The sequence below is a fragment of the Fringilla coelebs genome (assembly GCF_963513975.1).
Source record: "Fringilla coelebs genome assembly, chromosome: 1".
NCBI lineage: Eukaryota > Metazoa > Chordata > Aves > Passeriformes > Fringillidae > Fringilla > Fringilla coelebs.
Window position 1 is genome coordinate 43,839,347 of NC_140028.1, and position 261,576 is coordinate 44,100,922.

A 261,576-nucleotide genomic window follows, 5' to 3' on the forward strand; every position below is an offset into this window, starting at 1 on the left:
TGTTATGAATTTTCTGACCTCTTTCATGACATTCATAAAAATCTAAATTAATCACATTTTAAACCTCCAAGGCTCACATTTGCAATGTTTTGATCCATCTTCATTTCTCTAGCCATAGGGAGTTCTTGGTCCAAGGGTCCCAAGAGGACCCCAGACCTGTAAAAATTTTCAAAACAGATATGAAAGTTGCTGAAAGCTGAGAGGCAAGTTGAGAACTGGAATGCTCTGGATGCTTGTTCTAGCTCTGGTGGATTAGCAGAAGGACTGGAGAGGTTACTTGTATTAATGCTTCAACAGCACTCCTTTCTGTGCCTGTAAAATGACTCCTCAGGCTGCTATTCAAATCAAGGTCCAGAATTTTGGAAGCTAACGGGAATGTTTGCAAAATGGGTTGCAGTTTACAGGCAGCATCCTCCCCCTCCCCCTCCATTTCACAAAACAGGAACCACTTCAGTACTGCTAATACCCAGTAGGAACCCAGGGAGCTCAGCTCCAGAAAGGTTTGAATAATTCAGTGCCATTTGCTATGTGAACACAGACTGTGACTGTGGAAGGTCTGATCCTTAAGCAGCCTTGACTGTTCCTCCTCTTCCCCTTGCAAAATTGCCACATTTGGATAAACTTGCTGCATTTCATGATGAGAGTGAAAGCAGCCAGGCAGCATGAGGTGAACCTCTGTGGCCAGTGGTACTTTATTAGTTTCTGCTCACCAATAAAGTTTCCTGCAAACTATTGCCCTCTTCCACTGGTTTCCTGGAGATACTGTAGGTATATGCAACATGTGAGTGTTTTAGAAGTTGAAACCATATTATTAGGCTTTTTATTAAATTAATTTGTGGTTTTCCCATGACAAATGCATGCTTTCCTCACTTCAGAGGAGACTGCTTGTAGTGTGTGCAGCCAGGGACATTGCAACAGGCCACCAAACCAGGCCACCACCCACCAAGGAGCAGTGACAAACTCGCTGGGACATGGTCTCAGTGATTGGCAGAACAATGAATTTATTTCTTACTTGTTCACTGGAATTATGTAGGTTTTGTTGCACCATCAGCACTGACAGGGATGTTGCTGAGGTTTGAAGCTTTCTCTTTCAAACAGAGGCTGTTCTTTACTTTAGGAAGAAAACACCTGGCACAGGAGCCAGCTTGGAGTGCATTGCCAGCTGTGCAGAGAGGGCTTGGGGAGGAGCAGTCCCTCAGGCCACCTCACTGCTGGGCTTGGGGGTGGCTCCCACATGGCAGCATCTGCTTCTCAAGCTGATCTAGTGTGGCCCAGCCTGGCTCTTCTAGATGGCCTTTTTTTATCCTGTGCAAGCTGCTGGGACACTAAAAATACCAAATAAGGGGTCCCGAAAGGAAGAAAATATTAAGGAGAAAGCTATTTCCCCAGCTAACAAACAAGAGACTCTCATTATGTGTTCTGCCTCCCTCTCTACTCCACATCCACATGGATGTGGAAACAAAGTGAGAAAACTGGGGGGGTGGGGAAGCACCATAAAGACCACAGGAACCATCTGCACTCAGACATGGCATGCATGTGCATGCCAACTTTTTGTAGATCCATTTGGAGGAAGAATTTTGGGGAATGTGCAGCTGTGGGCAGTGAGGGCCTGAGAAGCATTTATGATACCTAGGTTTCATTTAGTTCATGCCTTTGGCTTTGTGAATGCACCCAGCCAAAACCACTGCCCTCTTACCCCGCTCTCTTATCAGCCAACACTGAAACGAGACTCAGATGGTGACTGAAGGTTTCACTTTATTTCAAAATAAGATACAAGTCCCTTTGCACATTGAAAGTTATTTCATATGGGGGACAGCTGTGAAATCCTGCTTTAACTTTGCTTTCCTTTATAATTTTCAGAAAATATGTATGTAGAGTCTGCAGACAAGGCCAGTGCTGTCTCCCTGCATCCTCACCTATAAAGGTAGCTAGCTTTGTACCTTATGGCTTTATCATCAAAGCAAACCTCTTTTGTTCACTGACCTTGGGGGTAAAATCAAAACCCTACTGATTTCACATAGGTGTTTACTGACAGTCCTGTGACCAAAAAAGTATGAAAAAATCCAAGCAAATCACAGAACCCACGAAAAGCTAAAAGCATTAAAGGAAGGAAATAGTAGGAAATAGTCCACAAAATTTTGCATGGTATGAGCAGCTTTTTCAAAATTATCCTTTTAAGGAGATAGAAAACCTTTAAAGCATTTTTTTTTCTGTATGACCTTGTTGTCTTTGCTGTCTATGTGAAACATGCAGGATTTAGAAGTCCTCATTACTGAGAGAGGATCATTTACTAGCTGCAGAGTGAAATAATTAGTTAACTTTGGGCATTGTTCTAAGTATGACACCTGTACCTTTGCGCAGAAAAAAGCACAATATTTTCATCATTAAAGCTGATTTCAGGAAAAGCGTTCCACATAATTTATGCCAATTCAGAGGAGAGCCCAGATTTTTGAATCACAAATTTTCAACATCCAGTTTGAGTTACATCCATACATGTGGTATGATTGCTGTGCATGTCTGCAACAGTTGGGTTCCATGACCTTAAAGATCTTTTCCAACCTGCATAATTTTTTGATTCTGTAGCAGAACCAATTTGAGGTGCAAGGAAGAATAACATTGCCTAATTGCAGCACCTCAGCATTTAGGGCTTTAATTCTGATTGTGCTTTTTGAGGCACAACAGCTTCCATGCAACCAGGAAGGAGAGTTTTGCTGCATAAGCAGGAGGTGAGTCCTTGAACTGGTGCCTTTCTTAGAAGCATATTAATACCAAGAAAAAAAAGCCAGCAAAATCTTTCAAAGTTTGTTTCACAGAGTTTCAATCAAAACAGCACTCCTTCTTCATCACAGTTACCTTGGTGAGTTGAGATGGCAGTAACTCTGCAAAAATAGATGTCTTGTAACAGCAAATACATAGGTGAGCATTATCTTTCTGTACATATGCTAAAGCTATGAGTGGGATTTTAAAATGCATTGATCACAGAGAGAAAAAAAAAATTGCTATTGATTTCCAATGGGATTTACACCTGTAAGTCATTTAGAGAGAGATTCTGAAGATGTATTTAAGTAGGTAAACATCTAACAGGATTGAGAGGAGCAGGGAGGTTATAGGCTCAAGGGCTCTTTGGCTGCCCTGTTATCCAGCCCAACCCTTCCCTGATGTAATGAACAGCAGGTTGGGGCACTCATGTAAAAGGGACCAAAAGACCAAAGAGCAAGGGACAAGGGAAGCAGAGGAAAGAAAGCACCCAGCTGAAACACCCAAGAAGTACCCACTCCATCCTCCTTGCTACGCATACTGCAATCATCTTTTTGTACAGAAATGAAGGACAATGACAAAAGGGGAAAATATTTTCCTATTTTCATTACCTTTTTTTGGGAAACATGATTTCCTTTGAGAGGTTTCATCTCATGTGTACATTCCTACCGTCTTCAAATAGAACTCAGTTATAAGTCTCAACTTATTGTGTAAACTGGTACTTAATTGTGGTTGAGGCATACATTTTTAAATCTACCTATAAAACTTCTTGTGCATAGAGTTAAAATTTATTTGTACCTGAGCTTCAAGTTGAGGTTTAGCAGGCCTCTGTCGTGTGCCCTACAGAAAAACAAGAAAAATACTCTTTCCAATGCTGTATTTGACACTGTGCATAAATTCCATATCACTTATACTGTGACTGAAGTAACATTTGCAGTCAGAACGTGAGTCCTAGTGCAAGACTCCTAATGTATTCACTGACACCTCTTACTATAGCTCTAGTTTGCAAACCCCTCAGACACATGGATATATTAATGTCCAGTTTTTCTTTAGTTTAATTGTATCACTGAGACCAAATGTTTCCAAAAAATGAACATCTTAATCAGAGAAGGAGACTGTATTACAAGAAAATCCTTTTGTTTGCTGAAAATAAAAGGACAAAAACATTTCCTGACTTAACCCAAGATATCTCCTTGTTTTATCTCCTTTGCCATGTCATGACTAAGAAACATGACATTTTTGGTCTGCTTTTCATTCTTCTTGAGATGAAGCCTCATGGCTTCCAACATGCCTTTCCCTCCTCAGCAATTTTTCCTGTACCTAAGATGATTGCCCAAGAGGGGACTCCAATTTTTAAGCCTGGATGGAGAATTCCAGAAAGCTTAACTTAGGTTTTGATCATAAACCTGGTGTGGGCCTCAGTTTGTAGCCATGCTAAAAGGCTTAGTCTACACCTACTACTTACTGAATCACTGGGAAAAAATCCAAGGTGTAAATCACCTTATTTGAAGTATTGTTTTCTCACTTTCATCTTATTTTGTAATCTGGGTTATGACTGTAAAAAAAGGAGTGTGTATAACATTTCAATGAGGAAGCCTTGAAAGCACAGTCACATCCATGTTTTTTTATTTCAAATGAGCAATTCAGCATGGCTTTAGAGAGGAAAATAAAAGAGAACACTCTTTGGACACCAATAAAATTCAAGGTTAGGCTCTAAAAATACAGCATCAGCCTTGTCAGTTTACCAAATCCAGGATCTGGAGTGGCACAGCTGTATCCTTTAAACAAAATTGTTAGCATTAATTACTATGAATTATTGTACCAGAAAAGCAGGGCAGAAAGGGACTACTTTAGTCTCTCTCACTGTTTCAAGGCAGGAATAATTATACCTGAGAGATTTTTCTCCTGTCAAACCCCAATATTTCTTGCACCAATTTAAGCCATTGCTCTTATCCACCATATTTGGAGAGAGCCTCTTCTTCTCTGAAACAGTCTCTATATTCTTGAAAACTGTGATAAATCTGGGAAAGGGAGAAAAGGAATTTTCATTCCTGATCTGGGCAAGTTTTTTAGAAATCTTTTATTTGTAGGTTATGTTCTTTACTAAAGAGAACATGTTATTCTCCTCTGGATGTTCTCCACATTGCTCTTAAAGTAAATTATCCAAAATCAGTCACAGTGCTCCAGCTGAGGCTTCATCAATGACGAGTGAAAAAAGGATCTTTCCATGTGTTCTGCAATCTAAATTTCTGCCTGTATCTCCCACTCTTATGAGATTCAGGGGGACTGCTGGAAACAGCACAGCTATGATTTATAACTAGTTTACTCCCAAGACCCTTCACTGAGAAAATGCTACCTAACCAATTATTTTTCATCCTCTATTGAGGAGAAAGAATCAGCTAACAAATCCATTGCATCTTATTTATCTTTCTCGAATCTTGCCCAGTATTTTTAATCCATTTTTCCCAGTTATTTAAATTCTAAATAATCCTCATGAGCACTTACAGGCTTTCCCACCTGCAGTCACCTTCAAGTTTAATTTCTACTTCTACTGTCTAAGTCAAAAACTAAATGAAACACCATTAAAACAGCAGGATGTTTCTAATGTTTCACCCCAGCTAGAAGGGCCATTTCAGTGTCAGAGAAAGGAAAGTGGCCTGGCACAACCACAGGCTGTTATTTATTTCTTTGCGATTCCCACAACCTCTTAGCCAGCCTTTTTATGCATGTTCCTACTAGGAACTGGCATCAGGGTGGCCAATCTACAGTGACCACAATCCTCTTCTTTTCCCATCCAATCCCATTTGCCTTTTTATAGAACTTTACCCAACTTCAAAACTTACTTGTATTCTAACACAACTTTCATAATTTTTTAATATTCTAGGCCCAGCTGATTTCAAAATATCTAACAGAGGTTTAAGGCACTTAGCTCTCTGCTTATTGTTGGGGGAGATCAGTCCTTCAACTAGTCATTGCTGTTACAACATATTTTGAAATTATGCAGAAGTCATACACCATACATGACATTTGATGTTTGACTTTTGTAAGCAAACACCTGTTTGACTTTTTCAAAAAGTACACAAAATACTGGTGGGACTTCTTGCTTTCACATTTTAGATGTATTCAGCAATTTATTAGTGAGTGAAGGGTAGAACATTGGGTTGTTCAACAGCACTCCTAAATTTTGATCAAATTTAGATCTCCTTGTAAGAATCAAGCTTCTGAATTAGCTGAACAATACTGAAAGCAGAAACAGAGCTGTTGAATTCCAAATCTATGGACTATTGATGAGAGCAGAGATTTGTTTCTCTATAGCTTGTCTTCTTCCCATATTTAGTGATCAGCATATAACAGTTGCATTGCCACTCAGGCTTTGTAAGATGTCTGCAGGAATTCTTACACTGCTTTTTATTCCAGTCATGAGAGAAAAGGACATGAGGGATGTTAGCGAGAGTCAAAGTAACACCAGAACTTAGTCTTAATTTGTGTGTAATCTCTAAAAAGCTCTGCTTTACCCATTTATTAGGCTAAAGAGAGGAACTTGGAATGTGTTTCTGATGACCATTACTACTGCCTTGTTCCATGTCAGCTCACAATGCCTCTGTGCATCTGATCCCATTGCTGGCCACCACAGAGCACGGATTAAAGCTGCAGCTACAGGATGCTCCAGATCCAGGGAGCCAGCATAGCAGAGACAAGAGAAAAACGTGAGTATTAAGCAGTGCCATCTAGTGTAGTGCAGGCACTCATTGACAGGGAACAGAGCTGGCCTCCAGGCATTTTTTAGCCTTTAAATGAAAGGGAAACACAGTACCAAACCCTTACACACCGCAGAAGAGTTTTGATGGCAAATAGAAGCAAAAGATGCCAAAACGGTTTTGTGCCTTTGAAGTTGTGCCTGATTTACACCCTGGAACCCAGATCTCTATTTTTTTGGATCTTTGCCTGGACTACAAAGAGGGGAGTGTGTCTGCATAAGCTTCTCTATAGATTTGAGCATTCATAGTGCCAGATTAAGAGACCCATTTGAGCAGTGCAATGACAGATGGCAAGAACTTGGTTGGAGGGAGCTACCAAACCAATTTGTGTGCAGCACCTGGTACTGCAAGGCTTTCAGGGAAGCTCTAGCAAGATTGGAAGTCCCTGATGGTACAGATGCTTTCACAAGTGAATTAGAACTCCCACAGAAGAGGTTAACACACTGCCTAGTTTTTGCATTGCCCATCCTATACAGAGCTCTGCACTGCATGATGGCAAACTCTTCACATTCCCCATTAGCATTTACAGTTGCAACATAGTTCAAGGACAGAAATATAGGTGAAATACCCTATGAAATCACATAATTGCTGTTAAAAGTCAATGGGCATATACAACAATCAAATCTTTTACGTAGGTCAACAAAGATTATTGTAGTAACCTTTGTGTCAGTTGAACATTTTCCATTCAGCAAGTATCTCCTCAGCCCTCTGTTTTCTGTGGGCAGGCTGGCAGACCAGTTAGCTGCACTGAGCACAGGCAACGCTGAGGCCCTTCCCAATCACAAGCATAATGTAAAGCCAGGTAAAATAGGTAAGCCAGATCTTACCAGCTGACTCCTTCCAGCTCTCTACCATCACCTAGATAACAAGCAAATCACCCAGTTTTGCATAACAGACCCTTATCCTCAACATGACCCAGTCTCTTCAGCCAGAGCAGGCTCCCTCCATTAAGTAAGCTGCTTGTTAGCCTTATCTCATCAGCTGGGAGACAGCTGATTAGTTACAGGTAGAGGCTAAACCTGTCATCTGAAAGGCCCATCTCCCATGTGACCTGTAACTTGTTTTTTTAATATGTGTCTTCCTAAGCAGATACTTTGAGTGTTTTGGGATACTAAGAAACCAGATGAAATTACGCAACTGGTGTTATGCAGATTAATGGATTAGAGGAGAAAGTGGCTTCCTCCTTTTTAAAAACTATGATTGTGTTTTGCTTTGAACAATACAAGAAATATTCCTAGTAGTGTCTGAGTTGTAAACGTGCCCTCCTGTATGACAGCATCATTGTCACAAAGAAACCGTCTCTTTCAAGGAGATAATTTCTTTGAAAAATGTTATCTATATAAATGGCTAAATTAAGTCTTTTTAAGTTTTCCATGCTCCGTTTGGGTTTTTAAAGTAATCACCTCTGCAGATAAATATAACTGTGCATCTGCTGATCTGCTGTTATTCACAAGACAAATATTTGGAAGCATACTGAAAAGTAGAATAAAGCAGGAGCGTGGGACAAGGGGACAAGAAGGGCGAAGCATGCAGCGGCCAAGCACTTCCCACCCACTGCTTTGCCCTGCCTCTGCTCCTGCAAAGCAGGGAACTGCATGAGAGGTTTCCTCTTGCCCCCTGCATCTTCTGTGCTGCTGTCCAGTACCTTGGCACATTTGCCTGGTCTCCCAGGAGCCTGATCTTCGGATTGGAAAATGCTGTGCTAACAGGTCACCAGCCTTGGCATGGGGAATGACAGCATCCTGGGCTTGGCAGCAGGAGTGGCTGCAGCTTGGGTACTCTGCAGTGGGTGGCAGAGTGTGACCTTCCTCCCTGTCCCCTCCAAGGAGGTGCCTGAGTGCCTCTCTGCCCTGCTCAGCTGGGAAGCTGCAGGAGAGGAGCGTGCAGCTCTTCATCTCCAGGTTCATTGCACACTTCTCTGGCTGAGGCTGGCAGCAGTTACACAAAACCCCAGAAGAAAGTGGCCTGACTTGATGCTGCCTGCTCATTAAAATCTCCCTCCTTCACAGGAAGACCTCTGAGGAGTGCATGTCGATATTTAAGGCAAGATGTCATTGATTGAGAAATCTGGAAAAGATGTCCTTATCATTCCACCATGAGGAGAAGACAGAGTCAATTATCCCACTGAAGCCTCTTGGAAGGTGCTGCTAAGGGCAGGTAGCTTTGGCCATCCCAATGCCTCTGGGACCTCCTGGTGGACATGCCCTTAGCTCTGGCCCTGCGTGTGGAAACAGGGTACAAGATAAATGTGGTGATTTTTATATCTTATTGCTGTGTAATTTCAAAATGATTTTCAGAACTGCTGTGTAAGGCAGCCAGGCATATCATTCCCTTGAGAAATCTCACTGTACAATAAATGATTTTTACCCATATTTGCTAGCAGCAGTCCAGTTCCCAAAACAGGTATGGGAGTGGGGACAAAGGTCTCAGAATAGGCAAATCCCTTTTGACCAGTACACTTCTCACACAGACCTGAAGTGTAATAAACCTGAAGTGTAGGTTTGTCTAGCAACAGTGAAACTACACATTAGAAAATTGTCATAAATGAGTGCTTTAAAGTCACTTAAAAATTGCAAAATTCCCATATGAAGAGCTGTATAAAAAAGTTAAGTGTGAAACATTTAATTCTTGCCAGTTTCAGAGCCCACCCTAGATCTGTCAATATTGGCCTGCAATGATGATTTTTTTTTCCACTAACTGCAGGGTTCTGAGTGAGTTTATCTTGAATGTCCAGACTATGCTCATTGCACTGAGCACTCTTCTCAAAGGGATGGCTATTCTCTGCTATTAACAAAATTTCTGACTAAATGTTTAATGACTGCCATAAAAAAAAAAAAAAAATCAGCAATTAAAAAGAAGTCAGGTCATTGTGGATGTCCTGACCAAAATTAAGCAGGGTGTCAGGTCAAACAAGGAATTGCCCCGTTACTACCCTGTTTTGGGCTCACTTTCTAATCACATAATGTACACAATATTGCAAATAGGTAATGTCCTGAGTGGTTTTTTAATTCTCCCAAGTTGCTATTACCTGTTAAATTGCGTTGCAGATAGCAGGAATTTTTCCTCCTTCCCCCTCGTGCTCCAAAACTCTCTAATGCCTTTCGGTGCATCGCCACTTATCGCTCATTTTGCCACCTGAGCACTCGCAGGGAGCTGACTGACTAATCCCTGCTGTTAATGCACATCAGCAGCAGTCAGATCACTCACACCTGAATCACTCCCACCCTGTGCAAGGGAGCCTCGTTCAGGTGTTTAACATGCTAGTCCAAGTGTAGCTCTACATTACAGTCATTTATTAAATGAGTGATTGTTTTGGGCTTCTGAAGGAAAGTGGGAGAGAGGAATCATTTTGCTTTTCCTTACAGTGTTGTTGTCATCTAACTTTTGCAGAAAACTAATGTGATATTCATTGTAGAGTACCTTCTTCCCTTACTTTTTGTTTGGTTAAAATGAAAGGTTGTTGTTTTTTGTTTCTTTGTTTTTAAAAATTATCTTCATTATACCTTGATATGAAGTTAAAAAGAGTGGTTATGAGTTGATCCTTCTTCACAAAGAGGTGTTGCATGATTATTGAGAATAGATTCAACCTGATCATGGATAAAATTAATCAAAGGATATATGTGAGGTAAGTAACTTTATTCTGTGAAGTAAGTAGCTGACATGAATAGTTCAGCCTGTGGATCCTTTAAATGCTACTTCTGCCCAGACCTGCTACAGAGGGAGGGAGCTTTATTTTTATAAACAAAGTTTTCATCAACCCTTTTCTAAAATTGTGAGAACATCAAATAATTGTTTTTTTCACCTATGCCTTAAATTGCACATATGTACGTCATTGCTTTTGTTTTATTTCACAAGAAGTTAGTTCTGTATGTAAAATCAGTTCTACTAACAATACTGTCTGCGGAGAAAGAGGCAGAATTGTATCTGTGGCAGTTCAAAGACACAAAGTTTGCGGGAAAAAGTAATTAACCTCTTTGATTAGAAAAACTGTTATATTAATTTTTTCCAGCTGTAATAAATGACATTCCCTCGTCTATCTTGGCTCTTTTATATAGCTACAAATGTTGTAATGGCTTCAGATGAACTGTACAGAACTGCCCAGAGCTACACTTTGAAGTAATGTTTATTTACAGTTCTCTGTATAGTTGGTCTCCATGACTTACCATCAAAATGTTGAAAGGGTTCTCCTTTCCTCGTGAGCAGTAATTTTCTAGGTCAAGTAACATTTGCATTGAGCACTGCTCGGAGACACTCAGCTGTATTTAGACAGTATGGTCTGATGCAGTGGCTAGGAAGATCTTGGACATGTATTGAAATAAAAAATTCCCTGCTTGTTTTAAAGTAGATTTTTTCCTTTTGATTTCGTACCCCTCAGTGAAATGTGATTGGGAATAGAGAGGTCCTGTCCACAGAGGTCCAATGTTGTCTTGCTTTATATTTAGTTCTGCATTAAAAAATCCACAAAGAGCTATTATAATTTTGTCAGTGTGGCAAATGCAGCATCATTTTGGCTTGTCCAGTGGAGTTCACTTAAATCCAAGACAAGGTTTCTTCTAGCTGCAGCAGCAGCTGAATCTCATTCTTCAAATTTGATCTGGGGTGAATTTACAAAAGAGCTTGGAGAAATCAAGAGCTCGTACTCCACCGAGATGGACGAGGAGTGGGGCATCCACTTCTCCCTGTACTGTCATGGCGAACTGTAACCCACGTGCATTTGGAAATATCTGCTGTCAGTTACAGAATCTCAGAATCACAGGACAGTTAGGGTTGGAAGGGACCTTTGGAGATGATCTAGTCCATGCCCCCTGCCAAGGCAGGGTCACCTGGGGCAGGTGGCACAGGAACATGTCCAGATGGGTGAATGTCTCCAGAGAGGGAAATTCCATGTCCTCCCTGGGCAGCCTGTTCCAGTGCTCTGCCACCCTCGGGGGAAAGCAGTTCCTCCTCATATTGAGATGAAACAAACTTCTTGTGGTTTTGTTTATGGCCATTGCTCCTCATCCTGTCACTGGGCAACACTGAAAAGAATCTGGCACCATCTTCTTGACAGCCACCTTTGAGATATTGATATATATTAATGAGATCCACTCTCAGTCTTCTTTAGACTAAACAGGTAGAGCTCCCGCATCTCTCCTTGTAAGAGAGATGCTCCAGACCCCAAATCATCTTTGTGACCCTCCCTGGACCCTGTCCAGTAGCTCCTTGTCTCTCTTGTACGGAGGAGCTCAGAACTGAGCACAACACTCCAGATGTGGCCTCGCTAGGGCCGACTAGAGGGGGAAGGTCACCTGCCTCAGCCTGCTGGCCACGCTCTTCCTGCTGCACCCCAGGATTCCATCGGCCCTTCTGGCTGCAAGGCACTGCTGGCTCATGGTCAACCCCAAGACCCCCAGATATTTCTCCACAGAGCTGCCCTCTAGGAGGTCAGCCCCCAGCCTGTGCTGGTACTTGGAGTTATTCCTCCCCACGGGCAGGACCCTGCACTTGTCCTTGTTGAAATTCATAAGGTTTCTCTCTGCCAAAAATTGCAGCCAATCAAGGTTCTGCTGAACATCAGCACAGCCTTCAGGTGTATTGGCCACTCACCCTAGTTCCATGTCATCAATGAGACATCAGCTCCCCAAGAACTGGAGGAACGGTGGGGTGAAATATGATGCTCTGTGCTGGAGGTACTCAAGCTAAATGATTAGTGGCTCCCCAGCCTTAGAACCTTTGACTCCATGTGGCAGACAAAATGTCCCCCCCAAAGAGCATCAGTTTATGTTATAGTCCTTCACAATTTCCCAAGCAAATGTAAACAAAGGGAAATTGTTTGAATCATACTTACAAGTTATGGTAGGAGAACACAGGACATAGGCATCTGTGTATTAGCTATTTGGTGCAAGCTTATAGATCCCAAAGCTTCAAAGATTATTCGGGATCATATGTTTCCCCTGTATTATACAGGGTACAGGGTTTTTTGAGTTAACTCCTATAGGAACAAGACGAACAATTTCTCTGAGAAAATCAATCATTTCCAACTTCAAAATGCCTAGTGATGGAGAATCCATTACAATCCTTGGTAAATTGTTCTAATAATTAATTTCCTTCCATGCTAAAATGTGTCTAGTTTCAAATTTCATTGGTTCCTGTCAGGCATTTTTCCACTTGACCAAAATGCCATATATTATCAAATTTCTACTCTTCTAATTCTACAGGAAGACAGGAAATTTATGAATTATATCCAACTCTCCCCTTAACCTTGTCTCTGTTAAGCTAATAGATTGATGTACTTAAGCATCTCATTGAAAGACAAGGCTTCCCCTCTTGTCACCCTTCTCTGAACTTCTCTGTTGGCCACCAATCTCTTATGGTGAACTGCAGAACCAAACACCACTTCAGTGACCACTGCACCTCTGCCCATACAGAGGCAACACAGCTTCCCTGAGAAATCCTGCAGCAGATACAGAGCACTGACCCTTGGACTCACAGCCTTGGAATGAAAACTCACACTTGCCAAATTTTCCTTCCTTCCTTCCTTCCTTCCTTCCTTCCTTCCTTCCTTCCTTCCTTCCTTCCTTCCTTCCTTCCTTCCTTCCTTCCTTCCTTCCTTCCTTCCTTCCTTCCTTCCTTCCTTCCTTCCTTCCTTCCTTCCTTCCTTCCTTCCTTCCTTCCTTCCTTCCTTCCTTCCTTCCTTCCTTCCTTCCTTCCTTCCTTCCTTCCTTCCTTCCTTCCTTCCTTCCTTCCTTCCTTCCTTCCTTCCTTCCTTCCTTCCTTCCTTCCTTCCTTCCTTCCTTCCTTCCTTCCTTCCTTCCTTCCTTCCTTCCTTCCTTCCTTCCTTCCTTCCTTCCTTCCTTCCTTCCTTCCTTCCTTCCTTCCTTCCTTCCTTCCTTCCTTCCTTCCTTCCTTCCTTCCTTCCTTCCTTCCCTCCTTCCCTCCTTCCTTCCCTCCCTTCCTTCCTTCCTTCCTTTTCTTTCTTTCTTTTCTTTCTTTCTTTCTTTTTCTTTCTTTCCTCCCTCCCTTCCCTTTTCTTTCTTCCCTTCCCACTCTCTCTTTTCTCAGGATACTGCATCTACAGACAGACTGACTTTACTCAGTTAATTCTCTGAGGCCTGTAGGAAGGGATGGGTTAAGAACCACCTCTTTCACAAATCCAGATATGCAAATACAAATGATAGAGAAAATCAAGGTGAAAAACTGGGCCAGCCAGCATTAGCTTATGTATGATGAACAAGTCTCAGGCTCTGTCCTTTTTATGTTTCCTCTGGCTAATTACCAAAATGAATGCATGAAATAGAAAGTCAGTAATACACCAACAGGTAACTTTCTGCCCGTGCTAAACACAACACAATAGGTGATTATAAAGCAGTCATGCCAATTTGGAGGCCAAGGCCAAAACGGCCTCTTCCTTTCCATCAGAGCCTGAGAAGCACCATGGCTATACTTGATTTCACAGAGAGAATATATATCTCTTTATATATCCCTTTTAAAACCAAACCAAACAAGATTCACAGTGGAAACAGCAGGAAATCTTTCTAAGGTACCCTGCCAATGTCCATGCACATCTCTACCTCCGCAGTCCCCGGCAGCAGTGGGAGAAGTGAGGGCAAGGTGTTGCTTACAAAGTCGAGCATGTTATGGGATGAGCAAAATTCCCCTACTGAGTCATCATTTCTCGAGCATGCAGTATCTGTATAACGAGTTGGCCGGAATCTCAACACTGCATATGGCTTTTTCACACATGAACACATTTTTTATCACATATTTGTTTGAATGAGGATATCAATTTCAGCAAACAAAGCACAACTCTGGCTTGAAAAATAGCTGTGGGAAGTACAAAGACCTCCAGTTTTACATTCTTTTAAAAGAACCATTACCCAAAGTTCAATCAGAAATGTATGAAAATATATATAGCTTAACACTGCCAAGTTCAGTATATGTTAAACAGAGTGAGGACTTTGCTAAGGCAGCATTGTTCTCTATGGGCTAGTGGTCATAAATAGAAATATTCATGCCAGCCTTCACATTAAGTGTTTTTTTTTCTGTTCCAGAGCCTTGAAACATTATACAATGGACTGTTTTTTTTTGTTTGGTTGGTTTTTTGTTGTTGCTGTTGTTGTTGTTGTTTGCTTTTTTTAATGGTCTTTCCCTCTTGGAAAGAGAGAAATCATAATTGCATGATGATGCTGGTTCAGGTGAATCCCTCAGGTTTTAGAAGCTATGGATGAGTCTCAGAAGTACCTTGGAGACTTTTAAGCATTCAAAAGACAAAGCACTAGGATAATATTTGTTAAAACCACTTCTGCATTGCTTTATATACTAGAGAATGGTCATTAAATGGCTGGGGACAACAGGTGGAGAAATACCACTACTTAAAAGGAGTGAAATAAAATAAGCATTTGTGCTGACTTGTGCTCCATCTCTACCTTTCTTTCCATATCCCACCTCAGAGTGAGGGGCTGTATCAAAGGGGTGCCTGGCAGAATGGTCATGGTGACACCTAGCTCCTCCTGATCTAACACCTCACTGTCCTAAGAATGATGGTGGCTTTTGTCCTGGAATTAAGGAAACTCACTGGCACTCTGAGGTCTAACTCAACCTGCTTCTTTCAGCAAATGACTCACAAGGTCGGGGTATGGATAAATGCTGGGATTCTGGCAGATCTCCAGAGGGACACAGAGGGGTAATCCTTGGCTCATACTTTGCATCATTCCTGAGTGCTGTCATCTTAGTGTCTCCTGGTTGCACTGCTTGTGGAAGGGCACAGCCAATTAGAAATTAGAGCTCCAGCTAAATCCCTGTTCTTGAAAACAATGCAGCCTTCTCTTTCTTTCTGCATGTTTCCACATTGACAGAAAGGGTTGGGAGAGCCCTAGAGTGGGTGGGAAAAATGGAACAGCTGTAGACCATCCTTTACTAAAATGTACAAGGTGGGCGGTGGGACCTGTGAAGAGGTCCTCTCCAGGCCTGCGCTCCCAAGCTGGGAGGTTTGCAGGACACAATGATGACAATATTTGGCTCCCTGTGCTGGGCATTTCTACATATAACATCCCAAAATTCTCTACCTAACTTGTGGCAGTGTCTCACTGCTCTACTGTGGGCAGGGACCATCCCTGTTCAGGGATCCTCTCCTCATTCCTGAGGGATAACCTGCCCCCAGCCAGGCAGAGCACATGGAGAGTAGCAGACCAAGCCATCCAGAAGAACCCTACAAGTCAACCCAAAAGTTCTTCTTAGGTCTGAACCAATTTCACTTCATGTAAATTACTGATGTCATCTACCTGGACTTGTGCAAAGCATTCGACACTGTCCCACACGAAGATGATCAGAGGGTGGAGCAGCTCTCCTATGAGGACAGTCTGAGACAGTTAGGGTTGTTCAGCCTGGAGTAAGGGAGGTTCTGGGGTGACCTTAGAGCAGCCTTTCTGTACCTAAAGAGGGGCTACAAGAGCGCAGAAGAGAGACATTTTACCAGGGCGTGTAGCAACAGACAAAGGGGAATGGCATTAAACTGAAAGAGGGCAAGTTTAGAGGAGATTTTAGGAAGAAATTCTTCAGTGTAAGGGTGGTGAGACACTGGAAAAGGTTGCCCAGAGAACTTGTGGATATCCCATTAATGGAAATGTTCAAGGCCAGGTTGCATGGGGCTTTGAGCAACATGGTCTAGTGGAAGGTGTCCTTGACCACGGCAGAGGGGCTGGAACTAGGTGTTCTTTAAAGTCATAGAGATCTGCAGGCCACTTCTATATAAAGTTCCTAGTTGTCATGGGAATTATTTGAACAATTTGGTTGTTTGTGTTCACTTTTTAACATTAATGATCTTTTCTTTTTATTGTTCAGGATGGGGTTATACTGAGTAAAAATTATTCAGCAGTTTAGCAGGAGCAGAGAGACTAGTGTAAGGAGTGCGTGCTCCAGTAATAAGCTGCATTTGGGCAGCAGGGAACAGTCATGTGAGGGCAGATACCATTTATACTGTTCTGCTGCTTAAAGTTGATACTAACAACACTAATTTGGTGTTTTGAGGATAAATTTATGGAGGACATTGAATCAGTGCCTAAATGTTACCAAATCAAAAGCTACCATAACACAATTTATGAAAGGAGACTTTTCTAATGACCATTCTGGGACCCTGCCATATAACCTCAAAATGTGCACGGTGTTCTCACTTGAAGAGCATGGCTACCTTATAGTAAAACTACAGTGGCAAAAAATGCTAAGTGCTTTGAGCAAATGTCACCTGTGAAACAAGATCAGATGGGTTAAGGACCTGGTGGCACTGTGTGTAATAGAAGGGGGGTTAGAATGTGTGGAGCTTGCAGTTGGCAACGGTGTAGTTGAGAGCCTCTGGATAAGGATCAAGGGACAAAATAACGAATGAGGATGTCATTGTAGGAGTCTATTATAGACTTCCTAGCCAGGACAATGATGCCAACAAATTATTCTATGAGGAACTAAGGGACACTTCCAAGGCAACTGTCCTTGTCCTTATGGGGGGCTTGGCAGAAATCAAGTGGGAGCATAGCACAGCAGGTACAACACAGGCCAGAAGATTCCTAAATAACCTGGATGACAACTTTGTGAAACAGGTCCTAAGGGAGCCAACTCAGAAAGGTGCCCTCCTTGATCTGCTTCTTGTCAACAGTGTGGATCTCGTGAGTGAAGAGGAGATTGGCAGCTGTCTTGGCCACAGCCACCACAAAGCAATCAAGTTTAAAATCTCTGTCGACAGGAGGAGGAGTGCCAGCAAAACCTCAGCTCTGGGCATGAGGAGAGAACACTTCAGCCTGCTCAGAAAATTAGCAAGTATAGCTCCCTGGGGAAAACATTTTTGCAGGTGCTGGTGTCCATCAGTGCTGGTCACTTTTTCAACATCACCTCCTAAGGGCACAGGAGAAGGCAATTCCCAAATGACAGAAGTCAAGCAGGTGAGGCAAAAGGCCAGCTTGGCTGAACAGGATTCTTCCCTTGGAAATAAGGTTAAAAAGGAAGGTGTAAGCCCAGTGGAAGAAAGGTAATTGACATGGAAAGAATATAAAGATTCTGTTTGCCCCTGTAGGGAGAAAATTTGTGTGATCCAAGTTCAGCTGGAGTTGAAGCTTCCAGAAATGTGGGAAAAAATAAAAAGACTTTTTTTCAAATATAAATGGCAGAAGGCAGCAGAAATAACATTGTCCCATTAGAGGATGAAAATGGTCATCTCACGAACAGGGACATGGACAAGGCAGAGGTGTTTAACAAATCCTTTGCCTCTGCCTTCAAAACCAAACCTTAGAGCTCAGACCAAGGGGCTGTCAGTGCTCTGAGCTGCAGGACCATGACTGTGTGAATGATCAACACCCAGCTGATGCTGAAATTGTGTGGGACTGCTTCTCCAGCTGGATCCCTACAAATATATGGGGCTTGATGGTGCTCATCCAAGAATTCTCAAAGAGCTGGCTGATTGCCATCTCAAAACCTCTCTCAAAGATTTCTAAGCAGTCTCGGGAATCTGGAAAGGTCCCCAGCTGACTGGAAGGTGGCAAATGTTGTCCCAGTTTTCAAGAAGGGTAAGAAGGAGGATGCTGGAAATACAAGCCTGTCAGTCTCACTTCAGTGCCTGGCAAAGCTATGGAGAAGATTATTCTGGGAGGTATTGAAAAACACCTGAAAGACAACGCAGTCATTGGTCACAGTCACGAGAAAGTCCTGCTTATTAAACTTGATCTCCCTTTTTTGTCAAGGTAACACACATGGTTGATAAAGGGAAGCCAGTTGGTGTAATCTTTTTGGATTTTAGGAGAACTTTCCATACAGTCTCTCCCTGTATCCTTCAAGACAAAACATGTAACACACAGCTGGATAAACAAACACATGATGTGAGGGGTGAACAACTGGCTCATGGCTCAGGCACAAAGGGTTATAGTGAGGGGTGACATCACACTGGTGACCTGTCACTAGTGGGGTTCTGCAAGGTTCCATTCTTGGCCCTGTGCTCTTCTACACGTTCATCAATCACTTGGATACAGGACTGGAAGGGATACTGAACAAGTTCACAGACAATACAAAACTGGGAGGAGCTGCTGCCTCAAAGGTAGGGAGGCCCTGCAGAGAGACCTCAACAAATCAGAGGACTGAGCAAACACCAATCATATGAAGTTCAAAAAGGGTGAGTGTTGTTTTCAGCACCTGGGAGGGGACAACCCTGGATTTATGCACAGATGGGGAATGAGATGCTGGAAATCCGTGCCATGGCCAGGGACCTGGGGGTCCTGGGGTCCTGAACACGAGTCAGCAGTGTCCTGGCAGCCAGGAGGGACAACCATGTCCTGGGAGGCATCAGGAACAGCATCGCCAGCCAGGCAAGAGAGAGGATTGTCCTGCTCTGCTCTGCACTGGGGCAGCCTCACCTTGAATATTGGGTATAGTTTTGGGCACTGAAATATAAGAAAGATATTAAACTATTAGCATCCAAAGGAGGCAACAAAGATGATGAAGGGCCCAGAGGGGAAGCTGTATGAGGAGTGGCTGAGGTCACTTGGTCTGTTCAGCCTGGAGGAGGCTGAGGGGAGACCTCATCACTGTCGACAGCTTCCTTGTGAGAGGAAGATGAAAGGCTGACACTGATCTCTTCCCTGTGGTGACCAGTGACAGGAATCAAGGGAATGGCCTGAAGTTGTGTCAGGGGAGGTTTAGGTTGGATATTAGAAAAAGGTTCTTCACCCAGAGGGTGGTTGGGCACTGGAACAGGCTCCCCAGGGAAGTGGTCAAAGCATCAAGGCTGGCTGAGTTCAAAAAGTGTTTGGACAATGCTCTCAGGCACGTGGTGTGACTCTTGGGCATGGTGCTGTCCAGAGTTGACTCAATGATCCTTGTGGGTCCCTTCTAACTCAGCTTATTTTGTGGTTCTGTGATTCTGTGAAAACAGTGATGGAAGCAATATCTACAATGAGATGCAACAGTAATTCCTTCTGGCTTGGTCTTTAGTTATCATTGTCTATAATGTCGTGAAGTCAGGAGGAACCCATGCTGCTGACGCAAATATATGGATCAAATGCAAAAGTAAAATTTGGATATAAATATATATATAAATCTATAAATCTATAAATCTATATAAATCTCTAGTATAAAATACCAGAGAGAGATGGATGTTGTATTTTGCCAAATATTTCATATTGACAAATTGTCTTCATTTTTGCTTCCTCCCTAGTTTCCATCCTGCTGTAAGCAGGACAATGGCAGCTGGTTAAGCACACTCTGTTCCAGTGCTGACTTTGTCTAGTAGTGCCTAACACAATGGCTGTAGAGCAATATCTGAAACTTTCTGGAACATTTTCCAATTATCACATCTCCCTCCATGGCAATGAAGTCGAGAACACTAACAGAGACAGACTACTAGCATTTACAGCACTACCTTATTAGTCCTGGCTTGGTTTAGACAACACACTGGGTGGTATTCCAGTAGCTGGTTTGTATTAGTTTTGCCTTAGCTGAGAAAGATAAATTACCTGTAGAAAGAATAAAAAATACTATACACACACACACACACACACACACACACACACACACGCAATCCTTGCTGCACACCTTCTTTAGGATGAAAACAAGCAAGGTTGAATGTGTCACTGTAACAACAAAAAAATTTCAGTGCCCATATAAAAACCTTAAAACATTTGAAACATTCTCTTTTCTTTTTTTTTCATTGTGTGCCACATATTTACTCCCTTTTCCCTTTTTATTACTAAGGAAATGAGGAAATTTTCATGAAAACAAGAGCTTATATTCTTACAAGTTTGTCAATTCCTGCTTATATTTTTCTGTTCTGAAGGGATCGGAGCCTTCTGTACAGGGTACCGTAATTGCTTCCAACTCAACGAGCTGTGATGAATAAGAAGCAGGAACTTTTAAACAAAGACCCTGTTTTCATGCAAATATTCTCAGTAATAAAGCATAGAGTAAAAGAAATATGTGAAGTTATGTTTTGCAGAACTGCGACTTAAAGCAAAGCAGCTTTGTAGAATGAAGCCAAGTCTGGAGTTTTCTAACTGCATGAAGGGGAAGTGAGTTTGAGCATTTTCTCAAGGGATTCCGAACGTCGCCAAAGAAGATTGTTAAAAAATAAAGACAGAATATATCCCAGTATAATTCTCATTGGCATCATCAACATCACTCCATGTGAAAAGATCCTAACCAGAACTCTGGTTGACACTATTCCCACATTTCATGAATTCATTCTCACATTCCTTTATAAACCTAGAAACATACAGCCTCTTTCCCCCAAATATTTAGCAAGTAGGTTCTTATAAGCCATCTCTGAGTCATTGCTTCGGCCTACCTCATCTTAATTTTCCAAAATCAACAGTAACTTAAGAAAAATAGAGAAGAATATTGGAACTGGAAACAATTTGTATGAAAAATTATATTGAAGGGTAATTAATAGTTTAGGCTTTGCTCCATGATAGCTCATTCAGTAAATAAATCAAAACCTAGACAACCTTCCTCCATTTGAAGTTTTCATACATTAGTACTACCAAGTAGTACTACCTGTAGTTTCTGACCTCCTCCTAAGCAGCAAATACCTTGGAATTACCAAGGATACCTTTCTAGAGTGGTCCTTTGCCAGTAATATCAGTAGGTGGAATGGGGACTACTTTCTCCTCAGGGAAGCTGTGTCACTGCGGAGTCCTACCTCCTCAAATGCAATCAGGTGACTTACTATCAAACCACTCAGGAGAGACTCTCAGGTACGTGAGACCAAAGGAAGAGAGCACAGTCAAGCCCATGCAGTGTGGGAACACTGACTTCTACCTGCACAAGCATTAGGGCTTGCAGTGCTCATTGTTGCTGCCATCACTGGGCTGTCAAGGACGCAACAGGACACTTCCACTGAAATTCTCTCCAGAAGAGAGGAAAAGCACTACCAGGTACGTAGTTTAAAGCAAACCATTTGGAGCGGCAGTTTCTTTATTCCTCAGCACATCTTCTGTCAGTTCAGCATGGATGATTTTCAGTCTGCACAGAAATGGGCTTTCCAACGTAACTCATGGACATGGCAAGTCGGAAGTGTCAAAATAATTTTTGCTCGCTATGTCAATGAACAAAAAAGAGACAGGAAATTCACATCCTCAAAGGCTACCCTTAGCCATCCAGTAATGCCATATCAAGCACTGTGCTGAAATATGGTGCATGTTTTGCAAACAATTCTCTTTGGAAGAAGTCAGATGACAGATTTAAGCCAAAAACCTACCCGCTATTTTGCAGCAAGTTTAAAAAACTTGAAAATGTCTCTCAGTTTTTTCTGTGAATTCAGTTCCATGTCACTGCAAGACTGTAATTTCATCTAGAAACCCTGGTAACTCCAGTGAGAGACATCAGGCCCCATTCTGCCTGTCTTCACTTTCTATTGCCAGTGGACTTGTTAGAGCTGATAATTCAAAAAATGCAGTATTTATGATATTCATGATTTACTTTAAACCTCTTTCACAGCTTGATGCACATGAGGCAATTCAAATAGCCAAAACTCTGTTTTGCAGCTAACACTTCATTCCACTGAATGGAAATGTTCACACATCTGTTGGTGGTGTATTGTTTCAGGCTGGCTGCAGAGCAATCAAGCCAGCAAGGCATGGACATGATGTCTCCACACCAGAGGAGAGAAACTTTCATTTTCTGGCAGAGGCGAGTGAGTTCTGCAAATGCAGAGCACAGAACAGCTTCAGTCCATGGCATCGAAGGACCAACACAGTCCCTCTCCTCAAGGATGCCACAGGAGTTTCAATTTCAGCTGAGTAACAGGTTGTCATTATAACTCTTGACAGGAGGAGGGTCTGTGCAAGCACTTTTCATTGTGAGGAGATTCCAGACCGTGTTATTAAACTCTGTTAATTCTGAAACAAAAACCCACCCCAAACCAGACAGTGAACTTAACCCCATGTAGTTTTTCTTATTTAAATATAATCTGATAGTACTACTTTCAGAGGAATACTCTGAAAGATCAGAAGATCTCAAAACAGGAGATTAAAAATCTGCACTCTAAATTCACTGTATAAATTCTGCTGAAGTCACTATACACACAGGCATTATCTATACGTAATGAGTATAGGTTATGAAAATACACTCTGCAATGTACATTTATATGAAAGTGAAGCCATGTACCATGCAGTTGACCTTCTTTAGATCACTAATTCTTTATGGTAAGCATAATTTTTGTGTCCTGTGCTGATCCATTGTCTGGCAGGGTGGGTGGGGTTCCAGGATGCTCCCAGGACTTCTGGCCAAGTGATTACCGGAAGCAGTCATGAAACATCCATATCTTCCATCAACACGAATCAAAAGCTTAACTGTAAAACAGAGAAAGAAATCCAGCCACGTTTAATATTATTTGAGTTTCTACTCTCCATCCCCATACGTGGTTTTCACCCATGTTTGTTTCACGAGGGCATGTGGTGGTAGCACAAGGGACTATGGCCTTAAGATAAAGATTTAGATTAGATATTATAAGGAAGTTCTGTACTGTAAAGGGGGTGATGCACCGGAGCAGGTTGCCCAGCGTTACCTGGAGGTGTTCAAGGCCAGGTTGGATGGGGTTCTGAGTAACCTGGTCTAGTGGAAGGTGTCCCTGCCCATGGCAGATGATCATTAAGAACATCTAGTTAAGATCGTTAAGATTCCTTCCAAACCATTCTGGAATTATATGATTCTCTCTCCTGCCTCAAAACAGTTTGAAAAAATAAGTAATATTTCTGGGGTTTTTAAGAAATGGTCCAAACTTGATTGAATTTAGGAATGTGTCTCTTCTGAGAAGGCACAGGGCTCTTTACAGGATCCAAAGTAATACTCCTGGATATGGAATTATTTTCTGATCTACTAAACCATGCCTGCTTATTTCAGGCATTTTACTCATCCATGCTATAACTGTCTGGATCGTCACTCCTGGCTCTGTCACATCTTCCTTTATCCCCTTTGCTTTGTGTTTGTACTTTGGATTCAGTCACAGCACAGTATCAGTGTGATACGGAAGTTACTGAGACCCTCAGCAGGAGGCTGGGTTGAGAACAATTATCTGACAGAATTGTTTAGCAGTGCAGCCCAATCCATGTTACGACCCTTTTTCTAAATGTAGATCTAATGGCACATTAAAGCAATATTACATCTCATAAAGCCTGCTGGGTAAGAGTTCAGCGAGGTTCCCCTTGCTCCCCTTCTGCACAGCAGTTCCTTTGTTACGGCCTTGCCTCTACATCCTGTGATGGACGGGAGTCCCGTGCTCCTCTAACACTAAAATGGGGCTGCCAAGATAATTTACAAGCCCTGTGGCCAACAAAAAGTCTCAAACCTCCTTGGGTTATCTCTAAGTACTTTTCTCTGCCCATTGTGCCAGCTTGTCCTCTCAGATTTTACAGATGGCAGGTAAGGTTTTGGCAACAGAAACATCCTTCAGAGCGCTGCTTTTAAACAATAGTGTTGTCCCAGCTTTGCCTGTGTCTGAGGTGGTGTTTCCAGACAGAAAGCAGAAAAGCAAACATAGGACTGGGGGAAGAGGAGAAAGAGGGGAAGAGGAAGAGGGGGAGAGAGGAGAGAACATGTGAGCAGGGTGAGCTGGGGAGATGGAGGCCAGGGTAAGGTGCCCATGCACAGGGCCAGCCCAAAGGGCCAGCATGTCCTGGCTGGGTGTGTGAGGAAGGGCTTCTCATGGCTCCCTTAGCACCTTCGGCTTTTGCACAAGAAATCCAAGCTCGGTGTAAACAGCATGACAGCCCACGGAAGCCTTTTTCTGCAGGACACAAGAGAGTGAACTAAGGTGCTCGTTACTGCCTAGATCTGGGCAGGAAAAACAGACAACTGCCTTTCCACTGGGCCTTTCCAGGCCCCGAGTGACTGGATACCCAGACACAGGTGGGATTTCTGCAGAAGAAACCCGAGGCACAGCACAGGAACCCCGTAGCCCTCTTCCTTTCAGCGACCGGAGCCCAAAACGGCACGTGTTTGGGTTGCGGTGGATTTTGGGCTCCCCTCCAGCCCAACGAGGGCCGAACCCCGGGCGGCTGCCGCCCCGCTGCCCGCCGCAGCGCGGGGTGCGATGCCACGGGCACGGCCGGCCGAGCCCCCGCCCGCCCGCGGGGCCCAACGCGCGGCTGCGCTCCCCGGAGCCGCTTGCGCGGCCGGTCCCGGAGGCACCGGGAGATGAGGGGAGCGCTGGAGGGGGCTTCGTTCCCCGTTTCGCGGGGTAAGCCCAGCCCAGCGGCGGCCACGTGTCCCGCAGGGATCCCACCGGGCCCGCCGCGGCCCCTCCGGCCGGTGCGGCGCAAAGTGCGCGCTACCGCCGGCTCTTCCTCCGCTCCGCCGGCAGCGCGGGCGAGGCGGCGGAGGGGATGTCCGCCGGGGGCGCGGAGGCCGACGGCCCTTCGCCACGGCCCTGCGCGCGTTTCTTGCTCCAATAAGCAATAATTAGGTCCTCAGCTAATGAAGTGTCAGCTGATCCCCTCGCTCCGTCTGCGCGCGAGGAGGCGGGGGGGCTGCGCCCGGAGACATCGCCATGGAAACGCTGCCCTCGCCTCTCTTCCCCCCGCCGCATCCCCCACACCCCCCGTCGGCCCGGGCCGGGTGCGCGCCGTCCCCCGCGCCCCGCCGCGCCCGCGGAGGCGGGAGCATCCCGACATGGGACAGCGCTGCCCGTCACCGCGCCGCGCCGCCGTCGCCACAGAAACTTTTGTCCCGGCGGCCAATCAGGGCGCGGGGGGGGCGCGGAGCGGCGCTGGGCCCGGCCCGGTGCGCCGCCGCCGCCGCCGCCAGCCCGGCGCGGAGCGCAGCGCGGAGCGGCGCAGCGCAGCGGAGCGGAGCGCAGCGGCGGCCCCGGAGCGCATCCCGCGGTCGGGCGCGGGCCGGAGTCGTGCCCCAGCCGCGGAGGCGCCGCACGGCTGCGGAGCGGGGGCGCAGAGCCGGGCGCTGGATGGAGGAGGCGCGGGCGGGCGCGGCCGCGGAGAGGCGACGAGAGGAAGAGCCGCGGCGGAGCCTTCCCCCCCCGCGGAGGGGGTATCCTGCCTGACGCGGCGGGGGAGACCGGGGGAAGCGCGGAGATCTCCGGCGTGAACTGAAGCTGTGGCAAAGGGAGGGGAAAAAAAATATCAGGATTTTTTTCTTCTTCTTCCCCCTTTACAAAACGGGGGTTTATGGTTAGCATCCGCACGCAAACTTACTTGAATGCCTTGTAGCCAGTTTAGCCCAGAGACCAAAGGATACCCCGCACCCGAGGAGTCCTACATGTGTGAGCACCATCATTACACTGGCAGAGCAACGAGAGCCGCCTCCTTTCCTGTACCAACATCCTCCTGGGACTGATCTCTCCTCTGGTCCAATATCCAAGCCTATCTCATGGGTTTTCTTTCTTTCTTTCTTTCTTTCTTTCTTCTTTTTTTTTTTTTTCCTTCCATCGGCTGGGATCGCTATGTAAATAAACAGAGGAAAATTCCTGAAAGGGCATATGAAAATTCAATGGGACTCAATATGAGGAAGTGAAATTCTCACAGACCATTTTTTAAAAATTAAAAATTATGTACTTTAAACGCGGATCGGATGCATTAGGCTTAGAAAATAGCAGGTAAGAACTTTCTTTCTTTCCAGTACCTTCATGCCCGGAGCGGGTATATCTGAAGCAAAGCCGCCCAGCCTTGGAATAAAGGGGGAGCAAAGAGACCAGTGTGCCCTTCAGTGCTTCTTCCATCCTGCGCGGCGAGGCGGCTTTGGGGAGAGGCACAGCCCGCCAGGACAGAGACAGAAAGCTCAGAAAGCCTTCGGAGAAGACAGCCGAGGGCTGCCGTGGCGGACTAGGGTGGGCTTTTTCTCTTCTTTCCTTTTTTTTTTTTTTTCTCCTCCTCTTCTTCACCTGCACTATCCAGGCTGAATCCGGGTGTAGTTGATGTATGGAAAAGAAGAAGGATCCGAGTCAATTTTTTCTTTTTCCTTCGCTAAGCCGAGGGATAGGATTTTAATTATTTATCCACCCGAACCCTCTCTGGGTAAGACGCTGCTGGAGCCAGTGGGATAGTCCTGCTTTGCACAATTATTAAAGAGACTGATCACGTACAGTGGAAGGAAAAGAGGAACCTCCACCAGATCCGTTTTGCCTCCTGTGAAAAAAAAAATAATGAAGGAGAACATTGCCACACTATTGAATTGATTGCTGCCCCCCCCACCCATCCCCCTCCCGACCCCCCCACCCCCCCGAGCCACCACCACCACAACAACAAAAAAAAAAAAAAAAAAAAAAAAAAAAAAAAAAAATCCGCTGGGATCTGCCTGCACCGGGACCTCCTTCGCTCCGGCTCGGAGGTGGATGCATTTTTCATGAGCGCCGGGTGAACAGGTGCAAAGTGCGGCGGGGCGGCCCGGCCCCGTACCCCGGCCCGCTTCGGGGCGGCGTGTGCGTGTCCGTGTGTCTGCCCGTGTCTGTGTGCGTGTCCGTGTGTGTGTGTGTGTGCGCCCCGGCGTGTGCATGTGTGCGTGTGTGTATTAGAAGATTATGGAGAGCAGCGACCGGGACATGTACCGCCAGTTTCAGGACTGGTGTCTCAGGACTTACGGGGACTCAGGAAAAACCAAGACGGTGACCCGTAAAAAATACGACCGGATCGTCCAGCTCCTGAACGGCTCCGAGTCGAGCTCCACGGATAATGCCAAATTCAAATTCTGGGTCAAATCTAAAGGCTTCCAGCTCGGCAACTCGGACGAGGTCAGTGGTGGTGCTGGAGGAGGGAAGCAAGTGCTGTACGTGCCAGTCAAAACCACGGTTAGTAGAGAATTGTCTTCCTTGTTCTATGTCGGCCGCTGCAGCCCGCTCCGGGAGCGAGAGGCGCAGGGGGAGCCGCAGCCACAGTTGGCTCCTTCCTCCCTCTTCCCCCAAGTCATCATCACCATGTTGCGTTTGCCTGTCACATTATACACCGCCGAGGTCTTTGTGGGTCCTTTTATTTAAAGCGATCGTGCGCACAACGCGCCCCGCCGGGTCGGTGTCGTTCTCCTCCTCGTCCTCCTCGTCCTCCTCGTCCCTCCCGTCCCCCCCGGGCCGCTGCGGCGGGCTCGGGGTGTGCTATTGTCCCGCCGCCGCCGCCGCTCCGGCCATTGTGCCGGGCCCCGCCGCCCCGGGCAGCGGCCCCGCCGCCGGCAGGGCTGATGGATGGCGCACGGGGGTACCCTGCCTGGCACAAAGCCAGGCGCGGCGCCGGGCGGTGGTTCCCCGGGATCTCTGTTGGGGTTTATTTATTTATTTATTTATTTATTTATTTATTTATTTATTTATTTATTGCTAGTACTATTTTTATCCTTTTTTCCCCCTTATTGTTATCCCGCAGCCCTGGCGCCGCCGCCGAGCGGCCACGAATGTGCCCGGCTCGGCTGTGAAGCGCCGGCTGCGCTAGTAAGGGGCGGCGGGAGAGAGAGGATGCTCAACAAAGGGAGGACGGGGTTCCGCATGACCGGGGGAAGGGTGTATTTTGTGACACTTTCTGGGGTCGCTGGAGCCCCTCAGCACTCCGTTCGATGCGCTAGGGTAGCGTGGCATCCCCGGCAGGCGCTGGCGTTACGGGCTCGGCGCAGGTCTGACAGCCGGAGAGCTATTATGCTTGGTGGTGGCAGGAGCGACAGATTTTCCTATTTAAGAAGATGGGGACTGTTGGTTGCAAGTAGGTTTTGCCTATTGAACTCTCTTAATGTATCATTATTCTTACTTCTTATGCGCTGGGTCACGCAAGCTAAGCTTCTTTTGTCTGTGCGTGGGGCGGGTGTGGAGGGGGAGCCGAGAAAGGAAACCCGGCAATTAAAAATATTCCTGCCTGGGCATTTGGCTTGGATGAGCAATATTCTCTTTTTTTTTTTTTTTTTCCTGGAGTGGCAGCTTATCCAGACCTAACGGGAAGGTTGCTGGGTGGCGCAGCAAAGGGGGCTTCTTGGAAAGTATTCTGGGTTGGGTTGTGACGTAGGCTGCCGGGGAAATCTGCCTCTCTTTGCCTTGCTGAAGTCATAAACCTGGGCATTCCCAGGGGCTGGCTTGTATTTGCCCCCTTGTCATCAGTGCCGTCACGGCTGTGAGGAGGCAGAAGTGGGAAATTAATTTTAAGGAGATCTTCAATATGAAGATTTAAAGTAAAAGAGAAGCTCTGGACAGTTTTTTCTTTCTCTGTGGTTTTTTATTCACTGAAGTGTTTCAGGTCTGTCTGTAGATTCAGATGATTTGGCAGATCTCTGTTTTAGTGTTACAGGATTGATTGCTCATCTCTGAGCCCAGACAGTACCATAGATACAATTTATAACAAAAAGGTTGCCTAAAGCAGAAGTCTCCAATTAACTAAGTATTTTTAAATATCTCTTCTGGTCACTGAAATAATTATTTTGAAGGGCCAGTGGGCAAGATTGTTTATTCCCAAGACTATTTTTTTTCACTACCAGTTCAAAACTGTAAGCAAATTCAGTCTTTTTAAAAATGTCATTGACTACCCTACTAAATAAAGAGGATACCCTTAATTTTACACAATGGAAATTAAAAATTAAGTGCTTTTCTGGTCCTCTGAAGCATGAGACTCAGTGATGATAAGCTTGTTTATTTTCTCTCACCTTTGCTAGGCCATGAAAGCCTGGAGTCCCACCTTCCATCCTGTTTTCTATTTTAAGGGCACAGAATCAATTTTTATTTTTGTTTTTTCCCACAAGGGATTTCAGTGAGAGGTCGAGCATCTTGCAGGTCTTACCTTGTGTACATTTGTGGGAATCACACTCTTAGCTGTGAATGTCTCTGTATGTCCCTATACATGTATTTATATTTATATAGGAGTAACTCTCTTCATATAGTTTAGCAACCAAGCAGGAATTCTAATAAAATTAGGACTAGTGATGAAATGAAGAAAGGAAAAGTTAGCATGACCTATGTGTAAGCAATTCCTGAATATCTGTATATAACCTGAGCAATGACATATAAACCTTTTCAGAATACATACGTACAATTTCCTCCTGCTGGCCATCAGAAATTTGTTGTCCAACGTAAATGGGAAAAGGGGATGCTCTGCAACATTCAGCTCGGAAAAACAAATGCCAGCCCCTCCTAAACCCATGAATCTGGTGTCACTATCCCACCACAAAAGGCAGAGGAGTATTTGAACAGACCCACAGGGTGGCAGTGGTTTGTATGAGCTGCTGCCAGGGCCGGGGCAGTGCCTGCCAGGCACTGAAGGCTCAGAAAGAACGTGTTTGACAGAACAGGGATGCAGCCCCTGGCACAGAGAAAGTCAGTGGCAAAGCTCCTATTGACTTCAAGAGGTCTAGAATTTCACCCAGATGGGAATGATAAGTTACAGGGGGAAAAAATTGGATTTTCATCAGACAGTAATTGTTGGTAAGCCTTAAAAGCCCATTCTCTCCTTTCTTTAGCTTTTAATTATTATTTAAGAGTTTTTAAAGTTGTGATCATTTTTGTTTTTTCCTCCCATCTCTCCTGGTTATCCCATACACTTGGGCCTGTCCAGTCCTCAGAGACAGCCCCAAAAGATACATACCAAACTGTGAATCTCTCGTTCATCCTCTCCCTCTTTTTATCCATCATTTGATCTCACCATAGGTAAAATTGATTTCAATTTAAAATTAATCACTGCATGAGTGCTCCCTGTTCAATAACAGGACGGATGAAATTACAAGTTGGTCTCTACAGTTATAAGCTGGTCAAAAATAAGCAAATATTCAAATACTTTGTTAGGAATTACTCTCTCCTTGAAGCTTTAAGATTTGCTGCTCAGCTTTGCTGTCAGCCAGAGAGATTTGCTCCTGATGGTGCTGTAATCCACTGCTGCTGGTAATTAGACATCATTACTGCTGCGTTAAAGGGAAAGAGAGAAGGAGAGAGGACAGGCTGGGGCTAATTAACTACTTGATTCTAATGAAAGAAAGAGAGCCTGATAGCAACTGGGAGGTTGCACCGGAACAGGCTAGATGTACAACACAGACTTAATTGAAGCAGGGTGTCTTGCAGCCTCGCAGTAGCTCAGGCTTGGTCTACTTTCATATTCTGTGGGCAGTAGTGCACGAGGTATTATTCTGCTTTTCCCTTGCCTGGTTGATAAGTAGCTCAAAATCACAGGCCTGCCTTCAGTATCAAGTTTAAGCATGCCAGCAAGGAGAATGCATAGATTATTATGTGCTGGCTTAATCTATTTTACGGGCATGGTCTCCTCAAGAGCAACAGGAACAAATCAATTTCTGAATGTTCACATCCCTCTGTGGCCTAGGAGATGCACTTTTGGTCACCAGGCAACAACATTCCCTGCAAAACAGCCATTTTAGGTCCAGAGTGGGACAGCACACAATAAGGTATTTCTGTATGTTTTAGGTATTCCAGTATGCAACCTAGTGAGTATTTCACTTCTGCAACTTTCCAGATTGTTTCTGTCACCATTGTAGGTTTTCTTTCATCAAGCCCAAGCTGCACTTTGTGAAAGCAGTGAAATGATGTCCAGCCTAGACACACTGTATAAATAAAACAGGTTAGGCCAACAAATATGCCAAATGGTTGCCATTGTCGACTTTCAATAAGTGTTTTTCACCAACCATGAGGAGGTATGGAACTAGTATCTCTAGTAAGATATCCTTTCTAACTGTACACACAATTTTTATGGTGCATTTTTAAAATTTGCTTTTTGTGTAGTTTCTTTAGCTGGAGCTACTTATTGGTTGGCAACTTGAAAACAAATTTCTCCTCGCCACTTTCCTTTCTCTGGCTTGATGTTGTGTGTGGGCACAAATATGGACCCTAAAAATTAGTCTTGATTTAAAAAGAAGTTATAACATAATGGCCCAAGCTGTATCAGCAGACTTTAAGCAGAATTTTCCATTAAAAAAGAAGGGCCAAGATGACTGCAGGATAGCTTTTAAGTATAGAATTTACACAGTATTAGCAAACTAATAGAATATAACCTCAGAGACCAAGTTCAGATTACTTTTATGTCATTACTAATTTGAAATTACTCCATTGACTTTAATGATATCGCAGACCTAATGTATGAATTTTCCTGTGTTTTCTTCTATATTTTCCAAATATAAGCAGAGAATGAATTTTCATTCAAAACCAAATTTTGTTTAGCTTAAATCTTTAGATCCTCCAGGAGGATCTGGTACCTCATGGGTTGCTGCTAGCAGACCAGCAAGGCTTTCTGCAGGTGCAGGGCTGTACTACTGAACCTGATTACAGGATTTAAGGCTTAAAATTATAGACCAGTCAGCTCTAAGGAACAGGCTATGTCCCAACCCACCTCTTGTTCTGTTGGACATGAATAATAGTAGATAGATACAGTTTATATTCCTTTTCTTTTTAGATAAATTACTTTGTTTATGAACAATAGAAAAAACCAGATCACAACATAAATAGCTTATAGGTCAAAATTGATTGCTTTAAACTATCTTACATTTAAAATTGTTCATTATTTTAGGGCATTTTGTAGCAATTTGAAAATAAGCATCTCTTTTTTTTTTCATTTCTCCCCATTTTTGTATCCATCCATAGAAAAAAAAAAAATTATCCAAATGTTTGTCAAATGTATATTGGTAGCTCTGTAGCCCACTGAAGTGCCAGCACATAATGGCAGTAAGAACTGCAGAAAGGTGACGCTGAGGGTGAGCTGTAATTTATCCCAAGGTACGATGCTGCGGGAGTTTTACAGTCCCATTAAATGCACCCTCTAGGCTCAGGAGTGGTATTCAAACCCTGCCATATCCACCCTGCTCTAACTGCCAGCCACATTTTCCTTAACCCCTGTTGAGGTCTGCAGTGCTCTGTCTCCTCCCTTTACCCGCAGCCTCTGCCCTGCTGTTTTCAGACCTCCCGATGGAGCTGCTGAGGAGGGATGCTGGTGAATCAGAGAGAGAGTGCTGGAAAATGGTCACAGCAGATGGAACAAAACTGGTTTAGTTGGCAACTCTTAATGCAGGCATTCAGGGTAGTGTTCATGAATAAAGAGAATAACTCTGTCCTGGAATTAAAAAATGTTAAAGCGCCCATATGTAAGATGCCATCTCCACATGCGTGTGTGAGAGAGGCAAAGGGACAGGAGGAGCTGAGATTTCTTAGTAATAATGTTGAGTTGGAATTTTCAAAGAAAAATGAGCCAAGGAGAGCAGATTTTTAAAAACAAAGTGTTTTAATGTTAGAAAATGTTGACTTGACTTTAGAAACATGAAATAGAGTGTAGCAGTGTGCAAACAAAACCTAGCACTGATGTATCCATCCCATAAATACACATGTAATGAGAGACAGGATGAAAAATTCAGTGCTATCACCTGGGCAAAGGCCAGACTTGCAGCTCAAAAGCCCAAATCTTTCCAGTAATCAGAAATAAAACCTCACAGTTTGATTTTCATGCTTGTGTGAACCTTTGCTGAGAAGCCAGAGGTGATAGTGAACTTGTTTCTTCATTCTTACCCTGAGTGTCTTGTCAGTGAAGCTGCACTGGATTTGGTCATGATGCAGGGACTGCTGCTCAGGTGCTCCAGCCCTGATTTTCTTTGGCCGTACCGCGTGCTGTTTCTGTGGCTACGCAGCTATGTGATCAGTGGGAAACAAGCTAGAAGGTTAGGGCTAAAATGAGCTGCTAGGCATCAGTACAGCCTGATGGGACTTTTTCTGATCTTTTCATGGAGAAACTTTCCTTATCCTCTGGGGTGATCACCATTGCTGTTGTTCAATTCTAGTCTGAAAGGAGACAGGATCTGGGGAGACTACACAGAGACACTGCAGGCAGAAAGGGCTTCCCATGAACATGGGCCCTTAGGGGAAGAAGGCTAATGCCAGTGCTGGATGAATGTGGGAGTTAATGATTCAAATTTCATTTTACACTACAAAAATAAATTAAAATTGGCTGACACTGAACTGTGAGTTTGTCTGCTGTTGAAAGGAGGCAACTAGCAGTTGTTAGGTTTGGTCTGAAGGAAGCTATTTGGGTCCCAATCTTCCCCAGTTATGCAGGATACACCTGTTGAGAGTTTGCTGGTAAAAGAGGAACAAAATAAGCAGAGCGTATAAATGAGGTAGATGTGGAGAAAGATCATGAGACAGCGTGGCAGGAAGCACACTCTCCAGGAGGGAGGATCATACCAAATTCTGCAGCCTCCCATGCATCGCAGAGCATCACAGGCATCTTGTGTTCCTTGTTGAGTAGGTTGACTGGTCAACACAATTGCCCAAATTAGTAGAGCTTTACAGGATGTAAAAGATGTTTTTGTCTTGTCTATGTCATTTTCAACCTGCCAGAAGCCTCTCTGACTTTAGAAAACTCAGGCAGTGGTAGCTGGTGCAATGAGAGTTGTTTCCATTGTCCCGCAGGAGTGCTGAAAGTGATCCCACAGCTTGCTTAAATTACCCTTTTGTTCTCTTTAAATAGAAGAGTCTCAAAATTATACAATTCCACTAGCAAGGTATTTTTTAATGGTTTAGGAACATACAATATCCAGGCATTGTCAATATAGAGGAAAGAAATGCCACAGGTTGAGCATTGATCATTTTTTCAGATGCGCATGGATTTTCTTAGCGATGATCAACTTTGTCACAGACATTTGTACAGGCTTCTAACTGCTTATTCAATAACTCTGCCAGCTGCAAAATTTGACAGTTACTGTGTGCATCTGCTGGGATTACAGCCTAGTTGTTGAAATTCAAATGGGGTGTTTGAAACATTTCCTTGTATGTGTAGATACTTTTCAACTTAAGGGGCTATCTGTAGTGAAGAGTTTACTTAATAAAACTGATCTATGTTAGACTTAACCTCAAGTAGAGACTTTTTTCAGAAACAAATATTCTGTAGAGACTTGGAAGGACATCGTTTATCAAATGACCTACTTTTTCCTAGGATGAAACCCATTCAAACTTTTTTACTTAAGAGCCTGTAATTAAACTCCTTAGGGAAAAGAGAGGTTTATGTATTATATTGATAGTAAGGTCTGTGTGTCTGAAGCTTTTGTACTTTTTGTTACCCCAGAGATTTCAATACAAGACATGGATGCTACAACATTTTGACTGTATTTATGTGGTGAGATTACTCGCACTTAAATGACTAATGAATCTAACTCACTGTAAAACTTTTAAATTAATATGACTTGTGATTGCTCTTTTTGTTGCCTCTGGACTTACACGTACCACTACTAATAATGCCAGGTGCGGTTTGTAGAAGACTTTTGTTCAAGGCAGATCCAGAGCTGAAGTAGCTGCCACTAAATCATGACCTATCTGTAGGGTAAAGCAGCATCGTGCTGCTAATCATATTTAGGAATGAACTTTCACTACCCTGAGCTGATAGAAGATGAGTAACAGGCAAATCATTATTCAGGTAATTAGATTCAATAAGAGAAGAACAGCTAAGGTATGGCCAGAGGTTTAGTGGACAGGAAAGATGAGGACTAAAAACACATTTCACAAAACTATTTTTCACTGTATATCTTTCCTGATGTGGGTGATAAAGAAGTATCTATCCTGGGTTTACATTTTTCAGGTGATAAAATTGAAGAATGGTGGGAAATAGAGAAATAAAAAATAGGGGATATTACATTGCAGTGCATCACTGGGACATACACAAATTCAAAACCGCTGAAGAACTTAAGAATGAAGTAACTAAAATACTACTAAAATATACTATTTGCCACTATATATGCCAGTGATACAGCAGTATGGACGAGAATTTACTAGAAAGGGAAAAAACAGGGTAGTAAAGATAGCTCATAGAAATAACAGACTAGTGGACCATATGTCAACATTAAGAAAAAAAATCAGTAAGAGTCATTAAAAATTATCTTAAGTGTAAATATGAACTGGAGCTGGTTGGTGGAACTAGTTTGGATTTTGTGGCAGTTAATGATGTTCTTCTAACTTGTGTTCAAGAATCTTTCAGAAATTTTCAGGTGAAAACTTTGTTTCTTGTTTCCTTCTGAAATGAAACCCATCTGATACAGACTTTATTAAAGCAGGGTTGCAACTTTGGCTATGATGACAAATTAAAACTGATGAAGAACTGGGAAACCATAGCAAGTATTTGAGAGCTATGCAATGCACTCCAGTGTGTGTATGTAAACACACACCCCCCTGCATATATATATGGAAATGCAAATTAATTAAGTCAAAGAAGGATTGGGAGGTAAAATAGGAATATTGTAACAAAGGGGGAAAAAAGGGAGAAATCATGGCAGGCAGAATTCCCTACAGACCATTGCCAGATAATTTACATTTTATGCCATCATGATATTAGCTTTTGGAGAGGAAAAGAAAGAATTCAAGCCTTTCAATCACATCTAGAATATATGGAATTACTGTAATATATAAAGGGAAATATTTAGGAATGGTTTCAAACAAATCAATAAGTGTATCCAAAATGAGCATGGCACATATAACAAAAATCTGTGAAAAGTATAGAGAATAACTTTGAAAACTTATTATTCTCATACATTGGATGGTATGTCCTTGCCTTTAATAGCATTTAGCATTAGTGTATTTATCTCATCTCTAGAAGGTTGCAAGATATGAAAGGTCCATGGAAGGTAACCAAGCTTATCAAAGAAAAAGGGTACTTACATGAGAAGTAGTTAAAATGGTTATATCACCCAAAAAGATAAGCATTAAGAGAAAAAATGCTCAGCAGAAAACAGACATGTAAGAGGTAGAAAGAAAGTGAGAGGAATAGTGTGGTGTAAATACTGGTGAACAGCAGAGAAAATTCAGTCGCTACCCTTTTAAATTCTATTTCATGTCCCAAGGCTCTTTTGACAACCATCTCAGAAGATAAATTCAAAGCTAGGCCATTTTTATAAACCAAAGTGTTGGGAATGGAAAGTGCACTACTGTCCCTAGAGAAACCCTGACTGATTAATCCAAAATTTCTTCCAAGGATTTTACAGGAGCTGTGTGGCTCTCATAAGGATGCAGCATGTTCTTTATGTCGGTTCAGCTTTGCAGGCTGAAGCAGAAGTGAGAACAAGGTCATGTTCCTGCCCTTCCTGCTCTGTGCCACCAGGAGCGAGGGCATTGGTGTGATGGCATGAACTCACTGCCTGGCTCTCACCTGGTGTCTTGCAGCATCTCCCCAGGTACTGTCCCACAGAGCATCTGTCAGGGTGAGCCATGTTCCAGCCCATCCATTCAACACAAGGACAGATTGGTGGGGCATCTTGAAATCCCGGCATCCTCCCATCCTCTTCGACTTTTTACTGAATTATAACACTGCTGGTGGTCTTCATGCTCTTGTTTCATGAATAGCTTAATAAGTTTTAGGTATGTCTTAGGTTGGCTGATGCTGTAGCAGTGGAAAATAAATCGGTCATTATTGCACAAGGCACAGTATTTTGGTTAGGAATTTGTTTATTTACTAATTACTGAGCTCTGAAACATCTTTTGCAGACTCCCTTGCCGTCTGGTACTAGATGGTTCGTTGGTCAATTGGACTGTAGCAGTTTCTGTGGCTTGTTGCTGTGGTGATATCACTAGTCTGGAGGAAGGAGGGAGGCAATCAAGTTTCTGAGGTCCAGCTCCATGTGAACCAGTGCATGAGATTGTTGTGGTTTACACAGAAAGTTTGCAAAGAGCTACCCCTGGTTTACAATTTACTGCATTTGTGGTGAGAAGGAATGTGCTGCTTTCACCTTTGTATTTTTGTCTACCTGTGTCAGCTTTTCGAGTGTGTGTATTTGTGGAGACAATTACCAAACCCTTACTGTTTTGGGAAGAAAAGAAAAAAGAGCAGAATTGTTAGAGAGTTAATGACGAATATGAGAGGAATTAGCTCATTCAAATGATGACAATTTCTGAAAGACTTTGCTTTTTGACCCATTGGACTAGGAAGTATGGCATATATTTAATTAGATTACTTGTCCCATTGCATTTCTCAAGAAATGGCAGTGGAAAAGGAAAAAGAATGTAGCTCCTTCCTTCCTCCTTTAATCTAGACATAGTCATAGTTTTTTTTATGACATCTTTTGATAACCTTTACCTTTTTATATTCTGAGAGTTCAGTAAAGCCCCCTGGTTATGGTTGCTGTAATACTGAAGTATTTAATTTTTACTCAGCAAACAGTCAGCATTCTTTTAATGAGTGCTATATTTGAATGCCAGTCATTCATCTAAAAGCTGTAGTTCAGGAAGATCTCATCTATTTATCCATTTTTGTCTCAATTTGGGCTTATCCAACAAGGAAATGGGATAGTAAATTCTGTATGAATGCAGCAGCAAAAACCAGAATTCTCAAAAGGACATTTATTGTAAACTTCTTGCACAATGACCCTGTGTATTTTGGAAAACTTACACAAATCCTCTGCCACATCTTACTAATGTAGAAGGCCCCATTATCATTGTTTTGGTGTAACTGAGAGTTGAACTCGGCATACAGGGAGGTTTCAAATAGTTAAATTTGCATCCAAGCAAATTATAAAGCAATATAAATAAAGCTAGCTTTGGAAGTGAATAAAGCTAGTTAAAACAAGACTATTTTCTTCTTTTTAAATTGCCCCTCTCTATAGGAAATTTCAGTATTATTCTCTTCATCCCAATTTTGGCAAGATGCATTAAACTTCTAGGAAACTATGGAACTGAAAATACTTTTACCTGGACTCCTAATTGAATCTTACATTTTGAACTGGAAGCAAAAGGACTGCTTTCAAAAGCTGAGTAGGAAAAAGCATTCCTAAATAGGAGAAAGCAGGTCAAATTTTATTAATAAGTAGAACATTTCAATTAATAGAATTGTAATGAACTATGTATTTTTTCTGCTTCTTATCATTGAACTTTAATGAATTTATAGGTAATTACAAGATTTCTTTTTTAATAAATTTAATTTTAATGGATGCAAAGTCAGGAAAATTTTCACATATACAGACTTCAAAACATTCAAGAAATTTGCATTATCATTCTTGCTGTAATTTAAAAGCAGGCAAATAAGTAAAGTACAATATAGATGATTAAGTGATAATATTTTAAAATAAATTAGTATTTTGCCTAATAGAGCCAAAGAGTGAACCAACAGACCTACAATAAAGCTGAAAAACTGTAGCTGAAGGAAGTTGGAAGGAGTTAAGCCAGTGACATTTGTGAGGTTCGAAGGACCCATCCTGTCATCCTAAATCATGCTGGGTGAAATCCCCTCCTGGGACAGGACCAGCAGAAGGTCTGTGAGTAATTCTTAAAAATTTTCTGGAACCAAGGTTATGCCTTTGTTTTGAAGACATAATGCAGCCCCTGGCTGGTGCTTGGGCTTTGCAGTGGTCAGTGCCTGAGGGAGGAGTCCACCTACAAACCACCGCCCCCATCAGCTGGTGCTGGCTGACTGGGTAGCAATGACTGAACTCTCAAGAGATCACATCTAGATAATATTTTTTTCTATTTGTGAAGAATAATTTATATGTCAGAACTACCTGGTTTTGCCAAGGTAAATTCCGATGTGCTAGAGACCGATGCTTAACAAGCATATAGAGAAGTTTATAAAATGTATAAGAATATCGAGAAAGGTTTAGTAACAGCAAGGCCAAATCCATCTCTAAAATAACAACAAGGGCACCCTGCTCCCACCTCCCACCTCTTTGGTTATAATCTGCAACATTGGAGTGCACTCAATGCAGTGCACTGTGCAGACACCTCTCTGTTGTAGAAATCCCCAAGTCCTGATTGTTAAAGGAGGAATAAACCAAACCAGAGAAGGAGCTTGACTTCAATCCTTTAAGCCATACATATATTTAAGTCAAATAAACGAGCCTCTCCCACCAAGTAAACACACACAACACATATATTCACCCTCAATTACAATGTTGAGGTTGTTTGGTTTCTTGTTTTAAAATAATCTCCCTTTTCCATGGATATTGGATTAGGACATCAGCTAGGAGGTGAATTCTGATCTCTTTCTCTTTTCCCTGTCTCTTTGAACTATATTTGCATTAGAGCAGTCCTGCTCCTAATAAGAATGGAAGGAAAGTGAGATGAGAGAGCAAATGGAGTGAAGTGTTAAAGCCAATCAAGTAAAAACAAACTTTGGCTTAATAGCTTCCTATGAGCTGATCCTTAAAGCAAGAAAGTCAGCCTTGGAAGAGATGGAGTCTGACGAAAGTAAAATAAGCCTAGAGAACACATATTACACATTTCACAGTAATAATAATAATAATAATAATAATAATAATAATAATAATAATAATAATAATAAAGCTAATGAAATAAAGCAGGCAAAAGAAGACTGATGCTTTCTGTTAACTGGGTAGCAAAACTACTCCTGATCTTCAAAAGTAGTATTTAAGCAACTAGGCATACCTGTCAGCTACCTAAAAGCACAGAACAACCTCAAGATATTAACTGCATAACAAAGCTACCAGGAAAATGTGTGGAAGATGAAACAATTTTTTTGGAGGGGCAGGGGGGGAGGCACAGGGGGAAGCATTTTCTCAAGGAAATTTGATATCAGCAAAATTTTGGATAAATGTCTATTCCCAACCATTTATCCATTTATTACAACTTGGAGTCTCTTAGTCAACAGTTAGTTCAATGAGTATCACAGCATGATGTAGCAAAAAGTAGCTAAGCAGAATGTTGCTAGACACGAAAAAGCTTTTAGTTACACAAATAGGCAAACAGTTAATATAGGTACCAGATACACCTGGCACTTTGAATTTGGACGTATTTACCATTGTGTTATAGCCCCAATATCTATCTGATGCCCACAGTGTGTTTTCCTCAATCCTTGTCATTTGTCTTTACTGCTGCAGTTTATTATTTACTAATAGGCAGAGAACATTTCCCCCCCCACACCCCCCCCCCCCCCCCACCATGCTGCCTTTATTTCCAGACCTCGAGGCCTGCTGTTTCTCATTTTGAATTCCAATCCAATGGCAGGTGCCAAGATTCAGATGTATGTTATCTAGGGGCAGGAGGATCAGCCGGTTTTTGTGGCATCAGTCGAACTGAACCACTCCCTGTGCTGGCTGCATTTTAATATTTTCAATCTTGCTTTGGAAGGCTTGCTATTTTGGTGAGAAACCAAATGCATTCAAAGCTGCACACAACAGGAGATCTACAAATGGGTTTCTAAATCTAGGCTTCTGTAAAATTAAAAAGCCAAACCAAAACAGAAGAACACTTAAACACACATAACTGAAGAATCTATTAGGTCCAGTCCACCCACAACCATCTGGAACACGAAGTTATCTGTGGGATTTGTCCAAACAAAACTTTGGACAAAACATGAGCAGAAATGAGGTGAAGAAGTTGAGCAGAAGTAATTTTTACATAAATCTTTTAAAATGTCCAAGACCAAGAAGGCAAATTTTAAGAATTGCTGAATGATATTACCATAATAATGTGAAATAGACCATTTTAAAGGCAAAAAGCTGTTCCCACTGAAGTCAATAGCAAAATCTCACTGACTACAATAGTAGTGGGATTGGTCTGCTAAGTAGCAAACCATGCTTTAAAAAAATCAATACTTCAATTTTACAAGGTAATATGGATAACAGTATAGTTGCCTATTATCAGACCCCATAGTCTGTGGATTTTATCTCTCTAATAATGGCAAGGTTTAGCACCTATCTCATGAATCATTGAGAGGAAAGACATAAGCCATTTCAAAGCATTTCCCCTGCCCCAGCCGAGAAAGCTCTCCAGAGGCAGGACGCGCTGCGCCGAGCGTGCCTCCATCAGCGCCGTGCAGCAAGGATTAGACTGAAATGAATGGCTGCCTCGTTCGGAAAGAAAAAATAGCATTAATCGCTGTGGAGCTCGGGGTAGCGTTTGATGCCCAGGGCTTCCATCCCAGCCCTTCCTACTGCCAACCATAGACAGAAATGCCCCGAAATGGGTCAGGTTTTCGTCTCAAAAGCCACTGATTAAAAAAAAAACAACAACAACAAACCAAAAAAAACAAAACCAAGAAAACAACAGAAGACCTTTTTATTTTATATTTTCCTTTTCACGTTTCAAGCATTGCCGCGTTCTGATCCAAAACAGATCTCTATCCCATACCTTCATCTTTACGCCGAGGCTATACATAGATTTTAACAGATCTAGAGATAGACTTTGGGGAAGGGAGTTGATTTTTCCCTCTCCGGCCGCACCAGGGCAGCCAGACCGCTGTGTGTTTGTTCCCTGGAGTCCCCAGGGGGGTTGCCGGGGTCCCTCGGCTGCGGGGCTCTCCGCACGCCCCCGGCAGCGGGGTGTCCCCCCGCGCCCCGGGAGCGGCGGAGGCGCGGTGACCGTGACTCCATCGGACATAATGAGCGCGGCGGCTCGGCAGACATGTCCCTCACCCCTCCCCCTGCAGCCATATGGTGCCGTAAACAGCCGTGCGGGGACGGGGTTTTGTTGTTGTTGTTGTGTGCGTGTCCCCCGCCCCTTCTCCCCGCGGGTGTCCCCGCGGTGCGGCCGGGGCTCCCCTACGCCTCTCCCCGGGCGCACCTCGCCGAGGATGGGACGGGGAACGGGGGCGGCTGCGGAGGGACCATCTGCCGGGCCACCCCTCGGGGACCTGCGTCCCGGGGTCCCCCCTGGGGAAGCGGCGCGGCCGCGACGCCAGCTGGGTGCGGGGGCTGCCCCGAGAAGGGGCACAGCCCTCGCCCCTCTCCCAGCCCGGTGCCGGCTCCATTAATTGATTCAGGGCTCGGGCTGGCATTGAGGGCACGGGGGAGGGGGAGCGGGGAGAGGGTGCGGCTGTGCCGCCATCGCCTCCCCCCGCCTGTTCCTATGGAAACAGTGCAATACCTCCGGGACACACACACGTATACACACACTCACACACACACACGCACACACACCCTCACACCCCCACACCCGCTCCTCGCTCCCACTGGCGGGCGGGGGGGCCCGGCCTGGCCCGGCCACCGCGCCCTCGGCAGCGCCGTTCCCATGGCGACGGGCTGCGGCAGCACCTGTGCGGCCATGGCCGCCCCCTCGGCCCGCTCCCCCCGCGCCTGCCGCATCCCGGGCCGAGAGGCTGTGCCAGCCCTCCAGGGAAAGAGCTGCGGGTGGCTGCGGCGGGGGGCGGATTTCGTGCCGCCGCGGTGGGCACAGACAGCCCCTGTGCAGCCATCAGCCTGCACCCAGTGCGGGCAGGGAATGCTGTGAGGTACAAGGCAACATCGTCTCCAGTTTATTTTCAGTGCAATGAATGCCCTGTGCCTGCCTGGCGTAGTGCTTGCTGCAGGTACACTGGGGATGGATGGGTGATAGACTCATGGAATGTTAAGGGTTGGATGGAACCTAAAGATCATCTACTCCAAACACCCCCTGCTATGGCCAGGGACACTTCCCACTAGACCTGGTTGCTCAAGGCCTTATCCAGGCTGGCCTTGAAAACTGCCAGGGTTGGGGCATCCACAGACTCCCTGGGCAACCTGTTCCCTCGTCTCACCACCCTCACAGTGAAGAATTTCTTGCTAATACCTAACCTAAATTTCCCCTCTTTCAATCTGTACCCATTGCTCTTTGTCCTGTCACTACGGTTCCTGATTGAGAGCCCCTCTCCAGCTTCCATGTAGGCCCCCTTCAGATACTGCGAGGTTTCCACGCAGCTCTCTCTTCTCCAGGCTGAGCAGCCCCATCTTTCTCAGCCTATCTTTGTAGGGGAGGGGCTCCAGTCCTCTTATCAGTTTCATGGCCCTCCTTTGGACTTGCTGGCGATGCCCTCCTCTGTCAGAGGAGCTGTGTGGGCAGCCATGGATGGGTTTCAGTGCCAGCCAGCCCTGTTCCCTTGGTGCTGTGCATGAGTGCTGGTGTGTGTATGCAGTGATACAGCTGGTACCTATTGCATTGAGCTGTCCTGCACACCTGCAGTGCACTTGCGCCATGGCCGTGTAGCCTGCGGATAGCACAGGCCTTGGGAACTATGAGCTTGGCTTAAGGAAGCCCTTGACTTTAAAAACAAGCCCCAAATGTAAGAAAATTCACCATGATGCCACACAAGACCCTGCTGTGCAGCGTCACGGCAGCTACAAATACTTGTTGTAAATAGCAATGTGTCGTGGTTGGTGAGACTTCAGGTGCAGGGAATGGAAATAAAACCTTGTGCCACTGTCACTGCCAGTGTTCATTGTTGCTTTCTGCTTTTGCCAGAACCCGCCACTTGAGACATGACTTGCTACCAGCCTTGGTGCTTTTTTACCATGTGCAGGTGGCTGTATGATGTGTAGCATAGTATATAGTTACAGCTGTTGCTGAAAATAGTGTTGGTCCATTTTCGGCCCTCAAGATATTGCACTGGCTATTACAGGCAATAAAAACATTTGCATATGGTTGTGATAGGAAAACATGGACTTGGGCCCCTGATATGCAAATATTATGATATATTTTGAAGCTAGGTCTGTTCCTCTGAGGAAGACTCGTGGGTCTCTTCTGCCATGTAGCTGGTGGGGCAGCCCAGAAACTGGGGAGAGTGGGTACATAGGAGGAATGTCTTTAGCCTCAAGTACTAGAAGAGGTTTCTCTTTTAGCCATAACAAGAGAAAACTGTTTTTTATCAGCTTCACTAAAGACTAGACTGTGTAGCATAGAATACAGCTGGAGGACTCCTTTTTTCTTTAAGAGAACGCTTCTGGGACCTAAAAGTTAGTAAAATATCTGACCAATAGTAATATCATGCATGAAAATAAAAATTTAATTGCTTTATGAAAAACTAACCAAAAAACTGTATCTGTATCCTTAAGATGTCAATGTCAAAAAAGATCAGGACACTTTCTTTTTCTCTATAGGTGCTAAAGTAGCTCAAAAATGGAGTCTTATCAACTGTTACTATTTCATTGTGAGTCCCATGGTATTTGTAATTTTTTTCTTTTAAAATCCCATCTCCAGTCAAATGCTTGTGAAAATTCTACTTTTGTGTGAAAAAACTCCTCATACAAAAATCCTTTAGCAATCCCCACAGCTGTATAGAAAAGATTGTCTTAGAAACAACTCCCTGTCAATTCTCAAAATCTCTCAAGGACCATGGATATTTCATTATCAGCCTTTTGATTGATGAGTATATAAAGTGTGGGTAGTTAGTGTGGTTCTAGAGACTGTTGATTTATTAATGAATAAATGGTCTTGCAGGCTCATGTTTGAGAACTTCCACTTTAAACTCTGCAAATTTCTCAAGTGGACCCTGTAGACTTAGAAACCAGGAAATAAAAAAGCAGGATTTTTTTCCTAAATTATAAGATTTTCAGGGCAATTTAGTGATTTTCCATACCCTATTTCATTAATCCAAATATCAGTTAAGTAATTATCCTTAAAACAAAGTGAGAGAATGAAGGATATAATTTGAGCAGAATCCTTTCAACATAAGGTCTAGTAAGCTCTTTGAAAAAAAATCAAAAGGTGATCAAAATAACAAAACCAGACAAATTTAATTATAGAGATAAGAACACTGAATACATCTTAAATTTTATAAAACTTGGCCTCTTAACAGAGGAGTCTAGAAGGTTCGGTTTCAGAAGGTTGCAAACCAGATTGTAAAAGCTAACCTGAAAAACACTATGCGAGTATGCTGCACCATAAAGCAAGGTCTGGAGAAGGAGAGCATTCTAGTACACTTGCTGAAGACCCTATTTCCCAGGTCCCATCTCACTGGGAGACATTCCTTCTGCTGCAACACAGCAGCACAAGAGGACCAAATATGAAAGCAACATCAATGCCGTTGTTCTTTTGGCCTCTTAATAGTAATAGGTTGACTTCTGTGGGACCAAAAAAGGAAAATAAATTGCTACAGTAGCTACAGCACCAATAACTCACAAGGATTAATTCAGAGAATTGATACAGAATCAGTTGAGTTGGTCACAGTCATCATCCCCAGTCTGACCAGCAGGTTGAGAGAGGTGACTCCACCCTTCTGCTCCGCTCTCATGAGACCCCACCTGAAGGGCTGTGTCCAGGACTGCAGTGCACAGCACAGAAAAGACATGGATCTGTTGGAATGGGTCCAGAGGAGGGACATGAAGATGACTGGGGGGCTGGAGCACCTCTCCTACAAAGACAGGCTGAGAGAATTTGCACTGTTCAGTCTGGAGAAGAGAAAGCTCCAGGGAGAGCTTATTGTAGCCTTTCAGTACTTGAAGGGCACTTACAGGAAAGATGGACAGTGAGTTTTCACCATGTCTGTTGTGACAGAACAAGGGACAATATTTTTAAACTGAAAAAGGGCAGATTTAGATTGGACAGGAGGAAGAGATTTTTTACAGTGATGGTGATGAGTCACTGGAACAGGTTGCCCAGGGCAGTGTGAGTGTCCATTCCCAGAAGCGGTCAGGGCCAGGTTGTATGAGGCTTTGAGCACCTTGATATGGTAGAAGGTATCCCCATCCATGGAAGGGGGATTGGAACTAGAGTATCTGAAGGTCCTTTCCAACACAAACCGTTCTGTGGTTCTATGATTCTGCCTCTGTGACTCATGATGCTCTGTATAACTGAGTTCTGGGAAGGATGAAAACAAACAATAGGGTGCTCAACTGGACACTGTTGTCTTAATTGATTTTTAAAAAATTTCAGTAAATATACAGGCTGAAACATACACTGGATGGAGAAGGAACGTATATAAGCTATGAGCAGAAACAAGGTGGCAAAAAAAAAAAAAGGGGGGGGGGAAAAGGAGCATCTGAGCAGAAAATCTAATAGGAAAAATTGAAATGGAGCAATGCTTTTTACATCAACATCCAAAATCTGAGTGAAATACAGAAAGATTTTTTTGTGGTATCATCAGAAATCCTAAAATGTATTTGTCCAAAAAAAAAAATTGAGTAAAAAATATTCCTGATCCCTGGGGGAGAGTGTAATGATGGCATTGTGTTGCGAAGTACTCTCAATTGGCAGGTTACTGTTAGAAATGACTAAACAAGATGGAAAAAGGGCAGTAGTCAGGAATAGATGGATGGCATAAAACCCCAGATACAGAAGGAAACCCCAACCTAAACTCATTGTATCAGCTGCTGACAGCTACCTCAAGGGTCTGTTCATTTTTCCTAGGCTACATTTAGCAGCTTGCCATGGCAGTAAAATACTGTTGAATCAAATTGAATTTAATTTCATGTATATGCCTACATGAAAACCAAGCACACATATTTACCAGATGTGCAGCTGTGCCTGTTGTCTCCCCAGAAAGCAAATTTCAGGATACATGTAGAATACCCCCAATGAAAAGTTATGCTAGAAATTATTTGATTTGACAGGAAATTACTGTGTCATTTCCTTTTAAAGGCTGTAGCACACAAAATCCAGTACTGTAATAGGCTATTTGCACAGAACAGAACAGAGCTTGCCTGTATGGTCTTTTAAAAATCTTCTTGGTGATCCATGCTGGTTTGGCAGCTGTAGACATACAATTTTGAATTTAGAGTTTACTTACAACTGGCTTGTATGTGGTTTGGGTAGCCAATGTGGTTTGTCAATAAAGTAATAACATATTTTTCTTAGAGCAGGCAAGGCTTAAATCATGTAGATGAAGTACACACTCAGTCCTCATAGCTGACTCTGTTAGTGCAAGTGTATCGAAGCCTTTTCAGTCATTTTGCAGTGAGTGACTCCTATAAAGTGCAAGCAAATGAGTGGGTGTAATATATTTACAAAGAGAGACACGTGACACAATAATTTCTACTACACTAGCAGCCTTGGTTTTACTAAATGTTTCGCAAAATATGTGTTCTCCTGCAGTGTGTCTTGGGAATTGTAGTCCAGGAAGACTCAAACCTGACATAAAGAAATGGTCAAAGTTTGAGATAACCAAATTGCTGCTTCTTGTAGATATAGCAATTTATCAGAAGATGCAGTTAAATGTTGAATCAATGCATAAAGGAACAAGATATGCATTTGAAAATTCAGTCCTTGCTAATGTTTTGTTCAGCAGAATAAAAACATTGCTGTTCATATTGTCAGCAAGATGAAAACAGATGTTGACTTTCCTTGTGAGATAAATTTGAAGCTAACTGAAGTCTAACTGTAGCCATCTCTGATGTGTATGTGAAACTATGATCTCTGCATTTGCTGAGGAATGAAAAGTGATGATGGTGTGCCCCTAGTCCTTTGCAGGCTAAGCATCATTTTGGAGAGAATAGGACGATTTGGAAGATTGAGCCACAGTTTATCAAAATCAACATTACCCTGAGATTAGCTATGATGGTTAAAGCATGCTGTTAATATTTTCAGGGTTGTGATCCCTGTAGAGGCCATTCACTTTAGAGTTGAACTTGACGATCCTTGTGGGTGTTTTCTAACTCAAAATATTCTGTGATTCTTCAATGGGATTTTAAATTATGCTATTATTTGTGAAGAAAGAATGTGCTGAACCCCTTGCAAGGGGAGCTATTTTTGGCAGGAGATGAAATTGGGCTCCTGGAATTGGGAGATAAGCTGGAAACAAGGCAGTGACATGACAAAGCCTTAGGGAGGTGATCACCTATTTCTCACTGCCACCAAGAGGCCCTTGCTAACTCCTTCTTAGCAGATATGATCTAGTATGACAGAGGAACTTTATTCTCCTGTGAGTCCTAGAGAGGGTTAGTGTCGTGCCTGTGCTCCAAGTGAACATAACTAAGAAACAGCAGCACAGCAGTGTGTAAAACTTTTGTGGTGGGCTTTTGGCATAGGCTCAGCCAAAGTTTCTGTATTTACCCCTACTAGTCTGTAAAATAGTGTCTCAGATGAAATCTAGATCAGATGAGTGATTTATGACAAGACTAGAAATAATCTTGTGAGAAACGGGAGACAGTCCCTTTTCTGTCAGGGGTAGACTAAATGACCATTTGATTTTTCTTTCATCTGTCCCTAATTTTCTATAGTACTTTTCAGCTTAAGAGATCCCAAATGACAAATTCAAGCTAAACTGTCAATTACAACCAGCTCTGGGTTGGTTGGCACATGCATCAGTCAAGTTGTACATGTGAATGTCATGAGAGGAAGAGAACTTTATTGCCAGTACTGAAGGCATCCAAGTGCTGTGTCCCATTGACTTAATACAGCCAGTATATGCAGGCGAGTGAGAAAATGCACAGGTCACTTAATACTGGTGAGTTAAGTTTTGATAGAGTTTGAACACAGTAGTTTAAGATATTGGGAGACAGATCATCAAATTCTTCTGAATTTCATGAATATTGTAATCATTATACTGTGTTTAGAATATAATTGAATTTTAAACCTGTGTTTCAACTCTTCTTCCTGTTCTTATAAACAGCTGAGGAACGTAAACTTTCTTCTTTTTATATAAAGAGAGAAAGTTTAAGTAAGGATGTATGCTCACAGAGAATTGTTAATACAGTGTTTGGTTGATGTTTTGAGCACAGAATTGTACTATTAATTACAAAGCTTTGTACAGTTTGCATATTACCCATTGTAGGTATGACAAAATAAGCATGAATTTTATTAGAGCAGACTGTTTCATCTGCATATTCTCTTTTCTTTCATCAATGGTACTATATGTATACCGGTATTATATATCATATATATAATATCATATCATATATCATATCACATAATATCTTATAAATATTTGCATGCAAAGCTTAGTGTATGGTAGTAAATTCATGGGCATGCTTGGATTAAGGCAGAGACTTGCAAGCATCTCACTAATAAGGAGTCTTCAACTTACAAATACTCTGATTCCCTGTCTTTCATCATGCATCAGATGTTGGGCAAATCTGCTTACCCACTTATTCAAAACACCAGTTCTTGCAGTATTGTTTGGCTAATAATGGTCCCCTTCATTATTTGGCTCTTCCCTTAATTCTGTTAGAAAAATAATTGGGGTGGCGGGCAGCATCATTAATGATCAGAAGTGGGATGAGAGAGGTATCTCTTACCTACACTAAAAAGAAATTAGATAGCTAATATCTATAAAAATTAGGAAGCTGAATTTACTCAATATAACAGAATTTGCAAAGTCAGTGTTGTAGTTACCATTGTTTTGAACTGTTTGCTGCTCAGGCATTTTCCAAATTTGATGCAGAAAAAGTTCTGAGTAAGATTCATATGACTGAACAGCTAACCTCTTTCTAGTATGAATTTACAATCCAGACATTGTCCATTTCAGTTTCAGAGCAACATAATAAAGGAAAATTATTCCATTTACTCTCCCATTTAATAATCGATGGTAGATGTGCATGTAAGATAAAACTGCAGAACATTTTTAAGAAAATTCACACAGAGGCTTTAGATGCAGCCTTTTGAAGAAGGGCACTGCTATACAGTAAAGGCCTGAACGAGGGATACAACAAACAGGAACTCATGGAATTTCACTGCCAGTGGCATAACTGACACAGATTTTGATTTCCAGCCCTCTGGTGAGTGTTGGTGCCTAGGCATGCCTGAGAGAGCATTCGCACAGTCCCTGTGGAAATTGCTAGCCATAAATCTGTTTAAGCCTTGGAAAAAGTGTTTGGACTGCATGAGGAGCTACAGATGGAATAAGAGAGGAGCAAGGGGGAGAAAAAGTAAAAGTAGCAGGGAAAATGCATTTTATCTTTGTGCTTCTGTAGAAGAAGAACCAATGTCACTCCCATGAACATTTAAGCAGAGTATTCTTGCTGCTTTAAGAAGGGCATCAGAAAAGGCAAGAAAGACTTTGATTCATACAGTGCTTATTGCAAGGTTGATATATCTTCTTCAGAGAAAAACGGAGTTAACTGTTTCTTCAAAAAAGTTCAGGGGACTATTTAAGGTCATTGTATCCTTGTAGTGCATGACCTACAGGCCTAATAGAGTTTAGTGGGCTTGCTTGAAGGTCCATCATATCTAACATTAGCAAGTGTTTTCTATTACACCAGTATCTGATACAGAAGAGTTTTCTATCTAAAGGAAATTACCAAAAGGATTCACAGGGACTCCCTTTTTCAATCAGCACCACCATTTTTCTCTGAGGTTCTTTTTATATCTATTTCATTTACATCAGTGTAACAAAAATTAGTTGGCAAGGTGAAACTGTAGATCAGTGTTGAAAATTTCTCCTAAGCAAAGTCTGGCTAGTATTGACTTCAGTGTACAGTAGCAGCATGTTTGTGCTGAATGGTGGTATGAACTCCCCATCTGCAGATGTCAGCTTCCGAACTATCACGCTGGTCAGGACTGAACATATGGTGGAGCAGTGTTTTTCAAAACTTGGTTCTGCTGGCAAGGATTGGCCTCTTCATGCTGTAGACTTTGTTTATGGTTGAGGAAGGGAGGAAGAAGAAAAGGAAAAAAGAGTGGTGTAAATAATCTGACTATCAGCAGCAGTGCTTCCTCACAGAAACACAAGATTTTTGCATCTGGCGCTTGTTCTTGCTTAGGTTACCCAGGAGAGAAAAGTGTTGCAGGAGTTAAAAAAGTGATAGAATTGGGGAAATGTAGCTTAATTAAAGAAAAACTCAATAATTAAGTTATTGAAGAGCCCACATAAGCCTGCTGAGATAATTTCATAAAACCTGATCTGTGTGCACACACATACAAATATTTAAAAAACTGAAAAAAAAAGAATATTCATTATTTTCTAATTAATTTAAGTTGATGATACTTTTGAGGGTACAAGCCTTCCCTTGGGTCTGAGGGAGGATGAGAAATCTTCTGTTTTTTTCCTATCTTTTTGGAAGGAAAACTTTTATACCTCTCCATGAAGAATCTTCCTGAAGAACGTGGTTAGATATTTGGCTCATGGCATTGCTGGCTGCACCAAAAACTTATTGCCAATATCTGACATGATATTTACTACTTTTGTTTCAAACCTGGTAGAGAGATTGTGTATCCAATGTTTTGCCTGGTTTTTCTGGTACTGTGCTGCTACATCTGAGAACAGACCCTAACCCCTACAGTTCCTACTTTGCTGGTGTTTGTATGTCATCAGGGCCGGCACAGTGCTGCAGCTGAGACCACATGCAGGTGGAAGTCAGTGACCTTGCATTCTGCTTATGCTGATATGACCCTGAGTCCCCAGTGGCCTCTGTCCCTGGCCAGGTAACATTACCTGTGTAATTACAGAGAGCCTCTTCATAATCTGCTCATTTGTCCTTGCAGAAATCTAGAGGGATCTCCATTAGAGGCTGTTAATTTTTGCTCTAAGAGTGTTTAGTCTGGGAAGTACTCTTTGATCCCTGCAACAAGCAGCTTTTTTCCAGTGTGGGAAGTACCTTGATAATGTGGTCAGACATCCAGGCCACAAGTGGAACATGGGTGTCCTGGGGACTTCTGCCCCTTTGCAGAGGGGACAGTTGTCATTATTCTGCACTTGGCCTTGCAAGTGAGGCTGCTGAGCCAGTGCTTAGGCTGTATCAGCACCAAAGCTGTGCACGGGTGGTGCAAAACCACTGATGTTTTCTGTACCTTAAGCTGCCTGTACAGAACCAGTGCAGCTTAAAATCTGATCCCTAGTGTCTTTACTGATGACGTTAATGAGGTTACCAATTAATGGCACCTGATGGGCTGTTGTAGCAGTGGTTTTGGTGATGGAGACAGCTGTCCTCTGGGAGCTGTGCTGAGACCATGAACTCATTTTGTATAAGCAAGGGAACAGCTGTTGCAGAAACATGGATGGGAAAGATAAGGTCACACGTTTCATCTCCCTGCCACCCCAATGCTGTTCCTTGCCATTGGCAGCAGGTAAAAGGAGGAAGCAACTTTAGGAACAAAAGCCCTTGCTAGAGTTGCAGCCAGAGACTTAGACACAAAACCACTATATCCTGTCAGCAGTCCTCTGATTCATCCTCTTCCCCTGACTTTTGAAATGTTGTACCAATTAACTAGGATTTTGAACCTTTTTTTTTATTTAGACCTTTTGTCACTGTGCAGGGTTGATCTGTGGTGTGGTATGCTTTTGGCACTTCCCTGCAGTATGTAACACTTGGCACTTGCATTTCACATTATGTATTAAAAAAGCTCCCTCTGCCAACACCCTTACATCAGAAGATTATGAGTATTTGGAATAGAATTTAAAAATATATATATTTAATATACATATTTTCACAGGCAGCACTTTGGGGTAATGACTTATTATTTAAGCTTCACTTTAGTGTTAGGTTACTTTGGGTGTACAGTAGTTGCATTTCATCAGTCTGAAAAAAGGTGGCATTATAGATCTACATTGCATTCCCCTAGTGCTTGAATACCTGTAAAGTATAGCACACTTTAAATTATAAGTGGGAGATGGTTCATTTTTGGAGCATGACAGGAATGTTAAGAGTTAAGGTTTGTTTAGTAGCTTGTCCATTTCTTTTTTCTGAGCTGGTGACAATACCTGATCTTATAATTTAGGAAAAAACCCTGAACATACTTAGCAGGCCCACACTAGCATTCACACCCATTTATTTTAAAATCCCCTGCAGTAAAAAAAAAATTTGAGAAGAATTATTTGGTTTATCCTTGTATTATTATTCAGGAAAAGCAAATCTTTTCATGCTCGTCAGATACAAAGGACTGTCTATCTTGAGACTAAAGTAAAACTAAGTTTTGTATATATTATAATTGCTACTAACTTTTGGAAAGAAAGTTTCACGGAAATCACTGTACAGTGTGCTGAGCTGTTGTAGTGGGGAGCTGAAGTCCCTTCCCCTTAAAATACTCACCAGGAGTAGCTGACCCTTCCAGATTAGCTGTGAGATTGAAAAGGCAGTTCCCCGCCAAGCATTTAGCTTGGCATTGCAGTCTTTGCTGGAAAAGTCCTGGAGCAACTGTTTACAACTTGGCAGATATAATTATCAGATAAAATGTATGAAGAGTAGAAGGACATGAAAAAGACAATGTCATTTCAGTATTCATACACTTAGTGGACACTTGTGCTTCAGTGAGTTGCTATCCTTCATTTTTTTACTTAGTCTGATGGTGTGCTTACAGTTTCTTCAGCAGCTGAAGAAATCTCTACACAGAAAGATTACCACCAGCCTCAGAATATCTTTGAAACTTTTTTAGTGTCTTAAGAGGAATCTTATAGTTATCTTAATACTTGCCTCTATGGTCAGTTTTACTTTCAGTAAAAGAATAAAATGTTACTTTAATGGGATGAATTTTCACACACTTTCATCTTATTTCATGGTAGAACTGAAATGTTGACAGCTTTTTTGGCTTAAAATCTACAATTTATTAGAAATCATAGTATTACAGAAAATTGCTGTAGAAGGTCCTTATACCTAGATGAATCCTTTAATGAATCATGAAGAAGGAATACATGCATTAAAACTTTGGTCATGAATGTGAACTTAAACAAAAAGGCTTCAGTTAGATTTAGCTCTCTGTTCAGTTACCCTTGATGTCCAGGCTAGGTTTATCAGCTCTCAGTTGCTTAAAATAGTGACTTTGAAGAGGGCAAGTGAAGTGTGCTGGATGTTTCCAGACCTGTCATGAATATTTTCAAAAAAAATCAACTTCAATGTCAAAACTTAATTCTTTCTAATAGAATGCTAACCCATTAGAAAAGAGACAATATCCTTCAGGGAACAGGAAATAATACAATCTGGTTATCAAAAAAAGAAATAGTTATTGCTTCTCTTTCAAAAGATAAGCTTCAGAAAAAAAACTTCTTTGAAACTTCCTAAGATCAGAAATTACTTTAAGACAATTTTTCAAAATTAGTAATTCACAAGTAAATAGTAGTTAAGTTCATGTTAATAAAAATATGTAATTCAAGAAATTGCTTTCTTTTAAAATCTGCAGATTTTGTTTTGTTTTGTTATTGTTATTATTACTACAAATTTACCATAATTTTTCATCTTTGAAATGCAATCTGCCATTCCTTTGCAGGTGTTGTATGCTCTCTTCCTCTCTCTCTCTGTCCAGTTCTAGCTTTGGTTCGATTGGAATTGTCACATACATTTCACTCAATATGATGAATGTAGTGCCTGGGTTACTTTTTCATGTACTAAATACACCAACTCAACAAACTCTTGTAGACAGAATAGAGCATTTATTTGCTTTCTCTTTCAAAAAATAAAAGAAAAAGGCTAGCTGATATCAGACTGCATATAACAATAGAAGCATCATCTGTTGTTTTAACAGGCCAAATAGGCAGGAATTTGCTAGAGAGGGAGGCCTGTAGAAGGGCTAATGTGGCAAATAAGATCTGTTTCAGAATAAGTATTTGTTCAGCTTCTTTCTGATTTCCTGAGTCACACCAGGGCCATGTGTGTCCCTGAGCTAGATAATTACATATCTTTCTCATCAGTTTAGGTAATGTTCATCACAATATGTGTGCATGAAAAATCCTATCTTGTTTCCTTATTAAGGAAGGTATGTAGGCATTTATGTTGGCATTTTAGTTTGGAAAACGAGTATGTCTTTGGAACAAAGCTCCTGACCACGCTTGCTGGGCTTTGTTGCACAGTGTAATATTTTTTCAGTATATGAACAGATTCATTTCAGTGAAAGAAAACTGGCATTTGATAGACATGCACCTACTGGGTTGTGACTAGAATTGTGCCTATTGCAGAGGTTCAAGTTAGAGATATCTTGAAATGCTTACGGTGTGGGATGGGCTCCTTGGCATCATGTGCTTTGCTCCGCAGATGTGCTGCTCCTGCGGTGACCTGCTTGCTGATGGAGATCCAGCTCATGGTGTTTGGTTAGCCTGCAGCTAACCAAACTTCACGAACAGTGAAGTGTGACCCAGCTTCTGACCTGCTTTTGTTCAGAAGGGTTGTGTAAATGTTTAAACATCACAGGAAAAAATAATCAGGTGCTGAGGGAAAAGGGTATTCAGACCACAGTTAAGAAGCAGCTCTTAACTGTGAAGAGTGAACTGCAACCAGGGCTCTCTGCCTGTCCTGTGTTTCTCACAGGGTTTCCTGCTGTTCCTTCAAGACTCTGAATGCAGGCATCTTTTTGAAATGATCTCTTGTATCATATGTCCATGCTTGTTTTTGGTAGGAGACTCGAGTCAGTACTTGCACTCCATGTTTTAGTTCAAATATTCTCTGCATTCCCACTGATGATAGATCTACCTTTCACAGAATGGGTCAGGTTGGGAGGGATCACTGTGGCCATCTGATCCAACCTCTGTGCTCAGGCAGGGTCATCCTAAAGCACATGGCACTGGGTTGCATCCAGGCAGTTCTTGACAATCTCCAGTGAGGGAGACTCCACACCCTCTCTGGGCAATCTGTCCCATTGCATGGTCACTGCACAGGAGTTCTTCCTCATATTTGGGTGGAGCTTCCTGTGCATCAGTTTCTGCCTCTTGCCATCCATATACATTTCTAAAGAAAGATGAGAAAAAAAATTTTTGCCCTTTAATATGGAAAGAAATTAAATACTTATTGAAGAGAGCACTGGCCATGTTAGTATCCTATTCATGCCAAAGAAACCTCTGAAAATACCCTTGACAATATTTTGTGTATCATGAAATTATCTCTGGGCCTATTTTACCTTGCTGCAAGGAAAGACAGGTGACAGACCTAGACCTTCCTTATACAATTTGGCAAGTTGAGTTTCACAACCCATTCCCTCTCCTTGATAGAGCTTAATTTAATGGAGCTAATGATCTACATCAGATGATGGCCTCACCTAAAAAAATTCAGTAGGATAGCCCTTTTGGGTGGGATATTTTAGACTTATATGGTACCCAGCATTCACCCCTCACAGTTTATGGACAGATTTGTCTTTGGTGCTTTCCCATCATCTGAAACAGTTCAAGAGATAAAGGAGAAAGGGACTTCTGCTCAGTATTGATTTTGCGTATTGGCTGTTTTGAACTCACCTATCAAGCCAGTCCAGTAAGAGGACTTCTTGTCACCTTCAGCTTTCATGCACCAAAACTCTGTGTCTATTGCTTAATTTTAGTCTCTCATCTCAAAGGGTAAATTAATTTCCCATTTAACTTCACTTTATTCTCTTTGTTTTCATGATCTGTGTCTACAATTAGTTTGACTCATTCCTGCCATGTCCTAGCTTATTTGTTTAGTTCTTGTAGTGTATGTTTTTTCTAAAGGGAGAACTTGTCAGCTGGAAATGGTTCTGGTGTATCTGTTTTAATATAACTCTGATTTTTCCTGTCTCCATCTGCTGGTAAAAAATGAGATTTGCTATTCAAACATGATATAATGAGGAACAGAAACTGTAAATTTCAAATAACAAATGACGCTTTTGCTATTATAGACATTTTTCATTTGGAACTGGATAGAAATGATCAGTTTATTTATTTTAGGCTACTTAATAATAGCTACCAAATACTAATAACTTTTACTCTTTTGTGGATTTTCACTGTGCTGACAGGAATGAGTCAGATATTCAAATGGATGTACTCATAACCTGGGAGTTCAAATACATGGTCTGATTAAAGTAATTTGTTCATTTCTATGGGAGTAAGAGGCATTATAAAATGCTCATCCCTGTTTTCAAATATCAGTATATCTGCTTTACAGTTGTTTTACTGGACAAGCAGATAAAGGAAATAATGTAAAATGGAATTTTCAATTTGTTAATTTGTTTTGAATTATTTCTGCAGACAGATATATAGGGTTCATGTTACACATCAACTACCATTGTTTCCTCCTAAGACTTTCCATACAAAATTTTCATATCTTGAACCCTGAGGGAGTAAAACATCTGCATACAGTCATGTCAGGAGCTCATCATGCATGAACTAACAATGTGTAGGGCTATGAGCAAAACTTTTTGCTCATTCAGGGTACAATGTTTCAGTCAGCAAAAGACTTTTTTTCTCATCCAGGGAAAATTCAAAATGTGGCACGAGTCAGCAGAGGTGTGGAGACATAAATGAGCTTTAACTCTCTTGCTGTCTGAGCTGATTATATGAGAAAAATGTTACACATCATATTTCTGCATTCAAAGCAGTCTTAGATTTATGTGTGATTTATATTATGTAATGAAATATTTAGGTGCATTGTTATTTGCATCTACTCCTAATGTTTTGTAGGTGCTTCTGGCTTTGATGCTTCCACAACAGAGATTTTTATAGACCTGAACATTTTCTATAAAACTACCAACCAAGACTTTCCTTTTATTTTCTATTCCCGTCTATCATGTGTTTATAGGAATATTTTTCAAACACTGTCAAGATGCTGATAGTTATATTCATTCACAAAGCAAGAGGGTGTTTTATAAGACCTATTTCCTCTTAGGAATTTCAACAGGAGATGGGGCAGCAAGGAATTACAAGCACTTTTGTTTCAGTGGCATTAATTTTAAAGGCTTGTACTAAATTATTTTCTCCTGTGCAAAGTAACAATAAAAATGACAACCTTTCATTTAATAGATATTTTTGCTTCCTTAAGAGTTTTATCTATTTGCTTTACAGGCAAACTTTCTTCCTTTCTTTATTCTGCCAAGCCCTGTAGATTCAACCTCAATAAAAGAGACTGCCTGTCTCCCCAACCATCCTGGTTCACTGGGATCCTTAGCACTTTCTGGGAGGTGCACAACTCTCTGCAAAATTCACTTCTGTTCAGAAATTTATTCTTTGTATACATATCTAAAAGTCCCAAGGAAACAAATTTAATCTCAGAGTACAAATGGATTTTGTAGTGCTAAAAATGAAAGGAAACATTTCTTTATTTGTATCCTAAGAATACAGGAAAATCTCTGGATATACATAAAATCAAGAGTAAACAGGAAAAACTGTAATGCAAAGAGTAAAATGAAGTAAAATCTCACTGATAGAGAATGAAACCTTTCCAGCAGCTGTAAGGATGAATGTAGTTTGTCAGTGTCTGTCACACTGCTGACCAGAGAGGCATCTGAGAAAACTGGTTTAGGACAGGGCGTGGCATACCTCAGTGATGGCTGAAAGGAGAGGGATGATATGGCCTGAAAGACTGGAGAGTCTAAGTTCAATACTTGAAGTAAAGCATTCAGTGAGGCTTCCATTCCTAAATCATTTTTGAAAGTGAGGCTTGGACCCTTTCCATGCTGAATAAAAGTCCTAAAAATACCTCAGTGATTTATAAATATCCTCCTTGCTAGTCCAGAGTTGTTACTGCCCAACTCACTTTGAAAGTGGTATTTAAGCTTCCTAGAATTATCAAGAAGAAACTCAATTAATATCTAGTCTACCCAAGATAGGATTTACTCATAGTATCCCTGACAGATTTTTTGCCTAACCTGGTCTCAAAATCCTCCTATGATATACATTCCACAGCCTCCCCAGGCAAACTGTTACTGAGCTTGACTATCCCCATCAATAGTAAGTTTTTCCAAATGTCTGATGTAAATCACCCGTTGTGTGGTTTAAGCCTATTACTTGTCCTGTCCCTTGTGGACATTTCATAGCTTTTCAGTCATGGGAATAGCATTATGATGCATTCTCTCATTCAGTTTTTTTTTTAGCCTTAGCTGAAGCTAAAAACCTGTCCCCTTAGGCAATGTGAAAATTTTTACCCAAAGTCATCTTATAAAGCACAGCTGCTTTGTTAATGCCTTTATAAAATAGCAATTTCATGATAAAAGTGTAGTAAAATGGCATATGGCAGGAAAGCCTGACACAACTGCATCCACTTCAGAGACTTTATGGTTTAAATGGAGATTTGAAGTTTTATAAATTTCTCAGCATTTTACCTATTGGGATGTCAGTATGGAATATCAAAAGTATCAGTAAGTAGCTACCTTATTCAAATTACTCATGTGGGGTATTGCTTCTGCAGCTGAGGCTCATGGCTCTGCCCAGCATTGCATGTTGCTGGATGAACTGAGCAGGTTGCTCACAGCACCTTGGCACCTTCTACAGCACTGCAGGTGTTCTGAATCAAGGTCTACCTCATTGTCTTAGACAGCACCAAGCAGGATGAAGCCAACTCAGTCATGTCCAGGCTCCGCTAGATAAAGTTACAAATATAGATATTTAATTACACCCCCTGAAGCAGTTTCTACTCTAAGCCATTTCTTTCCTACCCTTTTTGATTGAAAAAGTTTGGAAAGTTTGTATTCATTTTCTAGAACTTCAATTAGGAGTCATGATAATTTATGCAGACTTTACTTCTGTGTATTTTTAGAAGTAATACCAGTGCTTATTGATTTAGTCAGCTACATAGAGAAATACCCCTCCAAGAACACCCCCAGCTCATACCTGCCAATCTTCGGGTGTCCATGTCTGGGGAGAGAGGTAGGAGGACCATTAGAGAGAGCACTGCACACTAGGGCCACCAAAAGCAGCAAAATGAGTTTAATTTCCGAGTTTCTTCTTTAAATGTATTCATAATGTTTGCATGTGTCAGCTCTGCTGAGGTGGCATCTCAGGTTTTAAATTAATATTGTTGTAATGCATTTATTTTTAATTAAAAAAGAGAGCTCCCTCATAGGAAATTCATAAAATAAAACTAATTAGTAATAAACAGATTAAATCTTTGTCAGTTAATCAACACTATAAACTTCTGAGTATTTGGAGAGCAGTGTGAGATAACACTGTCGTCATAATAAGAGTGTTTGAAATCATCAGGGATCCCACTGTGCTGTTTGGGTGGTGAGAAAATAATGATTGAAGATGGGCCCCCCTACAGTGCTCACATGTGAATTCCCCTAAAGATTAAAGCTGCAAAGATCTGAATTTGATGTTGGCCCTATTCTAAAGCAATTTTTTTAGAAGAGTAGGCAATGGTGGTGGATAGTACCAAGCAAATTCTTAATGATGCTTAAACCAAACCTGTCACAACACCACATAGTTTTTGAGCTAGTGGCCAGCAACTTATCGTGGGCTGGGAGCTTTGCAGCTTTCTCAGAGCAACTGTTTCCAGCAGATCTGAGGCTTTGACCTGTGGTGGAGATTGCCCTGCAGATTTCTCACATTCTTCCACCCTCAATCCTCAACACAGTAATTTCCATCAGAACTGTGGCAGTCCTCTCATGGCACTTGTGCCAGGGTTCTGGCCAGGTCCATCTGTCTCCTGGGAATAAAGAGCACAATGGAAGAGACCATGTAGCTTTGGGCAGGGACCTTTCTGAAGAAAGTTGTGAAGAAAGAAGAGTAGGACAGGGCATAGCCTGTCTGCCTGGTAGTGTATCAACACCTCCTAACCCACTGTCACTTGGGATAATGTACATTTAGAAGGTTACGCTCTAAAGGCATTGACATTTTCTCCATTGCTACTAGGAACGTGTCAGAGCTCCTCTATATCACCCTGGGGGGTTCTTTGGAGCCATTGGGATTATTTGGGTTCTTCCTTTGAAATATATAAAGAATTTAGGTGGGCTGGAATAAAAATAAGGGGAGTGAGAAAAATGAATCACTTTTGTCCACATACAGCAGACTTAGTGGAGTGAGTTAGCAAGAAGTTATGATCCAGGAAACAGCAAGTGGGAGTCATACAGAATTCTTATCTTTTAATTTCTCATCTTTGTCTTTATTTGGTTACTGCAGCCATAATTGCATGTGTTTTGTCATAGAAGTGCCCATGTAAATCAGTTTTGTTGTGGCATGAATTAAACGAGCAGTAATGGTTTTATAAAATACATTCGGTTTGGAACACTGTTATTGCTTAAAATACACAGTGAATGTTAGATTATACTGCTGCCTCCAAAGATCTAAATTCGAATACAGTGTTGGAGTACAAGTGAATTGGCCATTCTCATTTTATTTTTCATATACCGGTGTTGTATTACAAACTGCAGCCTGCTTGATAGATGTCTATTCTGGAAAAATGAGAGTCCCAGTTCCTGCTCCTTCATTAGAACTGAGTCCATAGGCAGCTGTAAAACAAACAAAACCTCATGTAGATGGTTCTGTTAAAAAGGCAGGAGCTGAACTGCACTGGTTAATTTCAGAGACATTGGGGACTGTTTCTTTTCAGAAGTCTTTAGCTACCCTGACACCATCACTTTTGAAAATCAGATGCTAGGTGTTCTCACTTTTCCACTTCCAACTGGACATCCGTGTGCGAAAGTAGAAAATATTTAAAACACTCCTTTCTTTTCCTCATATTGTAGTATGTCTTCATGTAGTATGTCCTCATATAGTATGTCCTTGTAATTTTTGCAAGGGCAAATTGTTTATAACAACTTCCTTCATATTCATAATTACAATCAGCTCTTTGAATTAAAACCTTTTATTAAACATCTTTATGAAATACTCAGCACAGATTTACTGGGGAGTGAGAGAATAACAGAGCTGTTGCATCCTTGCTAACAACCACATAATGCATTTTTGTGCCATGTGTTTGGGACAGCTTCTGCCTTTGAATAATGTTTCTGCATTTGGAGAAAGAAGCACAGATAGTTTTTGTTTTGTTTTTTTAAATACTGGAGTGGAAGATCCCTTCCTATCAAGACGCCAAATGTCCTGGTTTGGCAAAATGGGCTTCTTGCAAGGGTCTGTGTGATCCTTCTGATCACACAGCTTTCTTACAATACTGTGTCTGTTATTTGCATGGTGGGTGATCTACAGATATTAATGAGTCTTTAACTCCCTTCTAAAAAAGGGCAATGTGTCCCATGATTATCATAATTTGTCTATTCATCTTGTCTCCCTTACTTTTTCTGTTCTTTTTTTTTTTTCCCTTTTCAGGATGGAGTAGGTGTAGATGAGAAGCTGTCTTTACGGCGGGTGGCCGTCGTAGAAGATTTCTTTGACATTATCTATTCCATGCATGTTGAAACTGGGCCCAATGGAGAACAAATCAGAAAACATGCTGGACAAAAGAGAACCTATAAAGCAGTAAGTACAAAAACCAGCTTAAAGTGAACACCATTCTCTAAAAATGTGAGTTATTTGGGTTTAGTCACATGGCATGAGATTTGTGGGGTTTTTTTCCAACTAGATTAGTACTGACACCCTCACTCTCAAATTGATTTCAGAGATCTTTCATTAGTGCATGAAAACATATTGTTTAGAAATCACATTTGCTGTGTAATAAGGGCCACATCCACTGACTTCACTAGACATTCTCTCATTGGTGCAAGAAGAGAATTTGCTATTCCTAGAATGGTTTCTAATAGCTCTATATTAATTAATCACTATTAAATGGATGAAGTGTTAAAGCAGACTTAGAAGGTATTGTCACAACTTGGCTACATGGATTGCTGTGTTTCAGCATATAAATGAAGGTGCCTTATAGTGTATTGCTGCAGACTAAGTGTTACCTAATGGTTTAATGGTATGAAAACTTGTAAATGTCCTAAATTCAAAGGGCTGGAAAACTACTAAGTATAATAATGAAAGTGCTGAGGGGGCACCTCCCATTCCTGCATAAACTTGCTGAGTAGAGAGAAAATACTATTTTAAAATTTTAATTGCATCATAGTCCTAAAATAGCTATAAATGGCTTTTGTGATTAGTGACACAAATATAATACTTTGCTGTCCTATGGAGAACTAATGAAACATTTGCTACACTTTCCCAAGGTGCTTAAAATTAATGGTCTTGCCTGGATTTGGGTGACTAACTTTCCATGTGCAGGCTGTGATAGTGCCCGGCACACTCAGGTTGATCCTGGCCCACCTGACCAGCTGTTTCCAGTTGCTGAAGCACCAGGGGCTCTCCCAGGATGGCAGGGCAGGGGTGCCCAGCCAAGGCCCATCACATACCCCTGACCACACTGCAGGGCATCCAAGGCATGTCTCCCCCTGGTCCCAGCGGGATGTGGCTGGCAGGGAGCTGTGGACAGGGCCCTGAGGTGACCTATCACACTGGACACAGTTCTTCATCTTAAGAACAGCCTGCAGTTATGTGAGCCGGTTTTCATTGGAGGTCACTGGAATATGGGAAAACTCCAGGTTTCTGATTCAATTTTGGCTGTGAGAAACAGCTGTTTTCCATTACTGTTTCTTTCACCCTTACAGCAATCTTTTCTCTATATCTGTGAATCCCTTCACAGATATTTTATTTATAGGCTATTTCAGATGGTTTGTTGAGGGATAAGCTCTTGGCAAAATTTCTTATAATTTGTTCCCAGAGGTATTGACCTTAAGATAGACATATGAAGACATCTTTCATGTGGGTGTGCTTTTGTAGGGCTTGGAGTGTTATTTCAGGGTGATCTAATGCAAACTCTCTAAATTAATTTTCACCAGGCATCCCAGCCGTTTTGATACTTCATCTTCTCTTTCAGAAAGCATTAGAAAAGTGATATTTTCCATTGACCTTTCTCTTTCTATTTTGTTTTACCTTAGTAGGCGCTTCAAAGGTATAGGTCACAAATGTCTTAGAATAATATACAACTATAAGGAATGCTGCCAACTATAAATACAATACTTTAACTCATCATCCCACAAATCTGTGCCAAGTATAATATTTACTACTGTAAGAATCCCATGATTGCAGGTCAGATAAGAAATTGGTTTATTGTGAATAGCATGAAAGACTACTGTATCTTTGTTGAGAAGGACTATTTGTGCAGATTCAGTGGCCTACACAGTAGTTTCATCTATTGTCAACTTTTATTGCAATTAAGACATGAGCCTGTTGCATCGTTAAGGGTGCCAAAATGTAAGTTTTTGTCAGTCTGCAATATTTGTGCATTCATTTACTTGCATATGAATTTATCAAGGGCATTGAGTTGTCTTTCTCAGTGACAAGACTCACACATATAATTTCAAAAGTCTTCCACAGATTAAAAGATGGAAAAAAGACCCCGGAAGAAACAAATTTCAATTCTTGCTCTCTATTCTGACATAAGAATTAGGTTAAGTAAACAGGCAGCAAACTCTACCAGACCATCAGGGGAAATGCGTTCTCCTTTACTGGACCTATCCATGAAAATGCCTTTAGTAAAATTAAGAGCTGTAGTGTCAGTCTGTTCCAGGAAGCCACGCAGTATCTACCTCCTCTGTGGCACTGTAAGGAGGAAAAAGGTAATATCTCAGGTAACTGTCTCCCAAACCATTTTACTTTAAAAGCTTTATAAATCAAACTGAAGTACTTTGCCGGGGTTTAATTTCATTAAGTGAATCTGGAACAAGATTAATTTAGTCTTATTTCTTTATTCACGTGTCAGAAGTGAATCATCCCTGAGATCTCTGCATGTATTTATCATGCATAAGTATTCACCAAATGGTTTGAGTGAAGAACTTTTATAGGAGATGTGGTTCACAAACTTTGTGCTACAATTGCTATTTGTAATTCACCCCGGCATGATATAGTGACATTGCTTCTGTTCTCCCACTGGATAACCAAAACCTTTTAACAGAGAAATTATGGGAAGAAAACACCACAAGTTTGGTACAAAATTCCTGAACTTCTGAAGTCCATAAATACTGTAGTGGATTTTCAGTACCTAAGTATTTCTGAAAAATTAATGGCATAGACCTTGAGAATTGCAACATATTTGATTTTAAGTAATTAATTTGCTTATATGTGTGTGAGTCTCATTTTCAATACTAAACCTGCTCCACTCAAAGTTTTGAATACACTCAAGAATGATTGGAAGGGTAATGAAATTGTCAAAGGTGACTTAATTAACTACTGTCTGCATTTACATGGAGTAACACATTTGGTATAGCTAGAGTCTTTTTAATTTTTGATAGAGTCACCCTGGGTGCTGGTGTGCTAAAATACATCAGAATGTCTCTCTAAAAATGTGTTCAGAACACTTGACAAACTCATTTAGGGAATCTGCACTGCCTTGTTTATGTTAACTGCATGGAAATGCATGATATTTTTACAACTGATTGATTTGTGTGGAACTTCCTACACTAGCACTGTGCAGGAAGATAAATAGGATGTGGTACTTGAGACCTCTTAAAGAGCAGAGTACTGGAAAGAGCCTTTCCATTTTAATTGGGGCAGCAATGTACCAAGCTCAAACTTCAGGATTTTTGGCACAAACCCTCTAGATAAATTAGGAAAGCATCTGTCCTTCCATATTTAAGTTTAGAATAAGGTCCCATTCTCTTCTCCTCTGCACACTAAAAGACCAGGAGGGAATTGTATAAACTCTGTGATTATGATGTGGGAGAGTAACCTTGAAAATATGCAAAACAGGAGGAGTGTCCTATTTAGCTGACAGGTTTTGTGTTCATTTTGGGTACCTGACTTCTATACAAGGTGAGACTGATGTGCTGTGTTCCTTGCCAGGAACTTTCGGTAGATCTACACCAGCAAATAACCCAGATGTGGCTTATATATGTAAAATGAAACCAAGAACTTTAAATCATATCCAAAGTATGCCAGGCTGAAGGAATAATTAATGGGGTGCTTTTAATCTCAGCTACTTTCCCAGTTCCCAGGGAAGTTTACAAACAGAGAAAACATTGAGAGTCTTGATCTGGGAGATAATTCCCTCACAAAGGCAGGATATGTGACACAAGGCCTGGCCAAGTCGCTTGCTCAGCAGGGGCACAGGTGACTAGGAAGATGCGTAAGGTGAAAAGAGCATGTTCCTCAGGGTAAGGGAAAGCAGCTGTGCCCAAAGAGGTCCATGCTTGTCCTGCATTCCTGGGTCCTCTGCTGGGCCTCAAGTGGAGTGAAGTGCTGACGCCAGCAATGTTGTCAGGAGAAAGCACTGGGCTCTCGCAGGGGTATCTCCGCTAGCAGGTGCTGCCACAGCTCAGTGTCTAAGAGGAACTGCTGAGCTTTGGGGTAGTGCTTTTCACTCTGTGTTCTCAGGGAGTTATTTTTGTATAGACATCCCACTCTGAAAGGAGAACTGTGGCATCAAACTGGGGATGGGGACGCATGGGAGAGAAGTGTTCAGGAAAAGAATCCATCTGGTGTATTTGGGAAAGGCATGCAACAAGTGCATAGCAGGCTTTCTGTGCCTTTGTGGAACTATATTTTTTGATTTAAACTATTCATCTGTGTCTACAACTTAAATACAAGTGCTGAGGGATATATCAGAGGTGGGAGTAACTGGGAAAAGTTGTGGCTACAGTAGCAGCATAATGCAACAGGCTCAAGCTGTCAGGACTACTCTGTGATTCAGTGCAAACCAGGAAAAAAAATAGCCTTCTTACAGTCTTCTAGAAGTGCAAATTGTCTGTGATGAGGCTGGCAAGCTAAAACATCTGTGTTACTTCTCATGCCCAGCTATTGGTACTGTCAGGCCAGATGAAGTGGTTAAGCCCTATATTTCAGAATAGATTTGATTTTTCCTTACTTTGTTTTGATATCTTAAAAAAGGTATTAGACTTTCATTAATTTAAACAATTGAGAAGGTGCCTCACCTTTCTATGTTATCTGGACACATTTTCCCACAAGTAAGCACACATCTAGCTGAGAGCAGTGTATAAGTCTCATAGCTACCTTAAGCACCTTTAATTCTATGTAGATATTCTGCTTGAATTTTTTAACTATGAAGGATGATCTAATATCTGTCTGTTGAGTCTGTGAGTCTCTGTGCAAAATCTTGAAACATTAAATTAGTGAACTTGAATTGAGAGTGAGGGTTGTCATGTCTGTGCAGGTGAAATGGGTTGGTCAATAAGACTCCCAACCCATATATGAAAAAAGAGCCGCTGGGCTGATGAGCTGGAAGAAGCAGGCTTGTAAAACATGGGGAGATACTAATGTGTCAAGGGGAAGCAACCTGAGACAAGGCTCTTATCAGATAGGTAGTGCATAAATGTATAACATCTGAGGCATTAACAGGAATCTTTAATATGTGGGGTAATATCTGGGGTCTTGGGCCTCATCCAGCTGTTTCAGTGATAAATGTTTCTTGATTTTGGATCAAGATTTTGAGTAGCTTCCCATCTCTCCTGTCAGCCTAAGAAAAGCCTTGCTAAGACTGAGAAACAGGGGGTTACTCTTTTTCCTTCCCAAAACAAGAATGTGCTCATGAGTCCCCTGCAAGCATCACACTGAGTGTGTTTTCCTCAGGGAATAATTTTTTGACAGGTTGCAGTGTGAGATAACATTATCTCCTTCCTGATCAAACAGGGCTAAAGTAGGTTTGGGGCTTGGGTGGTTTCTGTGCAGAACAGACCTTGTCCTTCCTTGGGGAAGTGGAAGAACTTGAGCTTTGTGCAGGGCCCTAGCATGCTTAAATTCTTGCTTCCACACCGTTCTTGTGTGCATGGCAAAACAGCCAAGCCCCGTGCACTTTTACTCCATGAGCTTGTTCCCGCTTCTTTGCAAAGGGTGAGTGTTCAGTGTACTGGCAATTGTCCCACTAGCAGGTGTTTCCCATCGCTTCCCTCACAGAAAGAGTTTTTGCTACAAGAGGAGAGAAGAGAAGGGAGCTGTGAACTGCAAGTTTAGCACATGAGGGAACAGCATTTCCCACAGTGTAGCGGGGTAGCAAGCTCTTGCAAAAACTCCCAGCAGTGCTAGATCTGATTTCCTATGTCAGGCCTCTATTCTGACCTCTTGCTGAGGAAAGGAGAGGGCTTCCCTTGGCTGGCTTGCCCTCCTGTCATCAAGAAACCAATTTCTGCCACCTGGTTTGATGGCTGTGGGCCCAGGACAGATTACCATCTTCACTCTATCCCTATCTCTCTCTTTCCCTCCTCCTGGAGTCTTCTTTTGATCATCTTTCTACCCTTTACCCTCTTTAATTAAAAAAAAAAAAATACAAACACACATGTAAAATCTCTATTCTGACACATTGTATCTTACAGACTACACATACACCCTCCATGTTAATTCTTTAGAGGTTAATGGGTTCACTTGCAAAATTTCACTCCCTCTCCTCACACTTGTCTTTCCTACTCTGCCATATGTGTCCTAAAATCTGCCTTTCAGTTTAGGACTTGTTAATTTTCCAAGCAAAAATTTAGCTCTGAAAGCTACATCATCACAACATCCTGCACTTAAATCATCTGAGTATGAAAGAGCAAAAAGGAAACTTTGCTTGTTTTCTCTGCCTGTAGTGATGCAGTAGGAATGGAATTGTCTCACAGACAACTAGGACATTCATTGCTTAGCTCCAGTGTAAATCAGATTACGTGCTCAGGTAGAGGATTGCTTGCCTGTGCTAGTTGTGCTCTTCATGGGATCCAGTAAACAAGCCTAGAAAGGCCAGCAGTGCTGCATGATGCTTTGGATGCAGTCATATATGTCAAAATATACCAAAACCTTTTTGTTAATGGTGAAGTAAGACCATAAAAGCTTTGACTCTGAAACCACTGAAGTCCTCTTTTTCCTCTCAATTCAGAGTTAAAACCAAATATATGTAGATGTGCATGGACTGTATTGTTAGGAAATGCTTGCTTCTTATCTTATAATTTCTGAGACTAAAACAAACCCTGTGGTTTTTGTGGTTTTTGCTTGATGCTCTGGAAGTTCTGTTTCTTTTTCCTATATCTTTACAATGTAAGGAGGCATATAGGTAAAATATCTATACCTAGTATGCAATACCTAAACACAAACCTGCTAGAATCTGCTGTTTTTCCAATTTCTCTATGATACAGAATACATCCAGTTATGAGATAACACATCTCTACAAGCAGCAGAAAATATACTTATGTGCAATAAAAACACAAGTAAGAGTAAGGAATCCCATAAGGATATTTCTAGAGCTTATATATTTGAGAAAAGTTTACTTATAATATTTTTTAAAATCAATCCAAGTAATTTTATCAATATGGTAAATCAGCACTCATTGGTCTTTGATGAGAATGGGCATGTGCATTAGAAGTTTCTTGTAAGTCATGCCAAAAATATGCCAGTCTGATTTGTCAGTGTATGACTGTAAATAAGGCAATATTTCCCACTTTTTTTTTTCCTGGCTTTATTTTTTCTTAAAATGTAGAAGCATTTGCATCTCTTTTTTTTTTTTTTTTTTAATGGATTTACAATAACTCAATATTCTTTTTTTGTAACACATCACTGAAAAAAGATGGCCTGGCTATATATTTTATTAGCTGATAGCTTTGAGAAGAGGACTAGGAGCTGGGCCACTGAAGGCAGTGAGAGGATACAGCATCAGCAAGAACTGAGTAATTACTTCCTTCTTTTGGATAGAGTATAGGACAGAAACCATTTTTCCTGATGAAATCAGACCGCTCAGGTAATTCTGTGTAATTACTTAGAAGGTGTCATAGGCCTCCAGGTTGTTCTCTGAAACACTCACATGCAAGCCAGCTCCCTGAATTACATCAGTCCAGTCTTGTGCACAGCCTGGTAAACTCTACTGAGAGCTGAAATATGGGGTTTTATGTTCAGCCTTGTGCTAATTTGGTTGAGCATTTCTCAGCTACAGCTGGTTCAGAGCTTGGCCAGGGCAAGCAAGTGGCTATCTGCATCTTATAAAGTAGAGATGAAAGGCAAACAAGGGTCTGCACTGCTGGGGGTGTGAAATTGTGCAGTTGGGAGGAGGCAATTCATCAGCTTCCTGGCAGTGAAAGTTGGAGACACCTTTCTTTTCTTTATATTCAGGCAACAAGAATAAGGAATGTTGTGGGTTATGCTCCTTATATATCTCTTTTAGTGTGATTCCTGTTGTGTTATACCAATTTATGCAGACTGAAGTCTAGGAATGTTAGTGATTGATTCAAATTATAAAATAAACAGGGGAGGAAGCTGGTGAAATCTGGAGTTATTTAGGGAAGGGCATCCTTAAAACTGTGTTGCAGTGGGAGGTTGGAGACATGAGCATCTGCTCTATGGACAAATTTAGTTATAAAACCCAGTTCCCTTATAGTCATTGGAGCAGACCTATCAAATCTGGGCCTTAGCTCACTTTCTCTCCATGGAGGAATTTCATCTTGTTTGAGCAGAACTGGAATTTTGACAGAGATGCTTGATTAGAATAAATGGAGCGTTCTTATCAAATGCAGGGGACTAATGAATCCATTGGTAAGCTCCATTAATTTCAATACAGTGCTAAACATGTTAAATGTTGTAAGAGAGAGGTTGCTGTGTATGTGCACTTTCCAATTTTTTCAATACTGAATTCTAGCTGGTTTTATGTTCTTTTTTCAGTTTCCATAAAGCATGAGTATAACCAGTGTTTTCATGTTTAGAAAGGTAAATAAGCATCTGTTCTGTGGGTATAAAAAACAGGAAAAAATAATCTAAAAATATATTTTTATTAGAACCTCCCATTCAAAAGTGGCTTCATTTAGTGCCTTAATTTTCAGAAAAGGTGTTTCAGGACCAGAAAAAAAATCTTTGCCAATTTTCATCACAGAACAATATTTGCTTTTACACTAATTCTCCTCTCTCTCCCCAATAAGATTTTCATTATATAAGAAAAAAACCAACAATAAATAGCCTAAAACCCAATGTTATAGACATGATGGTATATTTTGCATTCCTGTTTTATAGTGCATCATTTCTATATATTGACGTGACACACATCACATCAACAAACACTAATTTAAACTCCACCTATTTTCAAAAATAATGCCACTGATAAATTTGGTCCATGAAGTTTTAGGAAATGTAAAATTCATCATAGGTTAAGTAGGTGAAAAGCCAAGTGGAAAAGTGTAAGAAAGTTAAAACTGACTATTCTTCCTCCTTTTAGCTCCCTTTTAAGGGGTAGAAGTGATTTGGACAATATGTAATCCCATTTAATTCTAGTTTAATAGGGATCTTGTCCTTTCCGTAGTCACACTTTCATACACACCATCTCCATTCTTCACTTCCTACTGAGACTTGCATCTCAGCATAGTGCTTGATAGGAAATCAAATCCTGCTGTAAGTTTTACAGCAGGGCAGTACAAACAGATTAACAACTCACTCTCTTAATCTCTCTTCCTGGGTCCTGGTCTTTCATTAAGAATCATCTTCATTGTAAGATAGTCACCATAGTTGGGAAAAAAGAGGCTGGAGATTCATTACAACACTTGCATTGTTCAATGTATATGCATCAACTTCTATAGGGAATCACAGAAAAGCTATGCATTTGCCTTTTTATTGGCTTGAAAACATCCAGGTTTAGATGTGTTCATCAAACACCACCCATCTGATAAAGCTGCTCCAGTGCACTGGAGTGTAACAGTTTCTGCTGATGTCTGGTTTCAATGTCCCAAGACTCCTCTGTTGTTGTCCCTGGTTACACACTCTAAAGAGTTTTTCTCTACAAATTTTTAACTCACTTTCAGGCAGCAGCGGGCTAAAATGAGATCTTTCTTGGCCTCATAACCTACATGAAAGGAATCTATCTCCCTCAACCTTTCCTGCAAGGTTTCCTTTAGGTTCCAGCTGCTATGATGGGCTGGCTCAGAGCCATCTCTTGCTTCTTAGCAGCCTTCTTGAAGTGTGGAGAAGAATGTGAACTTCGAGGGGAAACCTGGGCACATTATTCCAGCTGCTTTCTTACCAGCACTGAGTAGAGAGGAATAATAATTTTTTCTTGGTCTGTTGGCTCTACACTTAAAGTAGCCAGTATGAGATGTAGTTTGTCTGTGATCAGAGAGTATGCTGTTAGCTCACTTTCAGCTTGGCACCAGCCTCCGGGTCCTTTTCAGCAAAGCAAAATGTCTATAAAGACAGATGCACCCTTTGGGGTGAGCGGAATGCAGTATTTAAAACCAGAATGACTGCTTCCTCCTCTCCTTCTCAAAAGAGAAAAAAAATCCCTCTGGTGCCTACTTGTGAGTATATGGTTAGAAACAATGACTTTGTTGAAGTCAGGAAACAACTAAAATCTGTTGTTTCAAAATATTGCCAGGTAAAGCAGAGTCTCTAAAATCAACTGGTTCACAAATTCTTTAACTATTAGTAAAAATAATGTAGGTATTCCAAAGTACAAAACCACAAGCTTTAGAAAAATAATTTCACAAAACATTCAAGTACAACGTTAAAATAGTAAGCCAACCTTCTTTGCTGCTAATACATCAAGTCCTATGTCTGTCTATGTATTGTTACAGCAAAAAAAAACCAAACTAGAACACATAAGATAAGTGCTTTCTTTTTTTGGCATTGGTTATTAAAAAAAGGTCTCTCTTCAACTTTTTTTGATACCATTCCACAGTGGGATAGCTGTTATGTATGAATCATTTTTGTTGAAAGGAATTTGAAATTAACTGTAAACAGAAAACAACCCCCCCTTTTGATATAAGTGGGATTTTGTTCAGTACCAACGGTTAGTAGCCATTAGATGCTAAGTAGGCAGATTGGAGAGATGCTTCTTGAAATCCTACATAGTATGCAGAACATGCTTTCATTGTGCTTCCTGGCATTAAAAGATAATGTGCCTTATTTCAAAATATGATGATCAGGTCTGTTAAATCATGCTCAATCAGCTTACATAATAACACCTATATTTTGTTATTAATTTCAGATTTCAGAGACCTATGCCTTCCTACCGAGAGAAGCGGTGACACGATTTCTAATGAGCTGCTCAGAGTGCCAGAAAAGAATGCATTTAAACCCAGATGGAGCGGATCATAAAGGTAGTTTTAGTGTCAAATAGTGGGATGTAAAGTCATTTTATTTCTAATACCCATTTATAGGTTCCTAGCTTAAGTGAGGGTTCATATAAATTTGGTAGACTTGTAACAGTTCACTAAGTCAGATCATCTCATTTTCTTAAGCTGGAAGGTAGTGAATCTTCTGCTTTCACTTAGGGATGGAGTGTAATGCCATCTGCACCCTCAATGAAAGATGATTTTATCTGGAGGAAATAATTTATTTTGCTATGGAAATGTTTGTATGGGAGCTTAAGCGTAAGGAATAGATAGAGTATATGGGCTATAGTCATTTAGGGTAGAAGAGCTCATCAGTTTTCAGGGTTTGATCTTGGTTTTCCTTTTTCTTTGGGAGACTTCCATTTGTACAGCCTACAGGCGATTGCAAATGCAAAAGTTAGAGCTAAATAACATAACAGGGTGACTTTAACTGCAGAATAGGCTGACATAGCCTCCACAATTAACATATGTTGCATAATAACTATTTTTTTGCAGATAATGGAAAACCTCCAACTTTGGTGACCAGTATGATTGATTACAACATGCCCATTACTATGGCTTATATGAAACACATGAAGCTGCAGCTACTAAATTCACAGCAAGATGAGGTAAAACCTGAAATCTTTTAAGTTTGGTTTTCTGTTCTCCTGCATTGTTTTGTACTTTTCTTTCAGGTGGCTAGGAAACTAGAAAACTGAAGTGAAGATGATTGTTAATCCCATCTTTATAATTTTGTTGCTAAAAGAGTCAGCCTGAAGCCAAGGCAGGGTTGTTTAAAAGCAATCAGATTGAGAGAAAATATGACTTATGGCCCTTCTGTGATTGGGGGTAGTATACTTTGAATTGCCTGAAGGTGCTCTTTCACAGGACCAGTGGAAAAGGTGATGTGGGCAGCATGTTCACTCAAGACTTAGTTCTGTGCCCAGCAGTGACTTCCATTGTCTGCTTTTTAGCGGAAATGACTGCCATGATGTTCTCAAAGCTAGCAAACATGATGCAACACATGGTACTGACAGTGATGAAAGTCCTGGCAACATCAGTTGAAAACCTTAAGGCAAAAAGCCTAATGATAAGAGTAGGAGTTGCTTTTGAAATTTTGAATAAAAAGACAGAAAAAAAGAAGGAGGAGAATTAGACTGAGAATCAAGCTTCTTCATAAAGAATTGGGGTTGGATTGTATTTATTTCTTCTCAAAGCTTGTTTGCTTTCTCTGATTTATTCAGAGTTTTCCCAGATCTTAAGAAGTGCCCCATCAATTCACAGGCCCATAACAAATTATTTTTAGTAACCTCATTTTGCTAGAAGTTTGTTCATTTACCAGTTAAGCTGCCAAATAGAAGCTCAGTTATGCACCAGCCAAAAACCAGTTCTGCATTCTAAGTCTTCCTGTCCAACTACAAGATATTTTTTAATAAAGAAAGCCTTCACAAACAACCTTAACTGCTGGATTAATTATGTCAAGACCCTGACTGACTTCTGACTTGTGCAGAGTCAGCCAGATTTGTATTCCCAATAAGTAGGTATGGGCTATTGCTGGATATTTCATGAATTATTCAACACTGCCTGGAATGGGGATTTCACCACTCTTCTAGGAATATCAGGATCCTTGTTTCAGTTTGGCCCTTGTTTTTAATTGCAGAGGGTGTAGGGAGAGATCCCAAATGCAGATGTTTTAATGCATAAATACAGCCTGGTCATCTTTTTCCTTCTATTGAGTCTCCTGATTATTTGGAGGATCTGGAAGTAGAGTTTCAACTAGCAGGAGAGAAGAGGTTTTAATCGGCAGTAGCCTTAGGAATTAATGGACTCCTTGATTTCTACACCTTTTCCCTTTGAGAATTATTACTTCCACAACAGGGTTAAGTGCTCATGCTGGATCAGGACCCCATGCCGCAGATCATCTGTAGCCTGAATGTTTTGGTGTAGTCTTTCTGGTCTGACGACTGAAATTTTTGTTTAATCAGTTTTTCATCTAGACAAGCCAGTGGCAATGATATGGAGGCAGCAGGACTTAACTTTCCTTGGTATTTCCCTGCCCAGCTTGGTTTTGTAGCTCTGTTGTTACTGTATATGAAATGCCTGCAGCAGTGGATTTATGAAAGTAATTTATTATATGTTTTAGTAATAATAATTTTTTTAGGGTAGAGTGAGCACAAGGAAAGTTTTGGATTTATGAAAGCAATTTTTGTTTGTTTTAGTAATAATAACTTTTCAGGACAGAGTGGGCACAAGGAAAGTTCTCAAGATAATCCTTACGTCTTTTCTCAAATCACAGTTTTGCCAAGGTTTTCCTTTTCCCCTGGGCTGTACATTTGTTTGCCCTGAGAACAAAATGTCAGGGAAAATGCTGTAGTACATAGGAGCAAGGTATCTGGTTCAAACTATTTCATGCACTTAAAAAACAGGCTTGGGTTTTTAGGAAAGATTTAATCAATCATATCCGTATTCTTGTGTGGAATTGAGACAGGAGTAAACCTGGATCCCACTGCTAGCTAGCACAATGACTGAAAATCAAATTCTCATCTTCAATTCCACATTTTTAAGCTGAGACCATTGATGAGAGGGAAACAGGCTTCATCTAAAAGGAGAACTCAGCACTGTGTGGGAATTTAGAGCTGGGCTGCAGCTGTTATAAAGATGCCAGTGGTTCTCCATTTTTGTTCCCATGCCCATGTGTCCATGCAGATTCGGACAGAGGTTTACACAGGTAGAGGTGTACACAGTTTGGGAAGGGAAGTGGAGTTATTCTGCAGTGCTGTAGGCAAACAGGCTGCCTATATGTGTTGCTTTATAACTGTGCAAGTGTCAGCCAGAGCCCCCTTTCTGTGGGCCCATCAAATTGCCTAACCTCAGAACTGAAATATGTGAGCTGCTGCTTGCTGGTTCCTGCAGGATTCACTGAGAATTACCCCTGCATTTTAACAGACACACAGCAATCCAGAAGGTCTGGGGGAGCTTGTTTTCTTATTTTGCTCTTTGAACAAGCAGAGTGTATTTTCCCTAAACCTCAGGCCCATCTCGTCTCTGTGTGCCCTGGCCTGTCTGAGGCTGGGGGACACCAGAGTTCATCTGTGAGGGCAGTGTTTGGGTGTTTGCTGCTGCTGTAACTGGGGTGTTCCTACCTTGTGTAAGGCAAGACAGACAGGTGCCTGTTAGAGAAGTCCTCACTCTTCCATTTGTTTTTTTACAAATCTCTGAGAACAAGGTATGTTTATTTCCTTATTTGTCATTGTCCTGCTGTGGCAGTGCAGAACAGCTTCACCTTGTGTGTTGTCCCACTCTTGCTCCTGACTGGTATTTGCAGTACTTCATCTTAATTTTACATGAGTCATTAGTGCAGGGAACTTGCTTTCTGGAAACAGGAGAAATGTCCATACAAACTGGAAACATTGCTGAGACCCAGGGGAGGAACTGATTAAAGAGTTAACACTCAGAAAGAAGCAAGCAGCTATATTAATACCTGTAATAGCCACTTCACAACAAGTACACAGTAAATAATGTTCTAGAGATTGCTATTTTTCTAGGTCAGAAAAATAGTCAGAATCCTGTCTTGTCCTGTTTTGATAAAAAAATGCAAATAAAAATGAATTAGAAAACTATTTCCAACATTTCAGGATGTACAAATCTATTTGCCACAGTTTCCTCTCAGCTCTTTCAAGTACTTTTCTTCTTAACAGGAGTAACCATCAGAAAAGTTGTTACTGAAAATATATTGCCTTAGGTTTGTACATTGCCTCAGCCATTTCTAGAGCAAGATTTGTGGATACTTAATTTCTAATCCATGAGTGGATGTGTGAACTTTAGTGGGACTGAAGCAACTGAAGTCAAATATGTATTTGAATATTTTCTGGGCTATGCCTAAAACTGTTGTCTTTTATAAATGGGGATAATGATCAGGAGTTTTACTTTTTGCCCTTCTTATCATCCCTGTTAAATGCTCTGTAACTGGACTTGATGGATAAATCATATTAAAGATGTACAATGTAGGATAAATTTGCAATGATTCTCCTGTGATTATATTACTTTTATTTGCTACTGACTGTCATGACCATGCTCAGAACTTTTATGGGCTTTCTCATTCTCATAGATGCTTCTTTAACCAGAATGTAAGTGTGACATCATGTCAAGGGAATTTGACCATGGATTCTTACCAGGTCAGGTTGCCATATGAAAATATCTTCCCATGAGTCTTTGTGGCTTAATCCCAGCCAGCAACTAAGAATCATCTAGTGGCTTGCTCACTCCTCTACGCACTCTGGTGGAATGGGGGAAAAAATCAGAAAAAAAAAGTAAAAACCTAGGGGTTGAGATGAGAAGAGTTTAATAATTTAAACAAAGTAAAATCTACTACTACTTCTGCCACTACTGCTACTACTAATTGTAATGAAAGGAGAGAGAGAGAAGGAGGGATAAAACCCAAGAAAGACATGTGATGCCAAATAAAATTCCTCACCACTCACTGAATGATGCCCAGCCAGTCTCCTTCTGGTCAATGCCTCCCAATTTATATACTGGGAATAATGCTCTGTGGTATGGAATATCCCTTTGGCCAGTTCAGGCCAGCTGTCCTGGCTGTGCTTCCTCCTGGCTTCATGTGCACCTGCTCACTGGCAGAGCATGAGATCTGAAAAGTCCTTGATTTAGAGTAAGCACTACTTAGCAACAACCAAAACATCAGTGTGTTATCAACATTATTCCCACACTAAATCCAAGCACAACACTGTTCCAGCAATTGGGAAGAAAAGTAACTATCCCAGCCCAAACCAGGACAGGGGTCATTCACAGGGTTGCTGCCTTCAATGTGGGAAAGGTAAAGAATTCAGGCAGGGAATATAGGGAGGTCTCCTCAGCCAAATTTGAATAACAAAGGCTTGGTATGGTGTCTCTAGTTACCAATTCTTTTCTGGAATATACTATGGAACTACTATGTAGTATCCTCATTGCTGAACAAATTGCATTTATCAGATTATCATACCAAATAAATGTTGTAGTTTCCTCCCTCTTCTTGATCTCCTCTGCTTGTTTTCTTATGTACAAAAGTGTTCAGCATGATTACACTCCACACTGTGTGTGAGTGAAACAAATGGGAAGAGAATGAACAGCACATATAATGTGAACAGCGCACCATGTTTTCTGACATGTCTCTTTCTATTTTCAGGATGAAAGTTCTATAGAAAGTGATGAGTTTGACATGAGTGACTCAACTAGAATGTCAGCTGTAAACTCTGACCTCAGCTCAAATCTGGAGGAGAGAATGCAAAGTCCTCAGAACCTCCAGGGCCAGCAGGATGGTAAGGCTCTCATTCTGTACAGAAAATGTGGCATTGCCTTGTCTTTTTTCCCATTCTGTGCTTTCATTTAGAATTTGCTTTTCTTCATAGTGTGTTTCATTAGGTAATTTGAAATACATGTTCTCTATATCTCAACATGAAGAAGAAGAAATTAGTTGTATTTTTTTTTCAGGTTAATTTATGTGTTGCTTAAGCAACAGGCAAATGCTTAGACAACCATATGTTAAGTGGCATTATCTTACTGTTCATCTATATCTATATCTTTATCTATATCTATCTCTGTAGTGTGAGCATGCACAGGAATAAAAGGAAATGAAACTCAAACCTTTCTGAGGCAACCCAGAAAGCTGAGAAAGTTGTTTTTACGAGGAGGAAGAGTTGTGTCACAGAAACTGGTTATTTGGGAGATAGGAACTGGAATGTAATATTCAGAAGAAAGGAAGAAAACAACAGATTCCTGGAGAATTTCTCCTCTATTTTGCCTCTATTTCTCCTTTCCTATAGAGAAATAGAGGCAAAAGATGAGAAAACAGCAAGCAGCATTGCACATTTGAATGTTCATTGTTTCTTTTTCACAACACAAAGCTACTTTTTGGTCAGAGATAAAACTGACTTGGCATTGAAGGTACATGGGTATGTAGTCTTTGGATTCAGCTCTTGTTATATAGCAAGATAAATGAGTCTGGTTTGGAATGAACTTTCCTGAATTATGGAGCTCACAAATAGCCTGTCTACTACAGACTGTGACAGGGGTTCAGGAGTGGCACATGAATGCTCAGCACCCAAAGTGCAGTTTTATTCTATTGCCATTAGAAACAATACATTGGAATTCTGTAGTTGCTACTTGGGAATTTCCTGATCATATGTGCCAAATAAGAAATGCTTTTCATATTTCTCTTGAACACTAAATATATGGGATTTGGCTAACCTGGATGCTTTGCACACCATACATCATGGCCATTTGCCAGCTGGTAAGATATTTAGGTGAGAATGGGTGTGGTGCATGGTGGCTGATAGGACCTGGTGATGAGTTGGATCTTCAGCTGGGTTGCTCTCCAAACAAAGGAAGAAGTAGTGATCATTTGATAGGCCAGGAAGAAAGGAAGAAGTCTGTGATAATTTGATAGGCCAGATTCTAACCACAGCTGCCTTTTATCTGAGTGTCCTCAAGCTATAACAATTTTTTTCAACTTCTAACTAATTTCTGTCTGCATATGTTTACTAAAGGAGCAGTTCTGATGCACATGATGTATGGAAAGATAGTTCACTTTCCTGTTGAAGTTTGATTTTTCACAGGAATAATATAGTAATACTGCTGACTTAGAGGTTTCAGGGTTACTTAGGAGGGTGATTTTTTTAATGTATCTGGCTTTCACTGCAATACCATGCTGTAGAAGTTTCACATATATAGTTTCTTAATAATAATTGCATACATATGTCTGAAATAAAAATTATAGCTCAGTACAGTAACCTATGAAGAAATGCCTGTCGTACATATCTTAACACCTGCTGCAACCATACTCATGTGCCACATGTAATCATATTAGACCCTAAGTATGAATGACAAAATGCTGCAAATCTGTCACTTCCTATTTGAAATGTATGGGAAGTAAATCCACTGTGGTCTTTGAACTTCAGACAGTGTGATCTTACAGTATGGCTTTAAATCTCCCAGCTTTCCTTCCCTTCCTCCCAGATGGCACTTGCTCACTTTCCTAAGGCAATCCTATTTTTTGCTGTGTCTTCTGGCTAAAACATCTGCTGATAGAGAGATTTGAAATAGCCACTCTTCCTGCTTCATTGTTTTCCTTTGCTAGCTGTTGTCAGGTAGCAAACCTAAGCGTGGCTAGTTATAGGAACACTGCTGTTTCAGACGTGGGAGAAGGGGCTGAAGGAGGAGCAGAAAGACAGGAGAGAAGTGGGGCAGGAAAAAAGAAGATTGGAAGAAAATAAACAAAATGAGAGGTAGAGGAAGGGAAGTTAGAACAGGAAAGAGGGAAAATAAAAGGGAACTTAAATGAATTTAGCAGTACAATCCCTTCTGCTGTTACAGGCTGCATTGTAAAATTTTACAAGTTTAATCTTTAATTATAGCGCATACACACCAAAATCATCACCAAAGCATGAATCTGTGTCAAAAGTGATTCTTGCTCCCTTCCCTCAAACATTCTGCACGTCTATGAAAGTTTATGTCAGCCACCACATTCAGCCCATACACAAAGACACTTGGCATTTGCCTCATCTGAAATGTGTTTGCTGCATCCTGGCAGGTGAAAATTTGCTGTTGCATAAGGTTGCCTGTGCACATGCCGTTGGAAATGGTGTGTGGGGTGGAATGGGACAGCACAGGTCTTCTGCTGCCCCAAGCATGCTCTCTTTGGGAGGATAATTTGCTAATGGGAATCATTAGGAAAACTGCTGCCTGGGGTGGATTAAGGACAGCTCCAGTGTACCTAAAGGTGATGTGTTTAATCAGTTTACTTACCTAGTTTTCCATGTGAAATAGCATGAGAATATTTTGGGACATCCCCTGGTTGTTTTTTTTTCTATGAATTAAAATTGATTTGGTACTAGAATACAAACAGTCTGTGTACCCTAGAGGAATATAATAGTGAGCTGTGCCATGCTACTGAGGGATAGATGGAGGCTCCTCCTCCAGTTCAGTTTATCAGAGCATCAGAATGTTGACACTGTCTATGTAAAAGAAATGTGATGTTTTCATAGCCTCATCCCTTGGGGCTTTACTTGCATCCTACTTGGACAGGCATTTTTCATTGGGAGTCCATTACAGAGCTCAAACTAGAAAATGTGACCCGAGGTTTCTCAATGTGTTCCAGCCCAATGCTGTGTCCTGTTTCTCATCGTTAGGTTGCTTGAATGTGAATAGAATAAAGTCAAGTATGAGAGCAACTCACAGTATCAGCTGAAAGCAATAGACTTCTACACCCAGAAATGCCATGGGAGGTGAGAAAAATGCTGAGGAGAGAGGGCGCAGAGACAGAAGGTGCATATTTGCTCAGAGTAGATGAGTGCTGGCACTGCACAAGTCCTGGGCTCAGCAAGGGCACTGAGGCTTCATAATACTTGTACTAAGCTTATTGGGTGGAAAAGGTACAGGGAATTAAGGAAGTAATGAAAAGAGTAGAGAGTTGGTGAACTGTATCCGTGGTACTGAAGTTGCTGCAATACTACTAAGGACAGCTCCCACTTTAAATTAGCCTTTGTACACTTTTAAATAACAGGGTCTTGAGTCACACCTGCTGGTGAGTGGCTGAAAATCCTGAGCACCTGCAGGGCTGCTGCAACGGTTGGGTAGGAGTTGGAAAAGGACTGCTGCTCTTCCCTGGGGAGATAGAAAAGGAAAGGAGCTCTAATTTACAATTTGTTCACTCCCCAGCTGGGAATGGGGTATGGCTCTCTACTTACCAGTGCCTCAGAGGTGTTTTCTCTAGCAGCCAGCTGGATAATAGAGCTGCAAATTGCTCATGTGTTCCTTTCTCTTTTGCTTGCCTCTTACTTCCTTAGACATGACACAGTTCAGTGTCCTAAGCTGGTTCTTTGGAGTGAGCCCTGTGTGTAACTCATCTGCAAGCAAAGCTCCAACTTGAGAGCTGTCTTTTATTCTCTTTTAATAATGCACTTGGGGCTCTGATGTTGCTGGATCAAACCCTTTTGCCCATCTCAGACCACAGGTTTGTGAACTGAGTTGGAAATAAAGGAGCTTCTTGTTTTTTAAGTTAGTGGTTCAATCTGTTTAAAAAACCTGATTTTTGTAGTGAAAAGTGACCTCTAGATAGGCCTTCAAAGGAGCAGCAACAGCTTCTACCCTGAATGAAAATAGGACTTTTTCTGCCCTTGCCTGTTAGCTGGAGCCCTGAGCAGAGCAGCTGGGTGTGTTTCCTTCCTCACTGTGGTAGTTCATTAGTTACCAAGACATGAGATATGTAGGGGGATGCTCTGATTAGAGGAAGTAAAGAACATGTACAACCCTAGAAGTGAGGAGAATTAAGTATGAATTTGACATTGGATTTTTTCTTGTTTGTTTGGCTTTTACTATGTGAGCTGTCAAGTCAAAGTCAGGGATGAGTGTATTTGACTGTAACTCAAACTGAAAGATGCAGGACTGATTTATTTTCAGTATTTCTCACTGTCCTGAGGTATACTAAAACATTTCAGTGATTAGTGGATTTGGGTGGAGGGACTGTGTTCTCTTCAGTCTAGTTTTTAGGAAATTATAGTCACATGTTGATACATATATATACAACTTCCTGTCACAGGCACTGCGTGGTGACATATAGGAGCTAACCATGAAAAAACATGTCAGAAGTCAACCTTTAACAGGGGTTGTGTTGCCAATTTAGATGTAGGGATTAATAGGCTTTTCCTAGTTGTATTTTTTTCTAATTTATAGAAAATTGAGCAGTAATATTGTAATGCAATGGAGGATTATGTCTTTGAGTAGTTTGTGATCACTTGGATGGCGTCAGTTCTCTTTCCTTGGCATGTTCAAATTGCCATGTTTTACACAATATAGATGTAGGAAACCTGGCTGTTAACATTAACTATTCCTTTCACTCATTTGTGTTTGTGACAGATGCAAGTATTGGAGTCAGCCATCTAAATACCTGTTTTCTGCATCAAAGCTATAATCTCTACACAATGGCTTCACCTGAAATAACTAACATTCGCTGATTGAGTTGTCAAAACTGACTGTCTATGCAAGAGTGCTGACTTGCTGTTGATTTTTCTCTCTGAGCAAAGTCCAAGCCAAGAGTTAAACCCATCTTCTCATTCAAAACTTGTTGTACTGTTTTACTTCTTTCTGCTTTTGTCTTTGTTCTACTGAAACCTGGACTCCCTGTCTTGAACCATTGACTTTGATTTCTTCTCAAAGCAATTTAAGTTCAAGATATATGAGTCCAAGCACCAACTGCAGGCCAGAGTGAAGACAGGTTGGTGAAAGAGCTTAATGGAGTAAATTGTCTATGCTGTTGACAATGTATTGGCCCTGCTCTTGATCTTGGGTAAAGTGAGAGGTAGCAAAGCCAACATGAGAGCAGATGATTCACAGCATTAAATCCATGGCAACCTATTTGCTTGTAATTAGGAGTTTTCAGTGGAAATGTTATTTTACATTAATTTATAAAATCAATTTGCATCAAGGGGTATCATGCTTTTAATTTTTGTTCAAGCACTGAAGGGTTTTAAAAATGTCCTTGTTTTGAATGAGGTCTAAATCCACTTGACTTCAGTAAAGGCCCACTAAAGGTTAGCCAAACTGTTTGCAGAGTTTAGATATCTTTTACTAAACAACCTTTACTTCTTTAGACTTCAAAACAATGCATCTGATATTTCTGTGGTATATGGGATAGACTGACATTACTACATGAAGTCATAAAGCCTTAATAAAAATACTAAAAATAAAATAAAAAGCACTCTATCAGTTTTCCTAGATGCCACCTCATATACTTTTAGAAAGTCTTTTCATTTTAGGGACTTTTTGTGAATTGACTGGTTTTATTTGCAATCTGTAGATCCATATCAACAAAGCTAAAAGGCTATTAAAATTGTTTATAATGCTTATACCTTTTACAAGACATTGGACATGCAAATCAATAAGCATTTTACTGTGAAGAAAAAGGTAATTTTTGGGAAAGAAAAGGTAATTTAACTGTGTTAAAGGTAATTTTACAGTGAAGAAAAGGTAATTTAATGTAACCCTCCCTTAACAGGGAGGGTTTGGGCTGATTAAGAATGTTAACTTATGAAGAGGATAGAAAAAACATTACTGTTTTTTTCCTTTGGTGAAATGGCAGACCATTTAAAATTACATTTGGGCTAGGACCAGGCGATCTGACAATTTTGTGATATATTCAGACCTTCCAGTCTTGTTCAAGCCACTGAAACTTGCAAACTTTTGGGAAGTAATCTCACCTCTTATCACTCAGAGTGAAATGATAAATACTAGCTTTCTGAAAGTGAAAATCTAAGATACCTGCCTGTCTGATGGCAGTGAAAAAGGAGCACAGATGTGATGTAGAGAGGCAAAGGTCTCCTGTCTCTGCAGCTGTTGCTCTGCCACCTTCTGCAATCACCAGCTTTCTTACTGAATAAAGCAAAAGACAGTGCAGTCACACATATATGTTTCTGAGTGAGTCTATGGGCTGCACTGAAGTGTGTCACAGATGTCAAAATCACAGAGGTTTCTTTAGACAGGGAGTTAGTTATAATATGTTGCTCTGTCTGAGAAAATCAGTATCACCTTCACCTAAGCAGAGTCAAAGTGTACCTGAGAAGCTGGCATGTGATGCTATTTTGCTTCAGTGGAGCTGCACCTGGAGCGATTTAGTTCATCAGATTTGGTTTGATGGATTATTATTTGCATAAACCAATGCATTGTAGTGGAAGGTGTCCCTGCTTATGGCAGGTGGAGTGTAGCTAGATGATCTTTAAGGTCCCTTCCACCCAAAACATTCTCTGATTCTGTGATTTAAGAAAGAGGAGGAAAATGGTGAAACATGATCAGAAAGAGAGTTTTGGAAATCTAGTTTCAGTGGTGTTTTAATGTTTTCTTTAGAAATGATACCTTATCAGTGCAAAAGGCACTACGAGTGACACTATAATGACACTATAATGACACTTGAACAGTGCTACAATGTCACTGACAATGAATATTACTGAGCCTGGGCAAGAGCTTGAAATGTTGCTGCAGTTGTGTTAGAAACTTTCAGCCCTTAACATCCTTGAGGAGAGCCGGGTGGAATTTTCAGCAAATCAAGTAATTTAACGGACTGGCTGCTGACGAGGCAGCTGCTGTGTGCATTGTCATCAGAATACTGAGCTGATACATGAGGCACTTCTATTGTAAGAGAGGATGAAAATCTTCCTTTGACTCTACACACAATTCAAATTTGTTCAGAATTAATCATCAACATTTCTCAATGGAGAGCCCTCCTTCCTTCCTCCTGGACCTACCTAATAATACAACAGTCTCCAACTGGGATTTGGACACGAGCCCCCATCTAATTGAAGCATAGCAAATGGATTGCTTTTATAACGGACTTTTAAAATATGTAGGGTTACTGTATTTACATGTGCTAGTTGCAAGCATCTTGTGAGTTGGCTTTAGTGAATACCTCCTCTCTGCTCCACGCTTATTCTGTGCGTCTTATTGCATCTTATAATAACTTGTGGGATTTTTTTGACATGTCTCTGTTTGTTTCTTATCTTTTACTGTAATTTGCTTTAGAGACTAAAATATTATTAAACATGAATTATGCATTGAGCAGACTCTCTTCTAGAGTCTGAGTGGTCTGTTGCAACCAGAGAACAATCTTGTTTCCCGCACCACCCTCCCAGCTGCACAACTGTCACTTTCTATTACGCTTGCCTTGAACAATTGAGTGTGGCTTGTAATGACAATAATTGCCTCAAAATTGTTTGTCATGTTTGCCTTGTTAGCAACAAACTACTAACTGTTGGTTACAATCAGGTTCTCAGCTATTACTCCATAATTACATCAGGGAATACTTGCAGCCAATAATAGCTGAGAAATTAGAATTATCTTTTCACAAGTAATGCTAAAATGCTTGCAGACCATTCATTCTATTCACAGCCACTCATTTTTACATCAGCAATCTAGTGGTAAGTGAAGCTTGCCCCCATGTAAAAGGCTAGCTGCAGACCTGTGTCCTTTTACATCTTCAGAACAGCTGTATTAGTGTTGTACATGTCCTGTAACAATAGGTATTTCACTCTGGCAATATTACTACCCATCGAGCTATCTCTTCCTTATGCCTGTACTGAAGGCAGTCTGCTTTTGATTGCAGTGTGCAAATCCTTGTAACTAAACTTAGCTGAATTTCTGAAACCAGAGTTTGGTTTGGGTTTGGTTTTTCTCTCTCTCTTAGCAAATCTCAGGCTGTTCCCTCCTATTTCTCTTTAACATCAAATAAAAGGAGGGGCATTCTGCTACAGAGATTTAGTTTTGCTTTCCAGTAAAGGCACTTAATACATTTTATCCTTTCATATGTACCAATTGACTTTAGCAGAGACTATGTGCACAGATTGCTTGATTTAATTTGTCTACTTCCTTATAATAGAAGCGGAGGGTTTTTTTCATAGTTACTGTTAAAATGCATGCTAGGCATTGACTCCCCCTTTTTTTTTTCTATTACATATATCATAGAATAATATAATAGAGCACTTACTTTTCAGGAGAAGGAATGTAAAAGAATGTGCTTTAAAGAAATTTAATTTAGCCATTGATTCTTCACTGTGTTGTTATATTTTAATTAAGGAAGCTGTTAATTTATTTTTTTTCTGAATAGGAAATTCCCAGGAGACATTGGGTTGTCTTATGAAAGATATTTTTAAAAGAAATTTCTTTGAAGCATTTATTGTTTGATAAAATATTTGTAATGCTGAATGTTTGAAATTAGTAGTATTTTTTTAACCAAATGAAAATAGTTTGATTGCAAGAAAAAAATGAGTATTTTTTCAGCAGTATAGCATTTTGGAATATTAAAACACATAGGAAGTGGTTATATATATTTTCCTGAGATTTGCGAAGAGGTGTTTTCAAATAATTGGTTTAATGTTGCTAGATAGTCACCGTATTTGTTGTCCTGAGGTAGAGGGACATGCAGTCTCTGGCACTTCTTAATAACAGGATGGAAGAAAAGGCGCCATCATCCTGAAAGTTTCAGGATAGGCTGAACTCCAGTGTGTTCTCCAAGTATTCCTGAACACTGATAGCCTGGTTGAAAGACAGTAGAGGTGTTTTGCAGGCTGACTGAAGACAGAAAGATAAAAGAATGATTAAATTTAGCATCAACACAGATTAGGATAGAGCTTGACTTGTTTTACTAGTTTTTCAGCACTTGGTGGATGGTTAACAGCCTGCTGAGAAGTGTGTGAGGCTCAGGCAGTGTCTCCACTGCTGCATGCCAGGTGGACATTGACCAATTCCGACCATTGCAGGAGCAGCCTTCCAGACTGACAGACAGACTGACAGACTTCAGCAGCTACTCGGAGCCACTCTGGGAAAAGATGTGGAGAAGCACACTATTTAATTACCTTTGTTGGCTCCACTACATGTGATGCTGAGAAACCAGCTCAGAACCTCAGTTGTAAGCGTTGGCATTACTAATAGAATAAATTTAGATAAAAACTAAATTTATGTGATATACAACTTTCAGATTTAAGCGCACAGAACTGAAGAGAAATTGATGCCTTAAGTCAGCTCCAAGAAGCTTTTCTCCACTTTCATCAGGACACTGGCCTTGCAGCCAGAATGTGGCTTTCCATCCAAAAGATTGCCTCGAGATCAGTCTCTGCTGCAGAGGTTCCTGTTCAGGGGGATAGTTCCATCTTTGTGTTTAAAGTTTTTCCTCAGTTTAACTTCAGTGTTTTACAAGCTTCCTTTCTAGTGACATAAATCAAGGAGTCAGTTTAATGCATCTCTGGAGGACTAGTGACTGCTTCTACTGAACTTCTAACTGATCTGATATCCCGTGTGCCTTACTGGGTAGAGCTCCCTAAGTAGAAGGCAGAGTGATCCTTGTTAGCAACCGTCCAAGATCCCTGCTAAACTTTTGTAAAATTAGTCATTCCTTCTGACTGGAAAGTGGAATTCAAACCTCTATGCTTAGCTTTTTGTACTTTGAAATCTGAATTTTGCTTAAGTGTAGACATTGGCAAGGAGAAGCAAAAAAGATCATAAAGCAGAAAAACAAAAGCATGAGATTCGCTAGCAGCTTTTAAATAAGGCAATATTAATAGATACCTTGGGGCAATAATTGATTAGAAAATTTGATTTTTTTGCTTTGAGAAGCTATAATAAAACCATGGTATCAACAGACTAATCTTAAGAGTGATAATTGCTATTACTAGTTTGATAGGAAAATAAATTAGGAGATGCAAACTGGGAATTTTTTTTGCTCTGCAAAAACAATATAAAGAGATGGCATTTCAGTTACACAGTTACTGTTCCAAGAAGAACCAAAAAATGAAGTATAATAAAATTTTAATGACATAACTGGCAAAGACATACAGTAAGTTTGTTATGTCACACTATTTAAGTGTCTCATGGATGGGTATTCTGAAGGGAGCTGATGCTGCAAGCTGTCAAAGAGAGAAGGAAAGACAGAACTACATGATGTGGGAACTCTTAATGTGAATTACTTGGAGTGGAAGAAATAAGCCCTCTTCCAAAGGAGGTGGTACAAATAGTGAGAGCAGCAGTGTGGTCCAGAGAGCTATAAAGTAAATGGAAGCAACTAGTGCTTTCAAATCAGTTTTAAAAAAGTCTCCTTGTGTGTGTATAAAGAAGCTATAATTCTTAGTAACAGTCTTTGAATAGTTTGCAGGTCTGCATACATCTTCTAGGATTTCTGTGTGTTTAAAAACAATTGGTAAAAGATTTAAAAAATATATCACTCCATCTTTTAAAAGATATCCCTCCAAGGTAACTGTCCAAGGATTGTATTTGTATAAGAAGTTTAAAAGAACTTTGACTTTTAGTGACTTAGTTTTTAGGTATTTTATCCAGCTTGATCATCTCCAAAATACATGGATGCAAGTAGGAAAATCCTACTGAAATAAATAATGAGAATTTCTATGAACTCCAGTAGAGATGAAGTTTCTGCATGTTTTCATAATAATGTTTTCAAACCCTGCATGTTTTCATAACAGGTACTCTGTAGCTGAATGAATTCAGAAGTAGTTAATATGGGCACTGAAATTGCTGCTGTCTCTTTAATTAAACCATCAATGCAATTTATGAAGTGATGATAAGTTTTAATTCAGCAAGTTAGCCAAGCTCTGTCTGTTCCTGTATCTTCATTTCTTCTTTCTGCTACATTTCTGCAGTTCTGTACTACTTATACATGCTCTCTAGGAACTGTTCATCTTAGATTCCTGGAGCAGGCTATAATCCCTGATTATTCCTGTAAGACTGCAGTCATAGACTTGCAGTTGTACATATTACTGTATCTTCTGCAAATATGTCTTACTTTAATTAAAGGCATGGACATTGTAAAGCCTCTTAGCACAAACAAATATTTTTCTCTTCTCTGAACCATCCATTCAGCAGTGTGCTTACATTCACCCCCTGGAAAAAGTGGGGCCTAAAGTGATTACTTGCTGTAGAAGTTGAAGAAATGCTGGTGACAGCATTTAAAGGCAAATGGCACAAGTAGATTTCGAAGAGTGGAACAGCATCCTGGCCAAGTTTCTCATAATAATTTAAGAAAGAGTGTTCCATGGTGATCCTTGAACTTAATTATCTCTGTTGGCGTTTTAAAGTTTCAATAGAAGCTTTCTTAAGTGCAGCTTTTCAAAGGAAATTGTAAAACTATTATTATTCTGAGAAACAATTTTTCACCACCTGGAAACTGGGTACACTTCTACACTTCTAGCCTTTTATAGGCAGCTCTGATGCTATGATGGGCGCACGAAAGAACACGGTTTTTGAGAAGAAATTCTACTACATGGATAATTTTCTTGGGTGCATAGTGGTAGCCTATTTGCCCTTTCTGTTTCTTAGAACCCATTCCAGTGTAATGCCAGTTCCTAGAATCATAGAATTATAGAATCATGGACTCATAGAATCCAGACTTGTAGAATTGTAGAATTATAGAATAAACTGAGCTGGAAGGTACCCATCATGATCATAGAGTCCAGCTCCTGGCCCTGCACAGGATACCTCAAGGGCCACATCATATGCCTGAAAACATTGTCCAAATGCTTTGTGAACTCTCTCAGGCTTGGTGCTGTGACCACTTCCCTGGGCAGCCTGTTCCAGTGCCCAAACACCCTCTTGGCAAAGAACCTTTTCCTGATATGCAAACTAAACCAATCTGACTCAGCTTCACTTCTTGAGTCCTGTCACTGGACACAAGAGAGAAGAGATTGGTACCTGCCTCTCTGCTTTCCCTCACAAGGAAGTTGCAGACTGCAATGAGGTCTCCTCTCAGTCTCCCCTTCTCCAGGCTGAACAAACCAAGTGACCTCAGCCACTCCTTAAAAGGCTTCCCCTCAAGGCCCTTCACCATCCTCGTGGCTCTGCTTTGAATGTGCTTTAATAGTTTAAAGTCTTTTTTATATTGTGGTGCCCAAAACTACACACAATACTCAAGGTGAGGCCACCCCAGTGCAGAGCAGAGTGGGACAATCCCCTCCCTTGCCCAGTGCTGTGCCTGATGCACTGCAGTACATGCTTGGCCCTCCAGGCTGCCAGGGCACTGCTGGCTCATGTTCAAATTGCCAGTGACCAGGACCCCCAAGTCCCTTTCTGTGCTGCTTTCCAGCCTCTCATTCCCCAGTTTGTACGCATAACCAGGATTGCCCAATCCTAGATGGAAGTCAATAGTTTGTGTGGCAGTTCTGCTCAGTTTAAGGCTTTTTGTTTTTTCTTTAGGCTAGCTTTGTTGCCTTCTAGTGCATCTGCTGTTTATTGTAGATGCTTGATGTGAGCCTCTGTGAGTAGAAAAGAATTCCACAATACGGTTTTTGGGGAGGACAACAGGCATGTCCCAAGTCTGCCATGTCCTAGTTAAGCATGCTGTAATGGAACAGCAGTCCTTTGCTTTTTATCTGAAATGTGTTGTAGGACCATGTGCTACTTGTGGTTAGGCTAATGCCTGGGCATGAGCAGACTGGCCAGAATGATCCCAGGCCTAACTGATCATGCACTATGCACATATGAAGGCAGAACAGATGCCAGCAAACCAGTGTCTGTTGTTGTTTTAATGTGTAGGCAGATAGAAGAGAAATAAATATTTGACTTCTTTCTGCCTTGCTGAATGAATTTCTCTTAATAATATGAAGTTTCTTTAAAGATATTTCTGTCTTGTGGGTCAGGAAGAAATCTAGTCTCCCATACTGTCTGACTGCCTCTTGGGAATACTGCAATTAGCTACACTTTGAACCTCAATGAAAAAATGAGGAGAAACCACTCTCTGGACTTCTCCATTACTACTGCTCAGAGTGAAAACTGTCTCCCTTCAGCAGCCTTCAAGGCAGGAAAATGTAACTTATTCTACTTTCCTATGTGAGTATGCGGTGGATGAATTTCCATTTGTTTCTTCCTGCCTGTACACACAGATGTGAACAGAAACCAGTTCTGAGGAAAAATCCAGTGAGCAGAGGATTTGAAAGGCTGTGTAGGGAGTTGCTGAGATTGAACTGCAGTCTGGCTCTCCCTTCTGAAATGTCCACTTTCCTACTCAGTTAGGTATTGGCAAACTTTGTCAGTGTAGACTTGATCCTGTCTTCTGAATAATTTGTGACGACACTAAACAGCTTTGGGCCCCACACAGATCCCTGTGGGACCCCACTTGTGGTCGGTTCCAGTTTCAAAAGGAGCTGTTCACCATCACCCTCTGGGTGTACCCTGCCAGCCAGATCCGCACCCACCACACAGACCTCATGTCTGTGAGTCGTACCACATCACTCTTTCCAGAAGGAAGCTGTGGGTAAACATGTCAAAAGCCTTGGAGAAATCCAGGCAGACAGTGCCCACCTTGCCCCACATCAAGTGAACAGGTTGCTTTGTTGTAGAAGGTGATCAAGTTTGTTGCGTACAATGTGTCCTTTGTGAATCTGTACTGGTATTTCCCAATCATGGGCTTCATCTGACTTAAGATAGCCCCTAGGAGGATTTGTTCCATAACATTCCCAAGGACTGAGTAAGACTGATGAGCCTATACCTTCCTGAATTGTCCTGTAAGACCTTCTTGTAGGTGGGAGTGGAATTAGTCTTCTGACAGTCTCCTGGGACATCCCTGGATCTCCAAGGCTTCTCAAAGATTATGAAGAGAGGCCTCAAATAATGTCAGCCAGGTCTCCTACCAACACCTTTGGGTGGGTACTTAATAGTATTTCCTGTAATAGTTCCCACACCAAATCTTCCTCTACACAGTAAGCGGGACTGCGTTTGTATCAACCTGGATTTTTGCTCCCAAGGCCAGGTCCAACAGTGCAAGTAAAGAGAGAGGTGAGGAAAGTCTTGAGAACCTTGATTGTTGCAGCATCATTGGTGACTAATTCACATTTCCTGTTTAACAGAGGCCCAGTACTTTCCTTCTATTTCTGCTTGTTGTTCATGTACTCGAAGAACATTTTCCTGTGGTTGCATGTTTTGCTTTCTTGTTTTGGTGTGCATGGAAAAGGTTTTGTTTAAATGTGTTTCAAACGTATCACAAAGTGTGTGCCATCTATACCAGCTTGTTTTTATCTCTTCAGCAGAGGTAGCAGTGAGAAACAGCAGATGTCAGTATCTGTAGCTCCTATTAGAATATTACAGGTTTTATCTGATGGACAGCAGTAGCTAAATCAGTTCAACAGCACATTCTTCCTCCAGGGATGCAACAACAAAAATAAATTTGGATGGCTGTCTCTTGTACAAGTAGCTTCCATATTTATATATATATATATATATACACATGTATATACAGGTATATGTGTGTGTGTGTATAGATATGTTCATGCAAAAATAAGTATGAATCCATAGTGAAGCTCTGTCCATCCTTCAAGGTGTTCTTCTCTTACACAATAGGGGAATCTTAGGGGCTTCCTCTCAGAGCTATTTGCAGTGGTGCTTTGTAGGGCAGGCCAGAGACTGAGTGGAGAAGACTTGTGTGACAAGTGTGCTGGAGTGCTGTGTGCAGCTCCAGGATCATCAGAACAAGAAAGATGAGTACTTGTTAGATTTCCTCCAAAGGAAGGCCACAAGAATTGTTAGAGGGATGGAACAACTCTTCTGTGAGGACAAGCTGAGAGAGCTGGGGTTGTTTCATCCTGGAGATCTTAATGGAGCCTTTCAATATTTAAAGATGGCATATAGGAAGAGAGAGAGATATTTTTTTCCAAGTCTACAGTGACAGGACAAGGGATAATAGTTTTAAAGTGGAGGAGGATAGGTTTTAGATTGGACATAAAGAAGATTTTTTTTTTCCTTTATGATGAAGGCAGTGAAGCACTGGAATAGGTTGTCCAGAGAGCTTGTGAGTGCCCCATCCCTGGAAATGTTCAGGGCCACATTGGATGGAGCTTTGAGCAACCTGTTCTGGTTGAAGGTGTTCATGCTCATGCAGGGGGTTGAAAAACAAGGCTGGTCTTAATGTCTGTTCCAACTCAAACCACCCTTTATTTCTCTGATTGCACTAATCAAGGAGAGAACACATGCACTCCAGCTTATAAGACCTCTGTCAGAAAAGAAAGGAAACTTCTGGATCATTTCAGGTGGAAAATTTTTTTCCTGCCATACCTGTCTGGGCAGCCAATAAGGTAGCAGCATCATGAAAGGTCCCAAAATTGAAGAGTGGGTTGAATAATTTAAAGCTGGATATTCTTGTTACTGGAATATGATCAGGGGGTGTTTCCTTCCTCCTACCACCTTTCATTTGTCTGCCTTTGTTGTTAAAAGGCTTTTTTTCCCTGCTATCATTTAAACATCAAGACAGTTTGAAAAGGAAACGAATTCTGGAGTAAAAAGCTTTGTGCACTGGTGTCAGGTGATAAGGAACATTTTTTTTCACAAGTTCATGTAGTTATTGGGGAAGAATGCTGAGGCTTTTTTTGTCTGTAAGGTGTGAATTTTAGCAGGAGAGAAGTAGTTTTTGTAATAATCTTTAGTTCTCAGTCTAAGGAAATCTGAAATACTCAATACTTCTGAGTATTGAGTATTCTGAAATACTTCTCTATACTTCATGTTTTCTTATTTGCCAGCTGAAAATATGTCATGGCAAAGAAGAATGGTAGTAAAGGAAAGGGTGCTGTGTTTTAAAGGCTTGTCCTTTGAGCAGAGTAAACCAGAGTAGACCAAACAGGAAGGTAACCTATCTTGATGCTTGTTTCTGGCTTGGATTCTGAGTATGAGATGGGAAAGTCAGTTTTAGCAGCAAGGAAAAGCAGTTTGTCTTTTGGGCAGGAAGGGAGTCAGCAGTGATGGCCTTGGCAGAGGCTTAAGTGGTAGTCAGACCTCTGAATCCTGCAGAGAGGTGGCAGGAGAGGGAGAGCTCTTCTGCCATTGGTGCCTTTTAAACCACTGCTCTTGGGGAAGTTTTGCTAGTTTTCTTGTAGTTACTCCCTGAAGAAGCTGTTTAAAAGAGTATTATTTGCCAGTCTGTAAAAGGAAAACACCAGTGCAGGCAAATTTGGATGTCTTGCATCATACTCTCAGTGTTTATAGCAAATGAGGTCCTAAACTTTTTTAAAAAGAGGAATTATTTTCTGCTTACAGTACTGATTTCTGTCATGGTTGATAGCTGTCAGTGCATCCCTGTAAGCACAAAAAAGCACAAAAAAATCTTAACTTTATTTTTAATTGTTAGCACAATATATCAGTCCAAAGTGCAGTGGAAATAAAGGAAACCTATTGACATCCACTCACTATCCATTTTCATCTTCAAATGGTGAAGAAACCACATAGATGTTTATGATAAACACCTGTGTCATTTCAGTATAAAAAAATCTGTTTTGGAATACCAGCAAGTCGGTAACATGGCGTAAGTGGCATGCCTTATTATATTGTCTGTGTTCCAAAAGAGATGCTGTCACCTCTTCCACCCACCCTCTTCATGTGGAGTATCTTTTCAAAGCAATCTGAGAGTTTTTTGCCTATGCATTTAAGCTGAAGGTCTGATTCAGTAGTTTTATTGTTCAAGGTAGTAGTGCTAAAGGAAGCCTTTTTAATTGGGAGCATTTGGAGGAGTATTACTGTCTTTGTTAAATGTACTCATCCATACAACAAGAGTGACAGCTTTTTCCAGTGACTCAGAGCGTCATTAATCCAGGAGGTTTAGAGCTATTAGCAGAGATAGGACAGCTCAGGAAGGTTACTCTCCCATCTCCCTAGATACATCAGGAGGCTAGTGGAGCTGTGGAAATGAGGCAAGACAAGATGGGTCTTCTGTCAGAGGAAGGGACTTGGATAGATGAAGCACGTCTGTTGCTTTGCATCACAGCAATATATGTATTATTTAGAAGCTGGAGGTATCAGAAGTTGCATCATGACTGAAGAAGCAGTATGACTGAATGCCAGAACATACCTTGCACTCTTCAAAATAAAACAGAAAAGTCCAAACCATGTGGTTTAATAAATTCAGTTTCCAGTTTGGTCACGCTGGAATTTATTGATGGCTGCAGCCTGGAACTCTGGTGAATGGGTAAAGAGGAGGAAGGACATTACTGTCATATTCCTTTCATGAGAGTGAAGAGAGATGATGGAGGGTTTTTGGCAGCTACAAGCTCTGTTGGGAATAAGTTGTAGAATTAGTGGAAAAAAGTCCACCTTAAATCTGAACTACACCTTAATGAAATGTGACCAGTTTTTGGAAGGAAAGTATGGAACACTGGAAATTGTTTGTATTTTTTTCATCTTTCCCCCTGGATGTTCATGCTGATTCAGCGCTGAATATATTTATAGTATTTTTTTCTTTCAAAAAATCCACTCCTTTGATATTAAGGAGGAACAGCTTTTACACTAAGACAGAAATCTGGAAGATATTTTAAGATCCACCTACATCTTGTGAGATAGTCTTTACTACTCTAAATTAGATTCCCTAAACACGCCAAATATAAGGATGAGTAGAACATATGGATTGGCCAAAGGTATCTGAAGTAGGAGCCTTGTTTTCTGCCTGCTACAGCTCAGCCTGAAGTGTGACAGGCACTGTTGGTGGCACATTTGTGCAGGAAGGATAGGCTAGAAGCTTCCTCTCTGGTAAGAGCTTGCTGACTGCATGACATGATTACATAAAAAGCCATAGGAAAGCTGTGAGTTGCTGATGTTTCCAAGGTTGGGCTGAGGCCTTTTTTTTGGGTTTCTCCTTATGGCTGCATGGATCTGGTGCAGGCAAGCTTTGGCAGACCTACAAAAAGCCAGTGAATTTCTTTGTTCTTTGCTATAAAAATGGCCATCAAAGAACCCTTTTAAAGCCTTTGTTTAAAAAAAGTAGTTTAAGCTTGAGCCCTGGTTCTAGGTCTTTATTAGCCTGTGTTGGGGCCTTATGGGTTGCACATCCACCTCTTTAGCCAAAATGAGTTTTAAATAAGTTGAAAAGTTCTGATGAACCCTGCAACAAGGAGAGGACTTAGCAGCAGAGATAATATTGGTTTCACCAGTTACTCTGATTCCAAATTCTCAGTTCGCTGCAGGGTCTGCCTTGGGCTGGAGTCCCCTCAGGATCAGCTGAGTGCAGAAAAATGCCTCAAACACACAGCCTTTCCTTATTATCTCTCAAATGGGAGCTGCTGACACTCTGACCCTTGTTCCATTTCAGGACTAATTCAAACACATGTGGAAGTGGGCTCAAACTTTCTCCCTTTCCATTGAGTTTGCCGCTTCCTATTGACTTCCCACTGAGGTGGAGGCACCTGTGTGCTTAGCTGCACAGTTGAATGAAGCTGTTCCCCATTGTGTGGGCTCTCACTGCTCTGGTTCCAAAGAGACTGCAACCAGGAACACACAGGAAGAGCTGAAGGTTGTACAGGAAGGCTGGCTCTCCTCAGCTTCTGGCTCTGAGAAAGCTTGGGAGGAACAGAGTAAGAATAGGAATTTTAGCTGATTAAATGATTGATTCTGTGTTTCTCTTGGCAGGACATGTCAAGAATCCTCTGAGCTGTAGGCACCTCTCAGTTATGCACAATATACTCCCTGGGTTTGGAGGAGATTATTCTTTAATTTCTATTACTGTTTTAATAGAGATTAAAGAATAATAAACAGTGCACAGGTTGCTCAGCTAAACTTATCATTAACAAGTTCGGCTACATCCTTAGGAAAAGAGTTGATTTGATAAGGAAAAGCAATCATCCTATCTGATTGGACAACTATTGGACATAGACTGCCAAGAGATTGTCTGCTGACCTCTTTGAAAATATGAATGCTTAGCTGCAAATGTTTTAAACTAATTCTTTTTGAACTGGCCAGCCTATGATGATCAGTCAAGAATAGGTTCAATAAGTATATGCTAGAAGATATTCCTTGAGGGGAGAGATTTTTGCACTGGCACATATATGTTACATCACTGCATTTCCTTGTGTGTGTTCATCTCTCTTTGGACTCATTCCCACAGTGTTTGTTTCTTTCATTCAAATAATCTGCCTTTGGTTAAGTAGGCTTTCCATCCTTTTAAAAAACCCTATTGCATGTTAAAGGTTCACCTTTTTGACAGTGTTGCATTTTCTGTCCTAGTGTACACAAATATGTGCAGAGTTATGAATAGAAGATATTTTCTAGATACTGTTTATGTTCTAAATCTACACAGTTGGTGCGAAATCATGTTTTTGTGATGATTTTAAGTTGTGAAAGCCACCTTGACACAAAGGCCCATCAGAAGGTAGTAGATTTCATGCACAGGTGGATGCAATTGTCTTTTAAATAAGAATCAACTTTTCAGATTATTGACATGATTTATCATTTTTTCCCCAGCATATGAAGGAAGTCACACAAAAGTCTATTGAACAATTCTGACTTAGAGATTTTTGGATTTAGTGTGAAGGTGTATTGCGATGTGAGGGAGACAGCTACTCTGAATCTGAAGTATATGTGAAAGAAATAGTATGAGAAAACTAACTAAAGTGGAGTCTCTTAATGGGCAAGTGGGAGGCCCTCAGGCAATGAGAATTTGATTTTAATACTGCTTTCTTACTAATACTGTATGAATCTAAGTGTTTCTTCTTAGCCAATAAACCCCCTTGATTGCCTAAGAGAAAAATACAGTTAATACCATCTGTAAAAGCCATTAAATGTTTGTTAGGCCTAAATATCCCAAAAGCCTTTTAACTAGTCACATGGGCAGGAAGGATAAGATGGCTAATATTCAGACACATTCATATAGATTGTCCTCTTTGCCTTTCTGGATTTGGTGGAAAACTGACTCTTTCATATTGAGGAGTGTGGGAAAGATAAAAACTGTAAATCTATACCCCAGCCCCTGAACTGCATTTTAGATAATGTAGGGGAATGTAATGTCATGACAAAAACTTTAAATACGCGAATTAAATGAGCAAAAGCTTCAACTTTACAGCTGAGTGTCCCTTATTCAGCCTTGAAATCCATGTCTTTGAGATTGCATTAAGCTAATGTAGACTGATTTTTCAAAGGTCACTGAGACCTGCCCTTTACTGGTTCCTTTACTAAATCACTGCAGGGGATCCTATCTATTTTACACTTGCTGATAGGCACTGCAATATGACAGTTTAGCCAAAATGAATGAAAAATCATTAAAAAGGATATTTTACTAAATACTGACAATGTCTGGCTCTCTTGCTTGGTGTCATGGCTAGCTACACCATGTGACAATGTCCTCCTGTCCCACAGCTCCCAGTCCAGACTGGGGATGGTCTCAAGCCCTGTGCAGACCAGTTCTGACTTGCAGGTCTGAGGTCTCTCCAAGCAGGGTGGGTGGGCAGAGGGAGGACTCATGCCCTGGTTGGGGAGCCATGAAGTGTTTCCCTGTTCCTTTAAAGACCTGATTTCTAAATAGGTCCCTCAGAATGTTTGGCAAATATTTATGTATTAATCTCAGAAAATTTCAAAACATGCTCTGCTGATTCAGAATTGGGTTTTGATGACAGAATTTGCAAAGGTGTTTAACTATGTAGTTTTCTTAAAAATCAATGAGAACCAGGTCTCTATCTACTCCCTGTGTAAGAGTTGTGAAATAATGCAGGCATTTACGATGGGTTAATAACTCTAATAACATTTTCCTGCAGTTTTTCTTTTGTGGATTTTCTCCTCTTTTGTTTTCTGAAGAGTATATTTGTATTTAAAAACATAATGTAACCATCAATTACTGTAATAGCCACTAGAGGTCTACTGATATCAAAATTCCACCAACATCAATTATTTCTGCAAGTATTAAAAGTGTTTCATCCAAAAGAAAATACTTCTTATTAAATATAGTTTGCTTTGTGAGGTGTATAATTTAAATTATCTGAATTTTAACCCCTTAGAGTTGTTTTTAAGTCTCATTTAACTGAAGTAGGGAAGAGTTGAAATGTAAAACTCACAACTGAAAAGTGACTTAGAAAATTGCCAACTATATTCACACATGTAAGTATATCAAAATGTAATTCACTGGATAGAATATATTTCTTAGTGGTTAACCTTGAAGCAAACAATGTTTTAAAAAAATTGTTCTACAATTAGTGGCTTCTTATGCCATTATTGAATTCTATATGCCTTTGAGGATTTTTTTTATTTCTCAGAAAATAAATCAATCTTCAAACCTTCTTTTATGTGACTGTAGTATGATACCTTGTAAATTTCTAACAGCAAGTGGGAAGAAGATTTTACTGCCTTTCCTTTAGGTCTAGTTATTCATCACAGGAATGTACTCAGTGGGACAAAAGGGATAAAAAGTAATATTAAGGACTTTTTTCCAGTGGCTTCCCCATCAGGTGACAAATACTTCTTCTCGGTCAAAACAAACACAAAAACCAAAACCAAACAAAATGGGTAAATTGCAGTTCCCTGTGATTCATGAGCTCCTTACCTAGAGTTTGTAGGGATTCAAGCTGGGTCATGAGAAGATCCCTTTGAGGTCTAGCTAATGGTTCATGACTGTCTGTTCCTACTCAGCAAAATGTTTTCCATCCTTTTTGTTGTGGCCTAACAAGTCATGGAACAGTAGCCTGTGAGTTTCAGAAGAAGGGTAAGACTCCTCAGATCTCAACTAATGGTGCTTCCTGTTTGGTGTGGGACAAGTGGAGATTTTTTTGTTTTTTGGAAAGAAGGTGGTATCACAGGCAGTGTCACAAAAGCAGCTGCAAAGGATACAAACAAGGCCTGATTCAGAACATTTGTAAAACTTTCCTGTGTGTACTTAACTGTATTGGGTGCTTTGTTCAACGGGCACACGTCTTAGTGGAAATATTTATTGTATATTGTGTAAGTATTTGGTCTTGTAGTGACATATTGTTTATTTTCTGACTGTATTGTGACTGCTGTACTCCCCCAGTTCTTAGCCTACTTTCTCTTACCTTGTGCATAGTTTTCCTCACTCGCTGAAAGATGAGGGCTGTGACAGTGTAGTGCTTCAGTTCTGTGTGTGCAGTCAGTAGCTTATGGCTGATAGCTAAGGGAGAGGAAAACCTACAAAGCGTGTCTCTTTTTTCAGACTATTTATTATACTGGGAAAAAAGCTGATGGATGCATCTGTCAACCTTCATATTTATTAAGGTATTCAGACCTGCCTCTTACTAGTCAGAGTGCTTAGTATGAGTACAGCTCTTTAATAGGAGAGGAAATGGTTAGTGTGATAGCAGAATAACTTGGTGTAAATGATTAACTAAGGTTTTCCATAAACCTGTGGGTAAATGTCCACTGTGTACGTAAGTCATGCCCAAGACAGTTCTCACTTATTGCACTTTGTGGAAATATTTAATTTCTCTCCATCTTCAGTTTAAAGAGGAAATGCCACATGAAGAGGGCAAAGCTTTCCTTAAGAAAGACCAGTGAAATTAGTTCTTTTAGGAATAACCTTGCTTTCTTCATTGGACTGTTGGAGAATAAGTCCTTTGCGTGAAAGGCAAAAAAGCAGATTCATTCAAGGCAGTTCTAGGAGGTGTCTCTCTGCAGGAGTGTGGAGCCAGCATCCCAACAGGGATTCCCCTGAGACAGCAGGTGGTGGAGCTGCTTTGCCCTTCCTAGGGGTTCAGGGGAAGGGTAGTGTGAAGTTGCTGTCAGGACTCCAAAGTAGTCTTTTGAGTGAAACTGGTTAGAGCAAAATAGATTTAGCCAGAGTAGTTGGGAAAAGTGAGGAAAAGGGTGCATTCTCCAGCCATTTGTCTATCTTGTTCATTTGCATCCACCTCATATCTCCTAGATGAAAAATTATTTTATCTGTTTTCATCTAGTTGAAAACTACAGGTAATTATAGTTGTTATTACTGTTGCTACTTCTATTAATGTTATCATCATCATCACCTCTCTCTTAATAGTCCCCAGAAACTCTTCTAGTGCTAGGTCCTCATGTAGACTTTGTGATGACTGTAGCTTCTGCACGGCCCCAAGTTGTTCCTAAAGTGCTGGGCAACAGGCAAAATACTGTGACTGTCTGGCTTTCCTCCTGAACATCCTTACTCGAGAGGAATGAATGCTGAAAAATGATTACTGTGAGGGACAGAAAAGATACAAGATATACCATGGGCATGGGCTATTATGTTTTTCATGTTTAAGTAAAAGCAGATGTAAGCTATGTGAGGCTAATGGGGCATTACTTACAGGGTTTCAATGTAGCAAAACTAATGGGAACATTTTTCTTCTTAGCTCTAAAATATAGTGTTTAAATGGAATTTATATGGCAGAATGGGTGGAGCCAGCATGGCATTTTCTCCAGATGTTTGAACTCCTAGTTATTCTTTTGCCAGAGCTGGTGATTCATCTCTTCAAAGCTTTATTCCCTGTGCCTATGTCAGTAGTATTGTGAACACTTTCACTGTCTCATTTTTCTTCAAGTAAAAGGTTTGGGGGAAAAAAGTATATTTGGACTAGGAAAATGCACCTTACTATCCTTTTTCCCCTGGGAAGAATGGGGCAAATTTCCATCCTCTGGCTTCCTTTCTCTGCAAGAAGAGGATGAGGAGTCAAATGGCTCTTCATTAGCACTTGCTATGCTCACTACTATCTCAGGCTGGGACCTCTGCCAGAAACAAAGGCATTAGAAGTAGATGAGAGGCATACTGTTCACTGCAAGAAACCCAACCCTTTCTCAAGCTGGCAGATTTAGAATCAGAGAGTTTGTTGGAAAAGATCATTGAGTCCAACACTAACCTAGCACTGCCAAGTCCACCACTAAAGCATGTCCCTAAGTGTCACATCTATATTTCTTTTAAATACTTAACCATTTCTGTGAGCAGCCTGTTCCAATGCTTGAAAACTCTTTCTGTGAAGAAATTGCTCCTCTGTAACTCCCCTTGCACAACCTGAAGCTGTTTCCTCTTTTCCTGTTATTTGTTACCTGGAAGAAGAAAAGACTGACCCCCACATGGCTATAACTTCCTTTCGTGTTGTTGTAGAGAGTGATAAGCCTCCTTTTCTCCAGGCTGAACCACCCCATCTCCCTCAGCTGCTCCTCAAAGGATTTGTGCTCTAGACCCTTCAGCAGTTCTGTTGCCTTTCTCTGGCTTCTCTCCAGCACCTTAATGTCTTTCTGAAAGTGAGATGCCCAAAATGGTACTTAGCTCTTGAGGTGTGGCCCCTCCAGTGCTGAGTAGAGAGGCACAGTCGCTCTCCTGGTCCTGCTGGCCACACTCTTGCTGATCCAGGCCAGGATGCCACTGGCCTTCTTGGCCACCTGGGCACACACTGGCTCATGTCCACTTGGCTGTTGGCCGCCACCCCCAGGTCCTTTTCCTCTGAGCCACTTTCCAGCCACTCTTGCCCCAGCCTGTGGCACTGCCTGGCATTGCTGTGACCCAGGTCAGGTGCAGGACTTGGCACCTGGCCTTGTTGAACCTCACAGCACTGGCCTCAGCCCATCGATCCAGCCTGTCCAGATCCCTCTGCAGAGCCTCCCTCCCCTCCAGCAGATCAACACTCCCAGCTTGGTGTCATCTGTGAGTACAGATGAGTACTGACAGGGCACTTGATCCCCTTGTCCAAATCATCAATAAAGATATTAAATAGGACTGGCCTCAGCACTGAGCTCTTGGGAACATCACTGGTGACTGGTTGCCCCACAGATATATCTCCCTTACCACCACTCTCTAGGCTTTCTGGCCATGAAGCCTGTTTTTTACACTGTAAATTATGTACCACTCCAAGCCATGAGCAGACAGATTTTCTGCAAGAATGCTGTGGTGTGGCAGCAGCTCTCTGGCCACAGAGAGAAACAGACAGTTTCCCAGAATGATGCCTGGGAAAGTCTGTGAGAAGATCAGAGAAAAGAATGAGAAACAATCTTTATTTTAACTTGCTGCACCTGGTATTGTGAACATCTGGAATATGTTGTGGAGATTTGTTTACCAAAGGGTGGTTTCTTAATTAGCCAACAGCGATGGTGTTTTAAGTGAAGGACCAATTAGGTCCATGTGTAGTGAACTAGGATATAAAAGAGCCATGGGTTTCTTTATAAAGAAGATTGATCAGCCTTCTGTAAATGCATGGAGTCTATGTAACTTATTACCTGGCTGGGGGGCCTGTTGCACTGACACTGTGGTAGCCTGTATTGAAAGCTTTCTGAAGTCCAGGTAAACAACATCCACAGCCTCTTCCTCATCCAGTAAGCACGTCACATTATCATAGAAAGATATTTTGTCATTGAAACATCACTTGCCTTTCTTTAATCCATGCTGACTGAGCCTGATCCTTTGGTTGTTCTGTATGTTCTGTGTCATTATCTGCTCCATGATGTTCCCTGGCTCTGAGGTCAGACTGACAGGTTAGTCGCTCCCCAGATCCTCTTTCTGGCCCTTCTTGTAGATGGGTGTCACATTGGCCAACCTCCAGACACCTGGAACATCTGTGATTAGCCAGGACTGCTGGTAAATGACGGAAAGCACCTTGCTTAGCACTTCTGCTAGCTCCCTCAGTACCTTTGGGTGGATTTTATCTGACTCCATGTGTGTATCTAAGTGGTTTGGCTTTGGCCCTTCTAATTTTCTCCTTCTATAGCCTCATGACATACTTGTAGCCCTCTGAGTTGCCTACATCTTCTTGCAAAGGTCATAAACTCCCCTTTTTCCCCCAAGTTCCAGCTAAATAGCTCTGTACAGTCAGGCAGGTCTTCTTCCCCATGAGCTCATTTTTTTTGCACATGAGGACAGCCTGCTCCTGTGCCTTTAGGATTTCCCTCTTGAAGAATGTCCAGCCTTTCTGGATTCCTTTACCCTTCAGGACTGCCTCCCAAGGGATGCTACCCACCAGTCTCCTGAGCAGGCCAAAGCCTGCCCTCTAGAGTTCAAGGTGTTAGTCCTGCCAGCACCTCTCCTTCCTTCTCCAAGAACTGAAACTATAATTTTGCGATTGTTATGCCCAAGATGGCCTCCAGCCACCACAGCACACACCAGTCCTTCTCTGCTCACAAACAACAGGTCCAGCTGGGCATTTTCCCCAACTGGCTCGATCACCATCTCTGTCAGGGAGTTTTCTTCTACATTTTCCAGGAACCTCCTAGACTGTCTCCTCCCTGCTGTGTTGTATTTCCAGCAGACATCTGGTACATCTAAGACCCCCAGGGGAACAACACATAGTGATAGTGAGACTCCTCCCATATGACCCTAGAATATTTCATCTGCCTCTTCATCCTGTTTGGGTGGTCTATAACAGCCTCCCACCATCACACCTGCCTCGCTGGCCTTCCCCCTCATTCTTACCCAAAACCACTCAGCTGTATTATCCCCATCATCAAGCTCCAGTTGTTCCTGCTGCACAATGGCTTCCAGCTCCTCTTGTTTGTTGCCAATAAGTTTGACTAAATTAACAAGAAGAGGTTTTTTGTTTGTTTTGTTTATCCATTTATTTATTTATTTATTTTTCATTTTTTCAATTTCAGTTCTCCAGAAAATGTGTTTGATTTTTAGGAGAGCTGTAAGCAGAAATGCTCATTCAGGCAAGACCCAATGAAACACTTAAATGAAATGCAAAAATCCATTTTGCTAAACAATGTAGATTTGGGGATTTGCTTATTTATTCATACATTATTACTCTAGTAATTTTGAGAATCTTTGGCTTCTAATTTGGGGCACTTGATATCATGAAAGTGAAACTTATAGATAAGTAATTCAGGTTTCTGAAGTTCTTTTCACTTAATCTGTAAAATCAGAAACTTTGGCGACTTAAATTGGATGCTGTGTTCATATAAAATGCATTTCTTAAATACCAGAAACACAGGGAACAGGATATGGATACTATGCTGGAAAAAGCCATAATTGGTGCTGGTTTTATTGACTGAATCAACATACTGTGTATTTCACTTAAGGCTAGAGTGTCTATAAATTAAATAGCCTCAGGCCTGTGGCTTAGAGACAGGACTTGGGTTTGTGTGCTGCAAGTTGGGTGAAAGAAAGCCTTGGAAAGGGTTTCCCTCTGGTGTAGAGTAATATACATATAAATATGTGAAGGGAAAAGACAACTTTTCTATACACTGTAGATTCAGTGACTGGAATACTAATATCCCTGTGTGAAGCCTTTACTTGCTGTGACAGCCTAATGAGCCACTGACAGTGGCTGTCTGCTTGTCCTGAGTGAATGTCCTGCATTATGTTGTTTGTGTTGTACTGCGGGACGCTGAAGTGTGGTTGTCTGACTGCTGTCCCCTCGGGAGGCTCAGGAAGAGATGCACTGGATCTCCCAGGAGGCTATCCTCAGAAATAGTTTTCTACCTAAATAAATAGCATCTCCTGGGGATCTTCTAGAATAGTAACCAGTGCATGACTGCCAATATCTTTTCATACTGTGAAATTTTAAAGCCTTAACTGTAGAATCTATAATATGAAGACAGAGTTAGGATGCATCTTCTTTTTGGTATATTATCATTTAATGACTGAACAGTTTTGGCTTCCTACCTGTTTACATGTGTAATTTCAGGTTTTTTATACACTCCATACTGTTTGGGAATAAGCTTTCTTAAGGATTTGTCCTTATTTACCATATAAAAGCTGAGGTAATCTGTGATGTGTTCTTTGGTATTTCTTAGAGGCGTGTGCTAAACAGAGGAGGGAAGAGTTTAAAGAGTTTAAATTTTGCTGTATTCCTGTGTAGGATTTCTTAGCTGGAAATGTATATTTGTGTATCCTGACAGTCTGTAGTGTTAGTCCAGTTCATCAGAGCCACTGATGTGAACTTTAAAAACAGCTTGTATGTTCTTCTGCAGAAGAATTCAATAGCTTTTTATGGAAGAGTAGCAGATTTGGACTTCTTGATCTACATCTTGTTACTCTTTTATGCACAAATTGATCTCATATTTGTACACTTAGGGAGAAATGTCAGCTAAAAACCTTCTCTGCTTCTTAAAACTCTGTTTAAACACTGCAAAAAATTTGCATACAGAATATGAATTCATTATCATGTTACATTCTGTGTGCTTCCTTGAACTTAATTGCATTATCACACCTTGAAAACCGATGTTATAAAACAAATACTGTCACAAAATGCTCTAGGCCTAGAGAAGACACTATGAAGAAGGAGTATAAAAGAAAGAGCTGTGAAATTAAGAGACATTAAATAAACTCCTGGACATTTCATTTTAGGGAAAAGTATGCCTGAGGGAGTGGTATGGCAGAGGTTTGTACAGTTGTAAGTGGTGTGTAGTGATAAACATGGTATTATTCTATACTGTTTCTCAATCTGTAAAAATTGGGTCACAATAAAATGATCAAGCAGTGAGATCATAAAATCAAAAGGCATTTTTGGACACAGGCAATCACTAAGTTGAGGTATTAGTGTCATAAAGATGTTCAGAAGCAAAAAAACCTGAAGTGGACATAGTCTTAAGGCATAGATCAACTGATGGCTATTCAATATATTTTTTAAAAACTTCTCTCAGAGAAGGTGATAAAGCATTGATTGCTGAAAGCTGCAAGGATGTAGTAGCAGAAAAATCGTTGTATTTTGCCATTTGTATGGTCTTCTGCCCAACATCTGCTTAAAATTGAGATATTTGGCCAGATGAATCCTTGCTTGACCCACTGTGATTTTTTGTGCTTGTTTTTAGATTTCCAGACATCACATCTAGATGTCAAATACTTGATGGAATACACTGCATAGTATCAAGGAAACAAAGTCCTGCAGATAAAATAAGTGAGGGGATTCCCTTCACCTAGCAAAGCATCAGAGAGTCTGTAGCAAAACAGAAAGAAAAGGCAGTGTTCAGCTGCATACTCTATTGCAAGCCTGCTGTTTGATTTTTGGTCTACGTTTTCCTAATTATCCTCATGAACCAACGTAAAGACTGAGTGTGACTTAAATCTTTGTTTTACCTCTTCTAATTGCTTAATACACTTTTTGTCATCAGTGAAGTGGAATTCTTTACTGAAAAGCATCTGATTATTTTGTGCTAACATGCTCAATTCAACCATCCTGAGGCTTTTTAGAGTCTGTTACTGCTGACAATTTGCAACTCTTTTTTTTTTTTTTTAAGTGGAGACTATGTTATTAGATGCATCAGTGGTTACACAGAGAAATAAATGTACCTCTGACCATGTTGTTGGTGTGGTAGAAAAAAATAGCTTAACAGCAAAAGTAGCATTATGGAAGTGACCAGTGTGCAATCCCTGCTCTGGTCATGAGATGGGGGGATGCAGATTCAGGGATACAAAGGGTTTGCATTTCCTTCCTAGTAATTTTGCACTGGTCAGATCTCTTGATTTTTTGGTCTTGGTTCTTCTCTGGAGAATAGAAGGGATAATATTGCTTTAAATCCATGTATTTTCTCTCTTGTCCTGCTAGATCCAGCAGTAACCTTCTAGGCCAGGGGTTTTATGGGAACTCACACAAATGGGTACAATGGGGCCATAATGGTGACCTGATACAAGCAGGAGTGTGTAAGTGCTAATGCAGACACCTGTACATAAATGTTAAGCAGAAATTCTAAAAAAAGCCCCAGACTAACCAGCCAAAAGAAAAACTACTTGAGGACAAAGAATAGGCAGGTCTTTGGCTCTTCATTTCAGTCCCTTTTATTCTCTGTTTATTTCCCCTCTTGTATACCACTGACATGCTGACTTTCTTTTCCTTAACCTTTCTCAGATGGCAAGAGTAATCTCTCTAAAACAAAAAGCCTGTATCTGTTTGGTGATGCTCATTAAAAGAAAAAGTTAACTGTCAGGGCTCACTGCCTGGACTGCATGTGCCTGCTTCCTTCAAGCAGGCACTGAAGTGCTTAGGCGTGTTCTTCAGGGGTTGCACCATGCTGCAGCTGGAGCTGCTTGTGCCCACCCTCATCACCCTCTTTGTGCAGAGAGTGACACACTGTACGTGCCTCGGAGGCAGAGCTCAGTGGAGACGCAGGTGTTGCAGGCAGCCCTGCAAGATGTGCCTACTGGCAATGTCAAACCAGTGTACCAGCACTGCAAAAGCAAACCAGAAGCGCACATTCAGCCTTCTCATGAGGAACCAGCACCCCAGGGCACTGGCGTTTGAAAGTGATTCTCTGTGTGTCCATGACCTTTTAGCGATTTGGTGGCAGGAAATGTGAACAAAAATTTAAAAAAAACAAAATCTAAGGGACTTTATTCTGTCACTGAAAGTCTGTAAGGCTGAGATGCAGGATGAAAATGCTGCCGTTCTCATTTTGATATAATCAAAGCCTTTATGTAATGTGAATGTTGGTGGGGAGCAGTCTCCCTGAATCTTGTTTACGGGGAGTTTCAGAACTGATGTGTGGGTGGGAACTAACAATAACCCCCCCACATCCCTCTGCTGCACTGCATGGATGGGACCAGGCTGGCAGCAATAGGCATCAATATTACCCTCATCTCTTTGGTCTTGCATAGGGGACATTAGGCTTGTTGGTGTTTCTGCTTTAGAGGATACACTATGGATGTGATACCCCTTTCCCACTCCCATTCCTCCTCCATGGTGAGTACTCGTAGGTCAGTTTTATGGTACTATCCCCCCTCTGTCCCTGTTAGATATTCCTTAATATTGACATCTATCTGTGAGCATTAGCTAGCAGATGAAGTCAGCAGAGATTTTGGCCCAGGTATGTTCTCATGTCTCAATATCATTTGTTTGTCTTTCTTATCTGCAGTGCCTAAGTGGTTCACTTCAGGGTAGATGTCTTTGGAATATTTTCTTCATATCATTCTTTGAGTCTAATGCTAGCTGTTCTGAATCAGTCAACTGCCTTCTTTTCTGGTCATGTAAGATAACAATTTAAATGAGAATTACATAATTACCCTCTAGAAACTAGTTTAGCTGTTGCAGCTATCAGGTCCAAAGAATTATTCTTTCTATACCTGCTGATGAAGCTTAACAGCACTTTGGAACAAGGTGGAGAACTCAAGGTGGAAAACTCAAGAAAACTCAACTAAAGTTTTCTTCACACTCTTCCTCACATGTCCTTTTGAAAAGCCTTTGCTTCATCATCTCATACAAGTCTTCCAGAGATGCACCTCATAGCAAAGCAAAGAACCGATGTAGGTATTTGGATACAGATCAGCTGTGTTTAAAAGGTTATATCTGATAGTTTGTGAACTATCTGTTTTACAGCTTGCACTTTCTTTAGCTTCACCTTATTCTCTTCCTCAGTTGTCATTCAGCAGCCATGGAGTAATATGAGTAAATTTCTTTCAAATACACTGATGTCTACTGAACCAGAATGAAAATGTGATTATTCAATTCTTTTCCCATATTGGGTGTTCCTTGAGTATGATGCTTTGTCAAGCCAGACAAAGATTCATACTCAAGGAATACCCAAGGATGCTGGATAGCGTACCCTTCTTGCCTCTTCATAGAGATGCAAAAAAATAGACCATAAGCTGCTTCACTTTCAATCTTGATCTTCATGATCTTATACCAAGTATTTATCCTTAGATTTTAAAAGATAAATAACTGGCATGCTTTTTTGTCACTTTTCTGGGCCACTAACTTTTTGTATTACCTGATCTTGATTTCTCTGTGTGTCTTTCATAAATGGCAACTCCATGAGAAACATCATCAGCAAATAAGGTTTATGTAAACTTTGTTATTTACTGTTATCTTTAAGACAGAAATTATTTAAAATGTTTTCTCCTGCTCTGAATTAATAATTAATATAGTGACAGAACAAGGGGAAATGGCTTTCAACTGAAAAAGGATACATTTAGATTAGATGTTTGGAAAAAATTATTTCCAGCCAGGGTGGTGAGGCACTGGAACAGGCTGTTTCAGAGAGTCTGCAGATGCCCCATCTTTGGAAGTGTTGAAGGTCTCAGGTTGGAGGTGACTTTGACTTCAGCTACCTGGTCTAGTGGGAAGGCATCACTGCTCATGACAGAGGGGTTAGAATTAGGGGATTTTTAAGGTCCCTTCCAAGCCAGACTATTCTCTGATTCTGTCATTCTGTGAAAGCCATTCAGGGAGCTTAAATAGAAGATCCTGCCTTGCATGATTGGGAAAGGGGCATTTTTGGTCTTTCCAAATTGTTTGTTTACCGAAACTTCAGTTATCTTACTTTGTGTTGTTGCATTCATTTCCAACTTCTTTAATGTCAGTGTCTTTCTCCTCAACTGTAAGCTAAATTGATATATATGGGAAAAGAAGCTGTACATTTCTAAAAAGACCAAGTATTAAATAATTGAAAACCAGACTTCCTGTTACAAAACAGACCTAAACACATTTAAACACAGAAATGCACAGGGGGTCATCCATAGAACTGTAGTGACATGATTTGGAGTAATAAGAAGGAAATTTGATGCAGCTTCTAAAATTAATTTCATTTGAAACCATGAGCACTACAAAAAGCATTTATCATACTGATAATTTCCCATAATGTCATAAATATGAGCAATGAAGCAGAAGTTGCTGCAATAAAGCTAATCTAGATTAAGTTTTCCTTTCTTAACTAAAGGTAGTATTTGAATGTCTTTAATGCTCGGAAAATAAAAACTTAGATTTCCTGGATTTTTAAAATCAGCTGAAAAAGTCAGACTGCAGAGTGGGTCATAGAGATGTTGCTTTCTGACTGAAGTGATGAATACTGAAAGAATAAAGCAATAAATACTCTTGAGGTCTTAATTTTTTTTTTTTGTCTGAAAACAACTGCATGATACTTTGCCCATTTGGGTAGCTTATGCACAAAGACACGAGCTAGTAGAGCAAAATTCACAATAATAAACAGAAATGAATCAGCTTCTTTAATAGTGTTAAATGTAAATATAAGAATCTGAGAATAATAGAATATCTCAAGTTTAAAGAGACACATAAGAATCATCAATCCCAACTCCTTGAACTGTCAGAACTCACAGAACTGTCTAAACCTTAATCATATCACTTAGAGTGTCATCCTCACACTCCTTGAACTCTGGCATGTTTTGAGCTATAAATTCAAAGGTTTACTTCAACTCTGTATAACAGTAAGAACACTCAGCTTGCAAAACATGAGTTTGTAAATGAGCTTTTTTATCTCAGAGGGTTGAACATTTTCATTTGTCCAAATTTACATGGTGCTAAATGCAACCTTTTTGTGATAGTACCCAGATCGTATTTAATTTAAATATTTTAAGTACACGTGCCTTGAATTTCCTAACTGGGAATGTCAAACTTAAGGCTCACACTTACATTTTAGGTAGACAAAAAATTATCTGACCTTCAAAGCGTCTTGCTTTGAAATAGAAGATAGCAGATGTGAATCTTGCAATGCTGCATCTGGTATCCAGGGTACTGCAGATGAAAAAAATCAGAAAAAAATCAGAAAAAAATCTTCACTTGTCACATTGGTACAAAACTGTCCTGAAGAGCAAGGCTTCTCTGCATGAGCACAGTAACACGATGTACTGTGTCCCACATCAGGGGGAATTTCTTCATGGAAAGGATTTTTAAACACTGGAATGGACTGTCCAGAGAGGTGGTGGAGTCACTGTCTCTGGAGGTGTTCAAGAAATTACTGCATTTTCACCTCGTGACAAGGTGTTGATTGGTCAAAGGTTGGACTCAATGATTTAGAGATCTTTTTCAACCTAATTGATTTCAGGATTCTGTGACAATGGAGTTGGATGGTGGGAGGGTAAGTCAGGGAAATGCTCTCCCTTTCTTCTCCATCATGCCTGTAGCTGTTGGCTTGTGTCAGGGTTGGGAGAGTATATCTGTTCTTTTCCTCTTGCAGGAGAGTGTTAAGGGCTTATTGCTGGAAATATAACGTATTTCAAAGTCAGTGTTATTTTCTATCTATCCTCTTTTTGAATAGGAATGTCCATCAGACAGAAGTGTGGTGTAATCTTTTATTGTTGCTCTTGCTCACCAGAGACTGTACTGCCTCAAAGTAGTCAATGTAACTCACAGAATCATGGAATAGGTGAATTTGGAAGGCATCTCTGGAGGTTTCTCAGTTCAGTCCTGCTGCCTGTTTGGAAAAGTTATGAAATTCAGTTTTTAGAAGCTGTATAAGCAACAAACATTTGAAAGAGCACTTTTATCTTTTCTAGGCCTCTCCCCCACTCCCAATCTGCTAAACTCATCTTAAAGATCTAGAAAAAAGAACATCCCACTGAGGCATCTGACCTCATCTTGCATTTATGATTTCAGTGTTTAAATAATTTAATGTCATTCAGTGTTGTCCATGTCTCACAACGGGGTGGCTTTATCCCTTCAGCAAGTACTTCTACATTTGCACTATGGCCATAAAATGCAAAGCATTTGCTTAAGGAGATAAAATTATATTACAATTTTACAAGTACAGGCTGTTTTAGTTTTTCTGTATCAGTTCCTTTGGCTATTAGAATGAAATCACAGCACTCTATCATTTTACATATTAAAAAAGCCTGTCTTCTGAAAAGTGTCATTACTTTCAAAATAATGTGTATCAAAGGTCATGAACACTTATTCTGCTGATATCTACTCCTATTTGTAAAGCTTGAGTAAAGTCAATGAACTGAGAGGAACTACAGAGAGGGGGGAAAAAAGTGTGAGAGGTACTGGAAATATCTCCTGACTGCCAAAATGATCCAGTGGTAAAATTATAGGTGGGAAGTGCTTAATTGTATGACACATTTAAAAAACCCCACAAACCAGATTGTGTTTAAGAACAATTTTGTTACAGTCTTGAGGCAAAGAAGAAAAACCATCTTTTTCATTTACAAATTTAGGTGTAAGCAGGTGATTAGCTCTGTGCCATTAGTTCTGTGCTTAGAAGATGAAGTCTGTGTTTGCTGTCAGGAGGTGGTGGTACAGCTTGCACTGGGTGTAGGCTGCTGCTTGATGTATCACTGCACAAGGACTGAAGGTCACTCTGTTCCCTATGACCAATTTATCTGATGAAAGCAGGATCACAGTATCCAAGGTACATTTTAAAAGAGAAGGGAAAGGGTAGGGAATTAGGGGATTTAAAACCCCAAATTGCAGGTTTCATCCTATAAAGTACTGGGCACTGTTGCTCTATTTCAGCAAGACATAAATGTGCTTAAACCTTTTGTTCAGGGCTCAGCATTTAGCACTGTTTAATCTCAAATGAATAGTTCTTAAAAAGTAGAGTGATATTTTCTTTCATCCACAGATTTCAAAGGATTCTGTGAACAGCTATGTATAAAAATTATATTATAAAATTGAGAATTCAATTATGATTTCACAGTTAAGCATAATTAAAAAAAAGACAGGAAATCAAAACAAAAGCCTTCACTTTCTCACGTCCACATTTCATGTTGAATCATGTTGAACCTGTTTTATTTTCCTGTCTTTTTTCTTGTTTATTTTCAATGTGAAATCCTCAGACTCCTCATTTGAGGTCAAAGTTGTGAACTTACACAGAAACATAGGACAGGATGTGTCTTCTGACCTTCCAAATCTTGTTTTTAAGCTGTGAGTGTCCTGTTGAGAGGGAAAGGGGCTGTTGTGTATTCACTGCTCATCCTTTTACAAGCAAGAGGGTAAACAAAGGGCAAAATTCAAACTCCAATCTTGATAAAGGGAGATTCTATCTTTAAAAAAGCTCGGAGAGACCTAAGAGAGTGGTGGGGGCATTTTTTGCTAAGGGCCTAAAGCTGGTTATTCTACTCAAGCCTTAGAAGTGTGCTGCTCTGCTTCTGGGATGTTAAACTTAAGTGTTGTTTCTTAGTTAGAGAAGACACTTAAATATATATCCTCAGCTTTCATTTTATCTTATCCCCTGTTGTGGCATTTTCCACCTGCCTTCACTAAAACCGCTGCCTTTTCCTGGATATACCCAGGGGTATATGGATACAATAAGAATACCTGTGAGCTCTCGGATCTTCCAGGAGATCTCCAAACTTAGCTCATTTAAATTCCTTTTGCTACTTCACATCCATGTAAGAGGGTGTGTTCCTGCTGAGAGAATAATTTGGGTATTCATCTGAGATAAAACACGAGGTTTTTGCTAGAAAGGAAAAGAATATGGTCAGGAATAGTGTGGGCCAAATTTAGTACTGGGTGTTACTTGTTTAGGGTGGCAGCAGGGGAATCCATTCCCTATCCAACAAGTAAATGAACATAGTACTTATGTTTTGTACCTGGCTGAAATATTGAATTTTCAGGAACACAGGATGCAGTGTTGTTAAATGGAAGATCTGCACATGAACGCTGAGAAATGAATGATTGCATTCTAAGGGCAATATTTACTGGTTTCCACAGTCATAGCTTGTGAAACAAAAAAGAAACAGAACCTTACTTTCATTAACCATAATAGTAGTTTAGCTATTTTCACAGCATTAATCTTGCTGTTAACTGTTCTTTTCAGATTGTGAGGAGACAGCATGTGACAGGAAAAATCTATAACATCATTCAGTGTCTGATTATATACCCCTTTTCCTCAAAACCAATTTGCATACCCACAAATATCAGTGTTTCCCACTGGAATTGAAGGTGTAAAATATTGTCTTTCAAGCTGAAAGTTATTTAAGCAAAGATTTTTCAGTATTTGGGAATTCTGGCTGGATGATTTCAAAAGCAAAACCATATGTCGCTTACATGATTTGGCATTTCTCCAGTTGGATAGAACTTGAGTGGAAAAGTGGAAAAAAAAAGTAAAACCTAACACTAATTAGATGATAATAAATACAGGTGCTATACAGGGTGGTGTAATTCATCTTCATAGCAAGCTGTGGGATGAGTCAGAGCCAGCAGATTCTGAGGAATACTGTTGTGTGTATATATATATTCCTGACACATGGTAAAATCCAAATTGAGGTTAAACTTTAAAGGGTTGTGTAATACTGAGATACTTTTCAAGGTTATGAAGGTGTGATATTGTACAGCCATGGAAAAGGAATTTTACGGGGGTTTTTGGTCGGGTTTTGTCAGAGGGCTCCTCATTGTAAATGCAAGCAGTGTAGTACCAGGATAAAACCAGTGATTTGATGATCATTGAAAGATCCTGGCCCAGGCTTCCACATGTCCCCATCCTCCCAGACCTCCCAAAAATTTCCTTACATGTTCCAGTCATCAAGGTGCCTCCCCAACATGGAACCTTCCCTCTCCAGCCAAATTCTTGGCCTTATGTAGTTTGTCAAGGCAAAGTTAGCTGGGACTGACCTGCCAACTGTCCTGTACAGCTTGCTGCAGAGGGAAAGCTGTTGCACATCTTCCCATTGTTTCATCCACGCCCACCTTCCCTGCCTACAGGGGTTCTAGCTAAATGCAACCCCTGGGCTCCTTCTCTTTCTTGTGTCAGAGACCTTTATGGAGGTTCTTTTCTTTAAAAATTTCCAGGGAGAGAAATGGATTCAGATGGTCTGGCTTTGGCTCATCCACAGCCAAATCTTTTGTACTTGGATTGCTAAAGCTTTTCCATGTGCTGAGGGGACTGGTGTTGCCTGATGACGGGGTGTTCAGTGTGTGGCCACACATGTAACATGCTCAAAAGTGAAGGACAAAGAAGGCAGGATTCCATCCTGGGCAAATGAATGGCTTACAAACATGATTAGAAACTGAAAATTCTTGGTTGCTGTGGCTTTAAGGTGGAAGCTCACTAAGACATGCTTGTTTCTGAAATAACAGGAGAAGACACTGCCATGGTCCAGCCTCCAGGAATTTACCACAACAATGTGTTGTGTGATTTTGCAAGAAAAATTAAAACACAAAGAAAACTGCTCTGCATGAAAATTTGATTGAGCAATTAAAAATGTGTAAATAATTGAAATGCAGGGGCTTAGAAAGATTTTTATTATTCTCATTGAGAAAAAAAATCTTTAAAGCGTAGGATTCAGACATTATTCTGGGGCAGAAAATAGCTGCCCCACAATAATGGGGCAGTATTTAGAGTATAGATTACTCAATTTTCTTTTGCCTGATGAACAGGGCTCCCAAAGCTTATTGTGGCTGTTGTGTCGTTTGTATAAGACACGTGGCTGCTGTGCCTTGCTTTTCTCGGTGCCCCCTCCCCCACAAGCAGAACCCTTTGAGCTCCAAACACAGATGTTACATTGTGCTCTTTGTGTGCATGTGTGAGTATGAGCATGTGTGTGTATGAGCATAAAAATGTGCCTAATATGCTGGAAAACCGAAGCTGAAGCACAGGACTCGGCTTGTGAGTGTATTACAGTGAGATGTTAGTCTGAACAAAGTGTGGGACTAACGTGTATGAACGAGCAGTGGTTCAAAAGCAGCCACGCTTAAATCAGCAATTTAATGTAAGGAGGAATGGCAGTTTCATTAAATAATGCTATGATCTCTCAACCATAGTCTTAACTAGTAATCTCCCCACAGCAAAATACATAGCTAATCAACCTCCTAGCTTGTCAGTAAACTTGCAAGGGAATTAAATCCTGGAGGAAGGAGCCCGTAGCCCCGGAGGAAGGCTGAGTGCATGTTTCACTGTCGTCTTTTCAGCTCATCTCAGTGGTCCCACTGCTAGAATGTGCTCTGTTGTCATGGCAACCCCATCTCCTGCTTCCTACAGGAAAGATTAGCTTGTACTGTGCACTGGAGAGAATTTAGGGGAAGTCAAGCTAATCCCTGGGTGCACTGCAAGAGAAAGGTTGGACCTCGCCTGAGGGATGCTGTATCTGCAATGATAGAATTGGCCTGCCACAGACACTGGTATTTAAGTTGAAGAGCAGAATTCACAGTAAGTGTCAGATCCTCCAGAGAGGAATATTGAATGAGGTTTTCTAAGTCTTGGTGAAGACTGTCCCATGCCAGCAGTGGAATGACAGCAGGAGGCTGTGTGTGGAATACCAATATGTTTCACCCGTTCAGGTGGTATTTCAAATATAGATTCAAAGCCTCAGTTCCCTGGAAGTTAGGTGATAAAATTTTAAAGCATCATTGTGAGATGCACACATAGAAACCTGAAGTGTGTCTCATTTGGTGCATAAAGCTGAACAAGTGATGAGGAGAGTGCCTTACAAATTATGGATGCACTGTGCAGGGTGCTTGAGAATTCCTGGCTGCTGAAAAATAAGCGGGAAAGCGTGAGGAAACTGGTCTGTGTGTGCTGCAAACTCAACTGTAAAAGTGCTGAACTATCAAATTAAGCATAAAAAATTACAACTCCTTATGCAGTCTTGTTTTTTCTTCATATAATAACCCAAAAAATGAGCTTTTTAAAGGTGTAGTCATAATATGAGCTTCTCTTTGAGGAAAACTCATTTTAATGTAGCTGAATTAAGGTGCTGTGTGATGTGATGTAGCGTGTAAAATTTGTGTTTGTTTTCTTGCTGGTAGAATTAAACAGAGGATATTCTAGATTTTCCATTTCTGGTTATTTTAATGTACTGCCTTTCTTTGATATGATCCTGCATTTCACTTTAATAGATGCTCAGGATTCCCAGCTTTAAACTAGACTGTTTACAGTAAGATTTTAACTGTCTGCTTTTTATTACTGTCAGCTTTTCCTAAATGAATTTTTCCACCAGTTTATAGGTTCAGCCTATGTATTCTTGCATTTTTATTATGCATGTCTTTTCTGGTTTTAATCAAAAAAAACCCTCTTTATAATTATTTAATGGTTATTTTCTACATAGCCATACCCTCTAACTTATATCTATTATGCATATGTGTTTTACATGTAAGAAATGTATGCATGCTTGTGTGTTTTTGCAATACATACAAGCATATACATATGCAGACAAGGGGAGTCTTTGTTTTGATGAGGCCCATGAGTAATTCATTATGATATAACACTGAGGAAGTTAAAGAGCTGTTTTCACCTTGCAAGATAGGTATTTTCCTCCTCTCTAAAAAGCTTATTGCTAAAAAATTCTAGTAAACACACACTCAGTCTGCTTAAAGAAACGGCATATGATGTTTCTCTGTGTTTCTGTAAAGCTAAAAGCAGAATCATCTTGCTGATATTATAAAAGAGCAGTGTGTTACCTTTTCAGAGTTTTGGGTCTGTGGCATGGGTAGTTAAGAGACAATAGTTGTTTTTTCTCCTCCCTCCCAGGACAGCTCAGAAAGAATCACATGTAAGCTGCAGATTGGTTAGCATAAGGACAGTCTTCTCTTCAAACTTCTTTTTTGGGCTGTTTTACCAAATAGTGAGAACACTGATAATCAAAGAAACTGTGTCTTCTTTGCAGTTAACAGACTCAGTAGCCAGTGTACATCTATTATGGAGGACTATAAAATAAACACAAAGGGTGTGGAAGATTTAAGTCATCATTTAGGCTGACCCTTTAATCTGTGGTGGACACATGGGTGATAGGGATTCCACAGAAATGTCAAGCAAAGTGGGGATCAGGTTAACAGCAAATTCATCAAATAAATGCTTTTAATTGGAAAAAACACTATGAAATTATTTCTTGATATGTGTCAAATTAGATCAGTGATTAAAAAGTCCCTTCTGCGATAAAAAACACACTGGGAAAGATTTCCCTGAGGTTTCATTGTACATTTTCCCCATCTCTGTGAAGATATGTTTGTGGCTGTTTATAGCCTTTAAAATAACTGAGATTGTTAAATGCACAGCTTATTCTACCTTGTGTGTAATTTTATTAAATTAATTAATTGGAAAGTTGGATTTATTTTTTTTTTTGTCTCAAGGTGATGATTTGTTTCCTTTTATTTTTCTCCAGCACTTGTGCTAAATGGAGTAACATTGGCTAGTCAAACATTATCTTATTCTATTTTCTACAAAGTGTGTGATTTTAGGAATCTAGTCCAAGTTTTATTAGGAACTTTCACAAAGGGACTTGAATTTCTTATCTGCATTTTTAGACAAGAGTAAACAGGACTTCCTGCATGTGAGGAAATGCAGTGAGCTTTCAAAGCATTCATCCAGACCCATAGCCTGTGTTCACATTCTCTTCCAGGGAAAGGCCTGGGATGCTCCTTGTAGCAGTGGGATTGTATTACACATAGGCAGGTAGAGTTGGTAGAGGCTGCTCACACTCAGGAGTCCAGGTCACAAAACTTGAGGAAATTCCTGTATAAACTCTGTATCAGTTAAATAAACTGAAATTCCTTGAGTTACCAGAAACTAAAAAGCAAAGTTGACTCTATTTGCTGTATACATAAATGCCAGAGTTTTTAAACTTTTAAAGAGATTACAACTTGTGAGTTCTGTCAGGGCTTCTCTTTGGTGCTCTGTTGTTCTGAGAGCTGCTACAGCAGTGGGTGAGTGTCCTCTGCCCAAGCTTTTCTTTTCATTCCTTTCCTGCCCATCATTGCCACTCACAACAGGTATTACACTCTTCCTGAACTGCCTTCTCCCTGTTTCACTGTGTCCCAGTGTTCGGGCTGTCTGCTGGCCAGATGTTGGACTGGCCAACATAATGCTTTCTCTGTGTCTTTGCCGTGCATAAAAGTAAGTAGGATGATTTAATGTATATACTGATTCATCAGAACAAGGTTTTGAGTTATGGCACCAAACAGAAAAATATTGTCAATAGTGTGTCACTCTATTTCCTTGAAACATTTCTCACTATTGCAAAAATAGCCCCCAAACTTGTACATCACAGCATCTGCCTACAGCCTCCATTTGGAATTAATGACTAAGAATTTGTTTGTCTTTCACTGCGATTCTCATTCAGGGAAAAATATATAAAATGCTCAGCACTTACTGGGTGGTACACTGCTCCTTGCAGAACCTGGCTGTCTTTTAACATCCACAACTATAAAGTCGCAAACTTCTTTATTCTGTCCCAGAAGGGCTCTTGCTGCTGATATTCTCATTAAATCACTAGCAGAAATCACACTTCTATACTATATATAGACTTCATATGCAATGTCTGTGTGTCTCTACATATCAGAGATTTATCCTACACATTTTAATAAGAAATCAGTAATAGTGATCATATTTTTTCATGGTTGCAAGGCATCTTATTTCCTGAGGCATCTCTGTGTCTTTATATCCTTATTCCCTTATTTTCTTTAAAATGTGTACAGATATATACATATATATATATATATATATATATATATATATATATATATATATATATATATATATATATAATGCTTCCAAAGACACTGTAAATGGTCAATTTGATGGTAGCAGAAGTGGACCTCAATGAAAGAAGTGTACCTTCACTTAAAACACTAATTTTAAATCTATTGAGTTTTTTATGTCCTTGAAATGAATTCAAATATTTTGATTAATTTTTTATTTAAAATTATCTGAAATATTTAAAAATATCTTTTGAGTTAAAAGTTTGTCCTAATTTGAAACAGTGATAGCCATCCACATGGGAATATTTTGATTATATCAAATCTCCTTTGTCTTCCTCTTCCCCTCAAAAGAAAACCTCTGAAGCCACTGATTGTATGTAAATTGCATGAATTTAATGGACTAAATTATTTTTCCGGCTGCACATGCTGGGTCCTGTTGATTCTAGTGAAATTAAGATCTTATGCATCCAAAGGTAGATTTCAGCCCAGTGTGTGATGTTCTTCTGGCCAGCTTTCTAGGAGTAAATTAAAAAGTGCTTTCTCAGTGCTGTGCTGCTGGCTTACTGCATAGCAGGTCCTTTATATTAGCTGAAGAGCTAAGCAAAACAGCAATGCTAATTTTTAAAAGGGTCAAATGCAAAGGGAGGGAAACCAAGAATTCCTTGGCAAGTTCCCTTTCCTAACAGTAGTTGAGATTCTACATGCAGTCCCTCTGGCAGCACTAATACTGAAAGGAGTGCGATTGTTTTTGTTGCAGCTCCATTATTCTAATTTTTTATGCTATCATCCATAGTAATCTGAATATTTTTGTCTTTTCCAGAGGTTGCTTATCAGGTCATGACAGCAGGTGGCTATAAGGAGGATGGGAGAAACACATGCATCCTCAATGGCTATGCTACATTTTCTGGGTTTTTTTAGATTCCAAACATCAAAATATCAATACCAATAAAACCAAAATTTCCATTGCAGCAGAAAGTTATATACAGTAGGAATCCAGTGTTCCTGTTGTTCTGTTGCCAGAAGAGTCCACTGGAAGTTTTACAGGGGATGGGAGGATGAATGTGAGCTCAGTATATGAGTGATTGATCTTTTCATATGTAGTGTATTTTATTTTATATTTGCAAAATCATTCTTGAAAATAGATTATTATCTGGATCCCTTTAATGGTCTCTCTGTAGGTGAATAATGGGTAATTTTGAATTTGTCACTTCTCTAGTTGTTATGATTGAAATTGTTTTCTGAAATACGCTAAGGAGAAGACAAGTGCTCTATGTGTGGGTTGATGGCAACCACTGATTGCGCCTGTGATTTGTGAAAGCCTCCAGTCAGCAGCAAACTAAATGGGATCTGATCAAAACTATCATTTGGATATTCCAGTCCTAGATCAAGAGTGCTGTGTTATTCACTAATGTCCTTCCATTCTGCTCTTTACTGCTATGTAAACTACTGAAGATTGCTTTTAATGGCTTCTATTGTGGTTACCACCTGATGTATGAACAGATTCAGTCCTTTTTACTGTCTGCATACATTCCTGTCTGACACGAAAGCTCAGACTCTAATCCCTGTATTTTATCTTCAATTCCTGCATCAGCAACTGTGGTGTTGAGTTTTGCAGGGACTCCTGGTGTAGGAATCTCCAGAAATTGCAGATTGCAGTGCTGAAGTTAAGAATAAATATTTCTTGGGAAAACAGGCCACTTGGGAATTGGTGAATGACATCTACATAAAAGGGGCTTAGTGTCAGTGATTTCCAGTGGTTTTCACCACATTATTCAACTGGTTTTGGCATTTTTTGGAAAATATTTCAAACCAGAGCTGTCCCAGGTGTTCTTCAACAAAAGAAGATAATGTTGAAATTAAAGCAGTTCTGAGAAAATTTTCATCTTCAAAGGCTTCTTGAGTGAGCCTAAAAGGTTTTGGACCAATATTTCAAAAGCTTCCAAGAGCAGTTTTCCTAGGGTGACATTGACTGACAGGATCAGGAACTAGAAAATCTGTGTTTATCTGTTTGCATAAAGGGGAATGCCAAGCATATCTCTCAGGTATTGCAGACTTTTCTGCAGAAGATGACAGCCTTAGACCACCTTCTAAATGCTCCTGTACTGGAGCCACTATATTTGTCATGAGGTAGTGAAGTGAGCGTTTTTCTTTTAGGAAGACTGTGCTTTGAGTCCTTCAAAATGTTTTTATTCACATTTTGCAGAATCAAAGTTGATAACTGTTTCTTTGCTCAGACAGGTGAAATTTAAGTACCTGAACTGACATATATTTTGACCTGTGTTAATAGTTTTCTGTATGCTGGAGCCCATCACACTAATTTAATCAGGGATGGTAAAGTCATGCTTTCCCCAAATTGTTTTGGGGACGAAGGAAATATCTAGCTCTGAAGTTTCTGGTGATTTCTACATGCAGAATATGGAACATGCTCAGAAAGCTGCCCTACTTGGATCACCAGGTACCATCAGCAGCAAATCAAATTTGTGTTTGAAGCGCAATTAATAGATTTGATTGTGGTGTGTTTACCATTGACAGCTCTCCCTTAGGTTGTTGGCTTCTTTGTTGTTATTGCATTGGTTGTATCGTTTCTTCTGATGGCTTCTATTTGCAATTGCAGAAGAGGAAAAATCTGCTTGTGTTCTGTGAAAGAGAACACACTAGGCATTTCACTCTTTTGAGTGTTGGTCCTAATGTTTGCTCTTACATTGGATATAAAAGATAAAGTCCCCCCTCCCAAGACTGTAAAACTTATAAGGAGTAACATTCTATTTGTGATCAGGGTTGAAATAGTGTGTTTCAGCATAAGTAACTTTTCTGCTCTATCCAGTGGTAAAACTTTCCACGCAGAAGAAATAAAGTTAATTTATTCTCACAGCCATCTTCAGATCCATGTTTTGCTTCTATAAATTTTTAACTTGGCTTTTTAAAAAGCCAGTTATCTCAGAAATAGTTTGTAATTATTGTTTAGGAAGGAAGGTGATCAGTTTATGAAGGGGATCGCAGGAATTGCAAAGTAATGATCTAGGATTTTAAAGAGTTTGTCAGGATTCTGTTGTCTTGAGGGACATTTGCAATTTAACTAAGCAGAAAAAAGATTATTAGAAGTGTTGTTCATTCTCATTATTATTTTTTTTTGCAAGCACTAAATTTTCTAAGTTTTCTGGAAGCTTGGGAGCAGGTCTGCCATACAGCTGTTTGTCATACATCCATTTCTGTTTCTAATATGCATTTCAATTAGATTAAACTAGCTATACAGCGCTGATCCTTTCAAAATACAAAGTATTCCATGGGCCAAATAGTCTTGTTTACAGAGTGTAAAGGGGAAAATATTATAGATCAGATTTTGAAATACTTTCATCTTTACTTCTCTATTTAAAATAACACCAAGGATATCTGTGAATACCGTCACTCTAAGAGCAAGCTTTGTCACAGAGTAAATCATCTGTGGACAAAATTTTTGGTTTACCAGGAGCAGCCTGCTGGTTTCCACACACAGACCTGTTAGGCCAGCTCAATGGTCCTTTTCTACAATTAGAATTCCATGCTGCCCTTTATTCTCAGTCAGTCCCATATCATAAGGAGGCCAAGCAGGTATTACAGCTGGACTCTTTGGCAAGATTTTATTCTTTCCTTTTTTAGTGCTCTGACATTTAACAACAAATTGTACATAAATAGTTGTTGAACATTGAGTGAGAATAGGACTGATTTGCTGATATTAAGACATTCTTAAATGCCATTGGCAATGATGCCTTATCAGTAGTGTAAAGCACAGAAAAGCACATGCAAACAATTATGCTGTGTGGACTGTGCTGTTGCTGAATTTTCCTGGGCTAACAGAAGCCCTTAAGTGAATTAGAATAATGGAATGATTATTTTACTTCCTAAGAAATCTCGCCAGTCTGCAAAGAATAGCAAAACAGCTCATGGTTTCTCTCTGAAGGGTGGAATACTGTTTGCCCTATTTTCTGGCCATTTTGAGTAATCAAGTTCAAGAATCTGTAGTGTTTTTGTTGGGATTAGCTTCCCAGAAAGGAAGTGCAAAATGACAGCCTTCAAGCAAAAGTTTTTAAGTGCCTGAAGTTTTCAATTTTTAATCTTTCATTTCCAGTGCTGTTCATTACACACTCTCATACTTGCTCTGTTCCCTGCCCAAGCAGAGTCCACTGCATAGCACTGGGAGGGAATGTTTGAAACAAGAGATGTATTGCTTAGTCAGGTGGCTTGGCAGTGAACATTTCCTTAGTGATGTTTCTGAGCTCTGAATCATAGTTACTTAGCCTGACAGGAGTATTGTGACAACTGACCATCTAGTAAAACCTTTTTTTTCTTTTTTTTTTTTCTTTTTTGTGTTCACATACCTCTTATTCTAGTCCCTTTTTTGCCAATGTATAACTAAATTCTCATCTATATTTTGGGAATTGTGAAAAAAGTTACTGACTTGGATAAAAAAGAATATGGTTGATTCTTTTTTTTACCCCCAAAAATAGTTTCTGCAAACAGAAAGGCATGTTTTAATTTTTTCAGTCAGATTGGAAATCAACTTTTAGGATTATGTAGGATTATGAGGCAATTGGGATTTAAAATTGTGACTTTAATGAAAGTGGAAGAAACCTTCCTGTAGTGTTAACACCTCATGGGAGCTCTGCTATCCTCTGTGTAATACCATCCAATTGGTGTCAAATTCCTCACTTTGTAGACATTTGTGGATAGAGTTTGCTAATCTGCCATTTTTCTACCCAAGTTGTATTACATATTTCGGGATTCTTCTAACTTGAGCCATTCAGTTTTGTAGAAGGAAGAAACATTAGCTGTTGTAAACTTCCAAGCAGATTCTGTCTTAATTTTGATAATACCTATACATCTTACTTGGCAGTTTTGGCATTCACTACTTGAGACAGATTTTTCAGATCAAAGGGAGGTCAATCATCAGCACTGCTTATTTTTCTGCCTTATAATTGTATTCAGCATGCTAGAGAGGCTCCAAATAGGCTGTGTCCTTTACCTCAGTGGCAGTGCTTTTGTGTTCAGGTGGCACTGCTGACTTTCACCACCTTTTGCATTCTTTTGGGCTGGCACTTAAGCATTGGAGATGCTGAATTTTTTTAACTTACACTTGATACAGTAAAAAATGCAATAGGAAAGGCATAATGGGTATAAACATTCAAAAATGGTTGCTTGCCAGATGAAGAAAGGTCCTGTGTGACCAGAATCGTGTTTTCATTTAATCAGTGAGGAGACCACTTACTGTTGTTACTCCTGGCACTCTCAAAGCAGGAAACAGTAATGTACTTGCTGCCATGGACACTTATAAGCATTTTAAAATGACAGAATCAAAAGCAAACAGAATTGAAATGGGACATGTAATTTATATCCCCCAGACATGCTTATTTGCTGAAATTTGTAATAGCAGCTCTCCAAGCTCTGGAATTCATTGAATTTCTGAACTTATGGTTTATCTGTAATAGAGTTGTGTACTTGACTCACAGAGACTCTGTCTCAGCAAAAACATTAATTGCATCACAGCCACTAAATAAGGAAAGAGCAACCCTTCTGGAGTCCTACACTTGCATATTTACTGTTCTGACTGCTCAGATTTGCTAACATCCACTTTCCTAATGTATTGAGGAAGTTTTAGTTCACCTTTAACACTAGATACTGCACAGAAGAACAAAGGCTGTAAGTTTCTACTTCTTATTCCACATAGTTTTTTTCTAGTTCTTCCCAACCGTATGTTTATTACTTATTTTTAAACTGAATTTCTGTATGTGAATATCAGAGGCATTTGTTCTACTCTCTGCTGAGGTAGCAAATTTTCCTGAAAATTTCCTCTGTTAATGTGAGTGGGGACAACTGAGTGGAAAGGATCTTACAAATCCTTGTTTTGTTCCAGAGTGAAAAACAAATGTTTTGCAAAAAACTGCTTCATGTTACCAACATTATAAACTGAAAACTAGAAAGAAAAAAAAGAAGAAAATAATAGGAAATGTTTTCACTTCTTTTGAGGAGTTTTTATGCCCTAGCTTTTAGTATGCAGTTGTAAGTAACAATAAAATTGCTTTAATTTAAGTAATATGAGTCTTTAGATAATACTTTTCTGTGTAAAAAACCAACCAAATGAGAAAATTAGATTGTAATTTTGAAATTCTGAATTATAGAGTGACAAAAATGACCATGAGGAGTGTAATGAGTCTGAACTATTAGAGAAATATTGTTGCTGAGAGTTATGCTGTCAACTCAATTGAACTATTTTTATTAGTATAGATATACTCAAAATATTGGACTGACTGGGCACTTTGATCTCAGTTGCTCTTTGTTTTATGTGCCTAAATAGCAATTGGCAACTGCTAACAATGTGTATAAATTTCAAATAAAAAATAAAGAATGCTTGCAAGTCTTCTTCAAAATATTTCTAAAGTAAAACTTGAAATACAATAATAGAACCCATTGGACTTCAGCAGAGCTCTTGCTTTTTGTACATCTGGGAATATGTTGGTATATTTTACCAATTCTCTCCTGTTTTTTTTTCTTTTTGGGTACCTAAGATTTTTTCCTTATTTCTACTCTGTTGTCATCATCTAGTGACAAGCACAATACTAACAGACATATACTTTTTCATATTTCAAGAAGAAACTTCTACTAAGCTCTCTGTTTGGAATATAGCAAACAGGAAAATCCAGGAATTTGTACTGTAAACTTTGGGGACCCAGGTCAGAATATGGGTTAAATGTTGTTAAGGACATATAAAGCTCAAAGCAGCCATTTCTGTTTATTCTTATGCCTTCTCCCTCCTTTCTCTCCCAGTTTTACTGATGAAGGGGGTATAATGAGCCTTTCCATAGCCACTGCTTTTTGGAAGAGCAGGCAGCAATTTGCTGAGGAGATGCAGAGCTGTCAAACAATTACTCATTTTGCTTGTGCTCAGGACTTCACCCTTCCAGAAAGAAATTCAACCTGACATCACTGTTTGAACCCACTCAACACACTAAACCTGGTGGGGTATATTTTAAAGGGCTTGATTAAAAATTCCAGGTTTGGGGGCGTCCAGTCTGCGCAGAACTTCTTCTACTGACTCCAGCTTGATCTCTCCTCTTTGCTTTTGTCTTCTGGCAAATCCTGATGAAGTAAAATGCTACACTACACACCCTCACTAGGTCCAAATGGTAGATAAGTTTAACATAATTCCTTTCAGCTCCATTTGGGTTGCAGTTTTGGCACCAAACGTGCACCTACACGCTACTCTTTGTCTGCTACTGGCACAGCACCAGATTCTTCATGCTGCCAGGAACAGTGGCAGCTGCTGCTTATGCTAAAGCATAAGCCTATTCCTGCTGGACAAGGAAGAGGAGAGTGCAAGATCTCTTAGGTTACCTCTTTTTTATAGAAAAGGCTGCACATTTCTCCCTTTCACAATATGCTGCAGTCTGAAACATCTTTGTTGCTGATGTGTTCTGTGCAAGGTTGGAATTTTAGTGACCCTCAAATGTAAGAGCCCTATTTGCCTGCCTGTCTCCCATCCTTCCTCAGTTCCTATCTTCTTAACAATAAACTGCTCTGCACTCTGAGTCCTCTTTGAGATGAGCATAAGACAATACCTCTGGCACCACTCATGTTGTCAGGCTGAGAATTGTTCCTGCAGTGCTTGCCCAGAGATGGAGCTTTAAGCCATGCTCTTGGTGGCAGGTGACATTTTTGCCTGTCAAATATGATCCCATATGAGTCATAAAAACTTTTAGAAGAGTTGCAGGTATTTTGCCTTGAGAACTGCTTGATAGAGTCTTTGCCACAAAAAGCACACTGGAGGTTTCTCCAGAGTAAGGGGAAAACCAGGGATTTTTCTCCCCAGAGGCAGTAAGGGCTCTGTGTTCTGAAGTGTAAATGCCAAAGAGCAAGGGAGAGCTGGATACATAGTGGTAATAAGGCCACTGTGAACCCAGTGAGCTTTCAAATTGGTTATTTATGTGTGTAGTACCCTCCTAATAGACATCTCCTTCATCTCCTTGCTGTGCATATGCAGGGACAGTTCCTCTGCAGGCAAAAAAGTAAATGTGCAAGTCACTCATGAAGCTTTATAAATGGGCCCTTCTATAATGCTGTGACTGACAGGGCAGTATTATTTTTCTGATGTTTGTTGATGTCATGGAGTGGCAGTTGTTCATTGCTCTGTTATTTAACATTATAATTGAATAAAATAGCTTCCTGTTTTGTGCCTCCAACAAGAAGAGATGTTTACCCATGGAAAATTGTGAATTACTGAAATGTTTGTTTAATAATGAAATAAGATTTACAGCCTGGCTAATGCTGATTCCACTGTGTATGTGCATGTGTATATCAGATTTATTGTACTCTTGTTGACAAGGCTAAGGATCAGTTTTCTCTGTTCCTTTTTCTTTTCATAAACTCATGCAGTGAGTGATTGCATGAAGTAGCTCCTGTCCTACTCCTCCACCATTGAAAATAACAGGAAGGAATTTTTTTATAAGCATCACTGAAACTGATGGACATTTCAGATTTAAATTCAATGCAGTGAGTTCCATACCTGAATTCACAGAAGGCAATGCCATCAGGAAAGCATATATGTCAAAAGGAAAAAAAGAATTGTTATTGTTATTGAGGTTAACTGCAGAGGACAATTAATACATGTTCTTGTAATGGACCAAACACAGTCTCACTGAGAATAAAAGGACTGAGCTCTGTGCACACCACCCTGCTCTGTCCTCTGGAAAGGCTCTTGCCCACTTCTTAATTCCTGTGCTTTTTTCCTTGATACAGGACAGTGGAAACAGAAAAAGTGGCAGTAATTTATTTTGAGGAGCAGAGAACGGTGCTTGAGATTAATACAGGTTCAAAGAAAGACTGGATACTTGGAAGGAAAAAACATGTTGAGCATCAGCACATAACTAGAAGCTAGGACATCCTGCTCAGGAAAATTGCATTTGAAATTATTAAGGGCTCAGGAATCCACAGGAAGAAGAATTTTATATGTTCTTCTCCAAACATCTCCTAATAACCACTGATTAGGAGATAGGACGTTGGACTAAATGGATTTTTTATCTCACAAACTGTGGCCATTCTTATGCTTTATGAAATGAGAAGGTCTGAGATCACCTTTGTACCACCATTAATTCAACCCCTGTTCTATATAGCAGTGTAAAAGGGAATGGAGATGATGAATAGATAGGGTTGATTTGGACTGGCGTTTAAGTTAGGTTCTGAACTTATGCTTCAAACATGACTTGTGATGGAAATGAAGCATAACCAAATACATAACTGTGACAAATTAGTATTAAACAGTCCTTGTGAAAAGTGGTGGGAGTGAAATGTGTCCTTGCCTTTTTATCAGTTCATTTACAAAAGTCTCCATAATATTTTATACTACAGAAGTTTCTGTGAGTCAGCACTGTACACCACCTTTTGTCTGATTCATGGTGTTCCTGTCCCAAAACTGCCTGCTGTCTGTTGCCACCAAAAGAGGTTTTTTTTGGTTAATCTCCATTAGGAAGGTTGCCTTGGTGTTGTGGAATTGTGGAAGGAATTTAACTTGGTTTATAATGTTTATTTCTGCAGCATATTTTCATTAAAGTTGTATTTTAACACGTGCTCACAGCACATGCACTATTGAAGGCAAAGGTTGAGGAGAACAACATGGTAATTCAAAATTGGTCTTGAACCTGCCACTCTGGTCTGCAGTGTTGCCTCTTGCATGTGACCATGTTCAAATGGATTGGATTGCTAAGGGTGTAAGGTGGTGTTTTCAAGGTCTGGGCTGATGGTATCCAGCCCAACAAGATTAAAGCAACCTTCATCATCCAGGATTTTGGTAGACAATCTTTAAGAGTGGGTGTTATGACAGCCTGCATTTGCACAGCAAGAAGTTTCAGTCTCACTCATCCCACTCAGCTCATTCACTTCCAATCTCCTTCTTTTAGAAGGAACAGTTACCCATCTTGCTGCTCTCAGAAATGCTCTGTCGACAAGCAGCCCACTCAAAATGTTCATTTAACCTGAGTGCCTGCTACCTCAGAGTTTGCAGGCATCAGTGTCTGTCTGCATGTGGGCCCTCCCCCATCTCTATTCCTTAGAGGAGAATGAACCCAACAAGTGCCTTGTTCCTTCGATGTGATTAATCAGACTCATTATTATCAGGAGTGGTTTTGGTTTGTAGGGTCCCCTCATGTGGTCAGACTGCCTCAAAATAGCCAAAGGTGTTGTAAGGCTAATTGCCTTTCCCTTGTTTTTGACTGGTTCCTAAGCAGGATATCTGCCCTTTAAATGGAGCTGAAATTCCATGTGGCTGTATGATTGGCCTGTGCCACACTACTGCTGTTAGAGCTGAAACCCAGCCCTGTGCATTACTGACTAGTAAAATATGTTTCAGGTAGCTGAAATCTCAGCTGTATAAACTGTTAAAGTATGCCCCAAATTGCATTCTCACCTGAGAGGTAATGTGAGAGAGGGTCAGGATATATTCAGAGACTTGTCTTAATGTAGAATGGCTTGCTAACTCATTCCTGTCTTTCCTGCAATATGAGAAAGATGAAGAATTCTGGGTGATTTAGAGTATGAAACTGATAGCTAAGAGACCCTTTAGAACATCTGGAGATTTTTCTCTCAAGGAGACGAGTGAGAGTATATATTTGTACCTTGGTTAGCGATTGACAGTACTTCAATGACACTTATATCAGAATTCAGATCTTAAATGTGTGCTCTCAGAAAACAAGTGCTCGATGAACTTGTTATTCCAGCAAGATTTGGTGCACACTTCAACTTGCTTTCCTTAAGAAAGCACTCTTACTGAGAACAGTGTTGAGCATTTGACATATCTGGTGTGAAGACAGCTCTTTTGGGGTAGAACAACTGTATGTTAACTTGTAACCAAAGAATCTCTAATTCTAGCTATATATGTTGTTTGCCCATTCATAAATCTAGACATCACAGGAGAATGTAGGAGAAAGCAGGAGAACATTCCTATAAATTAAGACCTAGTTTTCTGCTCTAAATGAGAGTGTCCTTAAAATACCAGCTGCCACTGATATCACCTTGCAGAATCTAAGATGTACAGGGAAATTGGGTTGGGGCAGAGATTTAGGCCATGATAATGTGAATGTCTGAGGCAGAGAATTGAAGTGAAGAATGCAATAGTTCCAAGCATCAAAACTCAGAGCATCTGTTTGCTTGGGCTTTCTTTGGCATTGTCTTTTCTTCCCCCCTTTCCAAATTTCCTTCAAAAGCTGAGAGAAAAGCTAACACAGTGATGACTGCAATGAGCTTGGAAAGTTCACAGCAGGAATCTGGAATTCTCATGTCTTCAAAAATAAAACTGGTGTCACTTTGTATCTTGCTGGTCTCAGTGGGATCTGGAAGGAGGAACTGGAAGCTGTAATGCAATGTGATAAGACATTAACTTGAAGTAAAAAAATTACTGTAGGTCTTGTTTTGAGAATTAGAATCATAGAACTGTAGAACAGGATTCCACTAGATTAGGTTGCCCGGGGCACCATCCAGTGTGCCCTTACTCACTCCCAGAGATGGGGCATCTACCACTCCTTGTGGCAACTTTTTCCAGTACCTCAGTAAAGCATTTCTTCCTAATATCTAATTTATACCTACTCTCCTTCAGTTTAAAGCCACTACCCCTTGCTCTATTGATTACCTCTGACTTGGAGAATACTTGGACTAAAGGTGTCCAAAGGGTCTTGTTCAGACCAGGATCAATGTGGAGCAGCGTGCAAGGTGGAAGAAGGAGGTGTTGGCACCAAGAGGTTTAAGAAATATTGATGCATGAGTGAGAAGTCTGTGCCTAAGCCTAGAGATTGTTCTATGCTTCAGCAAGAATGTGTCTGCTGCCTGATCCAAAGATACTTTCCCTCTGCTCTTAGAATGTTTTGCTTGTTAGAGGGGTGATGCTCTTTAATCCCTGGAAGAGGATCTCTGCATAGGTGAAGGAGGCCCCAGTTTGCTGTTTGCAGATGTGAATACGTATTTTGCAGATTGACTCCCTTTTCAGGCTTAAGTAACAAAACCAGTTGTAGATTTACTTCCAGTCTTCCAGCATCCTGGGACAGCTGCCCAGTTCCCAAAGACATGTCCTGCCCTGAGCAAGCAGCATTTGATGGCTGATTTTCTGTCATTGCTGATACTTGTGGATGAAAGCAGCTCCTGGGTGGTGATGAAGATGTGAGCTTATCCCAGAGCCTCTTTTATGACTGCCCTAATACCCAATGCAGGGCATGGGGACCCTTTGCTTCCTCCCCCTTCTCAGCTCCCAGTGTCTGTGGCAGGCTTCTCTGGAGGCCTTTCCATAAAATTCACCCTGCAGCAATGGCTCAGACAAGAGACAGAATTTGAAAATGTGCCGCCCTTGCCTTAGTGGAGTTAATGCTGCACTCATCAGCCAGCTGTGGGAAGGGAGGCTGGAGTGAGCCCAGAGAGGAATGCTGTGGTTTGCTGAGCCTCCTGTGTGTAGGAGGGCAGCTCTGCAGTGGGTTCATGGCTGCTGCCCCATGTGCACCTGGCTGGGGTGGACCTTGCCTCTGGGGTGAACCTTGTCTCATCTCTATGGAGTTCCCAACAAGGAGCAGGGACCAGCGGCCACAGCTGGACAAAGTCCCTTCTTTCCCGAGCTCTTCCCAAGCCACCATGCCTCTGCCTCTGCTGGATGGAGGGGAAAATAATACTTGATAAGAGAAGAGGCTTTTGGCATTAGCAGTTCATTGTTGCTGAGGTGTTGTGGTAGATGAAGGTGAGAAAACCGCGAGCAGACTGCTGGTCCCAGTGCAGTCTCTGCTTTAGGTGCTGCCCCACTCAGCAGCTGCACCAGGCACTGTCGGGAGATGAGGCCTCACCTCCTGCCCCTGGCAGAGGCGGTGGCCACTGGGCAATGTGGTGGGAGGGACAGGTCTCCATGGATCTGTTCTTGCCCCTTGGCATCCCTGTGATGGCCACGAGTGCTTGCAGTCCCTGCAGGCCCAGGAGTGGTCAGGAGGTGTTTGGGCTGTGGTTGCCAGTATCCAAGAAGGAACATCACTTTCCTCTCCTGGGCAAGATCCTCTTGCCTTTTCCCCCAAACTCAGACATCCCTGATGTGTTTTGTGTTTATGGTACCTTCTGAGAAACTCTTGCTTTAAAGTAGCCTTATTCTTAGCAATAATAGACAGCTGCCCAGGGAGGAGAAATGTACTAAACCTTGTAATCTGGTTACCTTGGTAACATCTGTAAGAAACTATTGCTAAACCACTTTCTATTTTTTTTTCATCTCCTTTATGGAAATACATATTTCTGTTTACTTGACAAAAGTGCAATTTACACCATACCCATTGTGGCGATTCTCCTGACCATTATATTGACAAACAAATTCCCATCTCTAACAAGCAAGGTTAAATTACTGCAAGAACAGACATTTGACTTTATAGTAGAAACTGAGATTTGCAGTCAAGTAACTAAGCTTTTGCAAAGAAAAGCAGAAATCTTATACAACTTTTCTATTGTTTCAGAGTATTACAATGCTTGATCACATTTACTCAGCATAGGAATTCTTTTGAGTGGTCATGTTTTAGAACAAACATAAGATTATTTTTTCTTCTGCATTGTAACATTCTCACATTTGTAAGGTTTAGTTGTCAACCATATGTCATACAGGGCAACAAAAAAAGAAATTAAAGCATTATTACTAGGCAAAACTAACAGCTGTACTTGAGAATTGGCCGTTCCTGGATCTAGCTCTTAGCACAGCTCCCATCATTCCCATTCAGCCGTCTGTGTCCTGGTAGAGGTTCCTCTGCATGAGCCAGGACGCTGGAATGCCAGCACACAGGGGGATCAGACTTGTGTGCTGCTGGGTAGGCAGTGCCCCCCACCTTTTAGGTGGTTCTTTGTATCCTCTGGTTACTCGCTTGTTTCTGTCTCGGCTGCCAACGGCAGGGAATTTTCGGAGCCTTTCAAAGGGAAGAGGATCCCTCCCTCAGTGACTCATTCAGTAACTGATTTAATTAATTTGAAACTGACTGTCACTTTTTAAACTGTTAATCTAGAAGCCAATTATCTGTTAACAGTCCTAAACACAACAGTAAAGTGTTTCTCTGTAAAAAAATATCGGTTTCTTTCTGTTATCTCAGAGCTTTTAAAATAAGTTGGAAGTGTGTCTATTTTCTTTAAAAAAATAAAGACCCTATATTAGAATTCCATTTTCTATTTTGGAATAGTAAAGCTACTTACTTATTTCTGAGAGTATGTTAGAATTTTAGCCTTTTTTATGTGTTATGGCCTTGAAGACAAAAGTCTCTGGGCATGATATAAGGTTTATTAAGGATAAATCCTGCTCTTTTTATTCACTTACATAGCTGAAATCCTCAAAGCAGAATTGCTCTGTTACAAGTTTGTTTGGTCTATACATTTTAAAGTCTTATTCTAGGAATGTTATGTCTTTTATTGTATATACATTGGTACTCCCAAGAGATAATGTAAAAGTGGTACATACCAAAGCATAGTTGGTTGTTTTTTATTGTAGCCATTAGTTATACAGCTGTTTTAGAACAACAAAAAATGGTCCTCAAATAAAATTTTTAAAATTATGACTCTTAATTTGTATTGCTAAAAAATTTTATATTTCCCCCCAGGTTTACAAAACAAAGCAATTTAAAAAAAATATGTTCATACTGCATGCCAAGTCCTGTATATATTTATGGCATAAAAATGTTTTTAGAGTGCAGAAAGTAAGAGAATGATGTATGATAGCTTGCCTCTGGCTTTTCTAATTCAATTGAATTAGATCACTACCCATTTATCAACTATTTTCTTCTCTTTTAAAAATCTCATCTGAGAGCAGTGAATAGTTGTTTTTTACTGTAATAATGATGGTGAGTCAACAATTTGATTAATCATGTAGTTAAAGCATGAGTATTTCTGAGCACAACTGTTAAAGGACGTGTCCTGATGGGTTTTTTAAATTCCTCATGTGTATAAATGTGTTTGCTCCTTTCCCATAGAAGTTTTTTAGAAGGGCCCAAAAAAGATGTTATATTCAAGAGCTAATATATTAAGGTCCATCTTATTCCATATCTCCAGTTTCAATCTGAATTCGTTCCTGACTCCTGACCCCTCAGTTTTGTTTCCAGCTTCATAGTCTGCAATAAGCAAATGCTTGTAGAGCCCTGGGCAGGTGTTTGCACCGTTAGCAAAACCGTGTAAATTGCCAGCACAGAGGTGCTTTAGAGAACAAGAAGAGGGCAAAGTGAGTGCCAAATTCTACTGCCATTTAATCCTTTGAAAAATAAAATGTTTTACTAGATAGCCTGTTGGCCAAAAGATTTTTAGAAGTAAAGAAGGGCTGAGCGGTAGGACAGGTGGCAAATTCCAGTGCTGACAAGAATAAGATACACAAATCCATAAGTATGTGAAGACACATATTAAAATCATATAATCCAGCTGTAAAATCTTAAGGGTAACAATGACACATACAGAGTTTTTGGATGGAGCTTTCAGATTTATAATTTAGACCACTATTTATCAATATTTTTAAGTATATTGTAACACACAATGAATAAAAGAAGTGAATGGGCACCTGAACGAAATAAAGACAGGATCTTTATTTCTGGAATCAGCTCTTCTAGTGTAATCTCTGCTGCCAGCAGTGAACACATCAGATGTATTTACACTGTATCTCTGCAAAAAGATATTTATGGATATGACACATGCTGTTCTGCACACTTAAAACCTGAGATTCAGATTCTCTCTCAGTACCACGTGCACCTCTGTTGATTTCAGAAATATGTAATAGTGCACTAATGAGTGTGATATAAGAATCTAAATAGATCCATAGCCATATGGACAGCCAGATTGATCAAGGCACACTTTATCACTTTGTCCCTAAAAATCCTTTGTGATTATCCTTTATGTACACAGTGGTACTAAAGTGTCAGCCCAGACAATTTCCCTTTACTTAATAATATTTTATGGATTTACTTAAAGCTTTTACTTGGAAACATCGAGGAGTATGTTTGCGCTTTTTACAGAAATTTACTGGTGCTAGTAATAGAAGCAGCTTTCATTCTATTTTGAAAAAGACATTGTGAGTATATAAATTATTTTTGAACTGGACAGAGATAATTATATGGCATGTGACTGAAAATGTATCTTTTTTAATAGATGATTCAGCCGCAGAGAGTTTTAATGGCAATGAGACCGTGGGACACAGTTCCAATGCTTCAGGGGGAACACACTGCAGGGAGATGGCAGAAACCAACAGTAATGGCAAAACAAATCTGGAGCAGGATGAGCAGCCTCTGAACCTGAGTGACAGTCCCCTCTCTGCTCAGCTGACTTCAGAATACAGACTAGATGACCACAGCAGTAATGGAAAGAACAAATACAAGACTCTCCTAATTTCTGATCTCAAGATGGAACGGGAGGCAAGAGAAAATGGAAGCAAGGTAAGATGCTTCCACATGGTCCAGATATGAAGCATGTAGTTCAGAAAAGAAAATGATTTGTGAGGCCAAACTAAAGCTTTTTCCCTGCTAAGCACTGAATGTGATGTCTCTAATGTTTGTCAGATCATTACTTAAATGCCATATGTAGATTTGTATGCTCTGTTACACATATATGATGCACACATACATTAAGTGTATGTGGATGTACATGGGTGAATATATATGTATAGGCAACTATATTGTGCTTACACACAGACAAAAATGGTGTAGTTTTCCATCAGACATGAATTTTATCAATCCATTTATTAAGAATGGTCTACGTTACCAATTTGAAAAAAAATTTTATTAAAGTATATAAATAATAGGATACATACATACATACATACATACATACATATATATATGTATGTATGTATATGTATGTATAAATATGGAGATATATATGTATGTATATTTACAGATGGCCATCTCATCACTTCTATTATGTATCTGTAGAATGTTCATGGTTTTCACCCAGCTGGCAACTAGGTACCTCACAGTCACTCTCTAACTCTCCTCTTTGCCTTGGTGGAGTCAGGAGGAGAATGGGAGAAAGGGAAAACCTTGAGATAAGAATAGTTTAACAATTGAAATAAAGTAAAGTATATTACTACTACTACTACTACTACTGATAATTGTAATGAAAAGGAATACAACAAAAAGCAAAAGAGGAATAAAATCCAAGAAACACAAGTGATGTACAACACAGTTGTTCACCACCCACTGACCAATGCCCAGTCAGTGTCTCAGCAGTGATTGGCAGTTTCTGGCCAGCTCCCCCCTAGTTTATGTACTGGGAAATCTTCTCTGTGGTGCAGAATATCCCTTTGGCCAGTTTGGGTCAGCTGTCCTAGGCTTCCTCCCTTCCAGCCATTTGTGCACCTGCTCACCAGCAGAGCCTGGGAAATTGAAAAATCCTTAACTTGGGGTAATCACTGCTTAGCATCAACTAAAACATCAGTATGATATCAATATTATTCTCATACTTAATCCAAAACACAGCACTATACCAGCTACTAGGAAGAAAATGAACTCTTTCTCACCAAAACCTGGACAAAAATTAATTCATATGAATGTTAAGTGTGTATGGCCAAGAGAATTCCTGCCAGTGAATTATCAACATCTGAAAGGAACTTATTTGGTTTCTTCATGGTTGTGTTATGCAGGCACCTAACCTGAATTAAAACTGACAAGTTTACTTTAAGAAGCTGTAGTCCCCTGAGGGCTTTTTGCTGTCGTTTCTATTATGTGGGTAAGGAGAAGCAAGGGTGTTATTTTGTAGATAAAGACAGATCTTACAGATTAAGTTTGCTAGCTTTCAAGGATGGTGTTTTTCAAGAGGGCCTACTGTAGGGAGGGTGAAGAAATGGCATATGTCATAGAATTTACTCATTGATCTTACTGATAACAAGTTCCTTTTTTTTAAAAAAAAATTAGTATCTGATGACCAACTGGCTTACCATTTTACAGCAGCAATAATAGGATGTGAGTCCTGGATCCAAAGACTATTAATGCTACTCACTGGCTTTCAGTAGCCTGGCAACATAGATATACCTTGAATGGGCACATTTTTTACAGGGCTTTGAAACAGGAGTGTTAAAATCCTTAGGGTTACTTAGAAAGGGATATCTAGAGAACAACATTTAATCATACTAAGGTTTTATCTCCTATCTTCATTGCCTGTGGAGTAAAAATAAAAACTTGCAATGATTTTGTAACTTCAGTGTCTAAGTTTTAGTGGGTAGAACAAAGGGAGACTAAATGGGAGATTGTTAGTCTTTCTCAAGGCCATTAAGCAAATCGTATATCCCAACACTTCTCCACGAAATCTTTATGAAAAACTGTTTTTCTGTATGGAATACTTTTTTTCTCACAAACTTGCATTCTATGGAAAATGTTCTGACTTGCTGTAGTCTCTGCCTTTGTATGAACGCCAGTGCTGGATTTACTCAGTACTTTGAGTTGCACAGTGGGTCCCAAATTGGCTGATATGAACAGTATCTTTTTTTGCTTCAGGGCAGATTGTTCTAATGAACCTTTTATAGGCTCATCACCCAAATATTGACAGACACACAGGCTCTTTTGCCCGAGGTAGGTTGTTGCTTGTGCCATCACTCTTGCAAATACACAAATAAGCTTGGCAAAGATGGGGAGGAGTCTTAATGTGACACTCATTTATAGCTATGACAAGAACATAGCCTAATGTTCACTTTCCAATTTGAATCAGCTCCAACTCAGATGTAAGAAAAATGTATCAAAAAGTGTTAAAAATCTATAATGAATATAGATGACAATCAAAGCCATCTCATTCTTTACAATTTTTAAGAGACCAGAATCATCCCCCACATCAATACATTCTTTCACACTCGCTGTCATCCTGCCCACTCTATATTGCCAACAATATGCAGATTTGTCTCCTCTTTTTTTGTCCTAGTGAAACTCATGTTGATGTTTAGAGTTCATTTAAGTGTATGATTATTTAGATATGCAGTAAAGATTATTAAATATAGAGTAAAGACTTCAGGAAGAACACAATCCTGGGATAAACAAAATTTGTTAGAGATTTGTAAGATGAGGTACTGAAGAAAATATCTAGTTTCTAAATATATTTGAATTATTGGGCTAGTACTGGAGAAAGAAATACATTATGCTTCCTCCAACTTCCTCAATGCCCCATTTAACCTGCACAAGATATTATTCTCTTGGGATAGTCAAGACTGTGAAACTCAGGCAAAGGAATGGAGTTAGGAGGATCTCTTGGCTGACATGTTATGATAGATAGTTTTGTATCTGCTGCAGAATTTTGATCAGAAGAAGCTGTTGAGATAAAAATGTTAGTTTTTCCATCATATTTTCTTTGAAAATGTGAGAGCTAAAAGGGAAATCTTTGTTGAAAATGGTTTTTTCTTTGTTGAAGTTAAATTTTCAGAATATTCATCTTGTCCATACCTATTTGGAGCAATTATATGCTCATGCTATAGGGAAAGTTTGCAAAAATAATGGTATTATTCTGCAGAAAATCTTGGATTTTAAAACAGGGATACTTAACATTTTCCTAGAATCAGGTCTATGGATACAGAGGACATAATTAGTGATTTGTAAGAAATGTAGGGTTTATTTTTTAATAATAAACTAATGTAGGGTTTGGGGTTTTTTGCCTGAAAAAAAACTCTGATAAATAACTGGGGATTAGATAACCTTGTGAAAAACTACAGTATATTATCTAAGGAATGCTCGGTTCAGTTGCTTCAGAATATGACTTTTAAAACTGGTGTTTGTAGCACTCTTTAAACAAATGTGACATTTCAGTGGACAGTGCTACTTTGAATCCTCTGTTCAGGCAGTGAGTGTGTGTGGTAATCTCTTCTTTTTACAAAAAAGATCATGGCTTGAGCACGGTGGAGGGAGTTGGCAAATTGTAACAACCTTAAAATCTGATCCAAAATGTTTTACTATTCTCTGAAAATTTGTTGTGCAAGGACAAAATGGGTTTTCATAGTGCTTAGTGCATATATGTACACGTAATTATGTATATACACGTGTATGTATATGTGTATGTGTATATATATGTGTGTGCGTGTGTGTGTGTGTATATATATATATACACACACACACACACACACTCTTCATATATATACTGTTATATACTTCATATATATACTGTTATTGAGCTTATATTAGGAAACAGACCCTCCAGTAAGATCTAGTTGTTCACAGCGACAGAAATCTCTACAACCATTTAGGGCTAAACTGAAGTTTGTGAAATTTTGCATAGCTGCAAAAATACATACAAAGTTTTACTTAACTGGTCTGGGTCTTTGTGTTAGAAATCACTTAGAAAGTATTCATCAGCAAATGCTCTGCAAACGTGGTTGTATGAATTCAAATAGTTGCATGCACATATGCATTATTTTAGATCATTACTTATGTGTGAGCCTGCTGGGTTTTTGCATGACTGTGCTGAAGTCTCTGTAGCACTGAGGTTTTTTATTGCTGATTTCTTCATTGTTGCTACTTCCTGTACCATATATTTTATTTAGAAAAGTTATTATATAGCTTTATTTCTTCTTCATTATTTATTTCATTAAATCTAGCAAGCCTACTCCTTTTAAATGATTTTGATCTCTTTTGCATTTGGATAACAATGTTATTTTAATGGGAAAACATACTTACATACATTATGCCATTATTTTTCCTGGATTAATAAATTGTTTGTTATGTCTATATCGCAAGGGGCACTCCTAATAGTGATGGCAAAAATTTCTTTGTAGGATTTTCCAGATAGGAATAGATGCTACTGATCAGAAATGCCTAGGAGAGGCATTAAAATGAGGTAACAAGGACAACACACGTGCCCATTTTGTCCAGATACCTACTAAGTGCAAAAAGTTGGTTTTCGTTCTTTCTACCAGATGAAATTTCTGGTAGAAAGTTGGACACCTCGAGTCCCTCTGGATGTATGGTAGGCTAAGTTAATATGCACTATATTTAACTAAAGTGTATAATAGCTTCTTGAAGAATTGCACAAGATAAGAAATGTTTCCTTTAAGTCTGGAAAGTAAAGCTTAGTTTTAAAGGAGAGAGCAGTAAATAATGATTGCTGCATACCATGACCTTTAATTTTAATACTGCATTTTAATGTGCACATCATTATAGCTACAGTTGTAGCCATGAGGCAGAGTTTTCATGTAGTCTCTAAAATGAAAATCTTTCTGTCTCTCCTTCAATGCTGGGCTTTCGAAGTGTTTCTCAACCTTTTTTCTACAGCTTGATGTAAAGGACAGTGTTATTGTCATGGGCCATTGCCAGGGGCTGTTTGCTTCCAGCAATTGCAACTTCAAACACTTACACATTACTTTTGTAATGGATGTATCCACACTGGCCGAAGGCATTCAAAGGCTGTAACCTTGTATGGCATCTGAAAGCCAGAGCATGTATGAGGTCCTGGGTGAAGTTTGAAGCTCCAGCACGATACTCCAGTTAAAATTTAGTCATCTTCAGTGGTTAGTCCAGCTATAGAATCTTGTAACATCTGTTTTGATGGAGCTCATCATTACCAAGGGACACCAGGCATGACTGTCCAAGCAGCCTGACCAGTGTATGCAGTTATACTGATAAGCCTGTTGTCATCTGTGGTGAATCCATCTGGTTTCCAAAAGTGCACATGAATTTAGCCACAGATAGACACCATCTATGAGGTGCAAGGTAGAGTCTTGATATATTTCTTCCTTACTCTCTTTCCTTCTAAAAGATGTGATGGCATCTTAGCAAAAGGTAGAAGGTCATTCCTTAAATCCAGTGAACATCATCACATCTGACATTGTGTTTCTGAGGCAAGTGGAGTCACTGCCTGCCTAGTTCCCTCTGCTTCTCTCTGCAGGTTTCCTTGGGGAAATTGCAATGGTCAGAAAAGAAGAGAGCATATGGCTTTTTCTAAAGCAAGTGGAATCCTTAGGAGTTGCAGTGCACTTTTAATTGAGACTAATAGAGAGGCCTATTGAGAAACTTAGGAAGTAATTTATTTTAAAAAATTGTTAATAAAATGTTAAACAGGTGTGCAGCTACTTGAAGCAGGAGTTAAAATGAAGACTTTGGGAATTTGCATGTTCTTAAGAACAGTGTTGGAGATGTTGTTTTAGGGTTTTTTTCTTTCTTTTTTTTACTTAATAATTCAATTATTTTTCTTTCATCATCATCAATTATTTATATTAAGTGGAATATACAGGTTTCAGCTGAATGGGAACATTGTGCTGTGGTTCTTATATGAGATGGTTACCTCAGGTCTAAGCAGGGGGGAAGGTGGAAAGGATAAGATAGAAGTGTCTCCTCCTCTTTTGAGTATACCACTAAACTCTGCATGTTGGCTTTTTTAGTACAAAGAAAATACCCTTTTGCCCATCTAGTTTATTTTGCTAAATACCCAAGTTAAGATAATTAATCTGGATTGAGAGTTTAGCTTGTCAGAAAGGATCTTTTGATTCCAACTCATCTCTCCTCAGAACTTTTCATTGTCTCCCTTGCTTGAAGTTGGGTCTCGCTACCTAGGTATGGCATAAAGGAAATTAGACTTTTTTGGTTTTGTTTGTTCTAACTGGTATATTTTACTTCATTTCCATGGTCTGATAGAAAGTGTTCAAGCAATGCCATATTTTACTGACTGCTGTTTTGTTTATGGAAGTATCTTAAGAGTCTTCAGTCCAGGGGTTTGACAGCTTTATTTTATGGCTTAATTGTTAGGACTAGAAAGAGACTTTGCATGAAGTACTATTTGCTGCTGTCTTAATAACTTATGAAGAGTGAAGCAAGGTCTCGTGAAAGGTTTAGAACATGTTACTACAAGTAGTAGCACACTAGATTTTCATCAAACAACAACAGGAGTGAGGCAGAAGGCAAAGCCAGCCTTATAAACATTCTGGAGCAATGAGATACCAGTACAAAACAAGTCTGCAGCTCCACTAAGGTCCATTCTGCTTTCACCATTCTAATCATAGCACTGAGAAGAAGATGCTGACCTATTCCAGCTTTGCCTTAATTGCTACCCAATCATTGGTTCCATCATTACTGCTTTACACTGAATCCATGGAAATAGTTTGTAATGAGATTTTAAAGTAAAGATGTAAAGATGATAAAAGAAGTGAACTGAAGGCAGAATCCACCCCTGCCACCATCATGTGTAGGGGATACAAGGCTACATCTTTAGTCTTGCCTCTCACAACTTTGGTGTGTGAAGGCAGGCTCAAGGGTTCTGTTGAAGTATGTGTCTTTCTCTGCTACGCTCAAGTTTGTGCAAAGGTAACTGGCATGTTAGTGCTTTTCTCTTCTTGGGAGATAGATAGACTACACTAGAAGATAAGACTGTTCTCCTGTGCATGGAGAACTTCAGTGAAAGGAGAACAAAAACTGTATGCAAGCAGTTTTGTGACTTCCTAATTTTTTTCTGCCACTCACCTACAAATTAACCTGTTTTTTTCTCTTTCCCAATGAACTTCTGCTTCATGCATAGGAGTTTTAGAAGTTGCTCTCATTAAAGTCTGAGTCCTTTATGTTTTACTCTACCATTTTATCTGACACCTTGATTTTACTTTTCCCTACTTTTAGAAAGCAAGCAAACCGAGAAAATCACAGTTTTCTGACTCTAAAAGTCAATTTATTTGTTGTTTGGATAAAGCATGTTTGTTCTATGAAGAAAAAAAAAGTTCTTTTTTTTGCTGCTCTTTTGTAGGAAGACGTTGTTAGAGGCCACGGAGAAGCTTTAGTACCAAAAACTTTTGGTGTTAGTTAAATGGTTTAATAAGAACTGTTTAATCACTGTTCAAGCGTAAAAAATATGGTTTTATAGAGCACTGTTTTTTCAAGACTTGAATCTTCTGATTTTGGGGGTTACCCATAATAAATGGCTAAATACGTCATTGTTTTGAAGAGCATGTTTTTCATGCCACTGCAGCTGCATGAAAAAAAAAATTAAAAAAAATCAGTGTTGTGTTTGTCAGAAAATATGAATTCTGTAGCGTTCTCTAACAGTCACATTCATCAAAGTCCTTTGTCTATGATACCATCAGTTCTGTGTCTAATTCTTCCCATTGGAAGTACATTTAGTAGCAGGTTTTCAAAGCTCTTGAAAGTGAAATTGATTTCCTGCAGGGCATTCGTTGCAATGATGTAACTCCAGGTCAATTAAATGGAGGCTGATGATGCAACTCCAGATTTACATACCTGTAAAGGAGAACACAATCTGGCTCCATATGTGTATGAAATCCCAGCTAATGTAAAGTTGGCATGGAAGAGAATAAATTTTCTCAGAGGATTTTTTTTAAAGGAGGAAGAGCACATGGGCCAAGTACCAGAAAGTGGTGCTCTTGATTCCAGATTGAATGTGTGTTACTCCAGCTGTCTATGCTCATACACTTTTACCTTTGGAGTCTTTCGTCACTCATATCGAACAAGAAGTGTTTCTACGTGAAGGAGATGCAGGACTTACTCCAACTTGCTTTTAGAGGCTGGACTTCTGTTCAGACAAGCCAGAAAGCTATCAAGTGCCTCTGCAATCAGAGAGGTAAGGTCTGAAATTACTTCCCTCCCTGTTTACAGCCAAGAACATTTTGTAACTTATCAGTCTGGGAGCACATGTCTGTACCTTTCAGGCAAATTCTTGTTCACTTCAGCCTAGATTTGTTCCTGATAGACACCTTCAAGGCTGGACCTTGTTACAATCCCTAATTCTTATTTTTGTGGTTTTTTTTTTTTTTGTTGTTGTGGTTTGTTGGGGTTTTTTTCCCCATTAGGAATGAAATTGAATTTGTGTTGAAGCCTTATCACATTAAATGATTTGCTGCTCCTTTTTCTTCTTCTGTTATCACATATGCAGCTTCTCTGCCACCTAGAAAAAGACTGAGAGCAAATCTTGCTCTTGGAAGATTAAACACTATTTAATGGTAAATTGAGCAAGATATAATGGGGCAGCAATAATTGCTACCTATTGTGATTGCATTTAGTCTTAATATTATTTACACTTAATGAACTGTCATTTTTTAATTTTTCAGATGCTGAGGTTGAAGAGCTGATCCTCAAAATTAATCTGTGATGAATGGCTTCCTATTTGGCTACTTCTACACATTCAACTCCTTCAAAACTACATTGTTATTCAAGAAGTTGATAATCATGAATGTTACTCCTAATTTTTTCTTGCATTCTTTTCTACATGCCAATAAAATCTTACTAAAAGAGAGAAAAAAAAGCCAAAGATTTTTCATCTTTAATGACATTTATCACAATATATTGATGAGATTTAAAAATAAATATAATTTTTATTAGTTGTCTTACAGATATCTCATTTGCTAATCGTTTTGTCTTGTTGAATGAATGCCCGTAGCCAAATGTCTTGCTGAATGCTTGATACACTTTCAAGCTGCGCTTTTGTGTGCTCTCCATAGCAATTTTTGGGAATAATTAATTACATTAGAACACTGAATACTTTTTTTGGATACTTATTCAAGCAGCTGGATTTGTTGGGTGATGTGAGAGAAGTGAATAGGTCAATTTTTTAGTAGAGGAAAGAGGGAAAGAAAAGTAGAATTCAACTTTAAAATTATTTAACTATTTTGTGCTCTTTCATCTTTCTTTTTGTTGCTTGCCTTTTTCTGCTTCAGCTTTTCTGGTCATTCTCCTGCATCTGCTTCTGAAGACTCATGGAAGACTTATCTTAAATTTTGGTTTTTATGAACAAAATAATAGATAAAGATAACAGTATTACTTACCAGAATATAGGACTGTGAGGAATTAACTTTAATTACTGAGTCTAGTCCTATGTAAAGGGGAATCTAGATGATAGACATTTGCTCCAAGAGGATATGCAAGAATTCAATTCACAGTGTCCACAGAGTTCTGATTACTAACTTTCAGCCTTGTAGAAAAAAACAGTGGTGCAGCTGCAATATGCCACGGAAAACAGTGAGGAACTGGAATCATGGTTGATGTCCTAGATCCCTACAACAACAAGGGATTTGCTAGATGGATTTCCCAGATGGTCTCTAGCAGCATCTTATTCCCTGCAGAATGGGGAGTGAAAAAGAACAACTGCCAATAATCCCTATCAGTCTGCTTGAGGTTTTGTCTGCCATATGTTTCATCAAAACATCCTGCTTTGTATTTCATCTCTAACAGTGACTGATTTTGAATACTTGAAAGAAGCAATTAAAAAACCAGCATCTACATTAGTAATTGAGGCAGGGAGGGGATAGTGGTGTAGGTAGGCACTGAAAGCTGTGAAATGTTTGTTATGTTTATTAAACACAGTCAAAAGACAGCAATCAAAAAATTTTGCAAAATGCACGGTAAGGAATAAGGCATTGATGGTTACAAATATTGCAGAATGGTATTCTTGCACAATCAGTAACAAATCCTGGAAACTGGTATTTGAGAGCTGTGTAAACAGTCAACATTTGTGTTTCACTGGGAACTGATGAAAGGGTATAAAAATATACAGCCAAAGGTAATCTGTAATCTGTAACCGATGTGAGTTTCCATTTCAGCCATGTAAGTGTGGCATGCCATGAAACATTTTGATACTGGATGAATTCCATATGCATCTCTAGAGTTTTCCCTAAGCTGCTGCTTCTTGGAGCTCACAGTGTTTCTATGAAATACTGCAGCTGTTGCCTGGATATTGGCATGGTACCACTGAATATTTCCCATAGAGATGCTTCTTCTCATCAGCTGCTTTGGTCAGAGTGTCATTCTCAGTGTCCCTTCACACCTATTCAGTCTGTGTTCTCCAACTCTTCTCATCATGAATAGGCAATGAGCTACCCCCAGATCTGATGGGAAATCATACAGGCTGTTCTCACTTATACATGCACACACACACAATATATATACACATATATATATTCTCATGTATTTTTTCCTTTGTCTGATGAGAACAGTCATATCCAGTAGCCATGAACCAAAGCATGGAATCATACAGATGAACCAGGAGCATACAAAGAGCTCATGTTGTTAAGGCACCTGCAATACAAACATAAACTTTGTGTACAGGTGCTCTAGCAGATTGTTTTTCATGTGTGTTTTAATTAATATTGGGATGAAATCTTGCATCTTGCTTCTGACTCCATTTTATATTTTGGTAGAGGTCATGGAGTAATGTGTTTCCTCCTCTTGTGTTTCCCATGGCTTTTGGGAATTGTCTGACTCCACCAGGAAGATCCCTTTCAGAACTATTCAAAATTTCTTCCCCGTACCTTCTACCACTGAGCTCCTGGGCTTCACCCTCTCAGGATTAATAAAAGAAAAACAGGGAAAGGTGAGTTGATTTCCTTAGGGGTTACCATGAATGGCCCCAATACGGTCTGTCCTCAGTCCACAGTGTTATAGTGTGAGCTGTGTATTGGCTCTCAAAAGGACACTTGGGTATTCTTTGGGCCCTTTTACTTAACCAGAGATATATGTTTTTTTGGACCCCCTCTGAATGAATTTATCCTTGTCTCACTTTGTACAGTTAGTCATATGCTCTTAAAAAATCTTTTGCAGATGGAGCCCCGTGGGACTGGACCTGTTTCAAAAGCTGTATTAAATGACTAAAATAAAGGTTTTGAAAATTCCTGTTTCCCTCAGTGTGTTGCTTAGCAAGAATAGCTGTATTTAGTGGAAAAGAAGTTAGATGAGTCTGTGGCATGTGTGCTATCACACCCTCTTGGCTCAGCTGGGAGATGGACACATGAAGGAATGACATACAGGCATGTTTTGGAAAATGCTGCTTGTCTCAGTTTCACCTTAAAGATAAGTCTCACAAGGTTGATGCTTCTCTATGCTTCATTAGAAGCTTTATAAAATCCACCTCTATACATTCAACTAAGTGTCCACCCTGCCTTCAGAAAACACATAATATACAGGTTTATGTAATACTGGAAAAAGATGTTGGAGTTCCTAACGGATCTAAATGAGTGACAAAACACTGTGGAGCTGAAAAATTTGCTGCATAAAGATGGAATTACCTTGTTAGTGACAAAGCAGCCACGACTTCATCACAGATCTCAGTGGTTATTGCCAATTAATAGATTGTTGTCTCTGGAAGGTGAATTTACCACAAGTCACAGCAGATAAAACTTCTTTTTATAGGTTAGGTTGGAATTGAGGTAAAATATTTTTACAATGATTGCAACAAACCCTTCATATGAAAGTAGTCAATCATTACACAAAAATGTCTATGTAAGGTAGGTGTTCATTTTATAAATATATGTACTAATGAATCTGAAAGTATATGAGACATGATTGTGTCATTTAGAAAAATGGTGACAACTATTCTCTTCTGTTCAAGAGCTGAGTGGTCATGTTCTATGGTTCTGTGAAATGGTAGGGGTGTCTTGAATGCTTAAAGAGCCAAAAAGGCTTTTAGCATCTCACATGGCCAGTTGCCTGGCCTAAGCTTTTGAGAAACCTGGCTTAAATATCTGTATTTCATAAGCTTAAGTACTTAGCCCTGCATACTTCGGGTTTGAGACACAAACTCCAGGACAATACTTATTTTTACTGCACTCACTATGCCAATTCAAGATCATTCTGTTTAGAATAAGAGGTAAGTAGTTTTTAAGGCTATATCTAAGCTCTGTGGAGATAATTCTTTATCTTCACTTTTTTTTTTTTTTTTTTTTTTAGTATTAAATTGACAGGGAGTATGCTGGTTTGTTTTTAGCCCATTTCTCCATTCCTGTGTTTAGATTTTGATTTTATGTGATTTTTCCGTATTTAATGCTTACTTTATAGCAATGTTTATAGTACCTAGAACTTATATGTAGGGCTATTTATGTGAAATAGTAAACTAAAAAAAACCCAACTGTGTAAGTCTACTGTTAATTGTGAGATAGTAGAGCCTTCCTCTCCATGTAGTGTAGGCAGTGTCAGTTGTGGCAGCATCTTCAAAACTTTTGCTTCACTTTTTACTAATTTTTTCCTAGTTGAAATTTTTGTCCTTGAAATATATAGGATACTACTGTGTTAATTTTTACATTTGTCATTTAACATCTATAATTTATATAGGCAATACAAACTTTAATAAGATAATTCTACATAATAACTTTATACAACATGAATAAGTTGTTTATACCTTCATCAATATTTTAATTGCCAGAGGTTCCTATATCTAAATTCTTTGAATTTACATAGCACGCCTGGGATTCTGAAAAGATCAATAAAGATAAATCAGTTTAACATGACATTGGTCTTGTGAGGCAAAGATGTCTACTGGTTGGTAAATACAGGCATGGCATAATTCCTTTCTCAAAACAAATCAATCAATTTCTCCAGAAAATCTGGAGAAGCCATTTGTTTCTTGTGTGTTATAGCTGAACATTAATCACAGTATGAATCCTTATCTTCAGATATTCCTGTTCAGTTAAGGTAAAGATCCAGAGTCAACTCCAACTGAGTAGCCATTGGAAAGTTTCCTTTAGTTTTATTAGCATAGCTAAAATTCAAACCAGTGTTTTTAAATGTTTGTTTTAACTTGCGCTTTGCTGGAATCATGAGGAATACATTTTCACTGATGGTCTTGATAAATCTTTCCAGACCTCATCATAAAAATATGTTTATGTATGCCCAAGAGAGCCTATGGACTACATTATTAGTATTTGTGTGATTAAGCCTTAACTGACCTAAAGTGGAATGCTTCACTTAGATTCAGTCATACAGCTCACTTGTATAGTGCATTTGCATATTGAACTGAGTATGTAGCCCAAAGTGAGAGAACTACAGGAGGAAGAGGCTGTAGAAGTGTTAGAATATTCTAATTTTCTGAAGCTATTTAGCAGGTTTTTTTCTTTTTAATTATGAAAAAAGGAGCCAAAGTAAAAATAATAGTTAAAATCACTGAAGCATGGGACTTCAAATCTGGGTTTTCAATTTATTGTATGAAATATGAGTATGCCTGTTCATCTGTGTACATGTATAAAGCAAATTGCTTTAATTCCTCCTTAAATGTCACTTCTAACCATACAATCTTTATTTTGCAATGCTCTATTTCATAAAGCTTGCTTGGCTGAGTGCTCTCCTGGTTGCTAAATCCTTCTACTGCAGGTCAGAGGCAGGGTGTGCAATAGACTCCTTCTTCCTTCCTTTTTCTTTGAAAGGGCTTTGTCACCAGCACATAACATTTTCACTGCTATGCAGCCATTCTAGGCCTTCACTTCACCTGCCTGTTCCTCCCAATTGGCACAAATGACTTAATATTATTACCCCCTGTCTCCTGTGGTGTTGTGAACTCCAGTTTAATCACCCTTACATGTTAATCCAAATCACCTGTACTGTGCTTTGCTACATAATTATTTATTGAGAGAATTAAGCTCGAAAAGTGGATCTACTCTGTATGGTGATCTTCTCTTTATACAGGATTATCCCAACAGATGATCTCATGACTTTCAATACCTCTTCTTACATTTCTGCTGCAATATATGAAGACAAGAGCAAATAGAGGAGTCAGAAAACTGCCCATTCAAAATTCACTTCATGGTCTGAGTTTTATGTTACCACCACCTTAGTTCAGTGACCTTTTCTTGTAATTGCTCATTTCAGAAAAAAACACCCAAACCACTCAGAAAGACAATTTATTGACTACAACAAGCGGTGAGATTGGCAAGAATAAAAGATATTTCCTATCTGATCTTGTAAACATGTATTACAGGTCACTGCTTTACCTTGATAAAGTATCAGAGGGAGGAAAAATTCTGAAACTGGTTATGCAGACCTGGCAGGGCAGGGCTGCTGGCAGCAGCAGGTCCCAATGACCAGCAGAGAAGCAGGAGGGGGTGTGCAGGTCACAGTTCAGTGCAGGAAGGGCAGGGAGCAAGCCAGGAGCAGCCCGGGACATTCTTGGCCCCCACTTGTGCATGGTATAGCTCAGTGGGGCTCCTGGGAAGGGGCACACAGGTGGGGTCCCCAGGAGAAGTGGCCAGAAAAAATAAAGGGCAAGGGTCCTGATGAGGGTGTGGATTAATGACAGAAAAAATTAAAAAGGTCCTGATGAGGGTGTGGATTAATGACAGAAAGTGTAAGAGCTTTTTAAGTGGTGTTGGTACCAAATGAAATGTAAACCTCAGAGCCCATTCCTCTCTCACATGGTAGAGCTTGTATTTACTCTGCAAGGGCAAATTTCCATGGGCTGTGCTCAGGCCACAGCTGGCTATCTTACAAAGTAGAGATGTTTTCTTTTGACTTTGGTGGAAAGGCAGATACAGGCAAGGAAAAGGATGGCGTTTAATTTCCAAAATTAATGGGCCTCACTAATCCTACCCTAAAGCCTTTCATCCTACCAGGAAAAAAAAAAGCAGACAACATCTTACCTTGAATTAGTTAATTGAGGGCAGTGCAGTTTTCAGTGATTGGATCAAGGGAAGGATCAACCATTTTTCATGTGCAAAGTTAATGTGTAAATAGTGTTTCCAAGTAGCTCCAATTATTTAAAGCCTATGAAACATGATCTCTGAAAAACACAAGGCAGAAAGCTTAAATTTGGGTCCTATGATGGGTTGTGTATCTTTTTCCTTGACTTTTGAAAGGCTGAATGGTAAATAGGAAAATATTTTTATTTCCGTTTATAAACCTGAAGGTTTGCAGTTTTAATAACAGCTGGGATCATCCTAAAATTCATGGGGAACTTTGATTAAGCATGTAATGAAGAATTTATTAGCAATTAAAAACTACTGGATGGTCCATTTGTCATCCATGTCTTAGAACAGGGCCTTGTAAGGCATTGCATTAAAAGAAATATGTCCATGCACTGACATTCTGTTCTTATTCTGTTAACTTATTAGTCTCATAGGTTTATTTAATAGAAGCAGCTACTTAGAAAGGTACTTTTAAAGAACATCACCTTTTCAAATGTTTTTTGTGAGTGATTTCCAACTTTCAACAGATTTTGTATAAGCATCAATTTAAATTTTTTGCCTTCAGTCATGCTGTGAGGTTAAATTATGTTAAATAAATAAAAAAATGATCTCCCATATTTGTGCAGTGCTTTGAGTTTCTTAATAATGCCAGTTGTACAAATATCCAGAAAATTAATAGTGTATTAGAGCACATAATGCTATGGTAGTGGCTAATAAATATGGGATCATTCTCTGTATGGATACCTCCCACACACTCCTTTGAAATTCATGCTACCTAGAGCCATAATTTGCAAGGTATTTGTTAGATCTTTTCAAAATATAGCTTTCCATAAAAATATATTTAGATGCAAAGTGTTATTTAGCGATATACGACAGACTGTTCCTGTTTTACTTATGTCCCAGGTAAAAAATGTTTTTAAAAATCTGGTCTGCCAGGAAAGTTTTATACAAAAAAAAGTGCTGTTATGCTATCCATATGGTGCATTTTATTCTATCAGTGTGAGAAGGTGTTTGTTACTATTTGTTGTCTTTTTGGGTTTTTTTTTTCTCCAAAGGGGGTGCTTTATGCTCTGTCAGTTTTTCTGTCCCTGAATAACCTTTGAGTCTAATTTCACAAGGTAGTAATCTTGACAATGTTGAGTTGCTATGAGCTGTGAAAATCTGCATTTTGCTCAAGTAGAAAGACTTGCTTTCATGAGGGAATTGGACTTTTGAGAGGCAGATACTGCTTGGGCAATGAGTGACCTCCCAGCCCTCAACAACCCACAAAGTCCTGCCCTCTAAGAGTGAGAGAGATGTGGAGTGAAATGAGGAATGCATGCTGCAGGGTGAGATTTGGGGATTTAGAACATACATCTTTAGGATGTCAGGTTTCTTTAGCTCTACTTTTTGAAGATAAACTGGTTTAAATATAATATAATGGATATCTCTGTGTAGGAATCAGTGATTAGATATTAAAGCTACTCCTTTACAGGACTTGTAGAGCTAAGCTGTGGCTGCCAGCACAAGTCATATCTCTGTATTTTGTTTGTTTCTTATGGCACTGTTGAAAGCATATACTACATAGAAAAAATCAGTAGCTTGAACCCATATCATCACATTCATCTAAAAACGCTACTACTGGAGTTGCAAAATTTCTTGACAAAGCCAAAGAGATCGTGTTTGCCAGAGAAAATCAGTTTCTAAATGCTTCCACTGCTTGTGTGTTACTTTTAATAATGGAAAACAAAGCTAATAGCATCCTCTGCCACACATGAACACATCTTTGTGTTCCAATAGAGCCCTACTACAGGTACACACTAGGAAAGAGGAACTTTACCTAAGTTATCCTTGTCTTTCATTTTTCAAAATTGATTCCTGCTCAGGCACTAATAAAACCTGCTCAGGTTTTCTGATTTGTGTCATGGCTGCACAACAGAGCATAACCAATGCCAATTCCAGTGACAGTGATGGGGGATGTCCACAGAAAACTCCTCTGTCCCTTAAATTCTGTGCCTCTTGTATTTAAATTTGGGAAAATGCAACAGGTGAGAGTTACATTCTATATTCCAGAAGGATCTCAGCCTGTAGGTCCCAGCACTGCATGCCTTGAGCTCAGGTAGGGCTCTGTGAAGGAGGAGACTCACGAGCACACAGTGTAGGCAGCTGCACCAAGGGGGGGCGGTCACTTTCTAAAAATAGATTTATAGATGAGTTCCTTTAATTTTAAAAAATGTACTCTATTTTGGTGTCCTCTTTGTTCTTTAAATTTCACCTGTGGAAGCTAAGGATACAATACTAGTCACACAAATTAAGAAAGCAAATAGAAAGGGACAACAACCTATAAAACTTTAGTCCAGCTCAGATCCGGATTTAAAGTTTTCAGCTAGTTCTCTTCATATGATAAGCTGACTTACCATAAGATCAAATCCCTTTTGTCTGAGCTTAGTGGCAGGATATGGAAGATGAAATAATTTGGGTTGGAGAATGATACAAAGCAGTTTTTATAGCTGTTCAGTTCTCCATAGTCAGGTATTGAGTAATAATATCAATATGAGAAAATGCACTGTATGCTCTGATTTATTTAATTTTTCTGACATAATTCTAGCTGCTTTTCCTCACAGAATTCTTCCTCTACAAGAAGGTGGACTGAATGTGGTCTTTGGCGAAGGTGGCGTTTTGCCAAATAGGATTTTATACTCGGCTTTATACTCGGATAGGGGAATTCTCCATGGCAGGGTGGTGATTTAGTTAACTAAAGTGAATGCATGTAACTAAGTGGTCCCAGTATTCACAACTCAAATTATCTTTCCTAATAGAAGGTAAATATTGTTTATTGGAAATGAGTTTGAGCCTTTACAGACCAGGTCTATTAGATCATCTTGGAAATTTCAGTGCTGTTTGATGGCTGTATGGTTCCCTCTAACTGAGCTCCAGGTACCAAGTGACAGAACCATTTTGCAGTAAACAAAGTTTATTCCACTACAAGAAATCACAGAGAGTACTGGGGCATGGAATCAAATTGGTAAGTGCAATTTCCTTTCTAAACAGCAGCTGTTTTGGGAGCTTAAAGTATGCCATGCTATCATGGAGGAACCTGGACAATTCTCTTCTCCCAAGCTTGAGAGTTTAACAGGCAGCATATAAAATCTCAGGGCTCATTTATGGTCAGACCAATCAAAACAGCTCACTTTTGTATCAGATGTATACTAATGTCTGTACAAGCTGGAAAGTCCTGTACCATCTTGGGCAGGTGAAATTATGGCTTTCAAGGACAGTTTCGGGTTTCTTCAGGATGGTACCATGAAAGCTACCACCCAATAGAGATATTTAATGATGTTTGTTGGGATTTAGGGGGCTACCATGACCTGTCTGACTTTTCTGGGGAAGAGCATTTGCTCTTCAACACAACAGTGTTGTTTACTAGGATTGGCTATCTGAGTCATTTGAGCAGCAATTGTTGAGCAGCCTCCTCTGGGAGTCAGGTTTAATGCTTTTCATAATATTGTCCTCCATCCCCCACCCCCAAAATGTCCTTAACAGAAGCACAGTCAACATAGATTTAGAATGGAAAGATTCTTTTGTTGTTTCTGTTTCTTCCTGGTCTTTTTGCATCAGTCCTAAGGATACATTGAACTGGAGAACTAATAGGCAGAAACTGCCTTTATAAGGAATTCTCCTGCAACATTCTCATGATTGCTGTCCTGTGATAACCTCAAGCAATGCCTCTGGCTTATTCTACTCTTATGATAAATGTTTTATTTATCCTTCCCTAAACAGGGAGGGTCAAATTAGATGCACTTCTTACAAGATTTACTTGATTTACGAGACGCATTTCTTTAAGATTTATTTGTGGCAGATAAGTAGGGAACTAATCAGTAATCTATTCCATCAGCTTTAGCTACAGACATCTCAATTGCTCCTCTCTTACTCAGACTATTGCAGACTAGGAACAGGCCTCTCCCTGGGCTCAGGAGCCCTGTCTTCATCTGTCCCTTCCTGATTGGTCTCAAGTTCTAAATCTTCCCACCTGGTCCTTACACAATAATTAGGGCCATTAACCTCTGTCTCTCAGGGGTGCTTACTGGGACAATCCAGCTGATTTACCTCCAGTGAATTTTTTAAAGCTTGCTAAAGATTGCTGCCATAAGCAGATAGAGGTAAAAGGTCAAAAGAAAGAGCAAGAACAAACATTCTCAAATTGTACCCTATACTTCTCACTGGGCAGTATGCTCCTCTCTTGAATATGCAAAAAATTTGTGTTGTGTTCCTGGTGTGTTCCCAGCTTCCCCCTAGAAAAATCAGTCATTAATATGTCATCTTATTACCATGATCAGTTGTAAATGGCTGTTCAGTACTGTGCAGATTCTTTTGGGTTACGTTCCTGTCATTTATCAATTGGTTTGCTTTTTTTCCTGAGTCCAGCTCTCAATACTGTTACTGGGGTTTTTTTTGTTGTTTTTTTCCTTTAAGATGTGCTTCTGAAGATGTAAATGATTGGTCAGAAGAGAAAGTGTCAGGACTGTCTCCTCTCACCTATTCTGGCATAGGACTGTTGTGACTGAGCAACACAAACTGTAGGAGGGAGGGCCTAAAATTCTCCTAAATGATGGAGACAGATGAGTTGGAGTTCCCTTCTCCACTGCTTCCATTAATTGATATTAATCTCTTTACCAAATATTTGCACTTATGCCATGCTCAGACTGGAAAGGAGAAAGGTGTGAGAAATTATGAAATTCCATTGTGTAGGAATGAACTAGGAAGAGGAAATCAGCTCAGGGAAGAACTTATAATGAATTCAGAAAGAGCACACCAAGAAAGGTCCATTGTTAAACCCTTTTCCTCTCATCCCAATCTAGTTCTAGATCCCATCACTTCTAGTTCCTCATTATTTCCAACTTTTGTGGTGTGCACTCTGTTCTTCCTTCTCGTATGAGTTAGGACACAAAATGTTGCATGTCCTTCTGTGTTAGAAAATACAGGTGCACAGCTCAGCATATAACTGAGCATATAACTCAGCATATAACTATGTGTTTTATAAGTCCAGCTGCTGTGTGGCCTTAGGCAGACGTTATAGGGAGTTGCTGAGTTCCTGTATGTCAAATAGCACTCTTTTGCCAGAGTCTTGACAAGGATGGGACAGAGGCACCCTATGTCTTTGTTGCTTTCTTTCTCTTTACCTATTGAAAACAAGTGATCCTCTTGTCTGCTATTCTTACAGCACACAATCCCTGCAGTGATGTCGTGTTATTATTTCCGCATCTGCCTCTGCTGTCAGTCTCTGGAAGTGTCTTTTGAAACTTTGTATAACCTGGAAGCCTCTTGTGCACTTTCCAGCTCTAGCTTTTCTAGGGTGCAATAGGAACAGGGGAACAAGATGAGTGTCAACAACCAAAAATCAGTCTTTTCTTCTGGATTCCTGATATAATTCAAACTCTCATTTGCGAATGTGTTTGCTCCCTGGGAACTTTTTGTTGCATTAAAGAAATAGAAAACTGCCATGGTAAGGACTGTGAGGAAGAAAAAGACAGTGAATTAAAGGGGCAGGTACAAAGTCTACATTCTCTGTGGTTGTAGTTCTCTTAGCAAGACTCCACCTGTAGTCCTGGATTCAAGGGGTGTTGTTTATAAATAAACATATAGTTTCCAAGTGTAGATTCTTGCTTTGGGACTTGACAAGATAGCCCTATATTTTGTAGAATCATGGAATGATTTGGCTTGGAAATAACCTTGAAGATCATCTACTTTCCACCCCCCTGCTGTGGACCTGAGCCCCTTTCACTTGACCAGTCAGAACTGCATCGTTCCTGGCCTTGAACAATTCTAGGGATGGGGCACACACAACTTCTCTGGGAAACATTTTCCAGTGCCTCACCAACCTCACAAATTTTTATCCCAATACCTAATCTAATCCTTATTTCTTTCAGTTTGAAGCCGTTCCCCCTTGTCCTGTCACTACATGCCTTTGTAAATAGGTTTTCTCAATCTTTCTTGTAGGCTCCCTTCAGGTACAGGAAGGGCACAAGTGGGTCACCCCAAAGTCTTCTCTTTTCCAGGCTGAAAAACCCCAATATTCTCAGTGTTTCCCCATATGAGAAGTGCTCCATCCCTGTGATCAACTTGTTGTCCCTCTTCTGGACTCCCTCCAACAGGTCTATGTCTTTTTAGGACTGAAGAAGAAAACAGGTTATTGAGCTGTTTTTATGTCACAGCTTAAATTTATGGCAAGAGGAAGCAGAAAGAAATTTAGGGAGGAAGAAATGAAGGGAATAGTATCAGAGACAAGAGAAGAAATCAAGAAAAGACTGAAGCAAAAAGGAACTAAAGGCATAATGAGTTCAAAGATAAAGAATGAAAAGATTTAGGAGAAAGCAGAAGGGAAAAAAATGGCTGAAACTGAACTAAAGGGCATGAACATAGAGAATAGCACAGAAGGAAAAAAAAGATTATGACAGCTTTCTAGTTAATTGTAGATGTCTGACAAGTGGCCTATGACTAAACCAGTGAATTGCATGTGCTCTGTATTCCCTGGTTTCATCCCTCACTGTTAAAATGAGGAAAAGAATTCCTATGTTTTCCAGCAGCAACATGCTCAGGATTAAAACAGAGCATCCAGTGATGTGGTGTTGACAAGAAACCCTGCTCTTCTGTATTTATGACAACATTATTTCCCTACATATAGATACCCATAAGAAATTAAAATCATGGAAATAAAGCAATAAGCTTAGCACATTTAAGCTACTGCTCAAGAAATTACATCACTCTTGTATCTTCTGGTTTTTGCTGACATTAGCTTCTTACCTAGGTAAGACTTCAGAGGACATTGCAGTATTCAGTTACTATTTCTGTTTTGAAAGCTGGCAGCAGTTTGAGACATTGTCAAGCAGTAGAAGTAGCACTGTTGGTCTGTAAGTGGGATCTTTAATGGATAGACTGGGTTTTGTCAGGGATTCTGCTGTTTCCTCACTGCAGAGTTGGAGCTTGCCTGTTTTATCCTTGTTGACATGTTTATATCTTAAACCTCTGTCAGTTAGATTAGGACAGACTGCAAAGAGGGGAGTGAGAGTCTTGGGACCTACATTGTAATTGTCATTGTGATATTCATGTCTTAAAAATGTTCTCCATTAGTTACTTCCTGAATGTGTTGCCTGCATTTGAGGTTTCATTCTCAATTTAAATAGAATGAGAAGAAATTAATAGTCCAGTGTTTTTTACAAAATATTATTTAGCACTTACCTGCCTGTTTCTAAGAATTAACCAAAGAATTGCTGGTCAAAAATGCTCATTACCTGCCTGTAATGTGAACCTTAGTAGTCACTGAAATATAGTCCATAAGAAAAATGTTCATTAATCCTCATATAAACTGCTGCTATTTCATTTTAAAAGGAAAATAAAATCCCCCAAACCCTGACAAAGGGAATACTGGAATCTGGATGGAAACTGTAAAGAGTTTTGGCAAAAGGCCAACATTTCACCAAAACATGGAAATGATAGTTTTCCAGTAGATGTTTCAGGTTGGTGGATTTTGCCAAAGGCACAAAAACTATGTGAGGCTCTCTCAGGCTCTTGGCTTCACTGAGCTATGATACTACCTGCAAAGTATGCTATTATTGTCCTTGGAAACTCACTGATGAAGTGTTCCTGACTTTGATAATAAAGTAAGGTTGTTGTTTTTCTTTTTCTTTTTTTGCAGTGTAAGTTCTTTAAAGAGTGTAAATTAATTCAGAGCTTCTGGTTTGATTTTGGGTGTATTATAGAAAATGTTTAAATACTCTGTTGGCACACAGTTTGCAGAAATCCAGAAATTTGTCATGAAGCTTTCCTATGTAGCAACCTGTGTTTCTCAAATTCTCAGAAACTCTGTCAGATCCTTTAAGAGCTTCAAAGTAGCAGTGTATGTTGCCAAAAATAATTTTATCTTTTATTTGAGTCTGTCACCATTTTGGTGTGACTTTTCAACTCCCACAAATGACATTGTATTTTTCCCAAGACACAGCAGCCACATTTTGCAATGTGACTAGTTATTGGTGGTTATATTAATATGTTCTTTTAGTATTTGGTTGAAAAAGCCTGTCTTCCTACATCAGTTACAGGAGTTCTTGAAGTTCATTAATAAAATCTTTGTAAAATAAAAGCTATTTAGTAGCTAAGAAGTAGGCAAGTCTCCTGCCTCTCTGTTAAATCAGCTCTGCTCTGGTACTCTCAATACTGGTGTACTAGGGTGATCTGGAGATACTAATTCTGATTCCCCCAAGAATTCTCCTCCTCTAGAATAGCTGGGGAAGGAGCAGGAGCTTTCCTGAAGATGCTCAATCAGGTAATAAGAGATTGTGGAAAAATTAGAAAGAAGCTCTTTAAACTATAGCCTGTAAATATACTTTATTCTTCTACTTGAGTGAGAATTCTCAGTTGCCTCCCTGTTTTTAGTCTCTATTTAATTTTTGAGGTTATTTTATTTTTGAGGGTAAAGTGATGTATTTTGATGTTGGTCAATACCAGTAGGGAGAAGCTTAGGGCAGACTGTATTTTAGCTAAAAGGAGAAAATAGCATAGGAAGATCTGTGTTTCAGGTGGTCTTTCAATTATTTCTTATCTTTCAATTATCCAAACTTCTATTTATCCAGATAAACCCACTGGAATGAAAGTGCCTGGGTAATTTATAGTTTCCTTATGGCTAATAAATGTGGTTCTGTTGAAAGGAATATTATAAGCAAACATAATATGGCATAGATTGGAAAATTACTGAGGAAGGGTGAGCAGATAGTTTTAGAAACAGTCAGTGTTCTCTCAGGGACTACTGTAAAAACAATGACTCTGGAAAGAAGATCATGCCAAGGATAATTTGGGAGCAAAATCATTTTATTTATTTCCTGTTGTAAATAACTGAACAGTTTGTTTTTGGAAGTCACATTGTTAACACAGACAAAGAAAGAAGATCTTTTAATATTTTAGTGTAAAACAAACTTTATGCCAAAAAGTCCTTTACAACTTAACACTTGACATGTTACATAACACATTTTAGAGTTAAAGCTATGAAACTCTGGCTTTCAGCTCTCCATTCTTCACATAAAAATGCTGTTGTCCTCATGCTCCAAATAGCAGAATTGCACACAGGGAGGCCTTCCCATTATCAAGGGTGAAATTTTATAAAGGAGCTGGAAAGGCCAATTATTGTGTAAAGAGGGGAGCAAACTGGTCATAGTCAGTTGCAAAGATATGGGTAAGATGAACAAATATGTGAGGATATTATAAAAAGGAGGTTAATTGGATCTTGAAATAAATGGTGAGATGCTGGAATTGTATTTGGGAATTCAGAGTCTTCCCTGTAATGAGAAAAGAAGAGATGGACAGTAAAGTTCCACACATGTGACAATGTGAAGGTTTAAAGGGGCCATGAAAAAGGATAATAACAGTAAAGTCTGGAAGATAGAAAAGCATAGGATTTAAAAGAGGTTGTGGAGAGAAAATGGCTTATTAATGCAAAATAATAGGAGTTGGACTTCTGTCTATAAAACCTGATAGCAAATTCCTTAGGATAATAGCTGAACCTGAGTATTCAGTTATGCCTCCTGCCTTCTATTTGAACTGAGGAGAAAAAAATTAGGAATTTTTTTTATGGTTTCAGGTATTTCAGTAACAAAGTAGCATGCATATGCCAAAAAAATTTTATGTTTTCTAATGTGTTATTTATATTTCAAGTATTATAGATTTAATGAAAAAAATAAAACCAAAGTGAAACACAACTACCTCCTGTAGGCAAGTTCCCTGCTATATGGAGAACTCACAGTTTGCACAGGAATGAATTGGAACTCTAACAATGCAATATTAATTTCATATATATTTTTAAGGGAAAGTTATAGGCTATATATGAATTTTCCCTTAACCTTTCAAGCTTAACTTTAGAATTTTTTATATGTCAAATAAAAGGCATGGTACTGTACACATTCTTCAAATTTACAGTGAATCAATATGGATTCCTGCCATACAACTTTCTCAGACTATTATTCCCCACAGTTCATTTAAGATGTTAAAGTTGTTGTTTAAATAAAAACTTTAGAGAAGATGTTGGGCAGGGCTGTCTATGCAATACTTTCTTAAAAAACCAAACCAAACAAAACAGAGCTGAAAACAAAAACAAAAAAAAACCACCCTGACTGTTGCATTTTTAAAAGATATACTTAAGCCATTTTGACCTGAATTTGTTTCCTTCACAAAAGGAAATCTCAATGCTGGTGCATAATTTATGATCTTGGCATCCAGCCGAAACATATGTACATACTGAAATCAGTTTTGCATCTGTTTAACTTTGTGCACATGAGTAGTCTAATTGGATTTAGTCTGATGAAATGACACATGTGAGATCAAGTGTCTGCACAACAAGGATTTCAGTTAGTAGGTTTCTTTAGGGCAGCAGCTTCTATGCTTTGTGTGGTGCCTAGCACATGAAATGGCTTTTTGATTATCTCAAAGCCTTCTGCATGCTATACAGCTGTAGTGATGGGTAAAACAAAGAACTACAGAAGAACAAGTCTTGCAGCATAGGTCAGATCTACTGCATAGCACTGTACAAAAGTACCAATTAATTCATTGTAACTTTCTTTTTTTGAAAAGAAAGTCTTTTGATAATCTCTTTAGTTTAAGGGAAATCACTCTTTCCTTTGTTACAGGCTACCAGGCTGCAGCTGTTGGCCTTCTGGTAGCCATTGGCCAGCTTAAACACTTTTGCTTACACATGCTAGCTGTTAAAATACAGCCATCACCTCCTTTAGGATGGAACCTGAACTTATCTGACTGGGCAGCAATATAGATACCATCTTCACAAGACAAGCTATCGGTATATCAAGAACTGGAGTTTTGTTTTTGCTGCTCTTGCAAGCCTTATCTTCCCATGCCATCTTGCATCTGCCATCTCAAACCCTGGCTAATTTCTTTCCCCACAAGGAGTGCTGCTGAGCTTGCTACTTGTTGAAGATGTTTTTATCCCCAGGCCAGCTCTTCTGGTTTGTTCTCATTTTTTCTCACCCTTTCTACATCTGCTGTAAGGGTCTAGGGAATGAAGAGTGGTCTAGAGAGTGAAGAGACTCAGGGAAGAGGATGAGAGAGACTTCAAGTTCTGATATTAGGAGCATTAGAGATTAAAAACTGGAACTCCAGGGGATAGGTACTGTGAGAATATAATCTGGGAGGATATATAAAAAAGGAAGGCTTGGAATATGAGTGCTGCTAAGGCAAGGCAAGTGACTCTAAAACTGATGGGGTACAGAGGACCAAAGATGGAAATGAAAACAGGAAAAGGGAAAAAAAGAATCTGACGTAAGAATAGAAGGCAAAAAAATATACCTTATGGATGAATGGTTTTGTTTTTCTTTTCCTTCTACCTCACTGTCCAGATTCATTCTGTAGCTGGCAAAAAACCCTGAAATAAAGATAATTTTAGGAAGCTTGGAATGTGGTTCAAGGTGTGCCATTTGAAATGTATTTTTATTTGAAGGATTATGTTCCTGACTTTTGCTGACATTAAGGGAGGAGGCATCTAAAAAGAGAGTGTGTGTGTGTGAGTGTGTGTGTGTGAAATTTGTCATGTGGCACCTGATTCAGACTACAGAATGCTTTGACGCAAAAGAGAAAAATAGTGAAATATTACAGCATTAAGATAAAGAAATAAAATTTTGCTCTGATTGACCTAAATGTGAATCTGATGACTCTGGTGGAGATTCTCTCTGATATGTTTGTGTGGCTAGGGAAATGCTTTGATCTTTATGTTGTAGAATGTTGTGGAAGGCTTTCTGTTACTGATGTCTTTTTATGGTCTGCAGTTTGAAGTGTATGCAGTGGGAACAGTCAGCTGAGGACTTGATATTGCAAGGGAAAATGCACTGTATTAACTTTGGTAATTGGAAATTTTTTGGTCCTAAAAATGGATACACTTTATTGAGATGGTCATCTGTTTTATCCAACAAAATGAGTTTCTGCTCAGGGGAAAGTTCTGAGTGCTGATTTTCAAAGAGGAAATGGTTTTACTACATGATTCTCAGAGAGCATTCAAAATGTAAACCTACATATCTCTAATTCATTCTGGGGTTTTGCAAGTGAAACTAGAACATAATCATGTCCTTATTTTGAATAAATTTTTGCATCTCTTGATAATATTTAATATTCATTGGATGAATAACAGTGTTTCCTACTTGAATCCTCTTTGCCTTGAAATGTTTAAATTTTAATTCTTTGGAGTTTTGTTCAAATCAGCTATCCCTTATTTACATCTTGATTAATACAAAAAAGTTAGTATTTATAAGAAACTTCCGTAGGTAGTACTTACACAAGGCTGTATGGCAAAGATTTCATGTTAACTGTAGTCATCCTGGGTAATTAATTTGTTACTAGATTTACTGAATTTGCAGTTAGTCACATTTTTTTAAAGCACTGAAATTGTTATAATTGTGCATTGTTTGCTCTTGGAAAGATTAAGGGCATTTTATGTTTAACAAAGTATAAAAAGAATTAAGGGAATTCTTGAAATATTTAGTGAGCATTTTTTGATAAGTAAGACCTTATTTTGCTGAGAATTTTTTCAAGCATATTCTTTTTCTCTATTTTCAGTCCCCTGCACATAGCTATTCAAGCTATGACTCTGGCAAGAATGAGAGTGTAGGCAGAGGTGCTGAAGATCTGTCTCTGAATCGAGGAGATGAGGATGAGGATGACCATGATGAGCAAGAAGATCCTGAGAAGGTTAATGAATCAGATGGGGTAGAAGCTGAGCGACTGAAAGCTTTTAACGTAAGCCCTCTTGCACTCACCTTGTTTACTTCTCCTATTCCTTTTGCAATGTTGTTTTTTGGTAAGTCTGACAATATTAAAGGCACATTAATTTGTGGGATTCATTTCAATTATTATTTTAACGCACATTAAACTCTTGCCAACAGACGACAGATTTGCTGTGTTTCATTTAGAATTTTGAGGCAGAGTGCCATCTTTACCAGTGAGGAAAACAAAGCTTTGTTCTCTATGTGTGCATGTGTGACCATGTGTGTGGCTGTGTGGATGTGCATGTTCACCCACTGAATGGAAAGAGGCTGTAGCTAGTTTTGTCAGGAGACCATTCTGGTGGTCAGCTGTTCTCTATTGCTTTCTCAATGTATATAATTATGCATGAAAACACAAGCAATTGTTCAAACAAAGAAAAAAATGTGAGTCAGTTCAATAAAATGATTAGCAATCACAGCTTATTGTTAATAATGAAACTTAAGTAGTGCCTATTTTCACAGTCTGTTCTGGTTTATCTCACAAGTTCTGTATCCTATAGACTTTTCTTGTCTATTTTTTTAAACCCAACCCACCCCCACCCCAAATAACCCTCTAAAGAACTGTTTGCTTTATATTTCTGGCTTCCCGTTACAAAGCTCTTCAGTGGATAGAAAACAAAAACTGTCTTCCTATCAGTAATCAAGCCAGGAAGCTAGGAAGAGAAGAGAGCTGCCCTCCAAACCCATCTCCTCTGTCTCCCTCTTGCCAACAGATGTTTGTCAGGCTGTTTGTAGATGAAAACTTGGACCGAATGGTCCCAATCTCTAAGCAGCCCAAAGAAAAGATCCAGGCTATCATTGACTCATGCAGGCGACAATTCCCTGAGTATCAAGAGCGTGCCAGAAAACGCATACGTACTTACCTCAAGTCCTGCAGGCGGATGAAAAGAAGTGGTTTTGAGATGGTGAGTTTTGACTTAAAACCCAGCCCTAGTTTCCATCAAAACCCCATATGTAAATCCATGGCACTATTTTGTTTTCATCTTAGCGTCTTTATTTTTTTGTTTGGTTTTTTTTTTTTTTTTTTTGGGTTTTTTTTGGTAATACCAGGTCAGAGATTTCTTTTTCCCTACTTCATTCTTCCTGAATTTATTCCCCTTGATTTAAAAGTGCTATGAGACAGTAGAGTTTACAAAATGAACTAATATGGAGCTATAGGAAAAGAAGAGCAAAGCAAGGCATAAGGAGGGAAACTGAACTGTGGACTATATAGCGACTTATTTCTTAATTTAAGTTACAGTTACAGATTTTTGCCTGGAAAAGTCTTGCTGTAAGATGGATTTTTCTCTAAAATGCCTCTGCTAGCTGGATTCCAGTGAGCTCTGTAAAACTGACCCTCAAAAAAATGCCAAGTGTAGTAATATCATAGTGGCACTGGCTTTGGCTTTGGGTGTTTTCTTGTACACCTTAGCCAATTTCTAATCAATGAAAGTTACTCCTTTGAAATCTTTCAGTCGATATATAGGTGTGCAAAACACCTATATATGTTTAACGGTTGTAAACCAAATATGTTTGGCCAAACTCATAATTTGAGCACCCCAATGGTTTAGTAGCTATAACTGAACCAAAACTCATGAAGATTATCACAGTATACAACTAACAGTGTTTTCAGACATTGTTATTTTAATATTACTCAGTAGCACAAAAAAGGGTAAATAAAGTTTTCTCATTAACTGGGAGCTTCATTATCTCTAGAAAACGTTTGTATTTCCAAAATGGAGAAAAGTCAGAAGAAATTAGATAGCTGCACACCTTTTGTTTAATGTCTTAGCTACCTCTCTGGCCTTAAGATGACAACAAAAACACCTCATTATTAAAAATAGATATCATTTAGTAATTAAACATACCTTTTTTTTTAATGAATCATCTGCAAACCCATTGATTACATTAAAATCATTGGAGATGATTGCATTTTACTGTTTTTCTCTTTCTCTCTGTCTTTCTCTTTCCTGCAGTTTTTTGCAGAATATTTATGAGTACCATATGTTGTTTAAGATGGTAGCTGACAGTTTTAAGAACAAAATATCAAGCTTATTTGTAGGGTAAGACCACTATTTGATAACATCAAAAGCAAAGACAGAAACTAAATTTTTGTGTTTGTTTTGGATTCAAATCAACAGCATGGTTTTATTATTTGAAACATTGGGATAACACTGTTTCTGAACAATGGAAGCTCAGAAAGACAGGTAGAATAAAGGACATCTGTACAGCCAGAAGTGCCAAAGATTGACTGGGGGTTTACATGGCAGATTGTTTAGCCCTAACAGAAACACCTAAAAAAACCTAAACCAAACCAACCAAACAAAAAAGGACAGATAGAAAATAAATATTTCATACAATATACTAAGTAGCATTAAATTACATCTACTCACTGACAATAATTCATCAACATAAATTTCAGCTTTCATGAAGCCAAATATTTTATTTTGCTGTACTTTCTATTGAAAATATCTACAAAATTAGCCAGTGCTAGCAAGTCTCCTCACTGTTCCAATTTATGGCCTTATTTCTATCCTTTTTCATGCTGATGAGCAGTTATGTAAACTGGCTAATTTTTGTCATCTGAAAGACTTGTGCAATTGTTTTGCAATATGAAGAAGGGGCTACAGTCTGATCCATGAGACCTGGGTTGGCTTGACTTCAGTGCACATTTGCAAATGTTACTTTCATATGAATAAAGGTTGCAGGATCAAATTTTTTCCTGGAAGGGGAAATGAAGCAGAGATTATCAGGAATATGATCCAAATAGGCAATCTTTATAGTTCACAAAGATTGCCTGGTTTTATAATGTTTCATGATAGCTTTTTTTTTTTAGTGTATGATGGGCTTTATGTCCTTTTAAACAAACAAATCACCCTCTAAAACACTGACTTTTTGCCCATGAATGGAAGTGACAAGGCACTGGAATTCATGCCAAAGACTGCAGCCCCCTTGGGCCTGAAGTGATATTTGTCCTGAGTCCCTGTTTGCAGGTAGGAATACAAGCCAAAGACTATCCAAAGTCTCTGGAGGAGCTCCCAACAGCTTCCTAAGAGAATAGGCAGCATTTCATGTGTATGTCTTGAATAATTCTGAAATTTAATGTGTATCCCTTTGGGTTTTTTAATTATTTTCTGATTTCTAAGTTGCTGTATCATCATCTCTTGATTATAGGTATTTTTAAAAATTCTACCATGGACAGAGGCATTTGACTACTTGATTGTTTTAAACATTTTGGTAATGGAGAAGAAACACTTTTTCTGGATAATAACATTTGCTCAAAAAAATCATGAAAGGACACAATGGTGTTGTTTTGAATAAAGGGCTACCCTCAAATACAGCAAACCCAAATAATGATCTGCTCAGCAGCAGTACCAGAACCATTGTTATATTAAATAGGATGTCAGATAATAATCTCTGTGGGAGATGTCTTTTGTTATACACATGTTAAATACAAGTTTTTTTTATTGTGTTCAGGTTCAAAAATGCTACATTTTGACCATTTAGTTGCAAGAGAAAAAGAGAATATTCTCTTTTATGGCATATGACAGTTCAGACTGGGTGTGGAACCATGCAGTTATCTACAGCGTCATACTGGAAAGTGAAGAGAAAATGTAAACACTATGTTAGTGTGTTACTGTAAAACTGCATGAAAAATGAAAAAGCAAGCCTGGAGCCTGATTCTGTCAGTCATTTGCCGCCTGTAATCCCAATGACAGTTCTTGCTGCATAACAGGCCAGTTCTAGCTTTGAGGCAATAAAAAAGGCTCCGTCTCATGAGTGTTCATATTGTTAATTAACATGATTCTTAGTATTATTATGTTTAAGAGATTACTTATAGTTGTTCTGCTTCTCCTTGTGACAGATAGCTGTCTGTGGACTCTGAGGCAGCTTGCATAGCTTCTCGTTACAAATATGCCTTTGAGAAGCTCCCTTTCTGCACTGGAAATGCTCTGCCCATTTGACTGTGCAGATGTAGTCGTGCAGTTTTCATTCTGACACAAGAGTACATACCTCAATAAGGCACTCAGATTTTCTCATGGATTGTAAGATTGCTTTTCTCCTCCTGCTGTCTCTTGCTAATGGATTGTTGAGAATGTTCTCTTACTAAGTTCTACAATCTTGCTCAGAATCTTTCCTTGGGAGAGAAGTTTGTCAAATACCAAAATCACTGGCTTTTGGATGGAATTTCTAGGTTGTGCTTCCGCCTGTATTGTGCTGTATTGCTTTGAGAACTTAAAAATTTTTGATGTTCCTAAAGAAATTATTTATTTTTCTCTTCATTAGCCAAAATCCAAAAGAAAAAAATTACCTCCTCATTTTCAAGGGCTGATATCAACAAGAATTCCTGCATATACGTTAGGTGTCTTGTGACATCTATAGCGTATGCAAGAGAAATTTTCTCCCTGCAATATTCAGATGGCCTGTTAACACTCTTTCAAATCCTTTGTTTAGGCTTGTCCCAGCCTCTGTGAAAAAGAACTGCTAATTAAAAAGGGTTAGTGGACAGATGCTGGAGATATGTGGTATGCATTTATTTAGTTATATTCTAGAAAAACTTTAGATACTAGAAATAATCAAATGAGGTTCAATTGTCTTGAGTTACATTTTCTTACTACTCTCTGCTTCCTCCCATCTTCACAATCTCCTATGATCAATCTCACTGCATTCAATTTGAAATTCCATCTTACAGTACCTTTTTCACAGATATGCTATTTTTTTCTGCAAGCATCCCAATGCAAGAACAAGATTTTGTTGTTCACCAAGAGATCCATCCTTTATTTTTAAGAAAAAGGAAGCTCTCCTTCTAAATACTACTGTAATACAAAGCAATAGTATCAAAGAGCAAAGTGTTCTGAGTTGGAGAAAAAAGGCTAGTCAGAAATGCTTTTCATTGTCCAAAGACAAGTTTGGATGTGTGGGAGAAGAGTCACACTGTACCCAAAGACAGTTCCTGATTCAGGTCCCAGTGTTGTTCATCCCAGCTCCTTCTGTCCTATTTCCAGCCTCAAGAACACATCACTAAGCTCTGTATCTTTCACTGCTGCTGTCACTTGGTTGTGCCAGTTGGCTGAGGGAGGTGTTTTAACAATTTGCAACTGTGCTCATGTTAATCAAGGTGTTTTGAATGTGTCTAGTGGCTTGTCACATGTCTGTACTGAGATGGAGCAACTTCTGTGGGGACTAGTTTCCAGAAGGGGGATGTTTTCTGGGATCTGCCTCATTAAGATTATGTAGGATAGGTGTCTAGGTTCTGCTTTTTAGTTTTAGAAAGAGAAATCTTTCAATATTTACTGAATTTAATGCTGAAAAGTCCAGCTGCCCCTGCAGTCACATGGGTTTTCAGTCCTCCAGGCTTTTATGTCTGGAAAGGGCATAAGCATTTTCAGGAAAATGAGGATCTGTGGAGTCAGGGATGCATATCTAATTGATTAACAAGCTGGGAAGCATTAAGAAAATTATCACAGTAACATTTACATGAAAATCTACAAATACTAATAGAGTTGTTGCTTTGTATTATACCCCAAATTCTGTCAGTTGGGCACTTCCCTTTCTAAGCATCTCTCCCTTTTTTGGTAGTGGCTAACTTATTTATGTCTGATGGGCAACTTGGTTGAAATAGGCCAAAGCTACTCTCTGATAAAATTTGACTTTTACACTTCTACCATTAGATCTCATATAGTCTTGAAAAAATATTCTAGGATCAGTTTTTCTAAGGCTCCTAAATGTGCTGGGTTTTTTTTTTTTTTTTTTTTTTTTTTTTTTTTTTTTTTTTTTTTTTTTTTTGCCACAGAACAGTTAATACTTGTGTGATTTTTAAGAACTTCCTCCTATATCTTCCCCAGATAAATTTTGCTTTTAATGACTTTTCAAAGTATAGGCAATTTTGGAAAAGGGAGCAGTGGAAGAAGTAACCCTTTTTCTATTAGCCTTGCAAAATGTGAAGAAGTTAGCATTGAAAAAGGCATGGTATTTGGGGAAAGAATTAAAACTAAAAATTGAAAATACATACCAAGTTGATCAGACTTAGTCTTCTACATCCTGTGAAAGAGGAAAATATAGGAATGCAATTTAGACATTTGTTTCAATTTTTTGTTGAATTTAGAACAAAAGTGATCCCATCTAAAATAGCAATAAGCTCTGATGTAGAACAGAATCCCCTTTTTATTGAAAAAAACCCCACCAGAGAATAGGTTAAAAGAATGTTCATGCTGTTTACCTGTAAGCTTGAAATCAGAAAAAAAAAATAAAATTCAGTGTTTTTTGATATTGTGATTCTGACTTAAGAGCTCTTGCTGCAGTATTACTTGATTAACTGGCCTGTGCCAATGGTTTAAGGACAGGAAGCCAACTCAATGTATTATTTTAGGGGAAACAGTAAATAATGTTAAATCATACTGCTTTCCTAAAACTCCTCTGGAGTTTTGCTAGTAAAGCGCTATCAGTGTTCAATACAATCCTCACCTGACTCTGAAGAGTTTGGTCAGCAGGATGATTCCTGGAGTTCTCTGTCACGGCAAAGTACCAGATAAATCTTAGACAGAGATAATTGTGCCTAGGTTTGTTAGAGAAATTAAGTTATTTTGGCTCCCTCAGCAGCCAGTGAAGCACTTAGATGAACTGGTCTGGAGAGGTTCATCCCCAGCTGTCTCATGAGTCAACAATGAAACAAAAAAGAAGCCTGGATGACTATTTATCGCAAAATACTTTATTTTTATGTAAATAAAGTCAGATAGATATTCTTGCTGTTGTTCACATAAGTAGTTTAAAATTTCCACTAGCCCTGCTGAAATTTCTTAAATAGGCAGAGCCAGACTTGGTCCCATATGTGGCCATAGCAGCAGCAACAGCAGCGTGGTAGTTGATTGGAAAGAGTAATTTGCTAAACTTTTAGACAGAAATATGGATTTGTTAAGATATACTTGGATTTATTTAGGTGCCATCATAAGCAAGGTGCAATGTTTCAATTCAATTTATTTTAAATTTGAAAACTTAAAAAAGTGATTTGAACATCACTTGATGTTTCAAAAAGCCTCTTCTGCCATTTAAGAAAACATTTCTAGCTATTTCATTGAGTCTTCTAACAATTGGGTATTTATCACAAGACCACGAGACCAAGCAAAATATATCAAACCCAACTGAAATGCAGGCATTAAAATGCCAGTCCAGTTGTTCATATTCCACTATTCTGTACTAACAAATCATAGAATTACAAAATGGTTTGGGCTGGAAGTGGCTTTACCATTCATCTATTTCCAACCCCTCTTCCATGGACAGGGACACCTTTCTTTCACTAGAGGAGGTTGCTCAAAGCCCCACCCAACCTGGCCTTGAACACTTCCAGGAATGGAGCAGCCACAGCTTTTCTAGGCAACCCAATCCAGTGCCTCATCCCCCTCACAGTAAGGAATTTCTTCCCAATATCTAATCTAAATCTACCCTCTTCCAGTTTGTGGCCACTATTAAAGTACATCTAATTTAGTGCAGTACTGTACTTCATTTGGTCTTTAAATTCTAAAAAACTCTTTAGAAGGGTTTCTGAATCCTTTGGTATTGTGCTGTGCAGGACAATTCTGTTATACATTTCACTGCATTGTTCTGATTAAAAACTCTTATTTGAAGATCTGTATTTTGCATGTTTTCTATGAAAAAGTGCTATTTAGATATTGCACACTGTTACAAATATGTTGGGCATTTTAGGACACGGTGTTAGATCTTAATAATTTATTATGACAAAGTTGTGGCATATTTGGAGTATTTAATTTTGGAAATGAATTGGTCTTGCAATACCTGAGGAAAATCTGACATGCAGGAGAACACTAGGGACTATCTAATTTTTGGGAGCCCAATGTGCAAAGAAGTGCCTAGTGGTACCTTTGGGAAAATGCAGTTACTGTCAGTGAAACATCTTAGGCATTCATCTTCAATTTTGGATGCCAAATCACTTTGAAAAATTTTAAACCATTTTTTTTCCAAGTTTGAGTAATAGTTACAATACTTCCTCGTTCTCATATTTATATTAATCTCCCAAGTAGCAAGCAATAGGAGTAGGGGAAATGGCCTCAGCTTGTGCCAGGGCAGATTTAGATTGGCTTTTAAGAAAAATTCCTTCATTTGAAAGTGAAGCATTGGAATAGACTGTCCAGGGAAGTGGTGGAGTTGCTGTCCCTGGAGGTGTTTAAAAGAAGTGTGGATGCAGCACTCGGGGACATGGTGGAATTGGGACTGTTGTTTTAATGGTTGGACTCAATGATCTTACAGGTCTTTTCCAACCTAAATGATTCTGTGACTATGATTTTTATTAGAGGTAATATTATTATATGGTGTCTACGAAGAAAATGAAGTAGCTTGCATGTTTATGTGTTTCCAACTGTGTTATACTGAAAGATGTAATTTTCAGTGTTAATTTGCCTAAACTAGAAGGTAGTATTTATGCACATGTCAGGTCATGGTGTTTGGCATTCAGCAGGTGTACATGTGTGCCCATTATCTGACTAAACAGATAGCTGTGTTTCTTCAGAACTGAGCCAGACTGATGTAAAGTGTGAAAGTATGTAGACAAAACTTTTGTACAACAGCTTTGGCTTTTATTTGTACTGGATCTCAAAAATATGCCAAGGTAGCAACTTTAGAGACAATGGATCTCTAACCATGGGTGGACAGTACACAAAAATTACAAAAAAGTAAATTGCAAAATTCTTTTTAGTGAATATACTGCTCCTAGTAGTTTAGACTGAAATACAATCAGTTCTATAGTATATCAATAATTTGTAAATTTATGCCAAAAATGGACATAAGAAATTAAATGAAGAATTAAAATAGAATTTTTTTTAGATTCTGTGTAGAAATACAGGAATTATTTGAATATGCCAGAAAAAATATTTGGTGTTTCACATGAAGATACTGCAATAGTATCTCACTTTAAACAGCAGACTTCATGATGCTGCATACAGTTGTTATAGTGAAAATAGATATTTTAAAACATATTAAACATGTGAGTCTCTCCTTTCTTTCAGCAATTATACCAAGAGAGCTAATTTCTAGATGAACTGGGCCAAGGATTTCTGATTTCAACTGCTAAAAATCAGCAACCTTGCAGGAGTTATTACTCTGGAATTACTCTGTAATTCCAGAAAGGCTTGTTGTAAGATGCTTTGATTGTTGATAACCAGATCTAAGGAGCATCAAAGTCATGAAAGGGTCTTCATCAAGTTTAACACACTTTAAGGCAAAACAGCACTTATTAGACTAGAAAGAAGTACTGACTAATTTGATTTTCCATTAGGCAGCTTGCAAAAGTATATCTGTCAATGATTTGTAAATTCTTTAGAAAGAGAAAAAGGGATGAGTGTATAAAAAGTTCAAACCAATTTGAACAAAAAGTTATTTCCCGCAAATGCATGCAAAAGTGCATATCCACTAAGGTGGTTAAGTGTGCATGTTGCTTTGTTGTCATTGCTGTCATCTACAGGCTCTGTGGTGATCTCAAAATAGTTTCAAATATGGGAGGACTGAAGGTGGTTGGTCATATCCCATGGGTTAGTGAGGGAATTCCAGCCACTTCCTCAATGTCAGTCACTTCAGAAATTGTTCTAAACAAAGGCATCCATGTGCACAGGCAATCTAGCAGGTTTTCCTTACATCATTTATCAGAATGCTCTTCACCTATGTTGTATTAGAGGCTGGGTGTAAGCTGTGTGTCAGCTGAGGAGATGTAAAAACCAAAACCAGATGTGTGTTCAAAATGTGACTCCTGCTTCAGTGCAGTCACGAGCAGTATCATGCTTCCATGTAAATACAAAACAATTCTGTATATTGCTTTTGTGTGATGGACATACAGTCTTCTCAGAAGGTCTGTATTACACTGTTCACCAGATTCCTTCTAAGTTTTATTCATCCCTTCACCTGAGAGTTACTATAAAATTTTCACGTCTTTTCTATCTGTCCTTGGTTCAAAATGTCAAAAATGTTATCCTGCCTTGTGATTTGCTACCTCTAGTAGATTAATTTACAGGATTTCTTCTTTTCTTTTGCTTTATACATGGGTAGTTCCAGAATAGTTATTTCCTGCTTTACATCACTGTGAAGTGAGAGAAATACCAGACTGGGGCTGGGAAGGTTAGTCCTCAGACAACACTAAGCACATTCCAAACCAGCTAAATCTGGTTGGGAATTTTTTGGTAATGCCTTTTTTTTTCTCCTTTAAGAGATGGTTGTGAAGGGTTTTCTATTTTGACATAAAATGAAACCTCATTTTCTGCTAGTTCAGTGGGCAGGTTGCGGGTCCAGGGATTGTGGGGGCAACCTGGGAGCCCTTGGAAAAAGCTCTCCTTGGCTCCCACATTTCCTGCTGTAGTTCCAAACTTGTAGGAACCAGCACTCAGCACTCAGCTCTCAGAGGGTAGCTTGGGAACCTATGAAATGTCCTTTTGGCTGAGATCTGCAGGCCTCCTTCTGCAAAATTGAATTATATCACTTTTGCCATGTTTTCCAAGGCCTTTGAATCTCACCCTCAGCTTGGGAATTGAGAGATGTTCAGAACCCAACAGAGATGTTTGAGCTTCTTACAGAATTGGTTTTACAGCTGTAGTTATGAGAGAGATCATGAATAATCAGAAGTAGAGTGAAAAAGGAAGCTGAGTTAAGCCAGAAAGGGGCTTCTGAGCTTAGAAGAGTGAGATATTAATTCAGTTTATTTAAAAACAATTTTTTTAAGTGGTTATTTCAAAGTAATTTTTCCTCTCAGGCAAGGCTTTTCAAAATTGATCTTTTTGAGACTTTACAGATATGGAATTTTGCGAAGCAGAAAAATCTCCTTTCTAACAGCTCTGCTCGTGGTGACAGAGAACTGTGTTCATCTTCTCAGTCAATGCCATACTAGAGCTCTGTTGATGGAGCCTGAACCCTGAGCAGATGATTTTTCTCCTGTGCTTTGCTACAGTACTTTACTCCCCAGGTGACTGGGTCATGTATTCATCATATTTTCCCTAAGGTTCACTCTAGATAGTTCTTGACATGAACATACCAACAGCTGCAGTGATGATTGAGAGAAATTATGGGTTTACACATATTTTGAGAGGAAGATACTCCAGTACCCAGAGATTTCCTCTTTTTTGCAGGTGCTAACTTGAGTTCAATATTTCAATAGTGAGCACATGACCACTACACTCCTTTTCAAAGATAAGTGCTTGATTTTTATAACAACACTTTATTTTTTGTTTTATATAACACCCCAAAAAATTTATTCTCTCCCATAAATAAATAAACTGGGAGAACTGGTGTTCAATTGACTTTTTGGTCAGAACATTAGGTTTTTTGGCTCACATATCACCTTCTAAAAATCTGGTGAAGGGTAGGTATAGTTACAGGTTTAGCTAAAGACCTGAGCTGGAGGAATTGTCCAGGTTTTTGCTCACCATTTTCCAAGAACATAATTGTGTGAACATCACTGTTACAGGACCACAGTGAGGTTTCCATGCAGCCAACAGAGTCAGTGCACCTTGAACATACATAAACCAGTGGCATGTGCAGTGGTACTTAGCCAGCAAATACAGAGAGGAATCTAGTGGGATGAGTAACAAATTCAGAGTAACATCACCTTTCCAGAGAGGCAGTTTTATATTATATGGTGTTTTTCATTGAAACCCTCCTGCAAAGACTTTAGAGCTCTGAGTAGGGTGTCTGCCTGTCCTGCATGTAATGTTAACCTCTGTCATGACACTGGGGTTTACATCAGCATCCCTCCATCTCTTAGATTGAATTATTTCCAAACTGGAAACAAGTTCAATACTTTGTTCTGTCAAATCAATCCAAGTATAATTTATTGCAGTATTGCAGCCTCTGGTTGCCTTTCCTGCAGTGCTGCTTTGCTGGTGCCTGAGAGTTTGTTCTCACGTAAGTGGGGAGAAACAAGCCTATTGCACTAGTGAGGAAGACCCATAAATCCCTGTCTATTTCTGAAAGCTATTTCATCTTCCATTCCCAGACAGACTGTGGTCACATCCTTTAGAGATAGTAGAGTGTCACATTAAAAATTGGCATTCTGCAGGCCATATCCAAAGTCAATAAATGGACTTCAATTTTTAGAGGTAAAAATCTAATCCTGATAATGGCTGGCTCCTCAGTTTCTGGAATGTTATGAAAAGCACAAAATCAGTTAAGCCCATACAATTAACCTGTTTTAAGGTTGTGGTCTAGGAACTGAATGGGAATAACTTCAAAATTTTCTTCCTAAATTAATTGACATTTCATATCCAGTTCATATCCATGTTTTTGGGAGTAGGAAAGTAAAACTCTTCAAAAACCAAACGAAACCAAACAAAAAAACCCCCAAAAAACCAAAAACCAACCAACCAAAAAGAACCCAACAAGCAAAAAACCACACCCAAACCCCCTCAAACATGGCCATATCCTCAGCAGGCTAAAATTTACACAGTAAATGTAAATTTGAGTTCAATGAAGCTTTGAAAATTTGTGGAAGTTCAGAACTGGGCTCAGTAAATTGCAGTCTCTGTAATGGGCTTATATGTGCATCAGTATCTCTGCTATTATCCCCACTTTGTTTATTTTCTTGGTAATTCTGATATGTCTTTGTATATTAATGAAGAGGATTATTATGAGCTTCATCTTTCAGGAAGATTGTTTTGTATGTAATCAGGGAAAAAAAGCTGCGTAAATATTCTTCCTAATGAAATGCTAGGCAAGATCATACTGGAGTTCATCATCAACAATGATGCAAAAAAGATTCTATCATTCCCTTTTTTGGGGGGATTCACTGCACCTTTAACCTTAAATGTGTAAATGCTATGAAATTAGTAATGACAGGTTTTGAATCAGAAAAATCCACCATATCTAGTTGAACAACAAAATATCTGGAGTGTTGGAAGGCTGGCATTATCGAAAGAAAAACAGATTTTTTTTAAGTCATTTTAATCACATCAGTCATGTTGCAGCAAGGAATGCAAATATTCATATACTACAGATTGAGGCTGCTCTGAATGTTCTGACAATCTGTTAGGTTTTGAGTGATGCTTCAACCCTATCACTTGGGTTTTTTTGTTTTGTTTGGTTTTGTTTTTTGGGTTTTTCTTGGTTTTTTTTTTTATGACTATAAAAAAACACTACTCATCTCTGTCACATGCTGCACAGGATAAAAAGCCTTTCAGTTTTCTTAACAAGAATCAGACGGCCAGGGTGCTGCTGGAACGCAGAGAATATGCCACTGTCTGTTCAAAGTACAGCTTAATGAGCCAGACTAAACACAGTGGACAATAGAGCTGTGGGGGGAAAGGGCTTCTCGTGGATCTGTGGATCAGCTGCAGCTTTAACATCTAACTAGTTTCATTTTTCATCTTTGCAAGTTCCATTTCCCTGTTTTGTTGGTATAAACTGCATTTCAATGAGCGGACTTTCCTGCCTAGGTGATGGTATGGTGTGCTTTGCAAAAGGATGTCGTGGATTATGCTAGGAATAATTCCTGTGTTTCTTTTTCTCTTTCATAGTCACGACCTATTCCCTCACACCTTACTTCAGCAGTTGCAGAGAGTATCCTGGCTTCCGCCTGTGAGAGTGAAAGCAGAAATGCTGCAAAAAGGATGCGCTTGGATAGACAGCAGGTACTGTGCTCTTTGGGGGTCTGCCACATCCATATTTATAAATGCACTGGACTCATTTACATAGGGTGCCATGCAGAAGGGTGGTGCAGTGCCTTGTACGCTTCTTGCTAGCAAGGTTAATTAAAATACAAAAGCTGTAGTTTTTTTTAATGAATACACAAGCATGTCTTTGTCTATATTTACAAAAGCTGTGTCAGGGTGTCTAATATATTTGTAATGTCCAGCTGGATAAAGCTATATATTTACTTTTTGATGGCTGTAGATTTTCAGAGCATAATGTATAATCCCTGTATTAGAATTAAAAAGAACTGAATATAGAGTAGATATAATGTACATAAATAACAGAAATTGTGCATGTGTCCATGAATCAGTGTATTTATTTGTGCACAGATTCTCTTTGAAAAAGTGTATGCATTTTAAATAGAAGGTGAAATATTATTACTGACTGAAGATAGCTATTTGCCTGAAACAGAGAAGTTGCAATGCTGTATAACAAAATCCTGTCAATTAACTTATTAGTGAGTTTTTAAAGCTCATATGTTTTTTTCTTGTGTGATTATTCACATTTTGTTGTGCATGTTATAATTTTATTACCTTGAATTTTCTGGAAATTGCATGTTTTCTTTCAGTTTATTAAAATCTAACTGGTAGTTCATTCCAGGCTTTGATTATTTACTCACTCCGCAGATACAGTGAATGTCTGACATTCATATTACAAAGACTATTATGCTTTATTTCTCTTCAAGATTGTAACAAAGTAAAAATCTTAGTGATATCTCATGTGTTCCAAAATGTGCTTCTGTCATAGCAGATGAATTTTTATTTTATGGATTAGAACATTTTTTAAAAGAACATTTTCCTTTTATGCATAGTCCATTGAGTTCTTTCAGGTCATGCCCTAACTGTATAAAGGATTACTACTGCTATACTTATAAAATGGATAGTTTAGGATCTGAGAGTGCATGTTGCTATTTCTTTTTGCTGTGATATTTTTTGCTAGCATTTTCATTATTGTGCTACATTTGCCTTAGGATTTACAAATCACATGAGATGTCAAAGCACTGTAATACTAAATATAATTTAGTTTAGAAGCAGTGCTCATTCAGATTGTGCAGGTTTTATATTCTCTCATTTTCTCTCTGATTTTTCAGTAATAATAAAAAGAAAAGCTACAAAGTCAATGTGCTGTTAGCCCAAAGGGAACTAGAAATGACTTGCAAAAACATCAGTTACTTTCATTGCACAAAACTACTGGCTCAATCCCTTGGTCCAGTTAGGGTGAGGCAGAGTTTAAGTGATTTGAGTGAGAATCCCATAATGCTCTTCAGGGAGCCAGAGACCTGTTGAAACAAAAGTCAATGTTTAAATGATAGTTAGAACTCAAAAAACTATATTAATAGGATTTTTTTTCTTTCATTTGTAGTATTACTATCACACAAGGACTTGATAACCTCTGTGGAGGGAGAAGCATATCTTTACTTTTCATTACAGAATTAAAAATCTGCAGTCAGAATATCTCCCAACTGATTGCCTTAATTGCAACTGTGATGCTAAAGTAGCAAAGCTGCCTATGAACAATGGGTGTTGGGTTCTGCCTCCTTCAGCTCTTTCCCCTTTTTCCAGTGAGTTCTGGGAACACAGTGGAATTGCAAATAGCACCAGCCATTTGATTCAGCAAGTAGTAAATTATCTGAGCTGGTACAACTTTGGTGCTTGCAAAACTACTTGTGAATTCAGGACAGATATGCTGAGTAGATATGCTGAACATGCTGGAAAAAAAATATAGCAGTGTGTGTTAGGTAGCCTCATAAAATTTAGTAAGAAATTTACCCTTCAGGGTGGAATAGATAAGTCATTAGAGAAGTAGAAAACCTTGGGTTTAGCCCCAGTTCCATTGAAATTTATTATTTATTCTGAGGATGGGAAATTAATGAAGTAGACTGAGAGCACAGCAGTCCAGAGTATTTCTGAGTGTGGCATTTAATGGACAATAGTGTGCTCAGTTCATCTGCTGAGATGAGAACTGGATCTGTATCCTCACATGCAGAGTGTGACTAATAGATAAAAGGGTTCTATTTTGCTTGTCTTCCTATTTTTTTCTCTTAACTTACTATTAAATTTCCTTCACTTTTCTTATAAAAATCTAAAATATTATATTTTCATTAGATTTTTTTTTCTTAAACATAGAAAGATTAGAAAAGTTCTGTTCATCATGTTGTTTTGCCATTCCATAGCTCTTAAAAAAAAAAAAAAAGCACCTTGTTTTCAGACAGGCTTTGAGGATGCCAGTGAAAATTTGGGAGGGAGGAAGGGGAAATAAGATAAATAAGATTTTGATGATGAAAATTACTACTTCATAAATTATATAAAGAGATTTTCGAATTGAAGACAAGCATTATACAGTCCTGGAAAGTAGATTGTCAAGAGGATCTGGCAAGAGCACTCATTCAGCACTTCCCCTCAGAGCTGTATGGAAACATTGCATTAAGGCTGCTTTATTCTTGCATACAGTACAGTGAAATTCTGCCTTTTGTGTTCCAGACAGGTGATCTGAGTCCAAGTGAGATGTGGCACTCAGTGCCATGGTCTAATTGATGTGGTGATGTTCTTGTGATAGGTTGGACTCGATGATATCAGAAGGCTCTTCCAACCTAATTGATTCTGTGGTTCAGTAATTCTGAAATTTGTAACCCCACCACCACCTTTTTCAGACTATTACCCATAAACCATGAATTAATTAAGAACACAGTGAGTGTTATGCCCATTCCTGAAGCTAAGGTAAAACCTTGCAGCCTTCTGAACTCCTTTTCTTGTCTTGTTTATGCCTTTTCCTTTTCTTCTCCAGTTTTCCTTCTCTCCCTGACACAACACAGGTCTTGAGCAGGAAGTTCTGAGTATCTTGCATGTATGTCCCTTATGGAAGTCTCTGTTTGTAAAAATGACAGGAATTTCCACATTAAATGGGTTTGTTGCCTACAGTGTTAATTTTAGCAGTGATTTGATGAAAAACCATCTCAATTATTGCTCAGGAAAAAACAAGCAGCTTAAAAGTCAAAACTAAGGACGTTTTAAGACCTCAGGTTTTTTTAACAGATAGTGTAGGCCATGCTCATGAGTATTTTCTAGTTTTTACACAAGTGTTAAATGTGAAGGACTGGCTTTATATACCTGCAATCCCATGCACCCATTTGTTTTCTATTCAGAAGAAACCTCTCCTTGTGTATATGTGTCTCTACACACACAAATACTTCATCTTATGGATTACTTTCCAGAAGTATTTCTAATAGCTGCAGTGATCTGGGGACAGTGTTAAGAGCGATAAAGTTAAGTCTGAATACGGAAGAAACCATCCTTCAACCTGTGTCTTAAGATCCACCTATATGATCTTTGTATTTCCTAACTCAAGGCTGAAAATTTCTGCCAGCAAAAATCCAATCTTAAAAATAAGTTAATGAAATCTAGTTTCACTGGCATCACTGACTTATTTTCAACATAGCTTTTTTTTCATGCCAGGAATTTATTTCTTAATGGGAAAATAAATGCTTTCTTGTCTTTCAGGAAACTAGTAATTTCCCAATACTGCAACAATAATTTCCCAACTGCAACAATAAAAGCATTGTCAGTCTGTGAGACTTCTCTTTAAAAAGCATCAATGTATTTAGTAGGCTGTGGTAGCTCAGACTGTAATGCTTTGGCTGTCTGACTGTGTTAGATGTTACTCAAGTGCTCTCTTAAGCTCCAGTGCATTTTCATTATCTTGAGACCAAGCACTGTTTGGTGGGCCAGAAGCTCCAGTGTTGAGTAGTTATATTATTGATACCTATTACCCAGTGAAGAGTCCTGTCACTTCCACCTTTAAATTCTTCCCAGTACCAAAAATAATTTATTCTGTCGCACAATTTTTATAGATTTATGTGTTGAAATTGTCAAGGTTTACTGCTAGTACTGCTGAACAATGAAATGCTTGTGACACTGAGCTCAATTTGTCTGATCTTTCACAGTCCAAATAAGGAAGATGGTACAGAGGCAATGAAGAACTTTTGTGTCTCACTGCAAATCACCTCTTTTGAGTCTGGATACTAAAAAAGAAGAACTCTTTTGAATTTTAAACACATTTTTGATCATAGTTGATGAAAAATGCAGAAACAATAATTGAATCAACCTTTCATGATTTGCTTCAGTTAGAGGTAGAAGAGGCATTATCTGAATCCTTACGATTTTCTGCGCTACTTTGGATATTCTCCTGTGATAATCCTTCAAGATCCTTATTACATGCCTAGCAATATTTGGTATGAAGCAGTTGCATTAAAGTGGAGGTTCTGAACTACAATGAACAAGGGAGTCATGAAATAAAATAAGTAGAGCTAAAATAGAGCCCTTTTCACTTGTATTCATTGCATATGGTGGACAATATAACCATTCTTCTTTTGCCATGCTCTTCACTTTACAAACCAAACTGAGTCTTGGTTGGGCAAAAGAAGAATGGTTAAATAAATAAATAAATAAAAATCTGGGAAAAGCCATCCTGTCATTATGCCCTGGGCAGTGAGCAGAGGGGCAGGATGCCTGCTTCATGCATTTCAGAGACCTTGGTCATGTGGCTCAATTTGTTGTTGATCACAAAAATGGAAGTTTTGTTCTAAGAGCTGAATCATTGTCAGTCTCTGCTTCTTCCAAACAGATATGTGTGTGCTGTACTTTTTGTAAAACCCCAACATGAAACAGTGCAGAGCAGGACTGGGCTGTGGGATTCTGGAGAAAGTGGAGGTGGATTAGTGTTGCTACTGTTCCGTCTGAAATTAAAAAAAAACAAACAAAAAACAAAAAAACCAATGAAAAGTCTTCAAGGAAAGATGTAAGAGTAAATAGTAATTTATATACAGTATGCAAGAGGACTCTTTATTTTCCCTAAAGAAGATGAACTGGTGGAATCTATCTCTGGAAAACCACATAAGAATGGTAGTAGGAAAAAATGCCTTCCCCTTCATTTGGACACAAGTGGTTTTTTGTAACAGCTGCATTTTGTTAAGTTGTTTTTTGTTTAGAACTTATACTTTTTGCATGCTGTCATGTTGCAAAATTTATGAATGGGCATTTTTCTCTAGTTGAAATCAGTAGTTTTGGCAAGCAAGACAAAATGTCACCACTTGGGAATAAGGAGGGAGGATGAATATAGGAAAAGAGGAAAAAACTGAATCATAGAGTAATATGACTGTAGAAGTATATGAACCTTTTTATGGACATGTCATGTATAGTTAGCCAGATCGTTTAGAAAATTGATGTTGCTTCATTCACAACATGTTGATTTGTACCAGTTAGGAATCTGGACCTTTGAGAATACATTGTTATATTTGCAGATAGAATAGTGGTCACATATGACTGCAAAGCCAGTGGCCTGGATGCTCTCCTGGATTCAATCCATGTAATTTTAGCCATTTGACTCCACTTCAGTGACTAATGTCGTGGAAAAGCTGCAATTACATGCACAGTTTTTTGATCAGCCAAAGGAGGGAGCTACATACACTTCTTTCATCCTTATGCCCCAAGTAATTGGTCATGCAATGAGTGATTCTATTGCAGACACAGCAAATGACAAGTTGAGCCAAAGAAAAACTTAAGCTCAGAGGAAAATGAAAGTTATTGTTATCTTACATATTTTCCATCCTAAAAATGGCATTTCTCAGTCAGGGCTGGTGCACTTTAAATTAGTAGTCTCTTCACGGAATGCTTGCCTGTAAATATTTTATAGAATATACATGATAAGAAAAAGTTATTCTGCATTGAATTTTTTAGAAAATATGAGTTTAAAAGGTACACTTTCATTCCAGAGACTACATAAAAATAGCAGTAGTCAGACAACTTTATAGTCTGATAAAGGTGTTGTCCTCACAATACAACTCACTTGATGTGCTAGCCTCAGTTAAAAAAAAAAAAGTCTTTGTTTATTTGAGCTTTTCAAGTTGACAAGGGCAAGTCAATGTTTACAGAGTATTATGCACTATGCTATAAAACAGTTCTTTGTGATAAACACTGAATGCATTTAAAAAAAAAATCTCTCATCGAGATAACAGCTGTAATTTTTTTACTATGCTGTGACTTGTAACCAGTCAAATTAAATATCAGTAATCATTGTGGTGGAGGAAGAGCCAATTTAAGGATCTCAAACTGTATGAGGTTACTTGTTCAGCCTGGAAGAAGAGACTGAGGGGAGACCTCACTGCACTTACAACTTCCCTACAGGAGCAAGAGGAGGGGCAGGCACTGATTTCTTCTCTATGGTGATCAGTGGCAGGACCAGAGGGAATGGCCTGAAGTTGTGTCAGGGGATGTTTAGGTTGGAAAAAAGTTCTTCACCCAGAGGCTGTTTGGGCACTGGAACAGGCTTCCTAGGGAAGTGGTCTCATCACCAAGCCTGACAAAGCTAAAGTGTTTGGACAATGCTCTCGGGTACGTGGTGAGACTCTTGGACTCTTAGACACTGTGCAGGGCCAGGGGTTGAACTTGATGATCCTGATGGGTTCCTTGCAACTCAGCTTATTCTGTGATTTTGTAGTAAGTTTGCAAATAGGCACTTCAAACACATCCTTCCCAGCTGGTTTTGTTTTTTTTTTTTTTGAGGATAAAAGCAAGGAAAAACAAAAATTTTCTGTGAATAGGCTGTTAAGGATAGTGTAACATTTCATCATTTTAACATCATTGCTTTTATCTGTTAGAGGAGTAGGAATAGGTGGCTATTAGGTTTCTGACAAATGAATTATGGCCTAGACACATATGCTGGGAGCTGACCTAACATTTGACTCTGGATAGTTGTCATAGCAGCAACCTGAATAGAGCAGATTGGTACAAGTGATGGTTGCAGAACTGGATGCAGGTTCAGTGCTAATGCAATACATCTGAATATTAATAAAAATGCACATGTACTGCCACCAGGAAATCACTGCTATGGTGTGTCCTTCTATTAATATCTAATTCCTAAATTTTTTTTTTTAATTGAGGTTTGTGAGGAGATGTTATTGATCTGCCTCCATACAATTTCTGGTGCTGTTTTGCTGCATGTAATAGGGGGTTGCCATAAAGAAAGATTCTTCAAGCACCGTTTTATTAACAAAAATAATGTCTGGCTACTGCAGACCAGGAGCAGTTTGTGTTTTGATTAAGAAGGAAGGAAATTACTGGTGGACAAATTACAAGTAATTGTGAAACTGCTTTGGTAGAAATGAATTAAAAATCTAAATTGCAGTGAGGGCATGGACCTCTAATGCAAGATCACTGTATCTGGCTTTCAGCAGTGACTGGTAAGAGACTTTTCAACCTTCATATTTGGAGGACAGAGACAATTTTGCAATTAATGCCCAGCTTCTAAATCTTGACACTGAGGAGTTTTTTCATGTATTACTTTCAGAGAGCAGGAAATAAGGAAGAAAGATATACATTTGGGTCCCTGATTGTGTGTTCCCAATCAATGCAGCTCCCAGGAGCAAGGAAAAAATTGTAAGGGTTAAAATTGTTCTCTATATTCTGTATAGAGAACAATATTGTATAGAGGCAATATAGGGCAATGTATTGTACAGGGCAGATTTGGACAACACTGGTTGCAGAAAAGGGAGTTATGCAAAAAAACCTCATCTCCCAGCTGATGCTGGAGGATGCCCTGCTGAGGCAGTGCTGCTGTGGCAGAAAGCTGCAAATGCAGAGGAAGCACAAAGAAGTGGTTTTGTGTCAGGGTGATGGAGTCCTTGTCACAGCTATTCAGTATGCAGGAAGAGCACATCAACTGTACATCCTTGTAACAGGTGGAGGAGAAAGCATCAGGAGTTCCCTTCCTTTTGGGTTTCACAGAGCCTAATTTGCTCTAGAGGATGGAGGAAAAAAGGCACTTCATCCAAGTGACAGCTGTGCAGAGGGATAGGGCCATGTCCTACCTCTGCTGTGTATTTACATAAGACCTGAAAAATTCCAGCTCAAAGTGATTTTTGCTTTAGAATGGGAGGCTTCTGGAGTCTTAGAAAAGAGCAAAAAGAAGCAGATGGTTCACTTAACATAAAGCAAACAAATAGAAATCAGAATCCCAAAATCCACAAGAGGCAAATGTCACTTAACTTGCAAAGAGCTCAATGCCTCTTAACACTACAGAAGATTTATTAGTAATAGCTTTTTGTGCTCAGACATCTCTTTGTGATTTGGTATTTAATAGGGATGAGAATGACTTCTTCTACTTCAATACTTTATCCTTTTTTATCTGCATTCAAAGTGATCACTAAGATGACTGTAATGCCCTTGGATACCCACACTCCAGTTTGCATTTCAGGCCTTGTTCACTTCCATCATTCCCCCACCTAGTGATTGCTTTACTTCTAAGTTGGTCTTTGGTTTGTTTTTGTGGTTCCAAATGATATGCCTTAACCACTGAGGCAAAAAATGTTATGCAGGCACCGTTTAGCTGCATGTGGATTATTGTCAGGAGATCAAATTATGTACAAGTATGGGGAAGCTTAGCTTCCTACCCAGAATGCACTGGCCATATTGTCAAGGGGAAGAAAATAAGTGGTATGCATTGTATTTTAAATCCTGCTGCCTTTCAAGTCAGTGGCAAAATTCCTGGCTTCAGCAGGGCTGGATAGGGCTCTGTCATTAGCAGATGCAGCTGGAGAGGATGCCAAGTATCACAGGGCAGCCCCCCTCCCTCCACACTCCAGACCAACCTACATTAAATTTGCTACATGCAATGGAAAGGAATAATGTGCAAGGCATGCAATTGCAAATAATTTCATGCCTTGGATTTTCAGTGAGGCCCTAAGGTGAAGAGCTAATTTTTCACCTCAACACAGAGATCATTTAATTAGAAAAAGCTGTATTTTTCCAGGCTCTTTGTGCTGAGTGTGTGTAGTTGAATTTCAAGCTGCTGATTTCAGAGTATACTTTAAAGCACCCTGAGCTGCAGTAAGATCTTGAATGTGAAGTAAAATTGATGTCAATGTAAGCTTTCTGTTCTGGAGGCTGATAAAGCTGAAGGCACAAAAATGGAATAGTGTGTTGTTTCTTGGACAGGAGCTTTTAAGCAATCTTATCCCCCTTCCTACCACAGGTGGAATGAAAATGAACAGGGTTGGGAGCAGCTTTCTTCCAGGTGTCTTTACCATCCATTTTATGTCAAGGAGGCAAAAAAGGAAAGGACAGCAGACATGTAGATATCAGAGTTCTCTATTCAGGTCTGAAGGTGGAGAGTTTAGAGTCAGGACTTCTCTTCCTCCTGCTCCAGCCTTAAAGGCCAGTAATAGAAAACATTTTTACTTATCCATTCCTTTCATATGGCAAGAAGATATTAAATGTGAAGCATTTTCTTGCCTGTCAGATGTTTCTATCATAGACACAAGTATGTATTTCTTTTCCTGTGCTTAGCTAACAACTTCATTGCCCACACCCCCCTGCCCACAGCAGAGGCAGGGAATAATGTTTCTGGTGAGTAAATCCCCATTACCACACAGAGTTTGGGCCATTTAATGACATCAACACAAGCCAGTGTGCATGAGCAAAACCTAATTTTTCAAGAGAGGCAAATTCTGGTTTTGGTTATTGAATTAATAAGATTTAGTAGGTTTTAGAGAGACATAAATTAATCCTAAATTCCAAACATCAGTTGCACAATGGATTCAGAAATGTTCCTCAATTAGAACATTAGAACAGTTCTGCCCACAGAAAATACATGTACAAGTGAATGCACAGACTGCTTATGTTTGGTGGCAGGAACATGTTTGTGATTCAACAACTGGCTTGATGTCCTAAACTAAATTTAGAAACATATTTTTCTAAGAAAAAAATTAAACCTATAATAAGCTGTGGGAGCAGGAACTGAATGCAGTGCCTGAGAGCAGCACCAGCTGCTAAAGAGGCTAGGCAAAGGACAAGGCAGCCAAGCAGGCTGTGGCCAGCAGCCCAGGCATTGTGCCAAAAGAATTCTCCCCTGAAATGAGAATATTTGGGGAACAGATTTGCACTGCACTACACATATTTCATGCTTATTACTCATGGTATTTCATATTAAGCTTCAGTTTTACTGTCTCCATTAATAAAGCAAATCAGAAAGTGCATTCTCCAAAGGCCAGTCAAAGTTCATTTCTTTGTTTCTTCCAATGGCATATGCTACTTTGGTTTGATGATTATGGAGTCAAAAGGCCATGCCCCAAACATCACTTCTTATATTCTTAATCTTTTAAAATACAGAAGCTGCACAGTACTGAAGTTAAAGGATTATGAAGTTCTATAAAAAAATTAGAGCAAGTCTTCTTCAGTAGCAAAATATTCTCTGTATATGAAATAGTTGAAGACAGGGTGTGGAGGTCAGGTTTGTTTGGGTTTTTTTAATACCATTTATTTTTAAAATATTTTTTTTAAACTGTAAAAGTTAAGTTTTGCCTGAGACAGTATTTATTAACAGACACCCTGCACTGAATTAATAGAAAGAATTTTATTTTCCACAAACATGCTGTTAAGGTTTTAATACAGATTTGAAATAAAATAATAAGCATTCAAATTTTTCAAACAGAGGGTAAAATATCTTTAAAATATCTGAACCTACCTTTGAAAAGAAGAACCAATCATTAAGTGAATATAAAAAAGCAATTGCTCACTCTCTAACAGACAAGAAAACTGGGGCTTTTTGGTGGGGTTTTTTTGGGTGGTTTTTTTTTCAGAAGATCTATAACTTTGACTATAATTTACCTGTGGAAGCAAAATTATGGTATCTGCAGCGGGCTTACTTTTTTTCCTTTCCAAAGTGGAACACACAGACATTTTTAATTAGTTGAAAATGAGGAAGTTAATTCAGCATTGACCTCAAATGCTTCATGTCTAGGCCATCATCTGTTTCTAAATGAAGAAGAATTTAATTTGGAATCTAACATAAAGTGCTTTGGTCCACTCCTCCTGACACACACTCCATGATGTGTAATAATAAAAGGAAGTCTGGAGCAGAAGAGAAATAGGAAGAATCACTCAAAATCGAAATCGTACCCCACAGTTTTCCATAGAGCCTTTTTCAGTGGTTGCATCTCAATATCCCAGATCTGGCAGGAGTATGGAAAACTGTTTTGTGTCAACTAAATAGGTTGGCAGTGGTGGGAGTGATACCAGTTGTAGTGCAGTAGATGAAGAGACCTATAGTGGGAGGTTTAATTATGGTGACCATGATGATATTGTAGTAATAAATCTGCAAAGCTGGCACAAGCATTGCTCCAGCACTCCCACACATTGTTCCTTGTGTGCTGCCTAAACACTTGATTCATAAGTTTAAAGATTGGTGCTCTGGTGCCACAGTCCTTCTGCACTGAATGGAGTCATGCTGATCTATCCCAGCTGAAAATGTTGCCCATCACAGTCACTGGAAAATGGCATTTTGGCAAGGGGGGAAAGAAACTCCTGCAGGAGTACCTTACTGAGATAATTTCTTTAGGACCGTACACACAGGCATGAAAAGTACTGAGTAAAATGCTTGATTGTTAACATAAAAGTGGAGGTGCCTGAGGCATAGCAAGGCTTGTTCTGAATGAGAGAATTACACTGCAAAGGAGGAATTCCTCTTGCTTTGCATATTTCTGGTTCAGCAGTAAGTACTGCTATGCCTTTGTCATCACACATCAGTTTCAGTAATACATTGATTCATTCACCACCATTACCTGCAGGCAAAACCACTCTGGGGATGGCAAAGGAGGACATTGTTTTCTTGCAGTTTATGTTGTTTCTCTTTTGGAAGAAAAGTCAGATATTCAGACTCCTCCATTAGTACTGCCTGTCAACAAAGAGGCAACAAAAATGATCAGTAGTTATGATCTTCTGCAAGGTGCTGGCCTCTGCAAAGAAATTGGCTTTGAGAGGTTTTATGTAGCAAGATGAGAATTAACATGACATAACCTCTACTTCATTTCCCCTGAATTTTTACCTTTATTTTCTTCAGATTTTTAGCTACTCTAATTCTAATACTCCTATGCCCTGGAGTTCATTATGCAGTGCTTCACTTTTGGGATCAGGCATGTACCAAATGAAGTCTCTCAGGAAAGATCAGGTTTAGCAAACCTGTGCCCTTGGTCTTGTGTCCTGAGTGACCTTAGGCTGAGAGCTCTGGGGAGGAGACAGAGGGAAGGAAAAGATCCTTTCATATTCTCCTGTCAGAGGCTGAAGGAGTTGGCGCAGTCTTCCAAGGGAAACTTCCTTTCCTTTAATGGAAAATGGGGGCTGGGAGTGGGTGGGGAGGTGTAAATGGGGGAGGTGGGGATTCTCAAGGTTGACTGCTTAAAGACAAAGCCTCAATCAATAGCTTGTCGTGAGGTCCAAGGGAAGGATCGTATCATGCTGTGCCGCTCTTTAGGTCAGAGTAAAAGTCTGCCTTTGTTTTCTGCCTATCCTAAGAAGAAGAAATTCTGTATGAGGCCTGGGCCCTAACAATTCTCTTCCCTCTGCTGGCACAACAGGGAGGCAAAAATTTCCTCCTGTCCTCTCTCCTGTTGTCCTCCTCTGCAAGGCAGAAAACGGTGGCTGAAGACTCTTCTGCTCTTCACATGACACCTTTGTCTGGATTTGTCCTGCTTTCTCCTTAGGAAATGTCATGTGTATTTTGTGAAATACACTATCACTCACAGGAGTTTTGCCAAAACTCAAAGGTATTGGCACAATTCCCATATTCAACCAGGCCCAGTCCTGCTTTTTACATGTCTGAAGCTGCCTGTAACCTGGTACCAGCCATTGTTGGACATTTGTTTTAAATTTGCACTGAGGAAGTCACTGCTGTGCACACACTGTGAGGCACTGTGCAGTCTTGCACTGGGCATCTGTCTTGTATATTGAGACAACTTTCAATTAGTAGTGGTGGAATACCTAGCTATCTAAATTATTTCATGTATTAAAATTCTCTGGAAAAAGAAAGAGCATGACCAGTATAGCTTATGAAATAGTTTATGAATGGTGATATGAAGTTATGGTGGTGCAACCTAAGAAGAGAACAGCAGGAGCTATAGAGAAAATTAACTTGCAAGGACACTTTCTAACATTAGTCCACCTAAAATGGGATTGCTCCATTGAATCATTAAGCTTTTGATTATTCCTTTATTCCTGATGCGAAAAAAAACACACCAAGGAGAGAACATTCAAAAATGAACTATCTAGACCCTCACTAAAGATAAGGCCCTTATCTTAAGGGCCACAGGAAAAGATAAATGCTGTCCCTTTCCATTTGGGTGGAGAAATGCAGTCCTTTACTAGAACTCAGTTTCTCTTTCCCAGGGACTGAGATCCCAGGTAACTAAACTGCTGTAGAGGTAGCTCATCCATGTGTCTGTGCTCAACCAGCAGCACTGGTGACCTCTGAAAGCTCATGCTGCACTTCTGCTACCACAGTGGATAATGAGCTGAAAGGCTGACAGGCTGTGAACAGTGAGGCTCTGCTTTAATACTGCTCCAGCAAAAGTGGTTCTCCAAGCTCCTTGCAACAGCTATACAGTACTTCTTCCCAAAGGATGTTTTCTGTACTGCAGGTGATGTGGCAGTGGTGAAAAAACAAGACGCAAATGCTGCAATGTGAAAACACCAACCTTTTATTTAAGGTGAACATGCCCATTCCAGTTTATAAATTATGTGTCATTCTATCAGAAATGCAGAAGTCTGGGGTTCATATATCTCTCTTCTACACAATAGCACCATTTTTATTTTGATCTTCTTTTTCCATGTCAGTCTCACGCTTTCATTTCTTGTTGAGCACTGACTGATGTCATTTTTGATGCCTGGTGACAACACTGATGGTGACAGTTCATTTCAGTGTTAATAATCTGAAAGCAAAAGGAACCTATGCCATTCTAATCTGAAACTGAAGCATGGCTTTCTTTTCTTGGCTGTATACCCTGTGTCAGGGGACAGTTTGGAGATCCTTGAAGTGCTGGCAGCTAACTTAACATTTTGATAGGCACTCTTCAAGTTTCCACATCACTGTTGGTGTTTCAGGCAGTTTAGACGCCTAACTGGGCTCTGTATTACACTCAATTTAAATCAATTAGACTGTATCAATATTTCACCACCTTCTAAAAAACTCTAGTTACATTTTTTTATCAGAAGTAGGAAAAAAAAAATTATACTGGACTTCAAAGCAAAATTATCGTTAGTACCTAGACTTCTGGCAGTGACATGTTCATTATGGTTGCCTCTGCAGGCTAGGAGCACTTTTTCATGTAATCTCAGGTTTTCGGGCCAGAAAATTCTACTCTGAGACTGATGTGCTCTCCATGTAATGATGAGATGATAGACTCACAGCTAAAGCATGAGTGTTCAGCTTGGCTGGAATACCCAGCTCCAACTGAGCTACAAATTGAGTAGTATGTCACACAAGAATGGGCTTTCTCATTTTTTATACATACTTGATTTAAGTAAGTAAAAGTGAAGAAAATAATGCAGAGAGAGTGGCAGAGAAAAACATAGTCTAGATCTGATAACAGAGTGGAAAACAATTTAGCAATCCCCCAGCTGCTCCTTACAAGCGGAGAAATAGTGTGCAAACCCAAGAACAGCAATTATGTCCCACTTGATTTTACTGCTAAGTCCACTCCTGAATTATCAAAACATTTCCTAGTCTAAGAAATATCTGGCATGAGTTCTGTGATATTATTTGAACTTTACTTCATGTTTTATTTTTGCCAGCTTGCTCAAATTTGCATTAAGTACTTCTGGATAAAGTCTCAGGGGTCTTTCTGCTGGCTGTAAGTAGACCTCATCCATAAATCTAGTGCCTTTTCCTGCAATGCTGTTTTGGAGGATAACTAAACTTAAAGGGGAAGGAATCTGTCTAAAGATGCAATTATTTTGTTATATTTATCTGTACTGATGGTTCTGGACACCAGGTTATGGGACTGTCAATAGATGCATCATTTTAAGGAATAATGTGAATAACCTGGGAGGTGGAGAAATGCCCATGCAGAGATATTATGTGACAAATATAAATATAAACATATATATAAGTCTTGAAAGGTTATTAGAGAAGAACTCTTCCCCTTAAATAAAATATTGCTGTGTTATAATTTAAGCATTTTCCTAAAGAGTCTGTAAGATTCTAGCACTCATTTTTCAGTTTGCAGCTATAGGTCCGGTACAGCAAGTTGAAATTTCAAGTAGATGTTATTTTTCTATTAATAATCCCTCAACGTAAGGACTGGAAATTTTGTAGAACTTTATTCAAAATAATTTGGAGGTAAGAAGACATGATGCCACATGGCAAACAGGTCACAAGGGTTAACACTTCTATATGTGAATCCAGAGGCTGTAGCAAATGCTTTGCTTTTCTTACTGTGAATACTGAAACTCTGCTGACTTAACTGGAAATTTGGCTTTTGTTCATTCCACTGTAAGAGAAATAAGGCTTTCTGGGGAAGGTGGTATCTTTTCTTAGATAAGCTTTTGGGCAGAGAAGTTCTCCTGGTCTTGCCTTACAGTGCCTCCATGCTGAGGTTACAGCTGTAAGAGCACATCCTACAATATTAAAAGAAGTCCTTTTACAGGACTATAAATATTCAGTACTTTAGATGGGAAGGTCAGCCAATGCAAAGGATTACTGTGTAGCTTCACTTGGATTTCAAACTTAGGACATTATGTAGGTCTATAAAACTATGAATTATGTAGGTATATTTTCTTTCTTTTTCAAGCCTCACTAGTCTTGAACAGGCTTTGTGTAGTGTAGTTTATTTAGCAGTAATCCCAACACAAACCTTAGCAACTGGAGAGGGGAGAAAGAATGTGCAATGGAAACCAAAACTGAAGTGAAAATTCACATCCATCATTTGCAGATATACTATTTCCACTACTGCTAAGCACACTGAGTCAACAGCCTTACTGCAGAATTAAGAGAAAATTTGGCCTACTATGATATGCCAAAGTAATGTTTAGCTGTCCAGGCTTCCAGGATATTAGCTATAAAATTAAAAGCTGGGTTAGACACTAGAGAGTTACTTTAATGTAATTAAAGCTAATAAAAGATCTAGTATTCTGTCAGAACAATGTGTGTCATCCAAGCAGTTGGTAGAATCATCACTTACTAAGATCACCTGACATTTCCTATTACAATACTAGGTGTGCAGTTCAACGATAACTTCATGACCTTCAGCCAACAGGGATTACATTTACTCTTCTCTATGTCTTCCATCTGTTGAACTCTTTCAGAGATAATTACAGCCATTTTCAAGAATGAGAAAAAATTTATCCTGTAAAGATAGTTTGATCCTTAAGTGTATTTACCATTGCTTAAAAAAAAAAAAGGCTCTGTGTTTGCTCTTGACATCATGATGTCATTTATACCCAGGATGTAACACGATACACGTTTACACATTCAAAGTATTTTATTTGCTAGATTCTGATCCCAGTGCAGAAAGAAAGGGAAAAGTGTTGGGGCTGGAGCCTGGTGAGGGTTGACAGGAGCAGTGAAAGCAAGGGACAAAGGGAAAGTGATATTATGAGAAGTTGAGCGAGCTGAGGCTGGCAGTGTGATGGAAACTGGCCAGGTGGATTAAAAAACTAGTGGTGAAAGAGGATCAGACACTACTAATGAGAAATAATGTGAGTTGAAACCAAGAGCTACTCTGGCTAATTATGGAACCTGGCTTTGCTCCCTGTGGTCCAAGATTTTTGGGATTAGGATACTGATAGGAGTCTGAGCATAGAGAGAAAATCTCAAATGGAGCCATCAGTGGGTGTAACACTGATTAAATACAAACAAGGAAACAAAAGCCTTGAGTTGTTGAAGCTGCTCAGGTATCTGGAATCAAGAGACTTGTTTAGAAAGGAGAGATTAGGATTTGCTAGGCAAGAATATTGAAACTGAGATGAAGGGTAGAAGACAAGACTGGAGAAGCAAAATCCTCAGGGATTTTGCAAAGGCAGAGCACAAGGTGTACACAATCTGGTCCTGGCAACAGCAGATTGGTGTCTAAGAAGGGGCCAGATTCTGGGCCTTTCAGTGGGAGCCAGGTTTCATGTGGTTTATCCTCCTTTAAATACCTTGCTCCATGCAGATGGTGATGGCTGCTTACCCTGGCAGCTGCTTCTCTGTGCAAAAGCTGAGATGGGCAGAGAACTCCCAGCCCCACAATCCCAGCCTACCTCTGTGGATGTAACAGGGTGTCTCGTGATGTAACTTCTGAGTTTGTTTCCAGTTAAAAACTTCAGAGTTCTTAAAAAAAAATTTACATAAAGAGAAGCTCATTATGTTGCTACAGTTGCAGAACTCAAGAACTTTATATATTAGGTAATTCTAGCTTAAGGTTGCCTTTGTTGCAGAATCTCATCATTTGAAAAGCACTGATAAAAGTCCTATCTATCAAGAGTGCTGTAAGGATTAATTGAGTATGCTTTGAAAAGTGTTATGTGGTTTTATCATATGTTTCTATTTACTTTACTTTTGATTGCAGAATTAAATTAGCAGGATTCAAATGAGAAAAATATATGAGACATTATCTCCTTTCTTCTAAAGCCATATTACAGGCTACTGAAACCTAAAAAAAAATAATGTAAAGCCTGCTTTGTTTTTTACAAGTGAATGATTTTTTTTCCTATGCTGAAAAAGTGGAAGACCATATGCAAATAGGCTTGCCTATTTGTTTGAAGACTTATCTGCATTTGAGTTTTCCTAACCTCAAAGTGGCATTCTAAAATAAGTGTTTATTGACAAGAACAACAAGCAATCCACATTTTTCAGTTTAACTTATTAAAAAAGGCAGTATCAAGAAATATGAAGCGAAGATGTTTTTGCCTTTCTGTCTCTTTTCTAATTCATGGGGAAAAAATCACGCTGACGTAGGGGCAGTTAAAAGCTGTTATTGTCAGAGTCGTTGATTTGTCAGTCTGGCAAGTACTGCCTTATTGAAAGCAGTAGCTCTATGCATGTCACCAGCTTTGCATTTTTGGAATATTATTATTTATACTCCTTTTGCAGAAATTTTGTTAGCCCTGTGGTGAGCTGGCACTGGCCATGTGAGTTGATCTGCACATACACTCCATGTCAGGATGTACATTTACGTGTTAGCAATGCCTGTTGCTAGCAGGGAAGCCAAGGCAATAGTACTGCTCTCTCTTAATTGGAGTACACTGAATTTCTGACGCTTGTATGTATAAGGGATCAAAACTCAATGTAGCACAGATTTGCCAGGGCTCTCTATTTTCAAAAACTATTGCTTTTTTTGTGGTATTTTGGAGGTGGTGAAGGAGATGGGGCACAGAAGGGATTGGTGACACTGCTAAAGATGCTTCTATGAAGACTATTTTTAAAGAGTTGTGTGTGCTGTCCCTCTGCTGGCAGGGGAACAAGAGGCTGGGAAGTGCCAGTGAGCCTTGCTCTTTGTACCACAGTCCTGACATTCTGCACCAACATCATGTTGCTGTGGATAGTGATTCCTCTGTAAACTATTCATTTGCTGCTCAGAGCATCAGTCAGAGCAAAGAAGGGTTTCTTCAATATACAGGTTATGTAGCAGCTCATGGAAAATTTTGTTAGGATGTACTGTCCTCAGAGGGTTACTAAATTGCTTTCCTGATTAAAAATAAAATCAAATATATGTTTCTATCTCTTCTTTTGTGGGAAAAAAAAGTGTTCTCCCAGTACAGACCTTGAAAAAAAACTGAGATATAAATATCTCTGGTATATATCAAGTTGAGGATCACAGTAAGGACCTCATACTTCCTCTTTTCAAGCCAAAAGATAAGTTTTTATTTTAGCATGCTTTTGAACCTACAAACTATTTTTCCATGTTCTGATTTCAATAATTTTGCAGGTAATGTGCTCAAGACTTAAATAGCTTCTCCTCCAAAATAAATTCAGAAGAGAAATATTGTTAGAGGAATGATTTATTTCCTTTGACATATACTAAATTAAGATAGTATGAGTCAAATTCTAGATGAACACATGTTTTATCTGCACCTTGGTCATACTTCTTATTAAAGGTAAATTATAAATAGTTTGAAAATAGTTAGTTAATACTTCAAAAGTTTAGTATATTGTTATGATGACAACAGTATATGTTCCAGGTAGTTAGGTCAAACATGTCTCTAAATGGTTAGTTAATTGCTAATGATTGTCTTGAAATCAAAGTATTTTTTAAATAAAATTTTAAATAAATAAGCCTTTTTAGTCTAAACATTATACAGGGAGAAACAGCAGGTGCTGAATAACTAACACAGAATATTTCAAAGATCTCTGTTTTCAGTGGAACAACAATATATTTAATTCCTATATTACTTTAAAACCAAAGGTATTTCAGGTGAAAAGAATGAAGAGAATGAATCTATTAAGAATGAATCTCAGGTGTACAAAATAAATATGATGTTAATATTCTCCATCCCCAAGAAAAAGAGAGACTGGCTTCTTTATCCTTGGTATGACTCCAAGGGAAAATGGCGCAGCTTTGCCATTTGAACATTTAAAAAAAAAAAATCCATTTCCAAACATTTCCAATAAAATGCTTTAATCCCAGGGGAATGTATGAGAGGCAACATCTAACCCCCTGGAACCAGGCTCATGGTTCATAATCCTACCAGTAGGGCTGAAGCCTGAGCCTACTTAGAAAAAGCTTGACAAAAATCCTGCCCTATTTCTGCATGTAGTTGGAGTCATGAAAACTGAGGTAAGCACTTAATTAAGGATCAGATTTCATGTCTGAAATGTACAGCAACTTATTCATCATTTAGGGACAGGTGATCAGTGTGCTGCTTCAGGAGATGTGTAATATTCAGAGGAAGCCTCCTTTTGTGTAGTGGCCAAGAGATTAGAGTTCATACGCAGAACCAGGAGTCCTGGTCTCAGCATCATCCTCAACTCCTTTAGCCTGCCTGAGAATTCCTTCCCACTGGAGTGCCCAGACTGCCCCTCAAGCCCCATCCCTCGGCACGTCCCAGTGTTTTGTAGGGCTGTGATTAGTTGCGTACAAAGATCCCCTTTCAGTAGCACCGCTCCAACCTTGGATTTCTGACCTCAAAGCCGCCTGTGGATTTTGTGTTAGGGAGGAGCTGGAAGGGAGCCTCCCAGGGCAGAGCTTCTGAGAGGGACCTGAGTCATGCTCCCTTCCCATGTGCAATCTCTGTAGCGCCGTGAATTGTGCATTCCTTCCCGCGCAGTGGCACAGCTTCAGCGACAGCTCCCACCGCAGCTTTGCTTGGAGCCTGGTTGCTAGGAGATGGCAGCTCTGAGTTCAGGTCCCTCCTCGCCACAGCCAGCAGAGACCCTGCATCCCAATTCCTCCGCCTCTTCACCATGCACGGTGACAAGTAGCCAGAACTCTGGTCTCCCACTTCTTGGCCGTGTGCTCCAAAACACGTGGGCTGGTGTGCACCGAGGTGCACCAAGCTGCCCTGCTGCCTCCTCCAGCCAGGCTTTGCCTTCTGAGCTTTGCCAGGAGCTGAGTGCATCTGCTCTGCAAGAGACTTCCAGTAAGGGCTTCAGTGCCCTGACTAGAGGGGCTCTGGAGGACATGTAAATCCAGGGGCAGCAAATCTGTGGGTTCCAGACAGCGAGGATAAGAGGACCAATCCTGAGACACTCAGCGCATCTATAGAGTTAGTCCTGTTTGTACTGTGCCCCTAACGGAGTTTAGTCCTTGATAGTTTTGCAGAAGTTCTGCTGTTGAGCTCTGTGAAAAAAAAATGAGGCTCTGAGTGAGTCTATGGCAGGAAGTATCATTTAGTTTTAGACATAAGGAAGCAGAACATCTGAGTCTTGAGAGTGTTAAAATTTTGGCCGATGAGTTAAGCTATGTTGCCAAGATATAACTTTACTGTGTAGCATATGAATATTCTCTGAGAAAATAATATGTTTGCTCTCATAAGAGATATCAATGACCCTTGGAGATAGATATTAAAGTTGAATTCCTGGCAAAAATACATTGCAATTGTGGCTGTTTGTTTAAAAGATTATTATTACTTAAGAAAATGCTTAGGAGGCCACTTTGGCCAACTTTCTTAAAAATGTAAAGTTTTGCCTTAGCTCATAATACTGCCCAAGAGGCCCCATTCTTATTGTTTATGGAATTAATTCTCTGATGGTTCAGAGTTCCATATTAAATATTAGAATTTCTGTTAATACTCCCTTCTCCTGAGTTATTTCAGTTGTGCTTCAGGTGAAAATCTCTTTCACCAATAAATACCTGCAAAACAGGGATGTGTTCATCTAAGAAAAGCTGATAGTGTCTTTCTGAGAAGTGAAACCAACAAGTGCTCTCAATGCATACAGGATTCACAGACCTTTTTATTTCAACACAGAGACTGAACACTGCTTGAACTCTTTGATCTAAGTAAAAACTATAAAAAAGGTTTCAGAAATTTTTATAGAATTCTTAATAAGTTTGGTATATTTATGAACCGTAAAAGACTTGTGCAGCAGAGATATGCATAAAATCCTACACAAAGGGGAGGTAATTTTAGCAGATCCTTTTTTTTTTTCAGTTAACTGCTCTGAAAAGGTCCTTTAGAAACAAAACTTCCATAGATCCATTTTATTTGAAAACACTGAAATATGTTTTCATCAAAGAGTATAAAATCAAACCCATTAAAAAAGTCAAGAAACAAAGAAAATATTCAAATACATACAGACTAAATCATATTTTGTGTCACTGAGGTCCCTGTGGCAGGATGAGCAGTCACACAGTGATAGTTTTCCTTGTTTCCATCTACTAAAATGCATTAAAGCGTCTCTTAATGCTTTTCTTTATTTCACCTGTGTCATTAATAAAGTTGCTACTGGGGCATTCTGTGATCATGAATGGAGGTGAAGTACTCCAAGCAGTAGATAGAGTCAGTACAGATGGGGAATAATACACTTTCGCCTGAAACATCTCCTTTCAGGGAAAATTGAAAGGCTGTTGTGCTAAATTCTGTTAAATATTATGCTATCATCAAAGAGGCAAACAGAAAGCATTGAGGAAAGCTCATGGTGTACAAACAGATGCTGCTGTTGCACAGATAGCAACAGTATTCAAGTCACTTTTGTGGAGGCACCCCTACTTTATGGCCTTTGTGTGGAAGGACATTCACTGAAGCTTCTCCAAACATAAGAATGCAGTTTTATTCTATTCTTCTATTCCTTCTGTCACTTCTGAGACTGATACATCAAAATAAGTAGATAGTGCATTCTGTACTGGTTTATCTTAGCAAGAAATACTTGGTTCTCTGACTTGTAAGAGTCACTCCATTACTCAGGAAATGGCTGCTTCTTTCTTGCCCTTTCCCACTATTCTGGACAGAGTTGGGTTTTGAAGAAGAGCTCTTCAGGGTGAGAGGGTGCATGTTCTCCTTTGAGAATCAGTATGGCTGGTTTGTGGAGCACAGATAAATGCATATTCTCAGATTTTTAGGAAACCTGTATTCTTTCTTATTTCCATTGTTTCTTTTCTGCTGATATTTGGTAAATCAGAAACATATCTGTGCTTGTTTATACTTTTGTAAAAGCAATAGATGTAGAATCTTAACCATGGAAAAGACCTTCATGTGCAAGGTGAAATGTAACCATAATGCCAAACCTTTTCTTGTTTTTTGCAGGATGAGGCTGCTCCAGCTGACAAGCAGTGCAAACAGGAGCCAGCCCAGGTCACTTACTCAACATCAGCTGTTTCCAGCTCGCAGGAGGTGTTGTACATCAACGGCAATGGGACCTACAGTTACCATAGTTACAGAGGGCTCGGAGGTGGGCTGCTAAATCTCAATGATGCTTCTAGTAGTGGTGAGTTTCCTTACAAATTGTGGCTGTATGTATATGTGCTGATGTGTATTTCCCCCTGCTGTACAGAAAGCTAGTCCATGGGGTTCAATAGCCAAAAGCTTTTATCACATAATGAGCAGGAGCACAATCCTGCAAACAGCTACTGCTGAGCAAAATACTTGCTCCCTGCATGCTAGTCTCTTTCCAGCTTCAAGGGATTAATACACAATAGGGCAAGACTGAACCATAAGCCTCTAAAAAAGCTGAGCAAAAAAAAAAGTCAGGTTAGATCTTCAGTCTGTTTGCATAACTTTATAGGACCCTATCATTACTGTCCTCTCCTACACTGATCACAAAAGGTGGCCATTAGTATATTTTTGACTCAAGTTTCAAAACACTCAACTCCATATTGTGTAACACAAATGAATTGACACAGATTTGTCACATGGTCTCACCAGCTACTTTAATTTACTGCAGATAAGGATCTGGCATAACAAGTGTTAAATGAGAAATCAGCATATTCATTTATACCCTACACTAAAAATGATAAGGTAAATATGTGTCACCATGAGGTTGTATGTCTCTCTGAAAAAAGCAAGTGGTGTCACTTATTTAGACAACATTCCTTTCTTCTTACATTGGCATGCTTTTGTAATATAAAAATGTAAGCAAATTGTAGTATTTGTTTGAAATTATCCCTCATATTGATTTTGTACAAATGCAGAGCAATACCCTTCTGATAAAAAGGGTATTGTCTCTCAGTCAGAGAAATGTGATTCCTCTGGAAGTCTGAGGTTTTGTCGACTCCCAGGACTGTACTTAAAGAAATGTCTCAGAGGATGGAGAAATCCCTGGGGTTTTGCCCTGGCTGATCCCTGTCTGGCAGGTGAGAGTGCCAGTCCTGCTAGAGTGGCTAACTTAGGCTAGATGATAATTGCTCAGTTACAGCCTCTACATTCAACATGGTTAGCAATTTTCAAAGTGCTACCAGGATTGCAGCCTACAAGGAGTTATTGGAATGTGGTGTGCTGAGGATCTTCAGTCACATATTCTTCCTCACCCCCTGCCTGCAAAATTCTCAAAGGTCCATTGATGATTTGTGCTAAGTTTTCGAAAGTCTTTAAATAGGAAATACTTTAGTTGTCAAAAGTCTTTGACTCAGTGTGAATGATGATTACAATTGTTTCCATACACATGAAGAGCACATCTGAGGCACTGAATATAGTCTGTGACCAAATATTTTCATAACTGTAAGACAAGCCATGGAAATCTGGGTTTATTTCTGAAAATGCACAAGAACGTTAAAATTGTCTTTTACATTGTGTCCAGAGAAGATCTAAACCAGTTCCCACTGAAAACAGTTGGCTTTTGCTCTTTTACCCAGCTAAGAGGAGGATTAAGCTCCCCATGTGTTATTTGTCAGCAAAAGCCATCAATATTGTCCTGGATTATATAATCTTAAACTGTGAGAAATCACAACTGTTTTGTGTACTTGTTTTTCACTTCAAACTTCTTGTAATAGGATCCATTTTCATAACTAGCATTTTGCAGTGACTTGTGGGGTTTAGGCAAAAGTGTTCTATGTCGCTTCAGCATGCAATTTTAAAAATTGATGTACAAATTAAATGCCTTTTGTAGCATCACAAGAGAGGTTTGTTGGCAACAAATAATAGGGAGCAGCACCCCCCATCCAACCACCCACATTTTTAGCCATCAGTTCATCGTGCCTTGTGATTAGAAGCCACGTCTTCTTTGTGCCTTTAACATAGAGGACTACAGTGGTTTTTTCACAATTAAAGCTCAAGACAGGTTTCTATACAGACATATACTCAAATATTTATTCTTCCTTGCCTTTCCCTACATGCACTGGACAATTTTGTCTTTATGTCCTTTTACTTTGAAAACCCAGTAAGCCATTGCACTTCCCCCCTCTGGTTGCACAGTTGGAAGGTTGTGCAAAGGTGCCCGTCTTCTTCACAGGAATCCTACAGAAGCCAAAGTAGTAAGCTCCAGGAACCAAAAGTCTTTGTGTGCCAGGACTTGGAAAGCAGTTGTTGATGCTGACAGTCTAGTTAGGTTGGTGATTTGTGATCCACTTGCTATATCATGAAGATCATTAGGAAAGTTGTGGAAAGGCAACTCCATTCATTCCTGAGTCTCATTGACGCAAAACCAACGAGGAGCCAACCTAATTATCTCTCGGATATTAAGGGTAAATTGCTCTGGCTCTGGTAGCTGGTTTCCCCACAGGAGGAGCGAGAAGACTCTGAGGCCAGTGAGATCTGTCAGTCCTCTATGATGTGTCCGTTGGTAGACAGGAGGAGTGGTTGCAGTTGCAGTTGACTGGGGTAACCATTGCCCTCCTGACAGACCTCATAGGACTTTTGGTTGCAGTCATTACGCTGTTTCAAGGACTCTTGTTCCAAACATATGCAAGGCTGTTAAAATGGTTAATGAGATACTTCTCTGGAGAACAGGATATTTACTTGTGAATGTTTTCAGGAGTGAAGAACTAATTTGAAAATGCAATTCCTTTTCAATATAGCAACCTATCAAATGTTCTTGTCACATTTACAGATGTTCTCCTAGTGTAAAAACAAATAGGGACCTCAGTCAGAATGCATGTATAAACAAATAAGGTCAGTTTTTTTGTATCTGCTAAAACAGAAAAAAAAGAAGTTGCAATAGCTGCAATAGCTATCTAAAACTCACTGCTTGATTACCTATTTCTGGACCTTCCCCCACAGTAATATAATAATTAATGTCCAATTAACTCTCTGTCTAGTAGTCCAGCTGATGTATGTATTTTGTATTCTGTGACTCATTTAATTTGGCTATTTCCTCCATATAAAGTTCACCCCTACTCTGACCTTACAGACTTAGCTATCTGTTCGCCCAACTGTTTGGTGGCTCTGGCTCAGGGACCTCTCTCTGCCTCCTGTTGCAGTGCTTCCTTCCTCATGGGGAGGTCAGTCCTTCCACATGGCTAATTACAGAGCCATAATTAGCTCCTCACACAACTGCATGGGGCAAGCCTTCATGAAACTGCTCAATATGAGCAAACAGAATGTAGCAGCTTGTGCAATGACCCCTCCTTTATTATATGCTGGCAAAAAAGCGCAGAAGGAAAAGGCTTGGTCTTACAGCGCCAAGGTGTCCTTTCCCCCTCCTTTTAAACATTTTAGGCCAATCCAGCTTGGCTGGAAACATTCACCAAGCAATCTGTGGGTTGACACACTCTCTGTCAGCCTGTACATGGGCTGGGGAGAAGCCTTTGGTCATGTTGTATTTGATTTGTTTAGACGGTAAAGGAGAGCTACTCTTTGAGAAGGGTGGATTTCCACAGCTCCCCTTTTTTAAGGCTAATGCAGTTCCTGTTAAAGAACTGAATAGAGAATCTACAAGGTGCCATAGCTCAGTGAATGTAAACAAATTTGTCTGCCAGCTCTTAGCCAGCCACAAAGGCTTCAGCTGTCCCCCTTCTATCATTCCTGGACTGAGCTCAGAAAAATGTCCAGCTTGAGGGCAGGAGGGTGAGGACAGGAGATAATGTTGGGAGCAAAATCTCTTCATACCAGCAGGAGCTGTTGAAGTCCCTGCATGCAGCCTGAGCGTCTCCTGAGGGAGTGGGGTTGGCTTGTCTCCCCATATATTTCAGGGCAGTGGGTTGCTATCTGTCCTCTCCTGATGACTGTCAGCACTCTCTGAAGTTATGTTGGACTCCTTGGAGTCATGGTCTTTGCATTTGCTTCGTTTCCTGAAGTTCATTTCCTGTAGGAGTTGTGGGATGTGTTTCGGCTGCCATAGCTGGGTTGCCTGGAGGTGATTTGGGACTGTTTCTTCTGCATCATTGTCTGGTTTTCTAGCCAGAAATGTCAGTCAGTTCCTTTTGTGTGTGTAAAAAGAGGGTGTTTCATACTCTGTGTTGGGCTGGTCATGCAGAATATGCCCTCATGTCACAGTAAGACAAAGTGTTGTGTCTCCATTTCTCTCCACAGATCTGCAGCCTACCTCCACCACAGCCACAACTCAGCACTGCATCCCAGGCACCACGAACGTCCAGTCCCCTTCCAGCTCAGGTGAGTTCTTCGGCTGAATCCCATAATGTTCACACCATGGCAGATCCTGGCCCTGGCAGGCTTCTCTTTCAGCCTCCTCTCCCATGGGCAGGCCTGCAGACCATGATGCCCCAGCTGGTGGTTGAGGGGCTTCCCCGACACTGCTCACCCCTCCCTGCTGCTCCCTTCCAGAGGCTATGCCCTCCAAGCTCTTCCCTGCTTTAGCCAGGCCTCCTACCCCTGTGCCAGTCAGCCTTTCTGGTCCTTTGCACCCTGGTCCTGCAGATGATGCAGCCCTGCTGAAGGCAGCGGGGTAGCTGGGGGAGCCTCCCGGGGCAGGCGCTGCTGACCTCCCAGGAGCAGCACGACCATGCTGATCTGCAGCAGGGAGAGGAGTACTGAGTGCCCCTGTCCACTTGTTCACGAGACAGCAGGGAAGAAAGGCACCTCCTTTCCACGTCCAAAAAGTTTTTCAAGTTAGATCCTTCTGTAAAATCTTGGCGCTTGCATGATTGATGGCGGTGATAAACTTGGTGATATTCTTGGTGGCAAACTAGGGGGAAAAACCCCAAAATATGAGAATATCCAAAATGTAGCTAGTTTTTAAAGTATTCAGTGGGTTATTCATAGGCTGGCTTGCCAGGATGTAGTAGATAAATGGGGTTTTTGCTGTGGTTCCTCTCTCCAGGTCTTCTGTATACCATACTCTTGCACAGTCTTTTGTGGTCTCAGTGCTACCCTGATGACATCAAAGTGGAGAGAGGGGAAAGAGTTTGTCTCTAACACAGAGCCTGGAGCATGAAAAAACAGATCAAGAGTGATAGATATAGGAACCTGGGACAGTGTGTTTAATCCCATTTGAAAACCCAAAAGGTGGGGTTGGGAGAAGTTAAATGGTTTGACCTGTATTTTGGCAAAGGGGAACTTGCTGGAAAATGCTGGCTGAATTTTCTGTTAAGACCTTCCCCACATTCCTCTTTCTACTTCCTTGTCCTCTTCAAATTGTCAGACATGTGGCACAGGCAAGTACTACTCTGTTCCCACTGCAGGGATGGAAATAGAATGTTCTGGACAGTATCCTACTTTCCTACCTCTGCGCAAAGCTGAGGTTACAACTGTTAAGGCAACGCAGTATACAGCACATAATTAATCTCCTGTGGTGGATAGGAAGGATCTCATATAATCATTTAATCACAGACCACTGTGTTTCCTGATCACTGAAAATGAATGATGGCTGTAGGCATTTCTGTGTTTTTCATATCACTTTCCTCAGGCAAGACAGCATTTTTTCCCTGCTGGCTAAAGTAGCAGAAGATGTGTTTTCCAGAGGGAGAGGTGTAGAAGGGAGAAAGGAGCTTAAAGGGTCCAATTCATCAATCTCTGTTTCCTTGATTTCTCCTGGCACTTGAAACAATACTTTTAGGCACATCTGCTCTATGTTTGAAGGCAGGAGGAAAAGAAGCATTGACAGATACGTAATGCCACAATAAAGCATTCTTATTACAATAAATACATCTGATTAGGAAAGAAAAGGGAGCATACTTTGATAAGTTTTTTTCTATTTTGTTTTATTGCAGTATATAAGGTTTGCAGTCAAACCTCTCCTCTAAAGCCATTCATGGGGAAAAAATTGAAGAGGAGAATAGGTGCCATAGAAAAGTTACACACAAGAGATTTCAAAGTGTGGGCAAATGTATTTTTCTCTAAATAAGTGTCACTGCTTTTTGCATTATCACTGCTGAAAAAGGTTGCTTAACTATTAATGAACATGCAGATGCTTAAGAACATAAAGCTTTTAAAAATATTTTTTATTCTATATTATTATCTACAATAATGATAGCCTATTTGAGAGGCACTGACACATTTATTATTCTTTCAGTACTTGTTAATTATAAGATTGGTAGCTACCCAGTGACAACATACAATTCTTAAGGGAATTTTGCTGAGACAGTTGATAGTGTCTAAGCAATCAGTATCAACACATCTACATCTGACCCATATTTTGGAATTTCGTATAAATCACATTGGTAATGAGTAGAGCATGAGGCAGTAACTAGTTCCATTAAAGTCTTGTAATTTACAGAAAAAGCCATTTGTTCCACAGAGTATTTAGTGGCAGACATTTCTAGCAGCTAATTTGATGAATGTTTGTCTAGCACATGAAGAGTGGGTTTTTGGAGTTTTCATATTCAGCCTGATGTGCTTCCAACAAGAACAATTGCACCTCACAGGGGAAATTAGGTCAATGTAACAGGACAGAGATAGTAAATCAAAAATATTCCCATGTTAAAGTGTCAATCAGGTGGCCAAAAAGAGGCAGAAGAACAATACTTTAGTCTTCTGAAAGAGTATAAAATAAAGGGTTTGTCTCAGCAATTTGTTTAATCCACTGCTTGAGAGAATGTTGTGCTGTTATAGAAACATGGAAGGTGACAATTTCATGTTATAGCAATATGCACTAAGAGAAAGAAAAAATGGAAATAAGTCTCCTGTCTTAATCTCTGTGATATATGCTTAATCTTTGCTTGCTCAGCAGACATTGTGGAACCTGATAATAATGTTTGCAATCAAGATTTTTAATAGTCCTGAAGTACTCCAGAGTAGGAAGCAATATGCTAAAATGTGCAGTAACATCTTGGAGGAACATGACGCTGCAAAATGCGTTGCAAAAATATTCAGATTTCTGTCTTTACAAATATACACTTTCTCATTCCTGTGAGGACTGGCAGCTTTATAAATGATGTTAAGTAGACTAAAGAAATGGTAAATATAGTTACTAAAAGACATGGTGGTGAAGCTGTTCAGCTTTTTCCAGATTTAGTAACCTATAGTGATAGCTTCTGGAGATAGATGTACATAAAGTGTCCTTAACCAGCTATTTTAAGCCTTCAAAATAGTTGTGATTTATTTTTCTGATTAAAGAGATATGGTAGGTATAAATAAGGTTTAGGTTTTCATGTTTCAGTAGCTGATTTGCATAAAATTACGTGGGAAAAATCTACAGTACAAGGATGCACTTATAGGTTGCACTTATTCCTTAGTTTTTAGATGACCAGGTATGACTGATGAAGCTACAAATAAGTTACAATATTTTAGTATTTAGCAGCCTGGCCCACCTTTGAGAATCTCTATTACTGCCAGTGAGTGTCTATCATAGCTATTAAAAGCTGAGACCAATATAACACATCCTGGGACTCATCTCTGAGTGAGGTGCTCTCCCAGATACAGAGCTTGGGCTGTCATAGGTAAGCTTTAGAGGTGAGATGTAGGGGTCACATAACATAATTAAAAGAGCTAAAATCCTTATCTCCACATGAAGCTTTGGCTTTTTTTTTCTGTTCAGTTCTCTGGCAGCTTCACTTCCTGAAAAGGCATGGGTGTTCTCAGTGTCCCAAAATCATAGCTATGAAACTTTTCTCTGTATGTGTATTCCTTAGGTTTTTTTCCTCAGAGGGGTTTTCTTTGAGGGGGAAGGAGGACAGCATTGTGAGTTGTTAAGTACAAAGCAGGAGTCAGGGAGTGAAGTAAAATCCCATTTTCCTAGTAAATAAAATGAAAAAAAAAAAAAAGAAAAAAAAGAACAGCCCACCAAGTAGTTTGAAGAAGCTGGGTATGTTAAAATTTGAGATATCTTTTCTTCTTTGTATACAAGAGCTCTGACATAAAAGAAATCTCCCAGACGAAGAGGATTTTTGTGTTGTGATTGTTTCTTGTGTACGCCGGACTGCCATCCGGCTTTTTCCAGTACCTTCAGGATGCAAAGAGAAATATTCTGAAGAATTAAAGAACTTTCTTCATGAAAGTTAATCCAAACATTGAGTAATACAGAGCCAGCCAGATCTTCAGACTATGTAAATAACTGTGACCCTATAGACTTATGAGGACTGACACACTGATTTGTGCATGCTGAATATCTGGTCTTCTCCTAGTTTTCCTTTCAGAGCAGTGCACCATCAGTTTGTGTAAGGAAAGCCTGAGAGGTATGGCGAGGCACATTTCCATGTGTATTTTACTTATGAGTGACATAAACTGATATCCTATTCTGTCACTTAAAATCTGGATTACCAATGAGAAAAGCCCTTCAGTTACATTTCATAAAATGAAATGATCTGCTGCAGAAGCTCTGTTCTGCCAGATATTTTGTGTGTGTGTGTGTGTGTTTGGCAGTGACATGAATGAAAGTCAAGGAAAGAACATAAAAGTTAAAGTAGGTTCATATGGAGCACAACTCCCTCAATATGTCAGCAGCAGCTTTTTCACTACTGCCTCAATAAATGTAGAAGCCTTAATGGCTGCTTAGAACTATTCAGCCCAACTGGCATTATGATTGGTATACCATTCTTCCCGTGCTGGCTTAAGATTTGAAGGTTTGACTGTGAAGAAGCTCAGAGGACATTTTTAAATAGTCATCATTTTCCTGCTGTGTGTGGTCACACCAAACAAATTCACAGAGCTAATTATGCTTAATTTATCCTGTGTATGCTGGAAGTCATTTAAAAGTCCGTTCATTTATACTGGTGTAAAACCAGATAATACAAGTTGTAAGGCTAAGTGCTGCTCATGCTAGTTGTGTAGTAGGAAATCAGATCTAATAGGACCCTTTCTGTTTGAGTAGTTTCTTTTCATAGTCCCAGCTCTGCTTTTATTCACTCAAAAGGAAATTTTTCATTAACTTCAGTTTTTGTAGGGACATGGCAATCTTCACATTTTTTTGTGGTCTCACCTGTATACTTCTGCACAGATATATAAGAAAGAAAATTAAATAAGGTTTATCACCAGATCTTCAGCTTCTGAAAAACAGACATCTCTTGCCTATGATTGCAAGTCTGTGTTTTTGAATCTTATAAATTTTGTGAGATTATTTAGGAGAGCCTCCACAGTATGAATTAGTGTGTTCTGTTTTCTACAGTTGAATATGCTAAATTTTAAAATTATTCCAGTATTTGCTGGAAAATCTTGGCATTGGCATATATTGTACTGATCAAATTGAAGAGTGACATTTTTCTCATAGGAAAGCAAGATACATTGCTTTGGATATCTTGATCCCAGTTTCCAGGAGAGTATTAAGATTAGGGTCAGACTGGTCTGATCTTCTGCCTGCTGGAAGTACAGATTTGCTACGCTGCCAAAATGAGAGAGCAATATTTCCCAGATTTGCTTAATAGGTATAGTTGCCATCTATATCCTTCTATATATGCTAAAAAAAGTCCTCAGTCCAATTCTACCTGTCCAAATGTACACTCCAGGAAGAAAAAATAATGCACTAAGTGGAAATTACAAACGCTTCATTAAAGCACCATGTATCTTGGCTGGTTAATAACTGATCAAACAGCCAGGGAAATTCCACACAAAGCTGAAGTTCATGATGGCAGATGTTTTGCCAGTCACAGTAACCTGCAGACTGCCCTCAGGAATGCTGTCTTCCATATGAAGTATTCGTGGTCTTGAGAATATTTTTTGAAGAAAAGTGCTAAGCATATTGCTGTGAGCTGCCAATACAACAGCATGGTGATTGCTGCAGAATCTCTTGTCAGTGTTCTGGCCTTACAAGATCCTTGCAATGTGCTGCCAGCTGTATGCAGCCCTCACAGATGATAGTGTGCTCCTCACTGTGGCAGCCAGATTGTCACCAGCCTAATCTCATTCATGAGCAGCTATTTATGTAAGTGATCAGACAGCGTCAGGCAAGTCATGTGGATGACCATTTATCTACGTCTGCAAGGGATTCAATCTGGCCACATGCTGATTGAAGCATAAAATGTGAAAATAGCTGTCTAGAGAACATAAGTCGGATTTTCTGTGATAAAAATTGCAAGTGTGCATTTTGCCATGAAGTCCACCATGGCAGCTGGAGCTGGGGAGAGGCACAGGAGATGAATCTTCTGCCTGATCACAATCGTCAGATCCCAGGGCAGGGTTTGGGGTGCAAATGGCTCACACTGTTGGAATATGCCCCAGGAGGGTAATTTTCTGCTGGCTGTGGACTTGCCCCTCATGTTCTGTAAGTGAGGTCTGTGATACATCAATATAAATTGCTGTTGTTCCTGTCAAGGCGACTGGTAACAGAACAATTGTTGCTTATTTCTGCTACTTGAGCGCAGGTCCTACTGCTCTTCATTTGTATCTCCAAACCTGTGAAACGTCTCTGGCAGCCAATCTGAAGCTCCTTTTCTTTCCCTTTGCTGTCTGCAGGTCCAACAGATCTCAGTATGAAGAGGCAGTTAGCAAGCAGCTCTGGATCCTCCAGTAGTTCCAGCTCCAGACCGCAGCTGAGTCCGACTGAAATAAACGCAGTGAGGCAGCTTGTGGCAGGGTACCGAGAATCAGCCGCGTTTTTATTGCGCTCTGCAGACGAACTGGAAAACCTTATTTTGCAGCAGAACTGAGTCATGTGACCTTCACACCGGCCCGGTCTTATCTCAGAATTTCCACTAATGACATTTTGATTTCCCAGAGCACACACTTCAGTTACTGCACAGTCTTTTAGGAGAGTTAATTACCATAATGCCACACTGTTCTTGATCCATAAAGTGATGTGTTAAGGTGCTTCAAGTGAACTTCGACCTCTGGTGTTTCCGAGGTACTTTACTGTGTCCAGGCTATTGCTTTTGTTTTAGTGTGTCAGCATAAATATCGAAAAAGTGGCTAGAAATTAACTCATTCTAACAAGTGGAGGAAACAGAAGATGCTGTGGTGGTTTTTTAAAACAAGTGGTTCAAGATCCAAGTGCAATATTAGTGGAATGTGATACTGACTCATTGGACTTAAAGCTGCAGTATATGGCAAAACATTGCCAAATGTCCTGTTGCTGCAGGGCACAATTGCAATTAAAAGGATCTTGTATTTTAAAAAAAATGTAATTTTTATAAAAAACGAAACAAAAGATTTTTGTTTTCATTCAAGATTTTTCATTTTTACTTTGGTAAACTTTTTCACTGGTCCTGAAAATGTTTTGAGGAGCTATTTTAAGTCCCCCCTTCCTCTCTTGAATCCCTGGCTGTGCCCTTCTCCCCAACTTCATATTCTTTCTACAACAAGTAACTCTTGATGCTGGATAATTTCCTCCCCTGTGTACTGTAAATTGTCATCTATGGAATACCTTCCAAAGGAAGTATGCATTTCCTGCATTCATGCCATTCTCAACTCCATTCTGTAATATATTGCAGCTTTATTAGCAATTAATAAAGAGTTGAGCGTTTTTTAAAAAAGACATATCGTTGAGAAAAAAAAAAAAGATGATTTGATTTCTTATGGTGAGCTCATCTGACTCCATGATCACTGCTGCTGTCTTATACAAGTCCCTCTAGTTGTGATTGGATGTAGATGATGAATGTTAAGAGGTTGCAAGTGACAATCTGAAAATTTGCACTCTTGTGTGTATTTATTTTTTTTCCTTAATTTAAACAAAATTCTTAACAAGGAAGGTCATTGACACTTCTGGTATAATTTGTATAATTCCCAGGCCTAGCTAAAACCTGTACAAAACTGTAAGTGGATGCAGCTGCAACTATAATAAAACTCTTCTCTCCCCTTCCCCACTCTTCCCAACCCCTCTATTTCTTATTTTATAATATTGATTACACATTAATGGTGTTTTCTTTGTGCACTATGGCAGGCTTCTTTTTAAGTATATAGAAAAAGGTACTTTAGTTTATGCTTATTGTACTATCTGTTTTGTTGTTTAGCTTTTGTTGAATAACAAGTTTCTTGTGCATTCCTAAATTTGCCTTATTTCATGTACAAAATTTTATGTAATTCCATTTTTGACAATGAGTTTAAGGCATCAGTGATATTTTATATCTACTTGTTACATATAGTTTTCCAAGTAATGACTGTGATTGTGACCAAGTAATGTGCACTTTTTCTTGTAACTGTGGACATTGCTATGCTTTTTTTTTCTCTAGTGTTTCTAGAATTACTGTTGCTTACAGTTATGTAAAAGAAAAAGAACTTTTGTGATACTGTTGGTGAATATTAATGTGAAAAAGCCTATGAAATATGAGTATTTTGGAGGTACATAGATACACAAACATCTCTAAGTTGTGGACTCATGTTCACATATTTAAATGAGAATTCAAAACCTGAGGGCTGGAATCATTTCCTCTGTTTTGTTTGGGTAAATAAACAGATTTCTGTGTTTAAATACATGATTGTGAAACATTATAACATTTAAATGGAATAGCATTTAAAGCTACAACTGTAATGGTCTTTAAAGAGGGAAAACGACCTTCCAGTCCAATTCATGCAGCCCCTCAAACATCGTTGCTCAATATTAGTAAATCCAGTAGGATTGAGTAACTAGCATATATAATTTAAAGTTGGCTGGAGGGAACACCATTTTGCCACTCTACATTTGTTCTTAAAAAACTATTGGATGTCTTTTTAGAGGCCCCTGTTCTTGGATATGAGAATGTTGCTGCAAATCCTTACCGCTTGTTGCCCATCACTTGGGAGGTGCATTTGTTTCTAACATCATCTCCCTGTGCCCCTGAAAGGCTACAGCTCATCCCTACCCTAGATGTGGGGTTGCCTCAGCTTTTGTCTCACCAGGAATTCAAAAAAGGCCCTTCAGACCCAAGGGCCTTTTTCCTCTATTCTGCTTTCAAATATCTACACTCTCTCCTGTCTCCTGCATGCCAGAAGGGAATGAAGCAGGTACCTTGTGCCAGGTGACTGTGTTGTCCTCACTGAAAAAAAGCTCTGGCATGCATCTTCCACAGATAAGAGTGGCCAATATGCCTCAGCATCCAAGTTTCCTTGGTCCTGTTGTGCAGGGCAGTGTGCCTCACACTGTCAACTAAACAGCAACCAGCAGTTTGTCCAAGAGTCCTTCTCAGCTGAGCAGCCTCACCACTTTTCAAGCTCTTTTGCTAAAGCCAGGTAAGGACAAGAAGCTAGAGGACAAGGAGGTAAGAAATTTAATTCGGTTTTTGTCCTCTGATTGCTCTTACTTCTCCCTCAATTACTCCTTCTCTTGAGGGAGAAGTAGGAAAGTTTGGGGTCACCATGTAACCTTCAAGGCCCATGAGTGGTTTCCTCTTTTTCCAGCTCCATTCCCAGCCTACTTTGATAGTTCTCCATGTCTTCTACACACATCCTCATCTTTTGGGAGCCTCCTCTGCAATATTTAGGGTCTCCTTCAATCGTAGGAGCAATTGATGTCCTCTAAAATCTTATGCAGATAGTTAACAGTAACTGTGTCCTCAAGTGGTTTGTCTATACCAAATTCCATCAGACAGATGAGGGTTTTTATTCTAGAACTGTTTCTACCCCTAAGTACTGGGTTTATTAATTTCTTCTTTGGACCAATCACAGAGTCAATTATAGTTTTAACTTCCTCTTCTAAGAGGGTAGTGAAATTAAGACCCATCCCATGAAGGAGAGACCATACACCTCTGTCCATTTTTGTGTGTAAAAATCTAGCTCTGAGCATTGCAACTAAATTTGTCCTCTTGAATCCAGGTCTCAGAGCCCCCTACTTTGCCTCTGCTTTGAACCTTCTAAGGCAGTAAAAGCACAAGGGAGAACATCTTGCTCAGGCACGCAGCAACAACCTCAGGGTTATTTCTTTCTCTCATCCACATCTTCTGTAACAAAGGCCTGGTTACCTCAGCCTAAATATTGCTGTTAGGATAAGGCCAGTTTCTTCCAGCATGGGACACGCCTAGTATCCACTGAGTATGGCTGCTTAAGGCTGCCTTCAGAAAAGCACTACCCTTCTATCCAACATCTTTATTAAACTAGTGCTTCAAGTGTGGTGGATGTCTCACCACAGAATTTCATCAGTGCAGACTGGTAGGTGCTGGTCCTTCTTGAGACAGCCTCACATCTTTCCAGCTAGCCTGGAGTTTCTTTGTGAGTGGTCCTGTCAGACCCTTAGTCTCTAAGGGACTGTTGGAAGGGAGGAATAGTAGGAAAATGTCATAATGTCCATACACTTCCCTACAGAGTTAAGTAACAAACCTGACCATGGTCTGAGTGAATTGAGCCTCTTTAGGATTACACACACACTGGGAAGACAAGTCTGTCATCTTAGCACGAGTTCTAATGTCATTATAGTGCAAGGATTTCATATCACCAGGGCTTCATACCTCCTTGAAGTTTCTGGCAATGCAGCTCCTCTATGCACTGCCTATCCCTGGCCCTTGCAGCAGCCATCTGACTCCTCTTTTCCCAGATCCCACCAATCCACTCTTTTATACCACTTGTTCTTGTTGTTACAGGTGTGCCCTGTTAAGATCAGGCCTGCTTCTAATCTTTAGTAATTGGTCCAGCTGCAACTCACTGGGGGATAAGATCACCTTCTATACCACCTTCATTTACCCATGCTGTATCCCCCTACACAAGTCAGTTATCCATTCTCTCCCTGATTTCCAGGGTACTTTTCATGGGCAGTTACGGGTAATAAATTTAGATTCAACTTTGGGTTGTGAGAGCAAAAAATTGGGCTAGCTTATCAGCTAACCACATTGGTTGACTGCTTTCAATGCCTGCTGGGAAGCTGGAAACACACGAAAAGAGATCTGGAGTCAAATGTTTTTATCAGATTGGCACCTTACTGCCTGCCATTGAAGGATGACACCACCATACCAGCCATGGTGAGTATCAGAGGCTACAGAAAGAAAATACAGAGGTAAGCAAGTATTTGACAGTTCTAAAGCTGCCCATCCTCTACAGAGAAGGAATTTTCTGGATGAGGGAAAGCTGGTGGTTATAAAACTAATTGGAAAACAGTTATGCTGGAGTGACTGGATATTCTTGCTGTAATGGTCTGAGTCACTGCTGAATACAGTGTAGGTGGAAGTAGGTTTTGTTGGTAAAATTTACCATTTCCAATGGTAAAACTCCATAGAAAATGAGGAGCAATTTCATTTCTTCGAAGTGCCTAGCACTGTGTTAAAAGACTCTCCACAAATTTGTGGAAGCTCCTCTGAATCTGGCTTTGAAAGGCTGGTGAGGCATTCATAAGGAAGACATGCTTTTCTATGTAAAGAAAAGCTGATTTTGATAGATCCTGAAGTCAGGATCTAGTCCAGGTTCCACCCACTATTGAAAAACACCAGCATGTGAAAAAAAATTGTGAAATAATGGGAGAAATCAAGCAATGTCGTACAGGTGGTTACTGGATTAAATATGTAAGAATATAAAATGTCTGTGCTGGACAAGATCAGTTGTTCACAGCTTTGCAGCCTGTCTCTGAATAATGTGTAAAACAGATAAAGATGCACTAGATATAACAGGCCAGAAGAATAGAGCAAGCCTATAGCAAGGAATTCTAAATGCACATCCGTGGCCCACAACAGCTTGAGGCTGGGGTGGGCTGTCCCTGGCCGGCAGGTAGGTCCCCACTCACCCTCCCACTCCCTCCCCACAGCAGCACAGGGAAAAAATCCAAAGAGCAAAAGCAAGGGAAAAAACTGGGTCAGGCTGAGACAGTGAAGAATGAAAAGCAAAAGGGATGCAGAGGTAATCCCTCATCACTTCCCACCAGGAGACGTGACGCCCAGCCAATCCCCAGGCCATAGCTACTTAGGATGTCTACCCCACCCCAATTGCCCCTACTTCTTTTTGGCCAAGAATGATGTCATGTGGCATGATATATCATTAAAAAATAGCAGGCAAAAAGAGAAATAGGTTGCTTGAGGCCATGCAACCTGTGAATGCCTGGGTCTGTTGACCCCTTTCCATGGTCAGAACTAAATCAAATGTTGTACAACAGGGTGCAGAAATGCTTTTTTACCTCTTCTCAAATTACTTAAATCTCTTTTTCACCACTGAACAAAGGAGCACAAAGGAGCTGGAAAGGCCTGTAAAATTACCGACTGCTTTCTGAATAGAAACTTTATGTTGTGCCACATAATTCAGCTGATTTCCCTGAGTCTGGATAAAGATATTCTATGCAAAATTTTTTGCTCCTTTTTCTAATGATGTCTGGAAACACAGTGTAAGAGTTTTAATTATTGTGACTATATATAAAACTTTTTTGTAAGTATATCTTTGCTGTAGTTAGCCAGCTATGGTGTAAGGAGAGCTGGAAAAAGAATCCAGCCCATAGATAGGTTTGTCTTCCTTTTCTTGACTTAGCAGGGAGGTAAATTCCAGTAGGTAATTAAAAAGAAGCAGTGTCACTGAATTGTCAAGATTTTCCAGATAAGAACTTAAACTAAAATTTTTCCTAATGCTCCCCTGGAAACTTATATCAGATAATTTTTCCTTTTTTCCTCTGAGGCTGCTGTTTTGTTATTGTAGGGTCGCTAATCAGTTCTTGATGTTGTTTCTTTTAACAGCACAGTGGAGTATTCATAGCAGGAAAAGCAGCAGGAGAAATTGGAAAAATAGGAGAGATAAATATCATTAATATTTCCAACATGCCATTGTTTAACTGTTTTAAATTCATTTTATTTGTGGTTCCCAGATCACAGTGCTTTAGCACCACGAGCTTGACCTATTTATTTCCTCTCGTATTTTGTAGGAGAAATAGCTTCTAGCTGAGAAGAGCTCTTACTGCCCTAGCCAGCAGGCAGCCTTAACAATGTTCATTTGCTGCACCTGATATTTGAAAATTGCAAGCTACAAGGCATACTTAACTCACAGCACCATTCTCTAATAATTAGAGGTACAGGCTATTTTTTAAATGTCTCTGTCCAATCTAATTATACTTTATTTAACCATATATTAATTGATTTAAGTGATAAATAACAATAGAAATAAAATTAGGGATTTAATATAAATCCTTAATATCTAGCATAGAGTTGGAAAATTTGTCTCAGTGCTTAAGTATAAAATCATCCTATTTGTCCTTTTAAACAAATTGCTATGAGTATTGTTTTTTTACAGTTTATGGAGTCCAGATTTCTTCTGCTATTAGGGGGAAATCTCTATGGTGTAAGTCCACTCTCTTGTTTGGTGTCTTGACTCAGGTGTTGAGAAGACAGTGTACCCCATTGAGTCTCCCTGCCATTTGTAATTCTGCCACCTCACAAACAATGATGATAAAGGGCTTGAAAGCATGGTCAATTAAAGACTACCACGTGGTTATTGACTAAAGTTTAATGGCTCAAACACTAAATCATTTAAATTCCAATGGAGTCATATACTCAAATAATGGTTTGGGTTGGGGAGAGACCTTCAAAGCTCATCTAATCCAACTCTCTCCATGGGCAGGGACAACTTTCAAAGCCCTGTCCAACCAGGCCTTGAACATTTCCAGAGATGGGGCATCCACAGCTTCTCAGGGTAATTTCAGGGTTCCAGCGCTTCACTATCTTCATTGTAAAAAATGTCTTCCTTACATTCCATGTGAATTTACCCTCTTTTGGCTTAAAATCATTGCCCCTTGTCCTGTCACTGCAGACCTTGGTGAAAAATCACTTTCTGTCCCTCTTATGTATCAAAAGGCTGCTCTGGTTGCTCCAGAGTCTTCTTTTCTCCAGGCTGAACAACTCCAACTCTCTAAGCATTTCCTCATAAGGTGGGGGTTCCAGCCCTCTGACCATTTTTGTGTCCCTCCTCTGGACCTGCTCCAGCAGATTTATGGGGAACTCCAGAGTTCCTTGTGTGGGCAACCCCAGAGGAGGACACAATTTTCATCAGGAAGGCAAGGATGTGTCTGTCCTTCTGGCCTGCAAGCACACATTGCTGGCGTGTGTCCAGTTTTTCATCCACCAGTATTCCCAAGTCCTTCTCCAGTCCCAATCCATCCATTCCCCAGCCTGTATTGATGCTGAGGGTTGCCCTGACCCAGGCACAGAACGTTGCCCTTGACCTTTTTGAGCCTGATGAGGTGCCCATTGGTCCACTCCACAAGCCTACTGAGTCCCTTCTGGATGGCATCCCAGAGGATCCAGTCTCTTGGCTCATTATTGGCCTAGGAGAGGGCGGGTATGAGCTCTGTATGATGCTACAGGAAAGCTCTCATTCCCAGTGGCCTTTTGGCTGGGTGCTGCATTCCCTGTATTTTTGGGCTGAGAAGTTTTTAGAAAATCTCTGTGGAATGGTACAGCTTAGATATAAGTGTCACTGTCACTGGGACTTCAGGCTGATATTTTAGAACTTGAAAGAGAATTCCACTGCCAAGAAACTGAGAGAGAAATGTGGTTACTAGCTGTTTCTCTGTACATTGTGCTAAGATGGTACATTTTTAGGATGCAAGGCAGTGAAAATTTATCTTCTTTGCTTAAAAAGGGCCATCTGCCCATCCTTGTCATTATAAAAGGACACTTTTTTGTTTTCTTCTGTAGGGGAATATGAGAATACTAACAAGGATACTGAATTTTATTAGGCTTCTCTTTCTCCCCACCGATAAGAAGATGTCATTGTTATGGTAATACAGGGTGAATGGCAAAATATGATGACAGAAATCAGTAGGTGTTGAGTGCCTGGATGAGCACCAGGCCCAGAAAGGACTCTGCAGACTGAAGCTACTTGAGTCAAGACTCAACTTGACACATTTTGAGAGGGCACAGTTTTTGTTCACTAAATTTGTATTCACCAACTATCAGAAACAGCTACCTACAAATTATGCAGATCTTCTCCCAGGCTGTGAATAAAAGTTATTGTGGCCACTCCTCAATGGGAAAATGAATGGAACCCATTGAACAGAGTGCAGCAGATCTCAGGCTAAGACCTTTGAAAATCTTTATAAAAATGAGAAGAATTCACCTCAGTCACAGCTTCAGAATTTGGCAAACGTCACAGAGTGCGCAATTGCCAACCACCCAGTCAGTTCCTGAGCAGTGGTCCTGGCTGTCCCTCTTTTCCCTCCCTCAGGTTGTACATGGAGCCAGATGGTGTGGGTTACCCTCAGCCCAGCTGGGGTCAGCTGTCCTGCCTCCTGTGTCCCCCAGCCTTCTCCCTGGTGGGGTGGGATCCAGCTGAAGCATCCCTGGCCACTACAAAGCAGCAACTAGAACACCAATGTGTTATCAACACTGTTCTCAATCCAACTGCAGCACTGCACCAGCTACTGGGAGGATTAACTCTATCCCAGCAAAAAGCAGGACAGTTGATAACACATCTTTAATTATAATAGCAATCCAAGCTGAGCTGGGAGGCCTGCAACATGTACTGTGACAATAAATTGCTTTCTAGAAGGCTGACAGGTCTAGAATGAAGGTAAAAAGCTCATTCATAACTGATTGAGACTCCTCCAATTCAAAAAAAAACCGTAAGCATTTGGTTTGGGTGCAACAGACTCTGTGTTCATCCACTGAAACCTGCTAGCTAATTTGGTATGTTCACTTGTAACATTTAGTTGCCAAGTAGTAGATTCAGCTTGAATGCTAAGAAATGGTGAACCACTCTGAAGTGGGCTCGTTGTGACAAGCAGGCTTGCTGTGGTAGCTTTGCCTCATGAATATTTCACTGTTGTTGAATTCAGCAGAGACCAGACTTCTTCCCAAAGTATTTTGAGATACCAAAATAATGTAGTGCTCTTGTCTCATTTCCTTCAAGAGTGACAGTATGACATGCTGGAGGTGTGCTGTGTGAAGCCCACACTTGTCAAGGAGGTTGTATTACCAATTAAGAAGTTTTAGTTCTGTTCTGCAGATGGCAGTGCTCATCAGCCAACGCTCAAGTAAGGCTTGGGTGATCAGCCCCTCCAGGTCAGAGGTGCAGAAGGGCTTTTCTGTGGGTGTTGGTGAGTCTGACTAAAAAGCTCCATCAGGTCACTCACAGGCTCCTTGTGGTTAACCCTGTGTACCGTGGTACCTTCCTAACCTCCGTGCTGTGTTTGTTCTTACACTCCCTCTTTACTGAATTTGCAGGGTTGGAGTTTTCACTAAAATGAAGTGCATATTCTTAAATATTTTTTGCTTCCATCTGTGCACAGGAATCCTTTTAATAAGCCTCCATTTATTTTTTCATCTTAACCCTTTAAGAATCTAGAAATTTAGTTGTAAACATAAACGTCTTAAAAACTGAAGAACAGATTCAAAAATATGGATTGCAAAAATCATTAAAAACATCCAGAATAGATTTGCACAATTCCTGAAGCATAGATTAAGAACTTTGCTGAGAACATGAAGCTAAGGTAGACAAGGGAAAGCTTTGACATTTCTAATAAGACTTTGAACTTCTGTTTTTAATCTTTCATTGAATAGCAGCAGGCCCTTTCATGTGATGTGATGGGGGTGGGGTTTTATTGCAACCTTTAAAATGCTAAGATAAATAAATAAAAAATCTCCAAACCAACCAACCAAAAAAAAAACACCACAAAAATTTTAATAGATGCCTTTATTGGGAGCAGGAGAAGTGTTCAGAGTGTTCAGGAGAAGTCATTAGGCCAGCAATCAGATCAAACTTTAAAACACTGCTACTTTACTGTTAAAATGCAGCCTGCCTGTGCAGGCAAAAGCCTGAAAAACTACACACCCTGTCTGGCATTAGCACCATGCTTGCTGTTGGAAAGGTGAGAGAAAACTCATATCATGCTGTAATTTGCATCAATTCTGAATGGATGCAATCCTTGTTAGCACAGGCACCTGATTGACTGTCTGGCATATCACAAATTGATTTCCCAGAGTAGACAGCCTTTTTTTTTTTTTTTTTTTTTTTCCCAGAAGGATGAAACCAAAGCCATCACAAAAATGGACATGGCTGAGAGTTGTCCTTTCATGTGTGTGATGAAAATATCTAAGTGGACTGCTCTTAGACAGCAAATGTGTGTGGCATTTGTTTTGAATGTCTTTTTTCAAAGGAGAGGTTATCATTAATTTCCTTTGAGAATGTCACTTGTCAGTCAATTACCCACCCCAGTATTACTGTGTTCCACTGAAGGGCAGGTACCATTCTTGGAAGGAGAGAAACTGGTGTATTCCACAGGCATCAAAAAGAAATTTTGGGGGCAATGACAGAGGTTTTCATTTGCAGCACATCCTGAACAAGGGGAGCAATATCTGTGTGGCAGCATCTAGAAAAATTAACCACCATTTTAACCACTGGCATCCAATGATATAAATGAAATTCTGTAATTTTTAGTTTTTACTTAACCACTTCATCTCCCGCTCCACCAAGAATTTTCACAGGTTGCTGTAGCATGACACCTACTGGTAGATATAACCAAAATAAATCGATGCAGCTCCTTCTGAATGATGAAATAAATCTGCCAAGAATGGGATTTTTGTTTCCCATTGAAATGATTACTGATGTATGTCCATTCACATGGGCAGCACAATCACTGCAGCTGCTAAAGGAGAGGGTGTGTTCAGACACAGCAGTGTCTGCAAGGGGCAGCTGCAGCCTGGGGCAGCGTGGCATCCTTGGCTCCTGTGCTCTGCAGTCCAGACAAGCCACTTCATTTTAGCTTTGGCTGTGAACAATGTGAACAGCACCGCTCCTACCTGAAAGGCAGAGCTGCTGATTTAGCCCAAGGCTTTGGAGAGCTCATCAAGGACAAGCAGCTTCCACAGTCGTGTCCTACAAGGGCTGCTGAAGTTAAGCCTGAGTTTCTTTCATCTGAGGTGATGTAACAGTTGATGGAGTTTTCTGAAGACACCAGGGCTGGACTGAAGGTGATGTGAAGAGAAGCACTAGGATCACGCTTTCAACCCTTTTATATGGGTATTGTCATCAGGGGGTTTTGTGACTTGCACACTTTCTCACCTTGTATCGTCTGTTTCATCCACACAGAAAACAAATTTGTAGGAACTATAATCAGTACTTGTGGATTGAAATTAAAATAACATGTTTTACCACATCACTCCATCAAAGGGTGCAGAATTTTCCAAGGTGTTTCTAAACCAAGTAACTTCCTGGCATCTTCACAAAAAGCAGGATCTTTCCACTCCTCAGTGCTAACTCCATTGGACTGTGACCTTTCCAACTCAGACCCACACTGGTACTCCTATTTACCACCTGGAAAGTCACCTGCTTCCCTAGTGTGTCCTGTTTCATTATTGAACAGATTTTCTCTATTTGACAGGACACCAGCAGTGCTTTCATGTCTCAGGATATGGTTTACCAGTGAGCTATTATCTAACTCTACTCAAGCTTTTGAGATCCAGTCTAGGTTTTCTCCTCTAAATAAATTACCACAATAATGCCACTTATCAAATTGTCAGCCCTGTTAAGTTCTTCCAATGCATAAATCCATTTTCACACGGCACAAAGCAGAATCAAGAAGCTTTTCCATCAGCTTCCAAACTGTATATCTGGCCAATACTTCATTAATCATTTTATGTCACTCAAATATGAATGAGAGCCTACATCTATGGAGAGAGAGGAGCAAAAGGTAGTAAGGATACCAGCATTTCTTATTTGTTCTTAGCACACAAAAGGAACTTTTTTCCTTATTGCATTTTCCAAAGCAGTCAAACAGATGGCACAGTTTCCCAGTGGAAAAAGTACATTTTGCTTTAACCATTTTTGAAAACTTCATTTGGAGATATCAAAGTTTGGGGTTTTTTTCACACAACTATCCCTATAAGAGCTGCAGTTGTATCTTTGACGCATTCAGTTGGATTTCACGTGGAAGAACTTTTGAATCAGCTAGAAAGGGTTTTTTTTGCATTAGCTAGAAAGACTCCTAAGCAGATATCCCACAGCTTTGTCAGGGGGGAAAGTGCAGATCTGAATTTTTTTGTGAGATCCCTTTTCGCTACAGCCGCATTGCCTCACTAGTTTGTGCACAAGGAAAAAACATCCTTATTTTGCAAATGTGGCCTTGCTCTTGGATGTTCCTTTAAACAGTAAATTACCTCCCACCTGAGATAAGACAGAAGCAGGAGCCTTCCTGTTAGATCAACCTCTCCTGAGACCTGTCACTGATGTATTTACTGTGCATCGCAGACAACAGAGGCTGAAGCAGGAAATTGGTCACCTAAATCTTTGCAGAAAGAGATTGGGTTTTTTTTCATTAATTTACAGTAGAAACGATGATGTCTAAGACATGTTTTTCCTTGAAAAAAAGCTTAATTGGCTAATTATAGCTGCAACTCCACTTCCACTATCATCTTTCCTCCTGGGTAAAATTTTCTGCCAGTTCACACAGAAAAGTTAGTTAAAAGACAGTACCTCTCGAAGAGCCAGCTTATCAGCTGTTTTGTGGTTATGAGGAATCCTTTCCCAATCCCATCCCCTATTGTAGTGCTGTTTACAACCTCAAAGGATGGCTTGCATGTTCAGTGAACTGCCCATTCAACACCATCCACATCCCCATGCACTGGCATTGCGTCCCTCAGCCTTAGCAGAAAAGACATCTGCCACTTTAGATGTCTTCTGAGCATGGTGTGAAGCACCTCCCTGGACTTAGGCATGGAAACAAATCTATGTATAAACAAACGTGGGGAAAAAAAAAGAAAAAGAAGGGAACTAATTCCATGTACACATCTACATCTAACTCTGTGTAAAGACCATGTAGGCTGCATTTTGGTTCATTAATCCTCCCTTCTTCTGTTGGGGTTTCCCCAGGTTGATGACTTAGTAGCCCAAATCTAACCAAATGCATGCTATTACTGTAGTCCCCTTTCCCACCTTTCCCCTATGTCTGGGGCAAGAGGGAAGGGAACTTAGGAGGAGGCTCAGTTCTGTGCTCCCAAGAGGGAGGAGCATCAGAGCATCCCCACCTGCTTTTGCTAGGCATGTGGAAACTTTACCCTTTGAGATCCCAGGCTCCTGATACAGCAAACAATTTTTCACCTCTGTTGAGGCAATGAAAACCTTAAGCCTATCCTGAGCACATGAAATCTGGTGTTTCTTTTCTTCGTGTGCCATTGTGTGTGTAAGGAAAGAGTGTGGATCAACAGCTGCCTTTAGTCACCGCAGTCAATCGGCTTAAGAATGTAATCATCTAGAAAAAGGAAGGGAGGCTAAACCGCTGTCACTTGCTGCTAATAAAAGTTACAGCATTAAGCAACAGCAGGAGACAGGCCTTTGTTCACTCCAAGTGTCTGGCTCTCTGTGTGCCTTACACTGTGGCAACACCCTGCACTGAGAAGGGGTCTTACAATGGAATAAACTTGGAGGAGACATTTCTTCAGCATGCTGCTTACTCTGACATTCATTTCCAGTCTCCCTGCTACTTTGCGGAATGTTAATGCTCAAATAAAGCTTCTCCGTCCTCCACTGTCTAATTCTGCATTGTTAGGCAAAATCCAGTGGTTTTGTTTCTTAGATTTTCGGGGGATTTCTTTTTTAGACAGCAGCTGGTTGGGTTTGGCACAGTAATTGCTGTTGTGTCATGCATTCAGCTCAATGGCTCTACTACAGGACGAAGCAGAGAGGCTGTGAGGCAGCAAGTCCTTACTTAAGCAAAAGAGAGCTTTGATAAATACTAATATTTGCCAGGAAAAACATGAAAAAATATTTTCAACCAAGTACGGGCTCAGTTATTTCACAGATACCATATTTCAACCTGCCTACCCCTTTGAATATATTATCTCTCTTAGTTTATTTGGGATTGTGGGGTTGAGGGAGTGGTTAACAGAGTTTAATTCTCACGTAGTGAGCATTAGAGGGATGGTGGAGTCCTGTTGACCCAAAGAACAGAGGAACATTAATTCAGACTTCTGCATTGCCCAGTGTTGTTAAGGACTGATATGGCAAATACCTTAGAGGAAGAACTTACCTGATGTTCAGATCTTTGTGTGCTTTCTGAGACCATGCCCACTATGAACTGCAAGAAGGGTGTAAAATCATTTCAGCTGGACAGACACTGAGGAGTTACCAGGAAGCAATTCCCTGTTTCAGGATTGATAATATTCTGGGATGAAGGAAGAAAACCAAGGCTAAGGCAACTGATCAAGCCATGATGAAAAGTTCAATATCTAGGTACAAGACATGAAAAACCAAACCTAACATCCGATCCAAAACAACAATCCAGCTGATCTACTGGCTATTGCTAGTTGCTTCTATGGGGAATCCCAAATCTGATGGGTTTCCTATATACTTTACAAACTAGGTAAATATGAAAATGTAGCTATAGCTGTCTACATCATAGAAATGATGATTACACTGAAGCTCTTGAACAGGGAGCAAAAAAGGCTGACCTTCCAATACAGAATGATAAAAAAAGGAGGCATATTTTAGCCTGCCAATGGACAAAGTAAGTTTCTGAGACTTTAGTTTATAATTTTTGTTTCTTTTTTTCTCATATAGTATTGTGTAGCATCACCAGTATTTGGAGAGCTTGGGATGACAATCTATGGAGAGTCCTTTAAACATTTTTTTCCTCTGAACCAGCTCCTGTACACCACTCTGTATACACTGCACTTGGGATTACTGCAGGCATTTAACAAGTGCTTAATGTAAGCCCACATTAAGTGTATCCAAGATGTTGGGACCGTGGGACCAACCCCTTGACAAAAAGCTAAGTGTGACAGTTTTGATAATGCCAGACACTTGCAGCACTTTGCTGCCCTTCATGATGAGAAACTCTTCCCTGTGTGAGTCAGAAACCACAACTTGCCTTGAATGCCCAAAGGGTGATTCAAAAACAGCAGCCAAAACTACTAGTTTGAGTCATTGCTCTCCATTCAGTGCTGACCAGGTTAACACTGCCAGAGGCCCATCCACCAGTGGAAAAAGACAGGCAAGGCACTCTGAGGATGTGCTCCCCCATCTCCCAAAAGCTGGCCTTTATTTCCTGCACACCTCCCCAAGGGATAACTACCAGCAGTGGTGTCCATCTGGTCCTGATGGCTGCATCTGACTCCTAATGGATTCAGGGCAGGTGGAAAACAGTGCAGTAGCCAAGGCCTGACCTGAGTAAAACATCCCCACTCCCTCACCACAGACCTGGGCAAGGTTTGACCAAAGGCCAGGTTTGGCAGGAGCTAGCTTCTGTAGTTGATATACAAATGGGATGGTAAATCAATGCCCTGCTCCATAACTTGTGGACAGCCTGTTGGGCTCTCCTGCACAGCCGTGGGCTGCACTCCAGGATCTCCCCTTGAGCAGGGATGCTTCTCAGTGTTACTCCTCAAGACTGAGAGATTTCTTGTCACAATGGATTCTTAGTAGTAATTCTCAGATTAATAGGTTACTCAAATTTTAAATCTCAGCTAAGTGATATAAAGGATGGATTGTGTCCACATAATAATTTAGCTGTAAACCATTGGTCAAGTCTGGATCCAGCCACACCAAAACTGCCTTCTGAAAAGGAGTTTAGAATAAAAGGGGGTCTTTTTTGAACCTCATGACTCAACGGGAAGCTCTCCCAGATAGTTTTGTCTGGCCCTGCCCTCCATGCAGTAAATAACCAAGCGTTCTTTGCCAACAAATCTTGTCGAGCCAACGTTGCATTTGCTATCAGATTTTGTGAAATTGCTGGTTTATATCAGTAAAAAATTGCTACTTCTTTCTCATGAGTGAAGTGCATCCATATATATCCATAACAGGCACTCACAAATGGAGTTCATCCTGTGAGGGACACAGCAAAGCTGGTGGCCCAGGGAAGGGGTAACAGCATCACAGTTTTCCTTGAGAAGTCTTGAGCTTTCTCACCGGGGCACCAAGTTGGTGATGCCTTGCTGGGTAAGGCACACAAGCCAAGGGGCTCAGAGACAGCCAGAGGTGAGATGCTGTTCTGTGCTGGAGTTTGGCACTTAGCCTGAGATCCCGAGCTGGAAGTGACAGCCTGAGTCTGCAGAGCCATCCCAGGAAGGAAAGAGGAGCAGCCTTTAAGCCTGACAGTTTTGTGCCTCCCTGGTACAGTAATACCAGAATCATGTCATGGGAAGATTTAAATAGTAAGTGTTCCACTTAATGGGATTTTGGTCACAGTACTGTGGCTCTCTTTAGCAGCATAAAATGTACATTTGAAGCACTGCCTCTTTGCCATAAACTTCTGGCTCATTTTTCTTTGCTAGTGCTTTAATGGTGGGCAATTTTTTTTCAAAGGGGGGAATGTTCTGCAGCACCATAGATGATTTGATGGCTTAACATATTGCACTGCTGGCTGCTGGAGGCAAAATACTGCCTCTTCAATTTATCTCTGTTATATGCTAATTGATGTAATTGCAAGAAAAAGGAATTAATTATGGACTGTAGAGATAATTTTATTGAAAAAGAACACTACACGAGACAAACAATATGGCATTCCTTCTTCAGTTGAAGACTTTTTCCTTCTGGCTTGTATTTTTCCTGATCAAACCCCTTGTTGCTCCACTCTCTTATCACTATACTGAAGAAGCTCAGGCTTTGTATATGAAACCTGAGATAGGGACAACAGAGGAGGTGAAACAGATGACACAGTAACTGCCAGAGAAGACAGGGGAAGGGAAGGTTGATGAGAGTGGATGAAGTAAAAGAGTGAGGGTATCTCTATTCAAAGAGCATCTTTGGCTATCCTGTGCTCCAGTTCCAAGTGGGAAATAGCACAATTCATGGAGGAGCTGCCCAGTGCCACCTGAGCCAACCATGTTTCTTCCATTCAGCAATCTGCTCTCTTTTCTGAGGCAGGCAGCAACCCCAAGACTGGATACTGCTTTCAGCAGTACTGCAAGATTTCATTTAAAAATGTAATTCAAATACACAGTTCTTCTACCACCACCAATACAAAATTGGTATGTGTCACACTTCTTGATGGAGTCCCACCTTTTAGCTAGAGCTCCCTGGGGGCCCTTCCACCCCTCAGGCCAGTCTCCCACACAGAAATCCCCTCCTTGGGCTAGCCATCATACTTAGAAGAAGAAATAAGTCTACATTACCCTACTCTACTCCACAGTTCTCCTTCAAGACTGGAACTCTCTTTTCCTGCAGAAAACAGTTCCTTAGACCTGCTTATTTCTCTGTCCCCCCAGTGACCCCAGCCAGTATCCTCTGAAGCCAAGGGCCTCATGATGGCATCTCCTCTCAACAGCCTCCACAACAGCCATTAGCCACTGCCAACACACTCTTTTTGAAGACCATAAAACCAGTACCTAGTTTTCACTCTGAAAACTTTTCCTGATGCCACTTTTATTTCTGCACATCCTGCAAACCTTTGCCACTGAACATCCCTGCCATGAACAAATAGTACATGTTCCAATGATTAAACGGTGATTTTAGTAATTGTTACTACGTGTTCAATATTTGCTGATAGATGTAACATATTTGAAATTTTTAAATGCAGGAGGAGCAACTAAGTGGGATTGGTATGCAAATAAGTAATAAAATGTAAATGTGATATGTAAATTGTACTATCTTTAGAAAAATTATGGAATTTCCCCATAAATTATACCTTGCAGAAATGCGGGAGATTGTGGTTAAGGAGGGAGAAAGTAATTCCCAGTTCCAAGTGGCTCATGCGGCCTGAAAAGTGCAGCTGCAGCCATAAGCTCCCTCCTCACCTTTTCTTTTCCTCTGATTTCCAACATCTTGTTTTTCCTGCTTTCTGCTAGCCCACGGGCACCAAGGTCCCTGTGCAGGACCTGCAGCTCGCTGCTGCGCACGCAGAGCACGAAGCTCATCGCCCTTGGCCCCGTGAGAGAGGGCAGGCTCTGTGCGCTGCTCCACGTGCAGGAGGAGGCATTCAGCCTGTAGTTCAGCATGGACCTGTAGGGGCCCATCTGCCCCCACTTCTGTCTGTGGCTCACAGGTCATCTCATCCTCCTGGTCCTTTTTGTTTTGTTCTCCTTCCTGCTCCAGGGCAGGAACTCCATTCACCGACTGTGTTGTAGCATCTCTGCTGAACAGGTGAAAAGGCTGTCTCACCTTTCTTGGGAGTTCTGAGCTACCACTTCCACCCTCAACAGAACAGATTCTACATTCTTAAATCTAGAGTTTTCCCTTTGTAGACACAGTGGGCAGAAAAATAAAAAATCCTGTATTTGAGGATATGAAGCTCCTCCTCATATGAAGCTCCTTCTTCTTTGGTTTCTTGGGTTGAATACCCTGTTCCTGGGAGTGTTCAAGCCCAGGCTGGATAGGCCTCTAAGCAATGTGGTCTACTGAAAGATGTCCTTGCCCACAGCAGGGATATTGGAGCTGGATAATCTTTGGGGTCCCTGTCAGCCCCAGCCATTCTATGACCCCATGATAATTGTGCAACAAAGCTTTTTGCACGCTTGTGATGACCTGTCCTAGGCACCTCCTAATATCCCCAGTGAAGTCCCAGCACCCTGTGTTCAGCTCCAGGTCCTCTGGTAAAGGCTTGCCTGAGGAAGGGGGTTCCAGTAGCCATGCATGTCTGAGCTGAGTGTTCTTCATGTGGGTCAAGATTTTCCAGCTCTTCTTTGTGCTCAGAAAGCCCCAGCAGGTAGCACGTGCCATTTCCAGCAGTGATTGCTGAGGCTCTCTGCACTCAGTTTTGCATCTCTTGAAATTTTTGAACTCACTTCAGTGGGAGCAGTTTTGACCATCAGAAAATGGATAACTACACTAGGTGTATTTACTGATTCAAACATTTCCCTCTCAGCAACATCTAGTTTATCCTCCAACAGCTTTCTCTCAAGACATCCTTTGATTACTTTTCCTATTCTACTTTAATCTTCTTCGCCATCGACCTCTGTCATGCATTGCTTTGATACAATCATCTGCTTCCAAAGTTTCCTGTCCTGTTACCTGTTCCATTTTTGTCTTTTATCTCATGCCAGCAACTGCGTTTCCTTGGCCTTTACGCAGGAATTCACCTGACAGCTCTATTTCAGAATGCTACTTTGAACTTTGCTTAAAGATAAAAAGTGAAAGCCATGATATACAGCATTTGCTAACAGAATTTACTACTATGTGATACCTAATGTAACTCACTTTTTTTGTCCCTGAAGAAGAGCTACCAGAAATAGACCCCAGCATCCCAGTGAATTGAGACTTTTTATAGGTTAGCTTTCTTGATACATCTTAATTTAAGGGTTGGGCAACACATCCTTCAGCTGAAATCCTGTCTCACTGCCCATCTCCAATATGCAGCAAATGAAGAGATCATGTCTTAGAGAGCAATTATAGGCATGACTTCTCTTGATCAATAATAAAAAAAAGTGATTAAAAAAACTTTTTAAGGTTTTAAATATTCTTTTTTAAACTCTAGAAATCTGAATTTCATGGGAATGTGTAGCAATCTGCACATAATCCTCTGATGGTCCTGCAAGTGCTACCTTAATCACAAATGGTGCATATTAACAAAGGTCCTCACCAGATGAAAGAGAATGTTAAAGAGTAGTTGAAGCTTGATGGATTTAATACAACCAACTTTGACTCGTTCTCAGATTGAGTCAAACAGCTTCCAGCTATATTTCTGCAAGAGGGGGAGGGGGAAATCCCAGATGACAGATGCCATGCAGAGCAAAGCCCTCTCTAAAAGAAAAGAATAAATCATTTATGTACAGTATTCACTAAAAACTGCAGGGGGCAAGAGACTGCAGGTTTTCCTTTTAATAAGGGAGAAAAATGCATATATAGCAATTGCTGTTGCAAACATGCACGGTGCACAGAAACTGAATCTGGATTGGAGTCGTGCACTCCCCCAGGACAGGACATAGGTAAGTTACTCCTGGGTCACTGATCTACTGATATTATCAGGATTGTCCTGTTACAAAACAAAAGAAATCTCTAGCATTATCTTTTCGATCAGTGGATTTCTATCATTCAAGGAACAGTCCAAAAGGCACAGTTACCTGTCCATGTGCACAGAGTCCATTTCACTGAGCTTTTAAGAGGTCACAGAGTGCAAATGGAGTTGGGAACAGGAGTGGTTGGATGGGGCTTGCAGAAGAGGGTCTCTGTCACTGCTGCTGGACTCATTAATTCAGCAAGGTCACTGATTTTAGCAACTGTTGCCACATCTGCTTTCTGAGTAAGCTTTTTCACTTTTCCTTTTGAAACAAAACACAATTCTGAACAACAATCTGTTGACTCTCAAACTTCATAGAACAGAGCGCCCATTTCGTACTAAAGCACAGAGGAAAAATAAACTTTGATGGCCTAATTTATGGCAATAAATTGGAAATGTGCTAGCTCCCCCTCCTCATGTGATGACTGCTATCACTTGTAGGTCTGTGAGCTGCAGGACCTTCTTCCCAGATGGAAAAGCCTCTGTGCCAGAGCCAGCCCTCCTGTCTGCTCCTCCAGCATCCCTCAGGATGGGAGGGCAGGGGCTACATGCCTACTGCCATTCAGCCTGGTCAATGGTCCCTTGAGGGCTATTAGCCACAGAACTCTGGAGAGGAGCTCTGAGAGACTATTCCCAATCTCTGGCTGCATCATCTCAAGGAAGGCACACCCTATAACCATTTTAGCCTCCTTTCCTGAGTGATGCTCTCAGAGGATAACTGCAGCAGAATACCTGGGGGTCTCATACGCTGAAGTAACAGGACAATGCATCACATACATTCTCACAAGTGTATTATCATTGTAAGATATGTTTTTTAATATTTCAAAGACATGATTCTTTTTTTCAGTAGTAGCATCTGTTCTTTTCAGAGGGAGATTTGTGACTACTGACACTAATTGCACCAGGCAGCAGCTGACAGGACACAGTCTCAAGCTGCGTCAAGGGAAATATAGGTTGGATATTAGGAAAAAAGTTTTTTATGGAAAGGGTGATAAAGTTCTGAAATGGTCTGCCCGAGGAGGTGGTGGAGTCACCATCCCTGGATGTGTCTAAAAAAAGACTGGATGTGGCTGGCACTCGATGCCATGGTTTAGTTGAGGTGTTAGGGTTGGACTCAATGATCTCTAAGGTCTCTTCCAACTTAGTAATTTTGTGAATTCTGTGAATTCTGTGAGTCTCAGTTAATGAAGCAGGGATCATGTCCACTCTTAAAAATCAGCTAAGGGGCTAACCTGCATGTCTGTGGAGGCAAGAAAGCCCATCCAAATCCAGGTTCCATAAGGAAAAACGACCCCACACTGAAACATCAGGCTGTGGCTGGCAGGTCTGGTCGCTGTCAGAGCTCCAGAATGTGCATCACCCCTTCCTCCTGCCATCACCAGCACCGCCCTGATTCACCCCCTGAAAGGACTGTGCCCCATGTATTGAAAAGGGTAAAGTCTGAAGTGGTTGTTGGTGTTTCTCAAACATCCTGGCCTGGCATCTGTTGGAGGCAAGGAAACACAGGCATATCTTATCTCTCCCAGCCCTTGCTGCTGTAGCTGGCGTGCACGTGTTGCTGTCAGCTAAACCCACAAACTGCTTAATGGCAGGTACATAATAGCCCATTAGTTCAGGTCTGCCTGGGATGCTGGCAGGTGTTTACATGAAATTTTGCCCTGCTTGTCATAGCATATAGGACAGCCAGCACCTGGCAACCTCCTACCCAACAACACATTCTTTAATTGCTCCGAAGCAGTGGCGGCAGCTGACGCCAGCCTTGTTAAATAAACAACAGGTTCTGCACCTGCCTGAGCAAAACCCTGACCTGTCTCCCAGCCAGCCAGTGGGCACACAGAGAGCCCTGCCTTTCCCCTGCACAGCAGCCTCAGGGATTAGTCAGAGTCTATCAGTATTGATTTGTCCTTCAGCAACAGAGGTTTGACCTGCCCTTGTCTCGGGAGTATTTTACTGAGCCATGAGACATGAAAATCTCCCTAATTAGATTTCTAGTTTATGAGTTTATGGATAATTCTCATCACACACATGCATAGCCCCACAGATATACAGACTAATGGATAATGAAAAAAAGTACCATGGCACAATAGCCAAATGCCTGTGCCTTGTAGAGTGCTTTGATACAGTACAGAACAATTCTGAGTTCTTTCTGAGGCTTGGTACAAAATTCTCCAAGGAGGGAAAAAAGCCTGTGCAAAAAGCCTGATTTTTGTTAGGTATAGCCATCAAAGAGAAGAGAACTATGTATCTTGACTTGAAACAGGTGAGCTGGTACTCTCAAAGCTATACATTATTATTTTATCACTCTCTTGTCTGATTTAATTAAATCTTGGCATCTTATTAGGTTCTACAGTAAATGGTTTGTGCCTGGATCCACAACCTTACCAAATCAGGAGGAATAGTGAAGAGAAGGAGTCACCTGATGCAAGGATATTTCCCCCACAGGTGTTTTTCTTCCCTCCCCTTCACGCTGTTGAAGAGGATGTGCTCTGAGGGATGCTGTGACATCAATCCAGCCTCCAGCCAGTGGCAGGTACCTAGGAGGCTTCATATGAGGCACAAGTGTGCAAAAAAGAGTAAATGCAGAGAAAGGTCCTTGTTATTGACACATAAGAAAAAAGCCACTGAAAGACAAAAAGTTATTACAGCAAAGGGAGTGGAATTCCAGCTGAATGCTAGAAAAAAGCAAGAAAATATGTCACCAGAACCCCCCAAAAAAGTGTGACAAAGTTCAAGATGGTCCCTTTAGGAGCTTTAAGGGGCTTGGTTTGGGGCAGCACTCCAAGAGCAGAGTGCTGTGCTAATTGGGCTCTCTTCTATTGATCCACAGAGCAAGATTTCCTCAATTTACATGTTTTCTTTAAAATTAAAAGGCAGAAAATACTTAGTGGCATTTCTTACTGTGCAGTTTTAATGCCCAGACATATAAAGGACCATCTGTTGGGTCTCTCAGCTACAAGTGAGATGAAAAGGCAAAGGTGAAGCAGGAGCACCACATCAACTTTTAATTTTATACTCACCCACACATAGGCATATATTAACCATGCTTTGGAAGCATTAAATTCCTGGCAGGGACAAGTTATTTACTACTGATAGCTCACAAAAGCAAGTCAGCACAGCAAATCTCCTTCACACAGTCCTACAGGGCTTCAGGTGTCAATGGTATTCAAGAGACTGTTATTGGCATGCGACTGCTTTTTTCCAAAATATCATCATCAGCCTGCATTGCAAACACAGCAGATTATAAATGCAGTAAATGCTGTTACAGCACAGGACTGAGCACCTGTGTGCCACCAGGGACCACTGCACCTTCTTGTGCTGTGCCTCTCAAATGCTGCAGGGATGCACCCACTGCTCAAGAACACTCCTGTGTTTTTAACAGATCCCCCTACTCGTGACACACAAGTGGCAGAAGTGATTTTATTGAGCAGCAGGGCAGGCTTTGGCTTAAGTAGCTCTGAGGGAAAACTGTTGGCATATTTTGGCTGTTCGTGGGATCATGTTGCCTTCTAGTGGCTGGCCCCAGCTCCCTACTGCAGAAAGGTTTTGGGATACTCTTCCACAAATATATCAGGAGTACAGGATATTTTCTAAATTCCTTCTAGGAGAGAAACAACTGTCAGACATGAGTCATGCCTTTGGAGGCAGAAAAAAGGTTTATCAAGAAAACTTTTCTTTTTGACACATATTACTGTTTGAGTGTCTTCTAGGATACATTTTTGTTGTGTTTTAAGCTCTCCACAACCTGTAGCAACACAAAACAATGGAAATTTATCAATTAATGGTGCTGGATAGGCTCGTCTTTCCCACATAATTCCAGAGAAAGAAGCAAAATTAAAAAAAAAAAAACAAACAAAAAAAACCCCAAAAAAGCAAAAAAAACACCAGGCGAATTAATTTCATTCAAAATACTGATAGCACAACAATCACAAGAACTGGAGCTGAAGGAGAACTCAGGGACAAGTTTTGCTGATTGGACTCTCAGAAGCAGGATGGTTTCCATCCTAGGAAGTGGGGAAAAAGCCAGTTACTGCTGAAAAGCATACATTTGTTGGGGAAATACTTAAGTCAGCATATTCAGGAAAACAGAAAGCAGGAGAGAAAGAGAAATGACAAACTCAGATTGGGGGATCTCTCTCAGACTTGGTAGAGGAAGAATTCACCAGTTATGCAGTTAACCAAAGGTCTTTTTATCTCTTCCACAATCTGCTTGAAAAACCAATTTCATCTGAAGCAGTTGCACTTGGAAAGCAATGGCTGCTTCACCAAAATACTCCCAATGGGCTTGGTATTGTTGCCCCATGTTACTTGCAGGATTGTCAGCAGGGCTGGATCCTAAAATACTTATCTAGAAAGGCAAGAAAAGTCATTAAAAGAAAAAGAATTTAAAATCACAGTAGGAGAACAGTGACTAAGCTGCATCACTGAAAGAGAGAGACGCGGAAAAATGTCCAAAGCTGTCAATTATTTGAAGAAATGTGAATATAGAAGACAATTTTTTCCTCCCCTGATGTATAAGACTATGGCTGGTGGGGTAGTGAAGTAGGCACAAAGAACAGACAGAGAGGAAACAGAATTACAGCTGAAAATTAGAAGAAGCCAAATCATTGGAGGAACAAAGACTGGATTGTCAGCTCCCAGGGTGAAAGAAAATGTGACAGCAAGTAAAATGCAAGGGTCTGCTACAAGTGACCTGAAAAAAATTTAAGGCAAAATGTCAAGAAACTTGAAGGAGAGCTCTCAGTTGCACAGATTACAAAGAGTTCAAGGACAGCTGTACGGGTCTGGAGAGGAACTCAGTCATTGGTGGTACTCACATTTTTTTATGATTCAACACCCCCACACCTCCCTCCTGCTTCAACATATCAGGGTTTTATTCTCTCAGAAGAAATGAGATCCTTGGAATTGAGGACTACTGAATAACATAGGTAATGAAATAAATGCTTCAATCAAAATGGGATATCTGCTCTCCAACAATTTCACACATGTACAGAAGAATGTGATGTAAGAAGTCAGATTAGACTGTTGCACCCCCCCTCTTGGCTCTGTAATCTATGAATATACTTGCAACACATGGCTGTGTCATCCCCACCTGTTCTCCAAAACCCTTCCCATGCACACATTGCGTGCATGGGGGAAAAAGCAATGCATTCGTGAGTGGCAACTGTCTTCACCACAATCTGCACGAGGTAAACATGACAGAGATGAGCTAAACACATGAGTATACCAAGCAAAATCCAAGTCTGTTTCTTCTATTCAGAGTTCCAACTTCTGACTCTTGGGGAACTGCCAGTTTGAAGAAGGCAGCTTGTATTCCTTGAATATCCAAGCAGTGGGACTGGTGGAAATATGGGTTTTAGACAACTGTAACTCCAAATCTCCTGCAAAGTACAGGAGCATTAATCAGTATGCAGTGGCATACCTGTTATCTTTTGTAAGTCAAATGATCAAAAATAAAATGTGCCTTGTGACTGTGGCTTTATGTATGGTAAGATTGAATGACTTACTATGGCTCTTTTCCAAAATAGGCTGCCATGTGAGTAAGTGTGGTGCAGAATATTCCTTCCTCTTGGGCCAGCAACAGAATTGATGCATACAAGTCTGAACTGAAGCTACCAATTTACGTTTTCTTTTTTATCAAAGGCCATCAGCCACCCTTTTCCTGTCTTGTTAGACTCTTGGGTGACATCATTCTGCACAACAAATGCTGAATTATTTGAAACACAAAAATATAGTCTTCCAAATGATCACCTGCAAACTGTGGTCACAAAAAGGAAGAAAAGGAGAAGAACAAGAAGAAGGTGTAGGAGAGGGTGAAGGAGAAGGAAGAGAAGGTTAGAATGTTAGAAGAATTTTACTCGCAACTTCCTTATTCGTTTGGTGCTTTGAGAAGGTCATGGCTAAAAATTTAGCACTGTTTTCTAATGAAATGCCATCTAAAATACTTACAGGGATGCCTCTTGGAAAGAGACAATGCCCCAGACTGCTGAAATAATTGTGGGATATCTAATGAGATGATCCTGGGTGTGATATGCACCAACTGCATAAAGCCCATAGGAAATTATTTTGTTGCAATAGTCAATACCTTGCATATGGGATCACTCCAGATGATTTGTTTTTACATGCAGATAAAGAGCTTGGTTGTGGTAAGCAAAGAAATGTATTTGGTGTAGGGTAACTAATCACTCTGTAACGTTCTTCCACTAATTAGAATATTACCTCACTCTAAACCAAACAAATTTACCCCTGTACTACCCAGCTTGAAAATCAGCAATTCCTTTTTCCTCAAGAAAGATAAATAACTCAACAGTCAATAATTTTTATAAGCCTTATAAGGCAAAGGTATATTTAACAATTCTTAAATAGGATCGTTCCAGAAAGTCACAGCATGCAGAAAATGCATGGCACTGATGAGATTGATTGAAAGTAGAAAAGAAAGTGGAGTTCAGATCTTAAATAAAAAATAATTTGGATTTAGTTAGAGGAAACAGTGCCAGAGGAGAATTCAAAATTTTTTTCAACATCCTTCAGGTTCATCATAGCACATTTATTAAACCCCACAATTCCTGTTCCTTATTCTTCCAGAAAGGATTAATAAGAAACATAAGCAATGTGGAACAATATTAGCACTCGTGTCTATGAATTTAGATATTCACACCACCATTCTGCATTTCTAATTTCATTTATTTATGAGAGACAAAAATAAAGGCTGGTAGCCCTTATGACAGCATCCCCAGCTAAGCTTCACAGAGGCAAGGTTCTGTCCCCTTGTGGTTGGACACAAAAGCTTTTTATTCCCAAGGAGAGAGTTCTTATTTTCCAGTGTAAACTGTGCTAGAGCCACTTGTAGCTTAGTGTGTGTATAACACTTCACTATTATTCTTCCCATATTGCCACCAAGACATAAAAATTGGTCTCCTAGTGTCCTGTGTCTGGAACCTCTCTATTTGCCTCTTTATTTGCAAGCAGTGGGAAGTTCATCTCATGACCATAAAATGTCATCCCAGGTTCCAAAGAGGTGACAGGATACGGATGGCTGGTCTCATACATAAAATATAAACCACAGAGCTTTTCTAGGAGGAATCCCATTCTAAACAGGGGGGGTTGAATCATCTGTTTGCTTCCTTTTAACTTTATTACCCAGTCTCAAATTGAAGTGTTAAAAGAATATCATGTTTCTAGAAATCATGAGGAACTGAGTTATGCCTGCGTGGCATTTTGTGTACTGCCGTTATCATATTCTGCCCACACTTGGAGTTAGCTAGAAATAAGAGATCTCTGAATGAAAGCTAGACAGTCATGCCTGCATAAAGCTGGGCCCAAGCTAATAAGTCTTGCTGAAAACCAATTTTTTGTTGTTGTCGTGCGTTGTTGACTCATTAGCATGACTATGTAGTTTCAAGTAAGGCTGTAGCTGTCACCGGTGAAGTAAGCTCACATCTGCTCAGGGCATGTATAGACATATTTGCAGAGTATAAAAAAAAATAAGAGAAGAGAAACAGAGGGGTTTTCAATTACAAACAATAGATTTGGTGCCTGTGCTGCAGTCATCCACAGCACACCAGTCAGCACAGTCAGTCTGCTCTTCGTCAGGATCTACTAATCCTTCTATGTCACACCTCAGGGAGCATATCACAGCTCCCAGAGTCACAGCTCTGTCCCTGTTCTGCTCCTGAGACAGCCCAGATGGACCCCATGGCTGCTGCAGAGGCCATGTTACAAAGCCAACAATTGGCTTATGATTAATCTTAATTTTCCCTTACTAGACATTGGTTTAGTCTCTTCTACAAATATTACCATTACAACGATGTAAATGCTTAGTAATCCTGATTTACAATAATGGCATATTATCCATTCCTAATTGCTAATCAATCCTAATTGTCTCCTTGAAACACGTACCTGATTAGATCAAGATTGAAAGACAAGAATCAGAGCAAGTGCTGAGGACCTCAGACCACTGAGGACAGGCAGGAGAAGGTCTGTCTGTCAAATTTGAGGAGGTAGCAGTGCAAGACAGTAGAGTATAGCTAGAAAAGAGGCTCCACTGTGCTTCCGTGTGGGAACTCCATAGCTGTAACACCAGCTCTGCATCTGATGTTAAAAAAAATTCTCTCTGGAGTGTGAGACACCACATGTCAGAAGTGTACTGTGAAACATATGTTCATGTTTTCCCTTTAAGACAGAGTATTTCACATTTCTTCTTTTATGTATACTTTAGATTACAGATGAATCTATTGTACCAAAATACGGGCAACTGCTTTCCAACATGGGAGACTGCCTTCCCTGTTCAGCCTCCATGATTTTGACTGTAAAGCTTTTCAGCAGACTCTTGTACATTGATATTCATTACCTGTATGGCTTGATAACAGAAACATAAACAGGCCAGTCAATAATATCAGCTCATATTGACCAGCTATTCCTATCCTGAAATAGGAATGCCAAGCTTCCATTGATTCACATTCACATTGATGCATTGTGTAAATATAATTTAAAATTAACATGTACAAGAAAGAGCACATACTGTTATTACCATGTGGAGTAACCTGGGGAAGCACTGCAGCACAAAGCTGGGTCTTGAAACAGAGCCAGTCAATAGAAGGCAAGGTATAAATTGCCACTGAATATCCCATGAACTCCAAGTGTTGCTGGCTGCTACAAAGCTGTAGTCCAGTCTTGTGCTACCACCAGTAGCTCCCTGCAAGCCCCAGGTGAGGCAGAGAGGGTATAAAGCTGGGAACCAAAATACCTCCCTCTTTCCTCTACAGAGCACTAAAGAAACAGAATCCTACCTAGCACAACTGATTAAACCTCAAAACTCAACTCACATCACAGAATGGTGGAACATCTCAAGTTGAAAGAGAGACAGAAGGAGCGTTAACTTCCTCTTTAGGACCAGCTAGAACTAAAGCATATGGCCAAGGGCATCACTGGCATGCTCCTTGAACTCTGACGGGCTAGGTGCCATGATCTCTTCCCTTGAGGGAAGTTCCAGCCACTGATCATCCCCTCAGTGAAGAAACTTTATCTAAAGTCCAACCTGAACTTCTCCACATGCATTTTCCATTTCCTTGTGTCCTGCTGCTGGTCACCAGAGAGCAGATCAGCACCTCTGTCCTCCTTGAAGAAGTTATAGATTATGAGGAGGCCACCCTTCAGCCTTCTCTTCTCCAAGTGGAACAAAACCAAGTAGCCTCAGCCACTGGTATTACATCTTTAGGAGGACATTCTTCACAGAAAGAGTGCTTGGGCATTGGAATAAGCTGCCCAGGGATGTGGTGGAGGTGTTTAAGAAAAGACTGGAGGTGGCCCTTTGTGCCATGGTCTAGTTAACAAGGTGGTGTTTTTTCATAAGCTGGACTCGGAGATCTCAGGGACTTTTCTATCCTAGTTGATTCTGTGGTTCTGTCTTATCCTCAAGACATTTTGCCATCTTGGTCACCCTTCTCTGGACATGCTCTAACAACTTTATAAAGTCTATTTTATATTGTGGCTCCTGACAGTGCACACAGCACTCGAGATGAAGCAGTCCCAGCCCAGAGCAGAGCAGGACAATCCCCTCCCTTGCCTGGCTGGCCATGCTGTGCCTGATGCCCCCAGGACAGGGCTGGCCCTCCTGGCTGCCAGGGCACTCCTGACTCAGGTTCAACTTGCCATGGACCAGGACCCCCAGGTCCCTTTTCACTGAGCTGCTCTTCAACTTCTTGCCCCCCAGTCTGTAGGTGCAACCTTGTCCCAGTCAGACAATCCAGCACTTGCTCTTGTTAAATTCCATGCAGTTGGTGACTGCCCAGCTTTTGAGTCTATCCAGATCTCTTTGCATGCCTCTATACCACAGCTCCTCCTAATTTAGTAGTGTCAGCAAACTTACTTCCTGTACATTGGATTCTTGCACCCCGAGCATTTATAAAAACATTACAGAGCACAGGCCCCGAGACAGAGCCTGGGGGATGCCACTGTTGACTGGCCACCAGTCTGATGTGACTTCTTACACTGTAATCCCTTGTGCCCTCCCTGTGAGCCAGCTCTCCCCAACTGCATGATGTGTTTATCCAGCCGTGCGCTAGACAGATTACCCAGAAGGATCCTATGAGAGACAGTATCAAAAGCTTTGCTAAAACCACAAGTCCCCACATCTCCCCTTGGTCAACTAGATGGGTGACCTTGTCATAAAGGGGAATTAAGTTTGTTAAGCAGGACTTTACCCCTGTGAATCTGTGCTGGCCATGACTGAGGACCGTGCTGTCTCTCAAGTGTTTTTCAGTTACTCCCAGAATAACCTTTTCCATAATTTTGCTAATCACTGAGGTGAGATGGACAGGCCTGTATTATTAAATAGGAGTAATCTCCTTACTCTTCTTGAAAACTGGGGCAACATTTGCCAGCTTCCAGACAAATGAGACTTCTCCAGACTCCTGAGACTGCTGAAAAATAATGGACAGAGGTTCTGGGTTGATGTAACCTTGGCCAGCTCTTCCAGTACTGTGGGATGAAGACCCCACTCACCCTCGCTTTCAGGAGCACTGACAAGACTTTTCAGCTATTTTCTTACCTGGGTTTACTTGCTTTTTAACAAAATAAAACCCATTAAAAAAACCCAAACCCATAAGCAACTGCTCAGCACAAACACTACCATTACAATGATAGCCTAAATGAAAATGACTAAATAAATATAAAACCCCCCCAAAAAAATAAAACCCCAAGAACCAAGTAGTTTGTTTAAGAATTTTTTTTTTAATAGGAAAAAAAAGGTTCCTTAGGCAGAAGAGAAAAAGGCACTCTAGCTGTTTTCTTGCCAAGTCAGGACTAGACCCTGGTCCTGCAGCTCTCCAGTTCCACAAACAAGTTTCACTGACACTCTCCATTGGTGATAGAAGAGCCATATTTTATCCACCAGCACCCTGATGCTGTAAGACCTCTGTGCCCTACATTCTTATCTATTGAGGGCTCATCATCTAGTGTTTTCCAGGAAAAAAAAAAGCAGCTCACTGATGAGAAGAAAAAGATAGCACAGAGCAGCTGCAGCTGTAATTGGCTGAAGGGCTAACAAATGACCTAATATTCTCCTAGCTAGGATTTATCCAGCTGCTCACTGTTCTGATTAAATAGGACTAATCCATCAGGCAAATATTGCTTTGTTGGTTCAAGAAATAAACTTACCTATTTCTTAATTTTTCTTTAATTTTATTATTAGAAGACAGAGTGCCACTTCTCTAATCTAATGTTTGTTCTAAATTATTCATGGATAATTCTGTAAATTAACATATAAACCTGCTCCCTTAGAGCTCTCTTATGAAGCTGCTATTTCTGCTCTTTATTTAAAATTGTGAATTAAAACAAAGCATAGGATGAACTAGTAAAACTCACGGACTTTTCTATCAGTGAATGTATTTCATACACGTTGCAGGGTTTTTCTCAGTATTTGACCTCTGAAATAGAAAGCTAACAGTTATAAGTAGCATTTGATTGATTGCTATATATACTTATAATTTTCCCATTTCTGAAAAATGCTCCTCATTCCAAGATAAATACGCCCAATTAAATTGTAATCAATATAATTTTTTGAAGTCACTTGGTCCCCATCATGAGAAATAACGTAAAAGGAATGTTAAAAATGATTGATTGAACTTTTGACAGTCCTCACCTTATTTCAGTTTCTCTCTCCCGACTCAGGGTCTCAGCATCCTGCTCTCAAACCCTTTCCCCTGAACACCCCACTGTGAGCTCACCAGCCACACACCACTACCATGGATATTCTGCTACTGCTGCAATAGAGCATTTTCCATCTCATCACCATCTTAGTCTCAGCCTTCCTCATACTGAGGAGAATAATGATGCAAAGGCCCAAGTGTGGTGCTATGAAAGGAACTAAAGCCTTTGGTACCAGATAATAGTACTACAGGATATTATACATTTGTTTCAGCTAACATTATTGGTCTAGTGCTAGTAAATCTCACTTGATCTGCTAAGTCCTGCCAGGAGAACACATGTTAAAGATATTAATAAAAAGGTAAAAAATTAAAAAGCGGAAAGAAAAAGGGAGAAAGCAGGAAAACAGAAGAGTGTGGGAGCTGCCACTTGGAGCAGAGTCTTGTTATGCATACGCTTAATGAGCAGAATGTTCCTTTTCCAGTGACATTTGTAAAAGCCAATTTCCAGCACCATGTGTCTTTTTGAAAGACACTGAAATACACCACAAATCTTTCCTATCGAGCCATTCAAGAGCTTAGCATGGATAGAACCAAACAAATATATTCACTGTGTCAGCACTTTCTTTCCTCCATTGCACAAGTGACCTCCATCACCATCATGTTTCACTTCTGTTCCACATGGTTGAGCGCATGTTTGCGGATCTTACTCCCCGTCAGGACAGAGATAGGTTTGGCTTCAGTTCTGGGATATTTGCTATGGAAACCAGGAAAGATATTGGAAATGCTGGAAGATTTTTCAGATGGGACTGCTGGAATGGATCATGAAAAAAATAAAAGACTAGATAGTTTATGGATGGAAGTTCCGACTTCCAAGTCTCTCTCTTCCTTTAAAATACACTATGTAGTCTATCTACCAGAGAAATGGAACAGCAATCAGAGCTGCAACATGACTGATATTTCACCAGATGGCAATATCAGTTGAAATATCAGGACTTTACCAGATCCAGGCGGCCAGATAAAAGATTAGATTTTGGTGGAGCACTGGATCTGACTGACAAGGTGCATGTTTTGTCAATAGCAGTGTTCATGGTTTTGCTTCATTCAAATCAAAAATCACAAATGTATTTCAAAGTCATTGTAACTATAGGGTCAGACTCCATGATCCTGGTGGGACCCTGCCAACTCATCATGGTCTATGCAAATAATCAAAAGAATCAAAGGAAAGAGTATAAAAATTATTACTCTCAATTTCAATTCATATTCTTGTTTAATGAATCAAGAGTGTGCATGATGGAAAAAGACTCTGTGACCTTGCTTGCTCTGATTTCACATCTGCTCAACAACAAAGGCAAAATAGAGAAGATAACATGTACTAAAGGCGCTGTACATGTTAAGTGCAAGTGACTATTATTACTGAAAGAGCTGTGTGCAGATACAGTTCTTCAGCAAGAAACTCAGACTTAGGCAACCTACTGTCTCGCCTGAGGGACCCAATCACCAGCCACAGGTTCATTTCAACATTTCTGACATTTGGTCCTTAACTCTCTCTGACATCTGGGAGGCCCCTGGGACTTAGCCCTCCTGGCAGAACAGGAGGCAGCAGTTCCAGGGAATGGGTTTCTCCTGAGTAGAGCAATCATTTTCTTGCGCTTAAATTGTTGATTTTAGTTTGCTGCTAAGATCACTCCCCACTTTCTATCTTCATCTTGAAGGTTATGTGAAACCTGTGTTCAGTATAAGGCTCTGAGAAGCTGATCTAAAAAGAAATGTCAAGGCTTTTATGGTTATAAGAAACAGAGCCTTATAAAATTGAGATCATTAAGCCTCCTCAATCAAATAAAGCAAGAAAGAAAATTATTTCTAAAGGTTTTAGTAAACAGATCTGAATTTTGCCATCCTGGGTGACCGAGTACTGCAATAAAATGCCAAATAGAGACTAATATATACTTACATCCTCCTAATTTCCTGGTTTCAATAAATCCAATATAGTAAAATTGACAGATGCTATTTTATCTACTCAAGTGATTCATGTGGAGCCTGGAACTGCAATGCTTCAACAAGATATGACATTTCTGCTAGGATTTGTGTTTTTTTAAATAGAAAGAAATGACTGGCCAAAGACTGGTGCTAGCTTGTGATTTGCCTAGCACAAAATGACAAGCTTGTCACCCTTACCTACAGAGGTAAGAGAATTACTAAACTTGGCTACTACTTACCTATGTATTGCCTACCCAGACTGTTATTTTGAAATTGCTGAAGAGAAAGTAAAATAAATAAAGGAAATAGCTGAAATTTAAAGCTAAATTAGATATTTTTCATGTCACCTTTTAAAATTATGTTAATTGGTATGCATTTTTAATGACAACATTAGCAGCAAGTAATAAAAAGTCAGCAGGATCTACACACGGATAAATAACAACACGCTAATGATAATTACATAAACCTTCTGTATAGTGACATGCGGGTCAGGAATTGAATTTGCACTCTCAAATTGAATCATCTATCAGGGCCCCACATCATCAGTAACAAATGTCACCAGCAGGTTTCATTTCCCTGTATTTAGACTGCCCTCGTGGTTTTGTTTGCTGAAATCCAGTAACAGATGATGTTTCAAGGCGAAACCTTGACACCTAATGGTGCTCAGTAGGAGCGTTGATTGCAAAGGAGTAGCAAAAAGATTGCAAAAGCAGCACTTGAGTTTTGCAAAAGAGCCTATTTCAGACACTTAGAGAACCTAATTTCTACTTTATTTTTTAGGCATTTAAAATGGCTTTTCTGATAGGAAAGGGACTGACTTAAGTGTGTTTACAGCTACATACTGACATAACTGCCATGTTGAAATGGGACCTTTTTTGAGTGTGTGGCTTTATCAGTGAAGTTTTATAGGCTGAGCAAAGAGTTCCTGAATTACTGAAATCAGGCCAAATAGGAAATGATTGAAGGCAAATGGAAATGTTCCCTCTAGTTTCAGAGAAAATACACATTTTTACATTCCCTTTTTTTTTTTTTTTGACATAATGGAATATGCTTTCTTGTCATTACAGAACAAGATGACAAAGTAGCTGAAAATAATTCTCATAAGATCAGAAGAACATGGTACTTCCAAACATGATTTTATTCTGTGCTACCAGGAAATATTAGGCAGAATAAGTCAGAAAAGATGGGCTGGTTTGGAACCCTGAAAACGGCATCTGCTGTGCCTCACTTTAGGCATGGGCTGGACAATGTTTTGATTATAAAGCCTGAGGTACAATGACATATGAAAAAGAAAAGCTTGGCTGCTGTGCTGAGCCCAACAGGCAGCATTTGGGTAGCTGGGGGCTGCATGGGAGAAGGTCACGAGTTGCCCTGGGTCAGAAACAGGTAGGTCCAGCCAGCTCTGGAACTGGTGTGAGCATCTCATAGGCTGCAAGTCTTCAGTGTTGAAGGAGACGTGGTGCTTCTGCTCCAATGCACTTTGGAAAAGGAGAAAAAGCAACCACAAAGGTCAGGGGGCACATGGGGAGGGGATTTTGGGCAGATAGGGGAAGGAGCCACAGGGAAGGAGACGTTTTGGGGCACAGAGGTGTGGCATTGCACGTCAGAGTGGGGACAGCTCAAGGGACTGCAGCCTGGGGCACCCCTGAGGGGCTGTGCCCATGGAGCATGGGGAAAATGAGCAAGGAACAGCAGAAAGGAACCATTAGGTGCAGGACCTGCCCATGCACCCATGGAATGAATAAGGAGGGGCTGAGGGTAATCCACAGCAAACCCAAGGCAGGGTGATGCTAGTAAGAGAAGTAGAGATGTTTGCCTTCAGCCTGGGAAACAAGAAGGAAACAGATACTTTTTCATTTACGACACCCCCCACCAAATACCTCAATCAGAAGATGGTGCTTCTTGACATTAAATCAAGTAAAAATTCCCCCATTTGAGACTGTTTCACCCATGACACCTGTTTTCAGTTGTAATGGTTGAAATAGATAAGAGTTAGTGAAATGTTTGACTCACAAATACACAATGGATGATGGAGAATTGGCCACCACTCTTGATGCTTCAGGACCTTCTCACAGAGATTTATCCATTTCCCGTCATTGTTAAAAACGTAACTTTAAATTGCTCAGTTTAGCTTCTAGCCAATATATTTTTTACACCTTCAACAAACAGTTATCTATTAAAAGCCATGTTCAAGTAACTTCTTTAACTACCTTCAGGATTTAGATACTAAGTCCCTTCAAAGTCTTTTATCTCCAGCCTTTTGCAAGTAATTTTACAGTTATTTGGCAAATTCTTACTGAATTTTCAGTTATTCATTAATTTTGGACACTTGAATTGGTGGGCTTTAGTGGTAGTTGCACAAAAGTCAAAGAAAGAGTTATTACATCTCTACATTCCAATTAAAATCAAACTGGGATTGTCTATTGCCAAAAAAAAAAAAAAAAAAAAAAAGATAGACTAATTTGTTCACTCAGTCTATTAAATTTGATGATTATCCATGTAAGAGTAATAAATTTTTAACTCAGCCTGTGTTTCTGTGAATTTTAACTTGGACCGATATTTACTGTGTTAATTCAATAAGCTGTTGCTCAGTTTGCATGAGAAAAAGATGAATTTCTGTTCATATTACAGGCACAAAGACAGTGGTGAAACCATAGTTTCCTGAAAGCCAAATTACATTTTTTAAAGTACAGTATAGTTCTTAGGAAGACTAAAATAAAGATAAGGTTAATTACATATTGAAGTGTAATTTGCATTTAAAGTTAAATAATGGGGATGTACATTTAGTCAAATGTTTCAAACAAAAGGGAAAGAATTAACATTTTCTTCCCGGAATAATCTGTCTACTTTTATTTTTAATTAAACTAGTATATCAGGTATCTATAGATCATTAAAATAATGAGAAATAATGCATAAATCGAATAGTCTAATAGAATATTTCTCATTTTGGATATTTCTTAATGGGGTCAGAACCCCAGCTTGTGATTTTGAGAAGTTTTTTTGTCCTAAAATCCTAAATCCAAATCCTTTAACAGACTTGAGAAGCCAGAGTTACATTCCTTAGCACAGGCTACAGAAACATGGGTGATTGGCCCAACAAAAGGCTGCTTTATACATGCTCCCCTTCACTTAAATAACTTCCTTGAGTCCAGTCATCTATCCCAAAGCAATGACAAGGGATCGAAAAGAGGAAGAAATTATTGCACACACTTGAAATCTTATGCAAATACTTTTAAATTTTTTTTTAAACAAGTATGATTCAGGATTACTTCTCTTGAATACAATGTACAATGTGCTCAAAAAGGATGATTTTTACTGGAAATGTCATCTGGGCTCTACCCTTAGTTACCTCTTCAGCATACCAAGCACACCTTGGAATTCTGCTCACCGAATATCTTCACCAGCTGTTTGGGGAAACAGTAATTTAGTTGTAAATCCTGCTCATCAAGATTGATGGATCAGTTAACGCCCATGACAGGAACTCCATTGCCTTATATACCCTGAAAAAGAGTCCAGAGGAAAGCCAGAGATGGTATGGACAGGATGGTCACCAACAGAACCCTCCTTTTTCTTTTTTCACTGAATGCTTCTTCAGCAGAAATTGGTTGGGACCATCCTTTCACACTGCTCACATGAGCCAAGATTAAGATGAATTCTGCTGGGACTTGTGACACTGCATAAACAGAAGAAGGATATTTGAAAGCTAAATAGTGAAAAATAGGAGAAAACAATAAAGAATAATTACTAGTAATATTACTATTTATAAATAATAGCTAATAATTATAAGAATAATGCTATTTTCTTTATCATAATAAAGTTTTAGTTGAGTGTTAGAAGGAAATTTCCCCCAAATTTTATGTATTTTTCCATGTGACGGCTCTGTGACACAAAATTGCAGCAACAGTCTGTATGTAGTTTTTACACACTGCCATAACCTGAGGACTTACATTCACAGACCAAAACAGTGTGAAAAGTCCTTGTGTTAGAAATTTGAAATTAGAGAGAAAAGATGACACCTTTATTCCCAAAGAAAGGAGGTCCTCATTCATTCATGCAGGCCTCCTGCTGCTGGCTTGCTTTCTTATGTTTTTGTAGGCATGGGCCATTCTTGAGTTCAGATAAGTCACCCCTGAAAATCAGCCAGTTCTTCTGGACCCTTGTTTTCTCCAAAGCTGTATCCCATGGGGTTCTCCCAAGCAGATCTTTGGGCTTGTGGATGTATATGAGAATCACCCTCCATCCCAAACACATCCAACAGTGTCTCCACTGCCTTTCATAGAGAAGCATCACTGAGAAATGAGGACTTGTCTCAAAGGCTCATCTCAATGTTAGTGGCCAACAAGTGTTTAACAAGTAAAACTCCAAGGAATTAAATAATTAGAGCAAAGACAGCAGATGCAGGAGACACCACACCACTGGACAAGCCAGAGCAGTAAAATGAGAAGGAAAGGAAAGGTATGGAAGAAATACAATCAGAGGGTTAGAGGAGAAGCTGGAGAAAGGTTAAATTTCTGAGGCTGAGAGATCATGAAAAGCTGAGAGCACTGATATTGTGGGTGTTCTTTCCCGAGGAAAAATACAACACTGAGCCTTTGCAAAAGACAATGAAAATTCCAAAATATCTTGTAAATACTGGAGAAAGGAATTTCTTACCTCTATTAGAGATCTGAATTTTTCTCTCTGCCTTCTGTGAAGTAAATTCTGGCTTTCAGAAGTACAGCTGACTAACACATCATATTTAGAGAAAAGAAAAAAAAGATTATACTGAAATAGAGTTGAGGTGATAGATGTGTAATGCTGAGCCCAACAGTATAAGTGAGCTACGTCTGTATTTTCATTTTGAGAACATAAGCTTGTTAAGCTGCTGAATGAGAAAAAACTGAGAAACACAACAGTGAGATCATGAGTAAAATCTGCAGCTATTTTAATCTTACACTTAACAGCTTTTCAGCAAAGCACAGCAACAAACGATAGAAGGAAGAATAAAATCAAAAGTTAAAACAATTCTTTGCACAGACTCAGCCCCACTCTTAGGGTTACCAGAGTACTGCTTGAAATTTTCAGGCTAAAAGTGTGTGTCTAGTGCACATGCAGCAATTCTGATATGCCCACATTCCCTGATGACTGAGGTATGCCTGTAAAAGTGCTACGTCTCAGACTCCTTGTCTTGCTTGTGCTTTCACACGTGACCTGAGCAACTCACACACAAGAAATAAATCCTGTACATCCTGACAGACATTGTGGCTTCTTCTGTGGCTGTAAGTTAAGAGGCATCCAGGACTTTTTTTCAGCAATTAAACACAGTCATGCCTGCTAATACACTGTAGGAAGAACTTCTGCTGGGGTTCTGGCCTGCACCAAGAAGCCCCATTCCAGGGAAGTCCCAGTGCTGGCTCTGCCAGTTGGCCTTGGAGCTCACAAACATTTCCAGACACAGGTACAAACATTCCCAGATGTCAGTAGTTTGGGCAGTGTGGCCTGCTGTCCACACTGACTGCAGGGCAAGGTCCTCCTGCCTACCAGGACAATAACTTCAGCAGAAAAAGTCTTTGGCAGATATACTCTGTAACTACAATGAAACTTACATGCAGAATGCACACAAATGCGTGTGTGCATTAGGAGGCAATCAGGATTACCCCACCCATGTGCTTTGGGATGTTTTATGTGCTTGTGCTACATAACTCTGCTTTATTCCATGTTGCTCCAGAGTGAATACAGTGAATTCATGCAACTCTCAGTAGGAGGATGAGTACATTAATAAGTTTTAGAGTAAATAATGTAATAAAGTACAATTAATAAGTTTTAGAGTGCAAGTAGAGAGCCAACTAAAGAGTAATAATTTTGAAATATAAGGAGAGGTTATTGTGTAATACCAAGTACTTTTTAAATAAAACCCTATCATTTAAACAATAATAAACCTACTTCTCTATGCCATCCATTTTGATAGGAGAAGTTCTGTATGTATGAACCCCATACTCTTTAATAACCTGTTGCATCAAGCAGAAGAAAGATTATTTTTGAGACATGAACAAGGAATGTTTTTCCTTTCTAAATGTCTGATTAGTATTTATTTTTTTCACACTCCTGCATCTGCCAAAGCTGAGACCTCTCCTGCTTGGTTGAAGGATAGAGAATTTATTTACTTTCTGCAACTGCTCCTTCTTGGCAAAGTGACAGGGAGGGGGCATCACTGCAGAGGATTACAGTTCCAAACAAATCTCAGTCTGTTGTGAGGAAAAAAAGGATCAAAACATAAATAATGCCAGTGGTTTTCTTTATTTTCTGTGTGCATGCTTTGAACCAGTCTTTATTTCATGTACATGCAATGCTTCTGCCTGAGGAGGCCCGAAACCATCTATTAAAATTAGAGGAAATAGATTCTTTCATCATGACAAGTGACAGAGATCTATTCACAGGTAAAATGAACATTAGGTTGATTTAGAATCCTGTAATAGTGAAATGGTACCCATTTACACTTCCTTACACTGGAGCAAATAACTACCAGCTGTATAGCCACAGAAAACCAGTCAAAACTTCTAAATTCTGCAAAATGTGTAAGAAAGGGAGGAAGTGCAGGTAATTTAGTGTTTATGACAGGTGAATTAGTCCTTTGAATTTATTTTTGTGTGATGTATACAAGGGATTTAATCCCTTGGGCTCTTCATATTTTAGACCAAACAGACATTATGCTCGCTATTTCTTTATTGTTTTTCTGTAGTTAGCATTACAGTTCATTTCCTGATATTCAGTATGGACCCTTCTTTTTGTTTCAGGACTAGCTTAATCTTAATAAAACATATACTGTGTCAAGGTACTATTCTCTTCATAGTTTGCTTTAATGATCTGAACATCATAGCTCCTTTCTTGTCTATTGTATATTATTGATCTTGAACACCTTGAAATCGATTTTACATTTTAAATTTTGGAAATTTTAAATAATGTTTGGGAGGTATTTTATTATTTAGCTTAAAATTACTTGATGTTTGGATTGTCACAAAGTCTTTGGTGCTTCTTTTTCAGTTCAAACAAGGTTTTGAAGAAGCAAGTCAATTTTTACTGCAGAGAAGTGATAAGTGATAGCCAGGGGACAACTTTTAACAATGTTTCCTCTTCTGGAGCACTTTCCTTGAGGAAAAGTAGTACACAAATAGTGATAACCTATAATACAAGTCTGTAATGATGAAATCAGAAATGCCAAACAAAAAAATCAAGTTTGATCAGGAAAGGACATTAAATACACTAAAAAAGGCATTCTTGATGGACATCAGCAGTTAGGAGGAATAGCAAAGTGCCAGCTGGACAGCTGCTTAAGGGAGAGGGAAAACCGGCCCTAAAAATATTGATTATTATCAGATAATTAGCATAATTGGCACCAGTGAGAAAAGGGTACATCTCAGTCTTAAGTTAGAGAGAACATCTATGAACTATATGTTTTATACTGATGTGAGCATCAGGAATGTCACTGGGTAGCCCTTGAAGTGAGGCTGATTCTGCCACAGGGCCATCAGGACTTACCTTCCAGAACCTGTGGAGTTAGGTGATGCAAGGAAAACTGTGGAAGGATGAACATAATAACCACTTAGACTTAAAAACACTGGAAGGAGTGACAGGGAGTTGGCATCATCAGCTTCATTTCATTCTCTAGAAGGGTTAGTACAACTCAATGGTTTATAAGCGCCCCCAGAGATAAAAAAATAAACCAGCTACGGCCAGTATGAATTGGTGAAAAAGCTGCTGAACTAACCCAGTCTAATCTCCCTCCCTAACAGAGTTACAGGCTCTGTGGACTTAAGAGCAGTAGATCTCACACTTACATTTCAGTAAAGCTTTTAGCATTATTTCCATGACATTTTCATAAGTAAACTGGAAAAATAAGGTCTAGGCAAGACTGTAAACCAATTAGTCAAAAATGGGGGGAAAACTATTCCGACTCAGCCATGGCAGCAACTGCAGCAGAGTCAGTTCTGGCTTGGCTCTTTGTAAACATTTCAGTCAATGAGATGAGTGATGGGACACCAAATTCTGAGCAGAAGACTCGGCTTGATGGCTTACTGAGGGCCCTTCAAATGGAGCTTTCCTGTGATAACATGGTCCTCTTTTTCTGAATTTGCAGATGATACCTACCTAAGAAATACTGCAAGCTTCTTGAGACAGAGAACTGGATTTTAAAATGATTTGGACAAGTTCAAGTTAGGGTTTAAAGCTTATGATATCACTAAGTACCGATAAACAGAATATTCTATACTTAGACATAATTCTTCAAATATAGTATGGGGAAGAATCTAAAAGCAGCTTTACTGAAAAGGATGCAGGGAGTTATTGGGCACAAACTGAACCCAAGTCAAACAGGTCATTGACAAATTAAATACTGATCTGGGACACAGGCTACAATTTTAGCCTCCAGGGTGTGCAGACCAGTTCCACCTTTCTGCTCAGCCTCAAGCTGAGATAATGCATTCACTCTTGGCCTCTGAAAACAGAAAGAATCTGAACTAACTGGAGGGAGTCCACAGAAGATCAATGAAAATATTAGGAGCTTTGAAAACATGACCTATCAAGAAAGGCTGATTATCAGGATTATTTAAATTAAACAATGGAAAAGCAAGAGAGAAAAATGAACAGCCTAGATATCTAATAGACTGCTGGAAAGAGTCTGGGAAGAAGTTATTTTCCATGTCTGTGAAGAGTAGATAAGACTGAGTGTGCTTAAGCAGCGGCAAGGAAGATCTGGGTTAAACATTAGGGTAAGCCCTCTAATTAAGTGTAAGAACAGTGAAGAACTGAAACAAACTGCCCATGAGTGATGGCTGGGCTAGGTGGGTGAAGCAGACCTTCACCACCACCAGCAGCACCACCCTCAGCAGCGTGAGACTACTGAGGAGCACCAGAGGCAAACTGGCCTTTGGATTTCTGGCAATCCTATTTCTTAGGCTCTAAATTATGTGAATAAAATCAGCCTTCTTTTTGCAGAAGAAGAAATTCTGTAAGACTTAATCCTGATTTAAATGTACTTCATAGCCCACTTTTCTAATGCTTTGCTCTGCTCCAGTTGTCCTTAATCTTTTTATTTTTGTAACTGTGTCACAATCATCAGATGCCAGAGAGAAGAACCCCTTGTGACCGACACCTCACACGTATTTCTTTCTATTCCTCACAAGAGTGATTTAATTTTCTGCCCAAGGTTCTCTAAATCCTTTTTTATTAAGTATTCGAGGTCCACTGGCACCATTGTACATATAATTCCTCTTTGCTGTCACCTCCACACTTCATAAAGGTCTTGACATTATTTCTCAAAAAGTTTAGAAGATGCAGAATGGAGAAGGTACCTTCCCCAAATCCAGTAATACTCTTCAAATTCCCTTAAATCCCATGGCTATTTTCACTGCCCTTTCACTTGATTTTGAAGGAACTGAGAAGACAAAAAAGATTTCCCCTCCAACTTAGATTAGTTCTTTCTAGGCAACATGACGTACTTATCTGAAATAGGTGACACTGAATGTATTTCTGGATTACTTTTTGAGCTGTCCTACACAACAAAGAACATAATTAAGACTTGCAGTGCAAGCAAGTAATTTTATAACCAGGAAACTAATGATCTGAAATTCCTATTTTAGAAAATCTAAACAAAGCCCATCAATTTGAATAATGTTGATCATATAGTAACTTAAATTTTATAACCAGAAAAATGCCTTCAAACATAGTTTTTAAGAAATTAGCCATAATTTTTTGTAATTTTATCCTATCAACTTGATGTGGACCTGTTTTTCATTAAATATTTCAATTTTTCTCTGAATTTAGAGCTACAAAAGTTGTTCTTAATGCTTGCAATTCTGCAGATACTAAAATATCAAAACCATTGGCAGGATCACTTGCTCCAAAAATGTAATTAGGATTTTTTTTCTCTAGTCTCATGCTATCTCATTATCCATGCTTCTTTCCTGTGACAGACTAGGCTGACACTGAGTTGGAGTGGATGATCTTAGAGATATTTTCCAACCTTAAAAATTCTATGATTTTATCTTTGTTGGTTCTGTTTTCCTAATATTCTGAGGACACTTTGCACTTGCCGAACTGTAAATGCTCACTTCTGGATGGAACTTGGGATGATGGTCTGCCCTGAGTCCTTCAGGTCATCTCCTGCTCACCCTCATTAAAAAAAAAAAATTGAGCCTTGGACATTTTCACTCAATAATCTAAAGGAAGTCGAGGAACGTGTGTTACTGCATTTCCACAGCTACTTCCATTATTTTTCCCAAAGACTCCATCTTATTCTGCACAATGCAGAGGTAAATGAGTGAAGATTGAGGCACTACATACAAGTCTCTCCACCACTGTCCAGATTTGCTCCTTTAAATACCAGAAATGCATGCAGCAGTAGCAAAGATTCTGCACAACAGATGTTGGGCTGAAAATTCTCAATCGGGGGAATGAAAAAGTGATTTGCTGAATGGATCTGAGCAGTTGGGAATCAGAAGCAAATAAGACTACAGCAAGGACTGATATTTAAAAAAACCCTCACATCTTTCCCTTTATATTGATATCAATAGTCATTTATTTTCTCAATATAGCAATGATTCCTTATTAATAGAAGCCAAGTATCCAGTATAATCAGTGTATTTCCAAATCTGTTTTTTTCTATGTGGGATATTAAACTATTCTCTGTCCTGCTGCAGATGCATAAGGATGCCAGATATATTTGAAGAAAGCTTTCGGTTTTTTGTTGGAAAGACATGGAGATAAAACTGATGGATGAAATAAGCTCTACAAGATAGGACAAAAGACACAGAACACAAAAGTGACCTGCACATAGAAACTCACATTTATCCAATGTCATCAGCTTCCAAAAAGTACAATCTAGATATTTTGCCCCCATGACTATGTGAAACAACCCATTGATATCCTCACTGATGGTGAATCAAGAGGCATCTCCCAAGCTCTGAGCACAAACCTTCAATAATACTTAAAAGCAAGTACCTGACTTAACTGAGATACAAGCTTCTCTTATCAGGGCCTTTGATGTATTTGCAGAGTGCCAACGTCCAATGAATTATCTCAATGAATGTGGCTTTATTTCTATGTCAAGCTCAGTTTCTATAAAAACCCAGCCATACAAATAATGTACCCTGCCTCCACAAGCAGTTACCAGCAGGTAACACGTGACTACCTACCTTCCTCAGCATGGAGAGCTGTCTCCAAGGTGGTGGTGCTCCAAGATATTTTAACTGAATAGGTTTAGATTAGATTTAGGTAGATTTAGATTAGATATTAACAAGAAAATCTCTACTGGGAAAGTGGTGGGATGCTGGAACAGATTGCCCAGAAAAGCTGTGGATGCCCTGTTCCTGGAAGTGTTCAAGGTCAGGCTGATGGGGCTTTGTGCAACATGGTCTAGTGGAAGATGTCCCTGCCCATGGCAGGCAAGCTGGAACTAGATGGCCTTTAAGGTTCCTTCCAACCTAAACCATTCCATTCCATGCTTGATGGTCCTTCCACTGCAAGCCTGCCATCAAGCAAAGCACACCCTCAGCACACCAAGCTGGGCTAATACCTTCATATTATATTCTGTGGAGCACCTCAATACAAAGAGCTTTGTTCTTTGTTCTGCCACTCTTCATCCACGAGTGACAAAGGAAACTGCAGCGTGGGGAAAAAAAAAAGCTGTGTCTCTGGCCTGGGGAAGAATTTTTTTCCAGTGTATCATTACTTCAATTCCAGACTGCACGACTCAGACAGTGCCAAGAGCGGGAAAGGATGATGTGAGCTTCAGGGCATAATTTCTACTGAAAGCTACATTCCAGGAGTGGGGAGGGGGAAGGAAGGCTTGTTTCCACTACAGCTGAAGCTGTGCACGAAAGGAAGACGAACCTAGAAACCCTCTGTATTCGCAGCAGGCTTTTTCTGCGCTGTGCACTCTTGCCGGGGGACAGGAATGCTCGGAGACCACAGCAGCCTGTTTTCTCCTGATGCCATCTGCTGGCTGAACCGCCAGGGTAAGGCTGGGCTCGCTGACATAAAAGCAATCACAAGGCTTCACCTTGCAACACACGCAAGGTCCCTAGAAAAGCCTTCAGAAAAACCGAATACTTATTTTTTAAGATGGAATAAAAATACACAAAATTATTTTAAAGGCTTAAAATTAAGGAAAGGACAAATGTTAATATTTAGCTAGTACAGCTTGAACAAAATTATTTAAACTACAATGCTTAGATGAAAAATGAAATAATTTTAAAAAAGCTGTTATTGCCAGAAAAAGAGCTGGTCCCTGCTTTGGCACAGGCCCATGCAAAAATAACCAATTCTAACCAGAACAAACTAAGTTAAATTATCTGTATGACAGTAGATGTTGAGGGGGTTTGCTAGATTGGTATTGGATATGAAAAAAAGATTACTGAATAATAAATTACAGAGGTCAATATTGCCTTCTTTTTGCATTTGGACAGATTTTGGCAGACAGGGCTGTCATCTGCTACTAACAAGACCCTCAGATGGTATCACATCTGAAATAATGACAGGAGGCTAGAAAAAAGATGTTTAGGATATTTGCAAGCAAGCTTGTGAAAAAGCTGTTTGTTGTTCATCCTGCAACATTTTGCACCCTCACCAACAGTACTCAAAGCTCTCTTTGCAGATTAACATGATGAAAATGTTGTGGTTTTTTACATTCAATATAATGGCTACGGAATTTCCATCCCAGAAAGGCCTTCCAGACCTGAGGAAATAACTGCTTTGAGGAATAAAACTTGGACTGGCTGCCTTTCATGCACCATGGACATTTAATCGTTTCTGCTGTGGGAATGGGAAATCAGGGAAGTGCATGCTGAGTGGTTGCTGTTGTGAAGGATGCGCTGGACAGGGTTGCAAACAGAGGCAAAACTAAAATACACCCAGCATAAACTACCTGAAGTAAGATAATCACTTTCATCCACAAACTATTCTAATTAAACAACTTAATATACAACACCTACTTTCATTTTACTAGTATAAAATACTCAAATTACATCAGAATTCATTCAAACTGTGCCTTACATCATCGTAACCGAAAAATCCTTTACAAAGGGCTGGCTTCTCTCTCCCATTTCTAGTTCATCAACCTGTACATACAATGGACTTGCACAAGGAGGATCTCCTGCCTAAGGCACTGAACATAAAATAAACAAACAAATGGCAAATATTATTTTATCTCTTTATTTTTTTTCCAGAATATTTTAATATTGAAGCCCAAGTTGTTATTTTCAAGGGACAGGGAAGGGGGAAAGGAAAGGGAGAAAAGTTATGAAGACAAATTATTTTATTTAATTTATGGTTTTGTGAATGGTCATTTTTGTAGGCAACAAAAGGTTGTTTTCTTAAAAAAAATAATAAAACAAACAGCACCATTAAAGAAAGCATGATCCCTGAATTCTAAACAAAACACTGTCTTGAAACACAAAAAATTGCTAAAATGCTTGTTTCACCCAGTCACATCTGGTGGGGTAACAAAGCAAAGCATAACAGCATTAAACTGTAGCAATCTTGCTGAAACCAACTACACCCCCTTCTGAAAATTCAGAGAACCACTTTCCGAGCTTGTCCTGTGGGGATAACATTTTCTTTGGTAGAGGACTGAAGGAGGGTATTTACTTCACTGAATGCAAATAGAAAAAGTATCGATGCACGTTAGGGATCTCCCCAATAAATCTGTATTTCTCATGCATGTTAGGTACGAGTGGATTTCACATTGCTGTTATACTGCAGGAGTAATACTGCCCTACAAAGGCATAGAATGGCTAATGTTGAACAGATGTAAACATTCAGAATACTGACAAAAAAAAAAAAAAATTACATACACACAAAAAACCCTGTACTGAAAATGTGAACCGAGTTAAGTTTCCATAAAGCAGAAAAAATATTTTACAGCAGTACAAGAGATTTATGGCAACAAAGTAAAGCACTTTTCTTGTAACATTCATGAACAGTACAAATACAACAAAGTTATTCTACGGACTAAATTATTCTTTAACTATCAAATATAGTACAAAGCGAAATATTATGTGCTATAAAAGAAGCAGCTCCTTAAATTAGACTAAAAAATGCTTTTTTTTTCTTTTCGTTGGTTTTACAGTGACAAAGCATGATGACTGAAGACAACAGGATTTTAAATATTCAGAAACATTTAGCCACACAGGTCCATCATAAAGCCACTGAATATTTTGCTGCTTCCCCCCCAGTGCTCCGCAGAGCCACGGAAGATGAGCCGCTGCGCTGCTGCCAGGAGACTGCAGAAGTCATTCAGTGTTCAGAGCAGGGCCCTTCATGTGCGTCAGCTAAAATGATCCCTTTTGGTGACACTTCTCAGCTCATCTCGAGTGTTTATCCTGGTACTTCACCACACCTTGGAGAAACTGCTAAACCAGAGGCTACAATAACGATTCTGAAATTGTGCGTGTGTTCATAAGGGGAAGGGGGTGCAGCATAAGGTAATTTTACTTCAGAAATTGCATTATAAAGCACCATATGCACCAGCTTAAAAACTGTGCAAGGAATTGCAGGGCCCTGAAAAACCATCTGCACGTTCTGTAGCTTACCCTGACAACATGCACCACCCTCAAGAAGAAAGTCTATAGTACAGAGAATATACCTTTTGCTTTATGGCTCAACCTTTATTTTTGTCTTTTAAATGCTATTTCATGTACTAGATCTCAGCAGATAAATAAAATGCAAACAGGGAGCATCCAGTTCACCATTTCTTAATTATTTTTTTAACATTATTTCAAAGGGAGTTTCTGCTTGGAAAATTATTTCGGAACAGAAACACACAAACACGCTCACTGCAAATGCCCTAACGTTATCTGCATATCTCACAGGTATGCAAGTAAAACAACAAAGAGGGAGGAAAGAAAAAAGCGTTTCTCCCTCTCACCCAAAAGTGCTGCTCCAGGGGTAGGAGTAGGGGGACAATTTTTGAGATTTAAAAAAAAAAAAAAAAGGTAAATTATACATGCTGGACATTGGGACACATACGTACGTACACACAAACACAGAGCAGTGTGTTCTTAAGTAATTCTTCCACCACTTTTCAGTGCATAAACTATTAACAACCCACGGTGCAAACGGCATGGTCATCAGAAAACACAATGACATTGAGCCTGAAACCTGAACAATAAAACAACAAAAACAAAAGGAGTAATTCAAAACTAATGTCTAAATGTGACTGTGTTCTTACCAAAGGCCTAGGGTCACTCTCCCCTAGGCATTTGTGTGATACCTAAATCCACGTAAGGTTTTCAGTCACGCTAGGATTCAATCAGGCTCTCACATCACCGTGGTTGCTTTTGAGTATTTTCATACCCTAAACCTAATCTGTAACAACACTTCACCACTGTGGCTAACTAATTGCTTGAATTTATTCCCGGTGCATCTCCAGTGACTCCAAAATGAAAGGAGTGGAACTGCACTATGGAAGAGTTTGGTCAGTTGTGTAATGTAACATAGCACCATCCAGTCTAATGCAATTTAAAATACATTTTATCATGACCTCACACATGCAAGTTGCAATCCTGATACAAAAATGACAACATGACATGAATGAGCGACCTACCACATTAGTCACACTCTTACCCTTTGAACAAAGGAAAACTATGCTGTGGCCAGAATTTATTTCTGTATTATGTCAGTCAATACAAGAACTATTTCAAGATGCATGTACAAACAAATATTGACTTATGTGCTGTGGACAGGAAAACCTGAGCTAGAAATAAGGATTCCCAGCAGGCTTATATAAACATAGGTAAATAGAAGTCTAAGACTGGTTGCTCTCTTTTTTCTTTTTTTTTTTTAAATAGAAGATCCTAGCTCTACCAAGTATAAATACAATGCAATACAATTCCAATACAAAGGCTCCTCAACTATGAATCTGATATACATTAACTGACTACTCTCATGCTTACTCATGAGTATTGCCCAGTTGCTGTTTCACCAGCAGCTGGCATAGCAGTGGATGCTAATTTTAGGTTACTTTTAGGTTTTTGCTTGGCTGGCTTATTTTCCTACCAGAAGACCTGAAAGTGCTGAGAAGCCGTTCCTTAGTTCACATGTCATATTAAGGAGCACTTTTGTATAGAAAAAAAAAGTATTATTGTATCAGCAACAAATTTGTTAGTTATTACAAATGGCCTTTGACCACACAGTGTCAAAAATAATATTCATATGTTGCTAATTACAATAAAAGAGAACATCAAGGTGCACCATAGAGCTTCCTATGACAGGAATGTATGTTGTAGATATTCCAGCTCACTTTTAAGACAACAAACAGCATTTATCATGTTTGTGAAAATGGTCCCGCAAGAAAATAAATATGGTTCCTTCATTCAGCAGAACCTCACTAATATGCCCCCGAGTCAGGGAGACCGGTTACAGCTGATGAAAAGCACACAAATAAAGATCAGACCAAAAAAGTATGCTCTAAAATATAGCATACTTTTCATTTCCTAAATGTAGCCATATTGTTCACATTAGTACTTCAGAATGCAACAGTTCACTGCATGATGAAACCAAGCAGTCTTACATCTCACACATTCTTACTACACTGCTCTCTTAAAACTGTGCAAGGAAAATCAGTTTTCTTGGGCAGGCTGTAAGGTCTTTGGATTAGTGAGGTTCTACTGTGATGGTAAAAAAAACCTGTTTCTCTTGATGCTGACATTTGGGCAGACCCAACCACATATTGGCAGGTGACTTGAACTCCACATGTTGTGTTCTTGAAGTGGGAGTAAAGAAAAACCCAAGTGTTTTCATCTCCCCAGCAACTGCATGTGCTTTATCCCTTTATAATATTTTCCTTTTAGGCGAATAGGACTTCAAAATCACCATTTTTCTTTTCTGCTGTTATGGTGGCTAGCACATCTGGAATGCAGCTATAGTCCTGAATGTAAATACAGTACTGGATAACTACTGAAGGTTACTTTAAAGATGCAGTATCCCTTTTAAAAATATACTTTGCTTCCAAATTTCTAAAAGGGGTCTGACTTTCTTTGAGAGAAAAAAAAGTCAGTGTTGTAAGTACTTCTAAGAATTACTTTAAATGGAAAAACTCTCAGATGTTATTTAAATAGAGTAACTCACATAAGAGGAAAAAGAAATTATAAGCTAACATTCAACCAATATGCAATTAAAATCTTTCCTTATTAATTCATCAGAAGAATGCATCA

General features: G+C 39.9%; 1 protein-coding gene across 3 annotated transcripts; it reads left to right on the plus strand.

Moving 5' to 3' along the window:
• Positions 1-26,991: 26,991 nt before the first annotated feature.
• Positions 26,992-210,687, plus strand: NOL4 (nucleolar protein 4; the record flags this gene model as incomplete). 3 transcript variants are annotated; one of them, XM_084203142.1, is made up of 12 exons in its annotated part: positions 26,992-27,258; positions 61,874-62,023; positions 72,477-72,588; positions 73,099-73,211; positions 77,762-77,894; positions 135,963-136,246; positions 163,738-163,917; positions 164,657-164,848; positions 177,425-177,538; positions 200,084-200,264; positions 204,242-204,322; positions 210,494-210,687. In XM_084203142.1, 12 exons carry the CDS (start codon positions 26,992-26,994, stop codon positions 210,685-210,687), a joined length of 2,001 nt encoding a protein of 666 aa, XP_084059268.1. The 3 variants fall into 3 exon arrangements, with proteins under 3 accessions (XP_084059268.1, XP_084059269.1, XP_084059270.1); XM_084203143.1 differs by lacking the exon at positions 204,242-204,322; XM_084203144.1 differs by lacking the exons at positions 164,657-164,848; positions 204,242-204,322 and having other exon boundaries at positions 27,013-27,258.
• Between the last annotated feature and the right edge of the window lie 50,889 nt (positions 210,688-261,576).